Source organism: Delphinus delphis, chromosome 13 (assembly GCF_949987515.2).
Source record: "Delphinus delphis chromosome 13, mDelDel1.2, whole genome shotgun sequence".
In the NCBI taxonomy this organism is placed as follows: domain Eukaryota; kingdom Metazoa; phylum Chordata; class Mammalia; order Artiodactyla; family Delphinidae; genus Delphinus; species Delphinus delphis.
Window position 1 is genome coordinate 7,825,767 of NC_082695.1, and position 282,875 is coordinate 8,108,641.

The 282,875-nt window shown below is 46.3% G+C and overlaps 5 protein-coding genes and 1 non-coding gene across 13 annotated transcripts; 3 read left to right on the forward strand and 3 right to left on the reverse strand.

Moving 5' to 3' along the window:
• The first annotated feature begins 17,316 nt into the window (after positions 1–17,316).
• Positions 17,317–29,576, forward strand: MORN3 (MORN repeat containing 3). Its single transcript, XM_060027999.1, has 6 exons — positions 17,317–17,430; positions 19,816–19,988; positions 23,598–23,755; positions 25,272–25,431; positions 29,077–29,261; positions 29,499–29,576. Exons 2-6 carry the CDS (start codon positions 19,844–19,846, stop codon positions 29,574–29,576), a joined length of 726 nt encoding a protein of 241 aa, XP_059883982.1. The 5' UTR covers positions 17,317–17,430; positions 19,816–19,843.
• Positions 29,577–33,761: 4,185 nt separating this feature from the next.
• On the reverse strand, positions 33,762–48,113 carry LOC132435862 (calcium release-activated calcium channel protein 1). Its single transcript, XM_060027998.1, has 2 exons — positions 47,663–48,113; positions 33,762–34,766 (listed from the first exon to the last, which is right to left on the reverse strand). The coding sequence occupies exons 1-2, from the start codon at positions 47,963–47,965 to the stop codon at positions 34,158–34,160; spliced, it is 912 nt and encodes a 303-aa protein (XP_059883981.1). The 5' UTR covers positions 47,966–48,113; the 3' UTR covers positions 33,762–34,157.
• A 21,444-nt stretch (positions 48,114–69,557) lies between these two features.
• Positions 69,558–190,304, forward strand: KDM2B (lysine demethylase 2B). 4 transcript variants are annotated; one of them, XM_060028001.1, is made up of 23 exons: positions 69,558–69,872; positions 70,934–71,078; positions 74,034–74,112; positions 75,303–75,349; positions 94,903–95,081; positions 95,369–95,475; positions 106,041–106,134; positions 107,133–107,286; positions 114,327–114,442; positions 120,132–120,258; positions 122,372–122,853; positions 139,517–139,603; positions 171,695–171,919; positions 177,646–177,789; positions 178,999–179,085; positions 179,268–179,528; positions 179,705–179,818; positions 180,449–180,487; positions 180,618–181,297; positions 181,974–182,137; positions 182,227–182,388; positions 183,062–183,280; positions 190,101–190,304. In XM_060028001.1, the coding sequence occupies exons 1-23, from the start codon at positions 69,840–69,842 to the stop codon at positions 190,280–190,282; spliced, it is 3,927 nt and encodes a 1,308-aa protein (XP_059883984.1). In that variant the 5' UTR covers positions 69,558–69,839; the 3' UTR covers positions 190,283–190,304. The 4 variants fall into 4 exon arrangements, with proteins under 4 accessions (XP_059883984.1, XP_059883987.1, XP_059883986.1 ...); XM_060028004.1 differs by lacking the exons at positions 69,558–69,872; positions 70,934–71,078; positions 74,034–74,112; ... (1 more) ...; positions 94,903–95,081; positions 95,369–95,475 and adding an exon at positions 102,363–102,598; XM_060028003.1 differs by lacking the exons at positions 69,558–69,872; positions 70,934–71,078; positions 74,034–74,112; ... (1 more) ...; positions 94,903–95,081; positions 95,369–95,475 and adding an exon at positions 103,113–103,276.
• On the reverse strand, positions 76,547–76,618 carry TRNAE-UUC (transfer RNA glutamic acid (anticodon UUC)). The gene has a single exon. It is a non-coding gene; the product is annotated as a tRNA-Glu (tRNA).
• Positions 190,305–190,349: 45 nt separating the features above from the next.
• RNF34 (ring finger protein 34) lies at positions 190,350–210,195 on the reverse strand. 4 transcript variants are annotated; one of them, XM_060028007.1, is made up of 9 exons: positions 210,073–210,195; positions 201,378–201,596; positions 199,684–199,896; positions 199,489–199,539; positions 197,950–198,048; positions 197,488–197,689; positions 192,294–195,456; positions 191,706–191,852; positions 190,350–190,558 (listed from the first exon to the last, which is right to left on the reverse strand). In XM_060028007.1, the coding sequence occupies exons 1-7, from the start codon at positions 210,076–210,078 to the stop codon at positions 195,266–195,268; spliced, it is 981 nt and encodes a 326-aa protein (XP_059883990.1). In that variant the 5' UTR covers positions 210,079–210,195; the 3' UTR covers positions 190,350–190,558; positions 191,706–191,852; positions 192,294–195,265. The 4 variants fall into 4 exon arrangements, with proteins under 4 accessions (XP_059883990.1, XP_059883989.1, XP_059883988.1 ...); XM_060028006.1 differs by having other exon boundaries at positions 192,294–192,489; positions 193,864–195,456; positions 199,489–199,896; XM_060028005.1 differs by having other exon boundaries at positions 199,489–199,896.
• A 28,360-nt stretch (positions 210,196–238,555) lies between these two features.
• ANAPC5 (anaphase promoting complex subunit 5) lies at positions 238,556–276,913 on the forward strand. Of its 2 annotated transcripts, XM_060028009.1 has the most exons (17): positions 238,556–238,844; positions 241,767–241,846; positions 242,318–242,427; positions 243,292–243,484; positions 250,239–250,305; positions 257,248–257,349; positions 258,233–258,423; positions 262,016–262,097; positions 262,733–262,822; positions 264,037–264,218; positions 265,259–265,394; positions 269,195–269,269; positions 271,687–271,808; positions 272,267–272,374; positions 272,458–272,605; positions 276,030–276,192; positions 276,590–276,913. In XM_060028009.1, exons 1-17 carry the CDS (start codon positions 238,638–238,640, stop codon positions 276,799–276,801), a joined length of 2,268 nt encoding a protein of 755 aa, XP_059883992.1. In that variant the 5' UTR covers positions 238,556–238,637; the 3' UTR covers positions 276,802–276,913. The 2 variants fall into 2 exon arrangements, with proteins under 2 accessions (XP_059883992.1, XP_059883993.1); XM_060028010.1 differs by lacking the exons at positions 238,556–238,844; positions 242,318–242,427 and having other exon boundaries at positions 241,788–241,846.
• The last annotated feature ends 5,962 nt before the right edge of the window (positions 276,914–282,875 follow it).

The following is a 282,875-nucleotide window of genomic DNA, read 5'->3' on the forward strand; positions in this document are numbered from 1 at the left end:
GCGGATTCTTAACCATTGCGCCACCAGGGAAGCCCTGAATCTTGCTTTTATCACTTACCTGGGACCCAAAGAGTGCTCAGTCTGGAGCTAATTTTTCTCTACTACTGAGGCAAGACCAGTGCCCACGAATCATGAAGTTTTCCAGTCTGGCTGGTGCAGGAACAGGCTGTATTCCTGGGCCTATGTAGGTGCCACACACTCTTACCTCTGATCATTTCAGGTAGCTCTTTCCCTGGCCTCCGGTAGTTGTACTTGTAAGCATGGGTTGACCAGGGCTCAGCTGATCCTAGAGGGGACTCTTTGCAGCTGTCTCCTCTCTAGAATTCTAACCTCCTTGGTTTCCCTGGACCCTCAGTTCTGTCGTCTCAACTCAGGGGGTCTGCCAGGCTCCACCTGGGGTCCCCCTGCCCTGTACCATGGCCTGGAAACTCTCTCAAGACAGTAAGCTGGGGGACTTCCCTGGCAGTCCAGTGCTTAAGACTCCATGCTTCCAATGCAGGGGGCGCGGGTTCGATTCCTGGCTGGGGAACTAGGATCCCACATAATGCATGGCACAGCCAAAAAAAAAAAAAGACAATAAGCTGGACAATCACAGGGCTAACCCCACTTGTTTCCTGTGTCTCAGGGATCACCGTCCTCCATTGACTGATGTCCACCGTCTTGAAGAAACACATCATTTCATATTTATTTTCTCCATTCTTTTATTGTTTCAGGTGAGAAAGTAAATCTGGTCCATATTACTGCATCTTGGCTAGCAGAAGTCAGCATGATGCAGTTGAGATTCAGATGATTATTGTATGTTTCCGTAATTCATTCCTTTTCCCTTTGCTGAGTGTATTTCATTGTATGGATGGATCCATTTGTTTATCCGTTCACCAGTTGAGGTAACTTTGGGATGTTTCCAGTTTGGCTGGATTATAAACAAAAGTTTTTAAATTAAGTTTTTAAATATAGACGTTTTAAATGTAAGTTTTTTTTTTAATGTAAGTTTTTAAATGTAAAATTTTTTTAATTAAGAAAAAGATGACAGTTTCATATAAAAATCCAGACTTTTACTTTCTCTTGAAAAGTGGAAAGATCTGGCCACACTGGGCTCATGTTCGTGCTCGGCAATGGGCTGGACCAGAGGAACACATGTCCGCTTCACAGGAGGCTCGCCAGCTGCCACAGTCCCCTGCAGGCTCAGTTGTACTGCCCTAGCCTACTTCATGTAGGCCGGAGACAGCTGAGATTGAGACTCCTGATACAATGTGTCATGAAGTTTGCAAAACCAGATAAATCACTCACTTGGTGAAAAAACAGAAAATAGTTTATTTAATTGGGGTTAGTAGAATCAAAAAGGAAATCCAGGGCTTCCCTGGTGGCGCAGTGGTTGAGTCCGCCTGCCAATGCAGGGGACACGGGTTCGTGCCCCGGTCTGGGAAGATCCCACATGCCACAGAGCGGCTGGGCCTGTGAGCCATGGCCGCTGAGCCTGCACGTCCAGAGCCTGTGCTCCGCAACAGGAGAGGCCACAACAGTGAGAGGCCCCCGTACAGCAAAAAAAGAAAAGGAAATCCAGGGCCTTGAAGGATGAATTAAATGTCACCAAGCAGAGGATTTCGGACGACGATCCCCCTTTACCTATGCTTGCAGCTGCTCGATCCTGGGCTGAAGAGGCTGGCCTTGCCCCCCAGGGAGAGCTAGGCAGATGTACCTTCTCTGCAAGCTGGCCAGCGGTCAGGTTGCAAATCTTAGGGACTGTTCTCTGTGGGGTCAGGACTTTACGTGCATTATTCACAAGCCTTTCTGTAGATGGCACAGGCTGGCCACCCCCATCAGTGCAGCTGCTTAGGTGCCAGAAGTATCAGATCTTACCTGGCTGCCACCCTGTCCCGGTTTCTGCCCAAAGAGCTTTCAGACTCACTCATCAGCTTCCTGGGGCTGGATGTGCCTCTTCTTAGGGATTTTGACCGTGATACGTGAGAATGGTGAGAATGTGCGTTGCAAGATTCCTCCCCCACCCCCTCCCTACACCACCAGGGGGAAATCTCTCCTATTTGCTTATTTTAAGGCACTCTACTTAGGGACCTACCAGCTGTAGAATTTGCTCAGTCAGCTGGGGAGAGTCATAAAAGTAGCAAACGGGAATTCCCTGGTGGTCCAGTAGTTAGGACTTGGTGCTTTCACTGCCCAGGGCTAGGGTTCAATCCCTGGTCTGGGAACTAAGATCCCACGAGCCTCGTGGCGTGGCCAAAAAATAAAGGAACACATAGCACCTACTATGTGCTTGGCGTTCTTCTATGCACTTTATGTATATGTGTTAATGCACTATGTATATGTATAATGCACGACGACCTTATGAGGAAGGACCTTTATTATCCCTATTCGACAGGTAAGTACTCTAAGGCATGGTTTCTCCAGCTTTCAGTGTGCTTTAAACCACCTCCTGGAGATCTTGTTAAAATGCATATTGTGATTCAGTAGGTTCTAGGAAGGATCCGAGATTCTGTAATTCTACAAGCTCCCAGCCAATACTACTGGTTCAAGGACCACACTTGAAATAGCAAGAGTCCAAGGTACAGAGAGGTGAAAGAACTTTCCCCAGCTCATCCAGCTACTGGTAGCTGTGTTACTTATGCACTGCAGGATGCCAAGAGCCTATTCTAAAATAAGAGCAGCTGCCCAGGGAGAAGTGAAAATTCCAGGGACTTTTCCTTCGTCTGCTTCCCACAAACGCCCTTGCTCAAAATAGTCCCTCCCACAAAAAAAAATAGTCCCCAAGACTGTAACAAGCAATTTGTGCAAAGATGGTTATAGCAGCATTTTTCAGATCAGCCACACACTGGAAGCATCCCAAGTGCCCCACAAGAGGAAAACAGTTAAGTAAGCTGCAGTCTATCTTGGGAATTCCCTGGCGGTCCAGTGGTTAGGACTGAGCGCTTTCACTGCGGTGGCCCGGGTTCAATCCCTGGTTGGAGAACTAAGATGGTACCGCACGGTACGAGGTGCAGCCAAAAAATTAAAAAACAGGAAAAAAAAAAAAAAGCTATAACCTGTCTATTTCATGTAATACTATATGGCTGTTAAAAATTATTATGGGAACTAAATGGATACCTTTAAACAGGTACATTAAAGCATGTTTAAGTAAAAAAGTAGATCTCCAAATACTGTATATATACTGATTAAAGTTATATGATCATTTGTGTACCCTGAAAGAGATTGGGTGAATTTAGTATAACAGAAATAGTCCAGCATATGGTGGGAGGGAAGAAGGAAAGAAGGGAATTGAAAGAATTTCTCTTCCAATAAATAATATTGGGGCAAGTGAAAAAAAAAAAAAAAAAAGAAATAGTCCACCATATAAACTGATGGAATTTTCTTTTTTCTGCTAAAATAATTTTTAAAAGAAGAAAACAAAGTAACAAAAATTTATTGGTGGCACTAAATAGAGCAGTTTTTTGGTTTTTTTGTTTTGCGGTACGCAGGCCTCTCACTGTTGTGGCCTCTCCCGTTGCGGAGAACAAGCTCTGGACGTGCAGGCTCAGTGGCCATGGCTCATGGGCCCAGCCGCTCCGCGGCATGTGGGATCTTCCCGGACCGGGGCACGAACCCGTGTCCCCTGCATCGGCAGGCAGACTCTCAACCACTGCGCCACCAGGGAAGCCCCAATAGAGCAGTTTTGATAGACGGAAAACGTAGAGGCAAAAGGGTTTTAATAGTCTGAACACAGCAGATTAAACCCAGTTTTTTTTTTGAATTTTTTTTATACAGCAGGTTCTTATTAGCTATCCATTTTATACATATTAGTGTATATATGTCAATCCCAATCTCCCAATTCATCACACCACCACCCCTCCTTTAATGTTTTTCCTGAAATGTTGTTCAGGTGTTTGATAGAAATTTTAAACCCCTATCTTTCTGTTCACAGGTTTATAATGTAAACAGTATTATCTATAAAAATTTATTTGTTTAATATTTACTCTCCAGGTATCAAAATGTCCTTTATGTCCTTATTCAGTTATTTGCATTACTGGGCCTACCTGGGACTGTAAAGTCCTGGCTGGGGCTGTGTGATTTACTAGTCAGACAGACCTGAGTTCAAATCCCAGCCCTGCCACTTGCCAGATGCGTGACCCTGAGTACATAATTCGCCTTCTCTGTAAGTTGGGGGTTGCTCTGTAGGATTGTTGTGAGGACTAAATGAGATGACGTAGGTAAAGTGCCTGATATGTAAGCACCAGAAAGCACTAACTTTATATATTTGGGTTTTAAAAAAACAAACATTTTATTTTGGGATACTTTTTTTTTTGGCTGTGCCGCACGGCATGTGGGATTTTAGTTCCCTGACCAGGGATCAAACCCGCGCCCCCTGCAGTGGAAGCACAGAGTCTTTTCTTTTTTCCTTTTTAAATATTTACTTATTTGGCTCTGCTGGGTCTTAGTTGCGGCATGTGGGATCTAGTTTCCCGACCAGGGATCGGACCCGGGCCCCCTGCATTGGGAGCACAGAGTCTTAACCACCGGACCAGCAGGGAAGTCCTGGGGTACTTTTAGATTTACAAACATAACGGCAAAGATAGTGCAGAGTTCCCATTTACTCTCCTTCACTCATTTTCCCCTAATGTTGACAATTTACATAACCATGGCATCTTTATCAAAACTAAGAAATTAACAAAGGCATATTACTATGAACTAAACTCCAGAATTTATTCAAGTTTAACCAGTCTTTCTACTGATGTCCTTTTTCTGTTCCACGATTCAATCTGACACCACATTTAAGTATCATGTCTCCATATTCTCCTGGTCTGTGACAGTATCTCAGTCTTCCTTGTTTTTTTCACGACCTTGACAGTTTTGAACAGTAAAATGTATATATATTTAATAATAGCTTTATTGAGCTATCAAGATGATTAACTTTATGTCTCAACTGACTGAGCCACGAATGCTCAGGTATCTGGTTAAACATTATTCTGGATGTGTCTGCAAGGGTTTTTCCAGAAGCGATTGTTTGGATCAGTAAACTGAGTAAAGCAGCTTCTCTTCCCCAATATAAGAAGGCCTCGTCCAATCAGCTGAGGGTCTGAATAGAACAAAAAGGTAGAGGAAGAGAGAATTCTCTCTCTCTGCCTGACCCGTTAAGCTGGGACTTCAGTCTCCTGCCCTGGGACTGGGATTTACACCATCAGTTCTCTTGGTTCTAAAGCCTTCAGGCTCAGACTGGAGTTACACATTTTGTTTATCCATTCAACTGTAAATGGAAAATTTCTTTTCCACTTTTTGATTATTATGAATACTACTACTACAAACATTTGTGCACAAGTTTTTGTGTGGACACATGTTTTCTTTTCACTTTGTATTACACTTAGGAGTGGAATTGCCTAGTCAGATGGTACCTTTAACATTTTGAGGAAGCAATAAACTGGTTTCCAAAGTGGCTGCATTTTACATCCTCACCAGCAAAGTACTAGGGTTCCAATTTCTCCACATCCTGGTCAACACTTGTTATTTTCTCTGTTTTACATTTTAGCCAACCTTGTGATTTTGTGTGAAGTGTATCTCACTGTGGGTTTTTTTTTTAAATAAATGTATTTATTTATTTATTTTTGGCTGCACCGGGTCTTCATTGCTGCGCGCGGGCTTTCTCTAGTTGCGGCGAGCGGGGACTCCTCCTCGTTGCGGTGCGCGGGCTTCTCACTGCGGTGGCTTCTCCTGTTGCAGAGCACAGGCTTTAGGCACGCGGACTTCAGTAGTTGTGGCGCACTGGCTTAGTTGCTCCGCAGCATGTGGGATCTTCCTGGGCCAGGGATCGAACCCGTGTCCCCTGCATTGGCAGGCGGATTCTTAACCACTGCGCCACCAGGGAAGTCTCTATTTTTCCCATTCTGTGTGTTGATTTATATACATATACTTTTTAACTTATCCAAAAAATCTCAAACTTAAAGAAAAGTTGCAAGTACAGTACAAATAACTTACTTTTCAAACCCATTCAGCATAGATTGCTCATCCAGTTCACCCCAGCACTCCTGAGTACTTTACTGGGCATTTCCCACAATCAAGAACATTCTCCTAATCAACCAAAGTACAAGCATCAAAATCAAGAAATTAACACTGATACATTACTCCTTCTAATCCTCAGACCCCATTCAAGTTTCCCAGTTGTGCCAAAAACGTCCTTCATAGTAAATGGATCCAATCCAGGCTCACCTGCCGTGTGTAGTTGTCATGTCTCTTTAGCCTCCTTTCATATGGAACAGTTCCTCAATCTTCCTTCATCTTCCTGCTCTTGAAATTTCTGAACAGGACAGGACAGTTACTTTGTAGAACTTTCCTCACTTAGGGTTTGCCTAATAGGTCCTCTGATTAGACTGAGGTTAGTATCTTTGCTGGGACAACCGCGGAAGTGATGCTATTTTCTCCTCACTGCAGCTCAACAGGTGGCACAGAATTCCAATGTGTCCCACTACTGACGACGTTCACTTTGCTTAAGGTAGTGTTTTCCCGGTTTCTCCCCTGTCAAGTTACTCTTATTCCCTTTGCAAGTATTTTATGGGAGATACTCTAACTACGTAAATACCCTGTTCTTCATCAAACTTTCCATTTATTTATATCAGCATGAACTCATGTTTTTTATCTTAGTCAACGAGTTATAATCCATTACTATAACTATTTTGATGCTCAAGTTGTCACAGACTTGGCCACTGAGATTCACTTTTAGCTGACTTCTGTCTTTTTGATAGATCCCCAACATTCTTCAAGCATTTCCTTACTTTTTTTTTCTAATTTATTTATTTTCTATTTATTTTATTTTTGGCTTCGTTGGGTCTTCGTTGCCACGCAGGTTGCGGTGAGCAGGGGGCTACTCTTTATTGTGGTGTGCGGGCTTCTCATTGAGGTGGCTTCTCTTGTTGCTGAGCATGGGCTCTAGGCACGTGGGCTTCAGTAGTTGCAGCACGCAGGCTCAGTAGTTGTGGCTTGCGGGCTCTAGAGCACAGGCTCAGTAGTTGTGGCGCACGGGCTTAGTTGTTCCGCGGCTTGTGGGATCTTTCCAGACAAGGGCTCGAACCCGTGTCCCCTGCACTGGCAGGAGGATTCTTAACCACTGCACCACCAGGGAAGCCCGCATTTCCTTACTTTTTGACACAAAAAGATGTTCCAAGCACATCTTATACTTTCCCGGCTCCAACTCTGAAATCAGCCATTTCTCCAAGCATTCCTGGCTCTTTCCAGTGGAGAATGGCATTTGGAAACCAAGTTGGATTTTTTAATTAATATATTTATTTATTTGGCTGTTCCAGGTCTTAGTTGTGACATGCGGGATCTAGGTCCCTGACCAGGGATCAAACCTAGGCCCCCTGCAATGGGAGTGCAGAGTCTTAACCGCTGGACCACCAGGGGAAGTCCCACCAAGTTTGTTTTGTTTTGTTTTTTGTTTTTGGCTGTGCCATGCAGGATCTTAGTTCCCTGACCAGGGATTGAACCCAGGCCCTTGGCAGTGAAAGCGTGGAGTCCTGACCACTAGACCACCAGGAAATTCCCTAGAAACCAAGTTCTGGGTACTAGATGTGTGTGTTCATCACTATGGGATGTCACTATTCTCTTCTCTCTGAGGACAGATCTAGGGTCTATATTTATATATTATGCATGTATATATGTACACATTTACACCTTTATTTATAACTCTATTTATAAATATTGAAAACCATGACTTCACACCAATATCCAATTCCAATCCACAGAGTTCATTCTAGTTTGTCCCTTTCCAGATTCACTATTCCCCTCTCCAGCAGTGGGAAACCTGGCTCCTGTCATCCTTAATATATTTACTTATCTGATCATTCCTCCTCATATGTAACCAATCTCCCATGGCCACCACCATCCTGTCCCCAGTCCTCAGGCCAACCTTGCCCCAAATAAATCTTTGATTTTTTAAAATATTTATTTATTTATTTGGCTGCACCGGGTCTTAATTGCAGCGTGCGGGATCTAGTTCCCTGACCAGGGATTGAACCCCGGCCCCCTGCATTGGGAGCGTGGTGTCTTAACCACTAGACCACCAGGGAAGTCCCCCAAATAAGTGTATCTTAATGAGAAGGATGATGAGTACGTTGATCTCTTTCTTTGGCTTAGTGTCCAGATTAAAACGTCTTTTTTTCTTATGTGAAAACTTACCCAACCTCCAGTGGCCATTATCAAAGAGATGTGAGTGGAAGGAAGTGCTTGATAAAGATTTAGAAACTGAACACTTCCTAATTCGTCTCAAAAGCCATCTAAGAGGGCTTCCCTGGTGGCGCAGTGGTTCACAGTCCGCCTGCAGATGCAGGGGACACGGGTTCATGCCCCGGTCCGGGAAGATCCCACATGCTGCGGAGCGGCTGGGCCTGTGAGCCATGGCCGCTGAGCCTGCGCGTCCGGAGCCTGTGCTCCGCAACAGGAGAGGCCATAACAGTGAGAGGCCCGCGTACCGCAAAAAAAAAAACAAACAAAAACAAAAGCCATCTAAGAATGTTTGAGGAATGTATTTATTATTAGACATCTTTGCTGTCCTCATTTGTTGCAGACACAAAAAGCGCTATATCCTGGGTCCCAGTCAACCCTGTTATTTTGGAGGCTCTCTGTCAAGCAACAGGGAGAAAACATCCAGTGTCTTCGATGCATTTGAAGAATTAGGTCTGACAGTTCCCTAATGAAGCCATATTTACCAGGTTCTTTTGTATAATGGTGGATATTGGAGGAGGATTGTAGGTAGTGGGAAATTCACCAAAACGTTTTCCAATCACCAGGGGAAGTGTTGGCTGCTTTTTGGTTTTGGTTTGGTTTGCTTTTGTGCCTGCAAGACTAAATCTTATTTAATTGCGCCACCTGCTGGCAACTTCACAGAATTTCTTTTCTTCCAACAAAAGGCAAAACTCAACAAAGATTTATTCACAAATAGTCTTTTTTTCTTTCACCTGAAAAACTACTACTCACAGAGCTGGGGTGGTGGAAATATGTCAACATTCTTCATCTTTAGTAAAAAAAAAATTTGCTTTCCACATTTTCAACAATGAGACTATATTACCTTTTTATGGTGACATATAATGTATACAGAAAAATGCATAAATTGTACGTGTACAGTTTAAATAGTAATCATAAAGAGAATCTGTGTGACTAAGACCCAGGTCAAGAATAAGACATTGCCAACAACAACAACAAAAAGAAGACATTGCCATCACCTTAGATAACCCCAGACCCCTCTTCCCTGATACTAACCTTCTCCCTCCCTTCTCCTAAGGTAACCACTATCCTGATTTGGGGGATAGTCATTTGAGCATGAATTACTTTTAAGCAGAAAACAACTAAAGTATTAAGTTTAAAAAATAATATAGGGCCTTCTCTGGTGGTGCAGTGGTTAAGAATCCGCCTGCCAATGCAGGGGACACGGGTTCAAGCCCTGGGCCGGGAAGACCCCAACATGCCGTGGAGCAACCAAGCCCGTGCACCACAACTACTGAGCCTGAGCTCTAGAGCCCGCAAGCCACAACTACTGAGCCCGCATGCCACAACTACTGAAGCCTGTGCGCCTAGAGCCCATGCTCTGCAACAAGAGAAGCCACCGCAGTGGGAAACCCGTGCAACCGCAATGCGGAGTAGCCCCCGCTTGCTGCAACTAGAGAGAGCCCGCGCGCAAAAATGAAGCTCCAATGCAGTCAAAATTAATAAATAAAATAAAAAGTTATTAAGAATTTCAGAACAGTGACAGCAGAATATTAAGCCAAGCACAAGGCACTTCTGAGCATGAGGCCCTGTGTGACTCCCCTGTGAGGAGGGTTGTACTAACTGGTGTATTTTGAGTCCATTTAAGGGTTTCCTTGTTTGCATTTTCATTATTTTTCTGTTCTTTATGAGGTACCTATGAAACAGTTCATTCCTTTCAGGGCAGGTCCATTCTTGGCTTGGGACTCTTCTAAGATGCTCTGTCTCAAGGAGAAAACAGTTTAAAGAGAAGGTGGCTACCCAAACGAGAAAAGCCCAGTAATTGTCTGAGCAACTTCCTAAGGATACCCAAGAATCACCTTTCCTTTCCTTTTCATGGTTTGCATCCTTAATTAGAATTCATAACTTGGCAGTTGGGGAGGTTTTACTGCCTGCCAGGTTGAGACTTTCTTAGACAGTTTTCCCAACTTCTCCCTGTTCAACCAATCACTGTGGTCAAAAAGTCACCTTCTGCCTCATCCCCTGCCAGCACAGCAAGTTCAAGAAAACACAGTGGTTCCTGGCCACTGGATTTGGAGCCAACCTTCCTCAGCCTGGCATCTGGACCTCCTCACTCCCAGTCTACCCCCACTCTGTTCATAGGGCGTTCAACACGATCTCCCATGTTGTGTGAGGCCATCCTTCCACTTTGGTCAAGACAGTGTCCGGAGTCACTACACTATCATGCTTACCTCCAGGACCTTGCCCAGGGTATTCGTATCCCTGAACCCTGCCGTCCTTCCTTTCTGAGTGTGAACTCGTCAAGGACAGGGGCTGAATTATATTCATGTTTGAATCTCCAAAGATAACACGTTTTCCACAAGGAATCAAGTTGATGAACTGACACAGGGGACTTCCAAAACATTTCTAACTTTTACGTCACAAAATCACACTTACCTCTATGCAGACTTGTTTCTTTTCTGGCTCTTATTCAACATCTCTTCCTAATGATTTCCTGACGAGGACCTACTTTTATGTGGGCGAGAAGGTGTGCCTTATTTTTCTTTTTTAAATAATACTTCTTTTCAACCTGGCACATAGTCACCCAAATGTGTCCTTATTGAGTCCTGAAGTCTTTCAGAATATAAGAATTCATGGTGGGACTTCCCTGGTGGTCCAGTGGTTAGGACTCTGCACTTCCACCGCAGGAGCCCAGGTTCCATCCCTAGTGGGGGAACTAAGATCCCACAAGCGCCGCGGTGCGGCGGAGAGAGGGAAAAAAAAAAGTCATGGGGAAAAAGAAAACAGGGAAAATTCTTTCAACCTAAAACCTTTACTTAACACACATGTAAAAAAGAATAGTCTTGTAAAACGTTTCTAAAATCGAAAATTAAGTTCCAGTGATCACATCCTGGCCTTACATTTCTAGTTTCCGTAATTGCGCAGCAGGGCATTCGGGCGGTCCCGAAATTCAGCTTTCCATTCAGCCACTCTTGCCGTGCTTTCTCCCTCCGCCCTTTCGGCTTTGGAACACGATCCCGCCCACTTCCGGCAGAGGCGTCCACAGCGCAGGCGCAACTCCTGGAGCCATTCACCGACCTCCTGGTCTAGTGCCGAAGTACGCGCATGTGCAAGAGAGGGGCGGGGCTGGTTAATTGGGAGGGAGAAGGCAGGTCCACGGAACTCACGTGACTGTCTCCGCCCACCTAAATAGGCAGGAGCAGCCGAGAGCCGCCTCAGAGTTAAGAGAGCGCACGCGCACTCAGTGAGGAACGTGGCGAGTAACGAGGGCAAGCCTTTACGCACGCTCATTTAAATAAGGCAAGCAGCTTCTCGCGTCAGTTCTTAACCCGCCTCCTTTCTTTTTTACCCGCCTCTGACTTTTAAAGGGCCAAAGATCTTTTTCACCGAATTGCTTTTTAAAAAAAAATTTTTTGAGAGCCTTCTGTATGCCGGGCCCAGCTTACATTGTCTTCTGTGTGCATTTTCCAATTTTTCCTTTGTAATACGTGTCATAATTACTTTAATATGTATATTTTTGCGTAAATTTCTTTCCCCGCCCTAATTGTACCATTCCCTTGGAGGCAATTCTCTGAAACGGGAGGCAATGTGGTGTTCTGAGCAGGTCTTCCTAGGTCAAAAAGTCTAAGATTGAATCCTGGCTCAGCCACTTATTTTGCTCTTTTACTCTGGGTATCTTCCTTAACTTTTGTGAACCTAAGAGTTTGCAGATTTTTAAAATGAAGGTAAGGCTACCTCCCTCCCTCATAGAATTGTTGTGAAAACACACGTACATTTTTTTAAAAACTCTGTAAAGTACCAAGTACTGTGCCTCATACCAGCTATCTATTAAATATATAGTAGTCAGTAGTCGTTAAGTGGAATTAGAAAATAGCTTTATAGTTTCTGTAACATGGTTCCAGATGGTTCTTCAGGAGGATTTAACTAATTGCCAGGATGGCTAGTGGTAGGTAATGGTGCATTTTTCCCCACAGTGTTGGCAATATCACAGTCCATGATTTTTACACATTTTTCTAGTCTAGACAGTATGTAATGCATGGCAGGGTTATTTTAACTTTCATTTCTTTAATTGCTGGTGAGGTTGTGCATATTTCCTTGGGATGATTTATTAGCTGTATTTCTTTGCCTAAGAACTATTTTCAAACACCATAATTTCCCCTGGCTTATCCCGGTAGACATTATGTTAGGTTCTGACAGAGCATTTCCTTGACCAACTTTAAAAAAAAAAAGGATGGGGAGCTGTGGGCAGTGAAAGGAAACCTTGCAAGGAAGGGATAAAACAAGAGATCAGAGCTCATCCCTGAAAGCAGCACTGTCCAATAGAACTTTCTATGGTAAAGGAAATGTTCTGTATCTGCGCTGTCCCCTAGGAGAGCCAGTTGCCACAAGTGCCTACTGGATACTTGGAACGTGGCTAGTACAACTGAGGAATTGACTTTTTACTTTTATAAAATCCTTTGATGGCATAACCCTAGAGATTAAGAAAGGAGAGAAAGGAGAGGAAAAGAGGGGTCCCATAGAGTCGCTCAGAAGTGACCTCATCCTGTTTGGGGAAGGAAAAGCACCTCTTACTGAGGAGGCTGTAAAACATTTAGGATCTAGTCTCTTATGGTCTTACATCTTGACCTTAGGATTGATTTCTAGTACTACTGTGCTGTAGGTAAGTGGCTCAGTTGAGCACAGCTGTATTTGAACAACTTTGATCCCCTAGTGTGGTAAATGGACCCAGAGGTGACCATTTGTAAAAAATTTGAAAAAATATTTCCATTGTTCCACTTTCAAAAATATTGCTTTTGTTAAACCCAATGTTTAGTTTTTCTTGTAATACATTTTGTTAACCTGTGTAAAAGGATTAAATTTCATTATGGTTTTTAAAATGCTATTTTTATGTGAATTTAAGTGCAGCCACATATTGTTTTTTAAAACCATATGGTCTACCACTAATTTCCCAAAGTTGCAATAAACTCTAAAAAGAAAAAAAAAGGTGGCCTCATATATACTATGGGACTCAAATTTAGACTTTTGGCATCGTTCCCAAGGGAGAGTCCCAGAGAGTCAGTCGTGACAAGAATGGTGTGCTCAGTTTGCAAAAATCTATCAAGCTATGCACCGAGGATATTTCCACTTTTATGTATGTATTTTATACTTCAGTAAAAATTTAAATAACATTTTCTGCACTTTGTGTTACCCTCTTTAGGCATTTCTCTGATTTTTAATTTAGCAGAAGTCTCAAAAAAAAAAAAAGTGGTCTGTGACTCTCTCTGGACATCTGAGAGCCCCTAGAGGGCGCTCGTTCTGCACCGGAGACTTTTAAAAACAGCTTTATTGAGAGAATTCACCATACAATTCACCCGTTTAAAATGTACAACTCGATGGTTCTTAGTATATTCACAGAGTTATGCACCCTTCATCAAGTCAATTTTAGAATATTTTCATCACTGCAAAAAACAAACAAACCTGCCCTTTAACTATCACCTTCCCATCTCCCCATCTCCCCCTTCCCAAAGTAACCACTAATCTACTTTCTGTCTCTATAGATTTGCCTATCCTGGACATTTCATATGAATGGAAACAAACAACGTATGACCTTTTGTGTCTGGTGTCTGGCTTCTCTCACTTAGCGTAATGTTTTCGAGGTTCATCCATGTTGTAGCCTGTGTCAGTATTTCATTCCTTTTTATGGCTGAATAATATTCCACTGTATGGATAGATGACATTTTTTATCCGTTCCATTCTCTTTTTTTTTTTTGTTTTTTGGCCATGCCATTCGGCTTGTGGGATCTTAGTTCCCTAACCAGGGATTGAACCCGGGCCCCCTACAGTGGAAACATGGAGTCTTAACAACTGGGCTTCCAGGGAAGTCCCAATTCTAGCCATTCAAATCTGGCAAGTGATTATCAGAAGGGTGTACGGGACAGAAGACCTCAAGCTTGATGTTCCTGGCACTTCGGTATTAAGGAGTGGCCAGTCCATAGCACCTGCTCAGGAGCTTGTGAGTTATGCTACCAAATTCTGACTCCATAAGGAGAATAATCTCATAGATTTGTAACCTGCCCATCCAGATTGCCTGCCGAGGCAGATAAACGTTAACCTGCCCCAGATTCTTCTCTAGGGGACAGTCCTTGCTTCCCCTGAGCCAGGGTTTGATTAGTGGTTGTAAAAGGGCTTCTTGGAGGGGTGGGACTGAGGCTTGAGGCTGTGTCTTAGCCTGGCCTTGGGAGAGAGAAAACTAGACCATTGAGGTGCCACTCAGCGGGTGGCAGGGCAGCTCTGGACAAAGCCACAGCACAGGGATGGTTTGCACCAGGATAGAACCTGGTGGAACAGCTGGCCAGGTACGTGAGTAGGAGAGGAGAATGCCTTGAGGAGAACCACAGCATCTGCGGCATGACTGGCCCTGGGCAGACTCCAGACCCTAGGTGAGCCAGTCATGAATTTGGGATTGGAATTTGGAAAGAGCCAATTAATTTCTGTGAGTGTTTGGAACCGAACTGAGGTGGAACCATGAGCATGAGAAAGCTGATTGGCAGAATGAGAAAGATGAAGGAGACATGGAGAGAGAGAGAGAGAGAGAATGGCTTTGCTGTTGGCAGCTTTCCAACACTCTTGTATCCTTAATAAATTTCCTTAATTAGATAGTGTGAGATGGTTCTCTACCTGCAACCAAAGGAACCTTGGGTAAGGCATTAAGATACACTGTATAGAGGGGTGGGATAGGGAGGGTGGGAGGGAGGGAGACGCAAGAGGGAAGAGATATGGGAACATATGTATATGTATAACTGATTCACTTTGTTATAAAGCAGAAACTAACACACCACTGTAAAGCAATTATACCCCAATAAAGATGTAAAAAAAAAAGGTACACTGTATAAGGTCTATGTCAATTACCTTCTAATGAGACAGAGAGACACCCAACAAATTAACTATAAATAATGTGATACATGTGGAAATTAGAGCAAAATTCCCATTCCAGTGGGAGTGAACAGCAAAGCAGTGAAGGGGAGCCCACTGGTAATCAAAGAAAAGCCATCAGAACAAGACTTTTTTCTATGAGATGGGTAAAGAGCTTTAAAAATAATACTCAATGTGGGCAAAGGGTAAAGATGGGGGAAAAAACAGACACTCTTCTATTCTGTGTATGGAACTGATACAATCTTTCAGGAGGGCAATTTGGTGACATATATCAAGAGTTCAAAAATGCTCACACCCTTTGACCCACAATTCTGTCTCTGGGAATCTTTCCTAAGGAAATAAGCTGCGATGCATAACCACATTTAAACGGAAGGACATTCATCAGATCAACATTTACAATGGGGAACATAGGCAATAAATCTGATGCCCATCATCAAGAGACTGGTGAAGAAACTATCCAGGTGTTAAGATGATGTTCTTGAATGAATCTCATCATGGAAAAGCTGTGCCATTCTCTGGGTCCGTTGTGTTTCTTCTATGGTCACAAGTTGGCTCCAGTTTTGTAAAAAAGAAAAAATGTATATATAATATTTATATGATTTGTTAAGGAACTGCTTCCAGTAGAAACTGGCTAATAGACGGCGCGGGGGGGCGAGGGGGCAGGGGGTAGTAAGTTAAAAAGCCAAGTGAGTGCAGCCTGATCCTGAGGGGAACTCTAGAGCAAAAATTATACCTTAACAAATATTCTGGGAATTCCCAGGCGGTCCAGTGGTTAGGGCTCCACGCCTCCACTGCAGGGGGCACGGGTTCAATGATCCTTACCTTGGTCAGGTAAGATCCCTGCAAACGGCCTGGCACAACCAAAAAAAAAAATTTTTTTTTTTTGGCTTCAAAGAGACAGACAATAAATAAGGGGTGTGTGTGTGTGTGTGTGTGTGTAGTGCTACAGAGAACATGAAACAGGAATGAGGTTGGGAAAGAGGAAAACGTTTCAGAAAGTATATATGGAGATTCCAGTTTTATTTTATTTATTTATTTATTTATATTTTTATAAATTTATTTATTTTTGGCTGCGTTGGGTGTCCGTTGCTGCGCGCGGGCTTTTCACTAGTTGCGGTGAGCGGTGGCCACTCTTCGATGCGGTGCGCAGCCTTCTCATTGCAGTGGCCTCTCATGTTGTGGAGCACGGGCCCTAGGCACGTGGGCCTCAGTAGTTGTGGCATGCAGGCTTCAGTAGTTGTGGCGCACGGGCTTCGTTGCTCCGCGGCATGTGGGATCTTCCCGGACCAGGGCTCGAACCTGTGTCTCCTGCATTGGCAGGCGGATTCTCAATCACTGCGCCACCAGGGAAGCCCGGAGATTCCAATTTTAAATAGGGTGGTCCAGACACTCGTACTGAGGTGATTTGAATAAAGCCCTGGAGGGCAGGGCTTGATCCAGGCCGCTATTTGGAGGAAGGAATGGCCTGGCAGAGGGCACAGAAGAGGCAAAGGCCCTGAGGCAGGAACACGCCTAGCATTTTCCAGGAACCACAAGGAAGCAAGTGTGAGGCTAGAGCAGAGTGGGACTGGGCGCACAGAGTAGGGGACAAACTCAGAGAGGAAAGGGGAGGGAGGTGGGCAAATGACGCAGCGCTTTGAAGACACTGTAGGCACTGTGGCTTTTACTCTGAGTGGTAAGGGGAACCACTGTAGGGAAGTGAGCTGAGGAATGACTTGGGCCGACTTGTGTCTACGTAAATCATATGCATCTTCCGGTGTGTAGGGGCAATATAGCTTCCCTCAGATTCTCAGAGGAGTCTAATAAACCATCACAAAACGAAGAACACGCGTAATGTTGGCTTTCCCTTTAATTTTGCCCCTCTGTCTTTGCAACAAGGCAGAAAAGCCTTTGACACTTTCCTGCCAGCATCGGGCGTGGTATTTGCTCTGGGGAAACCGGGACGGGAGAGAAGCGGGGGTGGGGAGGGCAGTAACCTCCCGGGGCACACCGTGGCCCAAGCTCCGCGGATATCAGGTCTTCCGGGCTCGCCCACCAGCCTTTGGCCACCGGGCCGGTACACCAGCCAGTATTCGACCTCCGCAGGCCCGAAGACGTCCTTCCTCTTCGCGGGAGGATCTACAGCCTTCCCCACACGCGGCCCCGAGCTCACAGTCTCCGCAGGAAGGGGCGGGCCCTGCCGGCTGGCTTTGCTGGGGCCCCGCGTTGCCATAGGGACCCTGGCAGGGCTTGGGACGCCGGAACGCGCGCTGCGGACGATTGAGGCTGGAGGCTGCGGGCGGCGACTCCACCGCTCTCGGCCCAGGACTCCAGATGCAGGATCCGCCCCGCAGGACAGCGCAGGTGAGCCGGCGTAGGTGTGACGAGGCGCGGGCTAGCGACTGACCGCCGGCCGTCTGGGCCCTGCTCCTTCCACTTTCCATGGTGGTAATTATTGTTATTCAATATCAAAACAACACGAATAGAGTACGCGCACCGAGTGGCAAAGCCTTCTTTCCCCCCTTTTTTTTTTTTTTTTTTTTGTGGCCACGCAGCGTGGCTTGCGGCCACGATCTAACTCGCGCCCTGGCAGTGAAAACGCCTTGTCCTATCCTAACCACTGGACGGCCAGGGAATTCCCCAAAGCTTTCTTTCCCTATCAGGAGCTCTATGTATTAAGGCCACAACCTCCTCTAGGGTAGCATCTACGTTCCTGAAAGTGTGGGACAGAGGTTGAGTTACACTGATGAAGCATTAAGTATCACCCAATGACATCGTAAGAAAGTTATTAGATTCTGGGTTCTCTTAACGGTTCTGAGTAAACCAAGGAGAAAGTGTCAGTTTGGGGCTAATATGGCATTAACACCTTTCTGAACATTTGCTAATCTCAACTGTAAGCCCCAGTGTCTAGCTAAGACTCAAGTAATGTTTGCAAAATCTTCCTTGGATAAATGTATTGATGTTTTAAGTGAATTAACTTCAATGTAAAGATTAATCATAGTACACATGATACATGCAAATGGGAGAAAAAAGAAAAACATTAAATTTAGGACCTGAGACTGTTTCCCTCTGCCCAGTTTTCACCCTGGCTGTCTTCCTTGCCTGGAGTGACTTTCCCAATTCCTAGGCATGACTGTCAAAATACGTACTAGCCAGTACAGTTGGCCAGCTTAGTCAGAATCACTGAGGCCCCTGCTGTGGCCCTACAGGGAACTCCTTGATAAGCAGGGCCCAATGCAAAATGAAAATGTGAGGCAGTAGCTCATACAGTATTAAGAATTTCAAAACAGCGACAGAGCCGAGACCAAGTACACGCCCCTCTAAGGACCAGGCCCTGTGCAACTCTTCAGGTTGCACACCTGTGATGCTGGTCCTGGGTGGGTGGATGCTTGGGACACCAAGATCTCCTGAAACCTGCTCAGCCCCGAGGTCATTCTCATTGGTCAATACCTCTGCCTGGGAATTCCCTGGCAGTCCAGTGGTTAGGACTTCGTGCTTCCACTGCAGGGGGCCTGGGTTCTATCCCTGGCGGGGGAACTAAGATTCCGCAGGCCAACACGGTGCGGCAAACAAAAACAAAAACAAAAAAGACTTCTGCCTGCTGATGGTTAAATAGTTCACTCTAGTCCCCCACCCCCATCCCCTCATTCCCCCATCCCTCCACTCCTCCACCCCCATCCTTGGCTGCTAGCACTGCTTGAGTGTGTGTGTGTGTATTTCCCAACTGTGGAGCAGGATAGATGGTACCTGCTGAGGGGAAACAGAGATCTCCAGATTTGGAGACCATCTTTGTCACCTTGCACAAGTCCCCTGGAGAGAAACACATAGACATGAATGTCTGCACTGGGGACATGAAGAGCATAGACGGGGGGCTCCCAGTCTGGGGAGAGACCCAAACCCCACCAGGCAGGGTGGAGAGGAGAGCCCTGGTCTGATGAAAAACACCTAACCAGGCAGACAGGAAGAGTACCTAGGCAGAGGGCAGAGGGCAGAGGGCAGAGGGTGATCAACCATCCTGGTGTGCCTGGGACTGTTCCAGCTTTAGCACTGAAAGTCCAATGTCCTAGGAAGCCCCTCAGTCCCGGGCAAACCGGTACAGGGGGTCTCCCAAGAGGCAGTCTCTTCAGTTGAGGGGCTCTCCTGACAGCTCACAAACCCCTGCCAAGCCAGCCCCTAGGCTTTTCTACCATCCCGTCCACCAGGCATAGGGGGCGGGACCCAGGGGGCTAAAGTGTTGGGTGTTGAGCCAGTGGCGGTAGGGGGGGTGCCCCTGTGGGCTGTGTCATCACGGCTGTCTGCCAGCCCAGACAGAGTGGCCTGGCTAGGCCCCAACTCCCCAGAGTGGGTTGTAGTGTTCACGACTGAGGGCTCCAGGCCCGCATCCACGCTGGTTGGTCATACTGGTTATTAAATACGTGACTTTCACCCTCTCCCCCAGGGCAGCTTCTTGCTGATGTCATCACAAACCCCTCTGCCCTGTTGGTTTCCCTGGGTTCCCATCCCAAGCAATTGTGCCATCAGATCCCCCGCCCCAAGGGGCCCCTGGAGAGGCAAGGGAAGAGAGAGCCTCCCAGGGGGGTCAGTCCAGCACAAAAGAAAACTCCTCAGGGGCTGCTCATCTGCCCTGGGGACTCAGAACACACGTGACGCGTTCCACTTGACCTCAGACAGGTGTCTCCCTGGGAAGCCCCAGGATCCCGGCATTACTTACGGCAAACTGAGCCCCTGATGTCCCTAACCCTTTGCCAGCACACCCTGGCCCACAGAAGCAGCCACCATGCCTATCTCCAAGTGCCCGCCAAAGTCGGAGCCCCTGTGGAAAGCATGGGACCGGAAGGCCCAGAAGAACGGACTGAGGCACCAGGTGTTCGCTGTCAATGGCGATCACTATGTGGGCAAGTGGAAGGATAACATGAAACACGGTAAGTGGGGGACCTTCGGGGGCTCAGGTGGTGGGTCTGGGCCATGGTGGGCAACCGGGGCCAAGGAAGCAGCTTGCATAGCTCACTGGGGATATAACATGTATCTCTGAGGAGTGAATGCTGACTTGGACCAACCAGGGGCCTCCTCCTGCTGGGGTTCTGGAACCCAACTCGGCCCTGGCTTCAGCTGAGCAAAGGGGCCAGTAGGGGACAGAGCAGTCTTTAGGCACCAGCCACAGCCTCAGCTGGGACTCTCAGGACACCAGCTCATTCTCTACCTCTGACACCTGGGCTAAGCATGGGGCTGGCTAGCAGGAGGAAAAGGTGGCCCCCAGAAAGCAGCTTGCAACTGGGATTCTGGTCTTCAAATTCAGCCCTTCAAACCAGTAGGGGGCGAGGGAGGACACCCGCTATCCCCCACCCCCTACCCCCCCACCCTCTATACTTCCACCCCCCACCCCAAGTGGCTGGGGCTCTGACTTTAACTGGGCTGGGCTCAGTTTAACTAGCAGGAAGTACAGGGCTCTTTGTGATACAAACTAAGCCCTGAAAAAAAAAAATAAGTTTTTATTCAAAAGAGGTGTTATGGCTTCTCAGTCCAGTCTTGCAATTCCAGATTCTCTGCTCTTAACCATTCTTCTCTCCTGCCTTCCTGCGTTAAGTGCTTGAGCCCATAAAGCTTGGTCAGAATCTCAGCTCCAGTAACTATGACCTTGAGAGATCTACTACAGTACTCCGAGCCCCAGTCTCCCCATTGTAAAATGGGAATAATACCTATCTGTTAAGAGATGACATCTATCAAGTATTTAGCCAAGAGTCTGTGCAGAAGGGAACTTCTGGAGTGTTCTCGGAGGGCTGACCATGGCAGGGATCACTACTTAGAGCTTCCTTGTCCAAGAAGGCCCCCAAAGTTGACCTCACCCAGTGTGTAACACAACACCCACCCTCAGCACTGACTTAAAGGCCAGGGTTTAAGCAGCTGCTTGGAGCTCTGTGTGCGGTTAAAGATGTCTGCCTGCATGTTTCAATCCTTGTGGGCAGCCTGTGGTGTGGACAGAGCCCTGGACTTGGTGTCAGGACCCTGAAGTTCTGAGCCTGGCTCTATTACTGAGTAGCTGTGTGACTTTGGGTAAGTCATTTCCCATTCTCTGGACTTGGCTGCCCTGCCTGTGATATGACCTTGTGGGCTGGTGTGGCCCTCTGAGTCCTCCCGTGTGAGCCCTGCCTCCCCTCAGACCCTGGAGGCATAGAGCTGATGGGGCTGGGGCTGCAGAAAGCAGATCTGTCAGAGAACCCAGGTCCAATGCCCCCTCTCTTGACTCACCTTTCGACCACGCTGAAGTGGGTTGCTGTAGTATAAGCAGGCTGGAAGCAGTCAAGAGAGCCGTCATTCAGGGCAAGGATAGGGTGGCCCCAGTGGTTACCCAGACCACTCACTCCACTAATACTCATTGTGCTCCTAGTCTGTGCCAGGCCCTATACCGGGCATCTGGAAGAATCCCAACACTCAGGGTCCTTCCAATCTCACTGACAACCTGCACAGTAGGTAATGTTCCATTTTACAGATGAGGAAACTGGGGCTCAGAGAGAGGAAGTGACTTACTCAAGGCCACACAGCTAAAAGTGGTATCATCAGGATGTAAAGGGGACCAGAGAGAAGCCACGAAAGGAGCCATGAGAACATGTTTGAGCCGAGCCCAGAGGATGCAAATGATTAGCCAGGCAGGGGGGAGCATGTCTTCTAGATAGTGGAATCAGAGATGGGGGGGTGTTTTTCACTATTACCTCTTGTTCAAGGAACGGACTGGAAGCCAGTGGGCTGGAACACAGAGAAGGAGGGGAGAAAGGGGCAGGTTAAGAGGGCCAATCGTATAGGGCCTCTTAGGCCTTGGTAAGTTCTGCCTTCATCTGGGAGACAAACAGTCTCATTGGACCAACTTGGTCACATGCCCTTCACTGAACCAGTCACAGAGGCCTGGGTGGATAGAATACACTGATTGGCTAGGCTTGCCAGGAGGAGAAGTCAGCCCCATGCAAACCTGAAGGACTGAGAGGGAGGGCTGTGTCCCCAAAGGAAATAAACTAGAAGAAGAACAGATGTAAACAACCCTTCATCCCCTGCGATGTGACTGGACCCCACCTCAAGGGCAAAAATCATTGATATCATCTTTTCTATTTGCAGGCATTGTCCTAAGTGTTCTACATATATTAATGAATTTAGTGAACAGAACAACCCCATGAGATACTCTTATCCCCATTTTGCAGACGAGGAACCTGAGGCCCAGAGAGTTAAGTTACTTGCACTAGATCAAAAAGCTCACAGGGACAATGTTGGATTTGTTCCTGAGCTACCAAGGACCAAGACATGAGTTGGCGTGCATAGGTACTCCGCAAATATTGTATTCATCTCTTTGTTCAACAAATATTGGTCACCTACAACATGCCAGACACTGTTCTTCCGTGCTGGATATAGAGCAGTGAACAGAACAGACCAGTCTGTGCTCTTGTGGAGCGTACATTCTCCTAGAAGAGACAGACAATAGACAATAAATGACAAATAAGTGAATTATCTATTATGTTAAGAGCTGAGAAGTGATATAGAAAGAAACAGAACAGGGTAAGGGATTAAAAGAAGCTTATATGGAATAATTTTAAAGGGGATGGTCAGGGTAGGCCTCGTTGAGAAAATGAGATTTCAGCAAAGACTTGCAGGAGGTAGGGAGTGAGCAAATATAGAGGGAAGAGTTTTCCAGGCTAAAGGAGAAGCAGGTACAAAAGCCCTGAGGCGAAAGCATAACAGGTGGGTTCCAAGAACAGCATGGAAACCACAGTGGTTGGAGGGCAGAATGGAAAACGGGAGTGGAGGACACAGAGGGGTTGGAGTAGTAGGAGATGGGTCTCCATGTGTGTTCAGGAGAACTGAAGAGATAAGCAGAACATTTTCTAAAAATCCTGACCACCTGGTGTATCCATTCAGTATTATTAAAAGATGAAGCTTGGGACTTCCCTGGTGGCACAATGGTTAAGAATCCACCTGCCAATGCAGGGGACACGGGTTTAAGCCCTGGTCCAGGAAGATCCCACATGCCATGGAGCAACTAAGCCCATGCGCCACAACTACTGAGCCTGCGCACCACAACTACTGAGCCCGTGTGCTACAAGTACTGAAGCCTGCGTGCCTAGAGCCCGTGCTCCGCAACAAGAGAAGCCACTGCAATGAGAAGCCTGCACACCACAAGGAAGAGTAGCCCCCGTTCACCACAACTAGAGAAAGCCCGCCCGCAGCAACGAAGACCCAATGCAACCAAAAATAAATAAATAAAAATTAAAATTTAAGAAAAGACGAAGCTGAAACACTGAAGAGGCAGATTTCTACTTGGGGTCTGCTATGTCAGTTTGGCTTCAGGGCAAAGGGCTGTAGAAATAGAACTTTTGGGGGGTTTTCCTGGGTGTTGGGGGTCTGGAGACCGGGCACAGACCCTGACCCAGTTCTTGAGAATTGTCCAGTCTAGGGGCCCCTGAGGCCCAGCAGACACAGCACCTGCCTCCCGGCATCCCCAGCCCCATAAAGGCCATGTCTACCATGTTGGTTCATCTTTGTGTCCCTAGGGAAAGGAACACAGGTCTGGAGGAAGAACGGAGCCATCTATGAGGGGGACTGGAAATTTGGGAAGAGAGATGGCTATGGCACCCTCAGCCTTTCTGACCAAGAGACCGGAAATTACAGGAGAGTCTACTCAGGCTGGTGGAAAGGCGATAAGAAATGTGTGAGTGGTTCCCATCATGCCCTGGGGTGTGGGCCAGGCTGAAAGCAGGCTGTGTGTGTGTGTGTGGGGGGAGCAGTCAGAGAGGCCTGGGAGAAAAGGGTGGGGGGATCTAGGGGAGGAGAACAGGGTTGCTGTGTGGGTGGGAGAAGGAAGGGGTGGGGGAACATCAAGGCTTCTCAGAACAAAACCTAGGAAACAGGAAGCAAGAGGAGAGGGCCCAGGGAGGAGCCCATGAAACCCTGTGGCTACAAGAAGCCAGCCAGGCTGTGAGGGGCCAAAGTCTCCTCCCAACCTCCCCACTCATTTCCTGGCTTTCTTTTCCCCTGGCATCCCTTTCTGAGAACCCCCCTTCTGTTGGGACTGGATAAGAGGTGGCAGCGGGGGTTTGGAAGAGTGGGAGCAAGAAAGAAAGCAGAGGCCACACCCTTGGCCAAGAGAGGAAGGTCTTGAGGGGTAGAAACCAGCCAGAGGCATGCCCCCAACCCATCAACACCTGAATCCTCACCATAGGTCATGGAGACAGATAATAATACAGTATTGCTATGGAACAACAGCTACCGTAACCCTGGAACATGATATATTGTAAACTCTCACATCAACAAAACAACATCATCATCATCATTATTATTCCCGTTTTACTGATGAGGAAACAAGCTCAGAAAGGCGCAGAAGGTGAAGTGCCTTGCTTGGGGTCACACCACTGGCAAGTTGTAGAGCCCAGCATTTCATGATCTCTACTCTCAAAATGTTTATTGGCCAGTGGGGATAAAGCTCCCAAAATAAATATTTTACATATAATATGGTGCTAGGATAGAGGTTTTTACAGAAAGTCCAGAGGCAGTTCATTGAGAATTCAGGGCAGGCTTCCTGTAGAAGGTGACACCGTAAGATGCAAGGAGTTAGGGAGTAAAAAAGGAGAAGAGGAAATACCAAAAGGAAGGATATAATAAACAGCAAGGTGTGTCTGCCCACAGGGGTGGGAGTGAGGCCTTGAAGGTTATGTAGGGGATGAGGATGTTGAAGAGTAGACTTGGGCTGCATAACCCAACCTCTTCAGGTGTGATCTGCGGGGAGTTTGTGGTGATTCTCTGCGGCTGCATGATAAGTGATTATGTCCATTTTTCTGGGGAGAAAGTCCGTAGCTTTGATCTGATTGTCAGGCATCTGCGACTTTTAATAGGATCAAATCAGAGTTGAGGAGACGGGGCAAATGTGATCGGATAGACAATGTAAAGATCTCCTAGGAGCTGTATGGCAGATGCATGGGGTCAGGGAAGAACGGGAGAGTGGAGGAGGTAGACCAGTGAGAAGGGATGAAATGATGGTGGGCTGCAGGAAGGCATAGAGGAGAATGGACGGCCTGGGAGATTTTTCGATACACGACCGTCAGCTTGGATGTAGGGCGGGGGGAGGAAGCAGGGGAGAAGCCCAGGTGTGTGGCTTGGGTGCCAGGGAGGATGGTGGGAGTTCCTAGTGGTGTGAGACGTCGTGAACAAGGACACCTTCGTGCTTTCAGGGCTATGGGATCCAGTTTTTCGGACCCAAGGAGTATTACGAGGGTGACTGGTGTGGCAACCAGCGCAGCGGTTGGGGCCGCATGTACTACAGCAACGGAGACATCTACGAGGGCCAGTGGTGCAACGACAAGCCGGAAGGGGAGGGCATGTTACGCCTGAGTGAGTGCTTAGCCCCACCCCAAATGGCCTGTGGATCACGCCCACCCGGCCACGCCCTCAAGTCACATTCCTCTGGGCCCCTCATGGCCACGACCCATCAGGCCAAGTCCCCGCATAGACCTGTCCCGACTGGGTTAAGCTGAATGACAGGACCCGGTCCTTGCCCTCAGGAAGTTTATACTCTAAAAGGGGAGCCTAACAATAAATATAAACAATTAAGACATTGTCTTATGGTCGTAATAATCATAGCCTACACTTATACAGCCCTGAGCTCATTTAATCCACAATGCAATCCTATAAGATAGGTGCTCTTACACCGCACTTTACAAATGAACAAAGGCACAGAGAGGTTAAGTCATTTGCTCAAGGTTACGCAGTCTGTTCTGAGGTCGGAAGTGCTAAGGAGTTGCCCTTGAAAACAGGAAGACGTGTTGGAGAATGACAAAGGAGTTGGGGTCAGGGCTGTTTAGATTGGCTTCTGGTCAGAGACCGCCTCCCTGAAGAGGTGTTGTTTGAATGGAGAATGGAAGGAGGAAAAGGAAGCGGGATATGTATTGCGCTGGGGAAGAACATTCCCAGGCAGAGGAAAGAGTTCTGAGAAGCTCGCATTTGTATCAGGACTTAATCCATTCTCTACAAAGCAAACAGAGCCAACTTTTCATAAATTGGACCTTGTCACTGCCTTGCTTTCAACCTTTCCATAGCTCCCTATTGCCCTCAGACTCCGTTCAGAGGCCTGATTGTGGTCTGTGGGGCCCAGCATGATCTGGCCCTGCTCACCACTCCAGTTTCACCTCCCCTCTTCCCCTGGACTCCCTTCTTTTTGGCCATACTAACTTTCTTTCAATTGCTCCCACTTTCTGCCTCAGGGCCCTTGCACTGCTGTTCCCTCTTCCTGGAATAGAAAGAAGATTCCCACAGGGACTTCCCTGGGGGTCCAGTAGCTAAGACTCCACGCTCCCAATGCAGGGGGCCTGGGTTTGATCCCTGGTCAGGGAACTAGATCCCACATGCTGCAAGTAAGAGTTCACATGCCATGACTTAAAAAAAAAAAAAAAAAAATTCCCGCATGCTGCAACTAAAACATCCGGCATGCTGCAAGGAAGATCCCGCAGGCAGCAACAAAGATCCCATGTGACACAACTAAGACCTGGTGCAGCCAAATAAATAAATATTAAAAAAAAAAGAAGATTCCCCCACATCTTTGCATTTGTACCTTCCACCTAAAGCACATTCTTCTCAGCGCTTGCTTCCTTTCCTTCTTAGAACTAGGTGTATAATCTTGGGCGAACTACTTTGCATCTCTGTGCCTCAGTTTCCTCTCCTGTAAAATGGGAATAATGGCAGTACCCACTTCATAGGGCTATGGGGAGGATTAGATGAGGGAGTCTGTGTAAAGTGCTTAGAACAGGGCCTAGCACGTAGTAGGCTGTCGATAAAGCTAGTATCATTGCCCCTCCAGACTGTGAGCCTGCAGAAGGACTGGGAATGTGTCTGTTTTGTTCCCCACTGTTTCCCCAGTGCCTGCCATGTAGTAAGTAGGTACTCTTGGTGAGGACACAAACCAGAGCCCAGTCTCCTGAAAACTCAAGATTCCAACTTCCAAAGAGATTTTTTTTTTTTTTTTTTTTTTGGCTGTGTTGGGTTTTCGTTGCTGCGAGCAGGCTTTCTCTGGTTGCGGCGAGCAGGGTCTACTTGCAGTGCATGGGCTTCTTATTGCAGTGGCTTCTCTTTTGCAGAGCACAGGCTCTAAGCACGCAGGCTTCAGTAGTTGTGGTGCGCAGGCTCAGTAGCTGTGGCACACGGGCTCCATGGCACGTGGGATCTTCCCAGACCAGGGCTCGAACCCGTGTCCCCTGCACTGGCAGGCGGATTCTTAACCACTGTGCCACCAGGGAAGTCCCTCCAAAGAGATTTGACTAAACCAAGACATTGGGCAGCTGGGGAGGGTTAAGGGTAGCCACTCTGTCATTCTCAATCCCCCGTGCATCCGCCTCCGTGCCTGATTTCAGTGTGCATCTCCTAGTAGTAATAGCTTGCTTTCAGTGAGCACCTTCTGTGGCCCGCACAGTGAAGGAGCTCTAAGTGCACCGTTTCTAAGGCTTGGACTCTGGAGCCGGCCAGCCTGGGTTCAAATTCTAGCTCAAGCTCTTACTAGTTGTGGGAACTTGGGCAATTAATTTCTTCACACTCTCTCTGCTTCATTTTTCTCAACTGTAAAGTAAGGAAAAAATAAAGCTTAACTAGAGTTATTGTGAAGGTTAAATGAGGTTTATATTTCTAAAACGCTTAGCATGACACGGAATAGTAAGTGCTCAGAATCAGTACATCCTTGTATGAGCTCAGCAAACTATTGGCCAAATCCAGCCCAACACGTGTTTTGTAAATAAAGTTTTATTGGCACACAGATGTGCTCGTTCAGTTATGTATCGTCCACAGGCTGCTTTTTTAAAAAAAATTATTTTATTAACTTTATTTTTGGCTGCGTTGGGTCTTTTTAAATATAAATTTATTTTTTTTAATTTAATTTTGGCTGCGTTGGGTCCTTGTTGCTGCACGCAGGCTTTCTCCAGCTGCGGCGAGCGGGGGCTACTCCCTGTTGCAGTGCACAGGCTTCTCATTGCGGTGGCCTCTCTTGTTGTGGAGCACGGGCTCTAGGCACGTGGGCGCGTGGGCTCTAGAGCGCAGGCTCAGTAGTTGTGGCGCACGGGCTTAGTCACTCCGCGGCATGTGGGATCCTCCCGGACCAGGGCTCCAATCCGTGTCCCCTGCACTGGCAGGCGGATTCCCAACCACTGTGCCACGAGGGAAGTCCCCACGGGCTGCTTTTGTGCTGCAATGGCAGAGTTGACCATGTGCAGCAGAGACCCTATGGCCCGCGATGCCGAAAACACTATCTGCCCCTTTGCAGAAAAAGTTTGCTGACCTCTGACCTAGAGTTCATCCAATACTCTTCTAAGTCCTGTCTGTGTATGCACTCATTTAATCTTCAGAATAATTTTATGAGTGAGGAGCTACTCTTGTCCCTGTTTTACAAATGAGGAAATGAGACAAAATGGTTCAGTGACTTGCTCAAGGTCACACGGCTGGTAAGTGTCTGAGCTGAGACATGTTGGCTTTATTATTATTATTTTTACACCACCACCACCGAGATCCAGTGGGAAGTGGAATTGATTCCCGATTAAGAGCCGGGGCTCCTGATATGAACAGGATTTGGTTTGAAACCCTGCCTCTGCCACTTCCTAGTTCTGTGACCTTGTGCAAATCAGTCAAATTCCTGGAGCTTTTCAAGTTCCATGTATAAAATGGAATCCTTCATCCTTCACAGAACTGTTTTTGTGAGACGTGAGGTCAGAAACAGCATGGAACCAGGCACAGAGTAAGTGCAGGAAGAACATTGCCTGTCAGTATTATTCGCTATATTTTTTACAGCTAGGAAACTATGGTGCTCATCTAAGTTCCGGGAGGTAGTGGAGGTGAGATGTGAACCAGGTCTGAAACGGGAAGTCGCTCACACCCCAGGGCTCTATGGCTTTCTGGTGGGCATGATGTCTGGCCCGGCAGTGGCAAGGGTCCAGCCCGGGTATATGTAGTCTGGCCTGGTTCTGTGGGCCAAGACCCCTGACTCCCTGTTCTTTCCCCCAGAGAACGGGAACCGCTACGAAGGCAACTGGCAGAGAGGCATGAAGAATGGGTGGGGGCGCTTCTTCCACCTGGACCATGGTCAGCTGTTCGAAGGCCTCTGGGTCGACAACATAGCCAAGTGTGGCACAATGATTGACTGTGGCCGTGATGAGGCCCCCAAGCCTACCCAGTTCCCCATTCCTGAGGTGGGAAGCTCTCCCGGATCCTGGGGCCACATGCAGCCCAGGGAGAGACAAAACAGCACCCACAGCCACCCTCAGCCTGTCCAAGCCCAGCCCGGCCAGGAAACAGACACGGTTTTGTTTTCAGTCAGGGCGACCCCAGGGAGGCTGGCAGTACCCCCCCAAAGCAGGGAGCGCCCCGAAGGCTGGCAGCCTGGGCCTTCCATGCTCCCCAAACCAACCCCTGCTGCTTCCCTCCAGGTCAAAATTCTAGATCCTGACGACGTGTTGGCGGAAGCTTTGGCCACGTTCAAGAAGACACAGGAAGAAGGAGATTGATGCCAGGTGAGAGGCGGGCACACCTGCCACCCTCTGATGTGGTCTGGGTAGCTCCTGGGGTCTCCTCTGGCCTAGGGGCTCAGGGGCTTGACCAGAGAGGGTGGGTTTCTTGCCTCCCGCAGTCCTGCTGGTCGTTTTTGCTTCCTCCCCTTCAAAACTCTTTTCCCTGCAGAAGTCCTGCCAAATCCTCCCATTTGCACCCTGGGCTTAATCGGATTGGAGTCAGGTGGTCTGCTCGCCCTGGAGGGCCCTGGGCCTCCACTTGCCTATCTGTCTTGTGGGCCCTTGTTTAGTGCTACCCCTCCTGGTGTTGGTAATAAGTGGGGTCGAGGGGAGAGCATTGATACAGCATCTTGGAGACACCAGCCCCGCCCACCCCACCCAGCTTGCCCCTGCAGAAAGAACACCCGCGCTTCAGGAGGAATTCAAACCGGAGTCACCCAACTGCTTGGACCGGTGCAGCTCCCACTGGTAGAGCAAAGGGGGACTTGGGCACACACTCGGCACCCTCCGAAGGCACCTTGCTCCTCCCAGCACTGGATCATTCCTGACCAGTAGGAGGCCAGTGCTCCTCTCCCCTGCTGGCCTTGGGGACGCCTTTATTCTTGGACCCCATCCCTGAGCACCCCAGAATAAAGGAGAGCCTGGCAGCGTGAGCCCGGGGCCTGTGGTGGGTGGCCGGGGTGCGAGGGAGCCTCAGGAGGGGTTTCAGGTAGAGAAGAGGGGTCCCCATGGGTTGCATGAATTTACCTTGGGGCAGAAAGGGGTAGGTGCCTCCAGGTCTCTGATCTCTGAGATATTCCGAGAAGATGGAGTCTGCATCTGGGTACATTGGTCACTAAGATTTGGCATTAAAATGTGACCTGGCTTCTCAGCCTAACACAGGGGCTCCCAACCTTGGAATCCTGTGGGAGATTTAAAAGCTAGGAATGTCTGGATCCCATGCCCAGAGATTCTCATCTGTCTGGGGTGAGGCCTGGGCCTTCAAAAAGCGCCCCAGCTGACTCTCTGCAGCTGGGGCAGAGAACCTCTGACTTACTGGCTTTGTGATCCTAAGTAAGTGACCTCAGTTGCCCCATCTGTAAAATGGGACTTCAGATATCTCACAGAGGTGTTTTGAGGATTTTCTAGCAGACGTAAAAATAACACGTACTAAGATTAGTTGTAAAGCAGATTTCTGGGAAGGGCTTTCTATAATTCTAGACAACATTCCTGCAAGATAAGAGGAACTCTTACATAATGGGTAGGAACAGGAGTTCTGCAGTGACTCCTTGAGTGTGAATCCCAGCACTGACTTACTAGCTGTGTGTTCTTGTGTATGTCACCCAACCTCTCTGTTCTTCAAGTTTCCTTTCCTCTAATATGGGACAATAACAGTACTTACCACCAGGGGTTATTGTGGTTACTGGAGAATGAAATAAGGTGTGGTTCTAACCCGAGGGAGGGTGGTTTTGTCCCCCTTCCTTCCCCGGGAACATCTGGCAAAGTCTGGAGACATTTTTGGTTGTCACAGCTGGCAGGGAAGAATTCTACTGGCACCCAGTGGGTAGAGGTTGTGATCCTGCTAAACATGTTATGATGTAAACACTCTACAGAAGAATTATTCAACCCAACTTCAACGGTGTAATACCATAAAATAACCCTGAAATACCACAATGTTCATAAAGCCCTCAGCAAGTACCCGGCATATAGTAAAGCGTTCACTGATACTGACGTTCTCTCTGCCATCTAAATGCCAAGCAGGTGGCCCGACCCATGGCATCGTTCTCAGTCAGTACCTCTGAAGCCGGGAAGCTGAGCCTGGCTGCCTCTGGACACATAACCAACCACAGAGCCACTCAGTGCTAGGCCCAGCACTGACAGCTTTACACGGGTGCTCTCCCATGACCCTTCAACAACCTATGAGGTGTCCTGCTATTATTCGTGTCATTTTAGAGGAGGAAACTGAGGTTCAGGGAGGCTCACAAGTCACCAAACTAGAAAGTGACTGTGCTTAAACTTAGGCCTGTCTGCTCTTAAGGTGAGAACAGTGGCAGTGCGTATAGAAAACTACCATTTTTTCAGAAAAGGTAGGATGTGTACTTGTTTATGTATAAAATGTCTAGATGGGAACAAAATAAACTGGCAACAATGGTTGTCTCTGGGGAGAATTGGGAACCTGGGAACAGGGGAGGGACAGCAATTTTTCACTGCTGTGTTTGGAACCTATGAATGTATTATCTACCCAGGTCTCTGCAGAAGCAGGGAGGTGGGTATCTTAGGGGAAGGATGAAAGATGCCTAGGTTTTCTCTGGCGAGCAGTGGAGATTTTCACACAGGGGCACCTGCCCCACCCTACTCGGTCCCAGTCAGAGGGCCTTCTGGGGACAGGGGAGGGGTGGGTCCTGGTGTATATCATGCAGGACAGAGGCAAGCTGCAGTAGGATAAAGGGGTCCCCCTCCTCCACTCAGCCCACCAAGCTGCTGTGGCCATGTCCAAGTCTGCACAGAAGGACAAAAGCTTAAGGCCACACTTTCCCACAACCAACTCTCACTTCAGCCAGAGCACTTGTGTTTTTATAAAACCACTTTCTGTATCAGGTTTAGGGGACAGAATGAGCTGTCAAACACAAATGCCCTCTGGGGCCAGGTGAGTAACATATGAAGCTGGGCTGGTGTCATACAATAGGGAGTGGTGGGGACTGTGGCAAATACATCTCCTGGGTAAGAGGTAGCTGCAACTCAGCTCCTGTTCATTGTTGCTCTGCAAGAAGGCAGGCCCAGTAATGCTGCTGCTGGATCTTCCGATTTCTTAAGCAAAGCCAGAATCAGTCTACGTAAGATTTTTTGAGTGTCTAGGCTCTGAGCCAGATTTCCAGGCTCGAAAACATCCTCTTTGGACATCAATTTTTGTCATCTGCAAAATGGAGAAAAAATTCCTCCCAAAATGCATAACTGATCATACAGATGAGGAAATATCAGAGAAACAAGACAGAGGCAGCATTCTACAAAACCACTGGCTCACGCATAGCACAGGGAGATCAGCTCAGTGCTTTGTGACCGCCTGGAGGGGTGGGAGGGAGGGAGACGCAAGAGGGAAGAGATATGGGAACATATGTATATGTATAACTGATTCACTTTGTTATAAAACAGAAAGTAACACACCATTGTAAAGCAATTATACTCCAATAAAGATGTTAAAAAAAAAACAAAACACTGGCTCAGACTCTTCAAAAATGTTGATATTACAAAGGACAAAGAAAGGCTGTCCCAAATAAAAGGTGACTAAAGAGACATGACAACCCAATGCAGTGCATGATCCTGGATGGAAAAATCACTACAAGAAAGGACATGATTAGGACAAAGAGGGAAACTGAAAATGAATGTTGTTGTATTAGATAATAGTATCGCATCAATGTCAAATTTCCTGAATTTGATCATCGAATTGTGGTTCTGTAGAGGAATGTCCTTGGTTTAAGGAAGAAATCTGTAACTAATGCATATGGCTCAGGGAGAAAACATACTGTCATTCTCATTACTCACACTTTCAGTATTTGCAAATTTGCCTACTTGCTGAGGTCAAACAAGGTGACCCTCTGCCTTCTTTCAGCTCATGCTGTAAACAAGTATCCTTTTCACAGTCTATTTAATGCTACGCTTTTCACATTTTGGTGCTTTTTGTTGGTGATTTCACTACTTAAAATGGTCCCCAAGGGTAACAATGAAGTGCTGTCTAGTGTTCAGAGCACAGGAAGGCTGTGATGTGCCTTACGGAGAAAATGTGTGTTATGTAAGTTTCAGTCACAAGTGAGTGATAGTGCTGTTGTGATAGCAATAGCGTGTAAGTTCAATGTTATATGTAACATATATTAAGGCGTCTTTAAAAAGAAACACACAAAAAACAAGGCTGTGTATTGATTGGTTGACAAAAATGTTGTGACCAGAGGCTTGCAGGAACATAACCCCATATTTCTCTTAGGAGAAATACTAATTCAGTGTTCTGTGACTATAGAACAGAACCACTGCGAATAAGAATTGACTGTATATATATTTCAGTTACTCTTCATGGAACTTTTGGGGGTAGGTTTGAAATTTCCCAAAATGTTGAAAAAAATTTTTTTGTTTAGAGGCTCACCTATTGGGGCACCAGGAGAAATACCAGGCAGTCCAGACCCAACAAATACAGACACAAGAGGAGGTGTCCCTTATGAGTATATTTCTGCGTTCGCACACGCACACACACGCACACAATCGACACTGAACGGGGAGGGGGGTCAAGACGGAAAGGACAGGAGGCACCCAGGTGGCACTGGCACAGGGGAGGAGGAGGGACAAAGGGAGCGTTTGTCCCCTCTCTGGCTCCCACCGGTGGCTTCAGAACAGGAGGTGAACCTGGAGCTGGAAGAACAGGAAGTGCTTATTCTCTTAGAGGAAAGTTTCAAAGTGCAGTAATTTCTCTTTAAAAAAAAGCCTCTTCCCTCCACTCTCTGCCCCCTGACAAAAGCCCAGCCCCCTATACGGGCTGTCCTTGAGGCTGGGCCGGGACAAGGTCGTGGGGAAGGGCGTAAGGCCAAAGCTCCGAAGTGCCCAGCCCAGGAGGGCTTAGGCATAGTGGCTGCCGGGGGTCAGGGGGTGGTCCCCTCTGTGGTCCAGCTGGTCCTGCAGGCGGGCAAACTCGGCCAGCTCATTGAGCTCCTGGAACTGTCGGTCCGTCTTATGGCTGACCAGTGAGCGGTAGAAGTGGACAGCAAAGACGATAAAGATCAGGCCGAAGGGCACCATAATGGTGGTGGAGGCGATGGCGGCGGCCTGTCCTGGGGTGATGCCGCCGGTGCTGCTGCTGACGTTGGCGGCTGCGCCGCTGGCCGGGGGCTTGCTGGTGGGCCGCACCTGACCCGGCTGTTTCTTGAGAGGCAAGAACTTGACCCAGCAGAGCAGCACGACCTCAGCCAGGAAGAGCAGCGTGCCGATGACAGTGGAGAAGGCCCAGGCCAGCTCGATGTGGCGGTGCATGCGCTCGTGGGGCGACTCTTTGACCGAGTTGAGGTTGTGCACGTTGCTCACCGCCTCGATATTGGGCAGGATGCAGGTGCTGATCATGAGCGCAAACAGGTGCACGGCCACCAGCACCGTGGTGCAGGCACTGAAGGCGATGAGCAGCCCCGGCGGGTAGTCGTGGTCAGCGTCCAGCTGCACCTCCACCATCGCCACCTGGGGTGGGGGGGGAGGAAGAGGTGGGCTAAGTGACAGTATAGTCATGGCTCAGAAGCTCTCCTCCCATCAAGCTCTGGGACCCTGGGTAAGTCACTTAGCCTCTCTGAGCCTCAGTGTCCATATCTGTATAATGGGGATAATAAGACCCACCCACTTAGGGTTGAGAAGCGGCAGGAAGTACTGGTAGAGGGCGCAGGCTTGGAGCCCGGGCTGCCTGGATTTGAATCCCAGTTCTGCCACTCACGAGCTACGTGTCCTTGGGAAAGTCACTGAACCTCTCTGTGCCTCAACTCTCTTATTTGTAAGGTAGGGATATGGTATCAGTTAACAGGATTATTTTAACAATTAAATGAGAGCTCCTGGTAGATGGCAAACACCTCCCAAATAGTAATCATCACAAATGGTTAAAATGGTAAGTTTTATGTAAATTTCACTATGATAAAAAAGTTTACATGAATGAAAAAAGGCTCCCTTCCTGTTGGCACCACACTCCCAATTCCCAAGCAGAGGTTTCTTATTGAAAATTATTCTATTTTTTAAAATAAATTTATTTTATTTATTTTTGGCTGTGTTGGGTCTTCATTGCTGCGCACAGGCTTTCTCTAGTTGCAGAGAGCAGGGGCTACTCTTCATCGTGGTGCGTGGGCTTCTCATCGCAGTGGCTTCTCTTGTGGCCGAGCATGGGCTCTAGGCACGCGGGCTTCAGTAGTTGCAGCACGCGGGCTCAGTAGTTGTGGTACATGGGCTTAGTTGCTCCGCAGCATGTGGGATCTTTCCGGACCAGGGCTCGAACACGTGTCCCCTGCATTGGCAGGCAGATTCTTAACCACTGCGCCACCACGGAAGTCCCAAGCAGAGGTTTCCTCATGCCCTGCTCTGGGGACAAGGAGAGGGGTGGGGTGAAGGGATGAAGGCCCTCCCAGGTCATGCCTGGGCCCTTTCTGAGAACACAGTGCACCAACCAAGAAGGAATTAAGAGAGGCTTCCCAGAAGAGTTGGGCTCTGGCTGGGTGCTGCGGTGCAGTCGGCAAGCCCCAGGGCCATCTCCTCCTCCAGCCCCAGTGCTGGGCTCAGGGCCCCAGGGCTGATCCCCAGTTCCTGGAGACCTGTGGATCTGGGGTCACCAGGGGCATGCTCCAGGCCCGCCACCCACCTCCTGTCACCTGGGCCTTGCAAATCACCCCCATGTGAAGGATCCAGCTCATCAGATATGGGCCGGGAGAAGCGGGCAGTGGGCACACTGCCAGGGTCTGTCTGCAGAGGCTGGAGGGAGTGGGGAAGCAAGTGCCAATGACAACACCATTAAGGAGAATGACCCTTCATAAAGGGTTCGCTGTGTGTGCCAGGCTCAGAAGGGGGAGGCTTGATGCTGAAATGTACCCACGAGCCCCACACCTGCCCCGACCCCTCCTTACTCCGGGGGAGGGGGTGGGCTCCTTCCTTCCCAGCTTTCTTGTTTGTAAGGCCTGGCCCTGTTTGCTTTCATTTCTTGTACCTCCACAGCCTTCCTAGGCCTGGAAAGGCAGTGTAGGGCAGTGGTTAGGAGCACAGGCTCTGGAACCAGGTTGCCTGCTTTGAGCCCTGACTGCTCTGCCCTTTATTAGGCTGTGAGGCTCTGGCAAGTTCCTTTAAATTTCTGGGCCTAAGTTTCCTTATCTGTAAAAAACAGAATATTGGGGGACTTCCCTGGGGGTCCAGTGGGTAAGACTCCGCACTCCCAGTGCAGGGGGCCCAGGTTTGATCCCTTGTCAGGGAACTAGATCCCGCATGCCACAACTAAGACCTAGATCAGCCAAAATTAATCAATTAATTAATTAATAATTAAAAAATAGAAAATTGGGGGAATTCCCTGGCAGTCCAGTGGTTAGGACTAGGTGCTCTCACTGCCGGGGCCCAGGTTCAATCCCTAGTCGGGGAACTAAGATCCCACAAGTTGCGCGGTGTGGCCAAAAAAAAAAAAAAAGACTGGTACATCACTCAGAGTTGTGAGGACTGAGTTAATCCCACATTAAATACTCAGTGCCTGGCACAGAGTAAACCCTCAATAAAAGAGGCTTTACTATTATTATTGTTATTCAGTTTAAAAACCTCACCCTCAATCCCAGTGTCTCTATATGAAACCCGCTGGGTTTCTATCCTCCTGTCCAGCCTGAGAAAACCAAAGCCAAATTGGCAGCCCTGGGTTTTGGCTCCAGAAACACCCTTGCTTCCCTGGGTGACCTTGGTCAAGACCTTCCCTGTTGTCTCTGAAAAAGGAGGGTATGTGGCAAAATTAAGGTCGCTGTCTAGAGCTGATCTGGGGTTGGACACTTTGAGAATTTGGTGAAAATACTGGATACGCCTTAAGACAGCCAGGTATATACAGTCATATGACTTTGCAGACAATTTCAAAAGGAGTCACAGACTTCTGTCTTAGAATTCCCACAACTGATGATTGTATAAACTTTTCATCCCAGGAGTTTGTAAAATGTTTCAAGCCCATCTAAATCTGGGGCAGTGCCATGAGGATTCTGACCATTTTTAGGATCACTCACTGGTGGCCTAAGGCCAACGCTGAGATTGCTCAGCACACGCGGGTGAGGGATGCAGGGCACCCGGGCAGGCCACCAGGGCACGGCAGGTTAAGGGCTGCACCCCGGGCTCCCTGGTCTCTGTCCCCGGGCCTGACCACACTGGAGAAGGGGGGCACCTCCGGCAGGGCGTACCTCCTGCCACGTTCCCCCCTCCCCAGCACTTCCTCTTCCTGTTTTGGCCTGCTGCCCCGGAACCTGAAACCGGAGAAGGGACCAGCAGGAGAGTCTGTTGCTTGACTGCCTCAGGTCCACTGGCTACTAATTCACTCACCTGAAATGTCCAGACCCATTAGGTGCATCAGGCCCTGAGCTGGTTGCTGGGGGTCTATACGGCGGCAGGGGCAGGGGGAACGACACACACATATACAGGTATATGTTCTCTTAAGCCTGGTATCTCTACCTCTACAGAGCCTTTAGGAGTGAACTGGCTCCTCCACTTACAAAGCTGGTAACCTCTCTATGCCACAGGTTCTACATCTATAAAATAGGGGCTGTTATGAGGGTTCAACAGATTAATGAATACAAAGCCCTTAGCACAAGATCTGTCATATATATATATATATATATATATATATATATGCTTAATAAAGTGTCAATGATTACTAGCAACATTATTATTACTTTTTTACAAACGAGGAAACTGAGGCTCTGTGCAAAGGGGGTAATACCATTTTCCTCACACCTGCTACTACAGACCGAATGTCTGCAAACCCTCTAAATTCATATTTTAAATCCTAACCCCCAAGGTGATGGTGTGAGGAGGTAGGGCCTTTGGGGGTGATTATGTCTTGGGGGTGGTGCCCTAGTGCCCTTACAGGAGAGTTGCCCCCAGCAGAGACCCCCTCACCACTCCTGCCAGGTGAGGACAGTAGTCAGTGTCTATGAACCCGGAAGCCAGCCCCTCACCAGACACTGAATCTGCTGGCACCTTGATCTTGGACTTCTAGTCTCCAGAACTGTGAGAAATAAACATCTGTTGTTTATAAGCCACCCAGCTTGTGGTATTCTGTTATAGCAGCCCAGACAGACTAAGACAATCACTGAGGGGATTAAATGAGGTCTTGACAGGGGTTTAACAAAGGGCCAGCCCCCAGAAGGTACTCAATAACTCTTAGTTAAAAAGAAAAACGCGGGGCTTAAAGTGGAAGACAAACAGCCCCTGCACGCCCTCAGCTGAGGCTGCTGGGAGCTGACCCTGTGTGCCCGTGTTCTGTTCCCTGGGGAGGGTGAGGGGCTCAGACCCCCCCACTCTGGGCCTGGCCTGCTCCAGCTCCAAACCCTCGGTACAAGGAGAATGCGTGCCCCACGGCACAGCTGGCCAGATGGCCACCTTGGCAGGACAGGGAACACCTTGCCGGACCCTCAGGCTCTAGAGCCGTACACACAGCTGTTGGGACACACCTGGCCTGGGGACACCAGAATTTCCCCCGAGGTCTTGGGCTGGTGGGGAGCCTGGGCAGCTCAGCCTGTGACGCTGGGCCTTCTGAGGAGAAGGGGCCTTGCCGTGCTCCAGAAGAAACCCCATCATCCTCGCCGGACCCTACAGTTCCTGGAACTTGGAGCACGCTGGCGGGCTGTGTGTGCCGTTCCCACATTGGGGACCAAGCTCAGTGTCCTGGGGCTGCGTGAACGAATGGCTGGCACAAATCATGGCTCCTGAGGAAAACTGTTCACAGGAATAAAAACTACTGCTTTTTTCAGAATGCGTCCCACTTTGGAAATCTCCCCAAGGGCAGGGAGGGTAAAGCCAGGGGGGGCCTCTCGGAATCTGGCAGGCAACTCCCAGGGCCCCAGCTGAGTCCCAGAGAGATCAGATCAGATTGCAAGCAGCTTCGCAAGGTAAATATAGCCAGAGTGCTGGGCCGTTAACCTAAAATAAACAGCTCCCAGCCAGCCACAGGCCTGCTTAAACCTGGCCATATGGGTCCTAAAGGGTGAGGAAGGGCGAGGGACGGCCAGCCCCACCTCACTCTGGTCCGCGGACCTCTGACACCACCACCCCGCCACGGGGACACCAAACCTCAAGCACGAGCCAAGAAGAGGCTCCTGAGAAGGGCAGGGCCTGGCTGGCCTCGCTGGGTGTCTGCCCACCACGCCCGGATGCCAACCACTCTTCTCACTCCTGTTGGGCTCCATGGAGACCCCTGCCACCTGGCGCCGAGGCCAGGCCCTTCCAAGGCAGCCTTCCCATGCCTGGCCTGACCCGGGCGCCCAACAGCTGGAAGACACAACTCTCCTTTCCCAAGCCTGGGCTTCTCCTGTTCACTGGAGCCGCCATGCCACAGTCACCCTGGGTCACCGAGCGCTGCCTGAGCCTGCTGGCCCCCCCTCCGATGCAAACTATCTATTAAGAGAGGATTGAGGGCTCATCCAGTAATTTACAAACTCTTTTGACCACCATCGACCAGTATTCCAAAGGTTTCCCTAAATAGACACACACCCATTTATAACAGAAACAAGTTTCCCCAAACAATAATTACCCTGAAAGCGTGCTAACCCAGCCTCCTCTTACACGTGACGCATGCTGCTGCTTTCTGTTTCATTCCACTCTTATTCCAAAAAAAGAACACACAAAAAACCTGCTGGTTGCGAATCAATGTCACAAGCCACTAACAGGTTGAACCTGCAGGTTGGGGGGAGGGGGTAGAGAACAGGCCTAGCCTTTCTCTTCATCTGGCTAATTTTGACGTCCTCAGGTTTTTACCTTCCAAGTCACCCCTGTTCCATGGCCTCCCAGGTGAGGACAGGGCCATTCATTCGTTCATGGACTATTTTTTTTTTGTGGCTGCGCTGCGCGGCTTAAGGGATCTTAGTTCCTCAACCAGGGATTGAACCCCTGTCCTCAGGAGTGAAAGTGCAGAGTCCTAACCACTGGACCGCCAGAGAATTACCCTCATGGACAACTTTCATTGAGAATTTACTATGTGCCTTAAGGATCTTGTGGCTCCGCTGGAGAAAAAGCAGGAAGACAGCAGAATCCCTGCCCCAGGGAGGATGACAGGTACTAAACGTTTAGGCAAGTATTTTCAGACGGTGGTAAGTGTCCCTCCACCAACTCTCCTCCACCGCTACGCTTGCCAAACACGTTCTGAAGATGTAATGACACGTCTGGTTTCCTCCACTCTACTTCCCTGTTTCTCTAGCTTCCAGCACTGGGCCTTGTCCCTCTAGGGGCCTCACTAAACGAATATTAAAGGCAAGACTTGACCTTTGGGTATTTCAGCCCAGGGTTTCTAAAGTGTCCAAAGACAATCCTATGTAATCCATCGGAAACCCTAAGAACTCTCATGACATTCCTTTTTCAGCTCATCCTTTCAACTTTTCAATGTTTTTTGTTTTTTGTTTTTTTTTTGCGGTATGCGGGCCTCTCACTGCTGTGGCCTCTCCCCTTGCGGTACGCACAGGCTCCGGACGCGCAGGCTCAGCGGCCATGGCTCACGGGCCCAGCCGCTCCGCGGCACGTGGGATCCTCCTGGACCGGGGCACGAACCCGTGTCCCCTACATCAGCAGGCGGACTCTCAATCACTGTGCCACCAGGGAAGCCCTCAATGTTGTATTTTTATGTACTTTTTTGTTGTTGTTTTGATTTGTCTTTATGTACTTTTTTTTTTTTTTTAAATTTCTGGCCACACAATCTTAGTTCCCCAACCAAGGACTGAACCCGCGTCCCTGCAGTGGAAGTGTGGAGTCTTAACCACTGGACCGCCAGGGAAGTCCCCTATGTACCTTTTAATACTTATGTTTTATTAGCACACACTTCATTCATTACCATACATATACGTATACCTATACACATAGGGTGCATACACATGTATACAAATACTGAGCCTAGTGTTGACAATATTTTGAGCGGGGTGTGCACTCAAAAAGTTTGGAGACCACTTAAATCAGGGGTCGCCAAACTGGCCTTCAATGTACTTCTTTGCAAATAAAGTTTTACTGGCACACAGCCATGCCCACTCATTTATCTAAGGTCTGTGGCTGCTTTTGAGCTAAAATAGCAGAATTGAGTACAGGTTTCCCCCTATAATGTACCTCTGAAACCTTCTGTAAGGTGAAATGGCCTAAAGGGATGGAGCAATTACCTTAGGAGACAACTTACTAACAGATGCACAAATAAACCGGGATTAAAGCACAGAGGCTAAAAGACACAGCTCAAAGCTCTGGCGACCTGATGCCGAGATGCTGAGTGCGGTTCCGGGGAAGGGAGTTTGGTGGTGCCAGTCTCACCCCTTGGGGTGCGGCTGCCTCTATAACGGCTCACTGCAAATGCTGTTTTCGCTTTTTACCTTTCTTTGGTAAAAGTAAAAATTCTCTTTGGGTTTCTTTCAGGTTAGTGAAAACAGGTACTAACGTAGGTCTTTCGTAAAAGCGAGGTGGTGTAAAGCGAACTTTCGAAAAGTAGGGGACACCTGTAGTTATCACTGAGACTGTGTGGCCTGCAAAGCTGAAAATATTTACTTTATAGAAAAAGTTGGTCCGTTCCTGGGTTAGACCAATGCTCCCAAGAAGGGCTGTCAAACCACAGTCCCAGAAGATTCTCCTCTGAAGAGTTTGTGGTTCCATCCGTTTTCTTTTTGTTTTTTTTGGCCATACCGCACAGCTTGCGGGATCTTAGCTCCCCGACCAGGAATTGAACCCATGCCTTTGGCAGTGAAAGCATGGAGTCCTAACCACTGGACTGCCAGGGAATTCCCGTGTTTCTATCAGCTTAAGGCATCCCTTCTGGGGAGCATATTCAAGGCCTCCCAGAAGAAGTTCCACCAGAGAGAAACTTGCTCTTGTTTAAACTTTCTCAGTTTCATTTCTCCAGGGAATCGCCTTCCCAACATTGATTACCACAGTGCCACCTTGGGAAGCCCTAGAGCTCTCCTTCATCAGCCCTGGATCCAGCAGAAATCAGCAGAGCTCAACAGAGACCCTGGCTGAAAATTCCAGACACGTGCCACAGGCACTTGTGAAGTTTTCCAAAAGGCTTCTCAGCTAGGCAGGGAGTGCCTTCCCCTTGGGACATTCAGCAAAGTTCCATTTGTACATGGCCCAGAGTGCAGAACTGCACATCTGGAAGACTTCAAAGGCCCAGTTTTCAACTAACAGCAAGGGACACGGTGAGAGGGTGGTTGAGTAGAAAAGACTCCAAGTCAGAGGGACTGGGGCTTGAAATCTACTAGCTGGGTGATCAGAACCTCTGTAAGCCTCTGCGGAGGTGACAGTACATATGTTTAAGAGCTGTTCTGAGGATTAAGTAAGAATGAAAGAAAAGGATCCAGGCTCTTGCCTGGTGTTCAGTAAATAGTAACATCTTCAACATTATTCAAGAATTCATCATGGAACTCCTCTGCTCCAAAACCTTCCATGGCTCCCCATTGCCGATACCAGAGTTCAAACGTCCCAAACAGCAAGTCAAGGCCCTGCACCATCTAGTCTGGCTAGATTCATCTTCCTCTACTATCCCCAACACACCCTCAACTCCAGCCACACCACACTCTCTGCCTTTTCCTGGAGACCCTATAATTCCTCACCTTAGTAACTGTGCTCCTAATACTTCCTCTGACAAAGGGTTCTTCCCTAAGCCCTAACTCTACCACCCTCAAGGCTAGGCTGGAATCACATTCTTCTAAACCATTTAACCCTTATAAAAGAAGCCCTGGGAATTCCCTGGTGGGCCAGTGGTTAAGGTTCAGTGCTTTCACTGTCGTGGGCCCGGATGCAATTCCTGGTGGGGAAACTAGGATCCCACATGCCACAGCATGGCCAAAAAAAAAAAAAGCAGTCCCAACATCATGGGAACAAGGGTGAGAGAGTTTCCGTTGTACCTGGGCCAGGTACTTTTCTAAGTGCTTTGCAAATACAAATGAATCCTCACACCAAGCCTACGAGGGTGGTATTACTATTACCCCCATTTTACAGAAGAGGAGGCTGAGGCCCAGAGACATTAAGCAATTTCCCCAGGATCTCACAGTTATAAGTGGTAGAGCCGGGGTTTGAACCCAAGCTGTCTGGCTCCAGAGTCCCGGTTCTTACTCTGCTCTACAATACGCGAGCCTCCCAGCTCTGTCCTCCCACCACTCTCTCTGGTGCTTCCTCTCCCGTAGCAGTGGGGCCACACCACAGTCACAGGGCCCCACAGCTTACCAGCCAGGTAACCTCGGACAAGTCATTCACTGCGGAACCACACCTACCCTCACTCCCCAGGCTGTGAAAATCACAAGAGATAGTACAAGGAGCATACTTAGTACAACGTCTAGCCTATTCCAAGAGCCCAATCGACAATGGCAATGATTACCATGAGTAAAGAGCACCAGGACTTCCCTGGTGGGGCAGTGGTTAAGAATCCGCCTGCCAATGCAGGGGACAGGGGTTCGAGCCCTGGTCCGGGAAGATCCCACATGCCGCAAAACAACTAAGCCTGTGTGCCACAACTACTGAGCCTGTACTCTAGAGCCCAAGAGCCACAACTACTGAGCCCACGTGCTGCAACTACTGAAGCCCGCGTGCCTAGAGCCCGTGCTCCGCAACAAGAGAAGCCACCGCAATGAGAAGCCAGTGCACCGCAATGAAGAGTAGGCCCCGCTCGCTGCAGCTAGAGAAAAGCCCGCGCGCAGCAACGAAGACCCAATGCAGCCAAAAATAAAATAAATAAAATAAAATAAAGAATCTGCCTTCCAAAGCAGGCGACGTGGGTTCGATCCCTGGTTGGGGAACTAAGATCCTACATGCCATGAGGCAACTAAGCCCACACACCAAAACTACTGAGCACGTGGGCCACAACTAGAGAGAAGCCCGCACGCCGCAGTGGAGGATGCCACGAACCGCAACTAAGACCCGATGCAGCAAAAATAAAATAAATAAATAAATAAATATTAAAAAAGAAAAAAAGTAATGAGCACCATGAGTAATTTGTTCCTCATCTCCACGCCCCCTGAACTCGGAACGTGTCACAGAGGCTCAATAATGCCTTATGATTTGAGCCCTTCCTTCCAACTCATTTTCAGAGAAATTCCAAGCAGCTTCTGAACCCACTCTGGAACCTGGGAACAAAAGGGTGCTGGCAGGTGGAGAACTTGAGGAGGCAGATAATCCAAAAATAATTGATCCCAGGTCACAGAAAGCATTTTGTTTACCCTTCCCAATTATCTACTGCTTAGGCTAACGTTACAGGCTGCCCTTCCCAGCACACCACGATGGCTACGTGTGCTCACCGCGGCCCCAAGGGGACAGGGTCAGGCCGAGGCTGGCTGCCTCTTGCTGAGAGGTAAACTGAGGCACAGACGGCTCGAGTCATGGCACCCTCGGCTCAAGGAGCACTTGCAGGCTGCTGATCATGTGCTACATCCAGGGCCCCTGGTTTTAAGAGTCTGGGTGCTGAGCCCAGACAAGTTCTTCCGTTTCTGGAAATGCCATCAGGAACGGGAATCTTGTCTGAAGATAATTCCTCAATCCTTCGTGGGCCATCGGACCTTGTAATGACTCCGCATGCAAGTCCACGGGAGAACAGAATATGTGCCTCCTTTGCACACATGAGAAAACTGGCCCCGAAGAGTAAAGCCGCTGTCTGAGGTCCCACGGCCTCAGGGCACCTGGCCAGGCCCTTCCACTCATGAACGGGGAGTCTCTCCATCCCCTCCAGGCTCTTGGGAGACCCTCCCTCAATCTCACCTTGTGCGCAGGTGAGTCTGGCATCCTCACCAACTCTCCCACCCTTGGAAATCAAAGGTCACGTCATGTCACTTCTTCTGGTGTTCCAGGTCTCTAGGAAGGAAGCCCTCTGGGGGCAGGAAGTTGGTTGTGCTGACTCACAGGCCAAGGGAGAGTAGTCCAGGAAACCTGCTCACTCTAGTTTCCATGGCGCTTGGCTGTGTGGCACCCCTTCCTCTCCAAGTATCCTTCACGAGGCTGGGTGGCTTTGGTGGGATCGGGATGCGGGCAGACCCGCCCTGCTGAGCACCCGCTCTCCACCCTAACGCCATCTCTTCCACTCATTTCCAGACTCATGGCAAATGCACTCTCTTGTAACTGCTTCCCCAGAACAGAGGCTGGTTATAGGGTTTAGCCTTCCCGGCTGGCAGAATTTTGGGGATTTCATCAGTGGAGCCAGGAAGCCTTCTCCACCCTGACTGGGTAAAATAAAGGTCCCCAAGAAACAGCCTGGGTGAGTCAAGGCCCACCAAGTGCCTCTGGCCACCCCTGCTGCCTGACTTCCCCACACTGTTTTTAGCAAGAGGAAGAGGGAGATGACATCTGATTAGGAGGCCCGGCTTCTAAGACACGATTCAAGAAGGCAGGAAAGCGTCACCCTTACTTCTCCTGGAGTGGGAAGGGGCCTGGGCAGCTGTGAATTTATGATCCCAAGAAAAAGAGGAATAGGCAGGGCTTCCCTAGTGGCGCAGTGGTTGAGAGTCCGCCTGCCGATGAAGGGGACGCGGGTTCGTGCCCCGGTCCGGGAGGATCCCACATGCCGCTGAGCGGCTGGGCCCGTGAGCCATGGCCGCTGAGCCTGCGCGTCCGGAGCCTGTGCTCCACAACGGGAGAGGCCACAACAGTGAGAGGCCCGCGTACAGCAAAAAAAAAAAAAAAAAAAAAAAAAAAAAGAAAAAGAAAACAGAGGAATATAAGCATCCCACCATCTGAAACCCAGAGAGCTGCTGTGAAGAGCCGACACCCACCCCCTAACTGTAACATTTTATTTTGCTTAAGAGAAGTTTTTCTGCTCTATTTCTCGTTCCCTACAAGGCCTGGTCCTAACAGGTCCCTGGCAGGACATGGCTCAAAGCTCCATACACCACAAATGGTACAAGTGTCCAAGAGAGTTCTGGATGTCAGCCGTCCTGGGTTCAAATCCCGCTCCAGCAGTGAGCTGTGTGGCCTTGGGAAAGTCCCATGAAAAAACTACCTCAAAGAGTGGTCGAGGACTTAGTGCATAAGTTAGGGAACCTACACAGTGCCAAGCACCTAGTGGGTGCTTGGTAAGTGTCAGCTATTCCTAGGACTTGGGGCTGATAGGACAGCACCCCTTCATACAGACCTAAATTAAAAGCTAGAGTGACACTTCTTACAAACACACACATTCTCTCCTCCCCTCTCAAAGGCTTCCTCGATTAAATTCTGAAAGTCAGAGAAACTCAGTAGCAGCCTTCATTCACCAATTCAGAAACCGAGGCCCACATAGGGATTAGTCTGAGGGCGCACAGGCAGCAAGTGGCAGAGCCGGGAGAGCTCTTTCCCAACCTCAATCACCTGGCCTTTCCACCGTGGCCCCAGGGTGCTCTGGGACTGCTAAGGGCTTCTAAAAAGTTCTTGCTCCCGTGCATCGCCCACTAGTTTGAGGAGCACAGGGAGAGTGCCAGACACGCTCCTTTCCCAAGAAAACACGAAGGGTGCAGCCACCCCTCCCTCAAGGCCAGGGAATTACCTCACTCACTGGTGAGGCAAGAGTGCTCTGGGCTAAAAACCTTGGGGGAGGGGGAGCAGACCCCATTCATGCAGGCTGAGGTCACTGAAAGTGATTATCAGGGCTTGTTCTGTAGCTCCCTGCCCTGGGAGACTCCAAGATCCCCAGCATGAAGGCATCCTCGGGGCCACTTCTCAGCCCAACTTGCAGCCTCACCTACCCTACTCCCCAGAGGCTGGTTCTCACTCCGACCCAGCCCGAATGGGGAGCAGAAACTAAGTCCACCAGCTACATCAAGAAAGAGCCCATTCAACGGGAACATGTCCCATGCTGCTCCCCCACACCCAGTGACTCACTGGCAAGTTTCTGGAGAAGAAACTGAGGTGGGGAGCGGTTGTCAAACCCCCAGGCTGAGGCCTCGGAAAATGCCATAGGAGACAGGGTGTCGGGAAATCCCCTCTACCAGGTAATAAAAGAACCTGGCCTCAAGTGTGGGGGAACTAGGGAGACGCCTCAGGAGTCCTTTACCTCCCAACCTCCTGATACCTGCTTCCAAAGAGATCAGTCCACGTTATGTCTTTCCTTTCCCCCTGAACATCTGTGGGAATGTCTTCTTACAGATCTACGTCGAGGATCCTGCTGTTTCTCCCTCCTTGCTGCATCAAGCTTGCCCATCTGAAGGTATCTGAGCCCCCCAACCCTGGACATGTGTATGATACCGTCTCCCACATCGGGTGTCACGTGTCGCCCACCTCTCATGTCCAGCACCTCTGGACCCCTCCCGCGTCCACGACAGCTTTCTCCCAGCTCTTCCCTTCACCCCCAGCCCGCCTGGCCCGCCCAGCCAGCTCCCCTGTGGGCCCCGTCAAGTCTGCGGGTGACAGTGGCCAGACCTGAAAGGGGGCAGGGCACGGCGGCCCGAGCTCACCATGGCGAAGCCGGAGAGCAGAGCCGAAGTCCGGCTGGAGGCTTTGAGCTTGGCGCGGCTCAAGTAGAGCTTGCGCCAGGACAGCGCCTGCATGGAGTGCTCGTTTAGGCTCATCACCTCCGAGTAACTCTGGCCGATCCAGTCCGGGTAGGTCACGGCGGGCGGCGGGGGCGACGGCGACCCCGGGGGCTCCCCGTCCCCGCTGCGCCGGCGGCTCCGGCGGCTGCCGCTGGTAGTGTTGCCGCAGCTGAGGGGAAGCTCAGGGCTGTTGCTGCTCGGGGGCGGGGCGGGCTCCGGATGCATGGAGCACGCTGAAAAGGCGCGGGCCGGCCCAGGCGCCTGCGAAGGCAGCGGCCCCCACCACCCCCCGCACCTCCGCCTCCGCCTCCGGCTGAGGCAGCCGCCGCCTGGGCCCCTGCGCGGGTCCGGCCTGACCCGGCCGGCCGCTAAAGACGAGAAGGTCGAGGAAGCGACTACAGCACAAGCTCGCAAGCCCGCCACGCCGCTTGCAAAAGCCCGGGTCTGCAGAGACGAAAGCCTGCGCGCGAGGCAGCGTCCCGGATCCCTGGGCCCCGGACCCCCGGCGCGCACCACGATTGGCCGCCGCCGCGGGCTGATTTGCATGCTCCCCGCCCACGAGGGGGTGGGCGTGGCCTGCACGAGTCAGGTGACTCGTTCCATCGGACGGTACCGCCCACAGTCCCTGGCCCCGCGCCGTCAGCGTCCGCGCCTCTTCCTGGAAGTGCCCCAGCGCCCGGGCCTCACGGCTCTCCTGCTGCCGGCGCCTCACATCTCCACAGCTGCTCCAGTGGCCCTTCTTCCAGAGCTCGGACTCCTGGGTCGCGCCACCTGAAGTCACCTCTGGGCGCCTCCTGAAGCCCGTTTCCCCCTTGGAACAAGGTGACTCAAGGTCTGCAGAAAAAAAGCAGACTGTGATCTGGAGTTCATTCATTCTCTATTTATTGAGCACCTGCTGGGTGCCAACACTGTTCTGGGCACTGAGGGTAGGGTGGTGAACAAAATGGACAAAATCCCCTGCCTTCGTGGAGCTTACTTTCTAGTGGCGGAGACACGCAAACACCGAGGAGTAAATTATAATAGTTTAGAAAGTGATACATGTATAGAAAAAAATAAAGCAGGGAAAGGGGGCACTGGTAGTGCGGGGGCTGCAATTTTAATTGAAAATGCTCTGGACAAGGTGTTTTGTTGTTGTTGTTGTTTTAGGGCAGGGATTTTTTTTGTCTGTTTTGTCCAACTCATTCACTTACAGTTCACTGTCTTCTGAAACAAGCCGGGGTGCAGGATCATAAACCCATTCAGTAAGTTTACTGCGCGCCTATCAAACGCTAGGCTGAGGGATTCCAAGAAAATGGTAACTTTCATGGAATCTTATAGTTTAGTGAAGAGAACAGGCAAACAACAAACAAAATAAGTTCACATCTTTCTGACTTGGTCACTTTTGAGCTGAGACCCGAACCAGCAGTGCAAAGAAGCAGGGACTTGCTTTCCAGGGGTGGAAGGGAACAGCAGATGCAAAGACGCTGAAGCAACGATATCTGCCCGTTGGATCATTAGGAGGCCAGTTAAGCTGCAGAATACTGGAGGGCAGAGGGGCAGTGGGGGTAGAGTAGTGAGCTAAGAACTGTTCCCTAGGGTATCGACTCCAGGAGGGCAGGGACCTTCACTGTCGGTTTCACAACTCTACCCCCAGCATCTAGAGTTATTGCTTGGCACACTGCTCAGTAAATATCTGTTGAATGAATAAGTGCGGGAGAGAAAGGAATGAGTGAAACTCATAATTAGCCCAGAGTCAAGTCACAAGCATGCGGCATTCCAGGTCAGCTATGTGAAATTTAACTCTTGTCACCACTAGAGGGCGCCCCTCCACTCACCCACATTATGGGCTAAAACTGAAGGCCCCCTCCTCCCAAAAGTCTCTGGGATTCTCCCAGAGACCTTTGTTTTTATGAGACCGGGAAACTTGGAATTTTAAATCTCACCCCATTGGGCTTGTTTCTTTGGTGGCCTTTGTACTTGTTACCTCTTTCACTTACCATCTGTGTCTCAGCTCAAATATCACCTCCAAAGAGAGACCTTCCTTCTCTGTTTAAAGTTGCCCCCGTTTCATGTTCTGTCCCCTCGCCCTGTTTTATTTCCCTTATAGTTCTGATCACTACAGTATCTGAAATCACTTAATTTATGTACTGACCTGTTTGGCTGTACTCTCCTCCCTCCGCCCCCGTCCCGGCTCCCCCAGGAGATGAGTGTCTGAGAGCAAAGTTCCCCTCTGTTTAAATTACTTCCTTATCACCCAGGGCCTCTCACAGGATATGGCGCACCGGAGATTCCCAATAGGAACAGGTTCAATGAAAAAGATAATGAAATGTCCTTGGTTCTAAGAGCCCCCCAACTCAGAATTGGGTACACACAACGTTTTGAGGGCCCATGGGGGCTGAGGGAGGCTAGCAGGTCTGGAAGGGAAGAGCCTGGAAGCTGGGAGGAAAGATTGGGTGATTAAGGAGGAACAAAAGAGGTGGGAGTGGCAGCTCAGCAGGGGGCTTTGGGGTGGGGATGGGGCCAGGTTCCTTTCTCAAGATCCTACATCATACCCCTCCCACTCTCCTAATTCTGTGCGGTTTGAGACCTACCATGTGCACAGAGCAAAAGAAAAGAAAAACAAAAATACTATCAAGACTTGGGTTGGTGGCTTGGGAGAGGGGTGAGCATCTGGGCAATTCCTGTTTCCTGCTCTAGGGTCCTAGAGCCCTGAAGGGCCAGTGGTTAATAACTTTTCCCCACTATTGTTAGAGCTAGTCGCGCCGTGAGATACACCTACCCCATTCCTAGCCCCTACTTAACAGAAACTGAGGCCCCAGAGAGAAAGCACCTTCCCAAAGAACACCAAACAAGCCAGTGGAGAATGAGCCTTGGAACCCCAGCTACCCATCCCAGCAGTGCCTCCAAGCACCATGTATGGGTCCCCTTAGTGGCTAGAGGGTGTGTGCTCTCAGCCTTTTGGGGTTTGTATTTGAAAAAGCCAAATAGAAATTTTCAATCAACTCTGTGTATGAGGGTATAGAGATCCAGCTGAAGGGACTGCTGCAAACTGCTTCACCACTGTGGCCAGTGGGCACAGCCTGGGGCTGACCAAAGATGGCAGGAGCTGCCTTGGGAGGTAGCAAGCTCCCTATCACATGGGGTAAACAAAATATTTAGCACTTAAGTAGTACTTATGAATGACAGGCACTATTCCAAGTTCTTTATTAGTAAATAATTTATATACTTATTTTAAATAAATATATAAAATATATTAATACAATAGAATAATTGCTACATTTATTAAATACATTGTTATGTTAATATATCTATATTATCTTGTATTAAATATGTTAAATTATTTTGTTGTTTATTATTATTTTATTGTATTGAATATATTATATTGAACTCGAGAATTCCTTACAACAACCTGTTGTATTAATATCACCATTTGAAAAAATTGAAGTGTAGTCGATTTACAATATTGTGTTAGCTTCAGGTGTATATCACCATTTTGCTGATGAGAAAAATGCACAGAGAGCCAGTAAGTAGTAGTACAGGACATTAAACCCAGTTGGTGGGTCTCCAGAGTCTGGGGCTCAACTACCACCAAAGTCACCCCTACCCCTGCATCAGAATCTCCAGAGGTATTTTTTTAAATGCAAGTTACTAAAACCCACCAAAACAGTTTAGTTTTAGCAAGTTTTTTGGGTAAAGTTTGAGAAGCACCAAACTAGATGAGCTTTAGTTTTTAAGTACTTTTAGTCTTCTGCAGTGGTTAAGGTTGGCTGTTCCCTTGGCCACTCAGTTGCAGTGTGACCTTGGGCAAACTACTTAACCTCTCTGAGCAACCAATACCCTTAGCAAAAATAAAGACATCACAAATACCTATTCATGGACCCTGGACACCCAGAGTCTGGACACCCAGTCACCTTCCCGAGGCAGATTTTAGGAGGGGTAAATCTGATGCCCAGCTGAAGAGGAAATCCCTTGCCCGTTCCTGCCCAAAATGGCCTCAAAGAATTCCCCACTTTCAGTTTGAAAAGAGAGCATTCTGTCAGAGCCCATCATGGTTGCTTGCCTCTATTTCCTTCCCCCATCTCTGCCTCACCCTCTGATTGCTCTAGGTTTGAAACCCCTAAATTAATAATAATAAAAGAGCCATCATCTCATTTATTTATATTTATTTATTATTTTTGGCTGTGTTGGGTCTTTGTTGCTGCGCGTGGGCTTTCTCTAGTTGTGGCGAGCGGGGGCTACTCTTTGTTGCAGTGCGCGGACTTCTCACTGTGGTGGCTTCACTTGTTGTGGAGCACGGGGGCTTCAGTAGATGTGGTGCGTGGGCTCAAGTAGTTGTGGCTCGCGGGCTCTAGAGCGCAGGCTCAGTAGTTGTGGCGCACGGGCTTAGTTGCTCTGTGGCATGTGGGATCTTCGCGGACCAGGGCTCGAACCCGTGTCCCCTTATTGGCAGGCGGATTCTTAACCACTGCGCCACCAGGGAAGTCCAGAGCCATCATTTCTTGAGCTCGTGCCTTTATAGACCAGTGCCCTCCTTCTGTACCAGTTATTTCTAAGAGTTCAAAAGTTCTCCTTCTATGGAGCTGGTACAGGCCTCCCTGTGACTCCTTCTGTGTGTCACACAGAATGTGTGAAATCCCTCTGCTGCCCAGCCCTGGTGCCACCTCCACAGGATATCTGGAAGGCAGCATTAGTAAGTGATCCAGGGGCTTTCAGAGTCAAAGAATTGGGTGATGGAAGCAGGGGACTGGTTACAAGATTCAGAATTAGGGTTTGTGTTGATTTCAAAATGATTCTCTGTGCCTGAAGCTCAGAGACCATGTCCAGGGGAACCCCTGCCCTGCCTCCCTGCTCCCCATGCCCTGGGCTTTTAGGGCTCACTCTTCTCCCTGGTCAGAAGCCATTGCTGGGACTGTGTGTTTGTGCTCATGCCTTTTATGGTTAGTGCTTTTTCTGTCCTGGCTAAGAAATCTTTGCCAACCCCAAGGTCAGGGAGATATTCACCTATGTTTTAAAATTTTTAAATGTAGATTTTTAAAAAGCTTTAGAGGGACCTCCCTGGTGGTCCAGCAGTTAAGACTCTGCACTCCCAATGCAGGGGGCCCGGGATCAATCCCTAGTCAGGGAACTAGATCCCGTATGCCCTAGATCCCACATGCATGCATGCTGCAACTAAGACCCAGCACAGCCAAATAAATAAATTAATAATTTTAAAAAAGTTTTAAAAAGTATAAAGCTTTAGAGTTTTTCCTTGTATGTTTATGTTTACGATCCATCTCAAACTGATTTTTGAGTGGAGTAAAATTTCCCTATTGAAATGCATGGATCATTCTGTCAAAAATCAAGTGACAATACGTGAGGGTCTGTTTCTGGATTCTCTATTCTATTCCATTGCTCTATTTGCTAATATGCCAATATATACTTTCTTGATTACTCTAGCTTTAAAATGTGTTGAAGTCAAGTAGGTTAAGTCTTTCAACTTTGTCCTCCTTTTTCAAAATTGGTTTGGCTATACTAGGTACTTTACATCTCTCTCTATATTTTGGGGTAAAATGTTGGGATACATTTTGGAATACATACATGACTTGGGAATCATTGCATCTCTTAAAGGGGTGGGGTCTTCCTGGAAATCTAGCATCCTCCATTAGAAATACAGGTCCGGGAATTCCCTGGCAGTCCAGTGGTTAGGACTCTGCGCTTTCACTGCCATGGGCCTGGGTTCAATCCCTGGTCAGGGAACTAAGATCCCGCGAGCTGCGCAGAGCCGCCAAGAAAAAAAAAAAATAGGACCAACTAGGTCACACTGTAGAGACTGAGCACCTGGGTCAAGAAGGACTGTTATTAGTTAAATTGTGTCCCCCCCAGTACCTCGGAGCGCGATCTTATTTGGAAACAGGGTCTTTAGAGAGGTAACCAAGTTAAAATTAGTTCATTACAGTGAGCCCTAATCCAATATGACTAGTGTGCTCATAAAAAGGGGAGATTTGGACACACAGGCAGGCCCAGAGAGAAGATGATATGAAGAGACACAGGGAGAAGACGGCCATCCACAAGCCAAGGAGTGCCTGAGGCTTCCAGAAGCTGGGAGAGAGGCCTGGGTCAGAACTTGCCATGGAGCCTTCAGAGGGACCACAGCCCTGCTGATACCTTGATTTCAGACTTCTGGTCTCCCAAAGCATGAGACAATAAATTTCTGGTGTTCTTGGCCACCCAGTTTGTGGTACTTTGTTACAGCAGCCCTAGGAAGCTCATATACTTGCCCTAGAGTAAGTTGAGGTGGGATCTTCAGTCAGCCAAGGGACTTGAGTTCTAATAGGTTTATCAGGGAGTTGCAAGTGTGTTCAAGATGTCAGCAGAGATTAGAAAAAGACAAGCAGATTTTTGGAGCTGGGAGCTCCTCGAATCCCAGCTTTGTCAGTTTATAACTGTACCACTTTGGGCAAGCAACCCAACCTCTGTGAGACCCACCTGTCAAATGGGAATAGTAATTAATGGGGTTTGGCAGAAAGGGCTGCTATGAGTGTTCCACAAAAGAACATTTGTCTGGCACTGAGCACAATGCTCAATAAATGGTGGTTACTATTTTCCTTTTTGTGGGATGTGCTGTGCTCAAGGAGAGGGAATTGTTTCATTCCGAACCTGATGAATTGACTACTCTGTGAGTATTCACGAAAGGCAGAAAACCAGTGAGAATCCAACCAGGAAAAACAGATACTAGAATAGGGGAATTTATGCAAAGAATTGCTTCCTAGGTAATGGAAGAACCATGGAAGCACGCAAACAGGGGAGGGAGGGTAAAGAACCTACAGATTAGCGACAGCAGGAAGGCCAGTACCACCCCTGGGATTGGAGGGACCAAAGGAGGAGGTGGTGTTTCTGGTACCCAGGAAGGATTGAGGTCACCAGACAGAAGGTGGACCCACAGTGGGCCTGTCTGATGGGAGGTGGAAACATAGGAAATGTAGCTGCTACTGGAAATATTACCTGAGGCAGAGAGAGGGAGAAATACGCAGGCTTCTCCCTTCCTCCTGCCCACCAGGCTCCTATCACTGACTCCCATTGGTCAATCTATACAGGAAGTCAGTTGATTTGGCAGCCTGCAGAGGCTGGCCTTCCTGTGATACAGAGCTAAACAGAGGAAGGGCAAGGAATGGATTTGAGGGCAAACAAGCCCAGGCCCAACACTGGGGAGCTAGAGTTATATTTAATCTCTCTAAGCCTCAGATCCCCCATGTAGAAAATGGGGATAATGATATCTATGAGTATCAACTCACAGAATAGCTGACTGCATAAAACAAGACAACACGGAGAAACAGTTGAACCTGGTGCCTGCCCTATAGTAGGCAGTACCCTGTAAATGTGAATGAATCATCTAGTTAGCTGTTCTCTGCTCAGAGGATGAAAGGGAAGAAGAGGACAGAGGCCTGGGAATAAACTCAAGGTACTGGAGCAATGCTGGTGCTAGTGATATTTTTATCTTGCAGACGTGCCCATCTGTCCTCTTTCTGTTCTAAGCTGGTGACTGTCATTCTCCTTTTAGAAACCCTGAGTCAGGGCTCACCACACCAAGTTCAGGGTAGTCTCTCCACTCCTTCAAAAGGACTTCAGTCCACTAGGTTTTTAGTTGGTGTCTCTGCATCCAACCGCTGCCAGATTTCTTTTACCTCTCCCAGCCTGGGGTTGAGCTGTTTCCGGGATCTCTCTCTGTATAATTAAAAAGAAAAATAGAACAGCAGATGTTGCCAAACACGTATTTAAAGTGACACCCTGGGTTCAGGGAGTGAAAAATAAAAACTTTTAAGGTTTAGATTAAAAGTCTCCATGCCCAGCTGTCTCCTGACCTTGGAATTTCTCCTCAGCCTGGCCGCCTTTAATCTCTTGCCCTAGCTTGTAAAAGCCTTTTAGACCGAGGGCATTTATTTCCCAAAGAACTATTCTAGCCTAATCACATAAAAATGCCCAGCATCCCAGGAACGGCTTGTCAAGTGCAATGTGGTTCTGCGGTTCTCTCCAGAGGCCCTGGAGAAGGTGAGGAAATTGGGGCTCTGATCATCCTAGGAGTCATCCCTGAGTCTTTGCTTCCCTTCACTGTGCCCTTTCTCCATCACATCTAATCCATCAGGAAACCCAGTCGACTGTAGCCCTTCACATTTTCTTAAAATCTGAGCTCTTCTTGTCAGCATCGCCTCTTCCATCTTATCCAGGCCACCATCATCGCTCGCCGAGAGGTCTGCAGTAACCTGCTCCCTGACGTCTCTGCTTCTAAAGCCATTCTGTAACAGCAACCAAAAAAAATCTTTCTAAAACAAATCTGACCCTGTCCCTTCTCTGGTTGTATTATTTTGCTGTAACAAAACTGCTGTAACAAACTACACAAATTTGGTGACTTAAAAACAGTACAAGTGTATTCTCCTACACTTCTGGAAATCAGACGTCCAAAATGAATCATAAGGAGCTAAGATTAAGGTGATGACAGGGCTGGTTCCTTCTGGAAGCTCTGAGGAGAAGTCCATTTCCTTGCCTTTTTCAGCTTCTGTACTCCTTGCCTTGTGACCCCTTCTTCCTTCTTCAAAGCGTATTAGTCCACTCTCTGCTTTTGTTGTCATATCTCCTCTCTTGAGCCCTCCTGTCTACTTCTTTTTTTTTTTTTTTTTTTGCGGTACGCGGGCCTCTCACTGTTGTGGTCTCTTCCGCTGCGGAGCACAGGCTCCAGACGCGCAGGCCCAGCGGCCATGGCTCACGGGCCCAGCCGCTCCGCGGCATGTGGGATCTTCCCGGACGGGGGCACGAACCCATGTCCCCTGCATCGGCAGGGGGACTCTCAACCACTGCGCCACCAGGGAGGCCCCTGTCTACTTCTTAAAAGGACCCTCGTGTTTACATTAGGCTCATCAGGACAATTCAGGATAATCTCTCCATCTCAAGCTCCCCCCCACTTTGCTACACGCCATGCAGGATCTTAGCTGCCCAATGAGGGACTGAACCTGTGCCCTCTGCAGTGGAAGCGTGGATTCTTAATCACTGTACCACCACGGGAAGTCCCTCAAGATTCTTGATCACATCTGCAAAGCCCCTTCTGCCTTATGCGTAATGTATTCGCAGGTTCCAGGGATTAGGACGTGGATGTCTTCATGGGTCATTATTCAGCCTACCACGCCTGCTTAAAGCCCTCCAATGGCTTTGCATCTGAGTTAGAATAAAACCCAAGCTCCCTACCCTTGAGAAAAGGTACGAGAAAGCTTCATCTGACCTAGTGCCTTCCTATTGCTCCAGCACCATGCTCTGCCCCATCCCACCCCTTTTAGCTTACTTGCTTCTCACAGTTCTTCCAACAGCCAAGTCTACTCTTGTCTAAAGGTGTCTCTGCACATGCTGTTCCCTCTGCCTGATTGCGTTCCCCCCAGATCTTCACATGGCTGGCCACTTCCTCCCTTTTAGACTTTAGCTCAAGTCTAAAGAGACTTCTCAGAGAGGTCTTTCCCAGATTAATCCATCGCACCCACCACTCCCTGCTGTCTCTCTTATCACCTAAGTATACTTAATGTCAACATAAGCACTTAATGCTACTGTTTCGTTGTTGTTGTTGTTTTTAAGTTGTTTACTTATTTATTGTCTTATTTATTTAATTTATTTATTGTCTTTCTCTTCCATTAGAATGTGAGCAAATGAGAGAGGAAAACCTTTCCTTGCCTTGGTCGCTGCTGTATCCCCAGTGACTGGTACACAGTATCCTTGATAAATGTGTTTTGAATGGATGGATGGATGGATGGATGATGATGATGGTCTGGATGTCCAATTTGGTCTCAGGGCTTCAGTGTCCAGGATTCAGGCTCAGGATGGAGGCAGATGAGAAGGGCAGGAGGGTACTTCCTGTGTGCCAGGCCCTGTGCTAGTCTTTCCTTTATGCAATTCAACATTTATTGAACACCTACTGTGTGCCAGGGCTGGTGCAAGTTACTTATTCATGCATGATTTATTCAATTCTAGGAGCATTTGAGTGCCTACTGAATGCTAGGCAATGTACATTTAATAAGCCTCTACTGTATACCACCTGCCCCAAATTAGTGCCTGGGTACACAGTAGTTAAATAAATGTCTGAATCAATGAATGCCCTCAAGGAGTCCCCAGTCTGCCTGCTAAAATGGCCTGTAAATAAATAACTCTAACACACAAAGATAAGCCTATAACATGGGTGTGTTCAGAGTGCAGAGGGGGCCCTTATCACCTTGTATTGGCAGGTACCTTTCCCAGTCTTATCTTCTCACCTGGGAACTAGCTTTTTGAAGGTCAGGTAGACTCACCCCTCATTCACCTGCCTGTCCATCCCCTGGGCACCCAGGAAGGATCTTGCCTGTAGCACGTGCTCAATCAATGCCTGTTGTCTGATTACTGCTGATCCCCTACTGGCAGTTGTTCCTTCATTCATACCTCCGGCAAGAGGGCAGCAGCTCAGTCCTAACCCTGGTGCTGCTGGCAGTGAGCTGGGAGCCTCTGACAGGCTACCCACCCTCCCATTTGGCCTGACTTTTCCAGCCATCAGTGAAGGATTTGGTCTCCTTCCTTGGTGTAACTCCTTGCCTGGACTTCTATATAATCTATTATAAAAATTCAGGCAATGCACAGAAATTGTTAAAGATTCAAGTACTCACCATAAGGGATTCCCCTGGTGACCTAGTAGTTAGGATTCCAGGCTCTCACTGCGGTGGCCTGGGTTCAACCCCTGGTCGGGGAAGATCCCGCAAGCCATGCAGTGCGGCCAAAAACCAGAACAAATCCTCACCATAGTCACAAGACTTTGCCTGATCTGACACTTTCCTTCCCTCCTTCCATTCTTCTTTTTAAAAAAAATAGTGGTTAGGGGCTTCCCTGGTGGCGCAGTGGTTGAGAGTCCGCCTGCCGATGCAGGGGACACGGGTTCGAGCCCCGGTTTGGGAGGATCCCACATGCCACGGAGCAACTAGGCCCGTGAGCCACAACTACTGAGCCTGCGCGTCTGGAGCCTGTGCTCCACAACGGGAGAGGCCGCCACAGTGAGAGGCCCGCGCACCGCGATGAAGAGCGGCCCCTGCTTGCCGCAACTGGAGAAAGCCCTTGCACAGAAACGAAGACCCAGCACAGCCAAAAATAAATAAATTATTATTATTTTTTAAAATAGTGGTTAAAAAATAACATAAAATTTACATAACATAAAATTTACCATTTTAACCATTTTAAAGTGTACAGTTCTGTGTCATCAAGTACATTCCCACTGTTATGCCACCATCACCAGCATCCTTCCCTTCTTTTTTAATAATAATTTAAAAATTCACTATTTGCTCATCGTCTTTTATTGGGGTCTTACAGTTAATGATCAGTTTGTTTGAATATTTACAAAGATAACTTTAATAATGTACCAATTGTTTTGATAAGAAATGGCTAACATGGAGTTTGGCGTAGTAAAATGAAGTTGTGAAATTACTTTTTGGAGTTACTGGCATGCAAAGTAATGAAGATTGTGCCACTGTGAGCAAGTATAAAAATGAAGAAGAATACTATGCAGTTCTAAGCTTAAAAAAATAGGAAATAAACATATATATGGTTTAAAATAATAATATATTATTGTTATCAATTTAAGAAACAAAACTTTACCACTTTCACAGCAGCATTATGCACAATAGCCAAAAGGTAGAAACAATCCAAATGTCCATCAGTGGATGAATGGAAGAACAATGTGCTATATACATACCATGGAATAGTATTCAGTCTTAAAAAAGAAGGAAATTCTGACACGTTACAATATGGATGAAACTTGAAGACATTGTGCTCAGTGAAATGAGCCAGTCACAAAAGGACATATATGGTGTGATTCCACTTATGTGAGGTACCCAGAGTAGTCAAGTTCATAGAAATGGAAAACAGAATGGTAGCTTCCAGAAGCTGGGTGGATGGAGATTTGGGGAGAGTTATTTACTCATTAGGTGTAGAGTTTCTGTTTGGGATTGTTTGGGCTGAATGTTTACTTCCTCCTGAAACACTTTTTTTTTCGGTACGCGGGCCTCACTGTTGTGGCCTCTCCCGTTGCAGAGCACAGGCTCCAGACACGCAGGCTCAGCGGCCATGGCTCACGGGCCCAGCCGCTCCACGGCATGTGGGATCTTCCCGGACTGGGGCACAAACCCGTGTCCCCTGCATCAGCAGGCGGACTCCCAACCACTGCGCCACCAGGTAAGACCTGAAACACTTTTTTAAAATGAATTTATTTATTTATGGCTGCATTGGGTTTTCGTTGCTGCACGCGGGCTTTCTCTAGTTGCGGTGAGCAGGGCTACTCCTCGTTGCAGTGCACGGGCTTCTCATTGTGGTGGCCTCTCTTGTGGAGCACAGGCTCTAGGCACGCGGGCTCAGTAGTTGTAACTTGTGGGCTCTAGAGCACAGGCTCAGTAGCTGTGGTGCACGGGCTTAGTTGCTTCACAGCATGTGGGATCCTCCCAGACCAGGGTTCGAACCCATGTCCCCTGCATTGGCAGGTGGATTCCTAATCACTGTGCCACCAGGGAACTGGAAGGCAAGCTGCACTCCAGGTGAGTGGAGGACTCACAAAGCAGTTCTACAAAGCAGTATTCAGGTGTCTATGCTTTGCTGGGGGCAGACATTAAGCGCGCCATTGCTTGTGGGACATGCTAACGTTGAGACTGGAGTCGAGGCTCAGGCTGACGAATCGATTTTAGAGATTAGGAGCAGAAGATGAAGGCCGCCTAGTTCATTTTGGGGCTGTTGGTGACCCAGAGGCCTACCAGTCCTTGCCCTGCCCCCAGAGCTGGCTCTGCACTCCACTCGCTTCTGCCCTAGGTCTCCAGCCTCCAGGCCATCAAGCTGAGAGATTTAGAAAGTGGCTAGTGACAGAGTGCTACCCAACCCCACCGAAAGCCACACTCACATGCAAATAGGGCCTCCCCCACCCCATCCAGCATTACCAGCTTGAGGGGCCTCCCACACTCTGAGGGTCTGGGGTCTGGGGTGGGATGCGTGTTTGCAGGCCTCAGCTGCCAGCGTTGACAGCTGGTCCCCTGCCCCCTGGTGGCCCAGCGTCTCGGTTTCTGCCCAGCAGATCTCATGAACCCTGAACCCGGGAGGCAGTCTGGAATAGAGTGGAAAGCCTGGGCTTTGGAGCTAGAAAAGTGTAGAGCATAGCCTCCCCCAGGCCACCACCTTGTCTGTTGCACTTCACGAGGGCCTCTTAGAACCCTTGCATCTTCTTCAAAGAGGTACACTTTAAGGTTTAGTTTATCAAGCTGAAAACAGACATATTTTGGAGTTTGTAGGACTCATTCATTCAACAGATGTTTGTTGCGTATATTTTATGAGCCCATCCCTAGGGGTTGAGGATAAGCAGTGAGTGAGACCAAGTCTCAGAGACTTCTCCTTTCAGTGAGACAGACAGACAGTAGACTATTAATACGTGAGCATTTTATTATAATTGTGAGAAGTGCTCTGGATGAGAAAAGGTTTTGTGCTAAGGTAAACTGGGCAAACTTACCTGCTCTCAATTTGCAATGGGCAAGATTTCTCTCTTCAGGCTGGGGATAAGAGCCAACGGTCCATCTCATTTCAGAACATCCTAGCCTCACCGGGATAAAAGGGCTGCTCTCAGGCATAGATAGGTGTTGCGGGGTAAAGAAGAGGGTTTCCTAGAAAGTCCGCTCTGTGTATGAATCTAGGAGGCACTTAATAAATAATTGGTGAATTACTGACTGTCATTTCGAGGAGGGTTAAAAAGGCATCTGCAAAGGGTGTTATACAATGGATCGCTAGGTAAAGAGAAAATCTTAGTACTTTTATTCCTAGCTTTCTGAAGGGGAGGAATTTGGGGACTAGCGTAGGAAAATTAGGGGTGCTGGACTTCCATTAGACACTTTTAGAGTAGGTGCTGGCACTGTGCTACTGTGAAGATACATCAATGAATGAGAGAGACGGGGTCCTTGCCCTCCTAGGGCTCACTGTCTGGTGAGAGCATAAGCAACAATGAAATAATGTCATAAGCATTACGAGGGGCCAGCAAAGAGAAGCCATCTCGGATGATGCCAGGAGGATAAATAAGAGCTATTATATTATTCTATTCTAAATATGAGGAGGAGGGCTGGCAGGAGAGAGTGCTCTGAGTGGAGAGAGCATAGGCCAAGGTCTGGAGGAGAGAAAGCAGCTTTATTCGAAGAACTCAAAATAGTTCGGCGTGTTCAGACTTTGAAGGAGACCTGTTGGGGAGACAAGGAATATTGGAGAGAAAAGCAGGGCTGTTGCACTCATCTCAGGCAGCCTTCCTCTTGGGGGAAAACTAAATTTCTTCTTTTTTTGGCCTTGCCACGCGGCTTGTGGTATCTTAGTTCCCGGGACCAGGGATCGAACCTGTGACCCCTGCAGTGGAAGGGCAGAGTCCTAACCACTGGAACGCCAGGGAATTCCTGAAAACTAAATTTCTTTCTTTTATTTTAAAAATTAATTAATTAAATTTTGGCTGTGTTGGGTCTCCGTTGCTGCGCGTGGGCTTTCTCTATCTGCGGCAAGCGGGGGCTACTCTTCGTTGCGGTGTGCACGCAGCCTTCTCACTGCGGTGGCTTCTCTTGTTGCAGAGCCCAGGCTCTAGGCACGCGGGCTTCAGTAGTTGTGGCACACAGGCTTAGTTGCTCCACGGCATGTGGGATCTTCCTGGACCAGGGCTTGAACCCGTGTCCCCTACATTGGCAGGTGGATTCTTAACCATTGCACCACCGGGGAAGTCCACTCTTTCTTTTTAAAAAAATATTAATTATTTATTTATTTGGCTGCGCCAGGTCTTAGTTGCGGCAGGTGGGATCTTAGTTCCCTGACCAGGGATCAAACCCACGCCTCCTGCGTAGGCAGCGCGGAGTCTTAACTATTGGACCACCAGGGAAGTCCTGAAAACCAAATTTTGATTCCACAACTAGTTAGGGTTATGAAGTCCAGGTGGTCGCCTTCATTTTAGTGAAGACACACCATTTACTGACCACCCTGTTGCAGAACTTTGGCTCATTCAATTGTCATATTATCTCTTATACATTTGATATCATGACCCCCATTTTACAGGTGGGATAACTGAGGCTCACCTTGGGCCCTTGGTCCAAGGTCATGTAGCTCATTACATCTGGGAATTTATTTTATTTATTTATTTGGCTGCGCCGGGTCTTGGTTGCGGCACGCAGGATCTTTGCTGCTGTGTGTGGGGATCTTAGTTGCGACATGCAAACTCTTAGTTGCAGCATTCGGGATCTAGTTCCCTGACCAGGGACGGAACCCAGGCCCCTCTGCCCTGGGAGCGTGGAGTCTTGGCCACTGGACCACCGGGGAAGTCCCACATTTGGGAATTTAGAATGTTCCTTTATGTAAATACTTCTGTTCTAGCAGTTTTTTTACATGAGGTAATGCATGTAAAAGCTTTTTTGTAATAGAACCATGTAAACATGAAGCATTACTTTTAGTTTTGCTGGATTTCTGGCTCCATCCAGTTCAGCCTGCAACATTCAGGGAGTCTAGGAAGGGGCAATAATGAAAACCAAAAGCCCCAATGGCCTCTCTTAATATTCCCCCATGTCTATTCTGGTTCCCTCTCTGGGGCACCTCCAGATGTTACCTTCTGCCAAATAGAGTTTGTTTCTCAGAAGTTACAAGACGTGGGAGGTTAAAAAACAAAAAACAAAACTAGCAGCATCAATAACTATAAAAACCCTTGCAGCAGCCTGAACACAAAGGGTTTGAATTTTGAACAAAGGGCAGGGTGAGACGGAAAGTTAATGCTGACACATCCTCTCTCCAGCTGTGAACTGGGGGGTCTGAGGGCTGCTGCAAAGGTCATCTGTCTCTACATCTTCGGGCAGGAAATGCAATTCAATCCTCTCAATGACTGATTGCTCTGTAAGATTAATGGAATCATCTCCAGCATTGGTCTCCGTTCTGACAGCACAAAAAGTGAATCAAACTTCTCTCTCCTCCCCTCTCTTCTTACTAAGCAAGGTCAGCTGATTCTGCATTTTAAAAGTTCAAAACTTTTCTCCAGGAAATTTGTCCCCGGGTGTTTCTTTGCAGGGCGAAACTCTTTCTTCTGGGGTGAGAACCGAAGGTGGCACTTGAAGGTTTGGGGAACTTTCTAGGCTTTTCATCTGTCCCTGCTTCATCTTTCAAAATGAAGTGAATGCACAGGGCATGATCGTCCCTGAAAGGGTTAACTGCCAGCCCGGCTGTCCAGCCCTCTGGGATTGCCAACCAATGATAACTTAACATGATGAAGTAATGCTTGCATTTTGAGTTCCATTGGTTAATACACTTGTCCATCAATCCAAAGATGCAAGTTTTGAAAGTATCTTTGAACTTTCATGACTCTCTTCCTGGCGTTAACCCCTTGGTTAACTCACCTGTTATTTCCAAGATTCCTTCCAGTTCTCACGCAGGAAGGGAGATATTAGAATATGCAAAACTCTAGACATAAACCTGTCTTCCCCAAATGACCAAAGCCCGACACTAAGGCCATGTGTAATTCTGCTCTTTCTTACTCAGATACTTCAATCCACAAGGACTGAGGAGCAAAACAAAAACCAAAACAAACAAAAGTCTCTGGGAACTACAACCACTTTAACTGTAATAGTGTGTGGTCTGTTGTCCCAGAGTACTTATTGAATTGCAAAAATAACACAAAATATGGCAAAACTCTAAGGTTTGGAAAAGGTAGGTGCTGGATACACAAATCCTTGCTATATATATATTTATTTTCTCTGCATTTCTTTATGTTTGAAATATTTGATAAATTTAAAAGGGCATAATGGTTGTTAAAAATGCAAGTAATATATAAGTATAGACTATATAACCCCCTCAAAATTTTCTCCTCTCCTCAGAAGTTATCAAACAATGGTTTGTTATTCTATTCAAGCCTTTCTCTTTCTCTCTTCCTTTCTTTCTTTTTCTCTTTTACATATCTATACATTACCTATATATAGTTTGTTTTAACATAAATGGGATCATTACATACATGTTATTCTGTGACTTATTTTGATTCTTAACCAATCTTGAATTTTTCTGTATCACAACATTCAGATTTACCTCATCCTTAAATATTTTAGAATGAGGCAGTTCTACAGATCACATTAAATGAAAAAGGAAGGGGAAGGACAGTATATATTTGTGTGACACAATAATGAAAGAAGATACATGTAGATGTTCGTAAGAGCATAAACCATTTCTAGGAGGGTACACAAGAGACTTGCTAAGTTTTCTGGGGATGGGAGTGTGGAGAGGAGAAACTGGGGGTGGGAGAGAAAGAAAGCAATTTAAAAACAATTTTTAAATAGTGGAACATTTCATAAATACAATCGAATTTATAAAATATTTATGTACTCTTAAAGAATTACACTCAGCTGTCCACCATCTAGATTAAGAAACAGAAAATCACCAGTACCTTTCACTGTTCATATTCCCTGCCCCAGAGTTGAGTTTTTTCCTGCATTTTGTGTTAATCACTCCTTTGCTTTTATTTATGCTTTACCACTTATGTATTTATAACTAAATAATATTTATTTGGTTTAGATTGGCCTGATTTTGAAACTCATAGGCTCAAAAAGCACAAATAAAATGAAATTCAATTTTGAGTAGGTAATACATCTATATAGTATAAAATTCAAAAGGTACTGCAACATATAAAATGAAATTAAATCTATAAGGTTCAAAATCAGGCAACACTAATGCATATACATGGTAAAAGTTTCACACTGTACCAAAGAAAAAGTTTTCTTCTCTTTTCCCAATTCAAAAATTGTATTTCTTTCCAAAGAAAATTTTCTGTGCATATAAAAAAAAAAAATGTAGATATAGATATATCCCCTTTGGTTTACATAAGTGGTCATCACAATTTAGTATCATTCTGCACCTTGTTTTAATTTAAGGATATCATGAAATCATTTTACATCAGTATATATAGAGCTACCTTATTCTTTTTAATGATTTGATAGCATTTCATTGGGCAGATAAATGGTCCAAGAATTATTTAATCAGTTCCCCAACTTTTAGATCGTTTTCAGTCTTTTCCTGATGGAAACAGGGCTACAATGAACTGCATCTTTGGGTTTGAGTTTGCCAATAGGATATATATCAGGAAGTAGTTATCCATTTCTAAGGCTTCCTGCCCCATCACCAATGATCTGTCCCTGAGAAGTTTATTGGTCAGATCTGGGTAGGTGGGACAATTTTATATCCGACTGGCATCCCCAGGTGCCATGCTCTTGCAGGCACTCAGAATGGGTGGTTTAAGGGCTAACACTCCAAACATTCACATTGTACCAGATGGCTCCTACTAGAAAAACTTTGCAGATATTCCTGGCCTCCTTCCCCCGAGATGAACTCTGGAAAACACTCTAAGGTTGCACTGGACTAGTGTCCAGTAAGATAGACACTAGCTACATATAGTTATTTAAATTTAATTAAAATTAAATAAAATTCAACATTCAGTTCCTTTATCCCACGAGCCACATTTCAAGCGCTCAACAGTCACATGTGTCTAGAAGCTCCTATATTACACAGCACAGACATAGAACATTTCCATCTGCATGTTCTATGGGGCAGCCCTGCAGGGAGTTATAGTGAGAAGCCTGTGGGCTCTGGATTCCTACAAGCCCTGGGTTCAAATCCTGTCTTTGCTATTTCACAGCCCTAAAATGTGGGCAGGTTACTTGACCTCTCTGTGAGCCTCAGCTGTAAAAGTGGGCAATTACAGACCCTCCCTCAGAACTTTGACGAGTTTTCAGAGATAGCAAATGTGAGAGGCTTTGCTCAAAGACATAGTTAGCTCTCAAAAATCAGCAGCTATTGTAATTATACATGAATATGACAGCTTCAGTTTCTAACAGTGTGAAAATGCTGGATTCTAAGAGTTCCATAGAGTATCAGCCCTTCCTAACTTGCTTGGGAAGCTGGCGGCCCACCCCTTGCCCAGCCTGGAGTAAGTCTACAATCGGAGCTGGTTTTTCTACCTTCTGTCTTTAGAGCACAGAGCCGCTCAATCAACCTTTGATGAATGAAGAAATGAATGAATGGGGCCAATACAGCCAGGATCTGACTGGGCCTTTTGTAAGAATGAGCAAGAGGCTCCAGGAAGTCATTATTATTATGCTTCAAATACAACTGGCCTGGTCTTTTTTTTCCTGCAAGAAAAGACAAACAAACAAACAACCCTCTCCTGGGGAATCACCTTAAGCTTCCCTCTGCTCTCTCACCTACAGTCCACTCCTCGGGGACAATTAGCCAAGGAAGGAGCTCAAGGGTCTTGGCCCTTCCCCCTTCGGCCCAATATAACCTCCTCCCCCCACTTTGAGCAAATGCCTGGGATTCTTTCAACAGGAGGACAAAGCCTTTCATCTGCCAATTACTGATAAAGAGAAAATGCAAATATTGCTGGGAAGGTGATCCATCAAGGGCCCAACATTTATTGAGTGACCACTTAGTAGCGGGCGGCAGGGTAGGCATTCTGGGGGCGTCAAAGGGGAACAAACCCCCGGCTGGCCCATTCTTCTCTCTGGTCTGTGGTTTCCTGGCGGTTTGTAGAGGGAGGGGATTAAATTAGGTGACTACTCAACCCCTTCCCACTCTGACAGGCCAGGAACTCCCCATCGGGGTGATATATGGACTTAACTGTTTTTACACTAAGGTGTCTGCCATTGGGTCTTTTCCTGATACCAGCTTTTGGGGACACCATGAGACCACATGGGGAGGCCGTAGGGTCTTTGGGAGGAAAGGAGAATTAAGACCAAGTGTTTTATTTCACAGTTTTGCTTTCCTGCACTTAACTCATGACCTTCCAGCCCACTGCACCCTCCTTTGAACAGGTTTATCTCATTATGTGGGAGCAGTGAAGATGGTCAATATCCAAAACAAGGATGTGATGGCAGAGCCAGGCTCCAGTCTGAGCCCCAGCAGCCCCATTTATATAAGCTGTGTGATCTTGGGGATTGGCTTTCCCTTTCTGAGTTACAGTTTCCTCATCTGCAAAATGAGGAATAACAAAACTATTTCCCTTAAAGGGTTCTTGCAAAAGAGAGAAGCAAATACAACGGTCCCTGGTTCTTGACAGAGGCTGAAGGCAAAACCCCTCTCACGCCCATTAAGCCAAGGTGGGCGATTTCAGTTTGGAAAAAAATTTTGAAGTTCGCCAGCTAGTGGACTTGGATTAAAACAGACTTCAACGAGTAGTCTTTGGAGGGTGGGTGGAAAAAAACACAGAAAGATAGGACAGGAAACTTCAAGGTGAGTGAGGGGGAAGCTGTCTCTTACGCTGACGGCTCACATCTGATCTCTGATGGGGAAGCCACTTCCTCTCCACTTATCTGTCTGATCACTGTGTTGACACCGGGGAGGATATGAGGGTAAAGCAATCAACCAGATTCAAAACTTCTCTGAGCCTCAGTTTCCCATCTGCAAAATGATTTGCTCCAACTATCCCACAGAGTTCATGAGAGAAGTAAAATTAAAAGTATGGGAAGTTTGTTTGCAAAGCCTGTTATGAGCAGGTATAAGGCTCTTTTACTGTAGCCCTGGTGCCATGTCATCTCATCGTGATCTTTACCTCCAAGATCAGGCCTAGTTGGGCTGGAAGAATGTTTAGGGCCAGCTTTTCTCACAACCAAAGTCGACCTGACTGTTGTTCATGATGGACTTACAGGATAACACGTTTAGGATTCCAGTTTTGGGGGTGGTCACAGTGAATGAGGTATGTGGACAGCATACTGAGATCTAATGATACTCCATATTTGTATAGAGGGTGCCCATACCTCCGCCAAGAAGCGCTGTAGGCTTAATCAAGGGGTGCCCAAAGTTCCCCGCGCCCCATCCCAGCGCCTTGCACCTTTCCACCGACATTTCTCCTGTAAACCGCCAATAAGGGCTTACCCTTCGCATGTTTGCCAGCTGCGTTAGGAGGCGCCAGATCCGATTCTCTCGGTAGTTCACTCCTGAGCATCTATTTCCTCCGCTTGGCGAGCGCAGGGACCTTTAAAAAATGTCCAACTTCTCTTGCAGGGTTTGTCGCCTAGTAAAGGACTCCACAGACGCGGGCAGAGTGAATGAATGAAAGGCAACGTCTTCCGGTCAGCTCGGGTCTTAAAAGGCTTTGGTCTGGCTGTATTTCCTGTACCTGTGTGTATGTGGATCCTTATCTTTGAGTCCAGGAGTTTAAAAGCTATGCAGTCCGTACAGGTATGGAGCTGCGCTAATTTCTTCCTGAGCCCCCAAATGCCTCCTCCGTATGGCAGGTCCGCTTATGGGGATCTAGAGAGGATCCCCCAAAAAAAGACGTAGTAGAAAAGAAAAAAAATTATATATACACAAAATGTTTTGAATTTGGGTCGGCCACGTAGGTAACGAGGTGGGGTGAGTGAAGGAAGAGGAAGAGGGGTAGCCCGTGGGGGCCGTGGGCAATGGGGGCAGGGATTGAGGTGGGAGGTCGTTTTTGGGGGGTGCCAGGCCCCGGGGGCTTTCACTCCAGCATGCTCGGCTTGCATTTCCGCGCCTCCCGCTGAGGCCAGCCGTGCAAATCTGCACCTCCCTCCCCACCCCCTCCCTCCTTCCCTTCCTCCCTGCCCCGCCATCTCCGGGATGCGCCCGCCGCCTGCAACTCAGCCCTTCCAAAAGTCAGCTCTGCACACAACTCCCGGGCGGCGGCGGCGCCTGCGTGCAGAGGCGCACTCGTGACCCAACAACAAAACAGCGATGCCAGGGCGCTAACGGCGCCCGGTGCCTCCCGGGCGCCCTCCCCGCCCCACACCTCCTCAGGCCACCGCCCCCGCCCACCCCCATCCCGGGCCGAGTGCCCCCCCCAAGCCGGGCCGCGGGCTCGGAGCGCGATCGGCAACAATGTTTACGTTCCGGGGATTATGACGTCGACGCCTCCCCCCACAACTGCTGAAAATGGTTTCCTAGGACTTTGCAAACGGATCTGCTTAAGTGTTGGTGCAAAACTTTGTAGATCTCGGCTCTGGCTAGCTTTATTTATTTATTTTTTGGTTTGTTTTCTTTGGTCTTCCCTCCTTCCCCCCTCCGCCAAAATGCAGGGGGCAGGAGTGTTGACAATTAATTGGTGAACTCTCCTAAAAAAATGGAGGCAGAGAAAGACTCTGGAAGAAGATTGGTGTGTAGCTTTTTTTTTTTTTTTCCAAATCTGTATCTGGTATATGATAGATCTATTTTTTTTGTTGTTGTTTCTTGCTGCCTTTTCTTTCCTTTTCTGTATTTTGCAAGAGGACCGGAAAAAAATATAATAAATTGCATGCAAAAGGAAGCAAGCAGCTTACTCCTCCAGTCCCTTGTGAGGCTCAGAGTCTCAGACACTTAAGTGGGGAGGTGGTAGCGGGGAAAGGCGTGGAGGGGGGGCTCAGCGGGCTCGGGTTCGCCCGGAATCTGGGGGGCTGCGGGGCTGGGCGCTCGGCGGTGGAGGGAGGAGGCAGGGGATGCGGGGAGTGGCGGGGGATTCTCCTTAGGAAGTGAGTGTGCGCGCGCGCTTGTGGGGAGATGAGACAGCTGCTGGTGCGTTTTGGGGTCTCCGATGGGAGCTTTGTGGCGGGCCGTCTGCCTCTCCCCCTCCCAAGCCCCGAACCCCCCCTCCCATCTCTTCTTCTTGCACTGGCGGTCGGTCGGCGGGGGCGGCTGGGGTCTCAGCCCTTCCATTTCAGCTTTCCAGCTTCCCCCGTAGCTCGGGGGCGGCTCCAGTCTTAGAAATGCCGCCGGCCCCCGGTTCCGGCTTCCCGGCTCTGCCGCTGCGGCCGCCAGGGCTGCTGTTAGCGCCGAGCCGGGCGCTGCGGCGGCTCCTCCCGGGGCCTACAAATGCCCCGCCAGCCCGTGCGCCGAGCCCCCCTCGCGGGTTACATAACCAGGCTCCCGGCCGAGTGGGCAAAACCTAACACCTCTCGGGGGTGGGGGGCAAGGGAGACTCCCCCAGACATCCCTTCCATGGCCTCCAAAGATGCAGGAGGGGAGTGCCCTGTTTAGGGCGCAGCTTGACCCTGGGGGCGCTGGCCCCTCTCATTATGCCCATTTTCAGCATCTTTGGCTTTTGCGCAAAGTTGCTCCGGTCGCAGTGGTGGGGTGCAGGGGGCGCGCGGCTCCTGCACCTGTTCGAGCTGGGCCCAGGGTGAGAGGCGACCCCCACTTCCCCCAGTAATGTCCCGGGCTCTCTGGTTTGGGTCCCTGCAGCGCCCGATTGACCGCCAGAGATACGACGAGAACGAGGACTTGTCGGACGTGGAGGAGATCGTCAGCGTCCGCGGCTTCAGCCTGGAGGAGAAGCTGCGCAGCCAGCTGTACCAGGGGGACTTCGTGCACGCCATGGAGGGCAAAGGTGAGGCGCCCCCTCCTCGGGCAGTCCTCCGCGGCGCGGCCCGAGCGCACGTGGGGAGGGAGCTGCCGGTGGCTGGGTTCGTATTTCGCGCCCGCGTCCCCCATTCCAGGGGATCCGGTGACGAAACGAGGCCGAGCACTGGGGGGGTGGGGTGGGCTGGGTGGCGAGGGAGGAGGGCAGGCGGGAACCGGGGCCGGGCGTGGGCCTAGGCCCGGCCCGCGCCCACCACCAGCCCCAGGGTGGGTAGAGCCAGGGGGCCGGCGGACTGAGGGACCTGGGGACCGACGGGCAGACAGATGGAGGGCGGGTGCGCCGCGTTCTACCCCTCCCGGAGCCGGCCCAGCTCCTTGCGCTGCACGAGGTGCAGCCGATGGGCTGGAGCGGGGCTGGGGCACCCCAGGGGTATTGGGGTGGGGGACCCCCAGGCCTGTAGTCTCTCAAACCCCGTGACATTTCGGGCCCTGCCAGTTAGGACCTGGCGCTGGGGATGCCCCCGGTCACTTAGTGACACCTCCTCAGGCCTGGGGTCTGCTGAGCTCCATCACCTTGTGAGCCCTGCTAGATGGGAGCAGGGTGGGTGACCTGGAGGTGTTGGCTGGATCCCGCTTAAGCCTGAGGTCTCTAGCCCTGCATCCCTGATGCTTGAAGTGGGGACTGTGGGTAAGGGGGTTATCGCCCCATCAGGCTTCAGGCTGCCCCCTGGCAGTTTGAGGTGAGGAGTTGGGGCACCCCCCTGGGAAACAGGGTCTCTTCCCAGGGCTGAGGCCTTGAGAGCTCTGTCCCTCTTGTGGGCCCTGCCAGTTTAGAGCAGAAGTTGGAGAAGCCTCTGGGGTTTGGGAATGTCACCCTAGCCTGAGACCTTCAGGGCCTACCTCCCTGACCCTGGTACTAGCAAAGTGTCTGGGAGTGTCTTCCAGACTTTGAGTTTATGCTCTGTCTGGCTTGGGTCTAAGGCCTGCAAGGCCCCCGGTTTGGCCTGTGGGATTGGGGTTTTGGATTTGCCCTGCCTACTTAGGCATCTCCCTATGCCCTTCTGGGGTTTGTAAGTTCATTTTTGCCCCTCAGACATTTGGGTTTCCTTTACATTACTCTGTTCCCATTTTGTTTATCCCCTTCCCCCTTGGAAAACCCTCCCATCCCTCAGTGAGCTGATAACTGGGAAGCGCCTCCCGCCTCCAGGTTCCGGTTGAGTGGCTAGGGCTATGGGGTTAGCTCCTAGGAGAGACCGCCTAGCTTTGCATTTTTGAAGTTTCTCTTTTGTGCCCATTGCTTCCTGGAGTGCCGGGCTTCGGTGGTAGGGGGTAGTTGTGCGAGGAGGGAAGAAGAAATTTCTTCCAGCCTGCCAGGTCTTAAGAGAGGCTTGCACCCAGAGGCCAGACAGTTCAGGGGTCTAGTCTCAACTACATTTAAATTTCCTTAGCACAAATGGGGTTTTAATTCCTCTCCTTCCCCATTTTTCTTGAGTTGTTTGGCGGATCGGAGGAGAAAGCAGTATGCAACTCTTCCTGGTCATTGGTGAGGAATTCTCTGCCCAGGATCTCAGTGTTTTCTCAGGCTCATTTGAGGAAGTTGAAGCTGACCCTGGGGGTGGACTCTGGGTGTGTGTGTATGGGGTGGGCTGGGGGTTTCCAGCGAGGGAGAGCCCTTAAATCTGCTGTCCAGGCTCCTTTCAAGAGAGAGGGCTCTAGGGTTTTTGGTTGTTAATTCAGATCTTGCCCCAAAACTCGAGGGAGGAGCTGAGAAACAGAAGGAGCCCTTAGCCTGGATTCAAAATAGAAGCTTCTTAAACTTCTCTGCCTTTAAATCCTTAGGAATCCCCATTCACTGGGAGCTCCTGGGGATCTGAGCTGCTAAGGTCAGGACTTTCCCCGGCTCTGGTTTTGTTCTCTCTCCTCTGAGCAGAGTTGCCTTGGCCTCTCCCTACCCCCACTCCCCCAAGCTGCCCTAGTGAACTGTTCCCTGGGGCAGGGGCTTCAGTGGCCTGGGATCTCCTCTATCTCCCTTCTGACTGGCCAGGGAGGGCTTGTGCCTTTGTGAATTGCTTCAGTTGCCTGAGGATTTGGGGATATGAGGATTTATCTCCGCCTCCCTCACCTCCATATTTAGGGATATGGTTGGGTCAGATCCCCTACTTTTGGAACTCAGGAGGATGGAAGCTAAGGCTTCCTTCGTGCTCTAGGGCTTTGGATAAGGATGTTGGGGGTCTACACTAGACAAGCGTCAGTCAGACAGGAAAACTACGCGGTGAGTTTTCTTCAGGCCTCACTATGTCCCCTTCACACAGTCTTCACCTGGGGAGCATGCCTCTTGGTTATCCAGCTGAAGCAAGTGTTCTGATGGCTGCAGCAGAATTTCACTATTAAGGCAGCAAAGCTGTGCCCAGTTCCCTAGTTATTTTGGCACCAGATACACAGTTTCCAGGGAAACCGGCTTTTCCCCCCTCCCCTTCACCATGCAGGATATTACAATAAGATCTTCCCTGATGCTCGGCTACAATGAGAACCCTCCTCCCAGCCTCCTCTCTGGGGCTTCAGATCCTCCCAGGTGGCATTCTTCAATTTTGCAGTTCCTTTACTTTCTGAGCTCAGCTTGGGATGTGTTTCTCCATCCGTCCCTCTCTTGCAGTGATAACTGGGCTGTGTGGGGCTCTTTCATGAGGCTCCCTCCCCAGTTCTCTCCAGCCTTGGGCTGTTCATTGACAAGTTCTGACCCGTGGGGCATGCAGGCAGTGACTGAGCAGGCAGAGGAGCTGATAGTTGGCATGGCTTCTCTTGGGCTTTGCCTAATCCATTTCCTTGTCATTTTCTAGGGAGCTCTTGCCCTTTGGGCTGGTGTCTGCATCTAGTATAACCCCTGCCCCTTCCTCCATCGTTTTTCTTCCCCTAACCAATGGATCATGGTTCATTTGCTCCTTCATGACTTAACCAACCTGTTTTAATTCCAATCTCCAAACAGATTTCAACTATGAGTACGTGCAGAGAGAAGCTCTCAGAGTTCCCCTGATATTTCGAGAAAAGGATGGCCTGGGAATTAAGTAAGTTGCTGAAACCAATTGCTTCTTCCCCTGTCTCTTTCCCTAACACAGTTTGTAGCTTGGGATGGATTTCTTCCACCCTTTTCTTTACCTCTCATCACTGAGAAGGATTTTTCTTCATTATTTGGGGATTGTATCTCCTTGTTCAAGGCCTGACAGAGGGGAAAAACTCTTTAAAGATGAGTCTGGATTTTCAGAGAATTTGGATGGAGAGGTCACAGGGTACTTAAACAGCGTGGACTTTTTTCCCCCGACCCACCCCAATTACACACAGTGACTTCCTGAAGAGAATTGTGTCCTCCCCCTGAATCAGGAAACTGAGGCAGGGCCTGAGCTGCAAAGGGATTGGCCAGCTTCTGGGCCCAGAGGCAGGACGCCTACATGCATATTTTCTACTCAGACTTGCACTATGTGGGAAACTGGCCCTTTTCTGTGGAGGGTGTGTTTCCTAGGATGCTAGGCCCTCGTCTCCCCTTTCGGCTTGGGCCCCAGCACCTGCCTCCCGTGGTGTCTTGTCTGGTTTACATTCTCTTCAGAGCTTCCATCCGGAGGCTGGCTGGAAGAACAGGTTTCCACCCCTTGGGCAGGGGTGGGGGAGGAAGCTAAGGGCTTCATCACAGCCTCCCTCCCTCCACAGCATCTACTGCCAGTCATTCCTACCAACAGAAATTAAACCTTTGGCATCACTATTAATTAATAGTGAACCTCATCACAGTCATCATAGCCAGTGTCACCAAATCCCTGGAATTGGTGCGATATTTTTTTTTTCCTCTAAACTTAAAAGGGGTCCCTCCCACCCTCCATACAACTCCTTATGGAGAGTATTTTCTAGAAGAGGAGCCACAGAGAGGGCTACCCACCCTAAAAGAAAGCAAGCGTTTGAATGCCCAACTCTGGCGGCACACTTCAGTCTTCCCCGGACATGTGGCAGGGGGTCGGTGGATGTCCATCCTCTTCTCTGTAGCTGTGCTGAGTTCAGGTGTCAGGGAGAGTGAGGGTCTGGTTTGCCGTTGAGGTGAGGAAGCTGCTGACCGGTTTGGGGGGTGACCCTCCCGCTGAGTTATCCCATTTTGGACTCCCAGCATGAGAACCAGGCAACTCTCTTGGAAAAATGGCCTCCCTCTGCCCCCATTGTTGGGTCTAACCCTGTTATTTCTTCTCATCAAATGTCTGTGTTCCTCTTTTTCGAGGATGCCTGACCCTGATTTCACAGTCCGAGATGTCAAACTCCTAGTGGGTAAGTTGCTGTGTGTGTGCGTGGCCCAGAGATGCTGAATTGGGGGGGCGTGGTAGTGGCAGGGGACGAGGCTTATACCACCTGCCTCTTTGGATATTTAACTGCCTCTGCAAAGAAAGTTCCCATGCGAGGAGGCAGGAGCAGGTGTGAGCTGCAACCATCTCATTCTGGAGAACGGGTCAGATTGCAAAGCCGTAAGAAGCTGTTTTAGAGGGTGTTTGCCAGTGCAGTTGTATGAGGCTGATTTGGACCCTAGCCTCCAGCTTCGGTGTCATCAAGGCAATCTTAGCTCTCTCCTTTGCGTTTGTTTGTGGGTTGCTGGGTAAACACTGGGTGCTGTGTGACCCCTAAAAGACTTTCAGAACTTTCAAGGGGAGGGATCATTCTTCCTGCTTCTTCAGGGTTCCAGACAGGTCTAGGGCAGGGCTTGGCGCTGAGCACCTGCAGAGCTCGGCTGGACTCACTGAGTGCCCCGGACTCCTGACCAGGTAGTGGGCTGCCTTTCAGATTTTACAGGAAGTTGGTCGATACATCCATTCTTTCCAGAAGTGTTTCTCAAGTAGCTCCTACGTGGTACACTAATTCACAGCTGTGAGCAGGACAGACAAGATCCCTGCCCTCTTGGTTGGAGTGACAGGCAACAAAGAAATAAATAGTTTAAAAACAATTTACGTCTTTTCAGAGGGTGATAAGGGATATGAAGAAGTAAAGCAGGGTAATGGGGTGGAGCTTGCTGGAGCTGTGTTTTGTTTTAGGTGGGGGGTGGTCAGGGAGGGCCTCTGGGTGGAGGTGATGAGGACGTTTGGACAGAGACCTGACTGATGAGAAGCCAGCTGTGGGAAAGAACATTCCAGATGGAGGAATGAACAAGGGCAAAGGGTGGAAGGAGTGAGGGGGGGAAGTAGTAGGAGAGGTGGGAGAAGTTGCAGGGCCAGGCCCACATAGGACCTTCTAGGCCCTGGTGGGGAATTTGGGTTTAACTGCTTGGGTGATGGGAGGCCACTGGGGAATTTTAAAGTGTGGTGAGGTGGGTAGCTTTGTGATCTGATTATTTTCTTGGGGGGGGAATTAAAAATATTTTTTAAATTGAGATAGAATTCATATACCATAAAATTCACCATCTAACCATTTTAAAGTGTGCAATTCAGTGGTTCTTTTTTTCTTTTTGGCCACGTTGCATGGCTTGCAGGACCTTAGTTCCCTGACCAGGGATTGAACCTGGGCCACAGCAGTGAAAGTGCTGAGTCCTAACCACTGGACCGCCAGGGAATTCCCCAGTGGTTCCTAATATATTCACAATGTTGTGCAACCATTACCACGAACTAATTCCAGAACATTTTCATCACCCCCAAAGTGAGCCTTGTACCTCCCAATTCCCCTCTCCTTCCATCCCCTGACAGCCAGTCTGCTTTTTGCCTCTGTGGGTTTGTCTCTTCTGGATTTTCCATAAAAGTGGAATCATAATATGTGGTCCTTTGTGTGTGGCTTCTTTCACTTGGCCTCATGTTTTCGAGGTTCGTCTATGTTGTAACAAGTCTCAGTACTTTATTACTTTTTAAGGCCGAACAGTATCCCATTATATGGATAGACCACGTTTTGTTTACTCATTCGTCTGTTGATGTACATTTTAGTTGTTTCTACTTCTTGGGTATTATGAATAATGCTGCTATGACTATGCATGTACAAGTTTTAGTGTGAACATACATATTCACTTCTTTGGGGTATATACGTAGGAAGGGAATTGTTGGGTTATAGGGTAACTACATTTAATCTCCTCTGACAGTTACCAAAGTAGCTGCGCCATTTTAAATTCCCATTAGCAACATACGAGGGTTCTAATTTCTCTACATCTTTACCCACACTTGTTATTGTCTGTCTTGTGTGTGTGTGTGTGTGTGTGTGTGTGTGTGTGTGTGTGTCTGTCTGTCTTTTTTTTTTTGTTTTTTTTTTTGCGGTACACGGGCCTCTCACTGTTGTGGCCTCTCACGTTGCGGAGCACAGGCTCCGGACGCGCAGGCTTAGCGGCCATGGCTCACGGGCCCAGCCACTCCGCGGCATGTGGAATCCTCCCGGACCGGGGCCCGAACCCGTGTCCCCTGCATCGGCAGGTGGACTCCCAACCACTGCGCCACCAGGGAAGCCCTGTCTGTCTTTTTTTAAATTTTATTTTATTTTATTTATTTATTTTTTTCTCTCTTTTTGATGCTAGCCATCCTGGTGGGTGTGAAGTAATGTGATCTGATTTAAGCTCTATAAAAGCTGACTCTTGTCGTTGTATGGAGAATGAAGGCAGCTGACCAGTGGGTGTGCAGAGATCCAGCCTGAATTATTATTATTATTTATAAAATTAATTAATTAATTTTTGGCTGTGTTGGGTCTTTGTTGCTGCCCGCGGCTTTCTCTTGTTGCCGCGAGTGGGGGCTACTCTTCGTTACGGTGCATGGGCTTCTCATTGCAGTGGCTTCTCTTGTTGCGGAGCACGGACTCTAGGCATGCGGGCTTCAGTAGTTGTGGTGCACGGGCTCAGTAGTTGTGGCTCGCGGGCTCTAGCGCGCAGGCTCAGTAGTTGTGGTGCATGGACTCAGTTGCTCCGCGGCATGTGGGATCTTCCCGGACCAGGGCTCGAACCCATGTCCCCTGCATTGGCAGGTGGATTCTTAACCACTGCACCACCAGGGAAGTCCCCAGCCTGAATATTGACCCAGAGATGTGTTAACTCAGAAGGGAAAACCAGGGACTTCCTTGGCGGTCCAGTGATTAAGACTCAGCACTTCCACTGCAACGGGCGCGGGTTCCATCCCTGGTTTGGGGAACTAAGATCCCGCATGACATGTGGCGGAAAAAAAGAAAAAGAAGAAGGAGGACCAGTTGGCTATAAGGAGGTGCTGCTGTTGACAGAAGGATCTCAGTTAACTGGTGAGGGCTTGCTCAGGAGATAGATTTTTTTTTTTAAGCTGGATTCTAGAAATGCTGAAGGAAGTGGACATCAGAACAGAAGGAGGCAGCCTTCCAGCAGTGAGCAGAAGATGGGGTGATGGACCCCGTAAATCAAATCTTGGCACAGGTGACTCTCTCTGGTGCCTCAACCCACCCCCAGCCTTTGTTGTTGGGACTCAGCTCTGCTACTTGGCTGAGTGATTTGGGGCAAGCTACTCCTCAGCTGCAAAATGGAGCTAAGAGCAGAACCTGCCTCAAAGAAGGATCCTGTAAGAGAATGAATGAATGCTTAGCATTATGGCGGATGACGAAATGGTCCCCATTATTATTCTAATGGCAGAATGTGGATCCGATGAAGTTCTCTTTATGGACAAGGATTAAAGCCAGATTCTCAAATCTGGGGATCAGGGAACATCACAGTCTCAGTAATGTTGCCCTCACGCTTTTGAAGAATTTTCAAGCCCTTTGTAGTTTTGTTATTCTCTGGCTGTATCCAGGCTGCCTCTTTCCTTGAGCCTCATTCTTCTCATTGTGAGAGCGAGAGGATTCAATTAGATGGTCCTGACGTCCTTGCCGGCTCTCAGAAAGTCTAGGATGGCAAAGAAAGCGGGAATAGTGAGACTTCCCTGGTGGTCCAGTGGTTAAGACTCCTTGCTCCCAGTGCAGGGGGCATGGGTTCAATCCCTGGTCGGGGAACTAACTAAGATCCCGCATGTCGCACAATGCAGCCAAAAAATCCGCCCAAAAAGTGGGAATAGTAGTAATACCTGCAGCCTGTGTCTCTTGGCATTTCTGTAATGATCGAACGGATTGGTGAATTTTCGTGCTTTGTAAAGGTATAGCACCGTGAGGGATGCCTGTAATGGCAGTTAGCAGCGGGTAGGATTATTCCCACTGAGAGTGCACACAGGCTTCTGGAGAGTGGTGAAGGGGAAGATTTGTCATAGTGACATAAGTGACAAATGTAACTCAATCTGTCCTAAGCAAAACAGAATTCAGCGGTTTACGTAATAGGTTCAGGATGTGACCTTAGGCATTTCTAGATCCAGGTGTGCCAAGAAGATCTCAAGATCTTGGCTCCTACTTTTCATTTTTGCTTCCCTTTTTTTGGCTTCCTCTTTCTGCTTCATTCTCCGGCAAGTTTCTCTCCACATGGCAGCTAAAATGGGGAGCAAAATCCCACACCCAGCGTAGCTGAACCATGTGGACTGAGAGTGGGGAAGGAGTGACTCCCCAGGGTTGCTGGGTGACGTAACCATGTCCCTAACACAAATGGGATTTCTTTTTTGTTTTTCGCCATGCCACATGTCTTGCGGAATCTTAGTTCCCCGACCAGGGATTGAACCCATGCCCTCGGCAGTGAGAGCGTGGAGTCCTGACCACTAGAACACCAGGGAATTCCCACAAATGAAAGTTCTGCTGTGGATGGCAGAGTATGGGGGAGGCTGGACCATCCCTCGTAGTTAGTGGGGGATCTCAGCCTGTCTTCTAGCCTCTTGTCCCCTCCCCAGGCCCTGTATCTTGGGAGGCGACTGTCTGAGAAGCGGGTGGTGCACAGCCAGCTATTAGGGCAGACTCTTCTCTAATCTCCTAAAATTGGGCTTTTTTCTGTCAGCCCTGTTTATCTGCCTGCTGGAAGACCGGCACCTAGCCTCTGTTTTTAGCTCCTCATCTCTAAAGAACCAAAACAAAAAGTGGTGGCACTGTGCGCTTAAAATGAAAGCTTTTTTCTTGAAGTCTAATATGCATACAGAAAAGTGCACATATAGTAATCCTGTTGTGAAAATTTGTATAATTTTAACAAATTGAACACACCAGGGTAATTGGAAGCCCAGGGTCAAACCCCCCTTGAATTCCCATCCAGTCACTCCCTCCACTGTTGTCCTGGCTTCTTCTAATAGTGTGGATGAATTTTGCTTGTTTTCATACTTTGTGTTAGTGGAATCATACAGGGTGTCTGTCCTCTTTTGGTTTTGGCGTTTTACCACTCAACCTTGTGTTTACGAGATTCATCCATATTGTTGTGTGCAGTTGTAGATGATTTATTTTCATTGCTATATAGTTTTCCATTATGTGATTATTTCACAATTGATTTATTCATTCTATTAGTGGGTACTTGGGTAACTGCCAGTTTAAGGTTGTATGCATAGTGCTGCTATGAACATTCTAGGCATGATTGGTGAACAAATGGATGCATTTCTGTTGGGCATATACTTAAGAGCAGAATTGCTTGGGTCAGAATTTACGTATATGTTCAGTTTTAGTAGATCCTGTCAAGTAATTGTCCAGCGGATTGTTCTGGTTCTGATTGCACCATATCCTTACCCAGAGTTGGTGTGTTCATCATGTTCATTGTAGTCATGCCTCCATGCTGATGGGAGTATAGTTCTATTTCACTGTGTTTCACTTGTCATTTTTCTAATGATTGACGAAATTGACCTCCATTTCATATGTTTATTTGCTATTTGGATATCTTCTTTTCTTTTTTTTAACGCGGGCCTCTCACTGTCGTGGCCTCTCCCATTGCGGAGCACAGGCTCCGGACGCACAGGCTCAGCGGCCATGGCTCACGGGCCCAGCCGCTCCGCGGCATGTGGGATCTTCCCGGACCAGGGCACGAACCCGTGTCCCCTGCATAGGCAGGTGGACTCTGAACCACTGCGCCACCAGGGAAGCCCCTGGATATCTTCTTTTATGAAATGTTTGATCAAGTCTTTTCTTCATTATTTTAGAGGTTGTTTCTTATTTAAAAAAATTTTTTTTATTGAAGTATAGTTGATTTACATTGTGTTAGTTTCATGTGTACAGCAAAGTGATTCTGTTATACCTGTGTGTGTGTGTGTGTGTGTGTGTGTGTGTGTGTGTGTGTGTGTGTATCAGATTCTTTTCCATTATAGGCTATTATAAGATATTGAGTATAGTTCCCTGTGCTATACAGTGGGTTCTTGTTTATTTTATATATAGTACTGTGTATCTATTAATCCCAAATTCCTAATTTATCCCTTCCCCCACATTACTCTTTGATAAGCATAAGATTGTCTTCTATGTCTGTGAGTCTGTTTCTGTTTTGTAAATAAGTTCATTTGTATCTTTTTTTTAAGATTCCATGTATAATTGATATAATAATATTTGTCTTTGACTTACTTCACTTACTATAATAATTTCTAGGTCCATCCATGTTGCTGCAAATGGCATTATTTCATTCTTTTTAATGGCTGAGTAATATTCCGTTGTGTGTGCGTATATATTATATATATATATTACACACACACACACACACACACACACACACACACACACCCCACATTTTTATCCATTCATTAGCTGATGGACCCTGAGGTTATTTCCATGTCTTGGCTATTGTAAATAGTGTTCCTGTGAACATTGGGGTACATGTATCTTTTCTAAATAGAGCTTTCTGTCTTTCGGGATATATGCCTAGGAGTGGGATTGCTGGATCATATGGTAACTCTATTTTTAGTGTTTGTTTTTTTTTTAAATTAATTTATTTTTTGGCTGTGTTAGGTCTTCGTTGATGCGCGTGGGCTTTCTCTAGTTTCAGCAAGCGGGGCTATTCTTCGTTGCGGTGCACGGGCTTCTCATTCCAGTGACTTCTCTTGTTGCAGAGCATGGGCTCTAGAGCACGTGGGCTTCAGTAGTTGCAGCACGTGGACTCAGTAGTTGTGGCTCGTGGGCTCTAGAGCACAGGCTCAGTAGTTGTGGTGCACAGGCTTGTTGCTCCACGGCATGTGGGATCTTCCTGGACCAGGGCTCAAACCCGTGTCCCCTGCATTGGCAGGCGGATTCTTAACCACTGTGCCACCAGGGAAGTCCCTTTCTTTTTTTTAAGATTTTTCTCTTTTTTAAAATAAATAAATAAATAAATAAATTGGCTGCATTGGGTCTTTGTTGCGTGCGGGCTTTCTCAATAGTTGCAGGGAGTGGGGGCTACTCTTCATTGTGGTGCACGGGCTTCTCATTGAGGTGGCTTCTTTTGTTCCGGAGCACGGGCTATAGGTATGCAGTCTTCAGTAGCTGTGGCATATGGGCTCAGTAGTCGTGGCTCCCGGGCTCTAGAGCACAGGCTCAGTAGTTGTGGCACATGGGCTTAGTTGCTCCGCGGCATGTGCGGTCCTCCCGGACCAGGGATTGAAACCGTGTCCCCCGCATTGGCAGGTGGATTCTTAACCACTGAGCCACCAGGGAAGTTCCTATTTTTAGTATTTTAAGGAACCTCCATATTGTTCTCCACAGTGACTACACCAATTTACATTCCTACCAATGGTGTAGGAGGGTTCCCTTTTCTGCACACCCTCTCCAGCATTTATTATTTATAGACTTTTCGATTCTGGCCATTCTTTTTTTGCAGTATGCGGGCCTCTCACTGTTGTGGCCTCTCCCGTTGCGGAGCACAGGCTCCGGACGCGTAGGCTCAGCGGCCATGGCTCACACAGGCCCAGCTGCTCTGCGGCATGTGGGATCTTCCCGGACCGGGGCACGAACCCGTGTCCCCTGCATAGGCAGGCGGACTCTCAACCACTGTGCCACCAGGGAAGCCCTAATCTCTTCTTCTTATGAGAACACCAGTCTTACTGGATTAGGGGCCACCCTAAAGACCTCATTTTAATTACCTCTTTAAAGACTTTATCTCCAAATACGGTTACTTACTGAGTTACTGGGGGTTAGCAGTTCAACATATAAATTTGGGGGGACACAATTCAGCCCATAACATAAAGGTTCTTTCTGTATTCTGGATGTTAGTACATATTCCAAAATCATCTCCTACTTTTCACACTCTTAAAGATGTCTTTGAACTAACAGACAGTCTTCATTTTAACATAGACCATTTAGCGCTTTCTGGTCCATTAGTTTGTTTTGTGTCTCATAAAATTAAGAAAATTTTGCATACTCTGAGATCACAAAGATATTCATATGTTTTTCTTGAAAAGCTTTGGTGTTTGAACTCTCACATGTACATATGTAGTTCATCTGGAATTGATTTTTGTGCTTGGTATGAGATAGGGGTCAAGATCCTTTCTTTTTCCTATATGGATATCCAGTTGATTAGTACCATTATTGAAGAAACACCCTCTCATCATGGCACTGCATCAGGTGACTTTGTTGTGAATCAGGTGACTGCATCTGTGTGGGTCTGTTTGATGCTGTAATCTGTGCCCCCTACCCCCTGGATCGCTAGGAGAGTTCATGTAAAAAGACTGGGATATTTTCACATCTATGGGTTGGGAGTTGGGGGGATAGGGAGATTGGGGAAGAGATAATTCTTGCTGTCTCTGAAGGTGCTTTAAACCCTCTGAGAAAACGTATCCATAAAGTACAGTGTCCCCACTCATTGTCTGTTCTTATGTTACTGAGGGTTGGGAGGGCCCATGGCTATGGGGAGACTTGCATATTATCTCTTTACTGTATTTCTGTCTAATGAGGGTACCCAAGCCAACTGATGCTTTCTTTGGCCCCTTTTCTTAAAAAATCTTCATGACAAATCACCTCATTCAGTATTCATTTATTCATCCCATTAGAATAGTAATCACCTATCTTTTACTGTATGTTTACCATATGACCTCATTTTGTCCTCACCAATAATCATAAAGTAAGTGTTATGTTCTGTTTTCCAGATGGGGGATCTGAAGCTCAGAGGGAGCTGCTCACACAGCTAGTGGGCGGTGGAGACAGGATCCAAACCCAGCCCCGGGTGCTTCCAAAGCTCATGCTTTTGCTTTATGACTTCCTACTCTAATCCTAACCCTCCTCCATTCCTTTTTTTTATAAATTATTTATTTATTTTTGGCACTGGGTCTTTGTTGCTGTGCGGGGGCTCTCTCTAGTTGTGGCAAGCGGGGGCTACTCTTCGTTGCGGTGCGCGGGCTTCTCATTGCGGTGGCTTCTCTTGTTGTGGAGCACGGGCTCTAGGCATGCGGGCTTCAGTAGTTGTGACACACGGGCTTAGTTGCTCTGTGGCATGTGGGATCTTCCCAGACCAGAGCTTGAACATGTGTCCCCTGCATTGGCAGGCGGATTCTTAACCACTGCGCCACCAGTCCATTCATTCTTCACTCACAAATTTACCAGGTGTCTGTGTTGTGTCTGGCCCTGCAGGAGGTGCTAAGACTCGTCAGACATGGGCTCTGCCCTTGACTGGTGGTATTTAGGGAGAAGACTAAATTATTACTCCTTAGAAATCAAAGGTAGCTGATTTGTCCCCAGACCTTATTTTTATTTTATTTTTTGGACCCTTTTTTAAAAAAAATTTTATTGGAGTATAGTTGATTTACAAGGTTGTGTTAATTTCAGGTGTACAGCAAAGTGAATCAGTTATATGTATACATATATCCACTCTGTTTTAGATTCTTTTTCTCATATAGGCCATTACAGAGTATTGAGTAGAGTTTCCCTGTGCTATACAGTAGGTCCTTATTAGTTATCTATTTTATATAGAGTAGTGTATATATGCCAATCCCAGTCTCCCAATATATCCTTGCCCCCCCAGACCTTATTATTATTACTAATATTTATTTTTAGTATTTATTTATTTAGGTTGCTCTGGGTCTTAGTTGCAGCAGGCAGGCTCGATAGTTGTGGCATTCAAACTCTTAGTTGTGGCATGAATGTGGGATCTAGTTCCCTGACCAGGGATCAAACCAGGGACCCCTGCATGGGGAGCTCAGAGTCTTAACCACTGCGCCACCAGGGAAGTTCCTAATCTTTTTTTAAAAATCGAAGTATAGTTGACTTAACAATATTGTATTAGTTTCATGTATATAGCAAAGTGATTCATATATATATATACATTTTCCATTATAGGTTATTATAAGATATTGGATATATACACTACCAAATGTAAAATGGATGGCTAGCGGGAACCTGCTGCATATCACAGGGAGATCAGCTCCATGCTTTGTGACGACCTAGAGGGGTGGGATAGGGAGGGTGTGAGCGAGGCTCAAGAGGGAGGGAATATGGGGATATATGTATACTTATAGCTGATTCACTTTGTTGTACAGCAGAAACTAATACAGCATTGTAAAGCAATTACACTCCAATGAAGATTAAAAAAAAATAATAAAAAAACACAAAAAGCAAGATATTGGATATATTTCCCTTTGTTATACAGTAAATCCTTTTTGCTTACTATTTTATGTATAGTAGCTTATATCTGTTAATCCCATACTCCTAATTTGTCCCTCCCTCCTTCCTAGACCTTTTAAAGTTGGTTTAAAATCATAGACTTCAAAAAATTTTAGGGAATTCCCTGGAGGTCCAGTGGTTAGGACTCTGCGCTTTCACTGCCGAGGGTGCAGGTTCGATCCCTGGTTGGGGAACTAAGTCCCGCAAGCCGTGTGGTGCTGCCAAAAAAAAAATAATAATAATAATAAAAAAATTTAAACTTTGGAAGAGTTTTTAGAACTCGCCTAGTCTTGCTTTCCCATTTCACAGGTGAGAAAAACTGAGGCCTGGAGAGAAGTTACTTGTAAGTTGCCCAGACAGTAGATGGCACATCAGATTCAAACATAGGTTTGAATGTCAGCAGTTGGGAAGTGAAGCTTGTAACAGAATCCAAGAGGAAATGTAGACTTGGGTGGGGTTAAAGATGAGTTCAGTTCTAGACACTTTGAATTTGAGCTCAGTAGTGATGTTAAGGTTGGACAGATATGTGGGGGAGGCATCCACCTGACAGGACAGATAGAAATGCTAGGAGGGGAAGGTACATGAGGTCAGGAGAGCTGAGAATCCCAAGGGAGGAGGGTTTCAGAGGGGTTCAGTTATGTTCTCAGGTATGTATTCTCTCTAAGAGAAATACCCGCCTCATTGATTTGTTCTGTTTCCCTTTTCCTAGAAATCTAGTGCTCTGTAATCAAAATCTTGATTTTGATTGTGCTAGGGGCCTAGGGAAACTGTATTTGCTTCTGTCCATTATTTGCCTAATAGGAATCACTCCCCTGTGGGGTAGCTCCTCAGAGTGTAAATAATAGTGTTAACTACTGTTTACTAAGATCTTGTTATAAGCTGAGAATCTGTCCTATATTTTTTTGTCCAATCACATAAAACCCTATTTATCACTAGCCCCATTAAAAAAAAATAAATTTATTTATTTATTTACTTTTGGCCACGTTGAGTCTTCGTTGCTGCTCATGGGCTTTTCTCTAGTTGCGGCGAGCAGGGGCTATTCTTCGTTACAGCTGAGGGCTTCTCGTCGCGGTGGCTTCTCTTGCTGCGGAGTGCGGGCTCTAGGCACATGGGCTTCAATAGTTGCGGCGCATGGGCTTAGTTGCTCCGCAGCATGTGGGATCTTCCCAGACCAGGGATCAAACCCGTGCCCCCTGCATTAGGCAGGTGGATTCTTAACCACTGTGCCACCAGGGAAGTCCTTGTCTTGGGGATAATTTTAAAAGTTGAGGGGGTCAGAAGATATTAGTGCTTAGGGAAAGCCTGCAGACCTTTGCAAGCATCCTCTTATTTCACAAAGAGGAAACTGAGGCCTAGATCTGGGAAGCGATTTGTCTCAAGTTGTGCAGTGACTCAGCCCTGTGTCCTCTCTTTCCTGTACCCTTGCACCTTCAATTTGGGACAGCGTTTTCACTAGGATCCCCACTTTTAAGTTTACAAAGTGCTTCCAATAATTGTGTGAAGCCACTAGGGCGGGTCCTATTATCCCCACTTTGCAGGTGAGGAAACAGAGGCCCAGAGCGGTTCAGGGATGTACCTAAGGCCTCACTCCACTGAAGTAGTGGAGCAGTATTTGAACGATGGCCAGTGCTCTTGATAATAAACTCTGGCTCTATGAGGTGGTTGAGGAGATATTCCCAAGGAGCAGGAAAAAACCAGTCCAGAAGCTTGAAGATGATAGAGAACGTTCCAGAACTATGACGTGGGACACTTGTGTGCAGTCTCTGAAGAGCGGGCTCAGTGGGGGTTTGGAGTCAGTGCCCGTGCATGCTTTATGTTGGCCTTCAAGGTGACTTTCCACAGCCTCCTTCCGGCTCTGAGCCCGTGGCTCTTGGAACTGACTGATGGAGCCTTCAAAGCAAGGGCCATGGGGCCACGGATTAATTTCTGCAGCTGGAATTTGTTGGATGTGTGTGTAGCCTGTGAGCTCAGAGAACCAATGAGGAGGGGAGGGGCTGCTGCTGAGCAGGTGGCCTACTTAGGAACTCCAGGCACCGCTCTGATGTGGAAAATTTCTCCTGTAACCCCTTGACTTCAGGAGCCTGAGTTTCAGTGCTGTGGATCCCTTGCAGGCTCCAAAAGGCACCTTGTCCCTGTCCCCTGCCCTAGGGGTGGCTGCTCCCCAGGACTTGGAGTACCACATTCCCTTCTTAGCACCCATCTGTCCCTTCTGTCCCTTTGGGCCACTTGCCTCCCGCTCGGAGACCCAGCGCTTATGCCCAGCTCCCCTTTGCCACCAGTGGCAGACCGGACTGGAACCTGAGAAGATGGAGGCCCGGTGCTTAATCTCCCAGCTCAGCCTGGAAGGGACTGGCAGGCCTCAAGCGTCCCCAGTGACCCCTTGGGCGAGCGTCTCCATCTCTTCCCTCTTCCTTCCTTCTCCTCTGCCCAGTTCATATTTAAGGGATATGATCTGAGTGTTTAAGAACTAGACTACACAACATTGTAAAGCAACTATACGCCAATAAAAAGTACCTAGAAGAAAAACTAGGCTAAAAATCAGTGTGTTGGCCCTGGAAGAGGACCTAAAAATGACCTAACCCAGTGGTTTTCAAAGGGAAATCTCAGGAATCCAGTTCTGAACTCCTACCCCCTTCCCACTTCAGCCTGAGCTGCTTGTTTTTATTTATGTATTTGGCTCTCATCAAAGCTTCTGTTTGAAGGAAGAGATCTGCGGCAATGAAAAAAAAAATTATAAAGGCCGACTTCTTCCTGCCTTTTCATGTGAGGCAGCTGAGGCCTAGAGCAGGGGCAGTCAGGGTTGCTGGGACTAGGGCTCAGTCCAGGGCTCTTGGCGCTGTCCCAGGGCCCTTGAGGCTCCCACTGCTCATTCTGGGGTCTCCTGTGAGCCATCACTGATGGAGAAACAAGCCAGGCACCTGTGCCTCCAGCCTGGCTCTTCAAGTGAGCATAACGAGCCTGGTTGGGGCTGTGGCTTCAGAGCTGAAATTGGTCTCTCTGAGAAGTCCACATGGGGGAGAAAGAGCTCCCTTTCACTTTCTGTCTGATTGGAACCCTCTTCACTTTGTTTTTTGTTTTGTTTTTCTTGTGGTACGTGGGCCTCCCATTGCTGTGGCCTCTCCCGCCGCGGAACACAGGCTCCGGACACGCAGGCCCAGCGGCCATGGCTCACGGGCCCAGCCGCTCCACAGCATGTGGGATCTTCCCGGCCCGGGGCACGAACCCATGTCCCTTGCATCGGCAGGTGGACTCTCAACCACTGCGCCACCAGGGAAGCCCCCCTCTTCACTTTGTATTCAGAGCCACATGGATATTTCCATACCTGCTTAGTAGCTGGTGGGTAAATGTGTTGCAGACCCTACCATGTGCCAGACATGGTGTTAGCCTCTCTTACATTGAAGGGCCCGTTTTACAACTAAAGACCGTCCAAGTCTAGAAAGGGTAAGTGAGTCCCTGAAGCCATAGAGCTAGTAACAGCTGGAATTTATAAAAATACTTCTGATTGGAGAGGATTTTGAAAAGTAACAAGAGTAGACAGACGGGGTGGAGTGGTGGTGGTGGGATGAATTGGGAGATTGGGATTGACATGTATACACTCATATGTATAGAGTAGATAACTAAGAGAAAAAAATTCTATTAGATCACAAAATCTAAAAAAAAAAGAATAGACAAAGTATAATGAACTTCTGTGTACCCATCATTCAGCCCCAATACCCATGAATCTGTGGTCTTGCCCCTTCCGTCCCCCCATCCACTTCCTCTTTTTGTGCAATGTTTGAAGCGTATTGAGACATCATGCCATTTCATCCCCAAAGTTTTCAGTATATAGTTCTAAATGTATATAGTATAGTTGATTTACAAGAGCAGGGGTTTTTAAAAACGTAATCACAATAGCATTATCATACCTAGCCTTTTTTTTTTTTTTTTCCTCAAAAAGCTTCATTGTTCCCATTTGGCCCAAGGCTTGGGAGAGGGCTCCAAGGTGGTTAGAAAGCTGCCCAGTGGCTGCATTGAGAGGCTTCAGGCAGAAGCCCTGACACCAGAGGGTCTCTTCAAAGGCTGCTTCAAAGTCTCCTAGTCCTGCTTGAGGGTGAGCGTGTCAAAGAGATCCTGGCCCAGCCCAGCCTGGGGACCAGCCAGCCTGCGGAGGTCAGTCAGGTGGTCACCCATCTTCTTGATGAGTTTCACCTCCTCACTTAGGGAGTGGCTCCGGGGAGTCACAGAGGTGGGGGGCTGCATGGCCAGAACCCAGGGCATACAAATCCAGAAGGGCCTGGTTCAGGTTCTCCATGAGAATGGTGGCTTCCGTAGCGTCCTGGGTTTCGTCCTGGGTTTTACCCCACTCATCTTGGGGTGGCTTCTGCACGCTGGTTTTGCGTTTTCAAGAGGTGCTTGGTGCCCTCGTGCTTTTCCTCTGCCAATTCGTGGAAAAAGTGGCCCACGCCCTCCAGAGTCACCCCCTGGCACATCGTCACCGTTGAAATAGAAGCCCAGAGAGAGGTAGGTGTAGGAGGCCCTCAGATGCATGTTTACCAGGCGGTTGATGGCAGCCTCCACTGCGGTGGAATATTTCTGACGCATCCGGGAGCTCACAGTTGATCGGTAATAAGGAGCTAAGCGCAAAAAATGATGTTGGCTGGTCCTGGAGGCCCCTGATGCCTGAGTGGTTCGTTCTGAAGGTTACCACTGGAAAAATGGCTGGAGGGTGGTTGGAGGCTGGGGAAATGGGCGTCCCTGGGTCTTTTCCTTCCAAACATTGTTGAAGCAAGAGACGGATGCTCAGGACCATGGAGTGCACTCTCACACCTAGTCTTTTAAAAACTAGGAACCTTAAAAACTAAGGAATTTAAAAAATTCCTTAAAATGAGTAAATATCCATATACATTGTTCAAATTTCCAGTTGTTTCATATATAGCATAAATGTTACTTTCTTTTTTAAAAATATTTATTTATTTATTTAGGCTGCACCAGGTTTTTAGTTGTGGCATGCGGACTTCTTAGTTGCATGCATGCGGTCTAGTTCCCCGACCAGGGATCCAGCCTGGGCCCCCTGCATTGGGAGTGCGGAGTCTTACTCACTGGACCACCAGGGAAGTCCCTACTTTGTTTTTAAAGTGGTCTTTATTTATTTATGGCTGCATTGGGTCTTCGTTGCTGCGCGCGGGCTTTTTCAGTTGCGGTGCGCGTGGGCTACTCTTGGTTGCGGTGCGCGGGCTTCTCACTGCGGTGGCTTCTCTTGTTGCGGAGCACGGGCTCTAGGCGCGCAGGCTTCAGTAGTTGTGGCTCATGGGCTCTAGAGCGCAGGCTCAGTAGTTGTGGCGCACGGGCTTAGTTGCTCCGCGGCATGTGGGATCTTCCTGGACCAGGGATCCAACCTATGTCCCCTGCGTTGGCAGGCGGATTCTTAACCACTCTGCCTCCAGGGATATCCCCCTACTTTTTCTTTTTTTAACAGTTGTATGAGTCAGAGTGTAAATAAGGGTCTTGCATTGTGATTGGTTGAGGTGCCTTTTCAGTCTCTTATTAATAATCTCTGGGCTCTCCCTCTATCTCCCATTGGATTGTTTGACCTGTAGAATTTTTCATTGCCTGGATTTTGCCTTGGAGTAGCTTAACATGCTCTTCCATTCTCTGTTGTTTCTGTAAATTGGTAGTTGGATATAGATGCTTGATCAGATTCACAGTCTGTCTCTCTCACTCATTCATTCATTAGTTCATTCATTTTATTCTGACTGCCTCAGATCCATCAGGAGGCACATGTTAGGTTCTCTCTCTCCCTCCCTCTCTCTCTCTCTCTCTCTGTTATTAGCAGTCATTGATGTCTATTTCCATTATTTTATCAGGGGCTGCAAAGTGGTGATGGTCTAATTAATTCTGTCATTCCTCCCCCCGCCCACCCCCATTTTTTGGGGGGGGGGCCATGCCATGCTGCATGCAGGAATCTTAGTTCCCCAGTCAGGGATCTGATTAAACTTGTGCTTCCTGCAGTGGAAGCACAGCGTAACCTTTTTTTAAAAAATATTTATTTATTTATTTATTTGGCTACTCTGGGTCTTAATTGCGGCACGCGGGGTATTTAGTTGCGGCATGCAGGCTGTTAGTTGCCGCATGCAGGATCTAGTTCCCTGACTAGGGATCGAACCTGGGGCTCCAGTATTGGGAACGTGGAATCTTAACCACTGGACCGCCAGGGAAGTCCCTCCTTTGCCATTTATTGGCTGGAATATATTTATGGAGAGAAACTTTTCCTCAACTGCTGTTTGCTTCAGAGCTGGCCTTTATCTCAGATTCGTCAGACTCCTAAGCCAACGGTCACTTCAATCCGTATTGTTCTGCTTCCCTAGGAAGTGTGCTAATGTTCCTGCATTTCTCATCCTCACCTGTGGGCTGGAACCCAGTGGGGTTGAATCGGGTTACTGGTGCACTTGCGTTTCCCTGGAGGTTTATGGAGCCCAGGCACCCAGAAGAACCGACTTCCCTTCCTCCTCCCTCTATTCCCACTCCAACTCCTCCCACCAGCTGAGGCTTCCAGGACACCTGGGGAGCCGGATGGAGCTCCCTGCACACCGAGGAAGCTATTCTTAGAAGCGCTCCAGATACAGCCCCTCGGCCTCTCCCACCCCCAGGCCTCTGCCCTCCTGTCCTGCTCAGCCCCAGCTGCTCCTCACGGCTCTAACCACTCCAAGTCCTGACTTCCCTTTTTGGCTGAGGGTGGGGCAGGTCGAGGTGGGTCAACTGGGGACCTGTACCTGGCTAGGAGCAGAGTGGGGCGAGGGTGCACAGGGAGCCCTGGGGATTGTGTTGGGGAGAGGGGGTCTGGAAACCTTGTTAGTGCTCAAAAAAGTAAAAAACAGGCCTTTTCTACCCACATCCTTCTTCTGTTCAGGAGAAGAATTGTGTTAAAAAAAAATTTATTGAGGTGAAATTTACATAACATAAAATTAATCATTTTCCCATTTTCTTTTTTTAAAAAAAATATTTATTTATTTTGGCTGTGCCAGGTCTTAGTTGCAGCATGTGGGATCTTCGTTGCGGCCTGCGGGATCTTTAGATGTGGGCATGTGGGATCTTTTAGTTGCGGCATGCAGACTCTTGGTTGCAGCACGTGGGTTCTTTTAGTTGCAGCATGCAGACTCTTAGTTGCGGCATGCAGGATCTAGTTCCCTGATCAAACCCGGGCCCCCTGCGTTGGGAGCGCAGAGTCTTACCCACTGGACCACCAAGGAAGTCCCAAAATTAATCATTTTAAAATGTACAGTTCAGTGGCATTTAATACATTCACAGTGTTATGCAACCATACCGTCTGCTGGTTCTAAAACATTTTCAACACCCCGAAAGGAGATTCACACCCCTTAGCAGTCACTCCCATTCCCTCACTCCCAGCCCCTGGCAACCACTCACTTACTTTCTGTCTCTGTGGATTTGCCTATTCTGGACATTTCATGTGAATGACATCATGCGACATGTGACCATTTGTGTCTGGCTTCTTTCCCTTAGCATCATGTTTTTGAGGTTTATCCATGTGGTAGCATGTATCGCTACGACAGATCTTCCTCGACTTATGATGGGATTACATCCCAATAAACCCATTGTAAATTGTAAGTTGAAAATGCACGTAATACACCTAAGCTACCAAACTTCATAGCCTCACCTCGCCTACCCTAAATGTGCACTTACATTAGCCTACAGTTGGACAAAATGATCTAACACAAAGCCTATTTTATAATAAAGTGTTGAAAAGCTCATGCAATGTATTGAATACTGTACTGAAAATTAAAAAACAAAATGGCTGTAAGTGTTTCGGTTGTTTGTGATTGTGGTTGACTGGGAGCTGCGGCTCCTTGCAGCTGCCCAGCATCACAAGAGAAGATCATATCACTAGCCCGGGAAAAGATCGAAATTCAGTATTCCAAGTACAGTTCTATTGCATGTGTACCGTTTTTGCACCATCTTAAAGTCAGAAAACCTAGGTTGAACCATGGTAAGTCGGGCTCCATCTGTACTCTCCTTTTTATGGCTGAATAATTTATATTTTTTATTAGGTATGTTTTAAGTGGATAGGAGACTTTTGAAAGAAAAAAATATTTTTTAGAAAAACCAACTTTGTTGGTCATTTAGTGCCTAGTGTTTTTGTTTAATAACAGCTTTACTGAGTTATAATCCACATACCATACAATTCACCCATTTAAAGTGTACAAGTCAATGGTTTTTCATTTGTTCACAGAGTTTGTGCAGTCATTGCCACAGTCAGTTTTAGAACATTTCCATCGCCCCTCATAACCCGCCCCCCATCCCCCCCATTAGCCATCCTGATTATGTTTTAAGATGGTAAGTGGTCAGTCCTTTTGGACTGACTGGCAGAGATTTAACTGGCTCTGATTTCCCACCATGTCACTTTCTCCACCTGTAATTATAAATGAAATTGGCCAGTTAGGTAGCACTTCCTACTTGCAGGCACTTCTCAAGAATGTTTCATGTACATTATCTCATTTAAGTCACAGGACAACCCCATAGGTTGGCTGCCATTTTTGTCCCATGTTACAGATGGGGGGAAACTGAGAGATGCTAAGAGGTCTGAGGTCCAGCTGGGGTTCAAACCCACAAAGTCTTAGCCTAACCACTGTATTGGACTGATGGGGCAGCTGAGCTCCAGGCCTTTAATGCCGACTTGCACCAGCCTCTAGGGCTGTGATTCCCATCACCTACCTGCTCAGCAAATCCCCTTCCTCAGGGGGCTTTGCAGATGGAACCCTGAGCAAGGTGAGGGAGGAGAGACAGGAGGAGAGGCAGGGGAGGTGGAAGGCTGGAGGCCAGCCAGAAAGCGGAGGGAGCTTGGGGGCTTGTTCTCTTCCCCTCCCCCACTCTAACATAGCAGGTTCTCTGACAGGTGGGCTTTCCAGAACAGCTGAGCAGAGCCCACCTGTTCCAGGAGCCCTGGTAAGGAAGGAGCCGGCCCTGCCCAGAGCATGACCAGAATTTCCAGCAAAGTTCAGGGATGCCCCCTGGTGGATTTGCACTCCTGACTCAAAAAGCGGTTCTCCAAGGCTTCCCTGAATCTGTGGGGCGACGAGCCAGCCACTGAAGGCGGGGATCATTTTTCAACCTTAGCCTGTGATCAAGATTCAGTATTGCAGAGGGCAGAGGTGGGGGTCGGGGGTTAAGAATTAAGAACCTGGGTTCCAGCATAAGATGGAATTGGCTTCAAATCCCAGCTCTGCAGCTCGGTAACTGAGCATTTTGGGGCAAGTTAGTTGTGGTGGAGGGAAGCAGATGGACTGGGGAGGGATTCGTTTTAAGATTGGAGAGTGACTTGGTGAGGAAAACTGATAGGACCAGGTAACTGAGCAGACAGGGCATAGGGTGAGGCATATGGGGGATGCTAGGGCGGGGCAGGTTTAGTTTTACGGGGCCTCCCAAGTAGGATCTGCACCCCCAGCTGGCTGGAGCCACCAGCCTGTGGATTCTGCCCCCAGGTAGCCGGCGGTTGGTGGATGTGATGGACGTGAACACCCAGAAAGGCACGGAGATGAGCATGTCCCAGTTTGTGCGGTACTATGAGACGCCCGAGGCCCAGCGGGACAAGCTGTACAACGTCATCAGCCTTGAGTTCAGCCACACCAAGCTGGAGCACTTGGTCAAGCGTCCCACCGTGGTAGGCGCCCCCCCACCCCCGCCCCGGCTGCAGTCCCCTCCCCGGCCAGCACTTGGTCAAGCGTCCCACCGTGGTAGGCGGCCCCCCCCACTCGGCTGCGGTCCCCTCCCCGGCCACCCTCCGCCTCCTCATCTTGCGCGAGCGAGCCAGCCTGCCAGCCTGCGCTGGCCCAGGGGGAGGGCGGGAGGCGTTTGGAAGCGGGGAGGAGGGTTGAGGTGTGGTGATGGGGTCCAGCTTAAGGGCACTCGGAGCCAGGAAGCGCTGATGGTGGCCTGGCTGGATTTCAGGTAGACCTGGTGGACTGGGTGGATAACATGTGGCCCCAGCACTTGAAGGAGAAGCAGACGGAAGCCACGAATGCCATTGCAGAGATGAAGTACCCGAAAGTGAAGAAGTAAGACTGCCTGGCTGGTGGCGGGACCTGGGAGGGGGTGGCTTTCAGCCTTGTGGGGGGCGGGGGCTGGAAGTGAGCCTGGGCTGAGACCACGGCCCTGCAGGGTCGCTGCTGGGACGTGAGGGCTGGGGGTCCTTGGTGTGGGCAGGTTGGCATCTTGCTTCCCTGGAATGCAGGGGCTCTGCATTCTGCTCCGGGTCTGGATTCTCCATCCAGATAGTTCTTTGGCCTCCCTGCCAGCTCTCCCTGGGGGGATGTGATCTGAAGAGGAGGAAGAGTAATGGGAACCATGTCTGTGTGCATCTGTGTGTGCGTGTGTGTGTGTGCACGTGCGTGTGTGTATGTGTACTTGTCAAACATTCGTTTTCTCCCTCCAAGTGACAGCGTGTCCTGGGAGTGGATTTTTAGGGGTCCGCCACGGACCCTTTACTTTTGACAAGGGCTGGGTAGGGGTCTGGTATTTTTTGCTTCCCGCTGTTGAGACCTGGGACCTCTGATTGAGAAGAACCTTTCCTGAAAAAAGCCAGGGGCCACTTCCTCACCAGACATTCCTTAGAGAGACGGTGCCCTCTAAGCGGGAGGTTGGTGGTGGGCTGGGAAGGTGGCCACATCTAATTGGAGGGACATCACTACATGTGGTGTGACCAGCAAGTCCTGAGACTGATTATTTAACATGGGCAGAGGTAGCTACGAGCACCTTCCATGTTCTAGGACTTGCGTGGCGGACCCTTGGGATGAGAAAGTCACCTTGGGGCCCGTACCATCTCAGGCCCTCTGTGTTTCCATCTTCAAAATGAGAAGGAGATGCTGGTGGTCCAGGCAGAACTATTGCTTTGGGCTTCCTAGAAGAGTTGGCTCTGGTGACTCCAAATCCATTAGTACCTCTCTGCTCAGCCCCACTGCCAGGAGTGACCCCAGGAGCTTAAAGGCTGTGAACTTTTCATTCACTCAGCCCTTCATTCAGTGCATATTGAATGCAAACTCTGTGCCAGGCTTTGTAAGGGAGGCCAGCATGCTGGCCCTGGGCTTCTCAAGGTTTTGCTTTCAAGCTCTCTCTCTCTTTAATTACCTCTCAGACATTTTTTTCTACCCTCAAAGCTGAAGCTCCTTACACCCCTTGGATCTGGGCTGCCTCAAAGGGAAAGATTGGGCTCAAGGAGGGGTTGGTAGGAGGGTTTTCAATTCTGTTTTGTTCCGATCCGATCACATCAAAACTTATGGAGCCCTTGGAACAGGGAAGTAAAAGATGAACAGGACTAAAAGCCCCTACCTTCTGGAGAATGTGCCATTAACATGAGGGTAAGGTGCAGCTCTCATCCTAGGCAGAGGGAAACAGGTTCCCAGAAGGGAAATGGGGAGAGAAGGAATCCTTTTGGGCTGCTGGCATCAGGAAATCATCTTGGAGAGGATATTGACCTGGGCTTTAAAGGACAGAGGAGATGGGACGGGAGTTGGGGAGGGATGGCAGTAGGCAAGTGCCAAGGTCCTCGATGGAATCACGGAGGCAGAGCTTGAGGAAAGAGTGTGAGATTCAGATTAGTGAGAGGCAGATCCTGACCCTCGTTGATTGAGTGATTGATTGATTCAGCCTATAAACTGAACATCTGATTGGTGTTGGGCACCGGGAATAGAGCAGGGAGAAAACCAGATGAGCTCCCTGCCCTCATGGAGCTTACAGTCTATTCAGGAGACATGTTAATCCAACAGTCAGAGAAACAAATGGAAATTTGCAGCTGTGATGAGGCCACAAGGCAGAGACCCTCGGTGCTATGGGAGCGTGTACCAGGGGATTCACTGGGTTAGGGAGGGCAGGGCAGGCCACCCTGAGCTGCAGTCTAAAGGGGAGAAGAGCTACTTAAGTGAAGAGGCCTGGGAAGAGCTTTTCTGGCTGTGTGCAGAGAGCCTGGAATGGTGGGGAGGGCTGGGGACAGGACGGGGCTGAAGGACTTGCCAAAGAAAGGCCAGTGGGGCTGGAGCAGATCAAGGGAAGGTCAGTGGTGCAGGATGCGGGGTGGGTCAGGCTGACAGGGCCTGACAGTGTCATAGTAAGATGTCTGTATTTCTCCTAAGAGCAGTCGGAAACCTCTGAGATTTTAAGCAGAGAGAGGTATGTGTTCAGATTTGTATTCTGCAAATTCTGCAGCTGCCGTGTGGATTGAAGGAGGTGGGGGCAGACTGGTATGAGGAACCACTGCATCATCTAGATGAGGGTTAGAGGAGAGCACAGGACAAACAGGGCATGTATTTAGGAAGGTAAAATAGACAGCCTTGGGTGACAGATTTCAATTAATATCTACTTTGTCTCTCTGAGATATTCAGTATTCTACACTTTATTGAAAGATTCCTTTAAATAGTAAGTTCTGTTAATACGTTGAGAATTCTATCTAATTACCAGAAAAAGGCTCACACACAATTTTCTAGAACCACATGTCTTGGACATATTGGTTGGACTATGTGGCAAATAGATTTACAAACCCTGTCAGTGGCCGTGGGAACTTGTTATAGGATTTGAACCTTGTTAGGAAGGAAATTGTCACCTTGGAAGTGGTCCACTTTGTTCGGCTGAAAAGAATGCTGATTTCAGTTAATAAGCAAGGTAAAAATCCCATGATGATGAAGTCCTCTGGGATCATAGAATGGTTCTTTGGAATTTAATTAAAACGACACTTTCTAGAAATCACAGAGCCTCCATGCTGGAGGTGCCTGGAGAGTGGAGACAGCTGAAGGGCCACCTGAACTGAAGGTTTGCAGGGGGGACGAGAGGAGGGTTACAAACCCATGACTGACTTCTCCCTGGTTCCAGGATTTATGTCGTTTGATCATGGTGAGGGGGTTAGGAATTTTAATGGGTTTTGGTTCAGTTATTTAAGACAAGCGGTGGAGACAGTTGTCGAAGGGGTAGTTGCAACTTTGTGGGAGACAAAGATTTCTAAAGAGTATACTAGTGTGGGAATTCCCGGGCTGTCCAGTGGTTAGGGCTTGGTGCTTTCACTGCTGTGGCCCAGGTTCGATCCCTGGTTGGGGAACTGAGATCCCACAAGCCACATGGCGTGGCCGAAAAAAAAAAAAAAAACAAGAAAAAGAAAGAGAGTATACTAGTTACCTCTTGCTGCATTTACTTTGTATTTTGTGCAAGACACTCTTCTAAGTCGTTGGTAGAATACAGTGAATAAACAAAGTCCCTCTTCTCATGGAGCTTGTATTCTGGCTGGGAGAAGAGACAGGCCAGCAAACAAGTGAATAATATAATTTAGGAGGTGATAAGTGTCATGAAGAAGCAGGATAAAGGGAAAAGATGATGACAGGGTAGGCTGAATATCAGCTGTGCCAATGCATTTCTGCCACGGCCTCCCCCCAACCCTGCCCCTAATTGCTGCCCCACAGAAATGTTTTGGCTGTACAGAATTATTTGTCTTGGAAAATTCCATAATCGTACAAACAGTGACAATGATTTGGAAGTACCCCTGTATTAGTTGTTTACTGCTGCATAACAGATTACCCTAAAACTTCACAACTTAAACAAATTTATGTCTTAGCATCAGCTCACAGCTTCTGTAGGGCAGGAATCTGGGTGTGGCTTAGCTGGGTGATTCTGGCTCAGAGTCCTGAATGAGCTTGTGTCAGAACTTAGACCTGGGGAGTTCCCTGGCTGTCCAGTGGTTAAGACTGTGCTTTCACTGCCGAGGGCCCAGGTTCAATCCCTGGTCGGGAAACTAAGATCTCACAAGCTGTGCGGCACGACAAAACAAAACAAAACCCAAAACTTAGGCCTGGGCCTCAGTTCTTCACTATGTAGGCCTCTTCATAGGGCTGCTTGAGTGTCCTCATGACATGGCAGCTTCCTGCCCTCCGCCAGAAATGGTTTGAGAGAGAGCAAGGAGGAAGCCACAGTGCCTTTTATAACCTAATTTTGGAAGTCACATACTGTTTACTTCTGCCATATTATAGTAGTTAAAAGCAAGTCACGAAGTCTAGCCCACACTCAAGGGAGGGAAATTTGGCCCTGTCTCTGGAAGGGGTGGGGAGCTCTCAAAGACTTTGTGGACAGGTTTTAAAACCTCTGCAATCTCCTGGGTCTATGACATGGGCACACCTTTTTCACTTAGGACCGTTGGGTATTTTAACACATTCCAGAAAGAAATTAGTGAGTCTTTTCTGTTCTCACCTGCTCCTGTAGCCCACTGGGCTTGCAGAAATGAGGTTTGCTGGTGTATTAGAGATATACAGTGGACTGAAAGAGCTCAAAAGCCCAGCCAAAAGGGGATCCCGTGTAAAGCCTACATTTGGCCCCCCAAAATTGAAAATTGACTGCATTTTCTTCCCATGTGCTTTCTGGGGGTACGCAGCTGAAACAGGATGAAGACAGGCACTGGGATGACCAAGTTTCGGGGCTGCCTCTGTCACTCCCTGAGCTATGGCAAAGCTTTTATCTCCTCTTAGAGACTCAGTTTTCCCTCCACAAAGCGGTGATCCTGTCATCCCTGCCCTGCCTCCCTCCATGATGTGGGGAAGATGGAGCCTGCAGTGGATGTGAAATGTGGTTGGGATAAGATGTTTGTCTACGTGGCCTCCTGTAGACACACAGGGGCTGCAGCTGCCATTGGAATCCTGGCATCCTCTGCTTTTTAATCTACCTTCCCTCGCGTTTGCATAGGGCATCTCTACAGCCGATATTTAATATTTACCGGCTCACTCTCATCAACCGCGTTTGCTGGCATCATAAATGATCGTCCCTGTGTAATGTATCACATAGAGAAACTGACCTAGAGAGGCTGCTGATGTCACATGTGGGCCACGCCCCGGGCCCTGGTCTCTGGATTCCTGGCTTTTCCCTTCTACCTCGAAAAGAAGAACAAAGAGAGCCAGCCTTTCCTGTGGTGCCATGTATGGCCCCAGGTGCTGTGTTAGACCCTTAGCACCCAGATCTCAATGATACTGGAAGCAGGTTACTATCCCCATTTAACAGACAAGGAAGCTGGAAATCATAGTGGTTCAATGCAGTAATGGATAGAGCAGCTGAGTGTAAGACAGTAGGGGCTGGTGTGGCTCTGGATAACTGGAGAGGCAGCCTTTAAAAAACATTTTTTTTAAACGAGTGCTGGCCAGACCAAGCATATCTAGGGCAGCTAAGTATAAGACAGTAGGCAGACCAAGCATATCTAGGACCTGGTTTGGTCTGTAAGGGCCACCAGTTAGAGGGCCCTGACTAGTTTTAACAAATGAGATGCTGAGATCCAGAGGGGGGAAAGGATTTGGTCCCATGTCACATAGCTGGTTAGAATAATTATAGGGCTGTTGCTGGGTACTGCACTTACACAGATGAATCTGGTGTGGTCCCTACTCACAAGGATCTGGGCATTTGTGACTTAAAAAGTAATATGGGGGAGTTCCCTGGTGGTCTAGTGGTTAGGATTCGGTGCTTTCACTGCGGAGGCCCGGGGAACCAATCCCTGGTCGGGGAACCATCCTGCCTGCTGCGTGGTGCAGCCAAAATAAAAAATAAAAAAAAAGAGAAAAGTGATATGTCTCCCATGTGGACAGCCTGATCCTGTTGTCAGGGCCTTCTCCTCTCTGAGTTCATTTAATTCAATGACTGGTGCTCAAATCCAAGGTCGGGGATTGTCTTTGTCATTACTATCTTTTCTTTTAAATAGGCAAAGCATACATAAGGTAAAAAATTCAACCAATTCCAGGGAGTTTACAGTTTAACCTCACAGCAGGCCATCAGGGAGGTACTAATGGGTGAGCCATCCAGTAAATGACACAAGGAAGCAACACCCTGGGCCAGGGCGTTGACCACCTTTAAATGGCTTAATGTTCAGTTCCCTAAAATGGAGATTATTAGGTTGTTTTAAGGATAAAATGGTATCATGCCTGTAAGCAGATATTATTATGAGCACTTGATAATTGGAACCTATTAATTAATAATGCTGGGTAGCCCAGGGAATGGGATTTGGCCAAAGAATCGAGAAGTTTGATTTCTGCCCCTGCAGACACCATACCACCATCTCCTGGCCCCCCTTGTGGTTTATGGGGGAAGGGTGGGATGGGAAGAGGGCTGTGGTCCTGATGAGCGTGCCCTGGAGGGGGGACTTCTGATGTGAGCTGGACTGACTTCTTCAGTTAGTGGTTGAGGTTTGGCTGTAACCTGCACACTCTGCTTCTTGAGATCTTGGGATTTACCAGGGACACCTGGGGAGAAGGGCTGAGAAACTCTGAGACAGGCTGCTTGGGTAAGCACCCCACTACGAGGGTAGTGATCAGGGTGAGTCACCACCTCTGAGCCTGTCTTGCTTTCTCATCTGTAAAATGGGTACAGTCCCGCAAATGACCTTACAGGGCTGTTGTGAAGATTGGATTAAGTAATCAAAGTGTTTATCTCAATGAATTGCCACAATAGTTCTATGATGTGGGGTTACACAGCTCCTAAGGGGGCAGGTAGGGGCAGGCGCAGGAAAGAGCATCTTAGATTGCAGATGAACGTCAGGTCACCTCCCTGCCCCCAGGGCAAGGAAGCTGCTGAGAGAGGGGAAGTGGTTGTCCAAGGTCACAGCTAGTCTGTTTTAGGGCCAGAGCCGCATCCCTGATCTCTGGGCTGCCATACCCGGCATCAGACAAGCCCTCCACCCCCTGGCACTGGTCCTTTCTATAGCTTTGCCCCGAGGGGTGCGTTTCAGGAAGGTGGTTTTGCTGGGTCGTCGCCTTCAGCAGCAGGACGGCGTCCACCCTCCCTGAAAACGGGCGTGCGGGAGTCCCCGAGCGCCTGCCAGTAGAACGGAGGTGGGGAGAGCTACCCTCGTGCCCCCACCCAGCCCGGGCGAGGGGGCGGCCGTGGGCGGCGGCGTCCCCTGGCGCTGGTCGGGCGCGCTTCCCTGTCGCCGCCGCGGCCTCCCTCCGCCTCCCTGGTAGCCGCCGTGCCGCGCGGGTGTTCAGTTTCTGAGCGGGGATGAGCGCAGGCTGCGCCCGGCTCCCCGAGAAAAGAACGAAGCGAGCGAGGGCTCCGCGGTCCTCGACAGGGGCCTGGCAGCACCGTGGAGGGGGCTCGGCTCTGGTCGCCGGGGCCGGACGAGTGTCGAGCCTCAGCCGCCAAAGGGGACGCCCGGGAGCCGCGCTGCAGTCGAGGGTAACCGCGGGCGGGGCTGGGCGGGCGTTCCTGCGCTGCGCCCCGCGGGCCCCGGGCTGCCCGGGAGCCCCTCACTCCTTCGGGGCGCACCGGGGCGGGGTGTGGGTCGCCTCCCTCCCGCGGGCTGCACGGCCGGCGTCACGGAGCCGCTCTTTGTGTCTCCCGGGGCTGCGCGTAAGTGTGTAGCGTGTGTGCACGCGCGCTCGGCGCCTCCAGCCCGGTCACCCGGTGCCAGCTTTCCAGGTCCCCCCGCCAGACCTTTGCCCGAGGGGACGCCGCCTGGGCTGCCGGGGGAGTTTCGCTAAGTTGGAGGGAAAAGGGCGGGGTGGGGCTGCCCCGCCTCCCAGACCCGAGGCAGCGCCCCAAAGTTGGTGCTGCAGGTGCAGTGCCCCCTCCTACCACGCTCCTCCCCAGCCAGCCCCGGCCTTGGGAGGTGGGAAGCCCCCAAAAGCTTAGGTCGCGGGTGCGGGGTTTTCAGGCGCCAACTTGGAGGGTGTCCTACACAGATGCCGCCTGCGCCGTGAGTGGGGGTGTCGAGGGGCGCGGCTTTCCGGGCAGGGGGCGGCCGAGGCGGAAACCAGGCCGGCTGGCCGGCCGCGGTGAGAGCTTAGCGGCCGTGGCACCGAGCCGGGGTGCCCATGTGACTGCGGTGTGCTTTGGAAGAGGAAGCTGTTAGAGGTCAGTGCAAAGGCGTCACGCCAGAGCGAGCGAGAAGCAGGAGTGAGGGGGGAAACGCGGAATGAGTGCGGGGCAGGCGAGGAGGCAGGCGGGGTGACGGCTGCAGGGGCCCGGGACAAAAGCCGCCCCGTCCCAGCTCCCCTGGCCACCCTAAAGCGTGCACTTGCCCGGCAGGAGGGGCGGTCCAGGCCTGGCAGCCAGGAAATGAGGGACATGGGAGGAGGGGCCTTTCATGGAAAGGCGGGGCTGGAAGTGGCTCCCCCAAGCTCCGAGGGGCCTCGGAGGGTGCTGGAGGGTGACTGGGAGGGCAGAGCAGACGCAGGCTCAACTTGGAGAACTTTCCCTTGTACGCAGCAGCCGCAGCTCGCAGGGATTCCGTTTCCGCGTGTGCTGGGGAGGCTGGAACTGCGGCAGGAGATTGGCAGGTTGAAGGTGGACGACCTGTTTGGCCAGGACGACCTGTTTGGGGAGACTTGGGTCCTGGAGCCCAAGAACCCAAGAGCCAAGCTCCTCTCCTTTCTGCTTTGGGCCCCTGGGTGGGTATCCAGCTGCAGACTGAAGGAAGCACCTCGCCTTTCTCCACCCCACAAACACTTAAATTGTTTCCTCCAGACTGTGTTCTGCTCAGGCCTGGAGGAGGTGGAAACCAAGGTTAGATTAAAGAAAGAGAAGAAGAAAACCGAGAGGAAGAGTGGTTTTAGGAAAATGAGGACTAATATTTTGAAGTGGTGCTTGGAGAGAAGAGGCCGGCGTGGTCCATGGGGGTGGGGTGGACTAGGGCTTTAGCAGGCCCCCTACCCCTCCAGTTCCTTGGAGAGAAGAGAATCACCCAGGCCTTCAGAGTGGGGACCTGGCTTGGGTGGGCCGGGAGGAGGCAGCAGGGTGTGGAGGCGGAGCCGGAGCCGGAGCCGGAGCTGGGACTTTAACAACCCCAGCGCCAGCAGCACAGCCCGCGCCTGTCTTCGTGACAGGGCTGCGTCCTGTGCTGTCAACTACACCCCTCCGATGGGGTTGCTAGGCAGCGGGGCTCTGATGTGCAGGAAGGCCTTCTGATTTGTCAGCCTCCTGCAGACACATGGTTAAGGCTCCTTCCAGCCTATCCGGAGGAGGGACGCGGGGCACGCCGCGTGCATACTGCCGAGCCCCGGGTCCACCTGAATGTGAGGTGCAAAAGGCAACCAGAGGGAGGGGGCGCCTGGAACCCTCCAGCCTCCTAACCAGCTCAGCCCACGTCCCCCCTGGCCCCCACCATTATCTCCTCTCAGGCTGCTGGCTCCTCCCTGCCCGACCCCGCCCCATTCCTCTCCTCTTCCCAAACCATGGAAAAGCAAAGTGCAGCGGGGAAAAGCGGTCAGTGGGGTAAGCGTGTGTATGCGGGCCTCCGGAGGTGCGAAGGTGTGGGAGTATGAGCCGTGGGGGACTGCCCCAGCCGTGCTCTTGTGGCTTTTGGGGGAAGGGGTGGGTGAGAGGGAGGGGGCCCTGGCACTGCCGTCTGCCAGGCCGGGACCTGGAAGCCTGTCTGTCCCCCCTCCTCCTAAGCTCTGCTCACCCCTAGGAGGGCAGCAAGTGGAGGGAGGAGGGAGGGGACGGGTGAGTTCCTGTAAGGAAGGGTGGGTTGTCTGGCAGTTGCTAGAGCTTAGAAGGGGGGCTGCTGGCAGGTTTCTTCTCCCGAATGCCCTCCCTCTGTCCAAGCCGCTCAGGGCCGGGCTGTCCCTCTCTAACTCCTTCCCTCCCTGACTCCTTCCCTCCCTCTCTGCCACTCCACCCCCCCCCCACCCCGAGGGTCTTTATCGCTTTACTTTTTTTTTTAGCAGCTTTATTGAGGTACAGTTCACATACCATTCATCCACTTAAAGTGTACAATTCAATGTTTTTTAGTATGTTTACAGAGTTGTGCAACCACCATCAATTTTGGTACATTTTTGTCACCCCACAACGAAGACCTGTACCCATTAGCAGTCACTCCCCATTTCCTCCCAATACCCCCAGCCTCTGGCCACCACTAACCTACTCTCTGTCTCTGTAGATCTGCCTACTCTGGACATTTCATACGTGGAATTATACACTGTGGTCTTTTACGGCTGGTACCCTTGTACTTCCAGCTGCATTGCTTACTTTGCAGTCATTTGCAGTTTGCCTTGCCATTTAACTTTCCCAGGGTCATGCTCCCTTAAGAGTGTTTCATCCTTAATGGCAGGGGTCTTATGCTTTTCTCTAAGTGCCATGCCTAGCTCTGGGCTGGACCACTGGTTGGCTCTCAGTACATGACTGTTGAATGAATGAGGAGATGAATGGGGACTAGTAATTGGCAAGCTATGCAGGTGGTTTACAGCTGAATTCCAGAGGGCCCAGTTGCTGCAGAGGGACCTGGCAGCTTGGGAGAACTGCAGGTATAGGAGCTGGAAGGAGCAGAAATGAAGCCTCTTGCTTGGGTAGGAGGCAGGGGTGGGGCAAGAGTAAAAACCGTCTTCGAGGAAGGAACCAAGTGGCCTGTGGGTTGCCAGCTCTCTCTCTCGGGAACCTGAAAACAAAAATGCCTCTCCCAGCCTTGGGGGCAGGTAGCCAATGCTTGAGATTCGCCACCTGATCACAGGGGCTTCCCCCATGGGGAACTCCGATTAGATTTGGGTCTAAAAAAAAAGAAAATTCCCCAGTGTCAGCGTTTATAAAAGGGCAGCAGGTCAGGCATCTCTGAAGCTGTTTGCTCGCCTCCTGTGATTCAGGCATTGAATTGTTTTTCTGCTTCCCCGCCTCTGTGCTGCAGGTACTGTCTGATGAGCGTGAAAGGTTGTTTCACTGACTTCCACATCGACTTCGGAGGCACTTCCGTTTGGTACCATGTTTTCCGGGGTGGGAAGGTGAGTTGAGTCTCTTCACATCTCTGTACACACCTGGCTGTTTGTGCATGGAGGGGCTTGCTCGCCTTTCTGCTTCTGCCCCCCGCCTCCAGCCAGACCCCACCCTGTGAGGACTTTCTCACTCTCTGTCTTCTTCTGGAGGGAAAGGTCAAGGTCAACTCTTTTGCATCACATCTGGTCACCCTTTCACACCTGCTTACCCAGTCCAGTGTCCTACGCATCTTGGGCCAGATTAGAACTCCAGATGTGGCTCCCAAGAGCCTCCAGCATTTCATTTCCCCCAGCTGTAATTTCAGCTCCAGCACCGGGACCTTTTAACTTAAAAGTCTAGTTGCCTGCAAGAACAGTTTACATTAGGGACAGACATCACCCAGAGAAAGGGCGTGAGGCATGTGTTCAGGGTGCTCCTGCTGTGTCTGCTCCTGTGTGCATGCCCACGTGGGGACGTAGGGGTCCCTGCATGGAGGTGGGTGCTCCTTGAGAATACGTGTGTGCTGCCCTGCTCCTCTGGGTCTGCGTGTGCATTTGTCTTAACCGAATGTGTTGGAAGAAATTCCGGGTAGGAAGTCATCCCTCTTGGTTCCAGATGTTTTTCCTCCTTCTCCAGAGCCAGCACAAGCTGGTTTTATTTATTGGGCCATTTTATCCTACAACTTAGGAAATTCCCCTTCTTTTCCTTCCCCCACCTCCCTGACAAGCCCACGGCTCAGGAGAAAGAATGTTCCACTCAGTCCAGGAAGTCTTCCCACCCTGGTGTTTCAGCTGGAACGGAGATTCTCTAAAGGCGGGCAAGGGGTGTCCCAGAAGGGCGGTACAGCCTTCTCTGCCACCCCAGAGACCCTTTGGGCCTGGTCCTGGAAGGGTGTCCGGGGATGTGTCCTCGCCCATCCTCCCTGCTCCCAGGCAGGTGGGGCTGTCTTCTGGGTTGTGGCAGAGCCTGGAAGAAATCAGAGACTTTGGCCTGGATCTTTAACTGATTGCTTCTTTTTCCTTCTAAGATCTTTTGGCTGATTCCTCCAACCTTGCACAATTTGGCACTGTACGAGGAGTGGGTGCTGTCAGGCAAACAGAGCGACATCTTCCTGGGAGACCGTGTGGAGCGATGCCAAAGAATTGAGCTGAAACAGGGCTACACGTTTTTCATCCCTTCCGGTAGGTTCCCGCGAGGCTGGCGCTGGGCTCTTAGCAGCCTCCTGTTGGCCGGGTGGCCTCAGCCAGGCGTTTAGGCCAAGTGATGGGGTTTCTCTGGGCCTCCTTGCCCTTGGCAGTCCCTGAGAGAAGGAGAGAAGCAGGCCTCAGGCTGCAGGGAAAAATAGCCTCTCACATCTTACCTGTTTTTTCCTGCCTGTGGGCTAGAATTCTCTCTTGGGGAGAAAGCCTCCTGAGGGCCCTCCCTCAGGGGAAGTTTGAATGCCTTCCTCCAAGATGTCCTGCTGAGATTTCTGAGGGTGAGGATGAGGGTGGTCCTGTGGGGAGGGGAGGGGCAACTTTATCCTGACGGCTGGGGAGGGGGAAAGGGGGAGTTGGCCCAGGGGAAGAGGGTAGAGGGGAATGCACCCAGAGTGGCAGCTTCCTTCCTGCAGAACAAGATGAAATGTAATTGGGATCAAGGTCAATTTCTGTACTTGGACTCGCCCCTTTAAAAAAAAAAAAATTAACTACAACTATAGCAGAGGGCAATAATTAAGAGCATGGGCCCTGGGGCCAGAAAGCCCCGCCCTAATTCAAATTCCTGCTCTGCTGCTTACAAGCCTGACTTCCTGGAAATGACTTAATCTCAGTGCCTCAATGTTCTCATCTGTAAAATGGAAGACTTCCCAGGTGGTAGTGAGGACTGAGTGAACCGAGACCTATTGGCCTACAGCTCCTGGGAGATGGGCTGAGGGCTTTTGGCCAGTTACAGGCTGAGTCACTAGTGGATGTGGCAGATGACCTGAGAATCTTAGGCTGCATTTCAGTGGAAGTGTTTTACCCAGCATGAGGGAGGTGACAGTCCCACTGTATAGAGTGAGAGGGTCAGGCCACATGTAGGAGACTGTGTTCCTCGTGGGTTGTAATGACTTACCCTCATGGGTAAGTCAACCTCGAAAGAGAGAAGAGTCTGGATACCACATCAGGTGAGGTGAATTTGAAGGAGGAATTGGGTTGTTTTACCCAGGAAGTGAAGGTGTATGGTAATGGCCATCGGCCAGTTGAAGGATCATATCTTGGAAGACAAGGTATAGCCAAGTGGTATTGGAATGAGTTGCTCTGCTAGGCACTGAGCTCCCCGTCACTGGAGGTACACAAGTAGAGGCCATATGCCAAGGAGCCTGCAGGGAAATTGCCACTGAGTGGAAGCTTGGATCTTAGGGTCCAAGGCCTCCTTTGAGGCCACTAAGATCCATTGGATGGAGAAACTGGTCACACTTAAGTTGGACTGGAGTTGGCCTTGGGTCTGGACATCGAGTCAGTGTCAACTGAAGGGGGAGCGGTTGTGGTAGCAGTTCCCACCATGGGGATGGGACCTGCACACGCGGGCTCTTCTAGAAAGTTGGGCAGAGATTTCACTATTGGGGAAGTTTGGGATTTGGAGGTGGCGGGGTTTAGTGGGGGTGACTTTGTTGTCAGGGCCCCAGGTGCATCCTTGGAGCTGCTTGACCCCGGGAGGGGAGGGACTGCTGCTTGGGACAGGAGGGAATTGTAGTTGGTGGACAGCATTTATGGAGCACAGCCTGGAAGGAGGTGGTATCCTGCAGCGTGTTCAAGGCCACTGCAGGTGTGGGAAGATTGGCCCTGGTAGATTCAAAGGGAGGCTGGCGTGCGCTTGGCCTTGCTGCCGTCTTTGTGACTTTGGGCTGATCTCTTCCCCTCTCTGGGCCTCAACTGTCCCATCTCTACAGTGGGGGCAGGGTGAGGCTGAACTCTGGGATCCTCAGGCTCCCTCCCAACTCTGTCCCGTGAGTGCAGGCCTCCTTAGCCTCCTTGGAGGACAGGCGTTTTTCTCGCAGGGCCTTTTTCAGAACCGAGAGGTGGCCCATTGCTTTCCCCCGATCTGGGATGGGAAGGGTGTTCATTTTGGTGCCTTAAGCAAGCTGGAAAAGGTCTCAAGAAGCAGCATCTAAGCCCCAGCAGGGGTGTGACTGTGTGTTGAAGGCAGGAAGAGGGGATGTGGATTTGAACTGCAGCTGGTAGGAGTCTATTTAGAATTCAGCAAAGACTTTTGGCCCTAACAGTCTTGAGTGAGACACCAGGATTTTTTTCCTGGATTTTGGGAAGCAAAAAAGGGACAGTTGGAATTTGTCACCTTCTCAAGGGCAGGGTGTACATGTGGTTCCCAGACATTGATTTCATGAAGTTAAAAAAAAAAGGTGGGAACTGATATCAATGTTATTATCTTGTAGTTTTGCTAAATATGGGCACTAATTTAAAAAAACAACCTGTCAGCTACTTTTGCTGATGTTTCATGAAAGGAGGACTATTCCTGACACTAAAAAAGATGGGAGTACATAATTCCAGAATAAAGGACAGTCACTACTTGAAATTTGATGGGTTTGAGTTTATGAGAATCTATGCCATCTTCATTTTTCTTATTTTGTTGTCAACCAGTGAAAAATAAAGGACCAGAGTTTTGGAGTCACTGAACTAGCTGAGCATCTTGGGTCCTCACACCCTCTGAACCAGACACACATCTGAGATTTGTGGTAGCTGGGATGTGGCTTTGGGGAGAGAGCCTTGGGGAATCCCGCCACTGCACATGAGCTTTTGGGTGTGGAAAGTGGAGAATCTAATTCTGGTATTTCCCACCTCTGATCTGGGTTTTCATCTCCACAGTGTGACCTTAGATGTGCCCTACCTCACGCTGGCCTCAAGCTTCCCCATCAGCTCTGTGAAAGCTCGTGGATGCCATTGGGTTAGGAAGATTTTAAGTGTCACAGTATCTTTGTGAGACTTGGTTTATCTTTTTCTTCTTTTGTCTGAGGGTGAAGGGGTTGGGTGCTAGCTATGCTTCAGAGGTGGTGGTTCTTCAGGCCTTGGGCAAGTCTGAGAAACAGTAACTCCTAGCTATTTAACAGTATAAATAGGACCTGATCTCTTGGACCTGAGATGATCTATCTGTGAAATGGGTACAGAGCAGAGACGGGCTGGCAGTGAAGCAGGCTGAGGTGGAGGTGCTCTGGGAAACTGGGGAATTGCTGCTCGGCTCCAGCCAGTTAGGGCTGGAGGGCCTGGTGGGCCCAGCTTCTCATTTTTCTGGAGAGGAAAGCACTTCAGATAGCCTTGTGAAATTTCCCCATTTTTTTTTTAAACTTTATTTATTGTTTTGTTTTTGTTTTTGGCCACATTGGGTCTTTGTTGCTGTGCGCAGGCTTTCTCTAGTTGCGGCGAGCAGGGGCTACAGTTTGTTGCGGTGCACGGGCTTCTCATTGCGGTGGCTTCTCTTGTTGCAGAGCATGGGCTCTAGGCACATGGGGTTCAGTAGTTGCAGCACATGGGATCAGTAGTTGTGGCTCGCTGGCTCAGTAGTTGTGGTGCACAGGCTTAGTTGCCCCGCGGCATGTGGGATCTTCTCGGACCAGGGCTTGAACCCGTGTCCCCTGCATTGGCAGGCAGATTCTTAACCACTGCGCCACCAGGGAAGCCCGAAATTTCCCCATTTTGATAACACAGGTGGGTCAAACTGTACATGCCCCTGGGTCTGATGCAGCCTGTGGCCTGGCAGTTTGGGCCCCTGGTACCAGCTATGAGGTCCCAGAGAGGAGAGGCCATCCTGGCTTCATCCTGGCAGCCACAGTGCCCAGCCCCGGGCCTGGGCCAGCACAGGGAGTTCATGGATGCTCCTGAGGGCCGTGGGCCTCTGTGAGGCACCCCTGAGTTCTGGGACCTTTGGGTTTATCCCTGCAGCAGCCACACAAATGTGGGTCAGGGGCCTTTTCATTCCGAACCCTGAGCGTTTGGGCGTGGGTCAGACACCATGTGCCCCCGCGGCCTTCTCGTCCCTTCATGTCCCAGAGAATACCCGTCAGTTGGTTTTGTGGGTCGCCTGATTTCCTTTTGTGGCTGGATCTGTCCCTTGTCGCGTGGCCTGATAGCCTTTGTTGTCGCCTTCATGTTGTTGGAGACTCTGGCCTGGAAGCAGGAGGCAGATGCCAGCATCCTCGGTGCAGTCACCAGTCTGGGAAAACTTGCTCTCTCGTGCTTCCTGGGATGCAATGAACGAGTATTGGGAGGGTGGATTCAGATGGGGCTTCTGAATGCTTTATTTCCACTCCCTGGTTCTTCCGGAGGCAATTGTTTATTTAAAAAACTTTTTTTTAAAAAAATCTTTTTATTTTTTTAATTTTTAAAATTTTTTGGCCGCACTGCACTGCATGTGGGATCTTAGTTCCCCGACCAGGAATGGAACCAGCGCCCCCTGCGGTGGAAGCGCTGAGTCTTAACCACTGCACCACTAGGGAAGTCCTAGAAGCAAGCGTTTAAGTAAGTAACGGAGCGGATGTGAGGAGGGCTGGGGGCAGGGGCTGGGCAGTGACTCTAATCCAGGCCAGGCTGCCTGACCTACCTGCGAGGCACTGGCCTGGGGAGGAGAGGAGAGTGGAGAGAAGCTTCTAGAACCCCTGGAATGTCAGTACAGATTCCCTGCCCCTCTCCTTGCAACAGCACCTCTCACATCAGGGGAATAGATGTAAGTCAAGTGAGTCTGCGTTTCCAGAAGAGAGAGTCCGGGGCTGATGAATGCAGATTCACGAGGGTGCCGTTCTTTCCAAAGCCCTTGTGATGGACGGGACTACCACGAATATCAGCGGCAGTTGCTTCCATGGTTTGAGTTCGTACAAGGGAAGCAGTGGTCTTCTTCATTTCACACGGGCACGTGGAGGCCAGGAGAGGGGACAGGCAGGTGCCCCAGGCCACGTGGTGAGTCAGCACTGGGGACAGTCTCCAACCCGGGCCCCCGGACGTGGGCGTTCATAGGTATTAGGTGGGCATGCGAGGAGCGTAGGAAAGGGACCCAGGAACCTTTGTCCCATTCAGGCTTCACCCCACCATGAGCATGTGCTTGAAACCCGGCTGTCCTAGGTCCCAGTCTTAGGAAATGTTGCTTGAATAATGCTGATGGTGGTAACAACAATAGTAATAGACAGTGTGGCTCCGCTTGGTAGAAACAAAAAAATGTACAGTTGAGAATATCAGCTGGTACACAGCTGAGGCGGAGAGGCTGAAGCAGATGTGGAAAACGGGACTTGTTTTTTTTTTTGGCCTCGCTGCGGGGCCTGCAGGATCTTGGTTCCTGGACCAGGGATAGAACTTGTGCCGCCTGCAGTGGAGGCGCGGAGTCTTAACCACTGGATCGCCAGGGAAGTCCCGGAAACCAGGAAACCGGGACTTTAGAGGCGCAGCCGCACTGCTGCACGGGGCGGGGGGGGGGGGGGGCAGGGAGGTGGTGGGGAAGGAGCTCAGGTAGCTCCGCAAGGGCACACCTGGCGGGCAGAGCAGCGGCCAGAGCTGTGGGCGGGTAACCGCAGAAGCAGGTTACATAAAGCCTTCGCTCCTGTGCTCCTGGCTGGCGGGTTGCCCCTGCCCTCCCCTGAGCACCACCAGCTCTGTCCCACCGATCGTCCCCAGCAGGGGAGGGCCCGCCGCCCAGAGTGTTGACACAGATGCCAGCAGTGGCCTCGCAGCCTCCGAGCTCTCTTCCCAGGTGGCAGCCCGGCTCCCGGCAGCCGTGGCCACCCGTGGCTGCCCGTGACTCAGGGCTGGCGTGTTCGGCTCACCGAGGAAAGAGGCTGTAACTGCTCCCGCTCGGCGTGGGCGGGGAGGCCTCTATACTTTGCCTCCAAGCGAATGAATTAGCCTCAGGGTTGTGGAGAAGGCTTGGGATCTCAGGTTGCCCCTGTCTGTCCCCTTTCCCCTCTGCTGACCCTCTGTCTTTCACCGTGAGTCCCTTGGCCTCTGCCTGTCCTTGTCTTTGCTTCTGTCTTTCTTGGTTCCCTTTTTGCCTCCCCTCCGTGTTCGCAGGCCTGTCTCCCGGGACTCCCAGGCCTGTGCTAATAAGCCTGTGATGTAGCGGCAGTGCAGCGTGGCAGTTAAAAATGGAGCCGCTGTCACTCACCTGCTGCGACATCATTCAGCAAGTGACTTCCTTCTCGGAGCCTCGGTTTCAGCATCTGTAAATGGGAGTGGGTTATAATGCCACCCCTCCCCTCGCTCTGCACTGTCCAGTATGGTAGCCAGGAGCTGCACGGAGGACTGTTGAGCACTGGACACACACGTTCAATCCATCATTGAAGGAATTAGGCGGCTTGCTTTGTCTCTAGCCTTCATGGACCAAGCGGAGGCCAACTCCCTGGGTCCCAGTCCTTACAAGTGACTTCACTTTTCTGTGGCTCAGCCTTCTCGTCCGTAATTTGGGGGTGAATGTCGCGTGTACCTTGGAGGGATATTGTGAAGATTAAATGAGAGCAGCCCTGTAAAGCCGTCAGACCAGTGCCTGGCACAGAGGTAGTCCTCGGTTATCCTTCTCATGATTGCAGTGCCAGCCTTCGGGCCAGGAGCTCAGGGAGGTGAAAAAGCCGTGCTCCAAGGTGCTAATAAGCTGCAGTCAGCAGGAGAGAGACTTGGGGCAGAGCAGGAGCAGAGCTTCTGCAGGTGTCATGTGGCAGAGGAGACCGCCTGGAAGTGGGCCTTGGAGGATTTTGATGGCAGGGGGTGGCTTCGGGCAGAGGAGGCATCTGGGTTCTGGCGGGATGTCACGACCCTTAGTTGTGGCCCCGAGCAATCCTTGACACCTCCTGAGATGGACGGTCACTGGGATGATGAGGAAAAGGCTTAAGGACACATGAGTAGCCTGAGTGAGGGGTTTTCAGCTCCCTGGCCTGCAGGGGAGAGGGACAGGGCCTGCCTCTCTGTTGGCTGCTGCAGCCAGGTCCATTGTAACACTTCATCACCAAGGTCTTCAGGACAAGGGGGTTGGTCTGCAGCTGCCCAGGACCGACTTGAGCTAGCCAGGGGTCACTGCCAGCAGCAGTCAGTGGGGCTGCGGGTCTGGGTCCTCTAGGCCAGCCAGGACCTCAGCCCTCTGCGTCAGGCAGCCCGAGCATACTCCCTCTGGCCCTGGGTGCTCACCTGGGCCTCCTGCGCCCTCCTGCATGTGGGCATAATGGGGGCCCCCAAAGGGCCGGTGGCTGACCCTCTCTGTGCCCTCCCCACCCCAGGCTGGATCCATGCAGTCTACACCCCCGTAGACTCTCTGGTGTTCGGCGGAAACATTCTGCACAGCTTCAACGTGCCCATGCAGCTGCGGATCTACGAGATCGAGGACAGAACGCGGGTGAGGCGGCTTCCTTTTCTTCTCGTGGCCACACCGGCCCCCGAGCTCTGCCTGGTGCTTGGGGCGCATGGGACGGTCATTCCGAAGTCCTTCCTGGTCCCTTGTCCCTCCTGCTCCCTGCCTCAAGCTGGGTCTTGGTCCTGGTTCTGCAGGGCAGGGGGTGCCCGCAAGAGCCCCACCCAGAGCCCCGGGAGTTTCTGTTCACCTCCAGGCTGGTGACAGCCGAAACCCCCTGTTGAAGAGGAAGTATCTCTTGAGAAAGCACCGTGAGATGTCAGGAACCGTGCCTCTTCCTTCTTCCCACGTGTATGAAGGGATGTGAGGGAGTGGGGGGATTTCATGGTTATTGTGGTGGTGGTTTGGAGCGGGGGGCGGGGGCTGGACCTTGGAAGGTAGATCAGGTCTTGACCATGTGGGGGCCCCAAATGTGATGTAGGACCCCGAGGGAGCCAGTGTCTGTGAGTCCCCCAGGGACTATCTGAGTTCTGCCTCAATGTCTGCTTGTGGCTGGCAGGGGGGCGGTCCCCTTTTCTCCTTGATGGTTTCTCAGACACTGCATCCCACCCCCAGCCCCATGCCCTAGGAGCAGGGGCCAAGGCTCAGATACCTGACAATGGGCCCTCTGCCGTGCTCTGTTCCGTTCCATGAGGTTCCTCTGAAAAGCACTGGCTCTTCCTTGCTGGAACTTGACCCAGCGTCCCCAGGCATTTGAGACAGGTCTGAGAGTGGGAAACTGGCGAAAACAGGGCCTACTTCTTCTTTTCTCTTATAGTTCTTCAAATATTTCTTCTCTTTCTTTTTTTTTATTGAGATATAATCCACATACACAAAGTGCACAATTCAGTGGCATTGAGCACATTCACGGTGTTGTGCAGCCATCATTTCTAATTCTAAGACATTCTCATCACCCCAAAAAGAAACCCCATACTCAGTAGCAGTCGCTCCCCATTCCCCCCTCCCCAGCCTCTGGCAGTCACTGGTCTGCTTTCTGTCTCTGTGGATTTGCCTGTTCTGGATATTTTATGTAAATGGAATCATATAAAATGTCCTTTTGGTCTGGCTTCTTTCACTTAACATCGTGTCTTCAAGTTCATCTACGTTGTGGTATTTGTCAGTGCTTTGTTCCTTTTTATGGCTTAATCATATTCCATTGTATGGATAGACCACACCTGGTCTTCTTGGGCTTTGCCTTGGAGTTGACTTTTTTCCCAGAGAGGGTTGTCATGCCCGGACCCTAAGGAAACATCTCATAGAAGCAGATGCTCTGTGCCCAGGGTTCATGCCTTTCTTGGTCTTGTTTCCAGGCCTTGGTCTGCATGGAATCACATACATGAGTCAAAGTCTTAGCCAGTGTGTATGCATCTGACCTTTTTAATAGCCCCAGTGTTGAGGGACCTCTTCCAAGAGTTTCCTGGGGACCACTTTGAACCATATTCAGTGGGCAGGTAGGTGTGTTAACAAGGTCAAATGCACATTCTTCAGATAGGCTAGTTTGCTGCTGGGATGCCCAGATCCGCGGAGACTGGGTCTTGCTTTGTGGATTTTTGTGCCTCTCTTTTTTGTTGCCTGCCTACCATCCCTTTCCCTGTCTGGTGGGGAGGCCAATCCCTGCCCTGGTCTGGGGGATGCTGCCCTGTGGCGTTCTAGAGAAAGGCACCATTTGGGTATGAGTGGTCATCTTATCATCTGGGTCAAGTGTTGTCTGGGACTCTGGCCAACTGTTCTTTGGCCAGCCCTGAAGAATGGGCCAGTTTGTGTGTGAGCAGACAAGTAGGTGTGGGATAGAAAAGGAGAAAAAAGTCAAGCCCACAACTTTCCAGGCAATTCCTGAAAGCCAGAGTCAGGCTGGGATTTCTAAAGGCTTCAGCAACTCACTTGGCAGCCGTCCCCCTCCCCCAGGGAATCTGGATCATACATCTCAGTGGATTTGGGCCCCATCATTCCGTTAGGAGCCCGGATCCCCTCCCCTGTCTGTGGGAGGTGGGAGGGAGGGTAATGGAGTAGAACCCCGAGCACCATGCTGAGCTGCCATGGAATATCACACCCACGTGGAGATGAGTGTGGCAGCTCCCCCTCCCCCAAGGCCCACTGTCCCTGTTGTCTCAGTGGGCACCCCATCTGGTTTCCTGAAGCAGGTGGACGGGCAGGGGGCAGGCGGGCAGGCAGGCTGGGCGGGAACCAGCGGCAGGCTGTTTAATCTGCTTTGATTTCTGGTCTTTGGAGAGGGCTTGGCTACAAGGCCCAATTGTTTATGTCTTAGGAGCCAAGGCAGACAAAAGATGCTGGGAAGAGAGAGCACTGGAAGCCAGATAAAATGCCAGGGCTCCGTGTCAGCTCGCTACAACTTAATTCTTTATATCCCTGCGAGCTTTCTTAAGAAGGTTATGGCCATTTAAAAATAGCTTTTCAAGAGTCCTAAAACATGGCTTTGCTTGGAAACCAAATGCTGAGGGTGGGACAGAGGAAACTGTCAGTCTCTAAGCCCCACGGTGTGGGTTTGTTTTAGAAAGATAATTTGCTTTTGTGGCCCAAGGTGGGGGACCTCCCCATAGAGACCAGGGGAACCCCAGTGTTCTCCTATGTGTAGGAAGCATGTCTTGCTCTCATGATTTGAATTTTTCTGGGCTGCATGATAGGTGACTTTACCCTGCTGTCCATAAGGCAAGCACGCACAGGTGCAGGCATTCTGGGACTGGGGGGTTTTTCATTTCCTGACCCCCTTTTGTAGATTAAATCTTTCCCCTCTCATTCTAAAGATAAGCAGAGGGGTGAAGAGCTACACCAGAGAATGGTTGTGTTGCATGTTTATTATTTGAAGATAACATCTCGACAACTCTCACTACCTATTTTTAACTCCAGTTAGCTTGATAAGGGATAGGAATGGTCCAATTGATCATTAAACTGCCATCTCTCTTATATTTATCTTTTTTTTTTTTTTTCCCTAATGGCTCTAGTGAAAGCAGCCTTCTCAGGAAAGGTAATGCCAACGTGCCCTATTCCCTCTCAGCCAGTGAATCTATTTGGAAATTGCAAATAATTTACCCTTCCTCTCACCTTTCCCCTACCATTGGATTTTTTTTTCTTCCATTGACTTTTTTTTTTTTTTTTTCCAGGAGAAAAACAAATTTTAAGACACTTCCCACCCACCCTGATATTTTAGTTTTTCAAGTCCTTGAGACCTGGGAGTTGTAGATGCACCAAAACATCTTTGGTTCTGATCTCCTAAGGTCACTCAGCTCCAAGAGGAAGGGCTTAGGCCAGGTGCCACTCCAATGAACCTTGGGGAACTCAAACTGACCCCTTGAGACCCACTGATAGATTGATTACCCACCCCCAGGCTGGGAGCATGGCCTGCTTTCTGACTGCCTTGCCTTTCGGTGAACAACTCAATTTGATGAGGCTCTGAAGCTGTCAACAAATAATGTTGAGCAATCGTGTGTTTAATGTTCCCAGGCATGTGGCTGAAACCTTTTGAAGGCGAAGGGTGGAAGGCGACAACCTGTTTGTAAGTCAATTCTTTGCAAGTTTTGTTCCCTGTGGTGCTCTCTTGGAAAAAAAAAAAAATTAAAAAAAATAAAACGAAAAAGAATTTGAATTCCTTCATCAGCATTTGTTTTCACCCAGCTGGTTTCCCTTGGGTTCAGCAACAATGAGGGGAGACTTATCTTCCTCTCCTGAACTACAGCCAAAAAAAAAAAAATTTTTTTTTTTCCTAACCTAGAAAGATTCTCAGGCGCCATGGTGCCCATCAGGGCAGATTGGCTCAGACGGTTTCCCAAATTTGAAAAGTCAAAAGTAACTTGAGTGTTTCACCAATCAAGTCGGGAGATGTGAGTGAGGGTCTGAGAAGAGGCAGGCCTGCCTGTCCTCAGCCTGCTCTGTAGGTTTTGATGATTTGTTTCAAAATTGCTTGGCCCTTGTTCTGGAGTGGGGGTGGGGCTGAGAACTGCCCCCTCCCCAAACTCTCTTCACAGGAGGACAGGGTCTGCCTCAGGCCAAAGAGCCTTTTTCTCCTTTTCAAACTCTGGAGGACCCTGATTCAATGACTGGAAAAAGATGAATACTCTCCCAGCGATAAAACTGGGGTTCTCGGGAAAGTAGCTGGAGCCAAGGAAACCGCTCGATGATGTTCCCAACTCCATGCATCCCCCCGAGGAGCTCAAAAGCATGTGGCGGCCAGGATCTCATTCCAAAGCGCACCATCCACCAGAGGCAGGGAGGTCAAATGGACCCGGGACGCAGATGGGAGACGCGAGGCACCCCCAGTGTGGGAAAAAGGCCTCGCAGCTGGAAACTGAGTCAGTGGGGCCTGGGGTGGATGGGGAACTGGAGCTGAGACTCTCAGAGGGCAGGGTGGGGGTCTTTTCCAGGTGGGCACTGAGAGACACAGGAAAATAGTATTTTAGGGCAGATGGAGCACCTCGGTGAGCTTGTATTCAATTCGCCTTCCTCCCAGATGTAGAATGTCACCTGTTGGTTGTGAGCAAAGCAAGGTGGGAGAGTGTGCTTCCTTGACATCCAACTCCCTGAGTTCCTGGAGGACAGGAGAGGTGAGGAGGGGTATCTGGCTCCTGCACAGGTCCCTCAAGGCAGACCCACCCTTGGTGAGAGGGTCCAGGAGTGAGTGTGGACATGTGGGATCCATGTGTGGCCTTGCAGAAGAGGGCCCAGACATGGGAGACAGGGACCACCTCCCACCACCCGTGCCTGCTTGGGATGTAGTTTCTGAAAGGCTGTTCCTGTGCCAGGGCCATCAGTGGTATTTCTTCCTCCCCATGTCTTGCTGCCATCTCATCGGTGTAGACCCCGTGCTGCCACCCATCAGAATCCCCCTGGGGCTGGGCCTTTTCACAGCTCTGATGCACAAAGCTCTCTGCACCTATACCTCCTCCCCTGTAAGAAACAGCCAGAAGGGGATCTCCAGCTGGACTGCTGCTCCAGACCCGGGGTTGTGTTCCCCAGTGTTAGGATGGTCCAGAGTCACACCAGGAACTTGTGTCAGAGGGAGTCATCTGTGGAGATACAGGCTGGAAGTGCCAGGTGTTGTGGGGGAGGAGCAGGAGGTGGACCCCTCTGAGGCCCCACCCCTGTGGTAGGAGAGGCCACGCCCCCTCCATCCTCATTGGTCCGCCTCCTGTGGCCTCCCTCTTTGGGTACTGGATATGCTTGACTGCCTGTCTCTGCAAATGGGTAAGGTTTGGGGTTTGATTTCTGTTTTTCAAGGTGGGAGGGAGGGGTAGTAGAGTCAATGCAAGAATTTTGGAGAACCAGCAAGGAGCCTGTACCTGTTGTAGCTAGAATCAGGCAGGGGCTCGCATCCGCAGGTACCGCACCCTCTGTCAGCAGGTCAGGGGACAACTCTTTTTCTCTGCATCTCACAGAAGCACAAAGTGGACCCCGTACAGCTTTCCCTGTGCAAAGCTCAGGGACCTTTGAAATGATGCTCTTACATAGGCCTCTTCACCCGCTCTTCCTCCTCATTTGTGCATGCTGGTATCTTGCCCCTTCCAGCACTTCCCTCCAGCCCACCCCCCATTTTTCCTTCCCATCATTTGTGCTCTTGCTAAGATTATGAAAATAACTCCCACCCCCAGGAACTTTCCCCTCCCCCAACCCCAGTGCCGTTCTCTCCCTCCTTTCCCCTCTGCCGTCCAGAAACTGACCTGTGCACCTGGATCTTTGCTTTCAGGTGCAGCCCAAATTCCGTTACCCCTTCTACTATGAGATGTGCTGGTATGTCTTGGAGAGATACGTGTACTGTGTGACCCAGCGGTCCTACCTCACTCAGGAATACCAGAGAGAATCAATGCTTATTGGTGAGTGAGTCTTGCAGTCCGACTGCCTTGACGGCTCAGCTGGGGCAGGAATAATTCTTTTCAGTGGGGCTTTGGGAGTCCTGGGTTCTGGGAATTCTTTTGAGCCTGAGTGTCAGCAGATTCCTAGAGACCCTTGAGGAGGAGAGGGGAAGCCGTCCTTGTCAGTTTCCCACTTGGAATACAGAGTCCAAGAGAAGGAAATTGTGACCCCAACAGAGTCATCTTGGGGGCCCCCAGGTCTTGCTAGTTGACTATGCAGATGTGGGGTGGGGCCAGTCCTGGGCATGGTTGCTGAGACAGGCTCCCTACAGAGCAAAGAATCCTGGTTCTTTTTTTGAATCCCTCCCTGGACACCAGCTGATTCTTTTTTCTCCCTGTGTTGGGGGTTAGGTTTTTGTCTATATAGAAGCAGGCCTAAGAGATGCAGCCAGTCCCTCAAAACCCAGGCCAGCTATAAGCCAGAGGGAGGGGTGACCAGGGCTGGGGATGCAAGCTTGGCAGAGCAGTGGGTGGTTTTGACAGAGGCAGGGAGAGAGCGTTTATAAGCCACAGCTGCAACGCCCTGCCCTGCTGCCATTACTTAAAGGGACATCACCCCCCCAAAATGGCTCAGTCCTTGAGTCTTGACTCACAGGCACCCGCCCTAAAGTTACATCTAGCTGTGACAGCCCCGAAGAGCGATCTGTAGGAAGAACATGCTTCTTCCCCTCTGCCTCTGCGCTGTTAATGCCGAAGGGTTTTCCTGGATGCTAGAGTCACGGTGCCTCATTCACTGCATCTTTCTCATCATGGGATAGAAAAACGTGACTGGTCTGCCTCCGTTAGGGTCTGCACGATTTTTCCTGCAATCTCCAAGAGTTTTAGATTCTTTTTTTTTTTTTTCTCACTCTAAGCCTCTTCCTTCCTTCCCTTGACTCCCCTCCTGACTTTAGGGGTTTCAGGGCAGACATGTGATGGGGAAATGTTTCTCCTGGGGTCTTTACTGGGGAGTGCCTCCTGGAAATTCAGTTCTGTTGGCTGGGGGTGGGGTGGGGTGGGGGTGGTTCTCTTGTGAGTTTCATTCCTGTTAGATGATTCAGGCGTTGAAAAATACCAAAATCCTACAGCTGGCTCTTCTGAAGTTTCCAGCCGATAGGAGATGGGAAATGACTGTGAAGTAGTGTGACAACCTCTGTTGTTGCAGTAGCTACACGTTCCCGTGGGGACCAGAGGCTTGATTTTGTGGCAGTCCCCAGGACCAGGAAACTGAGGGTCACTTCTCTCATTTGGAAATTTAGGGCCATAGAAGAAAGTTCCCGATTTCATTCCAGGCTAGAGAGGAAATGTTGAGGCAATGCTTGGGTCATTGGTGCCCACTTTTTTCTTAAATTTTCTTGCCACTGTTTCCCCCTGCCTCTCCAGTCCATCTGCCAAAGAGAAGGGGGGACGTTTGGGAGACACCTCACTTTTTTTGAGTGCTAGTTGTGTGCCAGGAACTGTGCTCTGTGATGCCTTATTTAATCTTCACTACAAGCCTTCAGGGGAAGTATTCTTTGCCTATATTTTGAAACAGCATTCTTGGGATATAGTTTATATATCATACAATTCACCCATTTAATGTGTACCATTCAGTGGTTTTTAGTCTATTCCCAGGGTTGTGCAAACATCAGCACGGTTTTTAGAACGTTTTCATCGTCCCAGAAGGAACTCTGTACTCTTGAGCTACCACCTCCTCCTCTCACCCCACGCCCATGCCCTCAGCCCTAAGCAACCCCTCATCTATTTTCATTCTCTATAGATTTCCTCCTGTTCTGGACATTTCATATGAATGGAATCATACAATATGTGCTCTTTTTGCCTTATTTTTACACACTGAAAGGTACAATGCCAGGTGTGTTCAGAGAGGTGAGGCAACCTGTCAGGGTACACACGGCTGGGGAAAAGCAGAGCTCTGACTGACCCTAGCCTTTCTAGAGCCTGAGGGAGGCAGAGGCCATTAGAATTGTCAAAAGAGCTGATCTGCAGGGTAAAGGGGAGGGGTAGTGCGTGGGGGTCCCGGTTACTTCCAACAGGGAGTTTGGGGTGTTCATCTCAGTCTTTCTTGTGACATTCTCCCCCCCTTCCCACCCTGTAGATGCCCCAAGAAAGCCCAGCATAGACGGCTTCTCATCTGATTCCTGGCTGGAGATGGAGGAGGAGTCCTGTGAGCAGCAGCCCCAGGAGGAGGAGAAGGAGGGGGAGGGGGAGGAAGAGGAGGAGGGTGCAGATAAGACGCCCAAAGCTCCCACCGATGGCCCTGCCTCGCCCAGCAGCACCCCCTCCGAGGACCCGGAGGCCCCCGGGAAGAAGCCCAAAGCCCCTGCCATGCGGTTCCTCAAAAGGACTTTGTCGAATGAGTCAGAAGACAGCGTGAAGTCCACCACGGTGCCCATAGACTACCCCAAGACGCCCACCGGCTCTCCCGCCACCGAGGTCTCTGCCAAATGGACCCACCTCACCGAGTTTGAACTGAAGGGCCTGAAAGCTCTGGTGGAGAAACTTGAATCCCTCCCGGAGAACAAGAAGTGTGTTCCTGAGGGCATCGAGGACCCCCAGGCACTCCTGGAGGGTGTGAAGGTGGGCAGGGGGTCACCTCGGGCTGGGCAGCTGAGGAGGGCCGGGCAGGTTCCTGAGGGCAGCTCAGCTCCGGGGGGCTTGGTGCAGACTGTCCTGGGGGTACGTCCATGTGCGGAGAGGGGCCTTTGGTCTAAGCAAGCCCATCTAGGGTGTCCCAGCAGAGGCCACTGTTGAGACTTGCAGGGGGATCTCATGGTGGAAGCTGGCTCTGCAGTTGACAACGAACTTTCTCTCAGGACTTGTTGAAAATCTGAGGCTTCAAGGGAAGTAGGCGTTACTGCCGACAGTGCACCGGTGGTGCTGTTGTTGGGCCTGGGGACAGACTCCTCCATCCTGGTCAGGAAGACTTGCTGCTCTGGGCTGGCTTCCCCCGGAGCATGCTTCTGTTTCATGTGAGCAGGTTGTACATCCTGATCGTCTTGTAGGTAGCCAGTTAAGAGCCACCTGGCCACCCAGGATTCAGAGGTCTCCAAGTAGAGCCTAATTATTGAGCAAACTCATTGAGCACCAGCTGTGTTGGCCATGGGGGAACGGGAAGCAGGCAGATAAAGAAATCAGGAGGGAATTCCTTGGTGGTCCAGTGGTTAGGAATTGGTGCTTTCACTGCTGTGGCCCGGGTTCAATTCCTGGTTGAGAACTAAGATCCTGCAAGCCGTGCAGTGTGGCCAAAAACAAACAAACAAAAAAGAAATTAGGAGACAGGGAATTGAGTGCCACAGTGTGTACCCAGGGCATGGGAGTGGTGTGAGGGGACACTTATTGGCCACACCAGGGGCCAGGGCTCTGGGACAGTTATGCAGTGAGGATTTGAGTTGGGCCTTAGAGACTGCGTAGGAGTCCTCCAGATGGGGAAGGATGTTCTAGGCAGAGTGCAAATGTGCAATGTATTTAAGAAACAGAAAATACATTGGGAGGCCTTGTCTTGTGGTAATCATAACATTTGTTGAAAGCTTAGCACCTGCCAGGTACCAGTGCTAGGGAAGTGGTAGGTACCCATATCATCTGCACTTAACCAATGATGAAGTAGACTTAGGGAGGTTAAGGGACATGCCTGAGGTGACAGAGCAGGTAGATAGTAGGGCTGGGATGAAGCCTCCAGAGTGCCTGTGTGGATATCACTACTTGAAACTAACTGTCTCCTGTCTCAGCATTGGTAAGGCTTTTTGATGTGAGGCCTCAGAGACATTTGGGCTTCCTTCTCCAATGTCTGATTCTCAAGACATTGGAATCCAGCTGCCTGTTGTGGTTGGAAACTGAATTTGTCTCTTCTTTAATGGCTGCAGACTCAACCGAGGACTTAATTAGTTCATTTGTATATTTGTTTGTTTAGAAAACATTATGTCAGGCCCTGGAATCTAGAAATATTAAGACTGTTCTGCTGCCCTTGAGGTGTTCAGTGATCAGACACTGAACTCTTGGGGTCTAGTGGAGGGGAGACCTGGGGCCCAATCAGGTAGCTTAACAGGTACCACCAGCAGAGGGAACTGGTGTACAGGATCTTTAATCCAGGTTATGTCTTACTTTATATAGCAGGTGTACCCACTATAGGTACCACAAAATTAAAATCTTATAATCTGGGAAATTGCCAGGTACAAGAACAATGTCCCGACAAAACAAATCTTTACTTTCAAATAGGTCTTTTTCATTGACTGTTTTGGAGGTTGCTGACCTCTCTTGAGAGTTTTGTGAAAATACGCTTATACACACAAAATTTTGTGTGCAATATCAGGGGGTCTTGGACTCCTGAGCCTATTCCTGGACCTCAGAATAAGAACCTCTAATCTTGTGGAATGGAGTTTTTGGGTTTCCTAAAGGAAATATTGGGTTTCCTAAAGGAAACCTTAGACTTCTGTCATGTGGCTACTTTTTTCTTCCAAGATCCTATAAAGTGAAAGCAAGCTATTTTCATCAATAATAAAATCACTAATAGCATTAAGTTTCCAAAATGTTGTAAATGAGTTAAAAAAAAACTTTCATCTGAAGAGGAAATGTTGTTCTGTGCTTGTGAAGAGCCTTTTTTACTTTGTTATGTTTATGTGCAGTGTTCCTGGTTGGTCAGATTTCTTTCTAGGGATAGGACTCAGACCCTTGTATCCCTCACCTGTACCCACCTGATCGACCTCTGAGACTGGATTCAGCCTAGGCCCCGTGATGGTGTGAAGGAGGCCTAGGGTAGGGGCTTAGACAAATTTCAAGGATCCCAGTCTGCATCCTCCCCAACCGCCACCATGGGGTTCAGTGGCAGCTCATGATAATATGTGGTAATGAATCTCAATTACTGTCTGTTGTTGTAGATCTTTTTCATATATAAACTCATTTAAACCTCCTAGCAATCCTCTGTGGTACTTTTGTTACCCCCATTTTACAGATGAGAAAATTGAGGTACAGATAGGTTAAGTAACTTGCCCAAGGCCACACATACTGGTCGATGGGGGAGTCCATGCGCTCACACACTAGACTGCTTTTTTGGCCGCTATAGAGAAAGTGATTTTCTCTCTTCTCAGAGGTGACTCTGAATTTAGGGGGAAGGTAATAAGGTGACTGTTTGGACTTCCTTTACAGAACAAGCAACAGATCTGTTTGGTCCTGGGACTAAAGTTGTAAATTGGCAGTCCCAGGGCCAAATCCAGCCTCTAGGCATTGCATTTGGCCTGTATAGTATTGAACATATTTTTGTAATTACTTGCTAACATTAAAAAATCAGGAGAATAAATTAAAGAAAAGTCAAGAAAGTTATATAAAATATCCTGGCTATCCTGGCTCATGTTCCTGACTGGCTACAAGCAGCAGGAAGTGAGTAGCAGGTGATCTCATACACCCCAGTCCCCACCACTCCCTATTGTCTCCCTAATGTCTACTTACCGTTTGGCTTACACATCTCTTTTTAGTATAATCTAACCATTTAGCTTACTTATTGAACTTACCTGTCTCCAGAGATATCTATGATCTTGAGCCTTGTCTGAGGAGGGCCTTTTTCAGGCTAAAGAGCTTGTAAGCTGGGTGGACAGGTCTCCTTAGAGCCCCATGAAAATTGGAGCCTCTGCTAGCACCTCTGAGTGCTGTGTGGCCTGTATGGGGGAAGTGGACAACTCGTCTTTTCCAGAGTAGGTAGATAGAGCTACTTCCTTGCTCCCTGGCCAGGCCATTAGCCCCAGTCCCTCCCAGTCCCTGGAGACCCAGAGGAGATTTTGAACCCAAGACTGGCCTCTAGAGTGAGTGTTGTCCCAGAAGGCGAGCAGCTTCCTCCTGGCTGCACGCTTAGGTCCCTTCGTTCACTCTTCTCAGATGTTGGGGTTTCTTTTACACTGGCTGAGAACTAAAAGTCAGCTCAGGAATGTGGGTCCAAGACAGAATTCTTAGCCGATGCCCACTGCCTCCACTACCGTTGAGTGATTTGTGTTTCTCACCAGTGGTGGTTCACCCTTGACGGTTGATCAGTTATGATCTTTGGCTTGTGTTGCAAAAAGATGATGTCTTTTTTCCTTCTCTCTCTTTCTCTGGGACCTGAGAGATTGCTGCTAATGGTGGCTCACGGTAACCAGAGCCCCTGGGATTAGAGACAGTCCCCAAAGTAAGTCAGTCTCCAGATGGCTAGGTTTTAGGTTTCATCAGAAACCTATTTTTTCCTTTCATTTGTAATGTATGGTTTTGGTTTTTTAAAAAAAATTATTTATTTATTTTTGGTTGCGTTGTGTCTTCATTGCTACGTGGGCTGTCTCTAGTTTTGGTGAGCGGAGGCTACTCTTCGTTGTGGTGCGCGGGCGTCTCATTGTGGAGGCTTCTCTTTGTTGCAGAGCACGGGCTCTAGGCATGCGGGCTCAGTAGTTGTGGCTCGCGGGCTCTAGAACGCAGGCTCAGTAGTCGTGGTGCACGGGCTTAGTTGCTCTGCAGCATGTGGGGTCTTCCCGGACCAGGGCTCGAACCTGTGTCCCCTGCATTGTCAGGCGGATTCTTTTGTTTTGTTTTGCGGTACGCGGGCCTCTCACTGCTGTGGCCTCTCCCGTTGCGGAGCACAGGCTCCGGACGCAGAGGCTCAGCGGCCGTGGCTCACGGGCCCAGCCGCTCCGCGGCATGTGCCCAGGGGACCGGGGCATGAACCCATGTCTCCTGCCTCGGCAAGCGGACTCTCAACCACTGCGCCACCAGGGAAGCCCCTGTCAGGCGGATTCTTAACCACTGTACCACCAGGGAAATCCCTATGTTTTTTAATTGCGGTAAATTATATACAACATTTATCGTATTCATTAGTTAATTAATTATAATTACCAGATCACCAGTTTAGAATCTTGAAGGAAGAAACATTTACCATTTTAACCATTTTAAAGTGTACAGTTTAGTGGTATTAAGTACATTCACAATACTGTGCAACCACCACCTCTATCTAGTTCAGAACTTTTTCATCACCTGAGGCAGAACCTTGTACCCATCAGCAGTCTCCATTTCCCCCTCCCCCACAGTCTGCTTTCTGTCTTTATGGATTTACTGATTCTGGATATTTCATCTATTTAAGAGTTTTAAGTGTAGGGAGTTACCTGGTGGTCCAGTAGTTAGGATTCAGGGCTTTCACTGCTGTGGCCTGCGTTCAGTCCCTGTTGGGGAACTGAGATCCTGCAAGCTGCGTGATGTGGCCAAAAGAAAAAAAAAGAGTTTTAAGTGCAATGTTGTTAAATGATCAGTGTAAAAAAAAAAATAAATAAATAAACATTATAGGCTAGAGGATAGAAAATGTCCCCTTCCTCAATTCTCACATCCTGGAAAATAACCTTTGTTAATCACTTACTGAATGTACTTCTGGAGCTTTCCCCTCACTCCCATGTACACAAACATATATAAATTTGTTTTTAATTAGTTCATACTTGCTTTTGTCCCTTAAAGCTTGCTTTTTTGTGTCTGTTTCTATAGGTCTAGTTTACTCTTTTTTGTGGGCAGGACTTTTGAAAGTTGAGTTTTTCCTTGCAGCCATGCTAATGAGAATACCTCAGTGACCCTATGGTTTAAGCAAGACCAAGTGAGCTCAGTCGGACCTTGAAAACTTGACTGGGAGTGGGGGGGGTCTTGATTTAGATTCAAGTCAAAATGACCATCTACTTTTTTGCTTTTTGACAGGAAAGGAGATGCCAGCATCCTGTAAAAATCTAAGAAAGCCATTTCCTTCCCCATCTTTGTGAAACCCTTTGGGATTTGGCATTAAGGTGCCTTAAGTGACTCCCTTCTTTTAAGACAATTATTCTGTGGAGAGTGCAGGATACTGGCTTGTGCGTAATGGCAAAAACAAGAAATCAGGACACGAGAGATGCTTGAATTCAATTTCAGTTTCTGTTCTTAGCTATTTGCTGTGTGGCCTTGGGCAAGTCATACCACCTTTCTGTTTACCTGTATGTAAATCTAAGATATTAGACTAAACGTGCTTTGTCCTTTCAGGGATCAGATTCTGTTGGTTCCTTGGCCATTCTTAAGTGTATAACTGATTGAAATCTGAGTATTCTCACTGTAAAATGGGGATAATAACAGGGACCTAGGTCACTGAATTATTTTGTGGGACAATGAGGTAATGAACACTTAGCTCTCCTAGTAAGTCCTTGGAGAAAAATTAGGTATGCTTAGGTAATGGGCAAAGGAGAGTCAGACTGGCTTTGACCAGCTCCCCACCCTTCCCATGCTCTTTCACCACCTTTCAGCTTCCCGCATCCCTGTTTTAGGTTAGCGATTACCGTCTGTATTAGTTTCCTAAAGCTGCTGTAACAAAGTACCACAAACTGGCTTAAAACAACAGAAGTTTATTGTCTCACAGTTCTGGAAGTCGGAAGTCTGAAATCAAGGCAATGCTCACTCTGAAGGCTCTGGGGGAGGATCTTTCCTTGTCTCTTCCAGTTTTTCTTGGTTGCTGGCAATCCTTGGAGCTCCTTGGCTTGTAGCTACAACCCTCCAGTCTCTGCCACAGTCTTTACATTGGCACTCTGTGTTGTCTGTGTGTTTCTGTGTGTCTTCTCTTCTCATAAGGATAATGTCTGGATTAGGGCCCACTCTAATCCAGTATGACCCATTTCCCAATAAGGTCACATTATGAGGTTTTAGATGCACTTGAATTTTGAGGGGCTTACTATTCAGTTCATTTTTTTCCCCTTTTATCTCTTGGATTGGCAATCATTAATCGGTGGACAAAGTAATTCCTAGTGAGATGGGAGTTACCCTGCATGCTGTCCCTCCTAGAGGAGTCTATACTTTCAGCTAGAACTCCAGAGAGCTGAGGCTCCTGATGGGAGGGTAGGAGGGCATGAGGCCATTTCTCTAATCATTTGTACATGACTTGAAAATAACCAGATGCATTACAAGGTTGTGAAGGCTTGGGCCTAAGTGCGCAGTGACCACCGAGATAGGAAGTGGGAGGGTCTTTGTCAGATATACATTTGCAAGGTGATTCTGCAGCTGTCCTTGTTAATTAAGATAATGCCAGGCTCTCTTTCCTATCATTCCATGCTCTTCTGGCTGCCAGAGTGTCAGCCAGGGGTGGAAATGCCAGCTCACTATAGACAGCCACCTTTCTTATTGCATGGAATTATGGGGCCTCACAGAATTATGGGACTGATGGAATTGTGAGGCCACATGGAATTGTGGGCCTGCATGGAATTATGGGGCTGCATGGAATTATGGGACTGCATAGAATTATGGGGCCACATAGGATTGTGGGTCTACATGGAATTATGGGGCTGTATGGAATTATGGGACTGCATAGAACTATGAGCCACATAGAATTGTGGGGCAGAATGGAATTAGGGGGCTGGAAGAGACAGTGAGGGACCACTGCTTTCAGATGTTACTTAAAAAAAAACACAAAACCCACTAAAAAAGAGATCAATTGTATTGTTCTTTCATTAAAACCCAAATAGGAAAGAAAATAATGCTAAATTAAGAGTACATCACCCAAACAAGTGTTATCTTTTAAGACTAAAGGTTGTGGAGCCAGGCTGACTCCCCTGTACCATCCATTAACCAGCTGACTGCTCTGGGGGAATGCAGTAAAATGGGGATAGTAAGAATCATGCCTCATCGAATTAGTGAGGGGACGTGGATAAAGAAAGAAAGCCTTAGCACAGGGCCTTTAAGTGCTCAGTGAGCTAGAGCTGATATTATTTCAGACACCGTGGAGTGAGAACAGGCCCATTTAGGGTCAAGTGTGAGAGTCTGTGAAACCCATGACTGTGAAAGGAAGGTGTGTACAGCTTTTCTCCCTTGGGATCATCAGGTCTGGACCCCAGAACACACCTGCTTATCTAAGTTGCCCTTTCTGGGTCTTGCTCTTTTGCAAAACAGTGAGGCGTAGAGCCCAGACCTCCAGCACTGTCAGCTTTTTAAAAATCTTCACACCCCTCCTGCTTCAGAGGAGCCAAAAGGCGGGAAGCCAGTGGGAGGGCTGCAGCCTGGCTTTCTCACACCCTGAGGATGACCCAGAGCATAGAAAACAGGGAGCAACCAGATTCAGCCTGGCCAGGGGGGTCAGGCCTCCAGAATTCACCAAGGCTCTTCTACTGGGGGCTGCATGTAATATTGAGCCCTGTGTTTGGTATTTTTGCTGGGCTGTGAGTGGATAGAGGGTTGATACAGGGGTGAATCCTGTCACCTAAGGAGCCAAACAAGGTACGTGTTATTCTGAGTCTGCTGCTGGTACCACCTCAGGAGAACGAAGGAGAGCAGTGAGGGGCCAGAGATCTGAGTTCTAGACACCTGTGCAAACTCTAGACTTGAAAAGTGGGTGGGTTGATCCATGCCACTTGGGGTTCCTTTTAGCCTAAAACTGACTTCTGGGTCCCTGAATCACATTTTTATCCCCACTAGTTATATAGCTAAATCAGCTTTTAAACTGCCCTTCAAAATTAAATAAACTTAAAATTTTTTCCCTATGCTTAGAACTTGTTAAATGGATGAATTCTGCAAACAGAGGATGGGGACTGTGTATCCCAACAGGAAATATGGCATAAGCCAAAAGGGATCGGCTGACATTTGTTGAGCATTTTCCACATGCCAAACACCTTCCATGTATTATGTTGCTGGCAAGGTGGGGACTGTTATTATTCCATTTCTTAGATGGGAAACTGAGACTCAGAGAGATGTGACTCGCCCAAATCATGTAGCTAATAAGCTTTTTTTTTTAAAAAAATTTTTTATTTATTTTATTATTTCTTTTGGCTGCACCAGGTCTTAGTTGTGGCATGCGGGATCTTTAGTTGCAGCTTGCGAACCCTTAGTTGCAGCATGCATGCGAGATCTAGTTCCCTGACCAGGGATCGAACCCAGGCCCCCTGCATTGGGAGTGCGGAGTCTTACCCACTGGCCCACCTGGGGAATCCCGTTAATAAGCTTTTGATCATGATGCACTATGGCAAGTGTGGTCTGTTAGTTTCCCGTGACTGCCATAACAAATGACCACAAACTTGGTGGACTGAAACAACAGAAATTTATTCTCTAACAGTTCCAGAGGCCAGAAGTCAGAAGTCAAGGTGTTGGCAGGGCTGTCATCCCTTGGAAGGCTCTGGGGAGGATCCTCCCTTGTTCTTCCAGCTGCTGGGGGTTCCTGGTGTTCCTTAGCTTGTGGCTGTGTCACTCCAGTCTCTGCCTCTGTCTTCCCATGGCCTTCTTCCTTATGTCTGTTTGAATCTCCCTCTCCGTTCTCTTATAAAGACACCAGTCGTTGGATTTAGGGTGGACCCTAAATCCAGGATTATTTCATCTCGAGATTCTTAACTAATTATATCTGCAAAGCCTTTTTTCCCCCCCGGAGTAAGGTCACATTCACAGGTACCAGGGATTAGGACTTGAACATAGCTTTTTTTTTTTTTAATCTTTTTTTTTTTTTTCTTGGCCACACCATGAGGCTTGTGGGTTCTTAGTTCCCCGACCAGGGGTTGAACCCGCAGTGAAAGCATGGAGTCCTAACCACTGGACTGCCAGGGAATTCCCTGAACATAGCTTTTTGCGAGACACAGTTCAGCCCAGTACAGATGGGTTTTTACAGGCAGGCACAAGATGGTTGGGCTGGAGTGGAGGCAGGGATCTTGGGAGACCTAAGGTGCATTGATGCCTGGTTGCAGGGGTCCTTACCTCTGGCCAGGAGGGACCCCTGAGACTGCTGGGTTCCCTACAACAGCAGCGCGAGCTGCTCTATGCCATGTTACTCTCCCTCTACTGGCCTGTGGTTGGTGATTCTTTCCTGATACCTGCTTCTGCTTTATTGTCACAGTGTTGGTATTTTTAGTCACAGTTATAGATGGAGTTTCTAATTATTAATGCCCCATTCTGGGGAGCAGTGGGGCCTGAATCCAGTGTTAACTGATAAAGCTCTTTGAGAGAAGTTGGCATAAGGAGGAGCAGAGGCCCAGCACATCCATTGTCTGTGGTTATCTTGTTAAGTCAAAAGCAGGGCAGTTTGCATCAGAAAGGGCCTGGTGGCCCCAGTCTTTCTCTTATAGAAAGCCTGCCCTATTCATTCCTACTCAGAAGGGTTGTATGGTATAACCCAGAGTGCTGGGCTGTTACAGGCACCCAGGCTTCCTAGTCTCTGCTTCCAAGAGCCCCAGGGAGTGTATAAATGCTAGCAGAGCCCAGGGAAGACAGTGACAAGATTCCCTCCCTTCAGCACAATTTATTTCTCAGAGAGAAAATCTCCAATTAGAATAATCTCCTCTTCCTGCAGCCTGTCACATACAGAAGAAAAATACTTCCCTGTGGGCCAGAGGCCAGAGTGCCCCCTGGTGGCCACTGACAGCCACACATGGAGAGGAACTCTGCTTCCTTCAGGAAGTGTGTGTATGAGCTCCGAGACTCAAGGATACTTGGCGAGGTCTCTTTATTAATTTTAATTATTATTTATCATTATGTATTAATTATTAATAATACTTATGCCTTCAGTAATAGTTTTTTAAGGGTTTTTTAAAAATTTAATTAATTTATTTTGGCTGTGTTGGGTCTTCGTTGCTGCGCACGGGTTTTTTATTGCGGTGGCTTCTCTTGTTGTGGGGCACAGGCTCTAGGCACGCGGGCTTCAGTAGTTGTGGTGCACGGGCTTAGTTGCTCCGCGGCATGTGGGATCTTCCCAGACCAGGGCTTGAACTCGTGTCCCCTGCATTGGCAGGCGGATTCTTAACCACTGCACCACCAGGGAAGTCCCCAGTAATAGCTTTTTTAACCAGCCATTCCTCTAAAGAGGCCTTACTTCAATGCTTGTGAGTTACTGACACCAACTCTGATACTGAAATGACAGGAAATCTTGAGACAATTCAGAAGGAAACTCAAAGCAAACCAAGGCAAGTGGGCATTATTTTCAGTCACATGCAGAGCAGTGTTTGTAAACTGGTCACCCATGGCCCAGGCCAGCCCACAGATATATGTGGCTCACAGTGTTTTTTTTTGAAATTTTCAGTCAGTTGCCAACATTTGAAATTGGAGAGATTTTGTTTTATTTTATTTTTAAGATTTTTTTTTTTGATGTGGACCATTTTTAAAGTCTTTATTGAATTTGTTACAATATTGCTTCTGGTTTTTTTTTATGTTTTGGTGTTTTGGCTGCGTGGCATGTGGGATCTTAGCTCCCCGACCAGGGATCGAACTTGCACTTCCTGCATTGGAAGGTGAAGTCTTAACCACTGGACCACCAGGGAAGTCCTGAAATTGGAGAGATTTTAAATAAAACTCTGTATCTTTGATTTCTTCTGAAAAACCAGAGATCTGGTAGGGTTCATTTCCACAGGAGATTAATAAGTTGAAATTGAGAAGCATTTGCCGTCTTTAAACTGGGCACGTGGTCTCTAGTTTGCCATACGCTGCACTACTGTCTATCACTCTAAGAGTCCATTTATATTTTCCTGCTTGGTTCCTGGAGGCATTTGAGTTTGTTACCCCCCAGCATAGAGTTTGAGATTGGGATAAGGGGGCAGAAAATCCTGTGGAAGTCCTCTGCCCCCCAACCATAGGGTAAGATATATGTATATAGCTTTGGCTAGACATGGAGCATCTTCCTGAAAAGCTTTTTTCTTAATGATTGGTGTGTGTCGGGGGCAGGAAACATTATTTTTAGAAGAAAACAAACCCTGATGTATTGTGGAGGAGGGTGTGAAATTCATATGGGTTATTAAGAACTATGAAATGTCAACAAAATTTCATTCCTGTGCAGGCCCACTTTGGTCACACGAGCCTCTTCTGTGATGGGGGGGATGTTTCAGAAAGGCTTTATAAAGGTGTTAGTGGCTGAATGGTGTTAGTTAGTCCCTCTGTCTGTTTTGCAAGGAATAGGTGGGGATGATTCACTTCTGTATTTGTGAGTCGAATGGTAAATATGAGCCCAGATTGTCTCTTGGGTGTCTTTTTTTTTTTTTTAAATTATTTATTTATCATTTTTGGCTGCATCGGGTCTTAGTTTCGGCAAGTGGGCTCTTTGTTGTGGCGCGGGCTCTTCGTTGCAGCACACGGGCTTCTCTCTAGTTGTGACGCGCGGATTCCAGAGCACATGGGCTCTGTAGTTGGGCACGCAGGCTCTCTAGTAGAGGCACGCAGGCTTAGTCGCCACGCAGCATGTGAGATCTTAGTTCCCTGACCAGGGAGCGAACCTGCGTCCCCTGCACTGGAAGCCAGATTCTTTTTTTTTTTTTTTTAAATAAATTTATTTTATTTATTTATTTTTGGTTGTGTTGGGTCTTCGCTGGGCGTGGGGGCTTTCTCTAGTTGCAGCGAACGGGGGCTACTCTTTGATGCGGTGCACGAGCTTCTCATTGCGGTGGCTTCTCGTTGCAGAGCACGGGCTCTAGGCACTCGGGCTTCAGTACTTGTGGCACACGGGCTCAGTAGTTGTGGCACGCGGGCTCTAGAGCGCAGGCTCAGTAGTTGTGGTGCGTGGGCTTAGTTGCTCCATGGCATGTGGGATCTTCCTGGACCAGGGCTCGGACCGTGTCCCCTGCACTGGCAGGCGGATTCTTAACCACTGTGCCACCAGGGAAGCCCAAGGAAGGCGAATTCTTTACCACTGGACCACCTGGGAAGTCTCCTAGGTATCTTTTTAATAGTGGGGTAGGGATCAGTTGGAGACATTGCTGACATGGTTTCCTGAGGCTTTATCACTCAGTGTTACTGGTTAGGTTCGTTGTCAGATGGACCAGGTCAATGCCAGTTTTCACCCACCTCTCAGCTGTGTGACCTTGGACTATATCACTGAACCTCTCTGAATTTTACTTTCTGCTTTTGTGAAATGGGGAGAATCAGCCCTACCCCACAGATAGGATTATTTTAATGTCTAGAGCAAGCACTCAACAAATGTTCCTAAGAATGGTCATAAAATCACATCCAGCTTCATAGCCTACAATCAAGGTGTAGATGTCACTGTTCTACTCCCAGGACACACAATAGGAAGCTGTGGCTTACCCGAGGTGACGCCGGTTGTAAGTTGTAGAACCTGAACCAGATCTTCTGAGTCTAGAACTAGTGTTGTCCCAGGCAAAACAGCAGAAGTTTAACTAGTGAGATAGTATGTCCCCAATCTGTACTTTCTGGAACCTCTGAATCCATTCCTTAGGGAGGGACTGCCTTGCCCCACTCCTTTCTCCCCTTTTTAAAAATTGTGGTAAGATATACATAACATAACATTTATCATTTTAACCACCTTTAAGTGTTCAGTTCAGTGTCATTAAGTACATTTACATTGTTGTAGAACCATCACCATCCATCTCCAGAACTTTTTCATCTTCCCAAACTAAAACTCTGTATTCAGAAAAAAAATAAAATAAAAAAGTAAAAACACAAACAAGAAAAGCCCCTCTATATCCATTAAATAATAACTCCCCATTTCTCCCCTCCTCCAGCCCAGCAGGCACCCTTCTACTTTCCGCTTGTATGAATATACTGCTTTAGGGACCTCATATAAGTGGAATCATATGGTACTTGTCCTTTTGTGTCAGGCTTATTTCACTGAGCGTAATGTCCTCTAGGTTTATCCACGTTATAGCATGTGACAGAATTTCCTTCCTTTTTCAGGCTAAATAATATTCCATGGTATGTATATTATACATATTATTTATCCATTCATCCATCGGTGGACACTTGAGTTGTTTCTATCGTTTGGCTGGTTTTTGTTTTTCTTTTAATATTTTTTTGATGTGGACCATTTTTAACGTCTTTATTGAACTTGTTACATTATTGCTTCTGTTTTATGTTTTGGTCTTTTGGCCATGAGGCATGTGGGATCTTAGCTCCTTGACCAGGGATCGAACCCACACCCCCTGCACTGGAAGGTGAAGTCTTAACCGCTGGACCACCAGGGAAGTGCCCTGTTTTGCTGCTGTGAACTGTGTTGATATGAACATGGCTCCCTTCCCTTTTTCAGGGCCGAATGATGCAGTCGTTAAAGAGTCTTCACCCCTTACTGGCTGAGTGGTCTTGGACAATTCCCTTCATCCCTTAAGCCCTGCTTTTCTCATCTGCACTGTGGAAATGATGATAGTTCATCCCACAGGGTGGTCAGGAGGATTGGGTGAGAGCGTAGATATGAAACATTTAGTACGGTACCGGCCACAAAGCAAGCACTCAGTACTTCTTACTCTCATACGTTCATTCAACAGAACATGTGCCTGCTCTCCTCTTGACGTTGACAGTTACCCCTCACCTGGCTAGTCTCACCTACCCCAAGTGTTGACCAGGTGGGTAGAAGGCCGTGGGAATGACCCACTCAAGTGCAAGTTGTGAGAGGTACAATGTCCGCAGTGCATGTGAAAACCATAATGAAAGAACAAAGCTGATAAAAAGTTGGTTTGATTTTGTCATCATCAGGAACTGGCAATTCTAAACAATGTCAGTGATGAAATACTTCTTCCTCCAGGCACGATCCAGGGAGCGATCGTTGCCAATGCTCCCAGCCTTTGGTTGCCTCATACACTCCATGTGAATTCCACACCTGAGTTGCATTTTGTCTGTATACTTGTTTCCTTTCTGTTGTATTTCTTTTTTTTTTTTGCGGTACGCGGACCTCTCACTGTTGTGGCCTCTCTCATTGCGGAGCATAGGCTCTGGACGCGCAGGCTCAGTGGCCATGGCTCATGGGCCCAACCGCTCCATGGCACGTGGGAGCTTCCCGGACCGGGGCACGAACCCGCGTCCCCTGCATCAGCAGGCGGACTCTCAACCACTGCGCCACCAGGGAAGCCCTGTATTTCTTTTAAAATATGCTGCATAGGTGTTAGAAAAATTGGCAACCTAACAATCCTGTTTTCCTTTATTGTAGCTGTTTCTACTGTCTGATAGGCATTTTAAAAATTATTTTTTATTAATAGACTTTATGTTTTAAAACAGTTTTATATTTTCAGAAAAATTCTGCAGATAGTACAGAGTTTCCACATAACCCCCACACTCAGTTTCCCCTGTTATTAACATCCTATGATAACAGCGTGCATTTATTACCTTTTTAATATATATATATAAATTTATTTATTTATTTATTTTTCGCTGCGTTGGGTCTTCGTTACTCTGCACGGGCTTTATCTAGTTGTGGTGAGTGGGGGCTACTCTTCGTTGTGGTGTGCGGGCTTCTCATTGCGGTGGCTTCTCTTACTGCGGAGCACGGGCTCTAGAGTGCAAGCTTCAGTAGTTGTGGCACTTGAGCTCAGTAGTTGTGGCTCACGGGCTTAGTTGCTCTGCGGCATGTGGGATCTTCCCAGACCAGGGCTCGAACCCGTGTTCCCTGCATTGGCAGGCGGATTCGTAACCACTGCACCATCAGGGAAGGCCCTGCGTTTGTTACTTCTAATGAACCAATACTGATACATTATTGTTAACTAAAGGCTATCGTTTATTCACATTTCCTCAATTTTTACCTAATGTCCTTTCTTCCTCCTTTTGTCTGCGATAGTTTCTCAGAGTTTGCTTGTTTTTGTCTCCCTGGACAGATTTAAGATGTACGGGTTAGGCATTTTGTAGAGTCCGTCTTCGGGGATTTGTGGCTTTATTTAAGTTATTTACTGGAGACTTACTGTAGGTTAGTCATTGTGGGAAGCTGGGGATATAGCAGTGAACCAAGACATTTTATAGATAGCATTTATAAATCATTGACATTGACTCTGGGACTTGGAGAAGGTTGTACATGCTGAGAATTGAACCCAGGCACCCCCAGAGGCCAAACTGTTGACCACGGTGTTGTTGGCCCCCTTCTGTGGGGAGAGAAAGGAGTTGTTCAGGTGGGTTTGAGGTAATAGGCACGTTTTAAAAATTTTTATTTATTCATTTAAAAAAATTATTTATTTTACTTTTTATTTTTACTTATTTATTTATTTTTTTGCTGCCGCACAGCTTGTGGGATCTTAATTCCCTGACCAGGGATCAAGCCCGTGCCACCTGCAGTGGAAGTGTGGAGTCTTAACCACTGGACCGCCAGGGAAGTCCCAACATTTTGAAAAATCGGGCAACCAAATGATGATCATAAAAGTAGGAAAATAAGTAGATAAGTTAGAAGTGAGTTAGAGTCTTTCTGGTGAAGATTTGGGAAAGTGAGTTAAAATCATCTTCACCTACATTTATCTTCTGAGCTCTTCTGCTCTTCCTGTTAAGTGCTACTGTGCAACTTACTCTGTTCTTAAATGTCTCTGCAGGAATGTTTTGTACAATCCAAAAATTAATGGTCGAGGTAGGCCAGTAACGAATAGGCCAGTAACATATCTGTGTCCATCCCTAAACACCTTTTTATGGCATGCTGTGGGTGCAGCCAAAAAACCCATGTGTGACATGGTCATGCGGCAGGTAGTCTGGTGCCAGAGAGCAGGGTTCAGGGGCTCTGTCCTCCTGGTCTGGGGCGGCATCAAAGTCCTTTGAGCATTTCTGAACCTTGGTTGCCTCACCAATAAGTTAGGGATGATTCAGTGGAGTGACATCTTACACCTTGATGAGATTCTAAAGTTAGCAGCACACAAGGCCAAAATCTGGTAGAGTCAGGATTACCCTGAAAAACCTTGAAACCACCCACAAAGGAGTGAACACAAAGTGCCTGTGTGGGAGACCCTCACACAGTCTGGCAGTATGTCCATCACAGCCCATTTTTCTGCCAGCACATGGCTAGCAGACTCCAAGCTTAGTCAGACCAGATTGAGTATCTACTTGTGTTTAGGGCCCTTGATACAAAAAACAATGACATGTCTTTACACACCAGGGTGAGGATACACATGGCTTGCCGACTGATGGAAAACCAGAGGCAGGGCTCATGGGTGAGACCTCGTGGTTGCTTTTGTTTCTCTGAGTACGTAGCTGAATTGTGTACATTAGAGGATCAGTTGGGTCACTGCCCAGCCCCCTCCGAGAGGACTTGGTAAGGATTAAATGAGGTTGGGTCCATGAGAGTCCCTGGAGCTCTGGACCAATGTTTGGTGTCAAAAGTATGATCACTGAGTGATACATTCATGCAAGTCATAGGGAGGTATGTGATTTGCTTTTAAAAATTTTTTTGGAGAAGGGAATGTTCTGTGTTTTGTGGATGCTGGAGAAGCCTGGCTGCTTGGTTTCTATTGAGTGTGTGGGTATTGGTGGAGTTGGGGGGACAGGCAGTGACTCTGCAGAGACTCTGCTGGGTAAGGTGCAGCCTCCAGCCCCCTTCAGAGACATCCCCTCTACCCTAGGCTAATATGGCTGCTTTGTTTTACCACAGAATGTCCTGAAGGAGCACGCGGATGACGACCCCAGTCTGGCCATCACTGGGGTTCCCGTAGTCACTTGGCCAAAGAAGACTCCAAAGGTAAGACACAGATCGCTCACAGCTGGGAGACCATAAATCCACTGCTTTTTCACATCTCCTGTAAGATGAATGTTGGCAGCCTTTCAGGGGAAATTCCTGGGAGAGGGCACCCCATTTAAGATGAATGGTGTTGATGAGTTGTTCATTGCAACTTTTTTTTTTTAAAACGGATCATTTTCCCTAGCTGTGGAAACTGCAGGCACTGCCCCCTGGTGGTCACTCAGAAAACTGGGGAAGTGATGCCTCACCTTTCTTCCTTTCCTCCCCTCCTTTATTCTATATTTCCTTCCCTTGACCTCTAGCTGCTTTTTGGGCTGTTTTCTCCTCTTCTGAAAGTAGTTTTTTTCTCTTTCTAAATGGGTTGATGCTGGGGAATTCCCTGGCGGTCCAGTGGTTAGGACTCTGCGCTTCCACTGCAGGGGGCACGGGTTCGATCCCTGGTAGGGGAACTAAGATCCCACATGCCTTGCAGTGTGGCCAAAAAAAGAAAACAGGGTTGATGCTCACCATGAAAAATTTGATCAAACAGGAAAGGACAAAGATGCTGGGAAGAATAGTAGTGACGTCACTGAGAACTTACCAGGGGCAGGTTGCCTTGCCTAGTGCTCTGCATCCCCTGTCTTATTTAGACTCCAGCAATCCTGTGGGATAGACACTTGTGATTTCTTTTACAGATGAGGAAACTGAAGCTTAAAAAGACGAAGTTACTTGTTAGGTTACTTGGCAGAGCCAAGGATGCAAAGGTCAGTCTAACAGCACAGACCAAACTTTCAACCAGTGCCCTACCTCGGCTGCACCACTTTCTTGAGCAAGTTATATAAGCTCCCAGAACCTTACTTTCCTCATTTATAAAAAGGGGTTATACCAGTACGTACTTCAAATGGTCATTGTGAGGACTAAACAAGATAAGGCATGCAGAGTCCGTAGGACAAGGGCTGATTCATGGTAAGTGCTCTAAGTGTCAGTTGTAACCTAAGCAGCCTTCCTGTTGATGGGTATTTTGCTAATTTCTGATTTTTTTACTATTATAAAAAACACTGAGAGGAACTTTCTAGATCTCTACTGTCCAAAAGGGTAGCCACTAGTCATATGTTGCTATTGAGCACTTGAAATAAGGCAAGCCCAAATTGAGAGGTGCTGTCAGTATAATATACACAATAGATTTCAAAGACTTAGTACAAAAAAGAACAGTGCACAATACCAGTTTAATTTATTTTTTATATTGATTGCCTGTTGAAATTAGGGTTGCCAGATTTGAAAAGGAAGCCCATTTAAATTTGAATTTCAGGGCTTCCCTGGTCTTGCAGTGGTTAAGAATCCGCCTGCCAATGCAGGGGACACGGTTTGAGCCCTGGTCCGGGAAGATCCCACATGCTGCAGAGCAACTAAACTCGTGCACCACAACTACTGAGCCTGCGCTCTAGAGCCCACGAGCCACAACTACTGAACCCACGTGCCACAACTACTGAAGTCCGTTTGCCTAGAGCCTGTGCTCCGCAACAAGAGAAGCCACGACAGTGAGAAGTCTGCGCACTGCAACGAAGAGTAGCCCCCACTCGCTGTAACTAGAGAAAGCCCCCGCGCGGCAACAAAGACCCAACACAGGCATAAAATAAATAAATAATAAATAAATTTATTAATTAATTTGAATTTCAGATAAACAGCAGATACCTTTTTTTACTATAAGTATATCCCATATAGTGCACGTGATATACTTATGCTAAAAAGAGTTTTTGTTCTTTATCTGAAATGTAATGGGGCATGCTGTATTTTTATTTGCTAAATCTGGCAACCCTAGTTGAAATGATCAACTTTTGGATATATTAAACAAAATGGATTATTAATATTCACTTCACCTGTTTCTTTTTACCTAGTAAAATGTGGCTTCAAAAAAATTTTCAAGTACATATGTGGCTCACATATTTCTATAGGACAGTGGTGTTCTGGGTTATTCATTTCACTTTTGTTTGATTATCTTCTTAGGGTATATTCTTTTTCTTGGCCACGCTGTGCGGCTTGTGGGATCTTAGTTCTCTGACAAGGGATTGAACCCGGGGCCACGGAGTGACAGCACCGAGTCCTAACCACTGGACCGCCAGGGAACTCCCATTAGGGTATATTCCTAAATGTGGGATTGTTAATGGGGAAAGTATTTGTGGGTATTGAATCTAATTCTCTTTGAAGCTTAGTGGGAACTGAGGTGGCCATAGGAATGAAAAGGAGTTGCCTGCACATCTGCCTTTAGCTCCCCAATCTGTGGATGTTGAGTGGGGTTCTAGAGTTGACTTTCCCCTACATGGGCCATAAATAAATGTCATTTATCAGACCACAAACCATGCTTGCAGACACAGCAACTTGAAATAGCCCAGCCAGGTCCCATGGCTGCTTTGAACCTGCAGAGGAAACGGTGGCTTTGCCTTGCTACCGCCTGCTTCCCTCCTAGCTGAGGAATTGCTCCACAGGACGGATTAGGGTTTATAGAGGGCATGGGCTTGGCTTTTTTTTTTTTAATTTAAATTTTATTTATTTTTTTATACAGCAGGTTCTTCTTAGTTATCCATTTTATACATATTAGTATATACATGTCAATCCCAGTGTCCCAGTTCATCCCCCTACCCTTCCCCCTGCCACTTTCCCCACTTGGTGTCCATACGTTTGTTCTCTACATCTGAGAGCATGGGCTTTTAAAGAAACACACTTGCCACTACTCACTGTAGTCTCAGAATTAATGGAGGGGTCCAAACCAGCCTCTGGGGGAAATCACTTCAGGACCACAAATGTGCCCTGTCTGGAGTCACTTAGCCCACTCCTCAGGGGCTTCTAGGCATTTTTTTTAAAAAAAGAAAGCTCTGCCCCTTCTCCTCCCAAGGCCTGGAAACAGGAAGCTGGCTTCTGGTGGGAGTAGCCCTTATTTAAGATTCCCTTGGAGGACTGGTTTATAAGCACTGGTCTGTACATAAGTTGGGCGTGGATGGTATCAACACTGGTGGGAGAAACTGGAGGCCTTAGGCTGGTTGGGAGAGAGTGGGGGAGGGAGAAGTAAGAGCCTTTGACGTTTAACAGTGCTTGTGGGGTGCCAGGCTTTTTTTTTAGACACCTTATAATGAAACAAATAGAACTCACATACCTTACAGTTTTCCCACTTAAAGTGTACAATGAAATGTTTTTAGTATGTTGAAAATATTGAGAGTTGTGCAACCGACACCACAGTCTAATTTTGGAACATTTTCATACCCCCTTAAAAGAAGCCCCATTAGCGGTCAGTTCCCACTCCCCCAAGCCGCGCCTCCCCCAGCTGCTGGAAACTTTGTCTCCATGGATTTGCCTATTCTGGACATTTCATATAAATAGAATTGTACAGTATGTGGCCTTTTGTGACTGACTTCTTTTACTTAGAAGAACGTTTTCAAGGTTCATCCAAGTTATATATCTTTCAGTATTTCATGCCTTTATAGGGTTGAATAATATTCCACTGTATGGATACACCACAGTCTGTTTAGTCATTCATCTGTCAATGGGCATTTGGGCTGTTTCTACCTTTTGCTATTGTGATTGATGATGCTATGAACATTCATGTACAGGTTTTTATGTGAACATATGTTTTCACTTCTCTTGGGTAGAAACCTAGGCATAGAATTGACTAGTCAGATGGTAGCTCTACATTGAAGTTTTTGAGGAACTGCCTGTTTCTCAAAGTGGCTGCAGCATTTTCTATTTCTCCCAGCAATTATAAGAGTTCCAGACTTCTCCACATCTTTGCCAACACCTATTATCTGTCTTTCTTTTTTTTTTCAAAAGCACATTCTCTGCATTCAAATACCTTATTCTTTTTTTTAAAATTACTAATTAATTTATTTTTGCTGTGTTGGGTCTTTGTTTCTGTGCGAGGGCTTTCTCCAGCTGTGGCAAGTGGGGGCTACTCTTCACTATTGCGGCCTCTCTCGCTGGGGAGCACAGGCTCCAGACGTGCAGGCTCAGTACTTGTGGCTCACAGGCCCAGCCGCTCCGGGGCATGCGGGATCCTCCTAGACCAGGGCTTGAACCTGTGTCTCCTGCATTAGCAGGCAGATTCTCAACCACTGCGCCACCAGGGAAGCCCTATCTGTCTTTTTGATTAGAGCCATGAAAGCACAATCATTTTCTTTTTAATTTAGTTAGTTTTCTATAAATTATTTGAAGTTTATTGTATGAGTTTGCAAGGGCCGCTGTGACAACGTATCTCAGACTGAGTGGCTTAAATGACAGAATATTAATTTTCTCACCGGTCTGGAGGCCAAAAGTCTGAGATCACGGTGTTAGTTGGCAGGATGTATTTCTTTCTTTCTTTCTTTCTTTCTTTCTTTCTTTCTTTCTTTCTTTCTTTCTTTCTTTCTCTCTCTCTCTCTCTCTCTCTCTCTCTCTCCCTCTCCCTCTCCCTCTCCCTCTCCCTCTCTCTCTCTCTCTCTCTCTCTCTCTCTCTTTCTTTCTTTCTCCCTCCCTCCCTCCCTTCCTTCCTTCCTTCCTTCCTTTCCTCCCTCCCTCCCTCCCTCCCTTCCTCCCTACCTCCCTTCCTTCTTTCTTTTTTTCTTTCATAGAGCTGAAGAGTCTTTTTTTAAAAAAATTATTTATTTATTTATTTATGGCTGTGTTGGGTCTTCGTTGCTGTGCGTGGGCTTTCTCTAGTTGTGGCGAGCGGAGGCTACTCTTCGTTGCGGTGTGCAGGCTTCTCATTGTGGTGGCTTCTCTTGTTGAGGAGCATGGGCTCTAGACACATGGGCTTCAGTAGTTGTGGCACGTGGGCTCAGTAGTTGTGGCACGTGGGCTCAGTAGTTGTGGCTTGTGGGCTCTAGAGCTCAGGCTCCGTAGTTGTGGCACATGGGCTTAGTTGCTCTGTGGCATGTGGTATCTTCCCGGACCAGAGCTCGAACCCATGTCCCCTGAATTGGCAGGCAGATTCTTAACCACTGCGCCACCAGGGAAGCCCGGCAGGATGTATTTCTTCTGAGGACTCTTTCCTTGGTTTGTAGATGGCTGTTGTCTCTGTGTCTTCACACGGTCTTCCCTTTGTGTGTGTCCTAATCTCCCCTTCTTATAAGGACACCAGTCATACTGAATTTGGGCTCACCCTAACGACCCCATTTTAACTTAGTTACCTCATTAAAGACCTGTCTCCAAATACAGTCACATTCTGAGGTGCTGGGGGTTCAGACTTCAACATATGGATTTTGGGAGGACACAATTTAAGCCCATAACATGTATTATAAATTATACGAAAAGGAATAAATAACATAATAATGAATACCATGACTCCCCCCTGCCCCGGCTCAGCTCTAGAAATAAATTATTGCCAGTATAACCAAAACCCCCCTGGGTATTCCTTCTAAATGTATGCAACAGTTTTTAGATTTTATTTAATTCTTACATCGAGGCTGGGAGGGGGTTAGGATTGTCTTCATGCTACAGCTGAAACTGGGGACTCAGAGAGGTAGGCTGGTAAGCCTGGGGCCACACAGCTTGTGAATCTAAGGTGTTCATCCCCAGATGTGTCCCTGCGCCTGAGGAACTCAATGAAACGTGGTGGAGGGCAGGGGGAGGGGAGGCTGGCTGCTATATTTATGCATTTCCTGGCTGGTGGGGTTAAAAAGTTAACAGGAAGGGAAGAAGTAAGTAAACGACTGACTGCCTGGGCCGCTCGGGGTCTCTTGATTCCCAGGTTTGCAGTCGGCTTCCTCTCAATTTGATGCAGGTTGGGTTGAAAGATCAAGGGTGCTCATTGAGGCTGTCAGGATGCAAAGTCGGGATCGGTACTGGGTCTGGCTCAGGTTACTTAAGCAATTAATGCTAAATGATGATTAGCAAGAAATGCTTTGATCTCCCACCTTGCCTCCCGGAGAAGAAAGTCCCTTTCTGGAACTGATTAGGTGCCGTTAGGTCATTTCTGATGTGGTGTCTTTCAAATCAAAGATGCTACTGAATCACCCTCTGTCACAGTTCCCCTGATTGGCCGTTTTCCCCAGTAGTGATGGATTTGTTTTGATCCGTCTGTACTCTGGCCCCTTCCTTTTATGACCAAGTGGTAGGATTTGGGGGCCTGTCTGTGACCTTAGAACCAAGCTGAGGGAACTGAACTTCTTTGAGGCCCGACTTCTGACCTCAGCCTTATTAGCAAGTTGACCTTCTGCCCACCAGCCAGACGCTTGTACTCAGCCAGCTTGTGGGTTGGTTCCCAGAGAAGGGAACCGAGGAAGGAGGTGAGATGAAGCTTTCCTGGAAAGCGAGCATGTTGATGCATTTGCTTCTTAATCTCTAGTGGCCAAACCAGGCTGCCTCTTGAATTTCAATTATTGGCAGTTTTTCCTGAGTGGAAGAGCGGAGAGGCTGGAGAGTATACCAGTAAGAACCCTGATGGGGACATGGGGACAGCCCTCTTCAGCAGTTAGTGGATCAGCTCCCTCACGGGGACGTCACAGGAACCACAGGAGGAAGTCACACACACACACCTGATGTCTGTGTCACCCTCAGTTCTGCTTTGTTTCTCTTCCCCTTCCTCCACACTTGGTCATTCAGATCTGGGAGGCCTGAGAAGTCTGGGGTCCCCTGGGAGTGACACGCAGCCTTTCCCTGAAGGACAGGCACATAAGTCTGTAAAAGAGGCCCCCATGTACTTCCTGTTCCCACTCTGCCCTGCTCCCAGCTCCTGTCTCCCCCGAGTAATTCAGCTGATGATGTACAGTTGAGGAGGGAGGATGACTGCCATTTATAGTTGCCTCCTCAAGGCCAGATAATTTTCTAGAAAGGCAGTGTGGCCTAGCGAGGACCAGTCCTCAGGATGGTGGCATCTGCTTCACCTGGGGAATGTTTCTGGTTTTTTTTTTTTTTTTTTGCGGTATGCGGGCCTCTCACTGTTGTGGCATCTCCCGTTGCAGAGCACAGCCTCCGGACGCTCAGGCTCAGTGGCCATGGCTCACGGGCCCAGCCGCTCCGCGGCATGTGGGATCTTCCCGGACCAGGGCACGAACCCGTGTCCCCTGCATCGGCAGGCGGACTCTCAACCACTGCGCCACCAGGGAAGCCCCTGTTTTTTTTTTTTAATACAGTTTCCTGGGCCCTACTGAGACACTCTGATTCAGTAGGGGTGGGTGGGACCTGGGAATCTGCACTTTCTAAATGCTTCACAGGTAATTCTCATGCACAACTAGGGTGAACTCTGGGGTCAGATGCACCTGGAGATTGACTCTTGGCTCGGCCACTTACTAGTTGTGTGGTCGTGGGCAAGTCTGAGGCTTAGTTTATTCATCTGTAAAAAGGGCCGATAGTGCCTTTCTTACAAGTTCGCTGTGAGAGGCTCTGTAAAATACCTCTATAGTAGCCTATCAGTCAGTGATAGCAATTATACTTTTTCATAATTATGGTTTATAAGTAACACTAATCCTGAATCTGCTCACCCAGAAGGCAGAAATAGAAGACACTGAAGGAGGAGATGGATCAGAAGGAGGTGATTGGTTTAGAGTCATTTCCTATCCCTAAATTATTATTGGCTGGGACAAACACTGAATCTCAAGTAAGGGCCTCCTGAATGGCTTGATTTCACGGAAGTAGTCACAGCTGGCGTTTCCTGCGATGGGGCTGGTTTAAGAAAGTGTTTCTCCTTTAGGTCCTCCACACTCTATCCGAGGGAGAAGTCCTAGGCCTGTGAGCGGGAGGGTAACTGTTGTCTTAGAATGTGCTGAAAGAGGCCTCGTGAGAGGCTGGTGGGAGAACGGGAACAGGAGATGCTCAACAGGTTGGGGGAGGCCGACAGCAGGGACCACAGGGCCAGGATAGCAGAGAGTGGACAGCGGGGAGGGTGTAGTGAGGGAAGCAGACAACAGTCTGGGACCCTGTCTGGAATCCCCAGGGCTTCCTGAAGTGACAGCTAAGTCATTTGTGGAGTTTGGAAGCCGGCAGTTTCCCAGGAGTGTAGGCAGCAGAAATCCCTGATCAAAGAATACCCACAAAAGATGGTCTGCTCAATTCTGGGTAATGTTCTCTCCAACATCAGCAACAGAAAAATCCCATTGAAAGAAGATTGTTGGCGGTCAAGGGATGCCACGGTTTCTTACAAGCTGAGACCCAGGTCTGACCAGTTATTTGAGCTTGGATTCCAAAATCCTTAGTGTCTGAACCATATGACAAGGATCCCATCAGGGCCCCCCTTTTTTCAGTGGTGTGAACTGAAGCCAGAAAGTGGAAGTTTGTAGAGTCACCACACATGAGATCCAGGCAGGAGAGAACAGTAACCCTCCCTGATGGCTTTTTTTTAAATAAATTCATTTATTTATTTTTGGCTGCATTGGGTCTTTGTTGCTGTGCGCAGGATTTCTCTAGTTGTGGTGAGCAGGGGCTACTCTTTGTTGTGGTGCGAGGGCTTCTCATTGCGGTGGCTTCTCTTGTTGCGGAACATGGACTCTAAGTGCGTGGGCTTCAGTAGTTGTGGCACATGGGCTCAGTAGTTGTGGCACGCGGGCTCAGTAGTTGTGGCACATGGGCTTAGTTGCTCCGTGGCATGTGGGATCTTCCCGGACCAGGGCTCGAACCCGTGTCCCCTGTGTTGGCAGGCAGATTCTTAACCACTGCACCACCAGGGAAGTCCTCTGATGGCTTTTTGTAGATAGAGTCTTAACCGTCTTCTCCCTGTGTCTTTGCATTGTCTTCCTTCTGTATGTGCCTGTGTCCAAATTTCCTCTTTTTATAAGGACACCAGTCATATTGGATTAGGGCCCTAATGATGTCATTTTGACTTGATCATCTCTGTAAAGACCCTATGTGTAGGGGCTTCCTTAGTGGTGCAGTGGTTAGAAATCCACCTGCCAATGCAGGAGACACGGGTTCGAGCCCTGGTCCAGGAAGATCCCACATGCTGTGGAGCAACTAAGCCCGTGCGCCACAACTACTGAGCCTGAGCGCCACAACTACTGAACCCTAGGTGCCTGGAGCCCATGCTCCGCAACCAGAGAAGCCATTGCAGTGTGAAACCCATGCAATGCACCGAAGAGTAGCTCCCGCTCGCCGCAACTAGAGAAAGCCTGCGCGCAGCAACGAAGACCCAATGCAAAAAAAAAAAAAAAGACCCTGTGTCTAAATATGGTCACGTTCCGAGGTGTTGGGGGGGGTAGGACTTCATGTGAATTTTGGGGCAGACACAATTCAGCCTATAAACTTGTCACACCTTCAGTGACTCTCCATCTTCTTTATTTTTTAAAAAAATTATTTATTTTTATTTTTGGCTGGGTTGGGTCTTCATTGCTGTGCACGGGCTTTCTCTAGTTGCAGCGAGCGGGGGCTGCTCTTCGTTGTGGTGCGTGGGCATCTCTTTGCGGTGGCTTCTCTTGTTGCGGAGCACGGGCTCTAGATGCGCGGGCTTCAGTAGTTGCAGCACGTGGGCTCAGTAGTTGTGGTGCACGGGCTTAGTTGCTCTGCAACATGTGGGATCTTCCTGGACCAGGGCACAAACGCTTGTACACTGCATTGTCAGGCGGATTCTTAACTGCTGCGCCACCAGGGAAGTCCCTCCATCTTCTCTAAAGTCATCTCCCAAATACTTACCCTGGCCTTGAGGTCCCATGACCCCAGTTGTTGCTCTGCCTTAGAATCTCGTGCTGGCTTCTCTTCTCTACATTGCAGGGGAACTGAATTACTCCATATTTTCCATCTTCTTGACAGTCTTGGCCTTAGCTTATACTGTTCTCCTTCTGGGAATGCCCATCTTATTTTGCCACATACGAATTCTCTCCGTCTCGAGGCCCAACCTAGTTCCTTCTTTGCCAGGAAGCCTCCTGAGCTGGATCTCTTCTAGCTGTGCCTCCAGATCCTCTCCAGCCTCCTCAAGCCTTCTGTGCGGGCTGCATCAAAGAGGTTCCTTGCATCTCTTGCTTTTGGTTGGGCTCAGCCTAGGGAGGGAGGTACTAGCAGGAGATGGGAAGACAGGAGGAGAGAGAGGCTGGGGTATTTATTCCCCCAGCTTTCTCCCTATGGGATCATTGCAGGTTGGCTGTCTCCTTCATTGGGGACCACGGCTCCTATTTCTTGTCCTTCTCCAGCTTTTCTCTCTGAATTTCTGGTAACAGAGGGAGGTAATGGCTCATCACTGTCCTCAGGCTTGGGATGCATCACCATGCCTTGCTGGCTTCCGTTAACCCCACTTGTACTCTGCAAATTGAGCCTCTGTTAAACTCCCCTCCATGACCTGGTGTGAGGGTGCCAGGATGCCACCCATTTCCTGTCAAGATCCTGACTGGTAGATAGACTTACCCCATTTCTCCCTCTGCTGGACATCCACATTCTACTCTGCATTTTGTTGCATATCTGTGTTAAGCTTCCGTTATCTTCTTGAGACGGCAGCTCATCTTATTAATTTTTTCTTTATCCATTTTTGTATCCTGTCATGCAAGATTGCTCCCAGAAAATGTTTATTGAATGAATGAACTTGATAGCAAAGTTTCCCCAGAGCTTCTAAAAGATGAAGTTGTATTCATCAGTTCATTCTGTTTGTCCTCTTTCACCTGCTCTGCAAATGCCTCTGAGTCATCTCGTTGGTGAGAATAAGTTTCTCTCCTTACTTTAATTTGTGTGTCCCAGTCCCAGCCAACTGTTAAAAGAACGGTAAATAGAAGAGAACTAAGAAGGGCTCTTGGTAGTCCCTGGACCCTTTTGTCCCTCACACTTAGGCATCTCCCTTTATCCTCCTGACTTGAAAAGATCTTATCTCTCACGTGGAATTTTTCAGCCATCATCTGTATCATTTTAGAACCACTTTATTGGAACTTTAAGACAGCGTTCAGCTGAAATAACCTGTAATTAAAGTCTGCAGCCCAGGATTTCTTTCTTAGTCTGATAACCTGCTCGGCTGTCTGTGTTAATAATGCCAAAGACAAATTTTTGGAAAGCAGTTGAGATATTGAGGGCTCCTGCCTTTGGTGCAGTAATTAGAAAGCCAAGCAGGCACTGTAAGTGATTGCTTGCCATTATCATGGTTATATTTCTGGAACAATGGTCTATCCTTCAAAATTTTCTTTTTGTCAAATGCCATTGTATATTTCCTATTTTAAAGGAGAATACTTGATCATTGACATTGGGAATAAGTTGTCATGTTCTCCCCGCCACACTCACTACCCTGCCTCTCTAATTTGGCTTTGTTAGGACAGTGGATATGTGTGCAACCAAATGATGTTGTGAGATAATCTGCTGCTTCCCATATTTGGGTGATCTAGAGAAAAAAGGGGCACAATTATGTGAACACAGGTGAAACATTTGCATTATTTAAGTTTGATTCTTGTTTGCAAAGGTGGGAAGGGGAAGTATATTTATTGGGACAAGGGGAACTTTATACACAAAGAAAGTAGGTGGGAAGTGAAAGCAATAGTAAAACCTGCTCTAAACCACTGAACTTCACCAATGAATGTAAAGGACTAAACAGCAAAGCACTTTGCAGGAGTGAAGAGATAGTCTCACTTATAAGATTGATTTTGTTGTTGTTGTTATTTAGATTCATTTCTCTCCTAGTTAATGTTTATGGTACAAGATGGCAGGAGGGGCTGGGTTGGGGACTGCCCTGAGGAAGCTTGTTGATTTGAATGTTCCCAATTGATTGATTCTTCTGCGGGAGGGTGTTGTTTCTTTGATTTCTTTATTATTTGTTATTTATTTATTTATTTAAATGGCAGTATAGTTGATTTACAGTGTTGTGTTAGTTTCTGTTGTGCAGCAAAGGGATTCAGTTTTATATATATAAATATTATATAATTTTCAGATTCTTTCCCATTATAGGTTATTATAAGATATTGAATATAGTTCTCTGTGCTATACAGTAGGACCTTGTTTTTTGTTTATATATAGTAGTTTGTATCTGCTTATCCCAAACTCCTCTCCTAATTTATCTCTCCACCCTCCTTTCCCCTTTGGTAAACATAAGTTTGTTATCTATGTCTGTGAGTCTGTTTCTGTTTTGTAAATAAGTTCATTTGTATCATTTTTTAGATTCCACATATAAGTGATATCATGTGATATTTGTCTTTCTGTTTGACTTACTTCACTTAGTATGGTAATCTTTAGGTCCATTCCCCCCCTCCCACCACCACCCCGTACGCGGGCCTCTCACTGTTGTGGCCTCTCCCACTGCGGAGCACAGGCTCCGGACACGCAGGCTCAGTGGCCATGGCTCACGGGCCCAGCCGCTCCGCGGCACGTGGGATCTTCCCGGAACCCGTGTCCCCTGCATCGGCAGGCGGACTCTCAACCACTGCGCCACCAGGGAAGCCTAGGTCCATCTTTTTATTTTATCTTTTATCACATCTTTTTAAATTGTGGGGAAAGATATATAACATAAAATTGACTATTTTAACCATTCAGTGGCATTGAGTACATTCACATTGTTGTACAACCATCACCACCATCAGTCTCCAGAACTTTTTCATCATCTGAAACTGGAACTCTTAATCCCTTAAACACTAACTCCCCATTCCCCCTTTTTCCAGCCCCTGGTAACTTCTATTCTACTGTTTGTCTCTGTGAATTTGACTCTTCTAGGTACCTCATATAAGTGGGATCATACAGTATTTGTCTTTTTGTGACTGGCTCATTTCACTTAATATAATGTCCTCAAGGTTCATCCATATTGTAGCTTGCGCCAGAATCTCCTTCCTTTTTACTTTTTTTTTTTTAAAGAAGATGTTGGGGGTAGGAGTTTATTAATTAATTAATTAATTTTTGCTGTGTTGGGTCTTCGTTTCTGTGCGAGGGCGTTCTCTAGTTGTGGCAAGCAGGGGCCACTCTTCATCACCGTGCGCGGGCCTCTCACTATCGCGGCCTCTCTTGTTGCGGAGCACAGGCTCCAGACGCGCAGGCTCAGTAGCTGTGGCTCACGGGCCCAGTTGCTCCACGGCATGTGGGATCCTCCCAGACCAGGGCTCGAACCCGTGTCCCCTGCATTAGGAGGCAGATTCTCCACCACTGCGTCACCAGGAAAACCTCTCCTTCCTTTTTAAAGCTGAATGGTATTCCATTGTATGTATACACCACATTTTATTTAACCATTCATCTGTCATTGGACACTTCGGTTGCTTCCACCTTTGGCTATTATAAATAATGCTGCTGTGAACATGGGTGTATAAAACTCTTTTCAAGTCCTCATTTTCAATTCTTTTGGGTACATACCCAGAAATGAAATTGCTGGAATCATAGAATAATTATATGTTTAATTATTTGAGGAGCTGCCATACTGTTTTCCACAGCGGCTGTATCAATTTATATTCCCATCAATAATACACAAGGGTTCCAGTTTCTCCACATGCTTGCTATTGTTATTTTCTGTTTTTTGTTTGTTTGTTTGTTTTCTGATCATAGCCATCCTAATGGGTACGTTATTTCTTTTTAACTAACTTAATTTTTTATGCTGAAGTATTCTTTAGAGAATTACAGACGTCATGACAATTCCACCCCTAAATGCTTAGGTTTGCATCTCAGAAAAAGAAGAATATTTTTCTCCATACCTGAAATAACATTATTACACCTAGCAAAACTGACAATTCCTCCTAATGCTGGGTCATATAAATTATCTTTTACAGCTACTTTGTCCCAACCAGGATCCAATCCAGGTTCTTCATTCTCTCTTTTAATCTTGACCTTTTCAGGATATTGATTGGTAGGGAAGATGGAACCATGTCCTGAAGAATATCTCACTTTATGCATTTGTCTGATTGCTTTCTTGTGGTGTCATTTAGCTTTTTCGCTGTCTCTTGTAATTTCTGTAAATTGGAAACTAGGTCTAAAGGCTTGGTTAGATTGAAGTTAAATATCATGGATTAAGGTGATGGTGGTCTGATTATTCCCCCATTATTCAGTTATGTTCATCCCTCTTTTCCTCCAGAGCATAATCTGGAAGGGAATACGTGGCGCCCGTGCTTCCCTCTACCATTCAGTTTCAATACCAGTTATCATTCTTTCCTGTATGAATAATTTTATCAGGAGATGAAAATGAAGCTTTGGGACTTCCCTGGCGGTCCATTGGTTAAGACTCCCCACTTCTATTGCAGGGTGCGCGGGTTCAATCCCTGGTGGGGGAACTAAGATCCCACAGACAAAAAAAAAAAAAAAAGAAGAAGAAGAAGAAGAAAATGAAGCTTTGAAGTTTTTTCTGTAGAGCTTTCCCTCATCAATTGGAGCTACCCTTAAATACAGTTCCTCCTGATAAGGCAGCACACAGGCTTAATTCTTTCCCTTTAAATACCAATTTTCAAACTAAGGAGTTGGTATAATGGCTGCTTAAAATGGTGACAGATGAGTTTTGTCAGACTTTTTCTATTTTGAGTGTCATGGTAAACTCGTGAATTTTCATAGACCCAGGGGGCTTTTAGAGGCAAATTGGCCTGCTGGAGATGAGCCATTTTTAAAGGAAAGCAAGAATGTAAATGAAGAGAGTTCCTTGGGAACAGCCAAAGTGTGTATGAGTGTGTGTGTGTCTGTTCCCCCCATCCCTACTGCTGACCATACCAACCTGTGTGTATTTGCATTTGTCAGGTGTCCCTAAGTGAAAGGCTTTCAAGTGCAGTCAGAGCCCATCAGATCCCCACAGTGACTGTTAGCAGCTCATTTAAGAGGTGATTCAACTATCACTTTGGTTTGGTTAATTTCAACCTGCTCCAGGACTTAGGGGCTACATTTCCTAACCAGGTTACCTTTTAGGAATAGGAACTAAGATCACTCTTAAAGGATGACTGATGAAAAGAAAAAAAAAAGTATATATATGTGTATATATACACACACACATACACACTTTTTAAAAATTGAAGTAAAATTCACCTAGCATAAAACTAACCATTTTGAAGTATGAATTCAGTGATATTTAGTATATTCAGAATGTTGTGCAAGCATCACCTCTTTCTAAATTCCAAGATATTTTTATCACTCCCAAAAGAAACCCCATTCCCATTAGGGGTCACTCCCCATTCCCCCTCCCCCCACCCAGCCCCTGGCAACCACTAATCAGCTTTCTGTCCCTATGGATTTGTCTATTCTGGATATTTTATATAAAGGTAATTATACAGTATATGGCCTTTTGTGTCTGGCTTGTTCCACTTAGCATCATGTTTTCAAGATTCATCACATTGTAGCTTGTGTCAGCACTCCATTCCTTTTTATGGCTGAATAATATTCCATTTTATGGATAGAAACCATATTTTGTTTACCTATTCATCAATGCACAGAATTTGATTTGTTTCCACCATTTGATCATTGTGAACAGAGCTGCTAACTTTAATCCTCTTTCGCCTCTTTACTGTATGCTTTATCATCCCATTTTGAGTAAGCTTTGGATTTGGTCTTTTGGGTGCTCTGGTAAGGAAGGAAACCAAGGGGGAGAGTTGGTCTTGTTAAGAGAAATATTTTTAAATTACAAAAGTCCTGGTTGTAGACCCGAATTATACTGGCATTTTATGTATTTTTAGCCCCTATTTTCTGGGGGTGGGGGGTGGGATTGTAAAGTGCATCCATTAATCTTGTCTGAATTGTCTGAGGGCTCAGCCTTAGCCTGGATTTTTGTAGGGAAATGAATGGAGAAGGGAAGTAACTTTCTAAGGTCAGTGATTGAGTTGGAAATGGGATGGATGGCGGGAAGCATTTCTCAGATCTATGCCAGTCACCTGTTAAATTAGCTAATTAAAAAAAATCCTGCGCACAGTCACAAATCTTCCAGGGAACGTAAATATTCATTGGTTGATCTTGGTAATTTAAGGAGACAGTATTAGGAGAGGAACCCTATTTAATGGAAAGCTTGGTCTCTTTAAAGGACCCATGTGACAGATATATGTGGGTTTTAAATGCTTGTGGAATGATTCTTCAGGGGGAAAATAAAAAGCAATTAAATAACATTAGTAATTTCCTTAAGAGAAATCACTGTAGCCCTTGGTCTGTCATACGGTCACTCTTTGAACCATAGTTTTATGCAGGCAACCCTGGAATTAGTTCTAAATTGCTGTGTGACACGATGCAAAAATTTCTCTTATTTATGTTTTATTAGAAAAATAACTCTGCAAAAGACCTTGTCCTTGTGCTGTTAATGGGGAAAAACCTATTGAAGAACAGACAAATGGTAAAATAGCTGAAGCATGCATTCTCTATTGCTTGTTAAACATACATTATTATGTGTATTAGGAAGCAACCCTTTGTATCATTTCTGTTCCTTCCTTAGGGACACGTTTACAAATGGTGTCCCTTGGTTCAGGAGCGTGCCAGCCAGTTACTGGTCTGGACACAGAGAATTCATTCTCTTTCCCTGACCCGATCCTCTGGAAAATAATGTTCCCAAGCTTTAGCCATGCCCTTTGTGACATGGGCACAAGGAAAAGGGCCACGTGCCAGGGAAACCCTCCCCTATGGATCCCAGATTTCCAGGGGGCACTTATCCAGTCTGTCCCTTTGCATCTGTTCCTGGATGTGGGGATGGAGAGGACTGGAGGGGATGGCTGCCCTCTTCCTTTTACCTTAGGTCACTACCTGTCCCTGCACTGGGACAGCCTGCAGTGCCCTTTGGTGGCTAAGTCTGGGCAAAATCTCTGGGCAGACTGGGATCACTCCCGGTGTCATGATCTGATAGGCAGACCAGAACATTAGATGACACTCAGAGAGAAAGCAGGGAAATGGGTGATGGCTGTGACCGAGGCTGACTTGGCTTCCATCTGTTTTTGTTTTATTTCCTCACCACTTGATGAGACTTCTGGATCCTCCTGGTTCAGGACGAGCACCAGTGCCCTGGTGGCATCAGCTTTGGGGAACTTTTTCTAAGAATGTAAGCCTTGGCTAAGTGGAGCTGGGAGACCATTCAGTTCTTAGGGTCACTTGAAAAGGAGGTCAGAAGGGAGAAAGCACGAGCCTAAGGCACAATATAAATGCTAAATTTTAAGGTAGCAGTTCTACTGTGCAAATGCTGGCATAATGTATTTTATATACAGTCCAGCACACTATTAATACGAAACAAACGTTGGATAGTTGTGTGTACCAGTTAGCTAAAGGAAGCTTGATCGAGGAAGTAGAGATGTTAAGAGGCCCTTTGCAAGTGTCAGAAAAGGAATTTCTTTAAAGATGTTAGAATGGTGACTGCTGGCAGGAGCCTTGTTAGAGTCTGGAGAGGACCCACCTCCTTCCCCATCAGCCCCCACAGATCCATCAGACAGCAGACTGGTTACCAAAACCATGCCTACCCGTCCTGAAATATCTGAACTAAGAACATAGAATTTGCAAAATTTAGTAAGGGACAGTTAATTTTCTGTGTAAGTCTGAGTATTTCACTTGGATGATTACACTGGTTTCACTTGGCATCCTCCTCCAGTCTCTGGCACGAGGCATTGGTGCGATGTGATTAACAGCCCAGGCTGCAGACTCCAGCTGCTTATGGGTTCAGATCCAGGTCCTTTCACTTCCTAGCAGCGATGTGCCTCAGTTTCCTCATATGTAAAATGGGTGAACAATGGAACACTCCTCACGGGGTTGTGTAAAAGAATAAATGAGATGTATCTACACCACACTTCACATGGGGTCTAGCCCTTCAATCATGCTTAGTAAACATTAGCTGCTGTTATTGTCCGGACCCCTGGAGGGGGTCTCTGGATGGTGTTATGTAAGGAACCCTGGGCTTCAGAGCTACCTCCTAATTTTCTTTGAGCCTCAGTTTCCTGACCTGTAAAGTGAGAGGGTCTGGTGAGGCCCCTTCTAGCTCAGAAATGATGTGACGGAAGGAAGTTTTGTGTTAGCTGCAGCTTCTGTTTATCAACGCTTTCCCTTTCTCTTCTTTGAACTATCATAAATAAGAACTTTTTAATTCCTTAAATACAGAAGTGAGCCTTTGAGAATTCTCAGAAGAAATCAGCCCAAAGACAAGTCTAAATATTCTTGCACTCCTGATACGGAATGAGAAAGACCTTTGAGAAAAAGTCCTGTTTCCATACCTCTCTTGAGGTATTATGATATTTGTGTATCTCCGTACCCTTGCAGTTTTGACCAATTACAGTGAAGCGAAAGCATGATTAGCATTTTTTTCAGCCTCTCTTTCTTTAAGGGACTTCCTTCTGGGTGGAGTGGCCCCTAAGAGGTCACGGGATACATCAGATACAGACTTCAGTCCAGACAAGGTAGTTTTATAAAGGCTGAGACTTTGGGGGGTGGACTGAGATGGAGGGGGGTGTATTCTTTTCAAAACCACAAGTTTTTGTTAACCTTGAGTGAATTGTGAAAAATGTAAGAAGGGAGAAAGGAAACTCAGAACAGGTAAAGAGCAGGTCTGCTGGGATTTTTTCCCCGTAGTGGGTGTATACATTTCAGAGGGACTTTAGATCCACTCAGTAAAACTGACATCCCTATTTATTCACTCCTGTAGACTCGCTGCTAGAAGCCTTCTGAGTTTTATGTCCACTACACATTCTGCCTTCCTTGAAAGCCCAGGCCATGACCTGCCTGTGGGTCCCTTCTGTTCTCAGAGTGGATTTCATGGCCAGTGGCCTGGGCATGACTAACAGTTGGACGACACTGCACAATTGGTCACCAGATTTCACAGCTAATGAGCTTTTTCTTGGGAAAGCCTCTGATCCTTTGGTTGGGCAAACCTTCCCATTTTACAGATGAAGAAACTGGTGCATGTATGCATGTTTAGTGTCACCTTGGACGTTCCTAGTTAGATGATGAGTATGCCAGCTACCTAGCTAAGTCGCTCTGCTCCTTAGCTTGAGTTTACCTGTGGTTTTGATGCTTATAACAGCATTGATCACTCTACCTAATGGTCACTGAGCTCCTCCTTCAGAGTAAGGGCTGCTGGCATAAGTGCCCCCTAGACTTTTTTTTTTTCCAGTTAAGAGTTTTCTGCAAGGGTGGGCTGCTTTAGGAGTAAGCATTAGGAATGTTTCCAGTTTAAGAATTTAGAAACCCACACCTTCTGGGCCAGCTTCAGGCACTTGCCAGTCTTCTGGTAGACTGGGTTCTGGCCTGCCCTCACCCCTTCCGACATCGACCCCTGGGCACCTCAGGAAGCGGGGGTTCCTGTCCAAGAGAGTGGGGCGCCCACCTCAGGGAAGAGTGCATTCATGGTGTTCTGTCTGGCAGCCTCCAAGGCAGGCAGCTCGATTGGAACTCCTGTCTGTACCACCCCACGTTTTACGCTGATTCCCTCGCGACCTGAAAAGGCAAACCTGAGGGTAGAAGAGGGCAACGTTAGGGGACCAGCCCAACACAACTGCCGGCGTCCTGGGGAACTGGCTCCCCAGACTGTACCCGGGCCAGCGGGCCTGCAGGGGCTACGGGACTCCCGGGTTCGCAGGCATACCAGGTCCTGGTCCCAGAGCTTGTGCAAACCCGAGAGCCCGTGTGCCCGCAGCTGGGGGGCACAGGGACCCGTGCCTGGTGTCTCGTGCAGGGCCACTCCCCATGACCGTGCACCCCGGGGCTCCTGCGAGACGCCCCGCAGGACCACACAAAAGACCCCACCCCAGGTCGGGCGTGCATTTCCTGTTAGAGCAGCGGCGGCGTGCAGCCACCCATGTGCACCCCGCGGCGCGCGGGCCGGGCGGGGCGCGGGGCACGCCCCCACGCAGCCCCAGTCCCAGAGCTCCGGCCGCGAGGGGCCGCCCTCGGCGGTCCCGCCCCCGTGTCACCGCAGGCCGGGCTCCCTTTGTGTGCGGCCCGAGCGCCGCGGCCGCGCCATTGGCCCGCCGGTCCGGGGGGCCAGCCCCTTCCTGGATCGCCTCATGCATATGCATGAGCCCCCCGGCCCTCCCCCCGCCGGCCCCTCTCCGCCCCCTCCCGCGCGGGCGTGTGAGGCGCGCGGCGCGGCTCCCTCCTCGCGGCAGCGGGAGCCCGAGCCCGAGCCCGAGCCCGAGCCCGAGCCAGGGCGAGCCGAGCCTGCTCCGGGCGGGTGGTGGCGGCGGCGGCGGCGGCGGCGGCGGCGGCGGCGCCGCTCCAGCCATGTCAGCGCGCGCGAGCCTGGGCCCACCATGAGCCATGGCCATGTCCGTAAGCGCCGAGGACGACGACTATGAATCGGAGCCGGACCAGGTCGGTGGCCCGGGGTGGGGCTGAGGGAGGGACCCGCCGCCCGCCTGCCCGACCTCCCGGACCGAGTGACTGACGCGCCCGGGCGGCCGCGACGCCTCCGCCGCTGCCACGATGAGGAGAAAGTTTTGCAGCCGCCGCCGGCGGGGCTGCCAGGGCCGGGCCCGAGCGGGGCTTGGAGGAGCGCGGCAGGCCGGCGGTCGCCCGAGCGCCGCGGGCCCCGCAGCCGGCCGGGGCAGGGGGCGTGTGCGAGCGTCTGTGCGCGAGGGTGACCGGCCGTGCCGCGGGGACAATGTGGGCCTCGCCGTCGGGCGGGCCCTGCGGGGCGCGGGCCACGGCCGGCGGGCAAGTTGCGGGCGCCGGCGCCGGCGGCCGGGCGCGCCTCGCCCTCCCCTCGCGCCCTCGCCTGCGGCCCACGCGCGTGCCGGCCGCCTTGGGCGCACCCGGACCTGCGGGCGCCGGCGCCTCCTTCCTTTCTGTTTCCGAAGTTGCACCGGGACCCTCGGCCTCTGGGCTGGAGGACGCCCGCGGCCCGGAGGGTGGGCGGCCCGGGGCCGGTGGGCCCGACGGCCCGAGCTTTTGTCTGGGCGCCGCGCGCCCGCCGCCCACCGTGGGCAGACGGAGACAGGAAGGGGTGCGAGGCTCGGGCCGGCGCGGGGAATCCGGAACCCAGCGAGTCCACGGCGGCAGCGGCGAGAGGAAGCCGTGACCCCAGATGGCAGTATTTGGCCTCGGTTGGATCTAGAAGGGAAAGCAACCTCTCTTGGGACCAGGGGGGGAGAAATCTGTATAAAACAAAGCCTTGGGTGTGTTTACAACGTGAATTTACTCCGGGAAGATTCGTGTTTAGGAAGCAGGGGAAGAAAGTTGATTTACGAAGTAGAATCTGCACGATATTTGAAACAGGGTACGGGCTAGGTAGACTTGTCTGAGGAATAAAGCATTAGACGGGTTGAGTTATCGTGTGGACATGACTAGATGAATAAGATGCTTACTTATAAGCTCGGGTGCATTTCCTCAGTGGAATGAAGATGTTTTGGAATGTTGAGGCCGAGATGTGGAACGTTTTTTCCTTCCGTCAGGCGTCGTTGAGGAAGTACTATATATGCTGCATTTAAATCGTAACACACATATTATTAAGTGGTTTTATATGACAGAGACAAAGTTAAAGTGTATTTTCTCAGTTTTGTTGGACGTTTTTCAGGCTTATGTATATTACGAGGTGATCCTGAATCTCACTTGTCTTATGGATCGGGGGAACCCAGAGACAGCCCAAACGGTTTTGGCTTGGAACTTTCATCAAGTCAGTAGGACAGCATGCGAACGGTTCTCAGTTTTTGCTGCTTAGTTCATACCTCAACTCTTGGTCTGAAAATTTTCAGTTCAGTTTGGATCTGCCTAATCCCTGCCAACAGTGTACGCTTTCTGCAACTGGTCATTCGTAAGACCCTTGTTTCAGTGTTGACTGCACTTTGGTGTTTCATGGGTGAGGTTCCTGTTACCTGTTTTGTTTTGTTTTGTTTTGCGGTACGCGGGCCTCTCACTGCCGTGGCCTCTCCCGTTGAGGAGCACAGGCTCCGGACGCGCAGGCCCAGCGGCCATGGCTCACGGGCCCAGCCGCTCCGCGGCACGTGGGATCCTCCCGGACCAGGGCACGAACCCGTGTCCCCTGCATCGGCAGGCGGACTCTCAACCCCTGCGCCACCAGGGAAGCCCTTGTTTTGGTTTTTTAATTCGACCACACCCTGTGGCCTATGATAGATATCTTCTTTGACACTACATCAGATAGGACTCCTTATGTCTCCTTTTCACTTACTGCCACTCCTGAGAGAGACTTCCATCACGTGAGGACCCGTACTTCCTGTAGCTGGATTTGTTCCCTCTTCCTCTCATCAGTCAGCTCGATCGCGGCACTTCTGGAGTTGTTAGCAACTTAAGTTCTTCTGGTTGCCTTGTTCACTTTATTTATTTATTTTATTTATATTTTTCGCTGCGTTGGGTCTTCATTGCTGCGCACTGACTTTCTCTAGTTGCGGTGAGCGGGGGCTCCTCTTCGTTGAGATGTGTGGGCTTCTCATTGTGGTGGCATCTTTTGTTGCAGAGCACGGGCTCTAGGCGCATGGGCTTTCAGTAGTTGTGGCTCACGGGCTCTACAGTGCAGGCTCCGTAGCTGTGGCTCACGGGCTTAGTTGCTCCGTGGCATGTGGGATCTTCCCGGACCAGGGCTCGAACTCGTGTCCCCTGCATTGGCAGCTGGATTCTTAACCACTGCGCCACCAGGGAAGCCCGCCTGTTCACTTTAAGATGATGCTACCACTCAGGTACATTGAGGGAGATGACCTCTAAGCCAGGCCACTGGGCAGCAGGTTTTCCCCATAGTCGCAATAGAGAAGTTGGCTGTCAGCCATGGACCCTGCATTTGCCGACCCTCCGGGCGACGGCTCACTGCCGCTTGTCTCCCGTAACCTTTCCTCAACTTTTATTAGCCCCACAATTTCTTGGGCCTGAGAAGAGTGGCTTCCTCTAAGGACCTCTAAGGCATCTGTGTCTTTGAAATTGGAGCCAGGGTCTCTGGAGTCTGTAGCTCGCAGGCTGTAGACCCCACTCTTCTCTAAAGAAGTCTCCTTCGGGCTTCCCTGGTGGTGCAGTGGTTAGGAATCCGCCTGCCAATGCAGGGGACACGGGTTCGAGCCCTGGTCTGGGAAGATTGCACATGCTGCAGAGCAACTAAGCCGCTGTGCCGTAACTACTGAGCCTGCGCTCTAGAGCCCACGAGCCACAACTACTGAGTCCACATGCCACAACTACTGAGCCTGCACGCCTGGAGCCCGTGTTCCGCAACAAGAGAAGCCACCACAATAAGAAACCCGCACACCGCAATGAAGAGTAGCCCCCGCTCGGTGCAACTAGCGAAAGCCTGTGCACAACAACGAAGACCCAACGCAGCCAAAAATAAAAATAAATAAATAAATAAAAATTAAAAAAAAAAAGAAGTCGTCTCCTTCAAGGAGGGGTGGAAGTCTTGTAGTGTAGGCATGCAGGTATGCTCAGCCACCTACTGTGTGAAAGGTCCCAGCGGAGACCCTGTTGGGACATATCTGTTGCCCAGTCTGTCCCTGCAGCTGAGCCTAGCCCCTCACCCTTCATCAGAATTTTGCCTGCTCTGTCTTAAAAGTCTGTGTCCTTCCCTCGTCCCCACTCGAGGCTGGTGTTCAGTCCTGGGCGGTATCAGGCTCCCTTATGCCTGTCCTGCTAGGCTGGCCTGTCTGCCCCATGCCTTCCCACAGCAGCTTGGGTTTCCACTGCTCCAGATGTTGGGCCCGGGGCAGGAGAGACCCTTGGCTGGGCCTTCTCCCATGGACTTCCTTTGCTTCTCCAGTGCAGAACATGCTGGAAAATTCTTCAGCTCTGCTTTTTAGTTTGAGGAGATGCCACTCAAAGAAGGACTCTTAGTAAGGAGAATTCCATCTTGTGTTTTTTTAACCCCTGAAATGAAAATAGAATTATTCCTTTTTTTTTTTATTTTTTACTAAAAATGATTACTGCCTGTTTGTTAAAAAAAATAATTAGAGGGAATTCCCTGGCAGTCCAGTGGTTATGACTCCGCACTTCCATTGCAGGGGATATGGGTTCTATCCCTGATCAGGGAACTAAGATCCTGCATGCCGTGTGGTGTGGCCAAAATAAAAAAGAAAATTAGGAAATTATGCTGAAGAAGATCTCAGAAATTTATATGGCTATAATCACTGTGTTACTCGTTATAATTGCTTAAAGAGTGAAATTTTCATATGGGTCCCTGAAGCTTCCCAAAATTACATACGAAAGTTTTGTGACTTTGTGCGCAGGGGCATTTTTCTAGGGAAAAGGTCCTTAGCTTTCCTCAGATTCTCCAGAGGTCTGCCCATCCCCTGGGTTTCTGGTAGCTCCTGTGTTTTCATTCTCTTGCTCCTTACTCTGAGGATGTAAACAAACCAAAGCCCTCCCTGGAGTCTGCAGGTGTGTGTGAAGGGCCCTGCAGCGCAGCTAAAATCCAGCTTTTCCTGGGATATCCATTATACTTGAAGATTTGGGAACAGACATGATGTTGAAACAAATTTGTTGTACAGTTGAAGGCAACGTTAGCACGACAAGGAATTCCACGCTGTTTGGGGCTCTGGCTACCCTTCATGGGGCTAAGCGTCAGTGTGCTCCTGTTAGCAGCAGTTTGGTGAGGAACAAAGAACTGTCTGAATTGTAAAAACAGACAGCCACGTTTACTGTTCTTCTGACTCCTCTTGACAGTTGAAACTCTAGCCCGCTGCCTTCTTGAAACTCTTCCCTGGCTCCAGTGATGCCACAGGCTCCTGCTGCTTTTCCTGCCTTTCTGGCCATTCCTTAGCAGGTTGCTCTTTTTCACCCGGCCCTTGGATGTTTTCAGTCTTGAAGGTACTGCCCAGGACCCTCTTTTCACTCTGCCCGTTCTCCCTGAACAACCTCGCGGACTTAAGTATTAAGTAGTTCAGCACTACGCGATGCTGATCCCCAGCTGTGTATCTCAGCGCTGGTCCCTCCTGGCTGCTGCTGGCCACCTTCCTTGGACGTCCCGTGGGTCCTTCAGATTCCATGTGTGCATGGTGGTTTCTAGTTCTCTCTCCTGAGCCCCTTGTTCTTCTGTCGCTCAAGCCCGAAACCTCAAAGTCTTCCAGGACTCTTCCTGCTTGCATGCTCCCTGTGCAGTCAGTCTCCTGGGTCTTCTAAACCGGCTCTGCTTCTAAAACATCCCTGAATCATCCCCTCGTCCTCATTCCTTCTATGGCTTCTACTCAAGCTTTCATAACTCTCATCCCGGACTGCTGTAGCATCCTCAGCTCATCTCCCTGTCTTTCATCTTGCCCACCACCAAAAAAATTCACTCCCCCCAGTGTTGCCAAAATACGATCATGTTGCTCCTGCATGTAAGTCCTTTAACTGCTCTTACAGGGGCCACTATTTCTGTAATGTGACGTACGGGGCCTGCAGGTTTAGGCTCCTGCCACTTCAGGGCAGTTTTCCAGCAGTCATATCAAGCTATTCCTTGAATGTGTTATCTGGTTTCACATCTCTATCTTACTCTTCCTTCTGCCTAGAATATTCACTCCCTAACCCCACCCCTACTCCTGGCCTGCAGTGTCCTATCCTCCCTCTAAGACTCGTTTTAGTCACCACCCCCTGTGTCTGACACTTTTCCCAGCCTCCCTTCCCAGTGAAATGAGGCATTCCTTCTGGGTCAGCATTGCCAGAGCCCAGGCTTTAGAGCCATCACCTGGGTATCTCGGCTTCTCATTTATTGGCAGTATGACACTGGGGAGACTACTTAACTGCACTGCGCCTCAGTTTCCTTATTTCTAAATGGAGATGATAATAGTTCCTACCTCATAGGTTATCGATATAAATATTGAAAAGAGTGTTGCTTCAGCACATGTTAGCTTTTGATATTATCATCACTGTGTTGCAGTGTGTTTATGTGGTAACATGTCTTTCTTCCCCCAGACTGTAGTGCCTTTGAGAGTATGGAACAAACACATCTTACTCATCTTTGTAGTCCCAGCACCTAGCATTGAGTCTGTACATAATTCACAGCCAGAAAACAGTTGGGTGGGTAGGTGGGTGAAAGTGTGAGTGAGGGGGGTGAATGAATGAGTCTGTAGCATAGATCACATGCTCTATTGGCTAGTGATGTCGCACATTTTTTCATGTGCTTATTGCCTATTTGTATATCTTTTTTTCGGGGGGGGGAGAATTATCTGCTTAAATCCTTTGCTCATTTTATTTAATTTATTTATTTTGGGCTGCATTGGGTCTTTCTTGCTGCGCGCAGGGTTTCTCTAGTTGCAGCGAGTGAGGGCTACTCTTCGTTGTGGTGTGCGGGCTTCTCTTGTTGCAGAGCACGGGATCTAGGTGCACGGGCTTCAGTCGTTGTAGCACATGGGCTCAGTAGTTGTGGCGCACGAGCTTAGTTGCTCTGTGGCATGTGGGATCTTCCCGGACCAGGGCTCGAACTCATGTCCCCTGCATTGGCAGGTGGATTCTTAACCACTGCGCCACCAGGGAAGTCCTCCTTTGCTCATTTTAAAATTGGGATATTTGTCTTTCTATTGTTGAGTTGTTTTATACCTTAAGGATACAACCCTTACCAGGTGTATAATTTGCATATAATTTCTCCCATTCTTCTTCATACTTTTTTTTTTTTTTTTTTATAAATTTATTTATTTTTTGGCTGCGTTGGGTCTTCATTGCTGTGCACGGACTTTCTCTAGTTGTGGCGAGCGGGGGCTACTCTTCGTTGCGGTGCGCGGGCTTCTCATTGCGGTGGCTTCTCTTGTTGCGGAGCATGGGCTCGGCGCGTGGGCTTCAGTAGTTGCAGCACGTGGGCTCATTAGTTGTGGCTCGCGGGCTCTAGAGCGCAGGCTCAGTAGTTTTGGCACACGGGCTTAGTTGCTCCGCAGTATGTGGGATCTTCCCTGGCCAGGGCTTGAACCCATGTCTCCTACATTGGCAGGAGGATTCTTAACCACTGCGCCACCAGGGAAGTCCCTTCTTCATACTTGATAGTGCTCTTTTAAGCACAAAAGTTTAAAATTTTTTTTATACTTACAATTGTGTCTTTTTTTAAACATTTTTATTGGGGTATAATTGCTTTACAATGGTGTGTTAGTTTCTGCTTTATAAAAGTTTAAAATTTTGAAGTCCAGTTTATCTTCTTTTGTCACCTGTGCTTTTGGTGTCATATCCAAAAAATCATTGCCTCATCCAAGGTCATGAAGAGTTACCCTTATGCTTTCTTCTTAGAGTTTATGTTTTAGCCCTTACATTTAGGTCTTCTATCCATTTTGGGGTTAATTTTTTATATTGTGTGATGTAAGGGTCCAACTTCATCCCTTTGTATGTGGATATCCATTTATCCCCACACCATTTGTTGAAAAGTCTGTTCTTTCCCCGCTGAATTGTCTTGACAACCCTGTCGAAAATCAGTTGGTCATAAATATTGTGAGGCTTTATTTCTGAACTCTCAATTGTAGTTCATTGATCTGTATATCCATCCTTATGCCACTACCACACTGTTTCGTTTACTGTAGTTTCATAGTAAGTTTTGAAATCAGGAAGTGTAAGTCCTCCAACTTTGTTCTTCATTTGCAAGATTGTTTTGGCTATTTCAGGTCCCTTGCATTTCCACATGAATTTCATCTTAATTTTTAAATTTTATTTTATTTTTGGCCATGCCACACGGCTTGCGGGATCTTAGTTCCCTGACCAGGGATTGAACCCAGGCCCCCTGCAATAGAAGTGTGGAGTCCTAACCACTGGACCACTAGGGAATTCCCTCCACATGAATTTTAGGATCAGCCTATCAATTTCTGCAGATGAGCCAGCTGTGACTTTCGTCGGGGTTGCATTGAATTTGTGGACCACTTTGTTTCCACTTTATTTGGAAACTTCTCTGTTGTTTCCTTTAACAGTATTATCTTTCAGTCCATTAACATGGGATATCTTTTCACTAATTCAGGTTAATCCAAGTAATGTTAATTCCAGTATTTTAGAAATTAGGGATTGAAGGTTCTGCCCATGAATATTCTGGAGAATAGGATCTGATAGGAGGCACTTAGTTAATATTTGTGGAATGAAATGAACTACCTCAATAGTATTCCTTTTTGTTTTTTCTAGTTTTTATTTTTGGCTGCGTTGGGTCTTCGTTTCCGCTCACGGGCTTTTCTCTATCTCTAGTTGCAGCAAGCAGGGGCTACTCTTCGTTGCAGTGCACGGGCTTCTCATTGGGTGGCTTCTCTTGTTGTGGAGCATGGGCTCTAGGTGCACGGGCTTCAGTAGTTACGGCACTCGGGCTCAGTAGTTGTGGCTCGCAGGCTCTAGAGCGCAGGCTCAGTAGTAGGTGGTGCACAGGCTTAGTTGCTCCGCGGCATGTGGGATCTTCCCGGATCAGGGCTCGAACCTGTGTCCCCTGCATTGGCAGGCGGATTCTCAACTACTGCACCACCAGGGAAGCCCAATAGTATTCCTTTTTAAATTTTATTTTTAAAAATATTTACCAATAGTATTCCTTTTAAGGACGATACTTGTGAGATGTTGATGGAGAAGAAGTGTTGGAATACTAAGATTTGTGTGTATGGGTGTGTGGACTCAATTTTCCTAACCAGATGGAGCTGAGGATATGAGTTCTGGGCTGATAAAATCAACAAACGGCTTTGGGAGGCTGGTTTGTATGTGAAGTCAGTGGATGCCATCGTTCCCTTTTGCTGAGAAGAACATTTCAGGCTGAAATTAACAAAGGGGCATTCTGGGTTACTTGAATGAATAGATGCACAGGTAGGATAGAGCAGAATTGAGTATTGGTTTGTGAACCTTTAGATGTCACCGAAAAGAGGTTAGGACAGAAGCCAAAACGAGGCATGTTTCACCTTCCCTAATAGAGACCCTTCGATGTCTTTCTTACCTGTTGATTTTCTCAGTGGTCTTTAGGAGGATCCTGCATTACAAGTGTTGCTCAGTTGACTCCTGACCAGCAAGCTGGCCCGCGAAGCTGCAGGCAGCATCAGCTTTTCTAGCTTGTTTGGCAACCTGGCAGAGAGGGCCTGAAACAAGGTCTTTGGAAACAGCCACCCTTATACCTCTTCCTTCAAGACGTTGTCATTTTCCAGGATGTCTCAGCTGCCATCGAGATCGGGGCGGATTTGGTTTTTTTCATCGTTTGGAAAAGTGCCTCTTCAGATGAGAATGAACTTTGGAAAGCACAGGAAGGTGGGCTTGTTTCACAGTCAAGTACAAGCTTTGTGACTGTGGCCGGATCGACCCAACTCTCTTACTTTTGAGTGGCCAGAGAGGCTGGAGGTGCTCAGCTGCTATGTATACCTGACGCTCCTGAGTGGGAGGCAAGAGCCATGTTTGGACTCCTGAAATTTTTTCTTTTTCTCAGTCCTTCACCAAAGAAACTAGTTCTTACACTCTCCTGCTCCAGGGTCAGAGTGTGAGCCCTTCACCTCTGGTTTTGTCCTTGGAGCCTGAACCATGGGCTGCCTTCTCTGTACCTGACTCAAGGCTTTGAATCGCCCACCCCTTGGCCCATGTTTCAGGGATTTGAGGAGTGGGTTGCTAACAGGATGTGTGCTCTTTACCAGAGAGTCTTCCAGGCTGTGAAGAGAGGGAGAAACCTTCCTGGTCTCCATTTCTCTGGAAATTGATGTGCTTCTCTGCACCTCCTGTTGGCACCTGTCCTACTAAGGGCATCAAGGCACTAGCTGTGGGCCCCTTCCAGGGTGTGTGGTCAGTTCCCATGGACTCTGGGGTCTCTTGTCCTACTTGGCCTGTGCATCGCTGTGGTTTATAGTGTTTAGATGTGGTTTTAGTGTTTAGACGCACATCCTCTGCTGGCTCCGTGACCTTGAGCCGGTCTCTTAACCTCTAGCTCCAGTTTCCTCATCTGAAAAATGGCATCTCTCGTAGGGTTATTATTGGGAAATTAGGTAATATCATATGTAAAATGAAGAGCAGGATGACAGGCACTTGAAAGTACCCACCGGCACTGCTGTCACCGTCCGTGTCATCCCTGCTTCTACTCAGCACTCCTTGCTGCTTAGTTTTCAGGTCCACAGTCCCTTACGTGCTGTTCTCAAATCTAAAGTCTCTGAAAACTGATTTTTTTTTCCCCCATTACTCATCTGGCAGCAAGACCTGACCTGAATTGACAGGCGGTGCCACGGCTGCAGAACTGCCCATGTCCATGACTAGGGGCCCCAGACCTCCCTGGGCTGTGGTGCGTGGGGAGGCCCTCCACTGCTTACAGGAGGAGTAACTTGCATTGGGGCAGCCCCTCACCCCACCGGGTGGGGTGGCTTGTGGGAGGGGCAGGGTCAGGGCACAGGGAGGTGAGGACACGTGGGCCAGTGGAGCTGGGTCTCCTTTCCTCTTTGGGGTTCAGAGCAAGTTGAGAGGGATGAAGATCCAGAGCCGCAGCGCTTCCTGACGTGGGTGCCTCACCACCAGAGGCTTCGCAGTTTCCTTGAATGCTGCAGGCTTTTGGGGAAAAAATCTGAGGGAAGGGATCCACTTGAGGTGTCAATACCAAAAGGTGTATGTGGGACCTTCGGGTCTGCACAGGGACCATGGCTCTGCAGGATAAGATGATGGGGGTCAAGGCTTGATTCTCGGAGAACCATGGACTGTTTCCCTTGCTGATGTGGTTGTAAGTTTCTAAGCAGCCCCAGTAGTTTGGGGGTGGGGAGCTGTATGCATTGTGGGAGAGGGGGTCCCTGGAAGGAAGATCCTCTGCACTGTGGTACATCGTAACAACACTTCGGGGCCCAGGAGCTAGCGAGCGATGGGATTTTGTTTAGGGATCCACATATGACAAGCAATTAAAATGAAAAGCCTGAGATGGACTGAAGCTTGTTTAATTGGCTGAGATGGGCTTTAAGCTTTCGATGCCAATTAGATCAGATAGTTTTGGGGTGAGAGTGTGTCTCTCTGACGGAGGGATGAACCATTTTTCAGCAAACTCAGAAAGGTGCTTCAGGTGAGACACTCTCCCGACCATCCTGGTCCTGCCTACTTCTGATCCTGGGTGGACAGTGTCCCAGCGGCTGGTCTCTGATCCTGGTTTGCAAGAGGCTCTGGGGCTGGTGGCCAGGTTGTAAGGACCTCAGAGCAGGACATGTGGCTGGCTTGTGCCCTGTTCAGCATTTAGTACCACTTTCTGTTCATCTGCCTGTGTTTCCCTGAGTCACAGGGAGAAGTTCTCAGAAATCAGTTCCTTAGGGTTTACTGTCTCATTCTCTTGGGGTCTGGTTTATTGAGCACATGCTAGGTGCCAGCCATCTTGTCGAGGGACAGTGGTGACAAGACACCCTCCATAACTGCCTTTCTGAGTCCCTGTCTCAAAGGGAAGACCCATGAGAGAACAGACAGTTATGCTGTGACAGGGGCCCAGTGCAGGGCGGTCAGGAAGGGCTGCCAGGAGAAGGCAGTGTTTGAACTGGGTCCTGCAGCTTGAGCAGGCATTAGTCTAGTGGGGCGGGGAGGGGTGGGTGTCCCTGGCAGAGGGAACAGAGGCGGATTGTGTGGCCTCCCTGCGGAAGCACAGGTAGCCCGAGGAGCCTGGCCTGACGTGGGGCGGGGTGGGGGGGGGGCGCAGAAGGCTCTAGAGCCAGGTGTACTGCTCTCCAAAGCAGGGTTTCCCTGTCAGCTTCCCAGGGCTGCCATAGTGGAGCACCACAAACGGGGTGGCTTAACGTACGGATGCCAAGGGAGGAAGGGGTGTTGGTGGGATGACTTGGGAGATTGGGATTGACATATATACACTATTGATACTATGTATAAAATAGGCAATCAATGAGAACCTACCGTATAGCACAGGGAACTCTACTCAGGGTGACCTAGATGGGAAGGAAATCTAAAAAAGAGGGGATATATTTGTACATAAAGCTGATTTACTTGGCTGTACAGCAGAAACTAACACAACATTGTAAGGCAACTATACTCCAATGAAAATTTAAACAAACAAACAAAAATTTAAACAAACAAAAATTTAAACCCAGAAAAACTGGGTGGCTTAAACAAACGTATTCTCTCACAGTTCTGGAGCCTAGAAGTCAGAAGTCAAGGTGTTGCAGGGCGGTGCTTTCTGTGACGGCTCTAGGCAAGGACCCTTCCTTGCCTCTTCCAGCTTCTGGCTTTTGCTGGCTTCCTTGACGTTTCTTGGCTTGTAGATGGCGGCATCCCTCCAGGCACATGGCCGTCTTCTCTCTGTGTCTTCACATAAGACTTCTCTGTGCTTGTGTCCAAATTTACCCCTTTCACAAGGACACCAGTCCTATTGGATTAGGGCCACCCTCGTGACCATATTTTAAAAGTTTCGTCTGTAAAGACCCAATTTCCAAGTAAGGTCACGTTCTGAGGTTGTGGGGTTAGGACTTCAACATATCTTTTGGGTGAACACACTTCAACCCATAACCCCCCGGACTCGGGGCCTGGCCGGCCCTGCGGGCCCCCATCTCACCAGTCCTGTGTGTGCTCCCACAGAACCGGGCCGTAGGTCGGCCCAAGGGGAAGCTGGGCCCTGCCTCTGCGGTGAAGTTGGCCGCCAACCGGACCACGGCGGGAGCTCGCCGGCGCCGGACGCGATGCCGCAAGTGCGAGGCCTGCCTGCGGACGGAGTGTGGAGAGTGCCATTTCTGCAAGGACATGAAGAAGTTCGGGGGCCCCGGGCGGATGAAGCAGAGCTGCATCATGCGGCAGTGCATCGCGGTGAGTGCCCCCAGGGGCGCCCCTCCCAGTGGCTGCGGTGCTTCTCCCCTGGGAGTGGAGGTGGCAGCCCTTCCTTGGCTCCTGAATGCAGGCCCCACCTGTGCCTCAGGCCAGTCTGTTCCTCTGCTCGTTGGTCTGTCCAGTCCCTCCGCTTGAAGAGAACGTGGCCGCAGCAGAAACCCCGGAGGGGTGCTCCCTCCTGGGAAGAAAGGGGAGACTAATGCTGTTTTCAGATTCCACACTGCAGGACTCTGGGGTCCTGCCATGTGCTCAGGCTCCCTTTCCTTCATAGTCTGCTGGTCTTATAACTCCTTCCTTCCCTAGATGACTGAGTACTTTGAAGTCTCTGCCATTAAAGATGTCAGGGCAGCCTGTCCTGTCTGTGACCCTGTTGCCAACATTTATGGTCCAGTTCATGATGGTTCTGGGCCCTCCCTTCCTTCCTGTCCTGCCTTCGAAGTCAGAGGTCTGGGTGGAAGGTCAGTGCCCCTCCTGAGGGGGCCGTCCCAGAGAAGGAGGACTGATTTATGGTGTCCAGGAGGAGCTGGGCCGCTGGAAAGCTTGGCCTGCCCCTCCAGGCCATCTCGCCTGGCCTCCAGCCTTGCCCCAGGACAGGGCAGTGGTCTCAGGCTCTGGCAACTCAGCAAGGTCCTGGCTCTGCTCGTGTATCCCCCCTGCACACTCTCAGGCATTCTGCCTTCCTTGGGGCACGGCTCCGGGCCCCGGGGTCCTCCCTGAGGGAGCAGTGATCTCCGTGCTCCCACAGGAAAGCAGGCTCAGCAGGAGGGACAGGATCCTTGGCCCTGGGCAAGACCCTCACAGGCCCAGCCTGGCATCAGGCGAGGCTTCCTGCCTGGCTGCTGATGCCCCTCCAAGCTTGGGGCACCTTCCCCTTCTCCCTCCAACACATACTGCTTGTGTTTTCTTTATGTCTGTCTTTCTTTTTAAAATTGTGGTCCAAAACTTATACACTTTACCATCTTGACCATTTTTAAGTGTACAGTTCAGTGATATTACCTATATGCTCGTTGTTGTGCAAACTGATCTCTAGAACTTTTTCATCTTGCCAAATGGAAACTCTATATCCATTGAACAGCAACTCCTCCCCCAGCCCTGGGCAACCACCTTTCTACTTTGTTTCTAATTGTGACTACTTTGGACACCTCATGTAAGTGGATTCAGGCAGGATGTCTCCCTCTGTGAGCTTATTTCACTTAGCTTTAATGTTTTCAGGGTTCATCCACATTGTAGCATGTGTCAGGATTTCCTTCTTTTTAAAGGCTGAATAGCGTTCCCTTGTATGGATGTGCTGCATTTTCTTTATCTGTTTATCTACTCATGGACATTTAAGTTGCTTCCACCTCTTGACTATTGTGAATAATGCTGCAGTGAACATGGGTGTGCCAGTATCTCTTTGAGATCCTGCTTTGCATTCTTTTGGATATATTGCTATATCCAAAAGCATATTGCTATATATATATAAAAATATATATCAATCAGAAGTAGGATTATTGGATCATATGGTCATTTTGTTTTTAATTGAGTAATCTCCATACTGTTTCCCACAGTGGTTGCTCTATTTCACATTCCCACCAATAGTGCACAAGGGTTTCAGCTTTTCCACATCCTTGCCAACACTTGTTATTTTTTTCTTCTTTTCTTTTTTTTTTTTTAAAGATGATGTTGGGGGTAGGAGTTTTAATTAATTAATTAATTTTTGCTGTTGGGTCTTCGTTTCTGTGCGAGGGCTTTCTCTAGTTGTGGCAAGCGGGGGCCACTCTTCATCGTGGTGCGCGGGCCTCTCTTGTTGCAGAGCACAGGCTCCAGACGTGCAGGCTCAGTAGTTGTGGCTCATGGGCCTAGTTGCTCCGCGGCATGTGGGATCCTCACAGACCAGGGCTCGAACCCGTGTCCCCTGCATTAGCAGACAGATTCTCAACCACTGCGCCACCAGGGACGTCCCTATTTTTTTCTTTTTTGATAGTGGCCATCCTAATGACTGTGAGGTGATACCTCACTGTGGTTTTGATTTACATTTCTCTGATGATTAGTGATGTTGAGCATCTTTTCATGTGATTGTTGGTCATTTGTAGGCCTTCTTTGTACAAAGGTCTGTTGAAGTCCTTTGCCTATTTTAAAATTGGATTGTTTGTATTTTGTTGTTGAGTTATAGAATTCTTCATATATTCTGGATATTAACCCCTTATCAGATAACATGGTTTGTAAATATTTTCTCTCATTATGTACGTTGCCTTTTCACTCTCTTGTTTCCTTTGCTGTGTAGACGTTTTGCAGTTTCGTTGCTTGTGTTTTTGTCACCTGTACCAGGTCATTTGAATGGATTTCAGGGAGTTTGAGCGCCCCCTTGAAATTAAATACAGATTTTTATATGTGTGCCTGTGTGTATGTGCATTTTTCTGGAGTGAGGGTCCATGACTTATTGCATTCTGTCATGGTTTAAGAGAAGTTGTCCATAGGGACTCTCGGTTTTGAGAACAGTGTCACCTAAAACTTGGCATGTTAGCAGTGCCCCAGGACCCTCTCTTCCTCTTATTTTTTTTTTTTAATTAATATTTTTGGCTGTGTTAGGTCTTCATTGCTGCGCGTGGGCTTTCTCTAGTTGTGGCGAGCAGGGTCTACTCTGTTATGGTGGGTGGGCTTCTCATTGCAGTGGCTTCTCTTGTTGCGGAGCACAGGCTCAGTAGTTGTGGCACCCGAGCTTAGTTGCTCCACCGCATGTGGGATCTTTCTGGACCAGGGCTTGAACCCATGTCCCCTGCATTGGCAGGCGAATTCTTAACCACTGCGCCACCAGGGAAGTCCCCGTCTCTTCCTCTTTAGCCATACTTTCTCTTTCACCCTCACCTTCCCTCCAGTGACCCAGGTCCAGTTACAGGAAGCTGTCTCTGCTGTCACCTGTTCTTTGCAGCCCTGGTGTCTGGCCCAGTGCCTGACACAGGGATTGTCGGTTGAAGGAAACCTCACTTTTGTGTGTGTCTTCCTCTCCAACCTGGGCCTGATGGCAAATGCAACCTTAGCCCGACCCTCACTTGAGGTCCTTGCTCTTCTTCCAGGCTTCGCACTTTGTTGGGGCACTTCCTGCCATGTTCTACCCACCTCTGACCCAGGCAGGCCCACCTCTACTACTCTTCCAGGCCCTTTTTCCTGATGAGTGAGTCTCTCTCTTCCCATGGCGGAGGCTTCCTCCACAGACTTTATCCCTTCCCACTGCCCAGCACCCTCTCCCTGTAGCCCTGGGTGGGTTTCCCCTCCTGCAGTAACTTTGCAAAGACTGGTTCTGTCTCTCCTCACCTACTTCAGAGTCTGAACGAATGATGACTCTTTTGCCTTCAGTGTTCTATCCATTTTACAGACTTTTCCAGTTATTGGTGGAGTGTATATCCCAGCGTATTTGAAGCTATTCTAACTCAGTTTAATAAAAATTGGTTGTGTGTTTCTTCTGGATCCCAAGTACTGGGAGGTGGACGTTTATAAGGAGGAGAGAGTGAGAGCTTGTCCGCAGGGGTTTATAGTCTAATACATCAGCGCTCAAACTTTGTGGTCTTGGGACCCCTTTGCTCTCTTAAAAGTTATGAAAACCCCAAAGAGCTTTCATTTATGTGGGTTATTTATTTATTAATATTACTGTAATAAAAAATTTTAAATATTTTGAATTCATTTAAAAATTATAAGAAACCCACTACATGTTAACATAAATAACATTTTTAGGAGAAATAACATCTTCCGAAACAAAAATGATTAGTAGGAAAAATAGCATTGTTATATGTTTTTGTAAATCTTTTTTATGCCAGGTTCAGTAGAAAAGACCTAGATTTTCATATATGCTTCTATATTCATTCTGTGATGTTGTTTTGAGGCACTATATGAGGAAAACCTGGCCTCATAAATATGTAGTTGAAAAAGGGAGGAGTCTTTTTTGGTGGGTGGGTCTGCGCTGCTCAGCTTATGACTGTGAAAGCGTGGAGTCCGAACCGCTGGAAACCGCTGGACTGCCAGGGAATTCCTGGGAGGAGTCTTTTTTTGTTTATTTGTTTGTTTGTTTTATTGTTTTTTGTGGTATGCGGGCCTCTCATTGCTGTGGCCTCTCTCGTTGCGGGGCACAGGCTCCGGACACGCAGGCTCAGCGGCCATGGCTCACGGGCCCAGCCGCTCCGCGGCACGTGGGATCCTCCCGGGCCAGGGCACGAACCCGTGTCCCCTGCATCGACAGGCGGACTCTCAACCACTGCGCCACCAGGGAAGCCCATGGGAGGAGTCTTTTAATAGCCTTTTCAGATAATCATGGATATACTTCTCATCCACCACCAGAGCTCAACAGGTGGCAAGTGCTTAAAGGTTAGTTGCAATGTGGAATCTGAATCTGTATCAGTGAACTTTTCCTACTGTTACATTAAAATTCATTAGTCGTTCTTGCCCCTCATTTGCTTATGCCTAATGTTATAACATCAGATATTGGTCATTTGGAAAACACTGGCTCACTGAGTTTTACAGATTTTCCAAATAGGGGTACATAGTGTTATACAGTGTTTAAAAAAAAAAACACACATTTGTTAACACCAGCACCAGTGTCCTCAGAAAAGTCTTTAAGTATCAGGAAACTGTCTAGTTCACAGTGGCTGATGTAAGTTTTCCAAAATTCTGATTTTTGTTTGAAAATTCAAATTTCATCATCTGCAACAAATGTTTTAAGTGATATTTCTGAAAGTGACAGACTTACTTATTTCATCTTTGAGAAGATGTGCCAATACCCTTTTTTTTTTTTTTTTAAATAATCAGTCATTCTTTCAAGTAAAATGGTGTTCTATGGAGAAAGTGACCAGTTCAGTTCACGGCTTGATCACAAGAGCTTTTCCTTTAGATAACCGTCATCCTTTGGTGTTCAGCTGAAGTAGTTGATGCATACTTCCTATTTTGTCACGCAGAATATTAAAAGAATGTGTACTCGGAGGTCAGAGTTTTAATAAAATTAATAATTCTTACTGCTTTATCAAAGATATCCTTAAATGAAACTGGTGAGCTTTTTAAGGAGCATGTGGCCAGGAACGGCCCAGCGACTGCCTGGGCACATTGGAGCCTCTGCCCTGACAGGTGCCAGCAGTCTCACCCATCAGTGCAAGTGTCAACACAGTGAAAAAGGCAGATGATGTCTTAGTGGTATTCTGAAGATAGTTTGACCTCCCTGTAAAGTCTTGAGGACCCGGAGTTCTTAGACTGTGCTTTGATAGCCGCTGGAGAGATGCGGCCTCAGCCCCTACAGATCTGGGCTCGGTTCATGCCCCACCTCCTCCTGCAGGTCTTTTCTCAGAGGTCAGGCTGTCCCTGACCTCTGCGTTTCAGATTAGCCCTCCTTTCTCCCACCTCACTGCTGACCTGGCCCTCCTTGCTTTATTTTTCTCCATTTCCCTTGTCACCATCTAACAGACTCTTCTTCATTTTGCTAACCTCCCTCCACTAAAATGTAAGCTCAGGATGGCAGAGACTTTTATCTGTCTGGTTCAGTGCTATAGCCAGCACTTGGAGTGGTACCTGGCACGTGGAGGTAGTAGCCAGATAAGAATTTGAATGAATGAATGAATGATGGGCAGTGCCTGGGCTGGTTCTCCCCCAGCTCCTGGAAGGCCCGAGGCGAGTACCTCATTGCCTTTGATGTGTTTCCCATGGGGTCCCGGCCGTGCTGACCCCTGTGTGTTCTCCCCGCTCTTCAGCCAGTGCTGCCCCACACCGCCGTGTGTCTAGTGTGTGGCGAGGCAGGAAAAGAGGACACAGTGGAAGAGGAAGAAGGCAAGTTTAACCTCATGCTCATGGAGTGCTCCATCTGCAACGAAATCATCCACCCTGGATGCCTTAAGGTGAGCAGCCTCGGGGGCATCTGGCTGTGCCGCCTGGCGCCTCACCCTGGGCCTCTGGTGGTGCTGATGCTGCAGGGGTTTGGGGGGTGGAGGGGAGTGAGACTAGGTTCCCTCCCTGGAGGACTCTGAGTCTGGGGGATTCTCTGTGTCCGATGATAAGCTGAGGGCGAGAAGGTTCTGGAGTCTCTCAGACCTTGCACCCATGTCTTTGAGGGAGTGAAGACACACACAGACACACACATTCCACCTCCTGGGACCTCAGAACCACAGAGAGTTCCCAGAGTCTTGCACCTGGGCCAGAGGGAGAGAGTGGGTAGTTGGGCTGCTCTCAGGCTTCTGGGAAAAAAGGCCTGGGCCAGGGGAGGGCAGGTCCTGTAACAACAGGTGGTTGCATTCCTGTCCCATGTGCCAGGAACCTGTTCCCTTGGTGTGCCCAGGGCAGGACTGCCTCCTGGGGACCATCGTGCTGTGCCTGCCTGTCTTGGGCAGCAGGTTCCACCTTTGAAAGGAAGAGACTGCTCTGGGCTGACACATACCTCATACCTCTGCCTCAAGAGAATGTCAGCCTACTTGGCACCTCCCATCAGCCCAGCTCTATCTGTGTTCAGAGAGATGAGAGTGGGCCTGCCCCAAAGGGTGCTTCAGCTCTGAGGTGTCCGTCCCCTTTCCCTCGGTGCTGGTAGTGGGGTTTGTCGTGACACTCCCCTCTCCCCAGCACACACACCTCCCCCTCTGAAAAGGGGGAGGTGCTTTTCCCCTGGCCCCTGGTTACTTCTCTCTCTCCCGGATCAGAAGCTCCAGGGAAAGCACATCTCACTTGCTGATAACCACGCACCCAGTTCGGTGCTGTTAAATGACTGAATGGTTTGTGGGTCCTTGCTGGGTGCCAGGCCCTGAGCTAATTGCTTTCACTAGGTTAACTCATTGAATTCTCACATAACTCCAGTGAGATAGGCACACTCCATTTTATGGCTGAGGGCGCTGGCCCACAGAGGTGGAGTGATTTGCCCAGGGTCATTGAGCTAGGAAGAGGCACTATCAGGATTTGAACCCTGACCTGAATGCAGAGCCACCCATCTTAACCACTCTTGTTTTCTCTTGGCCAGAGGTGGTATGGAAATGGCTTTTGGGAGGGGGTGTTGATGCTTTTGGAGGAGCTGGCCCTGTCCACCCCCTCCCTGCTTGCTGACTGGTGTGTGTCCCTCCCAGATTAAGGAGTCAGAGGGCGTGGTCAACGATGAGCTTCCAAACTGCTGGGAGTGTCCAAAGTGTAACCACGCCGGCAAGACCGGGAAAGTGAGTGCCGGGCTCCAAGTCCCAGGGGTCAGCCCGGGAGGGGGTAGACCTTGGCCTTGCCAGACCCAGCCTGTCTCCCCGCCCACGGTGATGTCGGCTTGAGGGGTACCGCGGACTCGGGGGCAAGGGCACGTCCAAAGATATACAGTTCGTGTGTTCCTTCTCTGTTTTTGGCCTACAAGCAAAAGCGTGGCCCTGGCTTTAAGTATGCCTCAAACCTGCCCGGCTCCCTGCTCAAGGAGCAGAAGATGAACCGGGACAGCAAGGAGGGGCAGGAGCCTGCCAAGCGGAGGAGTGAGTGTGAAGAGGCGCCCCGGCGCAGGCCAGACGAGCACCCCAAGAAGGTGCCCCCTGACGGCATCCTGCGCCGAAAGTCAGACGATGTGCACCTGAGGAGGAAGCGGAAATACGAGAAGCCCCAGGAGCTGAGTGGACGCAAGCGAGTACGACCGGGAGGGACGGGCAGCGAGGGGTGGCCTGGCTGGTCCCGGGTGCAGGGGCGCGTGGGCGGGGGCGGGGATGGGCAGCGGGGAGAGCCGAAGTCACGGAAGTCCTGAGAGCCCGGCCCGAGAGAAAGGAGGGGAAAACCAGCGAGTCACTCCTCTTCCCACCCCTTTAGGCCTCGACGCTTCAAACGTCCCCCGGTTCCTCCTCTCACCTCTCGCCGAGGCCCCCTCTAGGCAGCAGCCTCAGCCCCTGGTGGAGATCCAGTCTCACTTACTTCCAGCAGCAGGTGCTCCCACGTCGCCCCGCCCTCCCCAGGCCCCGGGGACTCGCGAGTCCCGGGCCGCCCCCGCCCCACTGGTCCTCGAACCCAGTGCCGCAGACCTCCAAGGCACCTGTTCACCGTAGCTTCCCAGGCCTCAGCCCCGAGGCTCTGGCTCGTGGTTCCGGCGTGGGGCCTGGGAAGCTGAAGCTGCCGCGGGGAAGCCCTGTGGATCTGGGGAACCTCGGAGGATCCTGGCGGCCCCTCTTCGCCCACCGGCCCTTCCAGCATCAGCCACGAGGTGGCGCCTGGTTGTCTTCTCCTCGTTCTAGCCATTAAGGCTCGGCCGGGAATCCCGCAGACCCTGCCTCTGGGACAGGCTCCCTGAGCCAAGTCCGACGTGAATGGGCGACTGCATATCTCTGGGTCTGTCCAGGGGTGGGAGGTCAGTTGGGTGGGGACAGCTCTATCACTCTCCGCCAGTTCCAGCTTCTTCCTTAAAACCAGCAGGCAGGGCCCACCCGTCTGTCAGAGCAGAGAAGATGGGATTTGTTGGGAAGGTGACCCTCCAGCCTCTGTTGGTGGGGCTGGGTGTAGAGGGGACCAAATCCCATGAACGCTGGGAGCAAGCTCTGCATCCTTTCTTTTCTGTGACAGCTAAAACCCGGCAAAGAAGATAAGCTTTTCAGGAAAAAGGTACCATCTTACGCCCTCGCCCCAGGCCTGCTCCTGGGGCAATGGGTCCTGGGGTGGAGGGTGGGAGGCCTGGGTGGGCGCAGCCCCGGGTCTAGGGGCTCATCCCCCCACGCTCCCCCTCCTCCCTCAGCGGCGGTCCTGGAAGAACGCTGAGGACCGAATGGCTCTGGCCAACAAGCCTCTCAGGCGCTTCAAGCAGGAGCCAGAGGATGACCTGCCCGAGGCGCCCCCCAAGACAAGGGAGAGCGACCACTCCCGCTCCAGCTCCCCCACCGCCGGCCCCAGCACGGAGGGGGCGGAGGGCCCCGAGGAGAAGAGGAAGGTGAAGATGCGCCGGAAGCGGCGACTCCCCAACAAGGAGCTGAGCAAGGAGCTGAGCAAGGAGCTCAACCAGGAGATCCAGAAGACGGAGAGCAGCCTGGCCCACGAGAACCACCAGCCCATCAAGTCGGAGCCTGAGAGCGAGAACGAGGAGCCCAAGCGGCCCCTGGGCCTCTGTGAGCGCCCTCACCGCTTCAGCAAGGGGCCCAACGGCACCCCCCGGGAGCTGCGGCACCAGCTGGGGCCCAGCCTGCGCAGCCCGCCCCGAGTCATCTCCCGGCCCCCTCCCTCCGTGTCCCCGCCCAAGTGCATCCAGATGGAGCGACATGTGATCCGGCCGCCCCCCATCAGCCCCCCGCCCGACTCGCTGCCCCTGGATGATGGGGCGGCCCACGTTATGCACAGGGAGGTGTGGATGGCCGTCTTCAGCTACCTCAGCCACCAAGACCTGTGTGTCTGCATGCGGGTCTGCAGGACCTGGAACCGCTGGTGAGGGGCACCGGCTGAGTTTGGATGGGGGCACCAGGGGGTCAGGCTGAGGCTTAGACTAGGCCAGGGATGGCGCGTGCGTCCCCACTGGAGTCACTCGTGATGCTCTTTCTTTCTAAGCCCCGTCCAGCTTAAATATCCTCCTCAAAGAGGTCTAGCAGCTACAGTCAGTGTGGTCTTGTCAAAAGAGGTGAACCCTATTTGCTTTCCTGATTTAGCTTCTTGGAAGATGAACTGAGGACCAGGGGGAGCCCTTGTCCTTAAAGAGCTAGCCCAGGTCACGAGTGCCGCGCCAGTTCCTCATCTTAATCCCTGCTTTGATAGTTCCCAGCTGGAACGGTCTCTGACCTTGGCCAAGTTACTTACCTTCATCTGTGAACAGGCATGATGCAGGGTTGTTTTGAGATATGGCCTGTGGAGGGTGTAATTAAACCCCCAGTAAATACTTTACAGCTTCTGGTACTTTCCATGGGGGTGGGGGGGAAGGGCTGTGACAATCAGAGCAGAGGCTCTCAGGTGCCAACGAGACGGAAACTAAACAGAAGGGTCCAGGAGACGAAGTTAAGGAGCCTCCCCCTGGGCTTGGTAGGTGGGGGACTGACCACAGCTATGCATGGGGCTCCCCAAGAGAGCTCCCAACTCTGACGTTGCCCCCTCTGCTGGGCCTGGCCCCCAGGTGCTGTGATAAGCGGTTATGGACCCGCATCGACCTGAACCACTGCAAGTCCATCACACCCCTGATGCTGAGCGGCATCATCCGGCGACAGCCTGTCTCCCTGGACCTCAGCTGGACCAATATCTCCAAGAAACAGCTGAGCTGGCTCATCAACCGCTTGCCTGGTGAGCACTGGGCCAGGGACCCTCAATGTGCAGTAGCAGGGGCTGGGGTGTATCACCTGACCTGCCACCCCCTCTCTGTCCCCCGCCAGGGCTCCGAGACCTGGTGCTGTCAGGCTGCTCATGGATCGCAGTCTCAGCCCTCTGTAGCTCCAGTTGTCCGCTGCTCCGGACCCTGGATGTCCAGTGGGTAGAAGGACTAAAGGACGCCCAGATGCGGGATCTCCTGTCCCCGCCTACAGATAACAGGCCAGGTGAGTGTCCGGGACAGGGGTGTACCCAAGGCATGGTCACAAGAAGGTGGTATGACCAAGCTGTGCCGTTGGATCTGGTTTTCACCACAGACCCCATCTGGTACTCATGTCTTCAAGCCTTTTCTGGCTTCAGCCCTTCTCGACGCAGAGCTGAGTCCCAGCTGCTGTTCTCAGTCAGCTTTGGGTACAAGAGGGGACCCGTGAGAGGGCAGAGGCTCCCAGGATGCCACTTTGGGAACTCTGCATCTCACTGCTTCTATGTTAATTGGTCCTTCGTTGGCTTTAAGCCTCAGGCATCGGGGTCAGTGTGGCCGGACAGGGCCTCACGGGATGAAGCCCTCCTAGGTCGGGTTGCAGGACTCACTGCTCCCCACCAGTACCTTAAATGAGGAATCTGTGGTGACCCAGAGATGCTGTGCTGTCTGTACTCCAATTGGCTGAGCACTGTTGGGTGGAATGCAGGCTCTGTGTTTCTAGGTCTTCTGACTTTTAAAGAATCTACAAGGGTAAAACTTGATGTGGAATATTCCGATTTTTAAATGTTGGAACCAGTTTTGATCTTTTGGGGGAGACACTCAATGGCTAAATGAGACCCAGGTGTTCCACCTGGCTGGTAGGCCTTGTAAAGTGTCATGTCAGGGTGACATGTTGCCTCTCTGTCCTGCCCCCTCAGGTCAGATGGACAATCGGAGTAAGCTCCGGAACATTGTGGAGCTGCGTCTGGCCGGTCTGGACATCACAGACGCCTCCCTGCGGCTTATCATTCGCCACATGCCCCTGCTCTCCAAGCTCCACCTTAGTTACTGTAACCATGTGACTGACCAGTCCATCAACCTGCTCACCGCTGTGGGCACCACCACCCGAGACTCCTTAACCGAAATCAACCTGTCAGGTCAGTGCGGGGCACCCATCGGGGTCTGCCCAGGACCCCGGGGGACAGGCTGGGCATTCTTCATTCGAAAGGAAATACTTGTGGGCCTGTTGCTATAGGGTCACAGTGTTAGACGCTACGACACACCAGTGAACAAGACAGACCCACAGCCTAGTCTAGAGGGGAAACACACATTAAACAAATAAGCGTTATTAGATTTTAAATAATTGCTCCAAAAAATAGTGCTAGTAGCAGTGAGAGCACATGAGCACATAGCAGTGGGTCTTGACCCAAAATATGGGCTAGAAAAGCTTCCCTTGGGTGCTGTGGACGACCTGGCGCCTGGCAGCAGGGGGTGTGGGAGAGTAGCCGGCAGTGAGGCCAGGCTGGGCCAATGGAGTAATAAGCAGCTTGATTTCTGCCATGGTGGTTGTCGCTTATGTGTCCCCCTCCTGACCCTGCTATCAACGGGCCTGTTGTTGACAAGAAAAAAAACCCACAGTGGAGTCCTCACTCCCCCCACTTACTGATGGGGCTGGAGTTGGTTCCTAAGGACTTGGGGCACAACCAACGGGAAGGTGGACAGAGGCAACGCTGCCTGTTCTCAGCCCAGTTAACCCAGTTCTCATCTCATCGCTCAGGATGGTCAGATTGGGCGTGTAAGATTTGGACCAGACCAAAAAAAGAAGGAGAAAAGAAACTTTTTTCTTCTAGAAATTACCAAGTAATAAATGATACCCTCACCTCATTTAAATTACATTTTGACACAGTCCAATCTGATGTCTGGCTTGGTCAGGATTCACATATTGTTTAGCTGTTTCCCTCTCTCCATCCCACATTCATGCCTGAGAAACGCCTTCCTGTTACCAGTACCACATCCGCGTGGGAGCTGATGCTGTACCTTAGTGCCTAGGGAGCCCACCCTCCTCCTTGGGGAGTATTGGTGGCGAGGTGAGGGGGGAGGGGGGGTGTTGCATTCCATGGAGGCAGAGAACAGAGAGCCACACTGAGGTGAGCTTTCACCAAGACCCCAGCTCCAGGCTCAGCTCGTGGTCTTGAATTGATGCTGGGGCCGCCCCGTGGAGGAGGGCCTGGGGAGCATCTTGTTCTAAAGCGCTCGGTAGTAATGAACTCTTTTCACTTATTCTAATTTAATTACTATGCATGTGTAGCAGAGATCCCAGTATAAATCCCCCTCCCCTGCAGCACAGTCCATGATGTGTTTGTATAAATCATCTTTTTCCATTTTGTTTTCCACCACAATCCTTTGAGGTCATCTTTTTGTCTCAGGATCTACATGCAGATCTCTGCGTTTGCATTAAGAGCTGTGATGTATATGAAGCCCAGTCTCTCTCATACCCAGTCTCTTCTAGATTCAGTTCTTTTTAAAATGTTTTCCCCTCCTGTCAGTATAACTAGTTCATGATAAAATAAGTCTCTTCCACAAAATGGATGGCACTTGACATGTTTCCAGATCCTTCATTGTGGTTGGAGGATCAGGTCTAGTGGCAGAGTGAAGCCGTGGTTGCTCGAGGTGGCCCTTTGGCTTCCCCTTCCCTGCCCCTGATTCTCACCTTGAGGCAACCACCTTCAACTCTTGAGCTCTTTGTTTCGGTTTACCTCCATTTTTTCCAAACAGCAAGCCTACATTGCTTTCTTATTGTTTTTTGTTTTTCCTTTTCAGATGCTCTGTGTTTGTTAACTTGCTATGCAGAGAACAAGGATTACTATTCTTACATTCTCTTACCCTGCTTCCTTTTCTCCCTTCATCTTCCCAATTTGTGGTTAAGTCACTATTACTTACCTTATTATGGCCATGTTAGTATTGTCCACTGTTGAACCAGTGTGTATTATGGGTATGTTTCCTTTCTTGCACATGTTTTTGGTTTGTTTTCCCTAGAGTTAATAATTGTCTCATTTTTGTTTGGTTAGTTTCTATAACAGACTTGAGTACTGTTCTTTCCCCACGTGAACTCGTCAGGCCCTCAACCAGTCTGTGTAGAAACCACCCTCCTGGACTTCTCTTCCTCCTGCCCCCACTTGAACTTGGCTGTCTCTGCCTGCTGCACAGCTCCTGTCCTGGGACTTCCTTGGTTTCTGTCTTGTGCAGGGACCCTTCTTTCCTTGGTCCCGTATCTTCTTTCTTGGTTTATCTGTTCGTTTGGTAGAGGACATCTTCTAGACCTTATATGTCTGAAAATGGCTGTATTATACCTTCATGTTTAATTGATAGCTTAGCTGGTTATATAGTTCTAGTTTGGGAACCATATTGTTTCAGAAAGTGGGAGGCACTGCTCCTTTGGCTTCTGCCTTCCAGAGTTGATGTCCAAAATGATTTGATTCTCCATCCTTCAGTGAATATTTTCTCTCATTGAAAGTTTGTAGAACACGATCTTTTTATTTATTTATTTAAAAAATTATTTTTTAAAAAAATTTAATTAATTTGGCTGTGCCGGGTCTTAGTTGCAGGATACAGGATCTTCGTTGCAGCATGTGGGCTCTAGTTCCCTGACCAGGGATCGAACCTGGGCCCCCTGCATTGGGAGCGCGAGTCTTAGCCACTGGAGCACCAGGGAAGTCCCGTGTAGGACATGAGTTTATCTCAAAGTTTTTTGCAGTTTTGGTTGGTGAGCCTTGGTTTGAGTCCATTTTCAGGGATTGTATTGAGCATTCATGAGTGCTTTCAGTCTCTCAATTTGGTTCTGGAAAATTGCCTTGAATTATTTAATTTCCTTCCCTTCTGTTTTCTTTCTTTAGTAGTCCTCTGATACCTTTAGTTTTCTTTTCCTTTTTCCCATCTCTGTATCTGGTTTTCCTCCACTTATCACAGAATTCATATACAGCTGACCCTTGAACTAGTTAGGGGCTAGGGGTACAGCCCTCCTTGCAGTAGAAAATCCAAATATAACTTAACAGTTGGCCCTTGGTATCCACACTTCCTCCAAAAACTCAGATTCAACCACTAATTTGTAGCCTGTAGTATTTACTATTGAAAAAAATCAGCATATAAGTGGACCCGCACAGTTCAAACCCGTGTTGTTCAAGGGTCAACTGCCATGAGTTTTTCATTTCTGCTTTTTGTTAGGTTCAAACATATGAAGCTGCTTTTTATGTAGGTCAGAAAACAGTCAAATATTGGCAGTTTTCATATGGTTTAGCCTATATTTTTAATTTTACAGCTATAGTTTGTTCTCTGAACTTTCGGAGAGTGGCATGTTCTTGTTTCTTGCATCCAGATATTGTCCATCCTGAGGATACTGATGGTTTTTTCTTTTCTACATAGACCATACATTCCTTCAGATGCAGTCAGTGGGCCTGCCTAAGGGGCCCTTCTCAGATTTAGTGTCAACATGAGGTTGTCGGCTCAGGTGATCGGAGGCTCTGGGGACACGGTGGGAGCTGGTCTGCTGTGTGTATCATTGGGTGGTCAGCATGGGTTGTTTTCTTTGGGGAAACCCAGACGTGACATCTGTCAGTCTTTCCTCTTAAGCTGGTCAAGGTTGCCAAAGGACACTCTCTTCCTTGACCTCCCAACCGAAGGGCTCAGGCCGGGCTGCCAGGGTTCTAGGGCTTGGCAGGGAAGGAGTCTGGAGGTCTCGACAGTCAGCAGGTAAATTTCCCTGTAACCCCCATTTTTCAGGGGGTGCCCCTGCCTTCCACAGTGCCTGGTGGTGCCTGGTCTAGAGACTTTCTCTTGCCCATCAGAGACAAACTCCCCTCTTTTGCTGGGGAAGGGAGTTTCAGCCTCTTACTGCTCCTTAAGTAGATTTTCAACCAGTCCTTCTGTCTCTAACCCCATCTTTAGCCCCACTTTCGTTGTACTTGTTGCTTCCAGTACCTGTACCTTTGAGGTCTTCTGTAGAAGAAATCTGCTTCTCTGCTTTTCCTTCAGCCAGTTTGGGGTTAAGCTTTCTCAAGTCTAGTGAATGTTACCTTTTCTCCAGCTTTCTAAATTAACAAAATTTTTTTTATTGTGGTAAGATACACATAACATAAAATTTACCATTTTAACAATTCTTAAGTGTCCAGTTCACTAGCATTAAGTACAGACATGTAGTTGTGCAGCCGCCACCACCCGTCTTCAGAACCTCTTCTTCACCCTGTCAGAAACTCTGTACCCACTAAATACTAACTCCTCACTCCCTTTCCTCTCCTGCCCTCAGCAACCACCATTCTACTGTCTGTCCCTGAATTTGACTCTTCTAGGTACCCCACATAAGTGGAACCATACAGTAGTTGTTTCCTTCAGGACTGGCTTATTATATATACACCACATTTTATTTATCCATTCATCTGCTAATGGACACTTGGGTTGCTTCTGTCTTTTGGCTATTGTCAGTAATGTTGCTGTGAACATGGGTGTATAAATTCATTGTTCTTTGGGTATATAACCAGAAATGGACTGCCTGAATCACATGGTAATTCTGTGTTTACTTTTTTTTGAGAAACTACTATATTGTTTCTCAGAGCAGCTGCACTGTTTTACATTCCTACTAACAGTGCAAAGGGTTCCAACTTCTCCACATCCTTACTAACACTTTCTGGGGTTTGGGGTTTTTTGTTTGTTTAAGCAAAAACCATGCTAATGCATATGAAGATCTCAGTGGGGTCTTGACTTGCATTTCCTTAATGATTCGTGATACTAAGCATCTTTTCGTTTGCTTATTTACCATTTGTGTATCTTCTTTGAACAAATGTCTATTCCCGCCTTTTGCCCATTTTTTAATCAGGTTGTTTGTGTTGTTGTTGAATTGTAGGATTTCTTTATATATTCTGGATATTAATTCCTTAACAGATACATGACTTGCAAATATTTTCTCCCATTCTCTCTTGTTTTTTCACTCTCTTGATAGTGTCCTTTGTACAAAAGTTTTTAATTTTGATGAAGTTCAGTCTTTTCCCTTTTGTGGCCTGTGCTTTTGGTATCATGTTTAAGAAACCATTGACAAATCCAAGGTCACGAAGATTTCCCATGTTTTCTTCTAAGAGTTTCATAGTTTTAGCTCTTACGTTAAGTCTTTGAATAATCTTAATTTTTGTATATGGTGTGATGGGGGAGGGTGGTCTAGCTTCATCCTGTTGCATGTGGATATCCAGTTTTCCCAGCACCATTTGTTGAAAAGTCTGTCTTTTCGCCCACTGAATTGTTTTGGCATCTCGTCAAAAATCATTTGACCATTTGAGGGTTTATTTTTGGGGCTCTCAATTCTGTTCCATTGGTGTATATGTTTGTCCTTATGCCGGTAACACATGCTGTGGCTTTGTAGTATTGAAATCAGGAAGTGCGAGTCCTCTGACTTTCTCTTTTTCAAGGTTGCTTTGGCAATTCAGGGTCCCTTAAATTTCTACATGATTAAGATGCATTTTTCTTTTTCTACAAAAAAACCGCTTTTGGTATTTTATAGCAATTTCATTGAGTCTGTAGACTGCTTTGGGGTAATACTGGCATTTTAATAATATTAAGTTTTCTAATCTGAACATCGGCTGTCTTTCCATTTATATCTTTTAATTTCTTTCAGCGTTGTTTTTTAGTTTTCAGTGTACAAGTCTTTCTTCGTTAAATTTATTACTAAATGTTTTCTTTTTGATGCTATTGTAAATGAAATTTTCGTGATTTTCTTTCAGATTGTTCATTGTTAGTGTATAGAAATGCTAATTTTTGTCTGTTGATTTTATATCCTGCAGTTTTGCTGAATTAGGGGTGTGTGTGTAGGGGTGGGGTGGGGTGTATGTGTGGGTGTGTGGGGGGGGTGGGGGGGTGTGGTGTGCGTGTGGGGGGGGGTGGGTGTGGACTCCTTAGAGTTATCACATTAAGGTCATGTCATCTGCAAGCAGATATTTTTATTCTTTTCCGTATCATTTTAAAAATTTTATGCTTTGATCTGCCTAGAATTTATTTTGTTGTGAGGTATAGGCCACATTGTTTGAGGTTTGTAATTCTTAACCCAGATTGTCCTTTCATCGGACATCTGTTTTTCACTCTTAAACAGACTTTGTTTAACCCATCATGGGCCTATCCATAATATTCCCCACACAACCAATTTTAGTGATGATGAGGAAAGGTCTCCAGCTTAATATACCACTGAGATGAAGGAATCATTGGGCTCAGGGTGGGGACTCAGCCTCAGTTGGATGCGAGCTGGCGTTGCAGCCCGTTGACTGAGGATCAGTTCTAAAAGAAAACAGTGCTACAGAAGCAAAGTCCAAATTGAGAGAATTACTCGGTTGAAGAGCACATCTACCGGTGAGGGTGCGGTGGAGGGTTCTGAATTCTGGTTTTGCTCCCTGTGGACAGAATCTTTCCGGCCCTTTCTAGCACATTGGTCTCCTGCATAGGTTTGAGGCAAACGTCCCACGGTGGGCGGGCAAGCACATGGGGCCTCTGTCTAAAGGGCTGGTGCCCAGGGGAGTGGGAGGATCCCAGGATGACCTTACAGGTGTCCTCACTCCCCCAGCACTTCTCCCCTGGGAATAGGCAGACTGCGCACAAGAACCTGCAGAGAGGTGTTTCTCAGCAGTAGAGTAGAAGTGAAAAGCAAGCTATTTTCATATATTGTGTGATCCTATCTTTATAAAACAACATAGACAGGACGTACTGATGTGAGAATATATACATATAAGGGGCGGCCATGGGGTAGGAGTCTAAGCAGTTTCACTTGGAATGTGTGGATGCTTTTCAAGCATATATGAAACTTCTATAAGTGGTAGATGAAACCATTCTGCATTTGAAGAGAGCTTTCCAGCAAGGGCAGTTGCTGCTCTGTTGCTGAGTGCCTGGGGGTTGGGGAGGGCCCTCGGCTGCACGCTTCCTCCACCTCACCGTGTGTCCTCTTCCCTGCAGACTGCAATAAGGTCACTGACCAGTGCCTGTCCTTCTTCAAACGGTGTGGGAATATCTGTCATATTGACCTGAGGTACTGCAAGCAAGTTACCAAGGAAGGCTGTGAGCAGTTCATAGCCGAAATGTCTGTTAGTGTCCAGTTCGGGCAAGTGGAAGAAAAACTCCTGCAAAAACTGAGTTAGTCCATGGACAAGTATGTAAATATGGGGTGGGTGAGGGGAGGGGACGTGGCAGGGGAGGGTAAAAGACTTTACAAAAACTAGGGCTTTTATTTTCAATTTGAAACTTGGAACAACAGACCACAGAACGATTCCATTTTGCAAGTCTCGCTGAGGGAGAAGCCAGTCCGCCACCGTTTTGGGGTTGAGTGAGTCAGGCGCTTTCCTTTGGTCTTTCTGAATCAAAACTGCACTGCTTTCTGGACCGTCTCTAAGGCAGCCTTTATCAAGAAGACATTCCTGTCGGAGAGGAGGATGGACTTGGGAGAAATTCTCTTACTGGAAGCATGAGCTTAGGAATTTTTTTTTTTTGGTGGTGGTGTTTTTTGTTTTGGACACCTTTTTCCTGGCAACTTTGGGGTTTTTGGTGTCAACATAAAATGGACCACACACCACAGCTGCCGTCTTGACATGTTTGTTTGTTTGGTTTTGTTACATCTTACATTATGCAGAACTATTTTTGTACAAATTGTTCAAAAGTTATTTATGCAAGGTTTGAATGCATACCAGTGTTTTTATTGTTTTGAGATTGCCAACTTTCCTGGTTTCCTTCAGGTAGGAGAGAACTTAACCTGTACGTCATACGACTCCGTCTACACACGTGCCCAGATCTGGCAAAACAGGCTAAGACCTTCCAGTTAAAAGCATGTCTAACTGGAAGTTGAGAGCCTGCTTTGTATGTCAAGAAGTTACATAAGCATGTTGTGGATATGTGTAAATTATAGTCAAAGTGAGACACTTTGCTAAATTTCCTCTGTATAGAATTCACCTTTTTCTCAAAATTTTAAAATTCAGACTTCAGCCTTTGAACTCAGGAGGGGTTTGCTCCCGCATATGAGCTCTTGTACTCTACATAGATCTAATTTATACAGTGAGTCAAGAAGTTGAATAAATGATCCAACATAGCCTTTCTTTTCCTTTTTTCTCTCCTTTGAAGTGTGAGTTGAGTTCTCGTTTAAGGTTTAGAACATGGCTGTTTCCTAGTTGTAAAGTTATGCATTCATAAGTGCCATTGTTGTAAGGTGGTGTTTTCCTAGACCTTCCCTGACGCGGTTTTACCTTTGTTGAATTTGTATAAACAATTGTACAAAAAAAAAAACACTCTTGGACTTGGAGGGTTTCTGTTCTAGGGGTGGACTAGAAATTTGACTAGGAAGTCCAGAGGCAGTAGTCTCAACGCCAGTGTATATACTGTTTTGAAGCCAAACAAGGTATAATTTCTTACTCATCTGAGAAATGCGGCAGCCCCTTGGTACGTGTTTTTTCCGTCTTCAGAAAGAGATCTTGCTGTTTGTAGCTAATAAAGGTAACGGGAAAGAACTGTGCTACACTAGTGTCCATGTGTAAGAATTAGGTACGAACTGCCTTAAGGGGCAGGGTGGCTTACCTGTTTGGGTGCTGCTGACCGCACCCGTGTACAATAACTTCCACAGCCACTTGGCATTTCCACTGCCAAAGGGGGACAGGGGTTCATTTCCTCAGCCTCCACTGGACGCAACTCAAGGAGGCCACATCCTGCACTGGTAACCTGGGGCTGGGGTGGTGGAGGCACCTGGTTAGGCGATAACTTCCCCGGGTGGCAGACATAGAAACCAGTGAGAAGTAGACTTTAGATCACAGGATTTTTATACTGGAACAACTGCTCTAGTCATCTGAAAATGAAGATAACCCAGCTTCCTTCCTCAGGCATCAACAGCAACATCAGACTTGGGACTCATGGGACTAGCCTTTCCTGCTGTGGTAGTTTCGTACTGCCCCTGCCCCCCATCCTTTTTTTTTTTTTGCCACGGTGAAATGGTTTTACATCTCATCTAGTTTGTACCGCTGCCTATTACTTTAAATCCAGAGATACTTTCTGACTCAAATTGGAGACATCTGAAGCTGTTGCACCCCAGAATTTAACTCAGGAGATGCATTTAGCAGAGGTTAAGATTAGTTTAACACTCTGTGGTTTATTTATAAAAACGTGGCTTACCTTTGCAAGCCTGATCGTTCATCGTGGAGCACCCACACAAGAGGTCAAGTTGCAGTCTTCTTGGCGGCCTGAGTGCTGTGAGCCTCCGAGTAAGAGTCACCCTCACGTCCAATAAAGGCATCTTCTCCCTTGGGAACCGTTGAAGGAGGACGGTGGTTTTCAAGTGGAATCTCGGCATTAGAGGGCCCTCTTTCCCCTGTAATGTTTCCAGGAGCACACAGGTCAGCCAAGAGAGGAGGTGAAGGAAGGGCTGCCAGGGCTGAGCAGCCAGAGTTTCCATAAGGACACACCACAGAGTAAGGACAGCATCTCTCTAGGCTTGAGATGGCCAAGGCAGGGCACTGGTCACAGATGACCTTCCCCCAAGTGTACTGAACAATCCAGTTAAGATTATACCCCAGTACAGTCTCGACCAGACTCATTCCTTCAAAAATGAGCTTTAGATGAGGCCAGGCCAAGCTAGGTGCCTGCAAACAGCTGCTCTGAGCCCATACACTGTATCTGATGAAGTAATGGAAGGACCATAAACCAGAGGGACCACTTCTTGTAAGAGGATCATAACTTCTTAACCCAGGAAAGAGGAGAGGCCATAACCCTCCTTCCTCTAGGCATCCTGGCCTTTACAAAGGCAGGCACCACGGCCCATCCAAAACATGGAATGACATCCTTCCATCCTGTGAGGACAAGGACAAAGAGACGTCATTGCATTCCATTGTGAACTTCCAGAATTTTATCCATATGATAGATGACCTATTCAGAAAAAGATGCATGGCATGCAGCTAGAAAATGCAGATTCCAGGGAGGAATGTTTGCCCTCTGCCAGATAAGTTAGTCCCTTGCAATTCAGTTATTCCAAGTGTCGAGCCTATTAGGCTAAAAATTTGTTGGCTTCTCACTGAGCCAAGGTTATTTCAAAATGCTACTTAAGAAGATCCACCGTTGAGTTTTTGTTCATTGCTGAAACAAGCACCTGAAACTGTAAGTCCAAAAAGAAACAGTAAACAAGCTGTTCTGAGACTATGAGCAAATAAATCTCAATTTTCTAATTTAAGATACACCAACACCTGCTGCTCAGCTTCTATTTCAGTGTGTTTACCATCACCCACTGGCCTGGATTTGAAGACTTCTCTCCACCAAATTAGGGATTTGTGGGGAACGATGAACTTCTGGAGTTCACCGTCTCAGGAGAAGTACAGACTAAGTGCTCCTAAGGCTTCAGCAGGGGCTGAGCTTTTACTGTCCATCTGAATTGTAGCTAATACCCACCCTGGGCTCTTCAGGCAAGCACAGGAGAAGGGTATTTAGAATATCCACAAGGCTTTGATTTACATGCTCTGACACTCAAAACCAGAAAACGTAGAAAGGCAACTTTTTTTTCACAGCTAGCCAAACTTTCTGCCTTAAGCACAGAGGGGCAAGACTGTTTACCTCCTTTGCTGTAAGTTTCAGGTCTTGTTGATTGACTTCTGGATCCTGAGCACCTGAAGGCATGTGTTAAACACTGCAGAGTCAAAAGATAAAAAACCCACAGGACTCAGCCAAGAAGTTACGTAGTTTCCTAAAAACATACCTGCCCACAAGCCATGGGAATGAATCCACAGTTGGTCTCAACTAAACCAAAAAACCACCCTGATTAGAGCTGGACCTAAAAGAAAAGAGATTTCAGATCATTAATGTCCCAAGAACCTTTTAGCATAAGCTAATGTCTCAGGTTTCTCAGTGTGGTATTAGAAGAGGTAAGAAAAAGTCATCAGAGCTAGGTTCAAATTCTGATGTGACTTTTTTTTTTTTGGCTGCCCCACATGGCTTATGGGATCTTAGTTCCCTGACCAGGGATTGAACCGGTGCCCTCAGCAGTGAGAGCGCAGAGTCCTAACCACTGGACCGCCAGGGAATTCCCTATGGTGACTTTTTAACTGTGAGATTTTCGACAAGTTCTTTAACTTCTCAGAGATCAAGTTCCCCATCTGTGATGTGAGGCAATATCTATTTCAGAATGCTGGAGGTAACCATAAAGCACCTGGCAAAATACCTGGTCACAGTATGTGGCAAATATGTAGTTAAATTTACTGGTAAATTAGCAGCCAAGGTAGACAGGTACAACATCTTTGAAGGTGCTCCTTTCTCTCATGAAGAATGTACTAGACCAGGCCTGGACACCCATTCATGCTGCACCGAAGTGAATTAGGAACTGGCCAGGACAAATGTAAACAAAAGCATTTTTTAAAACCTAATTTTATTCCTAAAGTTCAAACTAGCTAGTGGGTAGCACTGAAAATACACTTGCAATATATAAAAGTGTAAACTGATTACACGTTAATAAAGAATTTAACACACACACTTCTCTAATGAAGGAAGCTAGATGCAGCCCTCGCTATAAAAAGCTGTACCTGAACAAAAATGGACATGTTTAGTCTCAGGCCCTGGTAGTTGACTATAGAATGTCAGTTGTTCCCAATTACGTTTAAACGCAGAAATAGCAACAATGTGGAAAATTACATTCATCAAATAGTAGCATTTAAAATATACATGACTAATAAAATGAACATTCAGAGGTGCCCCTGTTCAGCGTGTACCATGTCGGCCATTTGCAGACAGTGACCTCATCCAAAGAGAGCAGAAGTTTCAAACATCTGAGTAGTTTAAGTTAAAAATAGGATGAAGGAGAAATAAGAGAACAAGATAAATGTCCTCCAAAGAGAACAGTAGCTGATGCCATAAGCAGTCTGACTTCGGCAATTAGTAATCAGAGATGTGTGAAGAAGCCCAGCAGAAACTGGGAAACTGAGCCAGTCCTCCAGCTGACAGGCATACAGCATGGACCAGTGTTGCTGCAACTTAGGATGAATCTTTCCTGTCCCCAGTTAGTCGTGAAAATAATTTTTAAAAATAGCTTCAGATTTTGAACAGGAAGTTTCCAGTCCCTTCTGTGCACTGAAACGTCTGGGATCGAGCCTGGGGGGTCCTCGGCTTCAGGACTTGAAGACGTGCACGGCGCGCACCACGTACTGCCGGCAGATGGGACACTCGCTCATGCGCTTGCCGCACTTGGTGCAGGTGACCATGTGCCCGCACTCGAGCAGGACGCAGTCGATGATGGCGTCCATGCAGATCCGGCACAGGCTGTCGTCTTCCTCGTCCTGCAGCTGCAGCCGCTCGCCATCTGAAAGGCAACAGAGAGCTGGGGCTGCGGGCACGGCCTCTGAGTGACCCAGAGTGACCCCACTGTAAGAGAAATAGTCCCTGCTTCTTGGCACATCGGTTCCTTCCACTAGAAATGGCAATAATTATACCTCATAGGATTTTGTGAAGAATAAATGAGAGATACTTACTTAGCTTAGGACCAGGGATGAAGTGCCTAACACATGTTAGCTATTTAATTCTTTTTTTCCCGCCCCCGCCCCTATTTAATTCTATTTTACATCTGTATATAATACAAGGTTTTTGTGATAGCTTGCTTCTATAAATAAAAATGAAGAAGCCCTAGGCTGTCCTACACACGGGCCTCAGAGTCAGAACACGATTCAAATTTCCAGCCCAACTGTGTGGCCTTGGGAAAGTCACAGGCTCCAGAGCCTCATCCTAGTAGGAGGGGGAGCTTTATTTCTACACCAACGGGAAAGCTATAGAGTCATACATCAAGTAGCCTGTAGTTGAGGGACGGCACCCCCTGAGCCTTGGAAGCATCTCAAAATTCATCTGTGTTTCTGGCTACGATGGTACTGTTGGGAGTCTGTCTAACTCAAAAGGCATGGGACATTCTGGTTCTGAATAAGAAAGGTTCAGAATGAGTTTAAAAAGTTCATTGCAGCCTGAGATTTGGCCATAGAGCTATGGACAGTGAGGCTTCCCTTTGTATAGGTCACAGAAGGGATTAATGGGAATCATAAAGAAGATTAGAAAGAACCAAACAGGAATTCAAGCTTGAAAAGCGAATAGTCCCTGAATTTAAGGAAATAAACACTGTTGTGTCAAGAGAATCTTGTCATCTGGGGTCCTAGTTCATGGTCCATACCATTACTGGAAAGTGGGGAGAAAGGATCCATTAATAAGATAACAGATGAGCCTCTGTAGGCTCCAATGATTAAGATGCCTGTATCTGCTACTGTTGCATCATCTTTGAAGTACGTGTGGGACTTCCCTGGTGGCACAGTGGTTAAGAATCTGCCTGCCAATGCAGGGGACACGGGTTTGAGCCCTGGTCCAGGAAGATCCCACATGCCTCGGAGCAACTAAGCCCATGTGCCACAACTACTGAGCCTGTGCTCTAGAACCCATGAGCCACAACTACTGAAGCCCACGTACCTAGAGCCCATGCTCCGCAACGAGAAGCCACCACGGTGAGAAGCCCGCACACCGCAACGAAGAGTAGCCCCCGCTCTCCACAACTAGAGAAAGCCCATGCACAGCAACAAAGACCCAACGCGGCCAAAAATAAATAAATATATTGAAAAAAGAAAAAAAGAAAAGAAATAGGTGTGCCAAAATACTATCTGCATATTCTGGGCATAAACCTGTTTATCAACAAATGCTGTATTATAACCAGGTTTTAAAGAAAAAAACTCAAGATGACACACGTTAATGATGGGAGGACTGTTTTCTAGATAAGAACATAATATTTGTCAGTCTGAACACCACTGAATTCTTTTTTCTTGCCTATAAATGCTCTGTGGCTTGGCCCTGTTACCAGCTGAGGATTTCTGCTCCATGCTCCATCAATAAATAGTTCAGAAGTTCTTAACCTTAGCTTTTCGTGACTTACAAAGAAACCTACTGATACTTGATGTTAAGAACTACTTAACATCCTGGCTCTAGGGAATTTTTTCCCCCCACTGTTTGATTATCTCAATTGTAGCTTTTAAATCCTCAGTACTGGCCTGCCAGACAGGTTAGTGAGAAAACAAGCCTTTCTTAGATAAAGGAATTTCATTAGAGTTCTAACAAATTATGACCAGAAAAACCAGACTGAACAAAAGATTATCTAACTCATTGGCAATGGTGATCTCAAAGCCAACATCACATAATGAACTTACTGCTTAACAGATCTATAAACAAGTTTATATAACTAATTCACACTCAATAAAAGGATACATAGGTTTCTCAAAAATAAAGTGGACTTAACTGACAGAAACAGGCCAGTTTTTAAAGGCCTAAAGAAAGCTACTACAGGGAAACAAAGGAAAAATAAACCTACATGACTTTTGATTTTCTTCATTCTCTTTGTATAACCGGTTTACTTTCTCTACTAGCTCCCATTTTTCACAACAGCCAGAATAGTTGACAAAATTCCGAGCCAGGATTTCCTTGAGCTGGCGCACGCTCATCCCTTCCACGTCTTCAAGGCTTGACAGGTCAGACAGAGAAGCTCTCACTCTCTTCTTAGCGAGGCCAGATGTCTGAAATCACAGAGTGTGTCCATTACCTCTGTTCCTGCAAATCCAGCAAGGAAAGCAGCATGCTGCCTTCACCCTACAGTCATCACTGGCCCTGGAGATTCTCCCCACACTTCTCCCCAGTTCTTGAAGTGTTTTATGTATTGTGCTGCCTTCAAACCAAAAGAAACATCCTGTGCTAATCTAGCGACAGTCCACATGGGCATTTTCCCTGCCTACCAAGGTGACGTGTCAGGGAAACCAAATTTTATAGGCAGTCTCACCCGCTCCTCCAAGTTTTCTTCATCCTCGTCATCATCGTCGTCGTCGTCATCATCTTCTTCATCATCATCTGTGTTTGCTGAAGCTATTTCACTTCGCACCTACACACATAATACGTATTAGGTCAGGAATCATTTTCCTAATGGTACCAACCCATATTTATCACTGGAGAAAACCCTTCCAATAGATCCTCCCCAAGAATGACTCTTAATACCTGGCATACTCCACACCTTCCTAGGATCCTGAGTGCTGCTGCCCCTCCCAAAGAGTTGGGCACCACATGATTCGATAAACAATTTACCTTCCATAGTTATCTCAAAAGTCAAATTCCTATGTGCGTGTGAATTTTTAAAATCTAACCATAGTATTAACTCCCCAGAAGTTAAGAAGGTCCCATCACAGAATGTCAAAGCCAAAAGCGTATGGAATTGCACTGTGTCCTTAGCAAAGGACCTGCAGCTGGCTGGTTTAACTGGAGCCTCTAAGATACAGGTAGAAACTAAAGCTCTAAGATCAGCCCTAGTGTCAAGGGTATTTGATTTCAAAGATCTCAATCCTACTACCTCATGCTTAGACATTCTAATTCCAAACAATGCTTTCTAGACTAATTCACTGATGGTTGATGCCATTTCTAGTTTTCAGAAATTCCTCAACAATCAGATACTCTTTTCTTTAAGGAGAACAGAAAGCCTAGGACAATGCCCAATTTCAAGTATTCTACCCCACTAGTTCACAAACACTATATTGTATCATCCAAAGACCCACATCTCCCAAGTGGTGTCATATACCCAAAAGTGACACAAAAGTCAGATGTGTCTTACCTTTGCATCATAATTATGCCAGCTGCCATTTGGGAAAATAATAAAACTCCTAGCTTGGGCTTATCTAATTGATGACTCTTTAGAAAGCAACTAGACCACATTTCCCTCTGCTTCTAACCTCTTTCCTCAGAGGAGAAAATTAAATGTGGAAATGAATGTTCAAAACAATTCTTTCAGCATTTTAGAATCATTCATATATACAAATTGAGTATTAATTACAAGACTTTGCATGTTATTCAATTAGTATGCCCAAGGACCTCACTGGGACAACATTCTGCACTGGCATTTCTTTGAAATGAGTAAATAACCATATCCTGTCACTAATTCAGATGGCTGTTTCCCAATATCTAAATTAGAACAATTTTACGGTAGCAAGGCAACTGGGCATTAGGTTAACTTATAGTTTCCATGGTCACTGACACACAAATAGTCCTGCAAATGTTTATATGCTACATTTGACAGTCATTATTTCGACAGCTAGTATTTAACTATATAAGAGAGGGAAACTGAGGTAACTAAGGTCAAGAGACTGATGAACTCTTTTTGGGCCCTTCAGGCAGCATCTGAGCTTGGAGCCTCACATCAGGAGAGCCTGCAAGTGCAGAGTTCAGCAGCACGTGGAACCCCGGCTCAGCAAGGAGTCTTCAGCCCTAAAGCCCCCTCCATATTGGCGGAAAGCAGACGACATGCCAGGCCCTCGGGGTAATTACACCCTCGTACCTGTGCCAGTACTCCAGATCCTAAGGTCCGGTCTCCACCCATAAGCTCTCCCTGAAAGGAAGACATGGTAGCAGATGGGGCTGTATAGTTTGAAAAAAATGAATGTGTAAAAAAGCTAGAAGTCTGGGACCTTGAGGAATTCAGACTGCTCGTGTCCAGGTTGTCCTCAGAGCCCAGCCCACGGTGACACAGTACCAGATCTACCAAGTCTTCTTTCTCTCGACAGGTATCGATCGGTATGTTTCTAAGAATGAGATACTGCCGTAGATCCTTCACTTTCAGTCTCATTAACTGAGGGCGCTGAAAGGCTGTCTCTTGTAATAAGTGACAAGTGGAACATCTACGGAGATTTTCTTGTAAGATCGAACAAACGGAGCAAAAGTCTTTCTTGCAGTCACAACATACATGCTGAAGAAACAGATAGGAAAGAAGCATTTAATGAGAGCCAGATACAAGCCATTGTGAAAGCACTAGTTTTCCTTTTGCCTTCTATTAAAATTAAATTTTAGTTCTTATGAAGTCCCCCATGGCACCAGACCCATGGGCATTTTCGTGTTCTAAAAGTGGTGAAAATCAAAACAGTCACTGCTGAGGCAGTTTGGATTCACAGAAGTTCAAATACAGACCTTTAAGAAAAACATACTCTTGTGTTAATGAATTAAAACCTTTCCACCCCTTCGGGCAAACGTAATTAGCAAAACAGAGCTGACTTGAACCACATGGAGCAGAAAGCATGACCACAAACTCTCTTCCTGCTCTTTGCCTATGTGAAAATTTCCCCATTTAAAGAGAAGGGGGACTGCAGGCTTCCCTGGTGGCGCAGTGGTTAAGAATCGGCCTGCCAGTGCAGGGGACATGGGTTCGCGCCCTGGTCCGGGAGGATCCCACATGACATGAAGCAACTAAGCCCGTGTGCCACAACTACTGAGCCTGCGCTCTAGAGCCCACGAGCCACAGCTACTGAACCCATGCGCCACAACTACTGAAGCCTGCACACCTAGAACCTGTGCTCTGCAACAAGAGAAGCCACTGCAATGAGAAGCCCGCGCACCGCAACAGAGCGGCCCCCACTCGCCGCAAGTAGAGAAAGCCCACGCGCAGCAATGAAGACCCAATGACACCAAAAATTAAAAAAAAAAAAAAAGAGAAGGGGGAAAAGCCTAACACAGGGAAAGAGAAAGGCAACTGATCTCTCAAGGTCAATCCAAGCAAACAGAGGACCCCACTTATACAGTAATCTGTACCCTAGAGCCTTAATCACAATCAAAGCCATTCCACAAGCAAAACTTAAAAGAAGACATGATGATGTGGTCATTTCTGCTTGGGGCATTGTTCCCACAAGCTAACACCTTGTTTGTTAAGTATTTCAAAGGACTGGATTGACAAGCCTGGGAGATGGCCCAGCAATATGATGGTTCTCAGAAAGAACAACTTTCTGTCCTAAAGAAAATAACGGTTTTAGCTGTTATTTTGCATGTTGAATCTTTAAACAGTAGCTAATGTTAATATACTCATTTCTTCACTTGAGTTAATGTGGGTGGGGATACATTTTTTGAAACTTGAGATCAAAGTTATAGTAAATCTTCTCTGAACAAAATTGCAGACTAATTAAATCTCTTGCTTCAGAACATAAGAATCAAAGTGTATGAACAGGTCAGAGTCCAGGAGAAAGAATGGCTGAGCAACATGAGAAGTAACAACGTCTAGTCAGAAAACCTGAGCAGTGATACAGTCTCTGCAACTCAGCACTTTTCTAAATGGGGAATGGTTATTAGGACTTTTTGATATTTGTATAAGAAGAAATGAATATTCATTAGTATTCAAAATAACATACAATCAAGAATTGTGATACATGTGTTTTTTTGTGTGTAACATTTCATCCAACTCACCTTCTTTCTAAAGACTGAAAATGAAAGTCCACAGGCTTTGCAAACTATATTAGGCCCTTCTGTAGGTGCTGGTGGGTAAGTGGTAAAATCAGAGCTCGGTGTAAATCTGAATGGACCAGTGCCTCCTGCAAATCCTGACTGTTGGCCCCTGACAGCTCCAGTCCCCATGACTTCATTCAGCAGCCCACAGCACGAAGCCCACATAGACGTGGCACCCGCCTGGAAAGGAACGAAAATAGGCACCAGTTTAAAGCTGATTGGAACCTGGGCTCTCTGGGATTCTCGGGGAATGCCATTCTGGAGAGGCACGTTTGCCCTAAATAATTTCGAAATTATTCTTTTAAGCATCAAAATTTTAAGCTATTGGGAAGTGGATAATATTCTGGTATTTACAAAGAATATTTGGCTTTGGGGATACTCATGATATATTGTTAACAAAGGAGAAGATACAATATGAACCCAATTTCGTAAAACAACAACAAAAAACACATATGCTTAGAGATACACGTGCATGCACACAGAAGAAAAATGACTAGATGGAAGTAAGTGCTGTGCAATATTTGGGATATGCTTACACCGAAAAAAGCTGTTCACTGTTTATCTGAAGTTCAAATTTAACTGAGTGTCTTGTATTCTATCTGGCAACCTTAGACTGGTGACTACAGCACCGTTCTATAGGCTGAGGCAGATTTCCCCAGCTATCATTTAGCAGAAAGAATATAAATTCTAATTACTTAATTTCATTAAACTTCTGTCCTCTCATTTGTATCTGGGCATAATAAACTATGGCATGTGGAAACTTTTTTGATTTTTTAAAAATGACTGGGAAAACATCAAAATGCCAGTTGAAGTGCTCTCTAGGTTTTCATGTATATCTCGTATAATTTGTTTTCCCCTGCTTTCCAAACCTTTATAAGGAATATTATTAATTTAACATTAAGGAAAATATTTTAAAAAAGCAAACTGAGAATACTGAACACAATTTCTGATGACTTGATAATCATAATGACGTTTTGAGGTGTAAGGGCTATTTGCCACTCCACTAAGTGGCTTGAAACTAATATGCTGCCTTTTATGTTTTTTCCTCTCATCTCTTCCCTTTCTGTGAATCACCACTGCTATCACTATATCTACCTCTAGCAACCTGTCTCTCCTTTTTTACTGCATTCAGAAACCTGATAACCAAGCTTGTTAGAAGTGTATATAAAAATACATTTTCAGTGAGGGCTCAAGGCATTTTCCTATGCTTAAAATATAAAGCTACACTGTTTGGAACCAATGAGCTTTTGCCCCTTGTCCTACTACTTATGCATATTCTAGACTCTAGATAATGTGATAAGTAATGGAAGTCCAGGTAGGTGAGGTCTTATTAGTTAAAATGGCATAACAAAGGCACTGTTCCATTTATTTTATTATCTAATTCTGTCAAACATTTACTGCTTGTCCAATGAGCTCTTAAAAAAATTTTTTTTAAACAACCTTAAAAGGCTATTTGGAGGGACTTCCCTGGCGGTCCAGTGGTTGAGACTTCGCCTTCCAGTGTGGGGGTGCGGGTTAGATTCATGGCTGGGGAGCTGGGATCCCACATGCTTTGTGGCCAAGGGACCGAGGCATGAAGCAGGGGCAATGTTGTAGCAAATTCAGTAAAGACTTTGGAGATGGTCCACATCAAAAAAATAGTAATAATGGGACTTCCCCGGCGGCGCAGTGGCTAAGAATCCGCCTGCCAATGCAGGGGACACGGGTTCGAGCCGTGGTTCAGGAAGATCCCACATTCCGCGGAGCAACTAAGCCTGTGCGCCACAACTACTGAGCCTGCGCTCTAGAGCTGGCGCGCCACAACTACTGAAGCCCGCGCGCCTAGAGCCCATGCTCCACAACGAGAAGCCATGGCAATGAGAAGCCCACGCACCGCAACAGAGTAGCCCCCGCTCGCCGCAACTAGAGAGAGCCCGCGCACAGAAATGAAGACCCAACGCAGCCAAAAATAAATAAATAAATAAATAAACGAAAAAGAAAAAAAAGAATCTGCCTGCCAATGCAGGGGACACGGGTTCGAGCCCTGGTCCGGGAAGATCTCACATGCCGCGGAGCAACTAAGCCCGTGTGCCACAACTATGGAGCCTGCGCTCTAGAGCCCGCGAGCCAGAACTACTGAAGCCTGTGCACCTACAGCCCGTGCTCTGCAACAAAAGAAGCCACCACAATGAGAAGCCTGCGCACCTCAACGAAGAGTAGCCCCTGCTCACCACAACTAGAGAAAGCCCACGCGCAGCAACGGAGACCCAACACACCCGGAAAAAAAAAAAAAGAAAGAAAGAAAGACAGTGGTTGGACTCACCAGGAGAGCCTTAAAAAATACTGGTGCCTGAGTCCCAGCCCCAAGATTCTGATTTAACAGGTCTGGGGTACAACCTGGGCCTCAGAATTTTTTTTAATTCCCTATGTGATGTGAATGTACAGTCAAGGTTAAAAGGTTAACACCTGCTCGGTCTAGGGGATTTCTCCTTTCTGCCTACATCATTTCAGCTGGAGAATCACTCAGATTCCCAAATGGAAGGGGCTGTGGTTACTTCTGAAGCCTGTGCCTCTAGAGTTCTAGAACCAACATCTCTGCCACGTGCTCCTCACTACCTGTGTAGGTACCGCCCCTTCACACCCCCATCCCCAAGTAGTGGGATTTGCCTCTAGTGTTTCCTTTCCCCCTCTGGTTTCCCCTAATCCTTTCAGAAAGGATTAGCTCAGAAGGCCTCAGCTGAGTTTTTAACAATTTAATCTGATTCTTATATCAGTTCCTTTCCTTTTAAAAAAAAAAATTTTTTTTTAATGTTTTTGGCTGCACCACACGCGCATGTTTTAGTTCCCCGACCAGGGATCGAACCTTCCTGCAGTGGAAGCTCGGAGTCTTAACCACTAGACCGCCAGGGAAGTCCCCAATCAGTTCCTTTCCTTTACCACATATCAGCCTGGAAGTTAAGCTGAAATTTGGTGCCCTCCTTCATTTTACTTGCTCTTTGCTTTTTGGCCCAGATTTCTTACTTCCTAACTTATTCCTCTACATATTTTCTTGGGTGAACTCTCCAATACTGGGAGAAAGACAGTGATTTCTGGGTCTGTCAAAAAGCCATTTGGCAAACTATTTTTGTCCTTCTTCACCCCCAAGTTGAAGAATCCACCCAGAAAATGAATCTTCCAAACTTAGGGTCCATCTCCCTGCCTCCGGTTAGTATGTTTCATCTTCTTGTACTTTCCCTTAAAGTCCTAATTGCCTGAATTTCTTCTGCGTGTCCCCTCAGGGCACAGGGATCCCTATTTAAGGACTATTACCTTGCCCTAATAATGCTTTGAGTGTCCTATACTGACCTTTCTCCTCTCAAATCTGTCCAAATTTCTGTTAATACTTGATATAACAGTCCCATTTTTCAAGTGACAGAATCTACAAAAGCAATTAGGGAACAATTTAAGAGAGCGTTTTCCCAACAGTTTATTGAACGTGTGCTCTTGGGAAAGGGGCGGGGAGGCGAACATGAATTTATTCTCTGAGCTCTTGACTCTCTGTCTTTGTTATATTTCCTTAGAGCCCAGTTACCGTACCTGGTAGGGTCATAAACAAAAAGCTTCCCCTTTTTGCACCCTCCCCTTAAAAGCTTTAGAGACCCAAGTTCATGTTCTCTCTACTTCCGTCGTCCCTATCCTCTAAGATCTTCCGCCAGTTTAATCAGCCTGCATTCCGTTATTTTTCTTTTATTCACACTCTGCTTACCTTTTGATAGTAAGATTGAAGCGTATTTTCCGAACTACTACCTTTCCACGAATAAAGCCAAAGTCTGGATCTCTGCTATGATCTGGGCTTATGTGACTAACAATTCTAAACCCTACTTGGGACCATGGTTGACAGCAGGACTCTACAGACTAAACCACATGAATCCAAGAGGTGAGAAGGATGGTTACACTTCCTCTCTTGACCATGAATATGGACCATCAAAAACAACATAGAGAATAACCGAATAAGGCAACCATCTACTTATGTCTGATACAAAACTCCTAGTTTAGAGAATTTAGCTGTGTTTCTAGTTGACTTTCTAGCCATCAATGACTACTGAAAATAAATAACTTTTTCTTGATAAACCTAATCCCTTTCCTAAACATCCTGTTAGACTAAAATTGCTCCTGAGTAGATTAGCCATGGAACCATGGCCTGCCAGGCATCAATTAAGAACCAGATCTCATATTAAAAACTTACATGGCCCACAGTAAGAAATTAAATTGTAAAGCCTCCTGTTTGGACTGCCCCAGACACCTAGATCTCTTCATGTTATTCTAGTATCCAATGCCAGTTCTCATGTTTTCAAAGACAGTGCACCAAGATTTTAGGGAGCCAATAACACTACATTTTTTTCTCACTCCCATTTTAAAACTGAGTAAAGAAATAAGACAAACAGAAATTTAAATATTTGCTTTTTTACTGGTAACACCAATTGGAGAACATGACTTTAGCTCTGCAGCCAACTGGTCTTGATAACATGCCAGCCAGCCACCAGCACAGCTGACCAACAGCAGCTTACCATCTAGTTGACCAGAGTCCCTTCCCTACCCACAGGAAGATAAATCTGAGAAGGTCTCAGAAAAGTACTGAAGCAAGCATGTTCAGCTCCTTTGCTAAAATCACCAACATAAAAGTTCGTCTTGTTCCTTCCTAAAGAATGAATTAGAAATTCCCTCCCCTCTGTAGGAGTACAGAGGAGGGGAGGAGACTGTGATCCACAACTGTAAACACTTTGCAGGAGAGTGGGACTGACAGTTTCCAGTGCTGTGACACTTATTTCCACAATAGCACCACCACCAATTTTTTAAGCACTCTCTTGGGTTCCTCAGTCAGATTCACACAATACAGGCCCATTCTGAATCATCATTTCAGTCAACAAAAGCAAGAGGGAATGTGTTCTTTCTTTGCAAGAGCAGTAGCCCAGCCTTCTTTTTGGCAGAGTGCCAGTTTTCAAATGGCTCAAGGTTCAGCTGTCTTTGATTGTGCGTGTGCGTGTCTGTGTGAGATCTAATGTGCTTTCTAGAATATCTGGGGGTTGGGGCGGGGAGACGTCCAAAATGCTCAACTTACAGAATTAACAAGTTTACTACAAACTTTGAATCCTATTCTAAACTACATCAGGATGTGATCCCTTTTAATTATTCCACCAAATGTAATAGTAGCCAGGCAAACTAGAATAAAGACCAAGAAAAGCTGTAGTGATTTCCATGAAGATTAAATGACAGCCAGAGAGAGAGAGAGAGAGAGAGAAGGGGGAGTGGGGAAGTTGATGGGTTTGAAAACAGCAAAAAACTAAATGATCATAGTCTAAATCATTTGCTTTTGATTAAACTAGGTAAACAGCAGTAATCATAATGCCACCTCCTAAGAGTTGCTTGCCTCAACTCTAAATTAAATATGGTAATATTTTACACAGTTATTTTAAGGATAAACCTAGAAGTTTCAATTTCAAGAACATTAATTTTCTTGGATGCTGTAAGAAGCTACAAGGACCAGGCAGGGATTCAGTTCTTCCACCAGTGGAAGCTTCTTCAGAGAACTCAATCACCACAAGCTTTGTCTTTAAACTCTGAACAACCTTCAGTTTGCTAAAACTCAATGTCCTTATGTTAAACAATATGAAAAGATGTTTCAAATCTCAGTACCAGTGATATAAGAGAGTAAGTTTTACAGTTTAAATTTCAATTAGGTTAAACTTCCCTACAGAAATTAAAGTAAACCAGAAGAAACCATTAAGATAATAAGCAAAAATCTTTACTCTATTTAGAGCCACTGGAGGAACAGTTCCTTAAAAAGGGAAAGAATTTCTTACTGAAACTGCTGCTTCAACTGAAATACAATACACCAGGAACTCTGCGATCTTAATGATTAAATATCAGGCTATATACCACAAAGGAGGAAATTCTACATCCTAAGTTCTTTCTCTCATACCATTTGGACATTAAGCAGGATGCAAAAACAAATGCTGATCTTAAAAATGTAATATTTTTAGGTAAGACATTTGGCCAAATTGATTGATTTTTACAAATAATGTCTTCTGGAGATCATAAATGTTACCTTCTTCATGTTTGGGTTTTGTTTTCTTTTCTTAAAACAGTATACTTGGTACTTCCCTGGTGTCGCAGTGGTTAAGAATCCGCCTGCCAATGCAAGGGACACGGGTTCGATCCACGGTCTGGGAAGATCCCACATACCGCGGAACAACTAAGCCCGCAGGTCACAACTACTGAGCCCATGTGCCACAACTACTGAAGCCCGCGCGCCGCAGCAAAGAGCCCCTGCTCGCCGCAACTAGAGAAAGCCTGAGCACAGCAACAAAGACCCAACGCAGCCAAAAATAAGTAAATAAAATTAAAAAACAAAACAGTATACTTGACCCTTAGCACCACTCCCCCACCTTTCAGAGAAAAGAGGAAAAAAAAAAAGGAAAAGGAAATTACATTAAACAGATTACTTTCGTCTTGATGTCTTGTTTTGAGCTTGGAAGAATGAACATGATTAGTACAATTAAGGGTGAGATCAATATAAATATGGGAAAACAGGAAGGAGATTAAATCAAATTAGCATAAGATACTAATTTGGATTTTTTTTAATCCCTTATAGGAAGTTAATTAGATGCTACTCTAAGGTAAAATGGTTACTTGAATCTTTGAGACACACCTATTTCAAAACAACAGTTTCTAAACAATAACAAAAAAAGACAAAAAAATTAAAGGAAGAAAGTAAATACCCATTCTACACATATACTAAAATCAGCTCCTGGTCCTGGGTTTGTGTGAAGATGTACTTATCTGATTGCTTGGCTTTTAAATTAATTTTAATTCCACTGAAATTTTAATTTAATACTTGCTTAGATGAACATTCACATGTTAGAATTCCATGACATCAGGAATTAATGCCCCTGCCCAGAATCTATAGCTACCGCAAAATTAGACAATTTCAATATGAAACAAAGTTAATAGCCCCAATCCTAAATTTTGTGAATCCAGTTTTCACGAAAACTTAAATGAAAAGCAGTATCTTCATAACTGTCATCTTGTTCAGACTGATGTCTATTTAGGTCTGCATTTTGTTTCATAAAATATACCTTTTTATATTTTCAAATCCCATCCAACTTTGTTTCTAAAATTTCAACTCAGAAAGCAGTATCCTCCACCTAAATTCAAAAACACTTCTGAAAAAATTTCAACACTGTACTTGCCCTTAATTCTCTCCTTCTAAACCTTGTTTCTTGATAGGTCACAAATTTAATATTTACTAATAAAGTTACTGACATTCTTTGAGGCATTATGTATAAAGATCCCTTATTGGTTTTTGGATCTTAACACACAGCGGGATGATGGTTTTCAGGAAAGAAAGCTAGTTTTAGATATTTTAATAGGTATTCTAAGTTGAAATATTTTATAGCTGAACTGGGAAGTTAAAAAATAAGCTCTTTGAATATCCTCATACTTTAACACCCAGTTCGGAAGTTACCTATTCCAAAAATCTTCCTTGCTTCCTAGAGCCAGAAAAAATCCTTTCTTGCTCCTGAGGGTTTTGCATTTTTTTGATACCTTACATCAAATTCTGCCTCATAATGTGGTTTCTTGAGAATGTCTCTTCTCTTTTGGTTGGCAAACTCCTAAAGGGTGGGATTATATTTTGAATTACTTCTACGCATGATATATTCCTCTTAGCTAACACATAGGAAATGCTCAACAAAATATCTTCTTGGGGCTTTGTGAAGGTAGAGGTTTAGCTAGCAGTTCACTCTGTTATTTTTCTTACCCACGCCAATCACACCTCTTCACTGAGATTAATGAAATCAACGATGTCTGAAAGAGTATCACCTTATGACTCACCCCACTTGGTTTGAATCAATACGTGAATTGATTGTTGTACCCAGAGCTCTTTAGAACTCTCAGCGATCAAGTTGAGAGAATCAGCTCCCAAAAGTAGGCCAGAACCTCCCCCCTCCCCCCTCTTCCTTAAACTTCTCACTCAGTGATGCTCCCACGCTCTCACACCCACCGTGAAGACTCAAGCTGTCAAATTACTTGCTGCGTACCTAGCAGCGATGGAGACACAACGGGTTTGCTAAGAGCTCTAGGTCACGGCCCCTGTGTTAAGCCTGCAAACAGATCCTTCAGGGTGGGATCCCCGCCCCGAGACATTTCTAACCAGTTAGCCGGGCCCCAGCCTCACGACTCCCCGCACAACCCCTTTTCCCTTCGTCCTGCAGTTTCCGTCCTGCGACAGTCCCGTGGTGCTCCCAACATTTGGGTTAGTTCAAGGACTCGGGGCGGGAGAGGGCACGCTGTGGGCAAAGGCACGGAGGGTGAGGCGAGCACCAGGGGGTCTGCCTCCGGCCCCCGAGGACACGGACAGGGCCCAGCGCGGAGAGGGGCCCACCAGGCGTGAGTGCAGGGCGGGCCCGGGCTCTCCCCCGGCCTCGGGCTCGCTGACGGAGGCGCTGTGGGAGTTGGAAACGTCCGGGAGCCCACGACATCCGCCCTGCGGGTCAGGGCCCCAGAAGCCGGCGGGGGACCCCCCTCCGCGGAGCTCTCCGAGGTGCCGGCAGGGTAACCCCTGAGGCGAAAGGAAGGCACTTCGAGCGCACTGGCCGGAGAGGAGAGGAGGGACTGCCCGGCCCCACCGGCCCCTCACCTTCATGGCCGCGACCGCCGCTTCTGGGTCGGCTCTGCCGAGGAATTCAGCACCATAGCAGAACCTACCACAACCACCTTCCTTCCTTCTGGGCGGCGATACTGAGGCTCCCGAGGCGACCCAGCGTCCAGACGTAAGGGGCGTGGTCACGCCCGCCGCGCGCGCCCGGGAAGATCGCCGAGCGGCGGCCGACTCGGCCAATCCGGAGCTGACACTCGGGGGGCCGGTCACCAAAGCCAATGAAGTGGCGGGAATGGGGCGGGGCCTCCGTCGCAGCCTGGAAGGCCGAGAAAGAATCCATTCCGCCCCAAGCAGAGATGGGCGGGTCTGGGCGTGGCGGGAGTCACCGAGCGGTTTTCTCCGCGGTTTTCTCCGCTGGATTGCTGAACTTGGAGTCAGCGTACCCTGCAGGAAACTGCAGCAGAGATCTGGGTTCAGGGCTGGGTGGTCAAGTTCCTCTGGAGATGAGGGCGGGAAGGGGCGTGGTAAATTTGAAAACGCCGGTTGGTTGGAACTTTTTTGTTATAGCGGTCAAAGCAGGGCCTCGGATTTCCTCCCCAGACATTCACGCCTCTCACAGTCGGTAATGACCTCAGGTCTCCTCTCTGGAGGGTCTGGTAAGCAGTGGCAGCTGCGCACGCAAGGACGCGGCTTTAAAAAACGTTTTATTGAGAACACTTGAAGAACCAACGGTTCTCAAATCCCAGCTGCTCTTTTAGAGCGACATAACAAAATAACCAAATCCTAGCACGGTGAGAGAATTAGGGTGAGCCCTTGGAGTTGACTTTATTTGGACAGAGAAAATTAGTTTGTAAATTAAAGTATCGATTTCTTCAGGCTGACCTGATGACACTCCGTTGGTTTTCCGATACTTCTTCCTCTCCTCTCTTAACTCAACCAGTACTTAAATAAATATTTAAGTAGAGAAAGAGATATGAAGATGTCAATTCACGTCTCATGAGAACCTGACTGTTCTATTCCTTTTGAATAGATTTGCTTATATGTACTATGTCAGTTTAAAACACAAAGCCACCCCACTTCCTTAGACTGCAATAATACTTGGGGTTTTTTGTTTATTTATTTTTATTTCTTTATTTTTTCTGCTGCGTTGGGTCTTTGTTGCTGTGCACGGGCTTTCTCTAGTTGCGGTGAGCGGGGGCTACTCTTCCTCGCGGTGCGTGGGCTTCTCATTGCGGTGGCTTCTCTTGTTTCGGAGCACGGGCTCTAGGTGCACGGCCTTCAGTAGTTGGAGCACGCGGGCTTGGTAGTTGCAGTGTGCTGGCTTAGTTGCTCCAGAGCATGCGGGATCTTCCTGGACCAGGGCTCGAACCTGTGTCCCCTGTACTGGCAGGCAGATTCTTACCCACCGCGCCACCAGGGAAGCCCAATACTTGTTTTTTAGCTTACTTATTTTTCTTGCTTCAAGCATTGCTCAGATAATATAATTTAACATCTGTAGTCCTGGATTTTCTTCTTTGGAAAAATGCAAAGAAAGCCTTTCATTCACCATGTGGGAGCAGCAGCTGAGCCTCAATGGAAGAAAAAGTACTAATTCTTCTAATGATCCAGGCACAAAGAAACTCAATAAACACTTGGTGGTGGTACAAAGTCATATTTCTCCCTCATTAGAAAGGAAGCTGGCAGGTCTACCTGAAGAGTTAACGATTAAGGACATGAAAAGATGCTCAACATCATTAGTCATCAGGGAAATGCAAATTAAAACCATGAGATACGACTTCACACCCACTAGGATGGCTAAAATAAAAAAAATAATAAATGCTGTTAAGGATGTGGAGAAATTGGAACCTTAATTACATTGCTGGTGGAATGCTAAAACGGTGGATCTGCTTTGGAAAGCAGTCTGGCAGTTCCTCAAAATATTAAACATAGAATTACCATATGACCCCACAATTCTACTCATAGTAAAAACCTAAGAGAAATGAAGATGTATGTCCATCAAAAAGCCTTATACATAAACGTTCATAGTGGCATAATCACAATAGTCAAAAAGTGGAAACAACCCAAGTGTCCATTATTTGATGAATAGATAAATAAAATATGGTCTATCCATACAATGGAAAATTATTTAGCCAAAATAGGAATGAAGTACTGATATCTGTTATAATGTGAATGAACCTTGAAAGCATGATGCTAAGTGAAAGAAGCCAGTTACAAAGACCACATATTGTATGATTCCATGCATATGAAATGTCCAGAAGAGGCAAATCCAGAGAGACAGAAAGTAGAGTAGTAGTTGCTTAGGGTTGAGGGGGTTAGGGGGAAATGCTAATGGGCCCAGGGGTTTCTTTTGGGGGGCAATGAAAATGTTCTAAAACTTATTGTGGTGATGGTTGCCCAACTCTGTAAATACACTAAAAACTATTGAATTGTACAATTTAAATGAGTGAACTGTATGTGAATTATATCTCAATAAAGCTATAATCATAATAAAGATATTGAAAATCAGCACCAAAAAAAAAAAAGTTAATGCAGCTGGAGAGTGACCAGAGAAAAGCAATAAAAACAAAACAAAACAAAAACCAGGAGTAGGGAGAGATTGTATTGAAGACCATTTTAAAACCGCAATTCTTGAGGAAGACTTGTCTTATTCTGTGCCTAACTTAAAGCAAAGCTCCCAATAAATGTTTGAGTGAATTCTTTCTTCTGGAAGACTTAGAAGGAATATAATATTGAAAAAAATAAGGGAGAAAAAAATTTTCAAATAAGGAAGTAAATAGGGTACACATGAGTTCACAATTGCTAAATACTTGAAATTGGAATGTCCTGAAGCTTGAGAGGCATTTTTCTGCTTAAACACCATAGTTTTTCAGTAAAAGAGACACATTATGTGATCAAAATTTTTTCTTTGTTTCAAACTTTATATAATGACACCTCTCTTTCAACTGTGTACTAACTGTACCAATTGGGGTTCAAGAAAATGTAGTCTGTTGCTAACATAATCATCAACAGCCTAATACTTTGTATTTCAGAGTAAAAGAATTCCCAAGATGTGGGATAATTTATTGCATCTAAACTACTTGCTTAATATGTAATGGGGCTGATCTCTGAGTTTGTCTTTTTTTAATCCCTCAAAAAAATTCTTTTATTGAATTCACAATGCACTCTTTTATTTATTTATTTTTTTAAGGTCACTGCAGTAGTGGTTGGAATAAGAGGCTGAAAGGATTTTTTTTTTTTTTTGGCTGCATTGGGTCTTTGTTGCTGCATGCAGGCTTTCCCTAGCTGAAGCAAGCGGGGCTACTCTTTGTTGTGGTGCACGTGCTGCTCATTGTGGTGGCTTCTCTTGTTGCAGAGCACGGGCTCTAGGAGCACAGGTTTAGTAGTTGTGGCTCATGGGCTCTAGAGCGCAGGCTCAGTAGTTGTGGTGCACAGGCTTAGTTGCTCCACGGCATGTGGGATCTTCCCGGATCAGGGCTCGAACCCATGTCTTCTGCATTGGCAGGCAGATTCTTAACCACTGGGCCACCATGGAAGTCCCATAATGCACTCTTAAGTCAAATAATTTCAAAAACCCTTTCTCAAATTCAAGAAGCAGCAAAAGTTTTATTAAAAATTTTAAAAGTTACTGAATAAATGATTTCTTTCAACATTACGTGTACTCTTTAGACAATAGGGTAGAAGAATAGCAATTTTTATTCTAGCAAAGGATTGTCTCAAAGGTAGTAAATCATGAAGGACCATATGAGCCTTTTGCAGAGTTGGTTAGCAACTTGCTGTACTAAGCCATTTCTTATTCTGGAAAATTTCAAACATATATGAAGTAAACAGAATAGTGTAATGAACTCCCATATATCCATCACCCAGTTTTAACAATTTTCTGCATTCTGCCCTTCTTGTCTCACTTCCAGCACTTGCATCTCTCCACCACCTCCCCACCCCCACCCCTCATCTGAGTTAGCTGCATTATTAGATTAGTGCCTGACTCTGGTTGCCTAGATATGAGCCAAACAAAAGTAACTGAGCCTTGTGTCTGGTTTGCTATGTTGTTTATTCTTGGTCACCTTCACAAATACAGTATAACCATTTCACCCAGTCAAGATAATCCACCTTCTTTGTGGCCACTGCTTAAATTTCACGACTTAAAAGACCAAAGGGACTCTCCATCCTCTTTTTTTTTTTTGCGCAGTACGCGGGCCTCTCACTGTTGCGGCCTCTCCTGTTGCAGAGCACAGGCTCCGGACGCGCAGGCTCAGCGGCTATGGCTCACGGACCCAGCCGCTCCGCGGCATGTGGGATCTTCCCAGACTGGGGCACGAACCCGTGTCCCCTGCATCGGCAGGCGAACTCTCAACCACTGCGCCACCAGGGAAGCCCTCTCCATCCTCTTTTAATCTGAGTTTGCAAACACCAAAGTTGTAGATAGGTCATAAAATCTGCTCACCTTTAGAATGAAAAAGCATCTCTTCACTGGAATGCTTAATCCAGGTCTTACCTGAATCCTGATTGCCTGATCGACTTCTGCTACAGTAACAATGGTTTCAACAATACTGCACTTTAGCAAACTACCTCTGCAGCTGGATAACAGATGGTTCCACAAAATCATTTTGTTCCGGACTCAGAATCTTTTTGGAATTCTCTTGGTGAATTACTTTGCTGACTTCAACACGTAACCCTCTTCTGCCTTAAATTTCTCCATCTGTAAAAAAGGAGATAATGATTACTAACTGGGCAGCTTTTGTCTTCCACTCTGCTGAATGGTTGAAGAATCCTGATATAGAAAGTGAGACAGGAACAGAACTTTAAACTGGTTTCCAAAGAGTAAAATAACGCAGGGCAATTTCATATTTCTTTTAACTAAGCTGGAGCACGTTACAGGCTCCCCACCCCCGCCCAGCCTGGCCCCCCATGATCCTCCTTAGTAGGCAGAAAGGAGACAGGATTTTCTTTTCACGGCTTGGGAAACTGAGTCACAGAAGTGACCCCTCTTGCCTGAGGCTCATGAGGCAGTGATGAAAGTTAGAATAGTTGCCAAGTCTCCTATCCCCAGCCCAGAACTATGCTCACCTGTATTGCTATTCTTCTAGTAAAGAGACAGACCTGGCAAAGCAAGTTAATTCTTTATTAATTCTTGTACATTAGATTTGCGTTCCCATAGAACCTCTTTATAAACATCATACAGTATTGGGGAAACAATTCACCTACCACTGAAATGTGGAGTTGATACAATTTCCCACTGGTATTGATATCTCATATCATTTGATATATATTAAGCACCCACTATGTGCCAAGCATTGAAAAGAGGGATCAACACCTCTCCTCATAGAGTTTAAATGGCCATGATGAGAGAAAAATATCTGAAGTGGCATCTATGTTTCCCGGGGTTGCCATGTCAAACCCCACAAGCTTGGTAGCTTAAAACAACAGAAATGTATTCTCTCACAGTTTGGAGGCCTGAAATCCTAAATTAAGGTGATGGCAGGGCTGTGCTTACTCCAAAGGTTCTAGGGGTGGACCTTTCCTTGCCTCTTCCAGCTTCTGGTGGCCCCAGGCATTCCTTAGTGGTGGATGCATCCCCAGTCTCTGCCTCTGTCTTCACATGGCCTTCTCTGTATTTTCTCTTCTTTTTCTTTACTGTTTTCTCAGTTTGAGATGTAGTTGACATATAACATTGTATTAGTTTCAGGTGTACAACATCTTCTCTTATAAGGACACTGGTCATTGGGGTGGGTGAAATGGGTGAAAGGAGTCAAAAGGTACCAACTTCCAGTTATAAAATAAATAAGTCAGGACTTCCCTGGTGGCACAGTAGCTAAGAATCTGCCTGCCAGTGCAGGGGACACAGGTTCGAGCCCTGGTCTGGGAAGATCCCACATGCCGTGGAGCAACTAAGCCTGTGTGCCACAACTACTGAAGCCCACACAATAAGAGAAGCTCCGCAATGAGAAGCTCGTGCACCGCAACAAAGAGTAGCCCCCGCTCACTGCAACTAGAGAAAGCCCATGCGCAGCAGCAAAGACCCAACACAGCCAAAAATAAATAGATAAATGAATAAATTTATTTTTAAAAATACCGAATCATTGTTATACACCTGAAACTAATGTTATATTCAATTATACCTCAATTTTTTCTCAAAAAAGGACACTGGAGGGACTTCTTGGTGGCGCAGTGGTTAAGAATCCGCCTCCCAATGCAGGGGACACGGGTTCGATCCCTGATCCGGGAAGATCCCACATGCTGCAGAGCAACTAAGCCCATGAGCCACAACTACCGAGCCCATGTGCCAGAACTACTGAAGCCCGGGCGCCTAGAGCCTGTGCTCTGAAACAAGAGAAGCCACCACAATGAGAAGCCCACGCACCACAACAAAGAGTAGCCCCCGCTCGCGGCAACTAGAGAAAGCCCGTGCGCAGCAACGAAGACCCAACACAGCCAAAATAAATAAATAAATAAATAAATAAATAAATAAATAAATAAATAAGGACACTGGTCATTGGATTTAGGGTCAACTGTATAATCCAGGATGATTTCATCTTGAGATCCTTAACTTGATTACAAGGATCCTTTTCCAAATAAGGTCACATGCACAGGTTTTGAGTGGACATACCTTTTGGAGGGCCACCATTCAACCCACTATAAAAGGCAAGCCTGCTAAAGAAAGAAAAATATATATCAGTATTCTACTGAATATTCATTCTCCAGTTTTAAGACAAAATTCTACACAACTGAAGTAATTTTATTCATCATGTCTGTGTTAAAATACTCTAGTGTATTTGTCTTTTTATTGAGATATATTTGACATACAATGCTGTATAAGTTTATGGTATACAACATATTGGTTAGATACATTTATATTGCAATATGGTTGCCATTGTAGCCTTTGCTAACACTTCTGTCAAATAATTCTCTTTTCACTAGTATTGGGAACAATTAAAAGACTACAGTCTCTTAGCAAGTTTAATGTCTATAATACAATCGTTGTCTACAGTCACTGAATTGTGTATTAGGTCTCCAGGATTTACTAATCTACTCTTTGCAAGTATGTACCCCTAAACATCTCTCCCATTTCCCCACCCCCAATCCCTGGTAACCACCATTTTACTCTCTGCTTTCATGGTTCTGTGTTTTTTTTTTTCATTTTTTGGCCACGCCATGTAGCATGTGGGATCTTAGTTCCCCAACCAGGGACCAGACCTGTGCCCCCTGCATTGGAAGTGCTGAATCTTAACCACTGGAGTACCAGGGAAGTCCCCATGATTTTTGTTTTTTTAGATTCCACATATAAGCGATATCATACAGTATTTGTCTTTCCCTGTCTGATTTATCTCACTTAGCATAGTATCCTCAAGGTCCAGCCATGTTGTTGCAAATATCTTTCCTAGTAAAAAAACCCAGAAGTCTCTCCATCTCTGTACTTTGAAATGAGCCTCCTCAAACATCCTGTAATTCTCCTTACCATCATGGTGCCCTAGAGAACAAGGTTTCTTTGACTAGTAAAGCAATTTCCTCCCCCACCAGGTGTGACTGATAGAGTACAGAAGTTACTCTTCAGAACAGAAAATATCTCTCTTTTTGTTCTTTGGAAATCAGAACCAATGCTTTCAGCTGAGACTCAGTGGACAAAGGGCCCAAGAACACTTGCCCAAGGGGAACAGAGAGGGGTAAACAGATTGGATTTGGATAGAAACAATGCTTGGTGGTGATTCAGCTAAATATGGTCATGTCGTCAGGTGATGACAGTTACTTTTAAGGCCTTCAGCAATGAAGGTATGTGAAATGGTAGCACTGAGCATGAAAACAAGTACAATCACTCACCAGGTGAAGATGAGCCATATCCAGATCAGAGTGTAAGGGCACGACTTTCCCACACACTGTGAAACTTGTCTCATTCCGTGTGCTCTTTCTGGTTGTCTACTTCTTGGCCTTTCTAAGTTTTAAGAGAACTCTTTTGGTTTGCTTACTTGTAGCAAGCTCTGTACTAAGTGCCCGAAATAGGAACACCCACCAAGAGAAAGTAACATGCTAAGCAGAGTTACAAAAAATTATTTTTAAGTTAGCCATTTTCCCATTTCTTTTTCTTTCTTTCTTTCTTTTTTTTTGGCCATGCCTGGGGGCTTGCAGGATCTTAATTCCCCAACCACGGATCAAACCTGTGCCCCCTGCAGTAGAAGCTCGGAGTCCTAACCACTGGACTGCCAGAGAATTCCCTCCCATTTCTAATTTTATGCTTTCCAGTTTTGAGATATTGGCAAGTAATATTGTATTAGTTTAAGGTGTACAACATAATGATTTGATACATATATATATTGTGAAATGATTATCACAATAAGTTTAGTTATCACTCAGTTCCATTTTTTTCTTGTGATGAGAACTTTTAAGATCTACTCTCTTAGCAACTTTCAAAGATACAACACAGTATTGTTAACTATAGTCACTACACTGTACATTACATCCCTAGAACTTATCTTTTTTTTTTTTTGCGGTACGCGGGCCTCTCACTGTTGTGGCCTCTCCCGTTGCGGAGCACAGGCTCGGGACGTGCAGGCTCAGCGGCCATGGCTCACGGGCCCAGCCACTCCGCGGCACGTGGGATCTTCCCGGACCGGTGCCCGAACCCGTGTCCCCTGCATCGGCAGGCGGACTCTCAACCACTGCACCACCAGGGAAGCCTTATATATTTTTTTAAAATATTTATTTATTTATTTTACTTTTGGTTGCATCGGGTCTTAGCTGCGGCAAGCAGAATTTTTCGCTGTAGCGTGCAAGCTTCTCTCTAGTTGTGGTGCTCGGGCTCAGTAGTTGCCCCGAGGTATGTGGGAATCTTAGTTCCCCAATCAGGGATCGAACCTGCGTCCCCTGCATTGGAAGGTTAATTCTTAACCACTGGACTGCCATGGAAGTCCCCACCAGAACTTATAACTGGAAGTGTGTACCTTTTGACTACTATCAAATGACAAAACTAAAACAATTTAGTAACAAGTTCAATGTCCCTAATTGAAGAGAAAACAATCTATGGATTGGGGGAGTACAGGACCTCACAAGCAGTGGAGCACCCTTCCCAAAGGATTTTGAGTGAGAGTGAATTTTATAGAGCTGTTACACGCAGCAACATGGAAACAGGGCATGACTGGCTAGGAGGTGGGAATTTCCTTCTAAGGCTAGCAGGTCCTATTTGTGACTTGGGCTGGGCCCCTGGGGTGGCCTCCATTTTGTGGGTCTCAATCTATGAATTAACTTTATCACCACCCTTAGCCATCCCATTTATTTAACAGTTACCTCATGGAATGGTATAGCTTGAACAGGGTCTTACTATGGCCTAGAGATTCAGGACTTAATAATGAGAACTTCAAGGTTTGCTACAGAATTTTTGAGCCACAAGGACCCTTCAAGGTGACCTTATACCCCCTTCTCTTTTCATAGTTGAAGAAGCTGTGTCTCAGAGAGTCAAATGTGCTCATCTACCTGCAGGCAAAGCTGGGACCAGAAGCCAAGTCTCTGGTTTCCAAGTTCATGCTTTTTACTGGCAACTTAGGAAAAATCTGATCAATCTATGCTCTAAGTTTGCAGACAATCCAGGCCTCAGAATCTGGAGCTGTCTGATAACTTTGCTTGAGGTGGATTTTGGGAATTGTGCCTGAACAAATCTTATACTCCAATCAATAAAGCCTACATCAGACAAAGAACTAAACATATATATTTTTTAAACTAAGAGAAAGCATTATTTTATTTACCCCAGATGTAACATGAAATAGGTTTGGGATTATAAGCAACGCGGAAGCTATCAGAGGCAAGATCTATGGATGTTTATATATCTATGGATCTATGGATATATAAACACTTAAGACTTTTAAACCAAAATATGTTAGTAAAATAATCAAAAAATGAAGTGGGAGCATAGAGAAATATATTAGATGAGCACTAAGACAGCTATCAAAATATTATAAACAGAGCTTCCGGTTTCCAGTTCTGCACGTAAGGAGGTTAGAAGTTGCCACTCTGTCCTACCTAACAAGTAAAAAGCAGAACAGACTGACAGATCAACAACTCTTTCTGAATCCACAAGAGAGGAGAGGGCACAAAGAAAACCACTGCCCCCAAGTTTGACAGACAAGGGAATACAAGGAGGCTTCCCAGAGCAGAGACTCAGGAGATGAGGGGGCCAGTGGGCAACAGTGCCTGAGCAGGGAAACCTGAACTATAATTGATTCTGAGCGTTTAAGACTCCAGGGAAACCCAGTCATGGAGGGGGCCCAAAATATCGTGAGATTCACCTCCAGGAGTTAGACAAGGTTCCCACAGTAAATATCAAAGAAAAATCTCCTCAGACTTCTGGCAAGGAGAAGGAACCACTTTGAAATAGCCAGAGCACTCTGTTTTTAACAAGGCCTGTCCTCAGGACAAACTAGTTAACCAGAGCCCAACCCACTGGTGTATCATCAGAGCCTAACTGACTTGGGGCAGGGAAACACACAACTCCAACACACTCTAGCCGTCCTGCGGGAGGTGGGAGAAAAAAACTGAGAAACACTTGTGAAGTTCACAGCCCAGAGGCACAGGCTCCTTAAAAGCCTGAGACCCGATCACAGGGCTATAGACGGCTTCCCCTCTCCCTACAACTCATCACCACTTCACTAAAGGCCTATTTACAGTAGTTCCTTTTACCAGGTACATCCTGACTGGCTATCAAGAAAAAATTACAAGGCATACCAAAAGGCAAAAAACACAGTTTGAAGACACAAAACAAGCATCAGAACCAGGCATGACAGGGATGTTGGAATTATCAGACTGGGAGTTTAAAACAACTATGATTAACATGGTAAGGGCTCTAATGGATAAAGTAGACAGCATGCAGGAACAGATGGGCAGTGTAAGCAGAGAGACAGAAATCCTAAGAAAAAACTCCCAAAATGCTAGAGATAAAGAACACTGTAGCAGGGACTTCCCTGGCGGTCCAGTGGTTGAGATTTTGCCTTCTACAGAGGGTGCAGGTTCAATCCCTGGTCAGGGAGCTAGGATCCCATATGTTTCGCGGCCAAAAGGCCAAGGCATGGAGCAGAAGCAATATTGTGGCAAATTCAATAACAACTTTAAAGGTGGTCCACATGAAAAAAAATCTTGGGACTTCCCTGGTGACGCAGTGGTTAAGAATCCGCCTGCCAATGCAGGGGACACGGGTTCGAGCCCTGGTCTGGGAAGATCCCACATGCCGCGAAGCAACTAAGCCCGTGCTCCACAACTACTGAGACTGTGCTCTAGAGCCTGCGAGCCACAACTACTGAAGCCCGTGCACCTAGAGCCCATGCTCTGCAAAAGGAGAAGCCACCGCAATGAGAAGCCCACGCACCACAACGAAGAGTAGCCCTTGCTCACTGCAACTAGAGAAAGCCCGCGCGCAGCAACGAAGACCCAACACAGCCAAAAATAAATAAATTTTGAAAAAAAAAAAGTAAATGGATGGAGAAATGGATGGAGCCAATTCTGTGCCCTACTTTCCATTCAACTCCATCCACTTCTCTCACCCCTCAGCCATGACCCACGCTCAGGCCACTGCTCTTACTTTATCGCAGCTGCCTCCCTGCTCTTAGTCTTGCCTACTTCCAATCCATTCTCTGCCCCGAAGAGAAACTGTCTTTCTATACTGTAAGTTGGACCTTGTCTCTTCCTGTTGAAAATCCTTTGGGGCTTCCCCATGGCTTCATGATAACATCCAAACTTGTTAAAATAGCTTAACAGGGCCTTTCCTGTTCTGTGCTCTGCTCATCTCTCCATTTGAAAAAAAAAAAAGTAAATGGATGGAGAAAATATACCATGCTAACACTAATCAGAAGAAAGCAGGAGAAGCTCTATTAATTTCAGACAGAGCAGACTTCAAAGTAAGGAAAGTTATCTGGGCTAAAGAAGGGCATTACATAGTGATCAAAGGGCCAATTCTCCTAGAAGACATAACAATTATTAACATGCATGCGCCTAACAAAACATTGACAAACTACACGATGCAAAAACTGATAGAACTGCAAGGAGAAAGAGACTAACCCACTATCATGGTTGGAGCTTTCAACATCCCTCTTTAAGAAATGGACATATCCAGCAGGCAGAAAATCAGTAAGGACATAGTTGAGCTCAATGACACCATAAATCAACTGGATATGATTGACATCTATATACTACTTCAGCCAACAACAGCAGAATACACATTTTTCTCAAGTTCACATAGAATATTCACCGAGACAGACCACATTCTGGGCCATAAAACACACCTTAACAAATGTGAACAGTAGAAATCATACAATGTCCATTCTCAGAAAACAGTGGAATTAAACTAGAAATCAGTAAGAGAAAGATAATTGGAAAATCCCCAAATATAAATATATAAGGTGAATACTCATATATCACTCAATAATTGATTAAAAGAGATGAACTGATAGTTAATACAGAAGGAAATACAGACTGCATAAATGAGAGAAAATACAGGTCATGGTTAAGAGTCCAGAATCTGAAACCAGAAAACTCAGATCTGAATTATAGAGTTCCCATTTCTGAGGTGTGTGACCTTTGGTAAGTCACTCAAACTGTTTTCTCATCTGAAGAATAGCCATAATAATAGTACTTATCTCATAAGGTTGTGAAGGTTAATTATATGTGTGTTTGTTTTTAAAAATGCTTTAAACAGTACCTAGCACAATATCCATTGGTAGCTACATGGAAATACAGTTCTGAGTTAATGCTATGGGTAGCATTGTAATAAATAGAGAATAATGTGAACATCTTAACAAGGGTTTTTCAACTTCAGCACCAGTGACATTTTGGACTTGAAAACTCTCTGTTGGGGGTAATTTCCTGCTCATTGTAGTATATTTAGCAGCATCCCTGGCCTTTAACGACTAATGCCAGTGGCAACCCCTCCCCCAGGCTGTGACAATCAAAAATCATCGAGAAGTACCGGTGTAAAAGTCACAGATGTGAACCTCCACTCTCTTCCCTTGGATATTTTGTCCCCCCCTCCTGTGGTTTCCCTTCCATCTCTCTGAGCTGTTTATTCTCAGTCTCCTTTGCCCACCCTCAAACTCCGGTGTTCCTAAAAGTCTTGTGAGTCTCTTCGCTTCTCACTCTACAGATTCTCCCCGAATGGCCCCAGCCAGCCCTGTGACTCCAGCCACCACGGTCATTCTAAGGAACTCCACATATAGATCTGCAAACCATTCTCCTGAGACCATGCACATCTGCACCATGTCCCTCAAATCTGCCTACTCACTTCCCTCCCACCTCTGCTCCTTTTCCTGGGTCCCTGTCTTGGCATATGGCTCCACATCAGAGACCTGGGAGTCATCCTTGACTTTGACTTCTCCCTAAATCCCATATCCAGCCAATTCTGTGCCCTACTTTCCACTCAGCTCCATCCACTTCTCTCACCCCTCAGCCATGACCCATGCTCAGGCCACTGCTCTTACTTTATCGCAGCTGCCTCCCTGCTCTTAGTCTTGCCTACTTCCAATCCATTCTCTGCCCTGAAGAGAAACTGTCTTTCTATACTGTAAGTTGGACCTTGTCTCTTCCTGTTGAAAATCCTTTGGGGCTTCCCCATGGCTTCATGATAACATCCAAACTTGTTAAAATAGCTTTACAGGGCCTTTCCTGTTCTGTGCTCTGCTCATCTCTCCAGCCTCACCTTCCACCAACCTCACCTCACAACCTCCACTCTAACCATAATGAACTGCTTGCACAGTTCAGTACGGGTCACATTCTCTCCTGCCTCTGGGGCTTTGCACATGCAATTTCTCTATTTGAAGGAACTCCTCACTTGGTTATCTTTAATCAACCTTTAGATACCAGCTCTGCATAGTTTTTCAGGAAAGCTTTCTCTGACCCCTAACACCGGGCCAGGTACCCTAATGTACGTGCACATAACACTCTACATTCACTCTGTCAAAGCATTTGTCACATTGTATTGTAACTGCTTTTTTGGGGGGTGGGGGTGGCTGCTTCTGCTTCAAAATTGAGGTACAATTAAGATATAGAAAAATGCATGGATCTTAAGTGTTTCACCCAGCGTGTTGGTGACTGCATACACCCATGTAATCACCAACCACAATATACAGAACATTTCTATCACCCCAGAAAGTTCCCCTGTGTTCCTCTCTAGTCAACACCCTCTCCCACCAGCAAGGCAACCCACTGTGTAACTTTCTTGTCTGGATAGACTGGAAGCTCCATGAGGGCCATGACTGTGTCTACCTTCTTTAAACATTTCAAAATCTAGCACATAATGAGCCCTCATTAAATAAGGGTCCACAAATGGAACATTGATAGAATGGATAGAAAACAGAAGTGATTGTTGATTGATTTGGATATTTTGAGGGTTAACATTGCTAACTTTAATAACAACAGTACCTGCGACAATGTTTACAAATTTTTTGGAATAATATTTCCTTTCTGTTCCATAGCTAACTTCAGCAGTTCTCTTGATCTCACCATGTACTTTTCACTCCTGCTAACACCCCACGCTTAGTGAGAACATGAATTTTGATTTAGAGGAACTCAAAATCAAGGCTCTCTGCTTTCTCAGATTTCTTTTTTCGTGCTCCTGACCCCTGCTTTCTTAGATTTTTTTTTGAACTTTTTTTTTTTTTAGATGTTGGGGGTAGGAGTTTATTAATTTATTTTAATTTATTTTTGCTGTGTTGGGTCTTCGTTTCTGTGCGAGGGCTTTCTCTAGTTGCGGCGAGTGGGGGCCGCTCACTGTCGCGGCCTCTCTTGTTGCGGAGCACAGGCTCCAGATGCGCAGGCTCAGTAGTTGTGGCTCACGGGCCTAATTGCTCCGCGGCATGTGGGATCTTCCCAGACCAGGGCTCGAACCCGTGTCCCCTGCATTAGCAGGCAGACTCTCAACCACTGCGCCACCAGGGGAGCCCTCTTAGATTTTTTTTAAAAACCTTTTTTTTGGGACTTCCCTGGCAGTCCAGTGGTTACAACTTCGCCTTCCAGTGCAGGGGGTGTGGGTTCCATCCCTCGTTGGGGAGCTAAGATCCCATATGCCTCGTGGCCAAAAAACCAAAATATAGAACAGAAGCAATATTGTAACAAATTCAATAAAGACTTTAAAAATGGTCCATATCAAAAAAAATCTAAAAAAGAAAAACTCTTTTATTATTAAATGCTTTTGTAGATGTTTATTAAACCTCAGACAGTACTTATTAGCATATAGAATGAGGTAAAATAAAGGAAAACTAAATGTTATCGTACCGAGTCAGTAACAAGTGGAGAAAATAGAAGTGCCTTGTCTTCCTGGGCCTTTGTGCAGGTTTTATACCTGTGCTGGTAAGGAGAGCCTTCTCTTGTTTAAGTTAAAATTCAATGGTTAAGCATTCCATCCCCAATAACAGTTGCTAAAGTCAAAATAAGGCTTTGTAATTCTCCATTTATTTGAGAGAACTTTGAATTCCACAAGATTTGAATTTCACACTAAAGTGAATCAAATTTTAAAACATATTTCAGTCAACTTGCCAAATATGTATAATAGTATCACATCAAACAACTACAAAAATGTGAAAACATAACATTTCAGACTGGAGTGTTTTCTAACACCGTCAAGCAACACTCCAGTTTTCAGTAGACCCTGACTGGAGGTCCCACAGATTTAACATAATTCTGACACTGTCTACCTGGAAATAACATCAGATGCCACAGGTTAAGGGCTCAGTCCCACAAGACTTCCTCCACTTCAGATGCCCATTGCAAGTCCAGGTGGTCACTTGTACTTCTGTACTGGTTATAAATTGGGGTTCCCATGATCCCCTCCTCTGGACAGATAATTTGCTAGAATGGCTCACAAACCTAAAGGAAACATTTATTTACATTTACCAGTTTATTATAAAGGATATTGTAAAGGAATGCAGATGTACAGCTAGATGTAGAGGTACAGAGAGCAAGGTCCAGAAGGGTCCTGAGCACAGGAGCGTCTGTCCCCATGGAAGCAGGGGTACCTTCCCAATCTTCCCAAAGGTTGGTAGATGGGGCTGAAAATCCCTACCCTCTAATCAGTTGATCTCTCTGGTGACCAGCCCCATCTAGGGACCCCCACCCCAAGTCCTCTCATTAGCATAAACTCAGGTGTGCTCAAAAGGGACTCCTATGAATACAAAAGACACCCCTATCAATCATGAAATCCCAAAGGTTTTAAGGGCTCTGTGCCAGGAACCTGGGGATAAAGACCAAATATATTTATTACACCACACAGACATTCACCCACAGATATCACCGATAGGCCTCAGTCATCACATTCAGCAGAAGCTTCCAGGCTGACAATGTAAATCAAGTCGACTTTCCCCACAGTCTTAAGAAGTGCCAGCAGGATCAAGAAAGCAATAAATGGGACTAAACCTCCTTCCAAAGGCCTTAAGAAACACAGTTATTAAATCTCTCATTGCGTGTGGTGCTCTGCTGTGCTAAATGATTCACAGAGAGAATTAGCTAAGCCTTGCCTCTTCTCCCCAACAATTTACAATCCAAGGCAGACAGGCCGACGCTCATCCACATTACAAACTGGACAGACACAATGGAATACAAACATCCTCAACTCATAAATGAACAAGATCAACATTCAGAGACGGAGATACTCAGATGCTGAGATAAGGAGAGTCGTCTTGAAAAATTCCAAGTTCAGGCTTAGCACTTTTTTCTCTTCACCACTACCTTCATTGATAATCATATAAGGATATATAAGTGCCTCATAACTGTTCCCTGAAATGTCAGTTTTTGTCCACCCTTACACTTCCTAGGGTCATGATGCTCGTAGTAATTTTGTATAGATCACGATTTCGAATGATATTCCCTAACACACATCTGTATTTTTTTTAAAGCTCTTTTAAAAAAAAATATTTATTTATTTATTTATCTGGTTGCACCGAGTCTTAGTTGTGGCATGCGAACTCTTAGTTGTGGCATGAATGTGGGATCTAGTTCCCCAACCAGGGATCGAACCCAGGCCCCCTGCATTGGGAGTGCAGAGTCTTATCCACTGTGCCACCAGGGAAGTCCCCACATCTGTCTCTATTTTATTTTATTTTTAAATTTTTTATTTATTTAATTTTTTTGGGCTGTGTTTGGTCTTCGTTGCTGCGTGCAGGCTTTCTCTAGTTGCAGCGAGCAGGGGCTACTCTTTGTTGCAGTGCATGGGCTTCTCATTGCGGTGGCTTCTCTTGTTGTGGAGCGCAGGCTCTAGGTGTGTGGGCTTCAGTAGTTGTGGCACACGGGCTCAGTAGTTGTGGCTCATGGCCTCTAGAGCGCAGGCTCAGTAGTTGTGACTTGTGGGCTTAGTTGCTCTGCAGCATGTGGGATCTTTCCCGGACCAGGACTCCAACCCATGTCCCCTGCATTGGCAGGCAGATTCTTAACCACTGCCCCCCACATCTGTCTTTAAACAGCCTTTTCTTTTGAGCACTATTGGAAAGATTTCCCAAACAGCTCTTTTGACCTTGAATTGAAGATTTTTTTGTTTCAACTAACTCAATTCTACTTGATTCTTATCTCTTCTAATTCCAGGTAACTCTTGATTTAGAATGGCCTCTTTTATTTAAATAGTTTTTTCATCATGTGACACTTAAAAAAAATACTTTCTTGTGAAGCAGGATGAATCCTAGGTTAAGTTACAAACAAGGTAAAAGGGTAGATTTAAGAAAGGAATATTATATTATTTGAGATACAGCAGCTTGTCTAACGAGCCACAATTGAAGACATATGTGCATGACTAAAGTACTAAAGAGTCGCATTTGATATTAAATTACTTATAATCTACTGTATTTTTAATTATGATTAAGACCTTGGCTTTGACTTGTTGATCTTTTTAAGATCTTGTTTGACTTTTATATTCTTTCCTCCTGAATCAGGATTGTTTAGTTTCAGGTAACTGACCCCAATATGCCACCCAAAAAATGCTGTAAGATAGTAACTCGACTAAACAGGCTAATCTAGCAAGAGGCTGAGCTTAATCTAGTGCTCTCACACTGGCACCAGAGCATGATTTATTTCTCATCATTTCTCACCTCCACATTCTTCATGTGGGCTTCATTTTCAAGCTGGTTTTCCCACTTAAATCTCTAGACGGCATCCTCCAGCTCCCAGACCTCACCCTTTTCTCTTTTCTGCTTGGTGGGAAACAATTTAAACAAATATCCAGGAACTGAATCTGATTGGTCTAACTTGGGTCATGTGCCCATCACTAAACCAATCACTATGGCTGAGGAGTAGGAGACATCCATTGGCTGAGAGTGGGACCAATCCCACCCAACCCCATGGCAGGGAATTTCCCACCATATCTAAGGGTTGTTACATAGAAGAATCCTTCTCTGAAAGCTTCTCAAGTTTTCTTTTTAACTATATATGTGGTAGTGATGCCCAAAGAACAGTTCTTGGAATTTTATCTTGACACTTTTATCTCTGGGTGTGAACTTAAAGTCCCAAAGTAGAAAGCTGGAAACTCCAAAACTTAGATTAAGAAAAAAAAAAAAAGTTTTAATTCACTCTGAAAATTATCTTTGAAATGGCTTCAAATGCCTGGCTGAGTAATGTGTAGTTTCTAAGTTAGGCAAAGGGTTGCTATAAAAAATGCTAGCAGGGGCTTCCCTGGTGGCGCAGTGGTTGAGAGTCCACCTGCCAATGCAGGGGACACGGGATCGTGCCCCGGTCCAGGAGGATCCCACAAACCGCGGAGCGGCTGGGCCCGTGAGCCATGGCCTCTGAGCCTGCGCGTCCGGAGCCTGTGCTCCGCAACGGGAGAGACCACGACAGTGAGAGGCCCGCGTAACGCAAAAAAAGAAGAAAAAAATGCTAGCAGGTGAATGACATAATCCAAGTTTGATTCTTTGATTGATTTTAAATGAGTGACCTCTGTTGTAATCCCTGGCTTTTTAAAATTCTTGCCCAACCTCTAAAGCACTGCTCTCCAAATTTTATTTCATATCTAAGAATAGAAATAGCCTGGAGAGCCAGCCTAATAGAAAGCTTTTTATTTATTTATTTTTAGTTGTCTGATACCACTGTTCATCTCTACTCTTACCAAAAGAGAAGGCAGCAAAGATTAGGATACCTTTCCGAATATATCAAAATCTTTATTCGCTATCAAATCACTCTGGCAGGGAAGTAAGAATTATCTTAAGCAGACTTATCTTGCTTGGAGAGAGTCAATGTTTTTTCTTTTAATGTTTTCTTTCCTTCTTTTTTTCCCCTGCATACAAAAAAAAAAAAACCACATTAATTGTGGAAAATATGGAAAAGCATATTTAACGAAATTAAAATCACTCATAATTCTACTACCCAAAGATAACTAAGACTAGCATTTTGATGTATAGCCTTTGACAACTACAATAGCAATAATTAACATTTACTGAATCCTTTAAATATGCTAGACACTATGCTGAGCATGGGAATATGAATGTTCTCATTAAATTTCATGTTTATAACCATTCCATGAGGTGCATGCTTAATTAGTATCCTCATTTTATAGAGGAGGGAAACTGACTTTTTTCTATGCATGTATATCCATTTTTAGAAATTTGGTATTGTATACACGTATTATTTTCTATTTAAAAATATATCATGGACATTATTCCAAGTCATTAAATATTTTCTACAAAATAATTTGGTTGCATGTGTATTCTTCCTATGTGTGAACCATAACTTATGTCTAATTTCTATTGATGAACTTTAGGTAGCTCTCACTTTTTCATTATAATAACACTACAATGAACAGTACATTAATAAATCATCATGAGTATTCATGGTTATTCTCTAAGGTTAAATACCCAGAAAGAGAAAAATAGAATAAAGAATATAAACATTTTTTAAGGCATTGATACGCATTCCTAAATACGTCCACTGACATACTGTATCAATTTGCATTCTTACCAGTCTTGTAAAGAAAGGCCCTGATTCCCTGCACCTTAATTAGCACTTATTTATCAATTTATTTAAATCTTGGCTAATATTGTATCTAAATTATGGCATCTTTCTTGTTTTGACTGCATTTCTGTAACTTTTGGTAGGGTTTAACATTTTTTCATCAAACCAAATATTGCAGTGTCTATATGCTTCAGGACAGATGAATCTTGTAACAGATAAATAGGCCTTCAGCCTGAACTGGCTTGGAACTGACTCTTGAATATGAAAAGGTAGATCCTATAACTGTCAAATCTTAGATAGCCATATTTTCAAATACCTTCTAAAACATATTGTATATACATCTCTTAAGATTTTTTTTAAACTGCTTTTATTTATTTATTTATTTTTGGCTGTGCCATGTGGCTTGCAGGATCCTAGTTCCTCGACCAGGGATCAAACCCAGCCCAGCAGTGAAAGTGCCGATCCCAACCACTGGACCACCAGGGAACTCCCCATTAACATCTTTTTATTTTTACTGTGTGATGAATATATCAGACTCCAGTTCTTAATAAGTAGAGTTCTTTTACCCTGCTAATGGCTTTGTTTCTCCCCCAAAATAGGCACCCTCAGTAAGCACCTCAGGGTTGGGCTACGCTGGATTCTATGAGCAGTGAGAAAAGTTTAAAGAATTAGCAATTTCACTCCTAGGGATATACCCAAAAGAATTGAAAAGGTACTCAAATAAATGTTGATACACGAGCATTCATAACAGCTCTATTCATAATAGCCAAAAGTTATGTATAACCCAAATGTCCATCAATTGATGATTGGATAAACAGTGAGATGTACATGTATATATGTACATATATATTTTTAATTCAGGCATAAAAAGAAATGAAGTACTAATGCATGTTATAATGCAGTTGAACGTCAAAAGCATGCTAACTGAAAGAAGCCAGACACAAAAGATCACTTATTAAATGCGTCCATTTACATGAAGTGTCCAGAATAGATAAATCTACAGAGGTAGAACCACAGATTTGTGGTTTCCAGGGACTGAGAGGAGGGAGGATTGGGCAGAAATTGCTTAATGGGTATGAGATTTCCTTTAGGGATGATGAAGGTGTTTTGGAACTAGGTAGAGTGGGGGATTGCACAACATTATATATGTACTACCTGCCACTGAATAGTTCACTTTAAGGTGGTTAACTTCATCTCAATTTTTTAAGCAAAAAATTAGTTTTTCCTTTCATTTTGGCCTTGTCACAGGTTTTATAAGCACTTTTATATATTGGGGGCATAAATAATTTTCAAATTATTTCTTTCCCCTAACATATTTCTACTTTCAATGCTTATTTAATAACTAATATTTATGTGTAGAAAATTACTAGCATGATGTTTTCCCTCTTAATTTCCTCCTGAAAGGCTTTCTCTGGAAAAAAAAAAGGTAAATCATGTAATTTATGTTCTCAGGATAATTTGTACCTGGAAAGGAAGAATCAAATCTGAAACTTACCATTTTCCTCCCTATTACTCTAGAGTGGCTGTAGAGGAGTTAAGAGAGTAGTTGAAATTTACATTTCAAAATGGGTTCACTATCAACAGGGGAAAAAACGAAATATTCAATCATCTCTCCAAGACTTGCACTTGGCACCTGTTTGCCAAATGTATTTTTCCTGTTTTAATATTATACTGAGATTGTGTGTGTGTGTGTGTGTGTGTGTGTAGCATGAAGCAGAATACTTATCATTTGTGCAAGAGATATCAGGAATCAAGTGTATAGTTTTGAAGGTATCCCAAAATCTTTGGGGATAAGTCCCTCGGTTTCGTGTGAGTCTCCACTCCCTCCTCATCTGCACATCCTCTCTACTCCCTGCCCATTGCTCAGATATGGTTCACTCACTCACTCACTCACTCTGAGTGAGACTGAACAAAGGGTGTTCATAAAATATTTTGGAATGAATAAATAAATGAACACACTTGTGCCAAATGAGTGTCGAAGACTTGCTCCAAGAAATCATTTCAGCTGGGGTGGTCAGGCAAGTTTTCTTTCTTTTTTTTAAATATTTATTTATTTATTTGGCTGCATTGGGTCTTGGTTGTGGCACTGGGATCTTTAGTTTCAGCGTGCGGGATCTAGTTCCCTGACCAGGGATCGAATCTCGGCCCTCTGTGTTGGGAGCGCAGAGCCTTAACCACTGGACCACCAGGGAAGTCCCCAGGCAAGTTTTCTATTACAGTATGTCTAGGTTTCTGGGGGAGATCCTCATACAACCTGACCCATCTGGTGTCTCCAGGCTTGTTTATACAGCTGTCCTCGTGGCTTCTCCTGCAGACACTGAGACCAAATGACACTTCAGGTAAAACCAAAGAAATTCACCACCTTATCCTTCAAACGGGCACCGTTCCTAACTTTTATATCACAGCTGATGAAAGGGCTCTCTAACACCAAGGCTTAAGTTTGGGGAGTAATTTAACATTCTTTTTGATCATCACTAACTCCTCTGTAATACAGGCATACCTTGGAGATATTGCAGATTCCATTCCAGACCATCACAATAAAACTGAGTCACGTGAGTTTTTAAAAAAATACTTATTTATTTGGCTGCGCCGGGTCTTTAGTTTCGGCATGCAGGATCTTCGTTGCGGCGTGAGGGATCTTTAGTTGTGGAGTGAGGGATATTTAGTTGCAGCATGCGGATCTAGTTCCCTGAGCAGGGATTGAACCCGGTCCCCCTGCACTGGGAGCTCAGAATCTTAACTGCTGGACCACCAGGGAAGTCCCAGTCATGTGGATTTTTTTGGTTTCCCAGTGCACGTAAAACGTATGTTAGGGAATTCCCTGGCGGTCTAGTGGTTAGGATTCGGCGATTTCACTGCTGTGGCCTGGGTTCAATCCCTGGTCAGGAAACTGAGATCCTGCAAGCTGCTCAGCTCAGCCAAAAACAAAACAAAACAACCTTATATTAACACTATACTGTAGTCTATCAGGTGTGCGTTAGCCTTATGTCTAAAAAATGCACATACCTTAATTTTAAAATACCTTACTGCTAAAAAATGCTAACCATCATCTTATGCTTCAGTGAGCTGTAATTTTTTGCTAGTGGCTGCTGACTGATCAGGGTGGTTAGGGGGCTGTGGTAATCTCTTAAAATAAGACAACAGTGATGTTTGCCCCGTTGGTTGACTTTTCCTTTCACGGACGACTTCTCTGTAGCATGCAGTGCTGTTTGATAGCATTTTACCCACAGTAGAACTTCTTTCAAAATTGGAGTCAGTCCTCTCAAACCCTGTCACTGCTTTATTAACTAAGTTTATGTAATATTCTAAATCCTTTGTCATCATTTCAACAATCTTCACATCATCTTCATCAGGAGTAGACTGCATCTCAAGAAACTATGAGGGACTTCCCTAGTGGTCCAGTGGTAAAGAATCCGCCTTGCAATGCAGGGGATGTGGGTTGGATACTTGGTCAGGGAACTAAGGTCCCACATACTGCGGGGCAACTAAGCCTGCGTGCCACAACTACTGAGCAAGCGTGCCTCAACTAGAGCCCGCATGCCAAAAACCACAGAGCCCACGCACCCTGGAACACACATGCCACAACTAGAAAAGAGAAAACCTGCATGCCACAACTAGTGAGAAGCTGGTGTGCCACAATGAAAGATCCCGTGTGCCTCAACGAAGATCCCGTGTGCCGCAACTAAGACTCAACACAGCCAAAAATAAATTAAATAAATAAATAGTATGGAGACACAAAAGACCCCGAATAGCCAAAGCAGTCTTGAGGGAAAAAAGTGGAACTGGAGGAATCAGACTCCCTGAATTCAGACTGTACTACAAAGCTACAGTAATCAAGACAATATGGTACCGGCACAAAAACAGAAATATAGACCAATGGAAAAGGATAGAAAGCCCAGAGGTAAACCCACGCACCTATGGTCAACTAATCTATGACAAAGGAGGCAAGAATATACAATGGAGAAAAGACAGTCTCTTCAATAAATGGTGCTGGGAAAACTGGACAGCTACAGGTAAAAGAATGAAATTAGAACACTCCCTAACACCATACACAAAAATTAACTCAAAATGGATTAGAGACCTAAATGTAAGACTGGACACTATAAAACTCTTAGAGGAAAACATAGGAAGAACACTCTTTGATATAAATCACAGAAAGATCTTTTTTGATCCACCTTCTAGAGTAATGGAAATAAAAACAAAAATAAACAAATGGGACCTAATGAAACTTAAAAGCTTTTGCAAAGCAAAGGAAACTACAAACAAGACGAAAAGACAACACTCAGAATGAGAGAAAGTATTTGCAAATGAATTAATGGACAAAGGATTAATCTCCAAAATATATAAACAGCTCACGCAGCTCAATATTAAAAAAACAAACAACCCAATCAAAAAATGGGCGGAAGACCTAAATAGACATTTCTCCAAAGACATACAGATGGCCAAGAAGCACATGAAAAGCTGCTCAACATCACTCATTATTAGATAAATGCAAATCAAAACTACAATGAGGTATCACCTCACACCAGTTAGAATGGGCATCATCAGAAAATCTACAAACGACAAATGCTGGAGAGGGTGTGGAGAAAAAGGAACCCTCTTGCACTGCTGGTGGGAATGTAAATTGGTAACAGCCACTATGGAGAACAGTATGGAGGTTCCTTAAAAAACTAAAAATAGAACTACCATATGATCCAGCAATCCCACTACTGGGCATATACCCAGAGAAAACCATAATTCAAAAAGACACATGCACCCCAATGTTCACTGCAGCACTATTTACAATAGCCAGGTCATGGAAGCAACCTAAATGCCCATGGACAGATGAGTGGATAAAGAAGATGTGGTACATATATACAATGGAATATTACTCAGCCATAAAAAGGAACGAAATTGGGTCATTTGTAGAGACGTGGAGAGATCTAGAGACTGTCATACAGAGTGAAGTCAGAAAGAGAAAAACAAATATCGTATATTAATGTATATATGTGAAACCTAGAAAAATGGTACAGATGAACTGTTTGCAGGGCAGAAATTGAGACACAGATGTAGAGAACAAACGTATGGACACCAAGGGGGGAAAGCTGCGGGGGGACGGTGGTGGTGTGATGAATTGGGAGATTGGGATTGATATATATACTAATATGTATAAAATGGATGACTAATAAGAACCTGCTGTATAAAAAAATAAATAAAATTCTAAAAAAAATAATAAATAAATCTTAAAAAAATAAATAAACCAAACGATCTCAGGCCCAGGTGACGTGGCCTCACCTAAAAAAAAAAAGAAACTATGAGAAGAAACTCCTCAGCCGTTCAAGTTTTATCATGAGACTGCAGTAACTCAATCGCATCTTTAGTCTCCACCTCTATTTCTAGTTTTCTTGCTATTTCTACCACATCTGCAGTGACGTCCTTTATTAAAGTCTTGAACCTCTCAAAGTCACCTGTGAGGGTTGGAATAAACTTCTTCTGTACTCCTATTCATGTTTATATTTTGACCTCTTACCATGAATCAGGAATATTCTTATTGGCATCTAGACTGTTGAATCTTTTCCACCAGTCTTTCATTAGCATTCTCCCCTAAGGCACTGGAAAATTTATCCACCATCAAAAGACTTCTCCATTACTTTTGATGAGCTCAGCTTTGGGGAAGAATAAGTCTTGACAATCCAAACCATGTACCAAAGGCTAGTAAAAGTTAATGTAGCTTTCAAATCAGCAAAGGAGATCGCCTTCCTATGTGAGATGTGGCTGAGTATATTCAAGTAATAAAATGTTTCAGTGAATGAAGTGAATTCTTATTGGATGGTTTTAAAGAGACTGTTTCTTGACCTAGAGTATCCACCTCTGCTCTGTGATTTGGATCTGTCTGTAGTACTTTCCTCAGTATTGCAAACTTGAAAATTAAAAGATATCAAGCCAACAAAATTATACACATACTTTAATTAATTTCATGGTAAAATTTGCTTGGTTTAACTTTCAACAAAGATCCAATCATTAATATATTTAACAAATATTTATCGTATGGCTATTATATGCCAGATGCTGCTGTATGTATGGAGATTCAGCAATGACCAAAGATAAGGAAAATATACTGAGGTGACATCAAAATTACCACTCAGTTGTGATATGATAGGTAATTTTGCTTTTTCCTTTCCTATATTTTCCAAGTTTTCTACAATAAGCATGAATTACTTTATAATCTGAAAAATATATGGTTATGTAAACATTTTAAAATAGATTCAGTGTCATATTAATGTTCAATATCAGTTTAATTTGAAGGTAGGAGAGTGATTTTTTTTTAAGTTATTTTGACACTTTTTTTTTGGCCACACAGTGCAGCATGCGGGATCTTAGTTCCCAGACCAGGGATCAAACCTGTGCCTCCTGCAGTGGAAGCGCCGAGTCCTAACCACTGGACTACCAGGGAATTCTCAGGATAGTGATTTTTAAAGCTGTTAAACTATTATGTTTTTATTACAGTTTTTCTACTGAAAAACTACTTACGTTCTATATATCCTGATCAGGATAACAAGGGTAAGTATTAATATGTACCTGATAAACCAATTAAAAAGTGGAAATTGACCGTATGGCTCTATCTTGTACGTGCAAGAAGGAACTAAAGAGACAGATTTTTCCATGTGTTCCTTAACCCAGCTGGGTTCATTTGCAATAACACTCTACACGTATAAATACATAGATATGCAGTCATAATGATTGCAAAATGAGATAAATCAACTCAATTAATTTTTTTAATTGAGGTAAAATACAAATAACAAAATTCATCATTTTAAAATGTACAATTCAGGAATTCCCTGGCAGTCCAGTGGTCAGGACTCAGCGTTTTCACTGCCGGGACCTGGGTTCAATCCCTGGTCGGGGAATTAAGATCTCACAAGCCACACGGCACAGCCAGAAACAAATAAATAAATAAAATAAAATGTACAATTCAGTGGCATTTAGCACATTCACAATGTTGTGCAACTATCACCTCTATCTAACTTCCAAAACAATTTCATCACCTAAAAAGAGGCCCCAAACCCATTAAGCAGTACTGCACTTTCTCCCCCACCCCCTACCCCCTGAAACCACTACTCTGCTTTCATCTCTGTGGATCTACCTATTCTGGACATTTCATATAAATGGAATCATACAATGTGTGGTCTTTTGCATTGCCTTCTTTCACTTAGTAAAATGTTTTCCAGGTTCATACATGTTATAACATGTATCAGTGCTTTATTCCTTTTTATGGAGGAAAAATATTCCATTATATGGATATACCACATTTTGTTCATCCGTTCATCAGCTGATGTACATTTGGGTTGCATTCATCTTTTGACTATTGTGAATGCTGCTACTGTGAACATTTGTGTACAGATTTTGCGTGGATATATATTTGTATTCTCTTGGGTATGTACATAGGAGTGGAACTGCTGTGTCCTATGGCAAATCTAAGTTTAGCTTTTTGAGGCACCGTCAAACTTTTCCATTCCCATCCGTAATGAATGCGTGTTTCAATGTCTCCACCTCCTTTCCAAAATTTTTTTTTTTTTTTTCCCGGTACGCGGGCCCCTCACTGTTGTGGCCTCTTCCGTTTCGGAGCACAGGTTCCGGACCCGCAGGCTCAGCGGCCATGGCTCACGGGCCCAGCCGCTCTGAGGCATGTGGGATCTTCCAGGACCCGGGCACGAAGCCGCGTCCCCTGCATCGGCAGGCGGACTCTCAACCACTGCGCCACCAGGGAAGCCCCCAGCATTTGTTATTGTCCATCTTTTTTATTACAGATATCCTAGTGGGTGTGGAGTCTTACTATGGTTGTCCCTGTTTATGGCTTGTCTATGTCTGAACTAGTGTCTCTTTCATCACTATTTTACCAGCGTCTAGTTAAGTACCTAGCACGTACTAGATGATAACAAAATATCTGGCGAATAAGATAATTGATAACCACTGTTATTTTTGTGTTATCCTCCTACCTATTTCCTCTGGCACATATAAGTTTTGTCAGGGCGCATTAAAAAAAGAGCTAAATGAAACTTCCAAACTTTGAATTTAAAAATTAGCATAATGAATAAAATACAAATTTTAAAGGTGCAAGTTTAACTTCGTTGCTTTTTTTGTTGCTGTTCTCAGTGGCAGACTTGCCATTACATTTATTTATTTATTTACTTACGGCCGTGTCACGCGGCATGCGGGATCTTAGTTCCCCGACCAGGAATGGAACCCGAGCCTCTGCAGTGGAAGCGCAGAGTCCTAACCATGGGACCACCAAAGAATTCCCTAACTTCTTTGCTTTTAAACGCAATCATTTTTGAATTTAATTTTAATTATTTTCAAATTAAATGAACAAACTGGGCAGCCCCCTTGGCTGTTCAGACCTTGCCCGAAAGCTTCGACTCACTTTCACTCGGTGCCAGTCCACGTGGAGCGGGAACCTGCTCTCCTTCCGCAATAGTTTCTGTAGGGACTCAGTCTTTAGGTGCACCGCCTTTGCCCCACCCGCCACAGTACTTCTAGGCATTTTGATTGGCTGTAGCGCTCCCTCGTGCTCTGGTCTGGTTTCTCTGATTGGCCGACGGCGTGCCGTCGGGAGGATGCCAGTTTCCTGGGATACGGCGCCGGCGGGCGGAGGCCTAGGGCGGTTGGTGGCGTGTTCGGAGCGGGAACCTGGCCGCGGTGCGCACCAAGGCTCCTGGACGTAGTCCTGGGGCGCCATGGCCAGCGTCCACGAGAGCCTCTACTTCAACCCCATGATGACCAATGGGGTGGTGCACGCCAACGTGTTCGGTATCAAGGACTGGGTGACGCCGTATAAAATCGCGGTCCTGGTGCTGCTGAACGAGATGGGCCGCACTGGCGAGGGCGCCGTTAGCCTCATGGAGCGGCGGAGGCTCAACCAGCTGCTCCTGCCGCTGCTGCAGGTGAGGGGCTCCTGCTCATTCAGCAAACCCTTACTAAGCACCTGCTCTGTGCCGGACAGCTCCTTGGTTGGGGGCACGGGGGTTCATCGGACACTCTCTCTGCCGTGTAGTATCGCGAAAAATATAGTTAATACCACCAGCTAACACTAAGTGAGTACTTAACGATGGACCAGTCACTTTACATTCATTTTTGGGGAGCAGGTTTATATCTGGCTCCAGCATTTATTAGCTGAGTGACTGGGAGAAGAGTTATTTTCTCAGATCCTCCGTCTTCTGTAGAATGAGTTTACATGTAGGCCTGATCGTTGGAGACACAGCTACAGGCTCTGTACCCCAGAAGACGGTAATAAGTGGTAACAATGACATAAAAGTAACAGCCAACATTGATTGAACACTTACTGTGTACTAAGCACGTTACATGTTTTATTTCATTTTGCAGACTGAGGTTGTAGCTCCACCACTTACCCACTGTGCGACTTGGGCAAGTTCCATAACTTATTTGGGTCTTTGCTTTCTCTCTGTAAAATGAAAGCAATAATAGAAACTGTCATGTGATGGCCGTATTAAGTTAGAAGATCCATGGGAACACTTTACAGTGTACGGCACATGGTAAATGCTCAGTCAATTTTAGCTATTTTCATTTTAATCTCATAGGGATAGGGCATGCACTTTCCCTTATATCAGTTGTGGCTTTTCCATTTATTTGTGTGATTATATGAGTGCTGTCTCTCTCCCCTACTAGACTGTAACCTACATGAGGGCGTTACTTTGTCCTATTTTTGTTCACCCTTGTATCCCCAAAGCCTAGTACTGTATAGTTTATAAAGGGCTTTTTTTAATCCATCACCTTTTATGGGGCAGGGGGAGAAGGGGTACTGAGGACACAGGTTAAGTGGCTTGCCCAGTTAGTTAAATAAAAGTAGTGGGTTCCCCATAACTTGCAGCTCCCAGTCCTATCTACATTACTATTATAAGTGCATTTCCCCATTATTCAAATAAAAGTCATAATACTAAAAAATTTGATAGAGAAAAGAAACAAAACAGTAATTCTGGTGTCTTAGCTCATGTGTTTTTCTGCCTTTGTTCTTGCTGTTTTTTGTGTCTTGGATTCTCCTTCTGTTTTTTTGCCTGGCTAACTATCATGTAGTTTATTTTGTTTTGTTTTGTTTTGGCGGCGGGGGGCGGGAGGCGGAGCTGCACTGCATGGCTTGCAGGATCTCAGCTCCCTGCCCAGGGATTGAAGCCGGCCACAGCAGTGAACACCCGGAATCCTAACCACTAGGCCACCAGGGAACTCCCACTACTGTGTAGTTTTAATCAATGTGTATATAGAATTCGTCTAGCAAAATTCCAGCCTTTACTTATTTGCTTATTGTGTGGCTTTAAAAATTAGCTAATTTTTAACTACTCAACTAATACATGAAGATTCATTGTAAAAACTTTAAATGATGCTAAAATTGATGGAGTGAAAGGTTATGGTTCTTCCGCAGGCCCTCTAATCCTGTTCCTTCTCAGAGATTATCACAGTTAATGTTCCTTCATTCAACTATTTATTTATTTATAAAATTTACTTATTAATTTATTTTTGGCTGCATTGGGTCTTCATTGCTGCCCGTGGGCTTTCTCTGGTTGTGGCGAGCAGGGGCTACTCTTTGTTGCAGTGCGCGGGCTTCTCATTGCGGTGGCTTCTCTTGTTGCGGAGCATGGGCTCTAGGAGCACGGGCTTCAGTAGTTATGGCGTGCGGGCTCAGTAGTTGTGGCACACGGGCTTAGTTGCTCTGTGGCATGTGGTATCTTCCCGGACCAGGGCTCGAACCCGTGTCTCCCGCCTTGGCAGGCGGATTCTTAACCACTGCTTCACCAGGGAAGCCCCATTCAACTATTTATTGAGCAACAGTTCAGAATGGATCTTTCTAGACCTTTTGCTGTGTGTATCTGTATATGATTATAAGTATATATACATATATCCTTTTAATTTAATTTCTCCCTTTTTTTATTTTTACATGAATGCTACTTCTGTTCTACAGCTTATTCCTTTCACTTAACAAGTCTTGGAGATCTTTTCTTGTCAGCATATTTGAGTAGATCTACTTCATTCTTTTTAACGACTGCATTGTTTTCCACAGTAAGAAAAGAAACATAATTTAACTCATGCTTTTAATTAATATTAAAATTTGTAAATTAAAAATGAACTCTTTATTCACGGACTTATAGGTTCTTTTTAGTTTTTCTTCATTTCAAACAATGCACATGGAACATACTTGCCCCAGAAGTGGGATTGCTGTGTTATCCACATCTAAAATTGACCTACTGAACTTACTGTTCCCCAAATATTCAGTGTTTAGTTTTAAACCTCAGCTAGGTTGTAACCTTCTTGATAGCTGAGGTTGCATACTCTCTGTCTCTAGTGGTACCTTTTATGGACTTGGACACATAGTATGACTGCCTACCTTACAGTGTTTTGGGGAGGATCAAATGAGATTATGTTTATGGAAAATAGGACCCCTGTGTTTGTATAATGTTCTCCAGGTTACGAAACAATTTGAATTATTTTACTTAATCTTTGCCACAAACAAGGGAGGTTATTATTATTTCCATCTCACTGATGAAGGAAACTAGGGCTCAGGGAGGCTACAACTTTGCCATGATTGCAACACTGAGAAGGAAGGAACCTCAGACTACAGATTCTATGCTTTTTTTGCATTTAAGTCATTCCTCCAACTAAAAGAGAATGCTGTGCAAATATGAAGTATTACTTTAGCGTTTTATGCAGATAGGTTTTTTTCTCTTCCTGATTTGAGATTTCATATTTGGAATGATTGTAAAGCAGAGAGGTTGATAAATGAATTCATGTTGCAGATGTTTATCAATCTCCAGCTTTTTAAAATTTTTCTGTAACCTTTCTATCTCTCCTTTACCCAGGGCCCAGATATTACGCTGTCTAAACTTTACAAGTTAATTGAAGAATCTTGTCCTCAGCTGGCAAATTCAGTACAGATCAGGTAAGCTTCATTTTCTTCTGTATATATGAAAAGATGTCAAAGTAGATAAAAATTAGAAGAGGGCACATGGTGATTAATTCCTTAAAAAAAAACCTTTATTATTCTAGGTTGTTTTCTTAAGTACATGTATTTATTTTTTTTGAAAAATGGATAGCATTAAACATACTGCTTAAAAATTTATTATTCTGTACAGATCTACATTGCTCCTTTTAGCTGTTGCAGAGAATTTCATTTTTACTGGCTGATATGTAACTTTGAGAAGTTTTATAATCAAGAAAACATCAGCAATGATGCTTTTCAGAATATGGGAGTGACATTTTGGATTATCAAATTTGTTTTGTGTGCCACCATTTTATATGAATCTCTGAATTGTTTTTAAAATAGATTTATTTTAGGTGATTGTGGAATATGAAATGTGGGAAGATGTTCAAAGGGCCTTCCTAAAATGCACACCTCATTTTTCTTGTTCAGAATCAAACTGATGGCTGAAGGCGAATTGAAGGATATGGAACAATTTTTTGATGACCTTTCAGATTCTTTTTCTGGAACTGAACCAGAGGTTCACAAAACGAGTGTAGTAGGTATGAAGTTCTTCTAAGGAGAGCAGAGAATATTTTCACTGAAGTGAACTGCTCTTTAAATCACATCTGTCATTAATCTGCTGTATCTGAGCACACACAGTGGGGATGTTGGACATGTTATAGTTTGTATTCATCGCCTTGCCATTTTGACCTGTGTTTAAATAATTGTCTTGTGGAAAAGCATCTTCTGTTTTGTCTACTGTCGTCAGAGTATTAGCCTGGTAGTGGAGCCTTTTAGGGTTCCTCAGCTCTTTCTCACAGTCCTCTGCTCACTTGTCCACATTGTACGACTGAGTCAGGGTCACCAACTAAACTTTTATGAAGAGAAGTAAGTAAGAGTAGATTACTGATATAGTTTATAAGGCGGGTATATATGAAGTTTCTTGACGCTTTGCTGTTAGCGGTATAGTCATACTCCATCCATCTGGCATTTTTTTCCTGGTAGTTTTTATGTTACTTACCCTCAGTTATTTATTGATCTTCCATGTGCCAGGCTCTGGACTTTAAGAGAGACTGGAAACTTCCTCTTATGGAGATTGCTTTCTTGTGGTTGTGGGCAGAGGAGCAGGCAGACAGTAGAAAGTAAACAAATAGGATCACTTCAGATGTTGTAACAGTCACGGAAGGACACATTGGCTGGATAAAGAGTGGAGTGCGGGTGGGAGGACTGAGGCTTGAATATAAAGAGAAAGTCAGCTTCGTAAAAGGTGGTAAAAGAAGGTTCTATGCGGAAGGGAACAGCAACTGCAAGTGTCTTTTTTTTTTTCATTATTTTGGAGGAAGAACTGCAACAAATAGTCATCAACTTTTTGTAGCCTGGATTTCAAGTTAATGCCTTCACCTCCTCTCTGTCTTGTTTCATAGGTTTATTTCTGCGTCACATGATCTTGGCCTACAGTAAGCTTTCTTTCAGTCAAGTGTTTAAACTGTACACTGCCCTTCAGCAGTACTTCCAGAATGGTGAGAAAAAGACAGTGGAGGATGCTGATATGGAACCGGCCAGCAGAGAGGAGAGCGAAAGAAAAATGGAAAAAGAAGAACTTGATGTATCTATAAGGTAAGTTGGTTTTTTCTGGCGGGAATCCCTTTCCTGTGAAATAGCATCATTACGGGAGCAGCAAATCCTCATTCATCCAGCAGTAAATCCTCATTCATCCTCGTTCTGGATGAACTCATTCATCCAGAGTTCATGTGCTGGCTGTCATCTTTTTGTCCCTCCAGATCCAGGAAATTCACCCTTACGGGCTGCATCAGTAATCTCCTTGCCTTCTAACTTCTGATTGAGAGGCACTGGTGGGAAATCCAGAGGGTCAAGGAGAGTGAGGTCAAGGTGTTGATTCACTGGCTCCCTTCCTTCGGGGTCACGGTGCGCTGGCAGTAGGGTCACAGCCTCTGTCAGGTGGCCTGCTCTGCATACCTCGGGGGTCTAGTAACTGGGGAGGTTTCCCAGGCCCGGTGCAGAAGGTGCCCCACTATTACCAGCCCTGGGAACTTTATTACCCGCTATGGCTTATCCATCCCCTGCCCCTATTTTTGTAACTGGCCCTTTATTAAACTTTTCTCAAATTACGCCATTTGAATATGCCATTTGTTTTCTGCTGGGACCCTGAGTGGTAGTGTTCATTATATCACAGTGAATTAACAGTTGATTAATTCAGTGAAAATTTATTGAATGCCTGCTAAAGTTTAAGCCTGGGGATGTAGTGCCACTGCTCACCTAGTTGTTTAAGCTCAAAGCCTAGGCATGTCCCTGTGTCCTCCCCCTCCTTCACCCCTGCAGCCAGTCCTTCCGCAGATGCAGCCAATCCTTCCTCCTCAATATGTTTGGAATTAGTTCACTTCTGTCCATTGCCACTGCTTCCCCTGTGGTCTAAGCACCGAATCTCTTTCCTGGATGACTGCTCTAGCCTCCCGACTGCTTTCCTTGCCTCCACTCTTGTTTCCTTACTATCAGTTTTTCCTGTAGCATCCAAGGGAACCATTATGATGTAAATCACACCACGTGTTCTTATGCCCCAAACCCTCCTTGACTATACATGGAATTTAGACAGAAATCTGAGCTACTGTGGCCTCATTACTTGCATGATCTGGCCCCTGTCATCTTCCCTACCTCTTTCTCCTTACTTTCCATTCACTGTCAGAGTCTGTCTGCTCTGGCTTGCTTTCAGTTTCTTCAATACCAAGCCGAGGTCTGCCTCAGGGTGCCTCGCAGGCTCTCCCTGGCTTCTTACCTCGCTCACTCTCTTTCACCGTTCACTCCCTTTCACTGTTCAGATCTCAGCTCCCGTGTCCTCACACAGGCCTTTCCTGACCACATGTCTGAAGTAACCTTCATCCTAAATACTTCCAACTTCTTTATTTCTTCCATAGCTCTCCTCACTAAGTAACTTTTTGCATTTATTTACTTAGACTCATTTGTATTTGTCTTTGCACCCCTTCAAGAGCTAAGACCCTTCTCTGTCATATTTCACCTCATGTTCCTCAGTGCTTGGCTTGTAATGTCTGTGAATATGTGTTGGATGAATGAATGCAGAGAATCAGAACACATCATTCATCGCCCACACTGGTAACTGGCCCCATAAAACACTTTGTATTGACTTCCCTTCACTGTCTCACGTCCCCTCTCCCCAGCTGTTACCTGGGATCACCTCCCAAATAGACTACTTATATTTGGAGGGAAAAGCATATAAAGTGTGTGTGTGTGTGTGTGTGTGTGTGTGTGTGTTTTGTATTTCCTGATCTCAGGGAGCCCACAGTCTGGTGAGGAAGACTGGCACCCAAACAGATCACTACAAGTAACAATGTGTTCAGAGCTCTGAGAGAAGTAAGCCCCACCTGCCCTATGTAGGCTGGCTAACCCCCTTGGGGGCTGGGGGAGGTCTGTGTGTGTAGCCAGAGAATATTTCCCTGCAGTTCCTATGAGTGACCTTTGTACAGTTATGTGATTTGTTCAGCATACTCTGGGAGCAAGAAGACTGTAGTACCAGTAAGTACTTCCAAAAACTCAGAGTTGCTCAAAGAGGCTTCTCATCTAGTGGAAAGGCAGAACCTTGTAGGGTTGAGTCTGGCCCTGGAGTCAGACCCCTGGATTTGAATTCTGGCTCCTCCACTTATTCCCTTAAGACCTTGGGCAAGTCACCCTCTCTGTACCTCAGTTTTCTCATCTGCAAAATGGGGCTCATGTCACCTCCTCAGAAGGTTATTTTGAGAATTAAATGATAAATCTATATGAAGTGTTTACAACTGTGCCTTTAAACATTTGACAAATATTCACTATTCTTCTTCTCTAATTTCTCTTTTGTTTAATTCCCCTGAGGAAGGGCTCCAGGAAACAGTGTAATCTTTGTCCTAGCTGCTTTATATGCTTAAAGTAGCAGAATGTCAGTTCTTCAGAAATGTTAAAATTCAAACTTTTCTTATTTAGGTTTGACTTTCTCCTAAATTAATCTGATTTAATTAGGTCTAACTGCATCGTTTTGTTTTTATTCTAATCTAAGAATTCATTTGTGTGTAATAATAGTGTGTATACTGTTAAGGTGTATGGTTTCAGAAAATAGTGTGCATTTAGTAAACTGAATTTCATCACTGAAATAGAAGAAATGTATTATTTAAATATTATTCTACTTAAGTATTATAATTCTTTGTCCAAAAAGAGATGATTTTGACTTGTTATAGGATTTTTAAAATTTCATAATGTATATTTACATACATTTCTTGATTCTTTTAAAAAGGAAAATTTCATTTTTTTCTTTTTGTGTTCTTTTCTAGTGTTTTATTGCATTATGAGAGGCTTCTCACTTTAGCCCTTTCATTTTCTTCCTTCCTTTCTTCCTTTCTTTCTGCCCTCCCTCCCTCCCTCCCTTCCTTTCTTAGTTATTGGAATGTTTTTAGGTCTTGCTTTCTTCAGGGAAATTATTTTTCTTGCCCTAGAAATTTGTATTAAAATTAGAAAGCCCAGAGTAACATTGACTAGCTTGCAAATCTCCCATCCTACAATGAAATAACTACTGTTTGAAAAAGGGGGACCCACCTGTTAATTTAGAAGGGAGGGAATATTCAGTGAATGAATGTTTATCAGGTGTTTTTTAAAAATCCAATTACAGAAGAAAGTACAGACTGACATTTAGCTTCAGCTTTTCATTTACTCGTTGTTGCTACAGGCAGCATTTGTTTCCTGCAATAAGAGAGGGGGGCTTACAGGGTTACACCTTGTGAGTTTGCAGTGGAGGCTACTAGTCTGCAAGCTGCTGGAGCTACATCTTCTCTGTGCTTCTAAAAAGACCTAACAAAAGTAGAAGTTCTCTGGCATTTCTTCACTTGCCAGTGATTTAATATAAATCTCCCAAATTCATTAATTTATTCAGCATATACTTATTCAGTGGTTCTGGTGTGCCAAGCACCATGCTAGCTGCTATGCTGTCAGCGCAGAGGAGAAAGTCCCCGTCCTCATGGAGTTATGTGGGAGGGTCAGGTAATCGAGAGGTAACTAAATTAACAACTAATGTAATTTCAGAGAGTGTCAGTGCAGGAAAGGAATGACTGGGACACAGGGATACAGAATAACTGTGGGGTGCTGTCAGGGAAGGGCCCTTTAAGACTGGGAGCTAGGTGACGAAGGAGCCAGCCCTGAGAAGAGTTGCCAGAGCACATGCAGACTCACAGCCCAAGACGGGACAAGCTGACATATTGGAGGGACAGACGGAGGACAGTGTGGCCTGAGCACACAAGTCGGGAGGAGGGGTTGGATCACCTCTCCGGTCACACACCTCAGAAGGGTTCAGGTCCTCATGGCCTCCTCGGTGTTAGTAACTGTTCCTAATCTCAGTCCTTCCCCTCCCCTGCTTTTGTCTTGTCATCACCCTGCTCAGAAGTCTCCAGAGGTTCACAAAGTCTCCCAGCCTGGTATTTGAGGCCTTCCACAGTTGACCTTTCTGACCTTTAATTTCTGTTCCTCAACTTGGATCCTTTACCCCAGCCAGCCAGGTGTGCTTGTATCCCTCTGACAGGCCAGGCATTTTCCCATTCTGCATCTTTTGGTTTCCTTTCCTGGAATGCCTTCTTCCTTCCTTGTCATTTCTTCACTCCTTGCCAACTTTCAGGGTCCTCACCACTTCAGCTGGAGTGATTTCTCCCTCTTCTGAGTGCAGAGATCATATTAATTCTTGGTATTTATTGTTTATTGCCATCTTTTCACATGCGCTGGTCTTAACCCTCACCAAGACTGTAAGCCCATTAAGACATTTTCTTGGGGGACCTAGACTTGTGTTTTTATGCACTGCAAGTACATAAACACCCCAGTTTGTTGATTGTTTAATCCTATGTTATATATTTAAAAATTTCAGTTATAGTGGGTGATTTGAGCCCTTTAGAGGAGTTTCCAGAGTCCTTTTGAGAATCTGATGAATGCCATGTACTATCCCCACATTAAAAATGCATATTTTGCAGTTTTACAAGGTTCATGGGCTCCTAAAGCCCATCCGTGGACCCAGGTTAAATGCCTTTGATGTATAGCACTTGTAAGTTTAAAGTTCTGTTTCAACTGGTAATGGGATTCATAAACAAGGTATACTTGAGTCCTTTTCCTAAAGGAGTAACCCCCTTCCAAAGTTGAATACATTTGTGGCTTTTTTTTTTTTTTTTAATTTATTTATTTGGCTGTGTTGGGTCTTAGTTGTGGCCCTCGGGATCTTTGTTGCCACGTGCAGGACCTTTAGTTGCGGCATACGAGGCTTTTAGTTGCGGCATGCGGGGTTTAGCTCCCTGACCAGGGATCGAACCTGGGCCCCCTGCGTTGGGAGCATGGAATCTTAGCCACTGGACCACCAGGGAAGTCCCCCTTTGTGGCTTTTTAAGAGTTACTTTCTCTGGCATGTGTTTGAGGTCCTGAGGAGGCAAAGAAGGAGTCAGTAAAAGGATGGTTTGGGCCATGGTATTTTTACTTGCTGTTTCCAAGCTTGTTCACGTCGGCCACTGTTGCCACCATGGAAGCCAGAGCCAAACTTGATCTTCATTTATAGCAAATGTGTTTGCCTTAATTTGCAGCAATTTCGTTTTATGTGATTCTGGTTTTCTCTTTCTGTTTTATTAACCTTATTGTTCTTGTGTCCTGTGTTATAAGCTACCTCAAGTCTTTTTTGGGGGAAGGGTTTAAGTAAATAAAGCATTTGGTAACAGTGAGCATCATGGACCTTAGAGGAGGGTGGGACCGGGAGTGGTGTGTCCCATTTCTATCAGATCCTTGTCTGTCTCTAGCCTTTTTGTGTACAGTCATATTTATTTCAAGCCTTGGGCTTACTTTCTTTGAAGGGTATGTTAAGAGAAAAGGGCTTCTTATTGCCCAGACATTTAGCTGTTTTCCACTTGAGAACTTGGCCTGTGAATTTTCTTTCCATTTCCCTCCAGGTCACTGTTGTTTCGCTGATCTTTGTTATGCTGGTCAGGGCTGGTCCTTGGCAGCTCCGATACCTGTAGAATCTGATATGCTTGCTGCTTTGTATCAGAAACGTAACCAAGAGAATATCAGAGCAGCTCTTCCCAAAGTGTTTTCTGTGGAACACCAGTGCTTCTTGAGAGATGTGAGGAAAGGATTCTTCATTCAGATGAGTTTGGTAAATGGTACATTAAACAAAAGTGAATAAAGTGTCTCTCTGTTGGATTTCTCTAATGTGTATCATGAATCTCCCAGGGAAGAGAGGGTGTACAGCTTTCCCCAAGTGATTTAACCTCAGCAGCATTTCGTTTTCTTTTGGAATACCTGTTTACATATTGTTTGCATGAAACAGTTTGAGAACTGCTGTATTAGACACAGAGTGCTTATAAAAATATTATTGATGAGTAAATATTGATTTTTCTACTTATTGTAATCCTGTATAGAGAAGCCATTTATTCAGAGTCATGTGGCAAAAGGGTATTATTCATACTTTGCTCTCAAAAGTAAGACTGTTTGTACATGTATAGATTTCTCAAGTCTAGATTTATATCAGTATATTTTTTATTTGTTGGTTCTGTGTGATCTAAACTTCCAGGCAAATGGTTATTTCTTAGATAACACCTCTTTTTCTTGTTCTGGAATACAGCACCATCTTATATGTGTAGCGAGGAGTTAGAGACTTTTTATTCATTCATTTCTCAAACTCTGAGTGCCCATTGTGTGCCTGGGGGACTGGGTGTTCATATACAAATATAAGTAAGAACAGCCAGTGTGGCAGTGCTAGATGCAGTGATCCCTATCTCTGGGAGACAGTGGGAGCTCAAATGAGAGATGTCAGGAGAGATTCTTGGAGGATATGACACTTGAGGTATTCTTGAATGATGGATGGTACAACAGTGCAACAGTGGATGGAAAATGGGCCCTGCAGGTTGAGGAAGCAGGGGGGCATCTTGGCATGATAGGAGATTGTAAGGAGTTCATCAGGGCTGGGGTGTGGGTAAGAAAGAGAAGGCAGAGGAGAGAGGTAGGAGCACTCAGGAAGCATTGCACCTGCCCTGCTAAGCAGTGCAGACTTTATTCTGGAAGGTGATGAGATACCACAGGAGCACTTTAAATCAGGGACGATAGACTTGCATTTTAGAAAGATCATGCTGGAGGCTATGTACAGTCGAAGTCTACATCTGTCCATAATTATATCATGTGAACTTCGGCAGGTCATTCAACATCACTTTTTAAGCATGTCTTTTCTATTCCTGAGAAGAGGGAATTAATTTTAAAAGTTTTTAAACTTTTCTGATGAAGAATCTATTTGACTTTGTAAAGCATTATCATTTTCACTGTTGTGTAATTCATTATTATTATTATTTTTTTTTTTTTCCAGAGAAGAGGAGGTATCTTGCAGTGGGCCTCTGTCCCAAAAACAAGCAGAATTTTTTCTTTCTCAACAGGTATGTTCTGTAATTGGTCATGAATTTTTTTTTAATCCTGTGACATTATATGTCATGACATGTTTGTTATGTGAGTAGGTTTATTAGTGAAGCAGCATTATTCTTATTCTTGGTCATTTTTTCTTTACTAACAATACAGTTGTAGCTATGTGTCCCTTCCTATTTTCTGTGTGATTTTATTTCTCTGTTAGGGTCATAATGCATGTTCATTTATTAATGGTGTGTGACTAACACAGCCCAAAAATGTGATTTAGAAGACCTACTTCCCTTTTCCCCAACACTTTATCATGGACATTTTCAAACAGAAATACAAATTGAAAAGCATTATATAGTGAATACCCATATACCCATCATCTAGATCCTGCAATTAATATTTTGCTCCGTTTATCATATATCTACCCATATAGCCACCATTTCATCTTATTTTTTGATACATTTCAAGTTGCAAGCATGGGTACACTTTTACCCCAGACATTTCTTACTGGTGTTTTTGAGCCATACTTTTTCCTTTTTTTGGTAATATAAGCTGGATGTTTTTCTCCCATGTTATTTTCAGCATAGAATTTTGATTTTTGCTCTACTTTTCTAGTTTTCCCTATTTTTGTTATTAATTTTCTTTCTGCAGAAAGATGTAATGTTTAGATCTAGATGCAGGTGATAGAATCACTCCTACAGATGAATACTAAACAGATTGAAAAACTCATCTAGACAATTGGTTAACTGTAGAGGAGAAAATAGACCTGGATCTTCACCTCATCTTTGCACCTCAGTACTTTACAGGTGGATTAAAGGCTTAACTATAAACATTTAAGGTTATAATTAGACCAGGAGGAACTACATATTAACTTTTTTTTTGAATTTCATTTATTTTTTTATATAGCAGGTTCTTATTAGTCATCCATTTTATACATGTAAGTGTATACATGTCAATCCCAATCTTCCAATTCATCACACCACCCCTCCCACTCCGCCGCTTTCCCCCCTTGGTGTCCATACGTTTGTTCTCTACATCTGTGTTTCAATTTCTGCCCTGCAAACTGGTTCATCTGTACCATTTTTCTAGGTTCCACATATATGTGTTAATATGCGATATTTGTTTTTCTCTTTCTGACTTACTTCACTCTGTATGACAGTCTCTAGATTAATCCATGTCTCTACAAATGACCCAGTTTCGTTCCTTTTTATGGCTGAGTAATATTCCATTGTATATATGTACCACATCTTCTTTATCCACTCGTCTGTCCATGGGCATTTAGGTTGCTTCCATGACCTGGCTATTGTAAATAGTGCTGCAATGAACATTGGGATGCATGTGTCTTTTTGAATTATGGTTTTCTCTGGGTATATGCCCAGTAGTGGGATTGCTGGATCATATGGTAATTCTATTTTTAGTTTTTTAAAGAACCTCCATACTGTTCTCCATAGTGGCTGTGTCAATTTACATTCCCACCAACAGTGCAAGAGGTTCCCTTTTCTCCACACCCTCTCCAGCATTTGTCATTTGTAGATTTTCTGATGATGCCCATTCTAACTGGTGTGAGGTGATACCTCATTGTAGTTTTGATTTGCATTTCTCTAATAATCAGTGATGTTGAGAAGCTTTTCATGTGCTTCTTAGCCATCTGTATGTCTTCTTTGGAGAAATGTCTATTTAGGTCTTCTGCCCATTTTTTGATTGGGTTGTTTGCTTTTTTAATGTTGAGCTGCATGAGCTGTTTATATATTTTGGAGATTAATCCTTTGTTCGTTGATTCGTTTGCAAATATTTTCTCCCATTCTGAGGGTTGTCTTTTCGTCTTGTTTGTAGTTTCCTTTGCTTTGCAAAAGCTTTTAAGTTTCATTAGGTCCATTTGTTTATTTTTGTTTTTATTTCCATTAATCTAGGAGGTGGATCAAAAAAGATCTTGCTGTGATTAATGTCAAAGAGTGTTCTTCCTATGTTTTCCTCTAAGAGTTTAATAGTGTCCAGTCTTACATTTAGATCTCTAATCCATTTTGAGTTTATTTTTCTGTATGGCGTTAGGAAGTGTTCTAATTTCATTCTTGTACATGTAGCTGTCCAGTTTTCCCAGCACCACTTATTGAAGAGACTGTCTTTTCTGCATTGTATATCCTTGCCTCCTTTGTCTTAGATTAGTTGACCACAGGTGCATGGGTTAACCTCTGGGCTTTCTATCCTGTTCCATTGATCTATATTTCTGTTTCTGTGCTAGTACCATATTGTCTTGATTACTGTAGCTTTGTACTATAGTCTGAAGTCAGGGAGTCTGATTCCTCCAGCTCTGTTTTTTTCCCTCAAGACTGCTTTGGCTATTCGGGGTCTTTTGTGTCTCCATACAAATTTTAAGATTTTTTGTTCTAGTTCTGTAAAAAAATGCCATTGGTAATTTGATAGGGATTGCATTGAATCTGTAGATTGCTTTGGGTAATATAGTCATTTTCACAATATCGATTCTTCTAATCCAAGAACATGGTATATCTCTCCATCTGTTGGTATCATCTTTAATTTCTTTCATCAGTGTCTTACAGTTTTCTGCATAGAGGTCTTTTGTCTCCCTAGGTAGGTTTATTCCTAGGTATTTTATTCTTTTTGTTGCAGTGGTAAATGGGAGTGTTTCCTTAATTTCTCTTTCAGATTTTTCATCATTAGTGTATAGGAATGCAAGAGATTTTTGTGCATTAATTTTGTATCCTGCAACTTTACCAAATTCATTGATTAGCTCTAGTAGTTTTCTGGTGGCATCTTTAGGATTTTCTATGTATAGTATCATGTCATCTGCAAACAGTGACAGTTTTACTTCTTCTTTTCCAATTTGTATTCCTTTTTTTTCTTTTTCTTCTCTGATTGCCGTGGCTAGGACTTCCAAAACTATGTTGAATAATAGTGGTGAGAGAGGACATCCTAGTCTTGTTCCTGATCTTAGAGGAAAGGCTTTCAGTTTTTCACAATTGAGAATGATGTTCTCTGTGGGTTTGTCATGTATGGCCTTTATTATGTTGAAGTAGGTTCTCTCTATGCCCACTTTCTGGAGAGTTTTTATCATAAATGGGTGTTGAATTTTGTCAAAAGCTTTTTCTGCATCTATTGAGATGATCATATGGTTTTTATTCTTCAATTTGTTAATATGGTGTATCACATGGATTGATTTGTGTATATTGAAGAATCCTTGCATCTCTGGGATAAATCCCACTTGGTCATGATGTGTGATCTTTTTAGTGTGTTGTTGGATTCTGTTTGCTAGTATTTTGTTGAGGATTTTTGCATCTATATTCATCAGTGATATTGGTCTGTAATTTTCTTTTTCTGTAGTACCTTTGTCTGGTTTTGTTATCAGGGTGATGGTGGCCTCATAGAATGTGTTTGGGAGTGTTCCTTCCTCCGCAGATTTTTGGAAGAGTTTGAGAAGGATGGGTGTTAGCTCTTCTCTAAATGTTTGGTAGAATTCACCTGTGAAGCCATCTGGTCCTGGACTTTTGTTTGTTGGAAGATTTTTAATCACAGTTTCAATTTCATTACTTGTGATTGGTCTGTTCATATTTTCTATTTCTTCCTGGTTCCGTCTTGGAAGGTTATACTTTTTAAGAATTTGTCCATTTCTTCCAGGTTGTCCATTTTATTGGCATAGAGTTGCTTGTAGTAGTCTCTTAGGATGCTGTATTTCTGTGGTGTCTGTTGTAACTTCTCCTTTTTCATTTCTAATTTTGTTGATTTGAGTCCTCTCCCTCTTTTTCTTGATGAGTCTGGCTAATGGTTTATCAGTTTTGTTTATCTTCTCAAAGAACCAGCTTTTAGTTTTATTGATCTTTGCTATTGTTTTCTTTGTTTCTATTTCATTTATTTCTGCTCTGATCTTTATGATTTCTTTCCTTCTGCTAACTTCGGGTTTTGTTTCTTTCTCTAGTTCATTTAGGTGTAAGGTTAGGTTGCTTATTTGAGATTTTTCTTGTTTCTTGAGGTAGGCTTGTATTAATATAAACTTCCCTCTTAGAACTGCTTTTGCTGCATCCCATAGGTTTTGGATTGTCGTGTCTTCATTATCATCTGTCTCTAGGTGTTTTTTGATTTCTTCAGTGATCTATTGGTTATTCAGTAACGTATTGTTTAGCCTCCATGTGTTTGTGTTTTTTATGTTTTTTTCCCTGTAATTGATTTCTAATCTCATAGCGTTGTGGTCAGAAAAGATGCTTGATATGATTTCAGTTTTCTTAAGTTTACCGAGGCTTGATTTGTGACCCAAGATGTGATCTATCCTGGAGAATGTTCCGTGCGCGCTTGAGAAGAAAGTGTAATCTGCTGTTTTTGGATGGAATGTCCTATAAATATCAATTAAATCTATCTGGTCTATCGTGTCATTTAAAGCTTGTGTTTCCTTATTAATTTTCTGTTTGGATGATCTGTCCGTTGGTGTAAGTGAGGTGTTAAAATCCCCCACTATTATTGTGGTACTGTCGATTTCCTCTTTTATAGCTGTTAGCAGTTGCCTTATGTATTGAGGTGCTCCTATGTTAGGTGCATATATATTTATAATTGTTATATCTTCTTCTTGGATTGATCCCTTGATCATTATGTAGTGTCTCCTTCCTTGTCTCTTGTAACATTCTTTATTTTAAAGTCTATTTTATCTGATATAAGGATTGCTACTCCAGCTTTCTTTTGATTTCCATTTGCATGGAATATCTTTTTCTATCCCCTCACTTTCAGTCTGTATGTGTCCCTAGGTCTGAAGTGGGTCTCTTGTAGACAGCATATATATGGGTCTTGTTTTTGTATCCATTCAGAAAGCCTGTGTCTTTTGGTTGGAGCATTTAATCCATTCACATTTAAGGTAGTTATTAATATGTATGTTCCTATTACCATTTTCTTAATTGTTTTGGGTTTGTTTTTGTAGGTCCTTTTCTTCTCTTGTGTTTCCCACTTAGAGAAGTTCCTTTAGCATTTGTTGTAGAGCTGGTTTGGTGGTGCTGAATTCTCTTCGCTTTTCCTTATCTGTAAAGCTTCTGATTTCTGCATCGAATCTGAATGAGATCCTTGCTGGGTAGAGTAATCTTGGTTGTAGGTTCTTCCCTTTCATCACTTTAAGTATGTCATGCTACTCCCTTCTGGCTTGTAGAGTTTCTGCTGAGAAATCAGCTGTTAACCCTATGGGAGTTCCCTTGTATGTTATTTGTTGTTTTTCCCTTGCTGCTTTCAATAATTTTTCTTTGTCTTTAATTTTTGCCAATTTGATTACTACATGTCTCGGTGTGTTTCTCCTTGGGTTTATGCTGTATGGGACTTTCTGCGCTTCCTGGACTTGGGTGGCTATTTCCTTTCCCATGTTAGGGAAATTTTCAACTATAATCTCTTCAAATATTGTCTTGGGTCCTTTCTCTCTCTCTTCTCCTTCTGGGACCCCTATAATGCAAATGTTGTTGTGTTTAATGTTGTCCCAGATGTCCCTTAGGCTGTCTTCATTTCTTCTCATTTTTTCTTTCTTTATTCTGTTCCACAGCAGTGAATTCCACCATTCTGTCTTCCAGGTCACTTATCCGTTTTTCTGCCTCAGTTATTCTGCTACTGATTCCTTCTAGTGTATTTTTCATTTCAGTTATTGTGTTGTTCATCTCTGTTTGTTTGTTCTTTAATTCTTCTAGATCTTTGTTAAACATTTCCTGCATCTTCCCGATCTTTGCCTGCATTCTTTTTCCGAGGTCCTGGATCTTCTTCACTATCATTATTCTGAATTCTTTTTCTGGAAGGTTGCCTGTCTCCACTTCAGTTAGTTGTTTTCCTGGGGTTTTATCTTGTTCCTTCATCTGGTACATAGCCCTCTGCCTTTTCATCCTGTCCATCCCTCTGTGAATGTTACATATTAACTTTTAACTGATCTCTAGGTGGGGAAGGACTTTCTAAACAGAAAAGCTGTGGAAGAAAACACGTAGGAGATCATTTGATTTTTCAGCATAAAAATGAAAAACATCTACACGTCAGTACATGTTCTAACAAAATTAAAACTCAAACAACAAAACGGGAAAAAGAGTTGCAATACGTATGACAAAGGGTTAATACTTTTGCTTAAAAAATTGTAGTTTCAAAGCCCATTTGATGATGAGACAAATTTATAATATATTATTACATGAAAAAAGCAGGTAATAAAATGATATATTCTAACTTTGTTAAAAAAGTATGCGTATGTATATATATAAACACACACATATACACACACACACACACAGAAAAAAGACTGGAATGAGATACACTGACAAAAAAATAGTGTTATTTCTGGGTGGAAGGATTACAGATGATTTTTGTTTTCTTCTGTATGCTTTTCCATATTTTTGGAATCTTCTATAATGATATAATGAATTCAAATATAATTAGAAATTATTATTATTCATAAAGAAAAATTTGTCTAGCTAAAATTGAAGAGTCCATAACCCAGTTAAGTACTAATCATTAATTTAGAAGTCATTTTCTACATATTTTATATAATCATTGCTGGTACCATCCATATGAAACAGATAACCAGGAGTAGGGCAAGTGTGCATCTCCCTTTGCCAGGCTGGATATACATACTTCCTGCCTTAAAGGCACTTACAGTCTGGGGGTGGGGTCAGCTGGTACTTTTAATATAATTTGATAAGTACTGCAGGAAGGGTTAGTGCAGGGCGCTTGTGGGAGCATGTCGGTACTTACAGGACCTTATCTAGTTTAGAAGGTGATAGAAGCAGGTGGCTGAAATCTAAACTGGGCCCTGAAGACTGAGCAGGAGTTTGCATGGAAGACTATGTGGATGGGTCGTTGGGAAGCTTAGAATTCCAGGAAGAGGAAACAGTGTTCTGCATGGTCAAGAGGAGAGTGTAGGTGCAGAAAAAAAAGTAATCAGATGATGCTATTTAGTATACATGTCCATATGTTTATTGGTCATTTCTTTCTACTGAGTAGTCATTTTTAAATTTCAGGCTTCTTTGTTAAAGAATGATGAGACTAAAGCCCTCACTCCAGCTTCTTTGCAGAAAGAGTTGAACAACTTGTTGAAATTTAATCCTGATTTTGCTGAAGCGGTGAGTCTTTTCCAGAATTTGTTGCTAAGTTGGAAAGCAGGGACAAGACTGTTCTTCCTATTGAGTAGTCGTGCAAGTGAGGATTGGCCGAATGACCCAGGTTCTTGGAAAGAAATCATGTTGTTGGCACTTAAAGGACTCAGCCTAGGTTGCAAAGCTTTCCCTCCCACCTCCACCCCTACTGGCCCGGGGGGATTTCTTTCTCTAGTTGCAGCGAGCGGGGGCTACTCTTTGTTGTGGTGCGTGGGCTTCTCATTGTGGTGGCTTCTCTTGTTGCAGAGCATGGGCTCTAGATGCGTGGGCTTCATTAGTTGCGGCATGCAAGCTCAGTAGTTGTGGCTCGTGGGCTCTAGAGCGCAGCCTCAGTAGTTGTGGCGCATGGGCTTAGTTGCTCTGTGGCATGTGGGATCCTCCCGGGCCAGGGCTTGAACCCGTGTCCCCTGCATTGGGAGGCGGATTCTTAACCACTGCGCCACCAGGGAAGCTCTGAATTCAAGTTTTAAGATCTTTAGTTTTGTACTCACACTGTTCCTTAATGCCTGAGCTAGGTGATTCCCCCTCCATCCTCACGTATCACCCATGGATCCTAATATAACCAGTGGCATAGTGGATGAATATTCAGGATAAAACTCTGACACAAATTCTAATGGAATTCCCTTTTTTCGTTTGGGTACACCTTCTGGGGGGAAAGTGTACCCAAACCAGCTAATGTACCTTAAGCCTATTTAACCCTGCCTGTGGGGAAAAGATTAAGCTAAACTATGACCATCTTGTTAAAATGGTAGGGGATACACAGGTGTTTGCAGCCAGTGGAACTCTCTGAATTATTATTACACAAGAGGAAGCAGAGCATTTAAAATATGTTGATTGTTTCTTCTTTTAGCACTACCTCAGCTACTTAAACAACCTCCGGGTCCAAGATGTTTTCAGTTCAACACACAGCCTCCTTCATTATTTTGACCGCCTGATTCTCACTGGAGCCGAAAGCAAAAGTAATGGGGAAGAGGGCTATGGCCGGAGCTTGAGATACGCTGCTCTGAACCTGGCTGCCCTGCACTGCCGCTTTGGTCACTAGTAAGTTTATAGACTTTTGTTCATGCGGAAATTGAAGAAATTATCTCTCAAATGTTAATTGAGATGTATTTTCTTTTTAATATGCTGTATTAAAAAAAAAGAAGAAGGAAAAGGAGAAAAGAAAGAGCCTGTTCAACCTGGAATTGTCAATAACTTCTAAAGAAGGAAGGTTTTTGCAGTGAACAGAAGTTAATGAAAACCTTCTGCCCAAAGAGTCTGCCCCCTGGTGTCACTATTTAGCATTACCATCCAAGTACACGGCCTCTTTCTTTCTTTACTTCTAAGAATAACGGCCACTGAATTAAAAGGAAATTAGGTCATTAGGCCAGAGATTCCCAACAGGATTTTTCAGAGGTAATAATGGGGATGTAAAAGTTATTTTCAGTATTTCAAAAAGCCAAAAGGAAGTTGTATCTTTACTGCATAAAAGACTGCGTGGCTTACCGAACGTCACGTTTGTGCTTTTGGTTGGAATTCAGGCAGCTCAGTGCGTGACAATGACTTATGCCATTGCTAAGATATGCCTGTGATTTTAATAAATAAAAATTGGAAATTGATCAGTTATTATTTAGTAAAGACTTAAGAGGATAAAAGCTTTCAAAATATGGAGGCTATTTTGGAAATAATGAAATAATGTGAATGAATAATGGTGAAAAGGTAGGAAATTACTAATTGAAAGAGTCTCTCTGCCTCCCCTGTGGCTTTTTCCCATTTAAGAAAAATATGGTTTCTGCCACAGGCATCTTTGAATAGAGACTAGAGTGTGTTAATGGAAGTATAGTGTTCCAAATTCAAGAATTGAGACTTCTACCCCTTGCTCTATGGCCCAGGCAACAACCAGGAAATTCTATTAACTTCTGGTTGTCACATTTTAAAAGGGACATAGACAAGCTGGAGCTTGTTGGGGGGACAGCCTTACTGGAGGCATTCAAAGCCATGTCATATAAATAGTGTGGGAAGGATGTGAGAATGTTTAGCCTGGAAAAGAAATGATTTAGCCAAGCATGTGTTTGACATCTTCCTGTAGTGAAGGTCATGTGAAAAGGGCTTAGATTGATCGAGGGTGTGACTACTAGAGAAGATAGGGAGCTGGTAAGTGCAAGTTAAAGGGCAAAACATTTTTGCTCCTTATAAGGAGGAGGTTTCCTTGTATGGAACCCTCTGAGAAAGGTGTCAGCAGAGTGCTCATGTGTGCAGCAAGGGTGACATTAAGGGAATCCAAGTGTCAGATTGATACTTGAACCAAAAAATGTTTAAGGGTACTCTGAACTTCATGATTTTGTGAGATTCCATATTATCTTTTAAGAGTCAACTTCTTTTTTTCTGCCCAGCTTTAATAACCTCTTTGATCAGGGCCTTTCATGTTTTATGTACTCATAATAAACAGCAGCACCATTTGTAATATTTGCCAGTAACCTATCTCTGTGTTACACACAGCTTGCCCTAGGGTTTGGAAATTTGTATGCAGTCTGCTAGATACAAGTAATTAACCTGTTGATGAATTTCTCTATATTTACAATATTATCAGTGGATAGGCAGCTAACTGTATGGAATTAATTACTAATTAATATCTGATTTACTCAACTCCAGGCTTCTTTATTTTTAGTCCTGGAGCTATGGGCTTGTATAAATCTTTCTCACTTAGCTAATAGGATTGTGAAGATTTCTTGAAAATCTTTGTAGTTGCTTATTGAGCATCTACTATGTACTAGGCACAGTTCTAGGTGCTGGGGATCAGGAGTGAAAAAAAAGAGGAAAAAAAATACCCCTGTTCTCATGGAGCTTACAGTGGGGGAGATAAATAATAAACAGCACTAAACATAATTATAATGAATCAGGTAGTGATAGGTCAGGATAAGAGATTAGAGAGTGATGATGGGGAGTACTATTGTTTTCATAAGTAACACTCTTCTTCCAGATATACACACAAATCACTTATTTGTCAATTTGTAAATTTCTGTTTAAATAGTAAGGTAGCAACTTGGCCCTCCCTTACCTCTATTAACTTAATATTTGAATAGAGATTTAAAGGAATTGAGGGAGTGAGTAATCTGTGCATTATCTGAAGAAAGAGTGTCCTTATTAGCTAGAACAGCAAGTTCAAAGGCCCTGAGGCAGGATTTACTTGGCATGTTTGAGGAGGAGCAAGTAGTGCGGTTAGAGTGCTGTAGTAAGGGGGGATAGAGGAGGACGGGGTTGTAGAGGTGGCAGGGGTCAGAGAGTTTAGGGTCCTGTAGGCCCGAGTAAGGACTTCGGCTTTTACACTGAATGACATAGGAAGCTGTTGTTTAGAGGCTACAGATCTTTCTGCTCTGGCATTTTGCGAACGGTAGACAGCCAATGCATTTCAGACCTTACAACCAGTTTGCCTCTTGCTCTTTTACTGAAAATTTTTATCAGAGGCTTTTCTGATTAGCAGCAATGGAAAACCATAGGTTCTTTAAGGATTTGCCAGAAACTTTGAAGTTTCTGTGTTGGTAATCTACCTTTTCTTCCTACCTGAGAAAAATAGTCTTTCTTTAGTCCTGTTTTAGCATACTATCTATACAGTTCTCCCAAAAACCTTTTTTCTAAATGTAACATTATTTATTTGGTCATCAGATGTTCAACAAAATTAAATCAACTGATATTTATTGAGGGCCTGTGTGTAAAGATATGCTTCCTGCTTTCAAATAGCTTATATTCTGGTGCCTCTCAGCATTAAAAGGGATTTAAAAGAAATGTAAAATAGGTAAAAATGTATCTGGTTTCTTTATTCAAACACGTAATTATTGAGGAAGAATTCAGCTGTTAATTGATTGTGTGAGGCTGTTGCTCGTGTTGATAGAAAATTTGACATTAATTTTTCCCTATGTAAGTGCTACCCATAGAATTTCTGATTCTTTTTTGAGATCCTCAGTGATCCAGTATTTATAGAACTTCTGTGCCCTCTGCAGGTTGAAGAAATAAAACTAACACAGATTAAATAAATAGAGGGTGGTGCACAGTAGTATTTAATTAAGCACCGCAGGCAGGTAGCATTTCTGTGGGCTTTTTCAGAAGCGAAGGCCCAGTGGGGCCAAGAACAGTTGGCTGAGTTTCCACAGAAGTTGCGAGGTTGGGGGACACATCCCAGAGGGAGGGGAACCACATGAGCAGAAAGAAGACATCTCAGAAGGGAAAATCCTCAAAATACTTTTAAAAACTAGTATTGAAAAAATTATAAAAGTATCAGATCCCATAGTTAAAAAAAATTTTCAAATGATGCAGAAGCGAAGGCAATGGAAAGTAAAATCTTACATCCTCTCCTTGTCCCTCCCCTCAGCAGTAGACAACTAAAAAAAAAATCTTAGGAGCTGGGATGAAGAAAAGCCATTCTTTCATGTCCCTTTTAGTAGAAGTCCACCTTAGAAGGGACATGTTCTGTATCTCCACTGTTACTGTTTCTTACCGCTGGGGGAGGGGAGTGCCTCTGAGGGAATAAGCCCGTGGTTTCAACTTCCAACCCAGAGGCATGCACGCTGGTGAATTACCGTACAGATGACTTCCTGTTACTGTTGCTTGTACATGTTTGTGGTTGTTAATGAGTTATTAATGTTCAGTCTGTCATTAGTCAACAGGCAGAGCTTGCCCTGCAGGAGGCGATTAGGATTGCCCAGGAGTCCAACGATCACGTGTGTCTCCAGCATTGCTTGGTGAGGCCACCTTCCTGTCTTGGAAGTTCTGCCCTTGGGTTGAGTTGGCTTTCGAAAGGGCCCGTTTGAATTGGGAGGTCCTCAGCAGTGGTGGGAAACTAGTTAGGGGGTCAGGGAAATTCAGGAAAGGCAACCCATGTTTATTTATGTTTCTTAATTCTTGATGTCCATTTTACTTTGGAGGCATTTCTTGTCTACAAGTTTTAATGCAGCTTGCCATGCAAAGCTGCCGCATCAAGTGTTGGCATTAACAAAGGTGTTTGCATTACTGGTAACTGGATAAGACCTGGTCCTGTCAAAGCATCATCACCAAGCACAAGTAGAACACAGACTTCAGCAACCACCTGAGCATTTCACTTTCTCAGTTACAGGCCATATGGGGGCTTCATGCTTTTTTTCTGGAACATTTGCCACTCACTGCTCTCAGAGGTGAAGAAGATAAATGGCTTGATTATTTCAGTCTGATGGTTTTAATATGTTTGATGGGTTTCATTTAGGTTTATAATTTGTGAAAGTATATTTTAGAGGATTTATCTTGTGTGTTGTTAATTTGTTCTTACAACCATGCTGATGCTTTCAACAGAACATTAGCCATTATTATTGTTATGATACATTCTGATGACTTCTCTTGCCAGAGCTGGCTTTATGTGCTGGGACAGAAGAGATCCGATAGCTATGTTCTTCTAGAACATTCTGTGAAGAAAGCTGTACATTTTGGGTTACCGGTAAGGCTCATCTTTCTGTGAGATTGTTTAAACAAATGGTATGGTTTTATTCTTGGTAGTTTCATGTGACCTTAATTATTAAACCACTAAATTCTCTTGATGTGTTTCTCTCTGCTCCCTTTATCCTAATAATATCTGTGAAAGTTGCATTTATCAACTTGATGAGATCTTTGTTTAGTTTATTATCAACACTAACTTACACATATTTATTTAGAAAATTTTTAGGGAAGGCTTATTTTTAAACCAGGGATTGGCAAACTCTACAGCCCATGGGCCAGATCTGGCTCACTGCCTGCTTATGTATGGCCCTCAAGCTAAGAATGGATTTTACATTTTTAAATAGTTGGGGGAAAAAAAACAAAGAAGAATATGCGACATAGACCAACTGTGGCCTGCAAAACCTAAACTATTTACTATCTGGCCCTTTACAGAACAAGTTTGCTGATCCTTATTTGAAATAATAAACAAAGCCAGGAACCAGTAGACCTGACCAGCAGATTTGTCCTTTCTCATTTTGAGTAGCAGGGAAGGACCTGAATTATATTCCTCGATGACAAATACTGAGGGGCATTGAAAGGGCATAGTCTCTACACATGAAATAGTAATGACTGTTAGAATCTAGATTACTATTGCTCAAAGAACCTTATTCTGTCTAAAAAAAATTTAAAAATAAATGATAGACTTCTTAAGCACAATTTTTGTTACGGATTTAAGTGGACTTTTTTTAGTTGAGCTTTCATCCTTGAAAATTATACCAGAAGTTAATGAAAAGATAATTATGCTCATAATAGGCAGCCTTTCTTAATCTCCTACCACATAATGTGCCCAGCACTGTTTGATATATACTATTTAATTTTAATCCTTAAAATAATTCTTTATGATGGGTGTGATGCCCATTTTACAGATGGGCTTGTCTAAGAAGCTAAGTGACTGGCCCCAGGTCACATGATAAATGGCAGAGGCAGTGCTTAAGTCCAGATCCATTTAATTTCAAAGCCCTGGCTCTTCCCATTGTACTATTACCCTCTCTTCCATCCCCAGTTTTTCAGGAACATATCACATACGGGTCAGGGTCAGGCTTACAGGTACTTTCTTTTTAAATAGTGCTATCATTGTGCATGTGCTGAAATGAAATATGCCAAATTTCTGAAGAGCAAAACAAAATTTTGTCACGTAATCTCTATCATGAGTCGTGCGTATGTCTGTCCCCTTAGTACCTCGCCTCTCTGGGAATACAGTCCCTAGTTCAGCAGAGAGCTTTTGCTGGGAAGACCGCAAACAAACTTATGGATGCACTAAAGGACTCCGACCTCCTGCACTGGAAACACAGCCTGTCAGAGCTCATCGACATCAGCATCGCACAGAAAACAGCCATCTGGAGACTCTACGGCCGCAGGTGGGTCTTCAAGGCTATGAGGGCACGAATCCTTTTATAGATGAGCAGAAGCCAGCAAATGGGTTCTGTGAAGGCCAAATGGATGGAGGTTGTTTGTACAGGGGATTAAAGAAAGCGCTTTAGAATTTTAAAACATTTTCTGCTTTGCACAGACTTTGCAAAGATTTTTCCTATGCGCATTTTTATTTACTCCTCCCAACAGCTCTGGGAGGTAACTGGGGGGTGATCTCCATTCCAGGATGCATAGGACAAGGTTCACAAATCTGATCTGCCCCAGATCACAAACGAATTAACAAGCGACAGAGCCCAGACCCAAGCCCAGGTCCTCTGACTCCAAGCACCACGGCCCTGCACTCTGAGATGGGAACCTCTCTTCCTGTTGGCCAGGAGGCATGGGCCACACTCACTCAAGCCGAGCACCCCCTTAACCCAAAAGCTGCTATGTAAAGAAAGTTGCTTCCCTGTTGCCCAGGGTGTATTCTCTGGACTGTCTCCAGCTCTGTGTGTAACTCCCATTTAGCCTCCTGTAGCCTGGAAGTAAACTTCTGAACCAGATTTTTAGTCCTGGAGCTACCTCACCTAGACAATATGCTGTTTCTAGGAATTCAGTCATGAAAGGAAGTGTCTATTTTATCAGTCTTGTTTTTGTACTTGAAATAATTTTTGGCACGATGTGGTCTGAAACAGCTGCAGACACTAGCCACTGCTTCCACTGTCAGAGCAGCCAGTGCCAGGATGGCATCAGGTCTGAATTTACCCGTGAAAACTAATTAACATACTGTGACCACAGGGAAAATTAGAGGCAGTGGGGCGGTCTGGAGCTTGGAGCTCCCAATTGTGCCATAACCACTACGTTTTCTTTGGGGCTGCACATCCAGGATGCTCCTCGTCCCGAGGACAGGAGAACTGGCTTTGGGAGGCAGCTGCTCCCCGGAAGCCAGAGCCTGCTTCCTCCTGTTTCCACCCAAGGTAACTGTAGGGTGTGGCTGAGGGCAGCCTGTGTCTCTTGACTGATGGGGCTTCCTGTGTCTCCTCCCCAGCACCATGGCCCTGCAGCAAGCCCAGCTGCTGCTGAGCATGAACAGCCTAGAGTCGGTGAACGCAGGTGTGCAGCAGAACAACACGGAATCGTTTGCTGTGGCGCTGGGCCACCTCGCCGAGCTGCACGCGGAGCAGGTGGGCAGGTGGCCAGGCCCTGTGCTTCTGGAGCCATGTAGGCCCCGCCATTTCTGTCCTCTAGTGCTTGAGAAAAGCACTGGACGGGTCTGGTTGGATGCAAGTGGTTGGAAGGGTGAAATCCCACCAGTAGAAATGGACTGGGTGTGGAGTCTGCAAGGTTTGTTGAACTTGGGATCTCTTTCGGCATCAGGGAAGAGAGTGAGAGGTCAGCTGTTTCTATGTACCAAATGGAATAAAAAGGAGTCTTTGAAATTTAGGGTAGTAGAGCTGTGTTTGTTTGTGGGAAAGGGAAGAACATAATAAGAGTACAGCTAAGATGACAATAGCCAAGGTTTGTTGTACATTTGTCCTGTGCCGGGCCCTATGCTTAGCGATTTACATGTATCATCTTCCTGATTCCTTACAGTAGCCTCGTAAGGTCAGCTTTATCATCACCCCTATTTCACAGAAAAGAAACTGAGCTCCAGGGAGCTAAATCCCATACCCACAGCCAGTAAATGTCAGTGTCAGATCTTCAACCCAAGTCTGATTGACTCCAAAGAAAGACAGTTGGAATAGGGCATTACCTTTACTTACAGCCCAAGTAATTTCACACGATTCTTTTTATAGGGGATTGATTAAAGGGTCTCTCATGATGCTCTAGGCTTCCTTTCCCCTTTGCTCAAAAGTATCTTCTTCCATGGGAAAAGGTCAGGGAAAGCTCTTATCTAAAGCCCTCCAACTAACTTGCTGCCTTGCTATAAGCACATTTCCTTGATCATATTATTTTCTCCACCTCTTTGTGGTATAATAATGATCGTTAGGTTGCATCCTAACACTCAGTATTCCTTAATCTGCATCCTAAAATCTTTGAGTGGTTTCCACCCCTTTCAGAAGTCTATAAATACTTCCCTCTACTAGACATACTTTAGCATTTTACAATCCTCTAAGTGGCTGTGTAAACAAAGGGCATGGATGGGCTCTGGCTGATGGCGTCTGCCTGCACCTCCATCAGCTGCTATCTTCCTGTATCTGGGAAGCAGCGCCTGAGCTCTCTGACATTAAAACAGCAGACCAGCTGCTCTTGCTGTTTGCTTTCCTCCAGGAATGTTGCACATTAATCACTTTCTTGGTCTTTTTCCCCCCTCGTAGTGGTTCTGGAACGTCTTTAACGTGGATTCTTTTCCTCTGCTGGTGCCTTGGTTAAGTGGAGCGTTTGTAATAAATGAGTCAGTGAACGTTCAGTTAGGCATTTGGTACGAGCCTCACGTTGACTTTTTTTCCCCAACAACTTTATTGAGATAGAATTCACATGCCATACAATCCACCCATTTACAGTGTCCCCTTGTGACTTTTTCAAGTAGGATTCTCCCCACTGACCCCAAGCTTAAAGAGTGGAATAACTTCCCTTTGGTTCTCTTTGAGTGATGTAGGGTAGAAATTATTTCTTCATCTCCTGGAATGGAGAACCGCTTTACGAAAATCTGGTCTTGGCTCAATTCTTTAGCCTTAGCTTTCTCCAAGTTCAGTTGTTAATAGTTCTGTGATTTTTTCTGGGGGTAATACCATGCTCTTTGGGTCTGTATTAATCTTTCTATCTCCGGGCTTATATGAAAGACCTGCTGACGCCATTGTTGCCTGGCTCCAATGGATGTGCTAGGAGACCTCTAATTATACAGCTAGAAGACAGTCAGTGGCCACTTTATTTCAATTCAGTCTCTTTCCCCACCTCTTCTCAACCTGCCTTAGAAAGACTTTTCTAGTGTCAGAACATTGACCATGTAGATAAACCCACTGAGCTGATGACTGTCGCATTTTCAATTATACAGGTTAGACTTACACCTATGAAATTAAGCTTGGCCAACTGCGGAGAAGGCAGTTTTGTCATGAATTTCTATTTGCTCTTTTATTTCCTTTGTGTTGTGCTTCCAGTTGTGTCCTGAAACTGATCTCTAGATAAACTGGATGCTGCACTTTGCTGTGGTGGTGACTGGGGCTTGGGTGAACCTAGAAGGAAGTTATGGGGTCTGAACTGCTGTTTGTGAGCTTCCTCCTGCAGCCCAGAGGAAGTGCTAAGAGATCCGGCCCCCTTTACTCTTTCTGCGTAACTCTGGTTCATCGTGTCACATTCCTCTCCCAGCCTCAGGAAATGGCAGGTCACAATAGGAATGTTTTGGGGGAGTGCTGCCGTGTGCACTGTTCTCTCTACTTGGCCTGAAGGTTTGACAGCCATCTAGATCCACACGCCCAACTCCGTATGGTAGTCATGAAAATAATTGGCAAGACTGGCCAGTTAAAATCACAAGAATAAAAAGATTAATGATCTTTTATTATAATTCAGTATACTTTTGACTTAATTCACTTCAAATAGAAGTTCACCTGTGGTCTAACTGAGCTTCTATATAGACTGAAGATATACTACCTGACCAAAGGATAGGGACAAATTGAAAAGCTTTTGGGGGCTTAATAAGATAGACATTCTAGCAATATAAGAGTATAAAAAAGACATGAACATGTATTCACAGAAAAAACATAAATGATTATAAAACATGAAAAAATTTCAATCTAGTCATTAAAGAAATTCAAATTAACACAGTGAAATAACCAGTTTCATCAAACAAGTAGGCAAAGAAGCTAAATATCAGAGGAGGAGAAAGGTGTAGAATGCTGGTATAAGAGTACTTGGTATGGGCTTCCCTGGTGGCGCAGTGGTTGAGAGTCCGCCTGCTGATGCAGGGGACACGGGTTCGTGCCCCGGTCCGGGAAGATCCCACATGCTGTGGAGTAGCTGGGCCCGTGAGCCATGGCCTCTGAGCCTGCGTGTCCGGAGCCTGTGCTCCACAACGGGAGAGGCCACAACAGTGAGAGGCCCGCGTACTGCAAAAAAAAAAAAAAAGAGTACTTGGTACATTTCTGTATGGTAATTTAGTAATATACCTATCAAAAAGCTTAAAAGTGCCTACCATTTAGCCCAGCAATTTTACTTCTAAGGTATTATCCTAAGGAAATAATTGGACAAGTATGCAAAGATGTATCCACCAAGATAATCATTCTAGCATTTTTAAAATGGAAAAAATTGGAAACAATCAAAATATCACAAACTAGGAGTTTTTGGGTTTTTTTTTGCCGTACGCGGGCCTCTCACTGTTGTGGCCTCTCCCATTGCGGAGCACAGGCTCCGGACGCTCAGGTTCAGCGGCTGTGGCTCACGGACTGGGGCACGAACCCGTGTCCCCTGCATCGGCAGGTGGACTCTCAACCACTGCGCCACCAGGGAAGCCCGGAGATTATTTTGATTGGACTATAATTTATTTACCTAATAAAATACTGTGATGTATAGATTTATTTGTTGACACTGAAAAGATTCATTCATTCAAAAAATATTTATTGAGTACCTACCATGTGGTACATAGGCAATTTACAAAAATGGTATGTATACCTATTTTTGGAATACTTATATGTTTTATATTCATGTGAATATGAGAAGTTCAGAAGGATATGTGCCGAGAAATTACTGTGATTATCTTTGGTGGGATTAAAAGTAATTTGCCTTTTTCTCGTTGTTCACATGTATTTCGTAAGTTTTTTTCCTAGAGTGAACATGTATTACAGGTGTAATTAAAAAACAATTTTTTTAATGTACAAGTGAAATACATTAGAGCCTAAGAAAAATGGCCCCTTGATACTTGACAGTCTCTGCCTAGGGTCATCAGGCTGCTGCGCCAAGAACAGGTGAGTCATACTCATGTCCTGTGAGTGGGATCGCAGGTGTGGTGTCAGCACAGGCGTGCTAAACAAATCGTGGCTTTCTATTTTAGGGCTGTTTCGCTGCAGCTTCAGAAGTGTTAAAGCACTTGAAGGAGCGATTCCCACCTAACAGTCAGCATGCCCAGGTAACCTGCCTTTTGTGTGTCATCGATTTATTTTTGAAAATACCATTTTTACTGCATTATTGTCAAAATAGGGTATTTTAGAGTCTCCCCTCAGCCTCTCGTGTCTTGGTTCCTTTCTGTGACGTCCGTGCTTTGAGGTCAACATAGGAGACTCTGTAAACTGCGTTCCAGAAGGCTGAGGAATAACCTCTGAGAAAAGATTAAAGTAGGGTACTTTTTTCATTCCTGTCTTCGTGGTTTTAAATTAGTATTCCCTATACCTCTAACTGTATGGGAGTAAGCAAAGAAATCATCAGTGTCCTTTGATAGATCAAGAATTAGGTCTCCGTTTTGTTACTCTGTTTTCTCCTACTTGGCAGCTTTAACCTTTTCCTCCCAGAATTGAATAACCTTTTGGCAAGATGTATGCAGAGGGAATGAACTTTATAAAGCAGTCCTAGGCACTCTGTTCCTTTTTGCACCAATTTCCATCTCTGATGGGGCCAAGAAAACTATTACGAGGGGCCTCTTTCTCTTCCTCCCCTTACCAAGTTTCGTATTAACTAAATTAGGGAATTTGAAATCATGAGAGACCATGGCCTGGGAATCTCCTACTGTTGGTCCCTGAGCCGGGGGTAGGGGGGCTTCCGTTCACATGGGTTGCTGGCCCCACCTCATTAGATATGGTGTGAATACCCGTCTGCTTATGAGCTGTGCTGGGATCTCACTGCTGCTGGCTGTGATCTGAATTCAGAGTACCCAGATGGAAAGGTGGTAAGCGAACAAAATAGAAGCTAGCACCCAAGGATGCTGTGGGGAAAAAGAATTAAGCGTGGTTCTGTGGTAGTGCTAATGTGATGGAGCAGTTTCGGTTACTGTTCTAGGCATGTTTTAAGAAGGTGCACAGTAAAAAAAAAAAAAAGACACAATTTAACTCACATTCTAGAAGAAACATGTATGGCTGATAAAGAGATGAAAAGATGCTCAGCCTGACTATTGATCAAGGGACATACAAATGAAAAAATAAGGAGGTATTTCATACCCATCAGACTGGCCAAAAGTAACATATCTGACACCACCAATTGTTGGTGAAGGTGTGGAGCAATGAGTCATGTCATACACCGCCGGCGGGGAGTGTAAACTGGTGTGACCCATCTGGAGAACAAATGGGCACTGTGTTAAGGAGAAGGTGCATATGTCCTACAGCCCAGCTTTCCCACGGCTTGCTGTATACCCAGGGTAACTGTTGCACAGCACAGGGGGTGATGTAGGGGAGTGTTTGCTGCAGCACTGTTCAGAAGAGTGAGAAAGTGGAAGTACCTAAATACCCATCAACACAAGAATAGATAAGTTGTTGCATATTCATACAGTTGAAAACTATTCATCAGTGAAAAGGAATGAACTAGAACTACTTGTATTAACATGTTTAAGCCTCCCCAAAATAATGTTGAGCTTAAAAGCAAGTTATCAAAGGATGCATACAGTATGATGCTATTTATTTATACAAAATTTAAAAACATGTAAGATCATACTATATATTGTTTTTTTTCATACTATATATTGTTTAAGGATAAGTAAATATTTTGTAAAAGTATAAAAACATGATTGGGGGGACTTCCCCAGTGGCCCAGTGGTTAAGACTCCTCGCTTCCAATGCAAGGGGTGTGGGTTCAATCCCTGGTCGGGGAACTAAGATCCCACATGCCGTGCGGTAAATAAATGAATGAATGAATAATCAATCGTCATAGATCACTCATTAAAAAAAATTCTTAAAAAAAATGGGAATGATAAACAACAGATCAAATGCTTCCTTTGAAAACAGAAAGAGGAGAATGGAATTTGCAAAGTACCTCAATAATGTGCAATAGTATCCAAAGCAAGTAAAGCAAAATGTTGTGATTTGACAAAGTTGATGGTTGCTATACATGTTCTGTTATTTTATTCTTAGTGCTTTTTCACAGACTTGAAATATTTAAAAAAAATTTTTTTAATCTAAAAAAAAAGTGTGTGAATTGTAAGGATATTTGTTAAGCAAGCGAAAATACTTTTATATTTCTGTTGAATAATGAGGTGAACATCTGCCATTCTGTTCTTTTTTTTTTTTTTTTTTTTTTTGGATGCGTGAGAGCTTTCTCTAGTTGTGGGGAGTGGGGACTACTCTTCGCTGTGGTGCGCGGGCTTCTCCTTGCGGTGGGTGGCTTCTCTTGTTGTGGAGCACAGGCTCTAGGTGCGCGGGCTTTAGTAGTTGTGGCTCATGGGCTCTAGAGCACAGGCTCAGTAGTTGTGGTGCATGGGCTTAGTTGCTCTGTGGCATGTGGGATCTTCCCGGACCAGGGCTCGACCCCGTGTCCCCTGCATTGGCAGGCGGATTCTTAACCACTGTGCCACCAGGGAAGCCCCTGCCATTCTGTTCTTAACTGTGTTTTTTTTCTTACTAGTTATGGATGCTGTGTGATCAAAAAATACAGTTTGACAGAGCAATGAATGATGGCAAATATCATTTGGCTGATTCAATTGTTACAGGAATCACAGCTCTTAATAGCATAGAGGGTGTATACAGGTAAGAAATTTTGAAAACTCCAACCCCAGAATGAAGTAGTTCTCAAATGGCTTTATTCTTATTTGTTTTGTGTGTGACTTAATTGATTAACTTAGGAAAAAAACTTTTTTTTCTATTTATTACCTATTTATTACAGACAATTAGAAAATACAAATAAACAAAATGGAGAAAGTTAAGTAGTACCCAGAGATAATCACTAACATGCTATCTATAATTCCAGACTTTTTTCTTGTGTGCTTGTATGTGTGTGTGCACACATGTGCTCACACACACACACATACACACAATTTTTTTTTTCTCTTTTAAGAAAAATTATATCAGACACAGTTATTCCCCTTGGGAGGTTACAATTACAGTCTAATTGAGGAAATAGAGATTCTAAACCTGAAAGTGACTCTGCTTACAACCCTTGCAAAACATCAACATAACCATTTGTGTTTATTTTGTTTCTGTGTCAGAAAAGCAACTGTACTACAAGCTCAGAACCAAATGTCAGAGGCGCACAAGCTTTTACAAAAATTGTTGATTCATTGTCAGAAAATCAGGAATACAGAAATGGTGATCAGGTAAGGGAGGGCTTTTGTGCATCTCACCTAGGTGGTACTTTGTGCTGGTTATTGTCATCCCATGCCTTCCTCTTTGTGGGCAGTGTCCTGCTGTCTGTGGCAGAGCTGTACTGGCGATCTTCCTCCCCTACCATCGCGCTGCCTGTGCTCCTGCAGGCTCTGGCTCTCTCCAAGGAGTACCGGTTGCAGCATTTGGCCTCTGAAACAGTGCTGAACTTGGCTTTTGCCCAGGTAAGCTGATCTCTGTTTTTATAGCACATATTTGTGCTCAAGAACTGGTGAGTCTGTTACTACTCTTTGGTTTTGAAAAGCGTAGTAATGAGCTTTTGCTTCTTAATATTGAAATCTGGGAAGGTAGTGTCACTGTGCAAGCCTTCCATGGAAGTCTGGAGTTGTGAACTTGGTGACAAGCTGACACCTCCCAGTGGTGCTGGCTTTACCGAGCTGTGTATTTACTAAGGAGGATGCGCCTCTTCATTGAGGACATTTGCATCATATTAATGACTTAGCTGGCCCAGAGCTGTGCTTGATTTAACAAGAGAATGAGTAAGGAAATGAGGAAGTCATGTGTTCATTGAAAGGTTTTGGAAGTTAAATTGTATTTTATGTTTGTTTTCTGTCTCCCCCTGTAGAATGTAAAGACCATGAGAGAAGGGACTGTTTTTTCCCTGCTATATCCTGTGGTACCTAATAGGATCCACACATAGTAGCTTTTTAATAAATATTTATTGAATGAATGAATTTTGAACTTACTGGAGGAATTTACTAACTAAAGCAGAGGTTCCCCAAACCATGCATCAGCATTATTGGGGAGATTTAAAAAATATCTGCATATCTGGCCTTGCCTCAAACCTACAGAGGCAGAATCTCTAGGGGAGGAGCCTAGGAGTCTATTTTCCTTACCAGCTTCCCCAGTGATTTTTTTTTCTTAATTAAGATAAAATTCACATAACATAAAATTTACCATTTAAAAGTATACAGTTCAGGGCTTCCCTGGTGGCGCAGTGGTTGAGAGTCCGCCTGCCGATGCAGGGGACACGGGTTTGTGCCCCGTCCGGGAAGATCCCACATGCCGCGGAGCGACTGGGCCCATGAGCCATGGCCGCTGAGCCTGCACTCTGCAGCGGGAGAGGCCACAACAGTGAGAGGCCTGTGTACTGCAAAACACACACACACACACACACACACACACACACACACACAAAGTATACAGTTCAGTGGTTTTAGAATATCTACATTATTTTGCAAACATCACCACTGTCTAATTCCAGAATATTTTCACCACACCAAATAGAAAGCCCAGACCCATTTTTTCTAAAGCCAGTCACTCCCCACTTCCTCCTCCCTCCAGCCCCTGGCAACCGCTAATCTATTTTCTGTCTCTGTGGGTTTGCCTGTTCTGGATATTTCATATAAATGGGATCATACAGTGTGCGGCCTTTGTGTCTGGCTTTTTCGCTTAGCATCATGTTTTCAGGATTCATTCATGTTGTGGCATGTGTCAGTCAGTTCTAGATTCCTTCTAATGGAATACTGTTCCATCAGATGGATACACTACATTTTGTTTATCCATTCATAAGTTGATGGACATTTGGGTTGTTTCCACCTTTTGACTATTATAAATAGCTCTTAACATTGATGTACACGTTTTTTTCTGGATATATGTTTTCATTTCTCTTGGGTATACTTAACAGTGGGATTGCTGGGTCATATAGTTCTTTGTTTAACTTTTTGTGGAACCACCAAACTGTTTTCCACTGCGGCTATACCATCTCATATTCTCACCAGCAATGTATGAAGGTTCCACTTTCTCTCTATCTTTGCCAGCACTTGTTATTTTCCATTTTATTAGTGTGAAGTTATATCTCATTGTGGTTTTGATTTGCATTTCCCTAATAAGTAATAATATGGAGCATCTTTTCATGTGAGTACTGGCCATTTGTGTATGTTCCTGGAGAAATGTCCAAGTCCTTTACCCGTTTTTAAATTGGGTTGTCTAATTTTAGTTTTCAGTTGTAAGAGTTTTTATATATTCTGGTTGCTAGACGCTTATCAGATATATGATTTGCAAATATTGTGTCCCATTCTCTGTGTTGTCTTTTCACTTTCTTTTTTTTTTTTTGTGGTACACGGGCCCCTCACTGCTGTGGCCTCTCCTGTTGCGGAGCACAGGCTCCGGACACGCAGGCTCAGCGGCCATGGCTCACGGGCCCAGCCGCTACGCGGCATGTGGGATCTTCCCAGACCGGGGCACGAACCCGTGTCCCCTGCATCGGCAGGTGGACTCTCAACCACTGCACCACCAGGGAAGCCCCAGAGATTCTTTTATTTTTTAATGTTTGCTTTTACAGCTATAAATTTTCTTCTGAGCACCGTATCCTATAGGTTTTCACTGCATCCCATAAGTTTTGGTATGTTGTGTTTTTGTTCATCTCAAGGTATTTTCTAATTTCCCTTGTGATTTCTTCTTTGACACTTTGACTATTTACGAGTGTGTTGTTTAATTTCCACATATTTGTGAATTTTTCAGATTCCCTTTTATTACTGTTTTCTAATTTAACTTCATGTGGTCAGAGAAGATACTTTGTATGATTTAAACCTTTTAAAATATGAGTGTTATTTTGTGGCATAACATATGGTCTATCCTGGGAGATGTTCCATGTACATTTGAGAAGAATATGTGTTCTGCTGTTGTTGGGCTAGTTGGTTTATAGTCTTGCTCAAGTCTTCTATTTCCTTGCTGATCTTCTGTTAAGTTTCTATCCACTATTGAAAGTAGAGTATTGAACTCTGAAACTATTATTGTTGAACTATTTCTCCCTTCAGTTCTGTCAGTTTTTGCTTCATATATTTTGGGGTTCTGTTGTTTGGTGTTAATATGTTTATAACTGTTGTATCTTCTTGATGAATTGGCCCTTTATCAGTATATAATGTCCTTCTTTGTCTCTTATTACAGTTTTGACTTAAAGTCTATTTTGTCTGATATTAGTATAATCAGTCCAGCTCTCTTTTGGTTACGGTTTGCATGGAATATCTTTTTTTACTATCCTTTTACTTTCAGCCTATTTATGTCTTTTAATCTAAAGTGAGTCTCTTATAGATAACATATAGTTGTATCATGTTTGCAAAAATCTGTTCTGCCAATCTCTTCCTTTTAATTGAAAAGTTTAAGCCATTTACATTTAATTTAATTATGGATTTGAAAGGATTTACTTCTATTTTGCTATATTTTTCTATATGTCTTACATCTTTTCTTGTTCCTCCATTACTGTTTATTTTCTGTTAAATGGATGTTTCTAGTGTACCCTTGTTTATTTTACTATATATTTTTGAATTTTTTAAAAGTAGTTCCTTTTCTCCTAGTGATTCTTATACAGCTAGTTCAACCTTTTTGAATCATCAATGTAAAAGATTTTTGTAAAGACAGAAACCTTTCTATAATGTAAATAATTACTCCCTCCCTTATCTATTGTAGCCTGAAACCGATTGGCACACATTATGTTTTCTAAGAGTGTGGTGCACATTAAAGATAGTACATGTCAGGGAGAAAGTAAGCCAGACATTGCCATTCAGAAGAGAAGAGCCAGAAATGAAGCCCTTCCTGTAGTCGGCAGTGGGTGTGGGTGTGTATAGCACCATGATGTTTCTTTTTCAGCTCATCCTTGGAATCCCAGAACAGGCCTTAAGTCTTCTCCATATGGCCATTGAGCCCATCTTGGCTGACGGGGCTGTCCTGGACAAAGGCCGTGCCATGTTCTTGGTGGCCAAGTGCCAGGTGGCTTCAGCAGCTTCCTATGAGCCACTGAAGAAAGCAGCAGGTAGGAAACCATACAAAGATTGTTAGGTAATACTATTACAGAAAACTTGTAAAGAAGAAGAAAAGACATTAAACTTGGGACAGTATTTAAGTTTTGAGTGTTCACAAATATATGTTATAATTTCATGCAGCATTTAAAGTGCTTTCACTTGCATACTTGCATGAAGGTTGAGGGCAAGTGAATTGTTATTTTAACCCTACAGAACTAGGTGTGAGGCTGGAAATAAGTACTAAAGACTTAGTGGTGTTTTTTTGTTTGTTTGTTTGTTTCTTCTCAAAGAGTAGAATGTAAAAGTTTCTGGTATATGTTAAATCAATAAAAATAGATATTAAGCTTCGAAAACTATATGTGAAGCATTGAGTTAAATATGTGTGGTATTTTCCCCATTTTCCATCAGTTCTTGAGGCCGCCATTGAGAACCTCAGTGAAGCCAAGAACTATTTTGCAAAGGTCGACTGCAAAGAGCAGATCAGAGACGTCGTTTACTTCCAGGCCAGACTCTACCACACCCTGGGGAAGACCCAGGAGAGGAACCGGTGTGCGATGCTCTTCCGGCAGCTGCATCAGGACCTGCCCTTTCATGGGGTGCCCTTGATAAATCTTCTCTAGTGAGAACATCCCCACTGGACCACTGTGCAGAGTAGATGATTTTGGACTTGTTCATACTCCCTCCCTCCATATAAATGATGTATTTGATATCTGTCTTATCAATAAACTGCATTCTGATTAGTTTGTCTTATTTTGTTGCTAAAATATACGTATTTGTTTTTTGTTTTCCCTTTTCTTTCTTTTGATAGCAAAGGATACCAACATTCAGTTAATAAGCGGCTGGTTTATTAATAACTTAGTGCAAGTGTTAAAGATTATGTTCTCTCTGGGCAAAGTTGCCAATATCTTATTAGCAATTGTGCACACTCTCCACCAGTGTGTAAATTCATTTTGCACCTATGCTCAGACAAGAGCTCTTTCGGGTATTGGTAGATCTCTTGAGGGGGTTGGTGCAGGTTTTTCGGAGGCTTGGATTTTCCTTTGGAAGCTCCCCGGTTTTGTTCTGCTGGACTGGTGCTTGGGTTGGGTCTGTGTGTACTTGCAAGCACATGTCAGTCCCTGACTGGAGATTAAGATGGGAAAGATCTTTTTATGGTTTTTGGACCAATGACAAGAAGCATGTTTCAGTCACTTTCTGGGTGTTGGCTTTTTCATATCTTCTGCATGGGTATATTTTTTCTATACTTAATAAATCAGGGATGATGATAAGGAATTCATCATGAATGAGGTGATTATAAGTTGAGAAAGGGTCTGAAGCTCAGAGGTATGTGGATGCTATCACTCAAATATACACTAATTTACATATCTCAACCCTGCAGAAGCCAGTTATTGCTCTGTTTGTGTATTTATCTTACCCTTCAGTGTTCACAGAAAAATCCCCGTGTTTCAAATCCAAAACAGCAACCAGGAACCAACCAAATTTTGCAGCTTCTATCAGTGGCTCTTTCTCTGTTAAATTTAAACCTTCGGATGGGAAATAATTTATCCCCAGAGCTCTTCGAAACAGTGTAAAACAACTCCCACTCATTAGGGTGCGTTTGCTGGCCAAAGACAGCTGCTCTGAAAATAAGAGACTCAGTGTGGAGATAAAGACACTAATTAGTATGTTGATGTTTAAAAATCTTTCCTTACATTTATTTGAAAGGTTATATATGTAGATGGTAAAAATTAAATATTGTTAAAGGCTGTATAGTAAGATGTAATTCTTCCTCCCAGGAAGTAACCATTATTAATCAGTTTCTTTCGATTCTTCCCATATATTCTCTAATCTGATGTCATTTTTGGTCAATATACTTAAGCTCCTTCCAGTCTAAGAAGTGATCTTACTCTGCCTCAGTGTAAGAAAGTTCAAGAGATGGGGTGACATAAAAACTAAACATCATTACACCTGACCAGGACCAGCTACATAATTTGTGGGGCCCAGTGAAAAGTAAAATTACAAGGCATATATATATATATATATATATATATAATTTTTTAAATCTATTTATTTTTGGCTGTGTCAGCTCTTTGTTGCTGCATGCGGGCTTCCTCTAGCCGCGGGCGAGTGGAGTAGCGGGGGCTACTCTTCGTTGTGGTGCGCGGGCTTCTCATTGCTGTGGCTTTTGTGGCAGAGCACAGGCTCTAGGCGTGCGGGCTTCAGTAGTTGTGGCACGTTGGCTCAGTAGTTGTGGCTCACGGACTGTAGAGCGCAGGCTCAGTAGTTGTGGTACACGGGCTTAGTTGCTCCCCAGCATGTGGGATCTTCCCGGACCAGGGCTCGACCCCGTGTCCCCTGCATTGGCAGGCGGATTCTTAACCACTGCGCCACCAGGGAAGTCCCGAGGCCTATATTAAGTGGAGCATTAAACCAGGTACGGGGCCCTTCTAAACACACAGCCCTGTTTGACTGCACAGTTGGCATGCCCGTGAAGTCTCCTGCCTGACCCTGCTCTCAGCCTGCTGCACATTCGCCCTGCCAGGCCTGCATCCAAAGCTAATAAAAAGAGTCTGAGGCTCCCTGCCATCTGTGACTTAGATTTGTTGGCTGGAGCCTGGCTTCTTCAGGAAGGAACAGTGGGTTAAATGGAAAGTTGGAAACATCAGAGTGACCCAAAAACTCATAACTGTCTGGATTACAGCTAATTATCTTTTTTCCTGGTGGAGCATTTGGTGGGAGAAGGAAGAATCAGAACAGTGTAATTATGGGTGGTTTAATGTAGGGGTATAAGAATCAATGATTTGGTTAAATGGAGAAGGGGTTTGGTGAGGAGGGAACTAAAAGTAAATAACCAATGGGCATTTGGGTCTATACCAGAGGCCTGAGGATAGATCCTCAAAGGGGAAGAGAGGAGTGGGGTCATGACCCACGCCAGTGGCTTGCCGTGATGGAAACCCTCCCCAGCAGGTTGGGTGTTGAGTGTTTCCAGTCCTGGGGCAGGTGGGAACAAACAGCTTAACACTTACAGAGTGTTAAATTATTTTCATTAAATATTAACACATTTAATCTTCATAACAGTCCTAAGAGGTAGGCAATAGTAATAATCCCCTTTAACAGACAGAAACTGAGGCATAAGGAGGTTAAGTCACTCACAACCCAAGCTCACACTGTTAGTAGGTTGCAGGGCTGGGAATCCAACCTTGCTGGTGCATTATCCTAGAGCTGTCTGCTCCCAGAGTTTTCAAAAGTACTTTACTGTTTGGGGGAACATTCTTTTCGTTTGTTGAAAATACAATGGATAAAATCAGTTGTCATTTATCTAGTGCCCAGGATAGGCCAGACACTGTGCCAGGTACTTTCACACATATCAATACCATTTCTAATGCTTGTAAGCCAAATACCATTTTACAGTTGAGGAAATTTAGGCCCAGAGACGTGGCCTGACCCAGCCCCCTCAGCAGGGAGGACCAGTCAGGATTCAGTGCAGGTGTGACAGCTTCCTCAACCTACATTCTTTCTCTCATCACCAGGCTGCCTTTGTGTTCACCTATGTATCTTGAACACTTCTACTTGTTTAGAGTGTTTTAAACTTTGTCATTTTGGGGTGGTCACACTGATTTTTTTCTTCCTCATAATACAGCGAAGGCAAATGAAGAACTTCATCTGTGCTCCTGCTGACGTCTTTTATGCTGCTGTTTATGTTTGGGACTAACAAACATATTAATCTCACTGCCTGTTGAGGAGAAACAAGAAACTTCTCAGGGTCTTCTTTCTTTCTTTCTCCCTTCCTTCCTTCCTTCCTTCCTCCCTCCCTCCCTCCCTCCTTTCTTCCTTTATTTCTTTCCTTCTTTCTCTTTCTTTCTTTCTTTCCTTCCTTCCTTCCTTCTTTCTTTCTTTCTTTCTCTCTCTCTCTCTTTCTTTCTTTCTCTCTTTTCTTTCTTTTTCTTTCTTTCTTTCTCTCTTTCTCTTTTTTTATCCCAGCAATTTTCTACTGTCCTGTTGAGTGGGAACGAATTCAACGAATAAATCACATTGGTGTGATTAATCCTGCTGTCTCTATCCGGGTGTTCAAGATTTGGGAGGTGGAACATTCCAGTGGACAACGTGAGTAGAACACAGAACAGTTCAGAAAGGAAAAGACAAAGTCTTGGCAGGAGTTTATGATGCTGTGCTAGTGGGCGAGATAATTTGAAAGCCTTGCTTTTCATCCTCCCCCGCCCCCCCCCCCGTGCTATCCAAGTTTTCTTAAAAATAAGATTCAGATGCTTTGTTTACTTATTTTCTTGGCAATCTGTGTTGTCAAGAGAACAAGAGCTGTTTGCCTAGAATAGGTTTTTCTGGTGTTCTTGGAGGAGAAAAACTCAAAAAGCAAAGCCAATTTTTATTTTCATATCTCTAAGAAGAAAACGGTTCCCTTGAATGGGACGACTCCTATCTTAAGAGGGGCTGAATGTCAGTGAAAGGCAATTGTGGTTTCTCTGCTTTGTTCCAATTCACTTTAATAAGAAAGGCACATAATTGATGGGGTTTTTAGCTCTGTGCAAAGTATATTAATAGTTAGCACCTTTGAGTGCTTAAGTGCCAGCACTGAAGTATTATCTTTTTTTTGAGGTAAAATTGTTATGTAACATTGTATGTTTCGGGTGTACAGCATTATGGTTTGACGTCTGTGTGCATCCCACGGTAATCATCACCAAAAGTCTAGTCACCGTTCATCACCATACACTTGGTCCCCTTTACTCATTTCCTCCACTGCCAGTCCCCTTCCCCTCTGGTAACCACCAGTGTGTTCTCTGTGTCTAAGAGTTTTGTTTTGTTCTTCTGTTTTTTAGATATATATGAGTGAAATCATATTGTTTCTGTCTTTCACCCTCTGATTTATTTCACTTAACATAATACCTTCATAATACCTTCCAACCACATTGTTGTAAATGCAAGATTTCATTCTTTTTATGGCCAACTAGTATCCATTGTGTATAAATATATCTTCTTTATCCATTTATCCATCAATGGACCCTACACACAGTATCGTATTTAACCTCAAGCCGAGCCTGTGAGCTCGGTTTTTATCCCCATTTGACAGCTGATGAACCCAAAGACACTCATCCAAGGCTTACAGACCTGGTAACTAGCGAAGCTGGGATTTCAGTTAGGTCTGACTCCAAAGTCACTGCTTTCTACCGCAGTGTTGAAGGTAAACAAATGTTTCAGTGTGGTATCTATCTGTATTCCAGGAATGAATAACTCTATTGGCAAGTCAATGCAGGAGTGAAAAGTAAAGACTAAAGAAGACAAGGTGGCTGAGCATCAAATAAGTGGAAGAGTCCTTGCTGTAGGAGCTCAGAGAGGGGAGAGGTCAAGGAGGGCCTAGTCACAGCATTTCAGGAAATTCTTCCAGACAGCAGTGGGTCTTGGGCTTGAGTTTGGATTTGAATGGACACTTTCATAACCTTTCTCACATAACTGGCTTCTTTACATAGCTGTATGTATCAATATATCTAAGTGTCTGCCTGTGTTAGCTACAGTGTTGTAATAAAACAGGCAATTTAGTAACAATGTAAACATACAGAATTGCGCATTTTAATAAGCAACAGGAAAAGATCAGTATCTGTTTTGGTTTCTTTAAAGCAGGGGTTGCCAGACTTTTGCCCAGGGGCTGAGTCTGGCATGCCACCTATTTTTATATGGCCCACTAGCTAACAATGGTTTATACATTTTTAAATGGTTGAAGAAAAATCAAAATAATAATATTTTGTGACATGTGAGAATTACATGAAATTCAACTTTCAGTGTCTGTAAATACGTATTGGAACACAGCCATGCCCATTCACTTATTTTTGTCTGTGGCTGCTAGAATGGCAGTTGAGTAGTTGCAACAGAGATAGTATGGCTTGCAAAGCCTAAAATTTTTACTATCTGGCCCTTTACAGAAAAAGTTAGCCGACCCCTGTCACAGAGTCAGACCTGTTCAAAATGCTCCCCATCAGCCACAATAAATATATTTTTTGGAGAAAATAGAAAAATATAGAAAAATACAGAAGTCTGCATCTGCTAGTCAGAATTGACTGTTGTTAATTAACCTTGTGCCATTTGCTTCAAATCCATTTACCAGTGAAAGGCATAAAACTTTACAACATTCCTTATGCTCCCCATCTCTATTCTTCCTTGTCTTTGTGGCAGACTGTCATTTGCACTCATCCCCTTTGACTTTTAAAGCCCTTGTATGGAAGCTTTGGTCTGTGAACAGTATAGACTGTATTCTGCAACTTACTCTTTTACTCAGCATTTTGTTTTTGGCTCTCCCCATGTCTGTACAAACAGATATGATGCATTCACTTAAACTATTGCATCATATCCCATCAAATGGCTATAACACGTTTCATTGATCCATTCCCCTGATGAACATTTAAGACAGTTGTTCCCAGGTTTTTACTATTACCAACACATGCTTCCATGTTGAAAAACATCAGAAGGGGCGGTCACCTTAGCGGAACAGTCTGAATTGCTTGTGAGCGCCCCTGCAGCATGAAAGGGACTTTGAACCTTTAATTAATTTGGCCCTTGACTCAGGACTGAGCTTTGCAACCACCCAAGGACTGCGGCTTCAGGCAGCCCTTGTGAGGTCTTCTTTCGCCCCTCCTCCGAGTGCTGTTACCCAGCTGGGACACTAAACACACTCTAAGGGCTCCAGCAAAGTAGGGCGGCAAAGGGGTAG

Excerpts from the sequence above, each read along its gene's own strand:
- MORN3 (XM_060027999.1), top strand. The coding sequence starts at position 19,844 with ATGCCTATCTCCAAGTGCCCGCCAAAGTCGGAGCCCCTGTGGAAAGCA. Across the intron at positions 19,989-23,597 it reads GAAGGATAACATGAAACACG|GGAAAGGAACACAGGTCTGG; the intron begins GTAAGTGGGGGA and ends TTGTGTCCCTAG. Across the intron at positions 25,432-29,076 it reads GGAGGGCATGTTACGCCTGA|AGAACGGGAACCGCTACGAA; the intron begins GTGAGTGCTTAG and ends TCTTTCCCCCAG.
- LOC132435862 (XM_060027998.1), bottom strand. The coding sequence starts at position 47,965 with ATGCATCCGGAGCCCGCCCCGCCCCCGAGCAGCAACAGCCCTGAGCTT. Across the intron at positions 34,767-47,662 it reads TGCTCTCCGGCTTCGCCATG|GTGGCGATGGTGGAGGTGCA; the intron begins GTGAGCTCGGGC and ends CCCCCACCCCAG.
- KDM2B (XM_060028001.1), top strand. The coding sequence starts at position 69,840 with ATGGAGGCAGAGAAAGACTCTGGAAGAAGATTG. Across the intron at positions 95,082-95,368 it reads TGGTCAAGCGTCCCACCGTG|GTAGACCTGGTGGACTGGGT; the intron begins GTAGGCGCCCCC and ends GCTGGATTTCAG. Across the intron at positions 95,476-106,040 it reads AAGTACCCGAAAGTGAAGAA|GTACTGTCTGATGAGCGTGA; the intron begins GTAAGACTGCCT and ends TCTGTGCTGCAG.
- RNF34 (XM_060028006.1), bottom strand. Across the intron at positions 198,049-199,488 it reads GATCTGGAGTACTGGCACAG|GTGCGAAGTGAAATAGCTTC; the intron begins GTACGAGGGTGT and ends TTATGTGTGTAG. Across the intron at positions 197,690-197,949 it reads AAGAAAACTTGGAGGAGCGG|ACATCTGGCCTCGCTAAGAA; the intron begins GTGAGACTGCCT and ends CTGTGATTTCAG.
- ANAPC5 (XM_060028009.1), top strand. The coding sequence starts at position 238,638 with ATGGCCAGCGTCCACGAGAGCCTCTACTTCAACCCCATGATGACCAAT. Across the intron at positions 241,847-242,317 it reads GCAAATTCAGTACAGATCAG|AATCAAACTGATGGCTGAAG; the intron begins GTAAGCTTCATT and ends TTTCTTGTTCAG. Across the intron at positions 272,606-276,029 it reads TGAACTTGGCTTTTGCCCAG|CTCATCCTTGGAATCCCAGA; the intron begins GTAAGCTGATCT and ends TTTCTTTTTCAG.